This window comes from Helicoverpa zea, chromosome 31 (genome assembly GCF_022581195.2).
Source record: "Helicoverpa zea isolate HzStark_Cry1AcR chromosome 31, ilHelZeax1.1, whole genome shotgun sequence".
NCBI classification, from domain to species: domain Eukaryota; kingdom Metazoa; phylum Arthropoda; class Insecta; order Lepidoptera; family Noctuidae; genus Helicoverpa; species Helicoverpa zea.
Window position 1 is genome coordinate 11,701,511 of NC_061482.1, and position 279,574 is coordinate 11,981,084.

At 36.4% G+C, this 279,574-nt stretch overlaps 23 protein-coding genes and 1 long non-coding RNA gene across 24 annotated transcripts; 17 read left to right on the plus strand and 7 right to left on the minus strand.

Annotated features, from left to right (window-relative positions):
* The first annotated feature begins 10,716 nt into the window (after nt 1-10,716).
* LOC124644956 (transmembrane protein 208) lies at nt 10,717-16,097 on the plus strand. The gene is made up of 4 exons (XM_047184651.1): nt 10,717-10,884; nt 11,666-11,824; nt 12,173-12,309; nt 12,540-16,097. The coding sequence occupies exons 1-4, from the start codon at nt 10,876-10,878 to the stop codon at nt 12,760-12,762; spliced, it is 528 nt and encodes a 175-aa protein (XP_047040607.1). The 5' UTR covers nt 10,717-10,875; the 3' UTR covers nt 12,763-16,097.
* A 4,851-nt stretch (nt 16,098-20,948) lies between these two features.
* On the plus strand, nt 20,949-41,523 carry LOC124644903 (clavesin-2-like). Its single transcript, XM_047184571.1, has 7 exons — nt 20,949-21,099; nt 34,955-35,183; nt 36,361-36,520; nt 37,016-37,077; nt 37,293-37,486; nt 38,274-38,390; nt 40,757-41,523. The coding sequence occupies exons 2-7, from the start codon at nt 34,970-34,972 to the stop codon at nt 41,015-41,017; spliced, it is 1,008 nt and encodes a 335-aa protein (XP_047040527.1). The 5' UTR covers nt 20,949-21,099; nt 34,955-34,969; the 3' UTR covers nt 41,018-41,523.
* A 135-nt stretch (nt 41,524-41,658) lies between these two features.
* Nucleotides 41,659-50,601, minus strand: LOC124644904 (peptidoglycan-recognition protein 2-like). Its single transcript, XM_047184572.1, has 5 exons — nt 50,434-50,601; nt 49,496-49,699; nt 49,131-49,318; nt 45,241-45,385; nt 41,659-44,708 (listed from the first exon to the last, which is right to left on the minus strand). The coding sequence occupies exons 1-5, from the start codon at nt 50,453-50,455 to the stop codon at nt 44,512-44,514; spliced, it is 756 nt and encodes a 251-aa protein (XP_047040528.1). The 5' UTR covers nt 50,456-50,601; the 3' UTR covers nt 41,659-44,511.
* Nucleotides 50,602-51,197: 596 nt separating this feature from the next.
* Nucleotides 51,198-61,769, plus strand: LOC124644912 (palmitoyltransferase ZDHHC3). Its single transcript, XM_047184586.1, has 6 exons — nt 51,198-51,668; nt 52,522-52,679; nt 53,151-53,342; nt 53,611-53,832; nt 54,721-54,933; nt 55,349-61,769. The coding sequence occupies exons 2-6, from the start codon at nt 52,539-52,541 to the stop codon at nt 55,505-55,507; spliced, it is 927 nt and encodes a 308-aa protein (XP_047040542.1). The 5' UTR covers nt 51,198-51,668; nt 52,522-52,538; the 3' UTR covers nt 55,508-61,769.
* A 442-nt stretch (nt 61,770-62,211) lies between these two features.
* On the plus strand, nt 62,212-62,650 carry LOC124644913. The gene has a single exon (XM_047184587.1). It carries the CDS (start codon nt 62,274-62,276, stop codon nt 62,562-62,564), a length of 291 nt encoding a protein of 96 aa, XP_047040543.1. The 5' UTR covers nt 62,212-62,273; the 3' UTR covers nt 62,565-62,650.
* Nucleotides 62,651-64,174: 1,524 nt separating this feature from the next.
* Nucleotides 64,175-68,702, plus strand: LOC124645086. Its single transcript, XM_047184829.1, has 3 exons — nt 64,175-64,728; nt 66,339-66,412; nt 68,028-68,702. Exons 1-3 carry the CDS (start codon nt 64,705-64,707, stop codon nt 68,467-68,469), a joined length of 540 nt encoding a protein of 179 aa, XP_047040785.1. The 5' UTR covers nt 64,175-64,704; the 3' UTR covers nt 68,470-68,702.
* A 2,518-nt stretch (nt 68,703-71,220) lies between these two features.
* On the plus strand, nt 71,221-72,989 carry LOC124645289. The gene is made up of 3 exons (XM_047185090.1): nt 71,221-72,258; nt 72,349-72,852; nt 72,927-72,989. Exons 1-3 carry the CDS (start codon nt 71,221-71,223, stop codon nt 72,987-72,989), a joined length of 1,605 nt encoding a protein of 534 aa, XP_047041046.1.
* A 6,746-nt stretch (nt 72,990-79,735) lies between these two features.
* Nucleotides 79,736-84,487, plus strand: LOC124645282. The gene is made up of 3 exons (XM_047185081.1): nt 79,736-79,753; nt 80,310-80,362; nt 84,154-84,487. The coding sequence occupies exons 1-3, from the start codon at nt 79,736-79,738 to the stop codon at nt 84,485-84,487; spliced, it is 405 nt and encodes a 134-aa protein (XP_047041037.1).
* Nucleotides 84,488-89,667: 5,180 nt separating this feature from the next.
* Nucleotides 89,668-91,196, plus strand: LOC124645506 (midnolin homolog). The gene is made up of 2 exons (XM_047185324.1): nt 89,668-89,747; nt 90,158-91,196. The coding sequence occupies exons 1-2, from the start codon at nt 89,668-89,670 to the stop codon at nt 91,194-91,196; spliced, it is 1,119 nt and encodes a 372-aa protein (XP_047041280.1).
* A 5,849-nt stretch (nt 91,197-97,045) lies between these two features.
* On the minus strand, nt 97,046-100,950 carry LOC124645222. Its single transcript, XM_047185008.1, has 3 exons — nt 100,890-100,950; nt 98,352-98,583; nt 97,046-97,597 (listed from the first exon to the last, which is right to left on the minus strand). Exons 1-3 carry the CDS (start codon nt 100,905-100,907, stop codon nt 97,446-97,448), a joined length of 402 nt encoding a protein of 133 aa, XP_047040964.1. The 5' UTR covers nt 100,908-100,950; the 3' UTR covers nt 97,046-97,445.
* A 15,624-nt stretch (nt 100,951-116,574) lies between these two features.
* LOC124645291 lies at nt 116,575-117,405 on the plus strand. The gene has a single exon (XM_047185092.1). It carries the CDS (start codon nt 116,575-116,577, stop codon nt 117,403-117,405), a length of 831 nt encoding a protein of 276 aa, XP_047041048.1.
* Nucleotides 117,406-125,194: 7,789 nt separating this feature from the next.
* Nucleotides 125,195-129,656, plus strand: LOC124645354. Its single transcript, XM_047185160.1, has 3 exons — nt 125,195-125,212; nt 126,516-126,568; nt 127,376-129,656. The coding sequence occupies exons 1-3, from the start codon at nt 125,195-125,197 to the stop codon at nt 129,468-129,470; spliced, it is 2,166 nt and encodes a 721-aa protein (XP_047041116.1). The 3' UTR covers nt 129,471-129,656.
* Nucleotides 129,657-131,320: 1,664 nt separating this feature from the next.
* Nucleotides 131,321-134,002, minus strand: LOC124645129 (glycine-rich cell wall structural protein-like). The gene is made up of 3 exons (XM_047184880.1): nt 133,911-134,002; nt 133,369-133,427; nt 131,321-132,972 (listed from the first exon to the last, which is right to left on the minus strand). The coding sequence occupies exons 1-3, from the start codon at nt 133,926-133,928 to the stop codon at nt 131,448-131,450; spliced, it is 1,602 nt and encodes a 533-aa protein (XP_047040836.1). The 5' UTR covers nt 133,929-134,002; the 3' UTR covers nt 131,321-131,447.
* Nucleotides 134,003-146,033: 12,031 nt separating this feature from the next.
* LOC124644730 (phospholipid phosphatase 5-like) lies at nt 146,034-146,936 on the plus strand. The gene has a single exon (XM_047184224.1). It carries the CDS (start codon nt 146,034-146,036, stop codon nt 146,934-146,936), a length of 903 nt encoding a protein of 300 aa, XP_047040180.1.
* Nucleotides 146,937-149,341: 2,405 nt separating this feature from the next.
* LOC124645238 (interferon-inducible double-stranded RNA-dependent protein kinase activator A homolog) lies at nt 149,342-153,296 on the plus strand. The gene is made up of 6 exons (XM_047185028.1): nt 149,342-149,495; nt 150,003-150,095; nt 151,167-151,355; nt 151,643-151,906; nt 152,013-152,106; nt 152,395-153,296. The coding sequence occupies exons 2-6, from the start codon at nt 150,018-150,020 to the stop codon at nt 152,649-152,651; spliced, it is 882 nt and encodes a 293-aa protein (XP_047040984.1). The 5' UTR covers nt 149,342-149,495; nt 150,003-150,017; the 3' UTR covers nt 152,652-153,296.
* An 813-nt stretch (nt 153,297-154,109) lies between these two features.
* Nucleotides 154,110-170,666, minus strand: LOC124644974 (protein disulfide-isomerase A5). Its single transcript, XM_047184672.1, has 18 exons — nt 170,533-170,666; nt 169,484-169,728; nt 168,923-169,130; nt 166,965-167,093; nt 166,613-166,713; nt 166,213-166,364; nt 165,343-165,473; nt 164,807-164,968; nt 164,198-164,339; nt 163,253-163,455; nt 162,297-162,468; nt 161,734-161,975; nt 157,718-157,844; nt 157,078-157,289; nt 156,639-156,795; nt 155,434-155,675; nt 154,625-154,647; nt 154,110-154,303 (listed from the first exon to the last, which is right to left on the minus strand). Exons 1-17 carry the CDS (start codon nt 170,554-170,556, stop codon nt 154,627-154,629), a joined length of 2,670 nt encoding a protein of 889 aa, XP_047040628.1. The 5' UTR covers nt 170,557-170,666; the 3' UTR covers nt 154,110-154,303; nt 154,625-154,626.
* Nucleotides 170,667-175,156: 4,490 nt separating this feature from the next.
* On the plus strand, nt 175,157-177,492 carry LOC124644743 (triosephosphate isomerase). The gene is made up of 6 exons (XM_047184238.1): nt 175,157-175,312; nt 175,901-176,029; nt 176,114-176,225; nt 176,303-176,412; nt 176,499-176,705; nt 177,004-177,492. Exons 2-6 carry the CDS (start codon nt 175,919-175,921, stop codon nt 177,208-177,210), a joined length of 747 nt encoding a protein of 248 aa, XP_047040194.1. The 5' UTR covers nt 175,157-175,312; nt 175,901-175,918; the 3' UTR covers nt 177,211-177,492.
* On the minus strand, nt 177,464-200,954 carry LOC124644742 (putative fatty acyl-CoA reductase CG5065). The gene is made up of 8 exons (XM_047184237.1): nt 200,846-200,954; nt 181,831-182,027; nt 181,444-181,752; nt 181,083-181,278; nt 180,560-180,758; nt 179,946-180,185; nt 179,491-179,748; nt 177,464-179,357 (listed from the first exon to the last, which is right to left on the minus strand). Exons 2-8 carry the CDS (start codon nt 182,023-182,025, stop codon nt 179,198-179,200), a joined length of 1,557 nt encoding a protein of 518 aa, XP_047040193.1. The 5' UTR covers nt 182,026-182,027; nt 200,846-200,954; the 3' UTR covers nt 177,464-179,197.
* Nucleotides 200,955-201,435: 481 nt separating this feature from the next.
* On the minus strand, nt 201,436-213,139 carry LOC124644959. Its single transcript, XM_047184656.1, has 6 exons — nt 213,036-213,139; nt 207,600-207,794; nt 206,986-207,048; nt 204,917-205,051; nt 203,689-203,762; nt 201,436-202,619 (listed from the first exon to the last, which is right to left on the minus strand). The coding sequence occupies exons 1-6, from the start codon at nt 213,063-213,065 to the stop codon at nt 202,526-202,528; spliced, it is 591 nt and encodes a 196-aa protein (XP_047040612.1). The 5' UTR covers nt 213,066-213,139; the 3' UTR covers nt 201,436-202,525.
* Nucleotides 209,358-217,683, plus strand: LOC124644961. Its single transcript, XR_006986129.1, has 3 exons — nt 209,358-209,490; nt 211,631-211,729; nt 217,632-217,683. It is a non-coding gene; the product is annotated as an uncharacterized LOC124644961 (long non-coding RNA).
* Nucleotides 217,684-219,612: 1,929 nt separating this feature from the next.
* Nucleotides 219,613-235,698, plus strand: LOC124645292 (serine/threonine-protein kinase OSR1-like). Its single transcript, XM_047185093.1, has 12 exons — nt 219,613-219,699; nt 220,877-221,045; nt 221,390-221,514; nt 221,794-221,887; nt 222,155-222,299; nt 223,788-223,953; nt 226,128-226,275; nt 228,515-228,717; nt 229,856-230,059; nt 230,667-230,776; nt 231,405-231,606; nt 232,519-235,698. The coding sequence occupies exons 1-12, from the start codon at nt 219,613-219,615 to the stop codon at nt 232,591-232,593; spliced, it is 1,728 nt and encodes a 575-aa protein (XP_047041049.1). The 3' UTR covers nt 232,594-235,698.
* On the minus strand, nt 227,176-227,685 carry LOC124644827 (diphosphoinositol polyphosphate phosphohydrolase 2-like). The gene has a single exon (XM_047184425.1). The coding sequence runs from the start codon at nt 227,683-227,685 to the stop codon at nt 227,176-227,178; it is 510 nt and encodes a 169-aa protein (XP_047040381.1).
* A 5,366-nt stretch (nt 235,699-241,064) lies between the features above and the next one.
* LOC124645359 lies at nt 241,065-246,014 on the plus strand. The gene is made up of 4 exons (XM_047185164.1): nt 241,065-241,263; nt 244,756-244,892; nt 245,458-245,768; nt 245,799-246,014. Exons 1-3 carry the CDS (start codon nt 241,167-241,169, stop codon nt 245,461-245,463), a joined length of 240 nt encoding a protein of 79 aa, XP_047041120.1. The 5' UTR covers nt 241,065-241,166; the 3' UTR covers nt 245,464-245,768; nt 245,799-246,014.
* Nucleotides 246,015-268,207: 22,193 nt separating this feature from the next.
* On the plus strand, nt 268,208-273,663 carry LOC124645462 (BTB/POZ domain-containing protein Tiwaz). Its single transcript, XM_047185271.1, has 3 exons — nt 268,208-268,371; nt 270,263-270,468; nt 273,512-273,663. Exons 1-3 carry the CDS (start codon nt 268,208-268,210, stop codon nt 273,661-273,663), a joined length of 522 nt encoding a protein of 173 aa, XP_047041227.1.
* The last annotated feature ends 5,911 nt before the right edge of the window (nt 273,664-279,574 follow it).

The window sequence follows — 279,574 nt, forward strand, 5'->3', positions numbered from 1 at the left end:
GCGCTTTGTGCTTTGTTTAATATACAGCGCCGCACGAGGTTTTGGGGCAACAGAATTCAATTCGGAAAATTGTGAAAACAAATTGTATGTACCTACATCATGAAAAATCTTGTCAAGCAGTAATTTAGAAGTTATTAAGACATTTCCAGCAAACATTTTCAACATTTTATAGATTTTAGGTTTTTGCTAAAACTACTATTTACTTACTGTTTATTAAAATAACTAAGCATTTAACTACCTACTAATAAAAGATCCTACGTAGGCACCATCGTAGGCGTATTTTTACTAGTAAATTGATACCGAGAGATTCCTTGCAAAATTAATAAAAGCTTTCCTTTTACAATTATTTAAACTTCGCAGTAAAATGCATCGATGGAGAGACGCTAATTAAGGGCCTTTGGATGTGAATATATTTGTCATTACTACTTAGTAATAATACTTACAACGCGTTGGGTATTCAGGCCTACAAAAAAAAAAAGAATTCCTATATGGACCAATTTATAAAAAAAATAACTACTTAGCATTAGTACCTTGTATGTATATTTTATCTAAAACATGATTATGTCTACCTTGCTTTCTTATTTTTTTTGATTGATTTATTTTCATTAACTTTTGAAATTAACAATATAGCCTTGCCTACCTTATTTTACGAGAACTCGAACTTACAAGAATTCTTATTTTTATCATTTTAAACATCAAAGTGAAATGTTTGCCCACTTATTCATTATATAAGTAAACCCAAATTAAAATCGTTATAATAATGTTTAATGTGTAAGTATGTGCATACAACCGCAGCAACCCATTCATGTTTACTTTATCTTTCAAAGGAGTATCGGAAAATTTCATTTCATTTTAAGAGTGGAAAAGATACACTGTTTATGTAGGCTCTATTAGTTTTCCATTTTCATTTTCTTCTTTGACTTCCCCATGCATCTGTAATTAATTAGAAAACTGATGGATTTTATGGCGAAAAGGGAGTTGTACGAACCACAGTATTTGCTTACCCTGGGCATCTGGGATATTTCCCAAAGAACGTTCGGAAAAAAGACCAGTAAAAACATTGTGGTTATCCAATCTTTTCCGCATGGCTTCAAAGGCATTAATTAGTATTTGCTTCGGAGCTACTGTCTGTGTAAACTATGACTTACGTATTGACTGAAAGCATCCATTTAGGCGTATATGACAACATTACGATGCTCCTTCAGTACGACTAGAGGATAAGGGGGAGGAAAGGGGCTCACATGCAGTCGGCAGCTTACTGGGATTTGTAGTTTCCATGACTACGGATTACCGTATAACACAAAGAGAACCTAGCATTCATAGCTTTGGTACTACATAGCGCATCGTTTCTTCAAGGAATCGCATTGAAGCAGGCATACGTACAAAGGTAAATCTCGATATATGTTCTATACGGCAAATCCGCAGAAATCCCACGAAACGTTCAATAACTCAAATGCCGACTGATTAATTATAATTATTGGTCACCGTTAACATTGTAGGTACTCAATTAATGTACGCAATAAAACATCACATATTATTTTATCGTTGTATCAAGTGTTTTTCCAATTCATTAGTCAGACATTTAATTATACGTTGGATGCGCTGAGTATTAAATTGGGAGAGTGGAGATATTTATTGGAAATATAGATCCATGTTCGGGGAGGTATTCATTTTTGGTGTTTTAAATATCATGGAGATCATATCGCTGTGTGAATCCTGATAAAGAACAATCTGGTGTTCAATATTGTAACCATACATATGTAGGCAGGGTACCTACATTAAGAAGAATTCCAGGAGAGCGTAATGTTTTTAATAAGTCACGAAATAAATGCTGGGCTTCGGCAATGTTGACTTTTTCGGGAGCGCCAGAATCGATTTCGTCAAAGCTGTCACTCAGAGTGGCAACTGATGCATCGGAGTTCGTGGATGCATCGCTTCATATTTAGACTTTATATGCGATTCTTTTTTTTCTTTTTTATGTCATGGCTGCCTACCGTGTGTGCCTACGTGACCCACCGGATCGCATATTTTTTAATATTGGCATTGCTGGACACATCCTATGTAACGTTTTTTTTTTGTTTATTAACCGACTCTTTAAAAAGAATGAGGTTCGGATGTTCATATTGGTTCGCGTGCCGTCATTTTACCAATAACTGATTTGAAAGTTTTTTTGCATGGATCTAACTACCTATGTAGGTAATAGCTTTTTTATGAAAATCTCTAGGCAATTTAGCCCTATCCTCGAATTGAACCCGAGACCCCGTGCCCGATCGTCGCGCGAGATCAAGGGTCATTCGTCATCTCGACACACTTAACTCACCACGAATGTGTCCACTTGGTGAAACTCAAAATGTTAACATTTATCATGTCGTCAACTCGACACGTTAAGATTTTGATGCGTGTCCAGTTAGTGAAACTTGAATTATACACTTTTATGTTTTCACCAACTCGACACGTTTTAGAATATAACCCGATTTCAAGCAAAAAGTACAGTCAACAAATGAATGTATTTATCTTCTGTGTCACAAACATCATCGGCCACTGAGCTTAGTAAACGCTTGAAACGCGACTCCCAAACTACTTACTACAAGTACTAGGAAATCATAAGTGCATTGAAGCCAGATGCATTACCAACTTGTAATAATTTTCTACACTAAAATAATGGTATTGAAATCGAATCGTGGTCAAATCGTGGTGAGTTACGCGTGTCGAGATGACGAACAACCCGAGATCAACGGAGCCTCAAATAGTAGGTGCTTATACTTAAATAGGTCTTAATATATTTTTAAACTAAACATCTTCAATTTGTTTTTCCCCATACTTCTGCGCTGTAGCTGTAACTTATGTAGGTATAAATTAAGCAGGTAACAAAACAGACCATGATCCATAAGTAAGTAGACCAAGTGTCTATGCATATACCCACTTACTCTACTTACAATGGTACATCGTTTACGAATGTGTTATGATTCTGAACTTGGAATAATGCATAATGTGTAGCGCACACTATTTATGTAACAATGAAAGTGACCTCTGGTTACGGCGGCACGTAAACTTACGCACTCACCATTTTAGCAAGTGTACCATGCAAGGAGGTTACGTCAGCAGTTATTTATCTTCGTATTAAAACTACTTAGTGCCTTCCTCTGACTTTCAGTCGTACGGATGTTATGTGGTACCTCTTACTTAGGTACATTGTTTGCTTTCATGATAGGTCGTGGAGAATCATTTTTCCAGGTATTTGTTAAAAACTAGCCGACCCCGCGTTCAACGATGGTAAGGTAACTACGACCTGCACCCGGATAAGGAGTAGACTAGAGGTAGGTATGTACTTATTCCCAGAGAAAGCTCCAGCGGAGCCCACCAGGGCCAAGGCCTACTGGGATTGTTCGAAAGAGTACCTAACCGCGGCCCTGGTACATAAAAGGCTTAAGAAGGAACATGGTAAACAAGGCCCGCACGCTCCTAACACAGAGGGATCATTTGATGATGTCCCATAAAAAAGGTATGGACTCTAATTTCATTCCAGTCTGTTGTTCAGTAGTTTTGAACTGACAAACAAAGACAGATTGAGTTACTTTGGCAATTTTACACCCATTTGGCTAAATCCCGAAATGCAATTGAATGTTTCGCGAGGAGCTTCGCAATATAAATAAACAGAGAGCTACCTTTTTGCGAGACTTAACAGTGTAGGGGAGATTTTGGTTAAATACGGAGGGAAGTACTGGTTTACCTAAGTGTTGTTGTTACCTACAGAATATCTACTTTGGGACACAATTCTAGTTATTCTTATTTTCTGTTTCGTGACCTATTCCATACATAGCTCTGTGTATAGATATTTTCTAATAGCTTACATATGTCTTATTTGTCTAGATATCGTTACAAGGGCGGATCCAGCTTCGGCGCCAGGGGGGGGTCACACAGTCGTGGTCAAGTCACAAAAAATATTATATTGTAGCGTATACTTCTTTTAATATTAAAAGTAGTAGTATAAACTCGTCTGTGGAATGCACTGCCGGTGACTATCAGGCGCGCACAGTCTCTTGCTGTCTTCAAGAGTATGGTGAAGAATCATTACCTAGCTCTGTAATGCTGCTTCTCCTTCTTATGTATTTCTATTTTTGTTTTGTATTACTTTCTTTATATATGTGTATGTATTGTTTATTTGATTTCTTTGATATAAATAATAAAATAATATTTTTGTACGCTAAGTATACTACCCGTAATGTATTTCTTTACAGATCGACTCCATCCAAAGGTTGTCTGGAAGAGATCACATTTAGTGATAAGACCGCCTATTGTACTCGTTTACTACTTGTTTGTTATGTCCTTCTGTTTGTTTGTTATTAGTGTACAATAAAGAATATTCTATCTATAAATACAATAAGCGCGATCGTAGCGAGCTCGATTTTTTTTCGAATGTTAAGAAAAGTGTTTTCATGTAGAAAAACGAGCAGAGTGAGCGCAATTTCTCGTATTTATACTACACACACGTGCCAAAGAAAAAAGCGCGGGCGAAGCGAGCGCGAAAATTTTTGTTCAGGTCGAGGACTAAGGTTAAAAAACTGTTTTTATGTAGAAAATGATCCGAGCTGAGCGAACGTGATTTTTTGGCCATAATTACATATGCGAAATTGAAAAGAGCGCGAGCGAAGCGAGCGCGAAAATTTTTTTCCGTTCCAGGACTAAAAGTGGATGAAAACGCTTTCTTGCTGTATAACAAATATACAGCACAAATAACGCGCGTACGTTTTTTATTGCAGCAACAGTAAAACATTTTCTGTGAAAACTTCAATTGTCTTACTATTGGTAAGGGTTCATGAGATCAGGGCCGTCTCTAGCTCATGTAGCGTCTGGGTGCAATCATCACCCAAGCGCCACCTATGTATCTATTGAAAGATTTTGAGTAGTACACATATTGATCGAAGTACTTTACAAGGAATACAAATAAGAACGTTCGAACCAGTCACTTTTTTGGTAGGTAAAGGACTTAAAAAAATGTTTCCAAATCATTGTAGGCTCAAACTGTTGGCCAGATTTAAGTTATGAAAGTCGAGACAGGACAACGCAACTGTAAAATTAGCGCGAGCGAAGCGAGCGCGCAAATTTTTTTATTTTGGGACACAAAGGTTCATAAGTTTGAATAAGCGCTGTAAAGTAACAAGCAGTAGGAAACGCAAACTGTTTTGTTTTTGAGGACTCCATTAATATTTGTTTTTGCTATATTTTATTTATGAAGTTATCAAGGCTAGCTGTATATAATATTGCGCGAGCGAAGCGAGCGCGAAATTTTTTGAGCCTACGACACAAAAGCACATGATTAAGTACATTGTAAAGCAACAAGTAGCCGCGAGCGCTGCGAGCGCGAACTTTTTTAAATTATTTGTTTGAAGAAACAAATCAGACTGGGAATTACGTACAAATAAAAAGGAACCGTGATTAGAGCGATTGCCATTTGTGTTCGTTGATTCGGTGCGTTAATAGTCATTTACTCGCGAGCGTAGCGAGTTAGAATTTTTTCACTTGGAGGATGTTAAATGTTAAAAATATAGTGCAGTCATTGAAGCGAAAAATACGGTCTAACCTCCGAATTTTTTTACTGTGAACCGATTTGCATGAAATTTTGGTATTAGGTTCATCTTCCCCTTAACTTCAAAAGTGAATATGATTTGAACTCCGCCACCCCCCCTGGGGGCGGTTGACACCCCTTCTTTGGGGTGAATATTTTTTTTGCAAAATAATCTCGGATATCGATAGAAGACCTAATTTTAAGCTAAAGTTGTCTTTAAAGTTTTTAAAAAAATCCAATACTTTTCAAGTTATTGGCAATTGAAAATTCCCAATTTTTCACGTTTTTCATCGGTTTTTTGCAAATATCTCCAAAAATATAGGTTTTATCGAAAATTTATAAAGAACAAAATTGTAGCAGGTAAAACAACGAACAATTTGTTTTTTTATAAAAGGTCCTAAGTGCAATATTAAGCTAGATATTAAAGATCAAAGCCGTTTTTTATTTTGTCTGAAATTTAATCGACGTAGTTTATGCCATCTATTATTTTAGTAAGTTGATCAATTTACCAGTTTTATTATTTTCCGGTGACATATATACACATTACAATAGTTGTGACTCTTTATTATACTGCCTACTTTCACATTGCTCCAAATATTGACACTCCGAAGTTTTCAGTTACTAAGTAGAAAAAAATATGACAAGTTTTTGGACCGTAACTCCTTCAATTTTCATGCTATCACAATTTATAAAAAAACACTGTAAAAGTAATTAAGAGAGCTACAACATCCATCATTGCAATATATAGTAAAGAACTTTTTTTCTAAAACGGTGAAGGGTTAAAGTGCTTAAGAGAGGCTGTGATTGCGCTGCCACGCGCTCTTTAAACAATCATATCTCCGTCAATTTTTGTTCGACAGAAAAAACAAACAAACCAAATTGTTTGTCAGAAAAATACCTAATTTTTTTATCAGTACACTTTTATACGTATCTGTCGTAATTTTTGAGATATTATGAAAAACAAGTGGGTTTTTCTTTAATTTGAAATTTTGTTCTTTTCGTTAATCGTGACTTTTTTGAAAAATATCTGTCCTGAAGCAGCCAAACTGATACTATCTATCAAACTCTTCATAATAAAGTTAATCCTAGGCGGAATACGATTAATTTTAATTTTGGTGGAAATGGCACTTATGAAACCCATTGATTTAAAAGAAAAAATATAAGATGCTCCCCTTATTTGCAATACAGCTCACTTATTTTACGTGCAAAAGACTTTTAATAGTACTCATCTTAAAGCTTATTTCAAGCACTACAAAACCCATTTGTATTCGAATGCATAAAATGCATCTACTCGCCGCTACATGGCATTGACCACAACGATTAAATTTCAGACAAAATAAAAAACGGCTTTGATCTTTAATATCTAGCTTAATATTGCACTTAGGACCTTTTATAAAAAAACAAATTGTTCGTTGTTTTACCTGCTACAATTTTGTTTTTTATAAATTTTCGATAAAACCTATATTTCTGGAGATATTTGCAAAAAACCGATGAAAAACGTGAAAAAATTGCGAATTTTCAATTGCCAATAACTTGAAAAGTATTGGATTTTTTTTAAAACTTTAAAGACAACTTTGGCTTAAAATTAGGTCTTCTATCGATATCCGAGGTTATTTTGCAAATTTCAAATTTCATGCAAATCGGTTCACAGTAAAAAAAATCGTAGCAATAATGCTTCAATGACTGCACTAATAATCAAAATGATCTATCCAACAAAGCGAAGGCGACTTTTTTGTCAGTATCATGATACAATGTAGAACTTCCTTATCAAACGGGTGTAATTTCTTAGAAATTTCCTGGCGGTGGGGCGTCCCGCGGCGCCCCTGATATCGAGGCGCCCGGGTTATTCGCACACCCTGCACTATAGGTTAAGACGGCCCTGCTTGGAATACAGCATGTAATGTAGACAACCCCGGACAGCGGATTTTTAGTACCAGGGTCCCGTTTCCTCCTTTTGGGTACGGATAAAGAGTAAATAAAGAATAGAGAGCGAGCGTTGCGAGCACGAATTCATCAGCAAAACTCCTCTACCTGTAACTATGTAGGTATCTACCTATTCACTCGGAATAAAAATTATCTTATACTTATAACAAAAACATAAAACATCGTGTTTAACCATTTCAATTATTGGACCTCTTAGGTCCTGAACCTGGCCCAGGGGGGGGTCATGACCTTGTGACCTACCCCCTGGATCCGCCGTTGTATCGTTATGTATGTCATATCGTTTATTGCATTTATTTATATGTCATGTAAGTACCTACTTACCTATGTGAAGCAAATTGTTTAATGTTTGTTTGTTAATTTACCCGCCTATTAATGACTTAATTACCTTTGTTTGCATCCGACAAAACAATAAAATCAAATCAAAGTTCTATTTAGAGCCAATAAAATATAAAAAAGTAAAAAAATGCTTTTATTTAATTTGCAAAACGCTTTAGTAAATAAAGGTTCGATATCAATCCATCAATTTGGTAGAAAACTGTTTGTTATGAGACTATTTGTTTTATACAGTGAATTCACACAATAGAAATGTAACACTAGCTGTTTTCCCGCGATTTCATCCGATTCCCGGGGGATAAAATATAGCCTTACCTATGTTATTTCAGTTATTTGGGAATAGTGTAGCTTCTAGCTTCCCAACAGACGGAGCCTCCAGCAGGGTACCTACAAACAAACAAATAATGTTTCTTGTTCATCTATACTAATAGGGGACTAAGTAACTAGAGGAAAATATTGTAGGTACTTTTGTTTGTTTGTAAAGGATAAACTCAAAAACTACTGGACCGATTTTTAACATTCTTTCACTGTTGAAAAGCAACTGTCTTCCCGAGTGACAAAGGGTTATAGATTAGTAAATAGGTAGTTTGTAAATATAGATATTGTGTCTTAATTTGGTAAATACGTTGGTAGGTTCTTACTTATAACTTATTTGGTTGCTGACCGACTGATATCCAAAAGCATGGTACAGAGATCCATCTAGTAATTGAGAGGAGCTCAGCACAAGCTGGTTTACCTACCTACCTACCTATTTATTTATGATTTTAACAAACTTAATCAGTTCCCTTTTCCCGGAATTAAATATTCATGTTGTCATTTAGGTATGAGCTAGTGCAACTAAATTAATTATGTTTTAATTACAAACCACATATCCTGGGCTGCTTCAGAGAAGAAAATTAATGAAAAACTCATTAACTTAAAACCTACGAAATCTGTAAATCGGATCATGCTCGGAGCAGAACCAGTGGCGGATTAAGAGTATCCGAGGCCCTAAGCACAGAGCCTGTGTAGACCCTCTATTGCTTAAATGGAAATGGAAGGAATGGAAGGTTGAAAAAATTGACCGAGCGAAGCGAGCGTGATGCCTTTTGTAGTTAGAAATGCGCGAGCGAAGCGAGCGCGAAATTTTTTTCTTACTCGTACGGAGGTAAAATGTATCCCAAACATACATAGTTTCTGAATACGCGAGCGAAGCGAGCGCGAAATTTTAATTATTTTTAAGACTCAGAACCAAAATTACGTTCAATGTAGGCCAAACGTACGTACTTAACTTTTTATTTGTTGGCAAATGTAAAAACGAGGACATACAGTTTCTGAATACGCGAGCGCAGCGAGCGAGAAATCTTGATTATTTTTTAAGACTCAGAACCAAAATTACGTTCAATGTAGGCCAAACGTACGTAGGTACTTAACTTTTTATTTGTTGACAAATGTAAAAACGAGGACATACAGTTTCTGACTACGCGAGCGAAGCGAGCGAGAAATCTTGATTATTTTTTAAGACTCAGAACCAAAATTACGTAACAGGGCTACATGTCAAACCTTCATTTCTTTCTACAAGTTTCGTTGGACAAGTAAGATGGATATATACGTAAGATCGATAACAACGTCAACGCGACGTCGGTCCGCAGACCACTTGGAAGGCCTCCAGGGACCACCAGTCGTCCGCGGACCACCGGTTAAGAACCACTGATCTAAAGCATCCAAAATTTTCGGATATGTTTGTTGTATTGCACTCGTAGTTACAGCGTGAGCTTCCCAACGAGTGTCCGATAGCGACTTCAAAACGCTATCGTTGCCTATTAATTCTTTTAAAACTGCCCAACGATGAGTAGAAGCCGAAAAAAAATTGTAGGTATAACAACTGGGGCCCGATTCTCCTAAGTTAATATTGTCAAAATCGAATAGAAATTGAATCGCAATATGATCGGAATAGCAGTTTTAACCTTATCGGGTATTCTGCTACTAATATAAGACCAATCGTATTCCAACGAAATTCGGTTGGTTTGCGATTGGTCTCCTATTTTGGTGATTTTGGTCTATAGTTTGTTCTACAATCATATTGCAATCGTAAATCATTTGCAGACAAAATGATTTATTATTGAATGACAGAAAAGGATAAAAACGTTTATTTCAAAGAAAAAATAGCGGAATGCCATATACGCTTAAATCGTAATTGAGTCAGTATTGGATCTCGGTCGAACCGAGTCGACGTGAATCGTATGTCGCTTAAGTAAAATTAGGAGAATCGGGGGAAAAAAATCTCTGCGATCGTACAACAATCAAGAGCACAGTGATTTCAGACTATTGTGGATGAATCTCTATAAAATGTAGGTATAAACTGAAACGCCAGCAGAGGATGGAGGCCCCTGGAGAACAGGGGCCCCAAGCACGTGCTTGTTATCGTGCGTGCTTATCCGTTAATCCGCCACTGAGCAGAACCGAAAGGGATTTATGCAAAACAGATTTTACTAAGTAAGTAATTTACTAAGCTAGGCCTTTTTTAACTTGTAACAAAAAAATTACACGTACTTTCCTAAAAAGTACTTACTTTTTTGAGTTCAAACAATCAGTTGCAATAATATTCATTGTAAAGGCATAGCAGCGCCATCTGTATCGCGTTCAAGCAAATAGGTACCTACTCTCGCTGGACTATTCGACACGAACGTATAAAAATGAGAGTAATTGCACATCTAAAACGTACGTTAGAAATAGGTATTTGTTGTAATTTATCATTAAATCAAACTACTAAATTTAATATTTAATTTCGTGTAAAATAATTCGTATCCAACGCCAAATAATAAAAAATATATCTGACAATTGACGTGACGTTGACGTAGCTCTACGTCATCATTTAATGTCAAAAATGTCATCATCGATTCGACTTCGAGTTCAACGAAGACGAACTCCATGAAAGAAAGATAGGTCTTATAAAGTATATTCTAAAGTAATATAGTAAGAAAGTATTTATCGTACAAATTATATTAGCTAATATTTGACACTTCTTTTCTCAAGCTTATAATTCATTAACCATGGCTCCGGTAAGTGTTTTTACGAGTGTAAAGCGATTTCTTTCGGATGATTGAGCATATTTTAAATATCTTGTGAATAATCAATGAACTCACTAATTTAATCGCTTTGTTTATTCACATAATTGTAGATCGAAGGTATTTTATGAGTTACTTTTGATTGCTGATTAGTATTTTGCCGTAATAACGTAACTGAGCATGCAGATGAAATTAGACACCTGTATATAGATTCCCTCTGAAAGCATTTCGTAGCTGAATATTTAATCAATTCTCGATATCGTGCCAGTTAAGCTAAATTGTGTAGGCAATATATAAGCCGATCTGTGATACCTTCTCAATTAATTATGTATAGTCATGTAGCTTCAGTCAGTAACTTGTTGCATCAATACCTGTAAGGCAGATTAACAGGTCTTACTGAAGCACTTTAGTTTTTTTTTTAAACAAAGGCTCACTTTATCAGATGACAGTTGAAAAAAACCCATTCTACATTTTCTTTGGCACTTCTTTTGTGAGCTATGATTTCCTGAGCTGTTATTATCTATGTTAACATAGGTTCCTAGTTTAATCAGGAAAAAAGTGCAGCTAGCACCCACATGACCGTTTTGTAAGAAATCTTAATACACATAATATGTTATGAAAACTCGGTCTCTTTAATAGCTGAGCATAAATGATAGAACATTTCCATGAAAATTATAATTACACAATCAGTCAGGTTACTTAAAGGGGTCCAGGTAAACCCAACACATTTTTTTTAAATATTGATGGATACATATACTTTTTATTAATATTTCAGGCTCCAAAAGGCAAACCTCCCACCAAAGGTGCTAAACAGATATTGGTGGAGAATTCAGAAACAGTCAGTTTCTACCGCAACATGTCTCTTGCAGCCGCAGCCTTGTACGGAACTGCCACCGTTAGCTTGTACTGGGACAACTTAACAACGGGAATTATTGTTAGTATGTTTTGTTGACAATTATTAATTAATAGCGAAAAGCTTGTTGTAAAGTCAGCTTTGGATCGCTCAATCTTGTGGTTGAGCAATGCTTGGATCAGTGAATCTGTGTATGGGTTTACCATTTTGTCGTGACGAGTTCTTCCGTGTTTCTAAATGCATGATATACTGGTGGGTCCCCGGTGTCATTCAAACATCTTTGGTAGTTGTTGCAGCTAGTCAGAATCCAGGAAGTCTGACAACAAGTCCTACCAAGGGATATCAGAGTGATTTCTTTAGTAGTTGTTCTTTGATAGAGAATCAGGCATACTTAATTTTTTTTCTGACTTGTGTATAATAATGTTACAGTTCCTGAATGTTCTTCTTTTGGCAATATATGGAGGGTGCTATCAAATTATGAGATACATCAGTCGGCCCACTTATTCCGACAACAGCCAGCTCATCGATCCTGGTCTTGATTTGAATATGGAAGGTGGTATGGGCGAGTAAGTATTTTTTTCTTTATTTTAATACAATGCCTACTGATCTCAATAGAAGTTTAAACATTACAATATATTGGTTTTCTGTCCATATAATTAATACAGGCCAGGTGTCTTTTTCTTAGTGTGTACAGAAGGCCTAAATAACTTTAAGAACATGCAACGTGCAAAGTGGCAAATAAGCAATCTGATTTACCATGCATTGCATAATGTAAAACACAATGTATTCATTGCAGACATGTGAAAGATATAGTGATATTGTCAGCAATCACACACGTGCTTGCAGTGATATCAAACTATTTCTTTTTGCTGCTTCTGCTGATACCAGTGAGAGCCTTCTGGCTGCTCTGGGTCAACGTGCTAGGACCTTGGTTCTTCCAAGAGGCCCCGCAAGACACAGAACAAGATGAAAAGAAAAAGAAAAAATTAGAAAGAAAAATGAAAAGATATCAGCAATAAACTAAAGTAATACTTAATAGGAGTACCTTGATTCAAGAAGCCTTATTATTGTATAAATGCTCAGTTCTTAAATAACACGGTTAACTAGTAGGATAATAACTTTTGTTATATTTATAATTTTATTTCAATATATTGTTAAACTTCAATATTAAATACATCTATTAAATTAATAATGGTACAATAATTAAATAAACATAGGTATATTTTTATATACATTGAAATACTGCTTCATAAAATCAGAGTAAGTTTTTTGAATGAGTTTATATAAATTTGTAATAAAAATATAACGAAATATTTATAATTGTATTAAGAATAAATGCCTATTTTACTAGTTTCAACATTACGGTGCAAATATTTGAAAACGGCTGAATGTGGAATAGCGTAGCATCTGTATAGCAATGTTGACATTGATTTGTTTCCTTTTATTCTGTTCACAACGAGTGAGCGTCTAATTGTTTGCTGTTAATCCTTGTCCATATATTTAAAACCACGATCAAATAGTTTAACATTGCTTGTTCTGTTGTGTATTTTAAATATGTTTGTTGTAATAGTCTTTGCGTGTGTTGCGAAATAGAACTCAGTAGATAGATATTCTGGCCAGTGCTCCTGAATCCCAAGCCATTATTGTACTGGTGAGACACACCCGTATACATTACACGTATATTCGAGCACAAACACTACTCCCTGTCGTCACTAGCTACGCGTGTCTGGCAGAAATCGCCGCTAATGAGGGCTACCGTTTTTTGGTTCACCAGATGGCGCAACTGTAGCGTGAGGTCTAAAACTATGGCAATCAAAGTTCGTATTATGAGCGCTAAAACTTATATCTACATTAGATGATTATATTAGATCATATGTAATACAATAGAACTATAGTGTGAACGTATTGGCGATGCCACAGTGTTGCGCAGTGCCGTTTTGCTCGAAAAAGAAATGCGAACATAAGTTTCCGAAAGGTTAAAGAGTGTCAAAGCAATGACATTTAAAGAACTCTGATCTGTATTTGCCATAATTAATTTAAAGTATTGTTAAATATTCACAATATTAATTTAATTAGAAATATAAACCCTCGCGCGTAAACAAACAGTGGCATTTGACGTTTCGAAGATCTCACGCTACACAAGCGCCTCTAGCGGCGATTTCATACGCGGTAGCCCTCATTGGGACAGATTGCCATAAAAAAAACACTAAGACAAACATCACCTATGACGTAGCCCTCGCGAGTATTTTTTATTCGTGACGTCACAAATGCAGGCCAGTATGCTGTGTTATATTTCGGAACATAAGACTTATTCGGTACCCAATAAATGTCATCAACGCTGAATGAGCCGTCCGATAAGTGAGAGATCTGTGCCAGGTTGAGGGTGCCTTATCAACATTGAGCTATGCTGCGCTGTGTCATGCTGTGCTGTCTTGCGTTGTGCTATGCTGGGCTATGCTTTGAGCATGGAAACAAATTATACGAGACTCCCACATAGAGTCATTTGTTTTTTGCAATCAGGCGTCGAATCCTGACTCACTAAGGTTGTTTGTATGTCGCTTAGCGCGAAAGTTTGTAAGAGTGTAATGCATGTACGTACCAGCTTCCATCCGCGGTTTCATCCACTTCATGGATTGCGTTGGGATGCATTTTGCTGAAACTTGCCAGTAATTATATAGCTTATGTTGTCAGCATAACATATAGGCTACTTTTTATTTATGTGCGAGAAGTAATCCCCGGGACGCTGGTGAAATCGATAGAAGCTAGTGTTTAGTAAAGTTGTCACGCCAATAGTGCTATTAACAAGAATTAAAGTGCAAATACCCATTGTAGCCTCGATTTAAGGAGAATTTATAATTTGTTGTTCCAGACATGTCTGGTTATTACGCTTACCATAATATATATTAGAAAATAGAATCTTCTATAACTATATTTTTAATATACACTTTATAGTGCAAGTAAAAATAGTAATATACGATTTGCAGTAGGCAAAATATCTATAACGTATATTTTAAAGTGTCACCTTTATATACACGTAGAGATAATAGTTGTTGTCTAGAAGATTTATTTATATTTATAGAAGAGAAACACTTAATATTGCAGTGTTATATTCGCTTGGCTAAGCACATCACAACGCAACTTAGTTTTATATTGATTAGATACCCTAAGCCTTCTCTATTATATTAAATAAATGTCATATAATTCAAGATGCGAAGAAACAAGCCTTTTATCCAGCATTTTATACAGTACGGTCGACATATCTTTGTAATCCTAACGGCTGAATACTGAAATGTCAATTATATAACATTTTTGATCGCTAAAAATCATTGCGCAATGTTTAATAATCCTGTTGCACAATATCGTAATATTGCGCAATTTAATTGACCGCTTAAGACGAAGTAAAGAAGCGTTTCAGTATCTGGGGTATATCTAAAGTAAGCAGTGTCCTGCTCACTTCCTGGGTTAATGAGAGGGTTGCAAAGATAACATGGCCTTATATATATACTGTACGTTGTAGCTTAGACATATCGATAGTATGTAGAGACGGCGCTATTATTTTATCGATAATTAAATATGAGCAAGTTACAACATAATAGTGTTTAAAATATATTCAATGTAAAGAACTTAAGGACATATAGCTATGATACAATTATTTAAAGAGGACAGTGATATTGTAATTTTGTACTTTTACATTTTAATCATTCAGACGCACAACGCATTGTGTAGTTTATGTAATATTTATATTTATATGTAAGGACATATACTCATTGTAGAAGCAAATTTTCTTTGATCAAGCCTTAATAAGTACCTACTTATATGTACGTATAAATATATAGTGACATAGTCAAAGAAAAGGTGACAGTTGCATTAAAGGAATCTAGAAATAGTAAACCGATTCTAAATAATATTTCAATAATGAATACCTGAGTGCTATACGCTGTTATATTCATACAACACGGGCGCGTGATCAGAAGCTAGTAAATTATATAGATAAATAAATTATAGTATTTTTAATAAATTGAATTGTTTTGTGAAATAATAAGCAATGAAGTATAAGTACAACCATGTTATGTGTTACTTATTTTGTATAAATATTACCTAGCTACGTTTTAATATGACCCCTTATAGTGTTATTATTTATCCCTATTTTCCATTATACTTATCTACCTATATAGGTTTATTAGCCATTACTTTTTAATATTTGGCCCCTTATAGACTATATCCTAGACTATTATCCTAGACTTAGTATACCGCAAGTTTAAGTTTTGTTTTATTCTTAGGATCAGAGAAATCAGTTTACAAATACGGCAATGGAAACTAATTATTAAATTGATAACTTTGTATGAAAAATGGATATTTTGTTCGTTTTAATTGTACCTTTTTCCTACACTGCACTATACCTCTAAACCATGGTTGCTTGAAATAGGCGGTTAGAAGGTTAAACGGCCTCAACACAAATTGCTTCGGGATTATCTTGATAGGTGGAGTTTTGTTGCAGTAAATGATTTACAGATGACTAAATAGTAAAACTATCCACCTTCCTGCGATATACGTAGCGACATCTTGATACATTTTTAGTCTACCAGAATAAGCCTTAGCATTGTCGTACCGATTTGATTTTCCTAAAGTTACATTTTGAATGAAATTGGCCATAGCTGCACTACTGGATTGTATGTCTTTATATGAAACCGTTTTGGATCGAAGCGGCAGCAGCACGTGCAGTCACCTTAAGATAACGATCGATTTTATGCAATTTAACTGCAGGACACGAAAAAATTTCGTTAGGATATTGGTGAGTACCCACTCTGCATAAGTAGGATCAGACTCTGTATATTATACACGTGTGTCTTAAATTATAAATCTAATTTTATAGACCATTTAGCGACAACTTAATTGCGTGCATGACCACAGATTACATAATAAGTAGTTGCATGACGCAGATGATACTATGTAGGCTGTTGGTATTGTCGGATATCTTAAGATCTGTTCAAATCATATGCTCATTCATATTTCATATTCAGTTACCTTCATGCTCATTTGAACATGTCCTATATAGCTAGCCATGGCCACATACAGGCCTTAGGTCACATACAACAAGATTGTCTGATAATATCCGCGCGGGTCACATGAAATTACCATTAGTGTCAGCTCAAGCTTAATTTTTAGTTATCGTAGAAGCCGATATTTTGATTAATTAGAGACAAATATTACATTTTAATGCTTTTTTGCCACCAATGGGTTACTAAGGGTATAGGATGCCCTATACCCCAATTTATTACATATAGTTAATTAAATAATTTGCTACATACACCATGCTATATGCAGTACTTACTTACTATATAGTCTGGTACTTACATATAATAAGGTAAAAACCTTGCCTTTCCTTTTGCTATCGAACGTCATCTCTATGACTATCGCATGTTGGGAACTCAGCTAGTCTCATTCAGGTGCGTTTGTTTGTAAATAGATGGCGCTACGCGTTTTTTCAATAGCATTTCACCAGCACCACTCACCAATGTTTTGGATGAAGGCAGAGTAGAATACGTAGAGTAACTTAGGTCTTAGGTACTACTATTTTGACTAATTATATTTTTAAAATGTGTATTTGTGAGACTTGTGAAGAAAATATTAACTCACTGGGGCGCGATTCTGCTATTTGATACTTAAGCGACTTACCTACGATTCATATCCGACTAAGATCGAATCACGACTCAACTACCGATTGAAGCGTTTGTGGCATTTCACGTTTTTATCTGTTTCTGTGATTCTATAATGAATCATATTGTCTGCAAATGATTTACGACTAGGTACCCTATAGACCAAATGGCAGACCAATCGCACACCAATCAAATGTCACTGGAATACGGCTGGTCTTTTATTAGTAGCAGAATGCCCGATTTGGTTAAACTGCTATTGCGATTCAATTTCTATTCAATTTTGACATGATTAACTTAGCAGAATCGGCCCCCTGGTCTAATAACAAACAACCAACTGCTGAGTAGGTGCACACGCCATAGATTCCCAGACCACCTCCGCTCAGGCGAGATCGGAGTGTCGCTGGACATTTTTAGTGGGTAGGTAGGTAAGTATACCGGAAACGTCTTTACAGGGGAGTCCCACGCATTACCTTCTCCCATTCCCCGACGGGTAGGGGATGCGTAATAGCATTTTTAACCCGGCGACGGGTTTGATTCCCATTCTCTCTTCAGGTAAAATGTTTCATAAGAAGGTATTGAGTACTTCGTCAAGATAATTCTCAAGTTTATGTAGGACTTTAACCGGTACAAGAGGAAGAAATCGCGATTATTACTTTGGAACGGATACCTATTAAAAATTACGAAGCTATCGAAATGTGGGTGTAGTTACTTGCCCACCAGCTCCACGACGCATATGCACAGATTACTAAATAGTTATGGCAAAGGCCACGCCTATTTGGAACCTGTTTTTGAAAAACTGGCAAGGTCACAATGTTTCCAAAGCTGGTAGGCACTTGTAATTATGCAATCCTAATGTCCAAAATTGCTCATGTAGTTATCTATTCTCTTTCATTTTTGCTCTTAGTAGATAGGCAAAATTAAGGTTTATTCCACTATGATCACCTGGGTGATTTGATTTCATTAAAAAATACCAAGTCAAAGTGTAAATCATCATATTATTACCTTTCCCGTGGGCGCATCGTGAAGAATCACCTGGTCATCAGACTCTACCTTGTTAGTTCACACTAGTTAAATTTGGTAGGTACCTTCTGATATCCAGGTGATCTAAGGAAAGTTTTGTGGAATTAAGAACGACACAAACCTAGATAGACTCCTTAGCTTGTTAATGTTACTCATGTGCCTATAGGTAGGTACTAAGTATTTTGTCTATACCTAAATTCAGAAAATAGTTATTTGTTATACAAGAGTGCAAAGTTGCTTTTTAACCGCGGGCTCAATTTTGATGACCGAGCAAGCGAAGGATTCTAAAATTGAAACACGAGCGTAGCAAGTGTTTCAATAATTAGAATCCTGAGCGATAGCGAGGGAATCAAAAGAGCACAAGGTGAAAAATCTTTGCACTCGAGTGCAACACGTAACTTTTCATCCCACCTCATCGAGGAAATTTCTAAACTCAAATAAAAGAAAATGGCACGCACGTCACACATGGCAAATTACAAAGATGTACCTACCTATTAAAATTTATTTATGCAAAAACTCAGTTTAAAAATGTAATGAGGTTTAAAATCACCTCAAAACAATAAAAAATAATAATTTCATCCCACTTCATCAAGGAAATTACTAAATGCAAAAAAACAAAATGGCGCGCACATATGAGTATCAAATTAAAAAGAAGTACCTATTAAAGTTCATTTATTTGTTCAAAAATATTTAAAAATGAAACGAGGTTAAAAATCTATGTAAAAAACAATAATAAAAATTACTTTAATTGAATAATTATTTTATGCAGTATTTTATTTGTTTAATATGTATTTGTTTGAAAAGTCTTATCAAGATTGTCACAAATGGAGTATTGCACACGATGCTCTAAATTCAAACTTTTGCCGCTCTAGAGGATAAAAACGGCTTTTGCGCTCAGATATCAAAGGTTAAAACTACTCTTTCCGAGATGGTGGGATGAAAAATATCTTCGTCTGCAATTAGCTTTAACAACGCAGGTATCTGAGTAGGTATCTATAGATTACACGTTTCAAAGCAACAAAATAAGACACTTATAAAAGAAAAACCTTTTTCTATTGATTATTTATTAGTTTACACACCATGCGACCTTCAATTAAATAGTTATTAACTCCCGCCATTAATATATTGCTGCTGTAAACATTGTATTGTAACTGCAGATAATTAAAGTACCCCCACTTTAATAAGTAGTTTTTCTTTGTATGTTTTATTGGTATTTAGTTATAAGTTATCCAAAAGCATTTTTTCGTGTTTTCTTCGTGTAAGAGCTGGCCTGGGTTCTTTTAGGTATAGAAACCTTCTTACGTGTGTACCTAAAGTAGGTAGGTAAGAAGGTTTCTATCTGTCTTCCTAGCTACTTTGGCTTACATACAATAGTTTTGAAATCGTCAACTACTTACATAGTTACAATGCTCTCTCATACGTACTTCCTGATTCTGAACTTAACCCTAACTGCCGTAACTAGCATTAGTGCAGTAAGAAAGTAGGTTAACAATGCAGTAAGTCACTACGATAGATATAATTCAGTCGCTACCTAATTATGATTTCTTTGGAGCCGTATTCAGATCTTTCATAAAGTACAAGTTTGAAAAAAAACCGTTCGTCCGCGTTTTTCTTACTTGATTTTGATAAATTGATTAATAACTGATCTATCAATTAACTTGGGCTACAGTAGGTATTAGGTTTAACTATCGTGTTCCCACTTTAACTGCGTTGTGGAAGTCAAGTCAAAGCTAGATATTCTCTCTATGTAAAACACTTGCAAAATATTATAAAACTCAAGAGTTTATTTTTTTGAACACACCAACTTCATGAACTGCTGAATAAATAGTTCAGTATTAAATAGCAGATCCGATCAGACCACTTTTTATCCAGTTGCGCGGAGTCATTTCCTCGGGATTAGGGAGAAACTGCTGGCAGAAGCTGCTGATTGGGTAAAGTACAAAGTTCTAAAATCAAACCATGCGAAGAACTTTGTACCTACTCTGTAGAGATTAGGTATGTATGACAAACATTTTTTTTAAGATAGGTATATTTTATGGTTGAGGTTTGAGCGCTGCTACTCTAAGTTAGCCTCACCTTCGACGTTCGTTAGATTCGACGAAAATAAATAAAAAGAAAAACTTGAAGACACGCAGGACGTCCAAGAACTAGGTACAAAAATTTTAAAAACTATGTATCAGCCTGGGACTGCATTTATTTCGGGGTTTGATTACAAGATATAATAAATAAGTAAAAAATAAATAAGTTTCGTTCTAAAGCTGGTTGAATAGGATTAAATTTTTAAAGATTTAATGTTTTCATGAGTTTATTATTTTTTGTAGGTAACGCATGTAATAAGATCTACAATCATATAAAAACACATCTACACGTAGCAAGTATTACATAAACGAGGATCTCCACCCAAAACACGCATGGGCACGTTTTAATTGCGTATTGTCTAATTAAGAATCAGTGCAATAAAATTAGTAGGTCGTGCTAATTTGGAATCAAAACTTGGTCAGTAGAAAGATGTTTTAAGAATGGCCGATTTCGAAGTATGCCTGTAACGTTATTGCACAGTTTCTGTAATGATAGTAGAAGACGAAGGCGCCGACTGCGCGTGGGACATAACGCGTTTGTGCGTCGACGAGCTCGCTGCAGCCACCCTGGCGGATTACTTACGAGCCAAACATATTTTACGTGAGTTTTTTTTTTATTTTTATAGACGCGCCATTTTTTTATTTTCATTTCGGCTCAATAAAATTAAGGCTTTTAGACAAAAAAAAATCCAAAATATTTTAGAATTTTGAGGAAAATCTTATCAAATCGAAATGAAATATTTTTAAATTATTTATTATTTATTCATATGACAAAAATAATATCAAGAAAATAAGTTTAAAACATTGACGTGTTCAATTAAATAAATGTGCACGTGCTTGTGCCGGTTGACAACAATTAAAACTAGAACCTACTTATGTACTTCGCCACGTTTTTTACCTCTATTATAAGAAATAGATATACTTAATACATGCAATTAATAGTTACATAGTAGGTACATAGATGCAGACAAGCGTTGAAGTTGTCGTCTTAAGATTTTACCTATTATGATTAACAGTTAAAATAAAATGCTGGATTGCGCTTAGATTAGGAAGCCCCGATTTTCAATAGAATTCGAGTACTTCCAAACCATAAGTTTTGATTGGAGGTAATACAAAAAAATCAACATTATTAAAAATGGACAAAAAGTGTCTTCTTACTTATACTAACTTTACTTTTTTGTATTTTTTTCTATAAATCTAACTTCTCCTTAGAAGTTTTCAGGGATAAATACTACCTACCTACAAATAACAGCCATATTTCCCGAAATAAAGCCTGACATTACGTTACCAACTTATTTCAAACTTAGATCTTGATAACATGCGTGTCGGTAACCACTAACAAGGTCTAATGATAGCCAAAATTTCAAATTTACACAATAACTCAGTTAAACACGTCACATATGCAAATTTTTCGAAGCAAAGCGGGTCAAACATGTGAAATAACTTTTTCTTGATATCGATATTAGGTAAAATAGGACTGTGTTGAAAATATGCATTGCACAAGTTGGTAAAATGCAGCCTTTGTTTTTGATTTTTCGCTTGTGTTTATAATTTTAGCTTAGAAAGAAGTTTATATATGTACATATAGAAATTTATATGGTGATTATAGTTTTAGCTCTTAATTATTGTTTTAGCGATTTAATTTCTTAAATCAGACGGATTTGAAAAGATTCTGACATAAGGTACGGCTTGTAAGTAAGGTGACACCAAATTAAACCTGCAGCTCTCTTGATAAGAAGAGGCTTCAGAAGTTTCAGCGTCTTTATTATTTTCATATTTCAATATTTTATTGTGCGTATTTAAACGTGTTCATGTCTAATGGGGTAAATAAGTAGGTATATTTTTTATCGACAAACGTAAAACCTCTTCTATGTATACGCGGAAAAGCAAATATAGGTATACTTGAACAAATAACAAAGCTAATATTGATTGCGTTCGTGAAGCAACCTGATTATTTGATGGTTCTATAATAAGGCCGGATGAAATCAACCGGGAATTTTGTAATCTAACAAAATAGAATTTTCGAGATTCTACGAAGTCGGCGTTTTGTTATTCATTTAAATTGGCAACGTTGTGAAAATTAGGATATTAGTGCAACTGTAACATTCTTAAAGGAGGTAGCATCATGCAGATATTTATGTTGTTATTATAGAGTACAAGCCGATTTCCCGTGGAGACAATTCCTCGTCCCGCTGAATAAAATAGCCTATGTTACGCGGGAAGAGTGTAGCTTTTCTACAGTGAAGGAATTTCACAAATCGGTTCAGTAGTTTCGGAGCTTTTAGGGTACAAACAAAACATATTTTTATTTGTATAGACGAAGTTCAAAGAACCTTGAAAAGTACATATTTTGATTTGGAACGAACCTCGACAGCAATTTGTAACTATGATGTATCGGTTATGGAGATTAGTTAGGTAGGGCGGAACACATAAATTATGAATTTATAGTTCACCGTGGATTATGACACAAAATTTAACAATGACCCAAATATTTCGGCCAATGCCGTCGATGGATAAACGGCTATTCTAAGAACTATAGCTTGTATGGGCTGCGCTTTCGATTTTTTATTGAAACGTCTTTAAATAACAAATTTTGGGTGGCCTTGCGTCTCGTCTTTATTACCAACTCATCTCCACAGAAAAAGCTTCGAAATAACAATCTGCAAGCGAATTGTAAACAGACGTATGCAATACAAAAAACAGTGTTTTATTTTATTTAGATTTCACATTTTAACAATTAATTCACGTAATTACGCCTAATGATTATTTTACTCGTTATTAAAATGTTATTAGGTACATAACAACATAATAAACGCAAAGCTAGACAACTTAAAGCATTATTAAAAGCTGCTACTTATTCACTGCACATGAATTGCATCAAAGAAACCAAATGATAGTATTTCTAACAATGAACGCATTATCTAAGTTAAAGCCCCGTCATTAATCTAGTTGCTATGAATAGAGGTACTATCCACCTACCTATGATTTTGTTGATACCAACAAATACTAAGTACGTACCGAATGTTGCAATTTAGGCACATATACATTACGAAAATGCGTTTATGTTTGTTACATAATTTAAAACGGGGTCTCCTAGCGTGACTCCGTAATATGTATGAATCAACAGTGCTGCTTGTTTATTTGTACCCATAGATGGACATAGAAGCCGAGCCCAGAACGCCTGGCTATGTTTAATTAACGGTACCCAATTAGCACGACAAAGATGGCTTTGAGTTATCTTTCCATCGGTACCTACTGTCCAAAAGATATGCTGATTAATTGTCTTTTACTGATCAATCATTGTTAATCCTTCAATCAAAATTGTTTATCTACTTGTGTTTATCGTATGTGCTTACAATACCTAAAATTAATTTATAGGGAAATGTACGAAAAATGTACGAAAACTTTCGGTAAAAGCAAATTTTTGCAATGTCCAAAACAGATTAAAATGAACTTGGCTCTATATAACGTATCTTAGAAATCACGTCAATTTAAAAAAATACTTAGAACGTGTAAATTGGCTTCACATTTCCAGGTTGTTGTGGTTTATAAGTATTATCATAATAACTACTATTTATAATTGCCAGCTATTTAATAGATATATAAGTATGTAAGTTGTTACTTATATAGCTAAGTGTTGTTATTACCAGGTCATCTTTATTTACGTTATACATTATTTATTGTGGATTTCTAAGAAGTCATTCCGTGGTAATTTCCTTGCATCGATTTTACCACAATAACAATCTTTTGAGATTTCAAAGGTTAAAAAAAAATTTAACCTGTAAAATAATTGAACATCTCATAGGACTCACAATATTATCGAGGTGTTCAACCTCATAGTGAAATAGGAAATGCATGTTAAGTCTATTGATTTATTTTCTAATTTTCTAATCATTATTGCTTGTTTTGTTTCCAATATTCCCTAGTTTCATAATAACGTGTATTGGTATCCAATTATGGCGTGTAGTATAACTTATTGCTAAGGGTCAATTTTTCAATCATCAGCTAACTTCTATCTGAGGAATAAATGTGGCGGTTAGATATATTTTCCATACCAAAGCTGCCGTCAAAGCGTCAAACATATTCTGCAGATAAAAGTTAAGTATCTGCCGATTGGAAAATTGACCAGATTAGATCGATTTTTATTGGGAATCTTCCTGCTCATCCATGTAACATTTCCAGTGTATCTGCTTTCGTATGACAAAATCTTGAAACCAATAAAAGGTTACGTGAACTATGTAACTTAAGAATTACTTATGCAGTGACGCGTGGTTTGCAGTCCTACTTTGTATTGAATATTTCCTATAAACTAAGGCTGGGACCTGTTCGAGCTGCACTCCAAGGTTAGCACTAGAACTTGTTCTATAGATTTAATCGAGTCAATACTGAGACTGAATTTTAATTGGCTGATGCTTGAACCGTGTGTGATCGACTCCCGTACAGTTCTGTTCGCTGAATAAGTCGATTTTTTATGAGATCTTTTGGATCTCTTGATGCACAATAGGTACTTACATAAGTTCTTTTCTTGCCCATGAGAAGAGTAAGTACGGTGCCTTTGAAGCCAGTATATTGTACAGAGAAAAAAATGTTTTTTTCTCTCAATTAAGTTTATTAACATATGTGAAAGATTTCTCTCCTAATAAGGTACCAACTCCGGTGTGAAAAAACTTTCAGAAACGAAAACCAAAAAAAATTTTTGTTACGTATTTTTTCAACATTTTGCCTCATCGTAAATGGCTCGTAACTTCTCTTAATTACGCATTATTATTGTCTAGATTGCTATTTAGATAATTCTGTAATAAAATGTGATGTAAGTGGAACGCATGTCCGATCCGGATTTAGCCAATACTTAACCATTTTTGAAAATAATTATACACACCTACTTACTTATCTGTTAGTTATTTCTTTATCTAAATAAAAAAAATAGTTGAATCGTTTTCAGCTAATTTTCGCTGTGTACTTAACTAAATCGATTATTTTCGTGATGTGTTTGACATTTCATAGTAAATAATGCAAACTAAACAGTCTACGACAGTTGGCCCGATATTTGGAAAACAATATTTAAAACAAAATGCGATTTCAATCAAAGTTTTAACTCTATCTGATACCTGATTCTATGATAACATTCCATTCTCATTATAATCTCGAACAAAATGTCGGCCTATTTAAAGTTTGTAGTGTGCGGCCGGGCTCAAAATCTTTTTACTACTGGACTTTTAGTATCTACCTACTTACTGCATAAAGTACCTAAATAACTGTGTCTATCATTCACGTAACAAGAGCATAAGGCTTTATGAGTAACTTTCTCTTAGATATAATGTAACAAAATGTACTAATAAGGATGTTTATCGTCACGTCAGTTTTATGCGTCCTACTTAGAATGTTCAGTGATAAATTTTGGCTTGTAACTGTTTACATATTTGGATAGAAACACTGCATGAGGTGAGAAAAAAAAACAAAAGTAAGTTAATATACTTACCAATTTTTTTGTTTGTTCAAAGGTAAATCTATATTTAAATTAAGTAGGTACCTTTATATACCTAGTAGATATATCATTAGATTTCTCGCGGTTACGTCCGCGTCCCGGGGTGTACTTCTTCCTGTATCCCAATAAAATTGAGTTTTGACTTTGACTTTATCTTAGCCCTTGTTCAATAGAAACCAAAGTGTTTGTAATTAAGGCAAGTGCTTAATATAGAGATCGCTGAAGACGAGCCTTAAGTTTAAGGAAATATGAAAGTCATACAAACAAACTGCGTTTATTTGCTTTTTTGATTGATACTAAGTGATTGAACGGCGTTTCATACCTGCGTAGCCACGATATTCTTAAGGCAGATTCTTACATAGCAGACTACAACAACTTGTAGGTAATTCACAGCTCAGTAACAGCCGTCATCAATATTCTACCTGTCTGATTTGTCCATTGACATATAACTATAGGGACAGGAAATGTCACGAAAAAAACGTGCACACCTACTGTCAGTCTGCAGTAGTAACTAAAATGGCTGCCATTACTAGGGTTGTACCGCTACCGGATTCAACAAATATCGATATTGTATTCTAGTTAGAAGTATGTACGAGTCTTACTGGGTGCATAAAAATAACCGAGTATAAATAATCTCTTCGTCATAGAACTAACTATCACATTAACTTCACTGATACTAATAACCTCAACAACATCAACCAAATGGGAGGAGTCATTTCAGTAGGGTGATACCTTTGAAAAAAAAAAAACAGGCAAAGAAATTATTTATTACTAGCTTCTGCCAGCGACTTCGTCCGCGTTAGAGTCGGACTTTGTGCAAAGAGAGGAAGAAATAATAAACACCAGCCCCTCCAATTATCTAAATCTATGCGTACTTACTGCTTCTTTAAGTAATAAAATGTAAACTATTAATAATTTGTAATTTGAACGAATATTTAAACACAAAAATAACTAATAGATACCAACCTATTTTATAAAATAACAACAAAAGAAAGTTAAAAATAAATTATTTAAAACCTAAAAATCGCGCAATAAGGTTGAACGCTCTGAACGTCTATTCGCATCAATCGCACCAACAGCCAAATATTGTATGAAGCTCGCGCAGCCACCGCGCCGCGAGTCGCGTCGAGCGCGGCGACCGTTGCACAAAAATGATCCTTATAGCGTGCGTGATTCAGTATTCACGCGCGGTGGCTTATTACCGTTTTTCATGTATAACTTTGGTGTTTCTTTACCGATTTAAATAATTCTTTTTTTAATTAATAGATAATACTGTTAACTATGTTTAATTAGTGTGAGTAAGAGTGTTATAAACGAAATAGTAGACAAATATAATCAGAAAGCTCCGAGCTGCTAAGTTACCGAGAGTTTTACGTGTTATTGTGAGTCAACCATAAAAGATAGACATATGCTCCCATGGGATATTTTTTACATAATTTTATGAAGAATATTTCCGTCGTACATGGTTTCTGTGTAGCTGTAACCATTAAGGCTGCACACGCGACGGAAGCTTAAAAAATGGAGTAACTTCTCCCGTTTTCCCAACATTTACCTTCACTGCTCTGCTCCTATTGATCGTAGCGTGATGGAAAGTATCCTATAACCTGCCCAGGAGTATGAAGAATATTTGTGCCAAGTTTCATTAAAATCCGTCCAGTAGTTTTTGTTTCCATAACGAACATACAGACAGACAGACAGACAGACAGACAGACAGACAGACAAAAATTTTACTGATTGCATTTTTGGCATCAGTATCGATCACTAATCACCCCCTAATAGTTATTTTGGAAATATATTCAATGTACAGAATTGACCTCTCTACAGATTTATTATAAGTATAGATTTCAAATAGCCCTATGAAAGTTCTTTCACGACAGACTAGTTGCAGGGTGCCAAAGATTCGGTCCTATGAAGAAGAATCCGCAAGAAACCCCATAAGGAGATACTCTCTTAAAAAAAATACAATAATTTAAAATCGTTTTCAAGCTATTCATGAGAAAGTTATATAATGCAAATGGAGCTAATTATGTATTAATCGATTGTACAAAACAATTTTAGTGCTAAGAAAAAAATATTTATACAATTCGAAACCTATACTCGGTAACTAAGTTCTCAAGCAAATATTGCAACTTGCATTCCGATTTGCTCGTCTGTGCGGAAGCACTGCCGTGCCCGTGGTCGCCGTAGAAGCATCATGTGAAAATAAAAAGGCAAAACATATTATTTTCAATAAAATATGTCTTTAAAATCCTGAATTTTATAATACGCCTTTTTAATCAAAATGTTTTTAACTGATGTTTTGTTGAAAATAATACACAACTCTGAGGGCTCAGTGTCTTAGGGACAGTAAGTTCTGATGTTAAAATTTGTAAAAGCAGACTTATTAAGTGGATATTATATCGATACTATTATGACAACTGCACAGCACTATGCCAATATAACATGTTATTGTAAACAACATTTATTTCTAAATATAGGTTTTTATACAGAAATAAACCAAAATATAAGTACTTTCACCATCAATTCATGTTCCCGTAACATATTTTTTATAAAATGTGAATTATTTTATGTAGTTTCTAGCAAAAATAGGTTCCTAACCTGTGTAAAGACAATCCAGCTTGATTTTGGTGCTTCCCAGCACCACACTTCACAATACAACACATAGGCATATTCGTTGATTATTTCACTATTGAAATAGTAAAGTCTTAAAAGTAAACACGAGTGATATTCTATAAAATAGCAAAAATAAGTCACGAAGAGCACCTATTTGACAGCACAACTACCATGACATATATGGCCAGATATGGCACGCACCTACAAACAGGAGGATTTCAAAAGTAAATGTCACCATTTTACGCAATCACAAAAAAATTGTTGTCCCTGTTTTCAAATACACTTACCTGCTTAGAAAGAGTGAGACAGAACTATGTTGCATAGTTTGTTTCATATTTATATAACTATAGATACGTCAATATCAAAACGGCGTCTCCTTATAATTCTAAGCTCGATGGATTTGTCATTAACAGTATGAAGTTGAAGCTGCTGTCAAAATTCTATCCCTAGTAAGTAAATCAACAGATCGAATATTCGGAACATCCGCTAGTGAATCTTCTATATATATAAAAATGAAACCCGCTTTCCGTTGTCACGACATAACATGAAAACGGCTTGACCGATTTGGTTGAAAATTAGAGGGGAGGTAACTTAGACCCGGGAGAAAGTTTTTGTCACCATCCGGATACGGGACGCGGGTGAAACCGCGGGCGAAAGATAGCAATTAATAAATATTCAGGTATGTGCAGTAGATCCTTCAGGATGAGAGATGAAATCGCGTGAAACAATGAATAAAGTTCAACAGAACATTTCACCATAATATCTACCATGACTAAATAATATTACTAACCAATTAATGAAGTGTTTAAATCTTATTAAATGCATGAAATTTTTTGCCACACTGATCATACGAATTAATTGATAGAGCCAACATATGACACAGTGAAATTAAAGAATTAATTACTGCTACTATTCTGTACAGTTAGTAAAGAATCGTGACTATCAGAAATGTCAGGGCGAGGTATTATTTTTTTCTGTAAATGTTAATACTTGGGTAAGTACTAAATAATTTACGATGGAACGTAAACAAAATCAACTCATGCCTAGGTTGAAATCTAGACATTACTTAGGTACACTTACGTTTCTTGGGATGGCTAGGTGGATTTACTTATTGAAAGCAATCAAATAATAGATTTCAACTTTTCCCACTAGGTACCTAATAAAGTATTTTTGGACTTGTAAGTATAACGTAACTATTTAGTAATCTATGGTATAACCTTGGTTCTATCCTATTATTAATATTATAAATGTGAAAGTTTGTGAGAATGTATGGATGTATATCTGTTATGCTTTCATTCAAAAACAGCTGGACCGATTTGGTTGAAAATTGGTAGGTATGTAGATAGGTGATACCCTGGATTAACACATAGGCTACTTTTTATCAAGACACCACGCGGGCGAAGCCGCGAGCGGAAGCAGTATATGATAATTGTGAAAAAATTCAAAGGATTGCGCAGATTACATAATATTATGTTAACGAGTGCGTTAACGAGTTTTTTACTTGCGACAAACATTTGCCGAGAACCTTGTAGGAACTTTGCACTTTTTTGCCTGTTCTAATGTTAAATAAAACAGACAAATATTTAGCGACGAATAATTTAATTGTCCGCCGAAATCATTATTATAGAATATTCTAGATACACCGACAGTATCAACTTTAGTCGTGCAACGGGAAACATTAATTGCCCGGCTTCCAAAGATAATAAACTATTCAAGCTCACGTAGAACTCTACAACGGACATACCACTACAATTCAATTCACCCGCGAACGAGTTCGTGTCTAATTGAAGGTCAACACAAAAGGTAAAAGCTAGAAATTAATTAAAACATTAATAGATAATGACGCACCTACAGCCCAAAGCCAGAAGTGAGTCATTTCAGCTACACGACTATTCATAAAAGCACGGCTTCTTCAATTTCCCGATGTCGACCTTAAAAATTAATTGTATATTTTTTATTACATTATTGAATATCGCATTTATACGCAGTCTTTCGTGTGATGAATATCTGGAACTCCCACCTGAAAATAAACTGACCAAATCTGATTTAGAATCAATGCAGCCAAAGGACGTAGTGCAATGTCTACTACAACTGGGAAAGGAGCGGCTGCCGCTGCCTGATGCAGAATTCGTTTGGAAGTCAATAATCAAACATTATGATGGCATCGCCAACATTCCAGATGAGAAACTTGGCATTTTACACTGGATCACTATCGCTATACCCCCGGAAGACTACTCAAATATGACGCTAAGCGACATTGATGTTGTCCAAAACTTTGGTCTGAATTACAATTTGAACGAGGCGCAACTTTCGGCTTTGGCTACGCGGGTCCTAGAAGACTTTGCGTCGAAAGAACCAGAGGACTACACTTATTACGATCTTACTGCTATTCGTCAAATACTTTGTGCGTTTAACAGGAGTGTGATAGCGAGAATTCACCCGTCATCGTACAGGGAAGCTTCCATGCAGATTGGCAAGCTTGAGAACTGTAACCCCGAAGCGATGTCCGGATTCGCAATGCTGGCAGTTCAAAAACTAGCATTTGGCCCCATTGAAGGTTGGTCCCAGGAAACCGTGAATGTAATTGGAAAAGTTGCTGACTATTTACCTCAAGAATATCTGAATAAAATCAGAGCTCAGCCAACAAAAGCTACGAACAATCATTCTAAAAGTTCTGGTGTGTCTTAATTAGAATCAAAATTCAATATTGAGTCTTTGATCAAAGCTTAAAAGGTTTCGTGTTTTAGATTAGATGATTACCTTTGATCCAACATTTACTTAGCTTTAGTTTAAAGGTTTGTCCCGAGTATCTCGGCCACCAAAAGCTTGTAGCTGACTAGATATCCTTGGACTAGAACGTATAGGACACAGAGTCAATGTACGGAGAAGAGCGGAAAAAAATATTTGGCACTACAGTATTTATAGACGATTTTTTTTTATAGTCTCTACCGTTTATACAGTAATGTGTTTACTGCGTGTTTACTGTTTTACAAGTAATGTTCATAAATGCTGCCTTACGTGAGTGATACATACCGATTTGTAGAACAATGTCTTAGCCTTCGATACATTTGCCAACAACTTGATTTAGTAATGTGGCCTTTTGTAAACAGGACGTTTAGTCAATAACGATACCTTTCAGTGATTTACTTTGTAGCCTATTTTCATGTAACATACGTGTCTCAAACTATTATGCAGATATTACATCGCAAAATATAGCACCAGCTTAAATAGACAAGATTATTTGCTTTATAATTGACATTAACGATAGAGTCGTTTTGTGTGTTTAGTTATTCAAATAACGTATTCATAAATTACGTATCTTTAAATGATTTATGGTACGAAGTAGGAATGTTGGTATTAATAAATTACATAAATAAATCATCGTGTCTTAAATCATCTCCACTTAACCCACCTGTCGGCAGCGTGAGCAAGTTGTGACGTCACTTGAGCAACCGCACTGTTGACTCACCAAGTGAAGTGAAACCTATCATCAGCATTCTATTAAACTACATGCCCGGGAAAATTGCAGCTAAGGGAAAGTTAAGTACAATAAAACAACAGTAAGACAATAAGCTAATTTCTATTACTTAAAATACGGTTTGCGATATCAATGGTTGAGTATAGTGATGTAAAAGTTAATAAGGCACGACGGTGACGTTGTGAAACTTGCCGGCAGCCGGTGGATCACTGTTACTACACACGCTTGACATTCACCCACGCTCAATAACTATATCAATGGTTGAAGGCGCCCACTTATTGTACCAGCTCGTCTATTGTTTAACAGACAAGGCTTTGTGCTCCAATAGTGCTTGTACGTTAATTTTATCTAAGCACTTGTTATGTAATGTGCATTGAAGATCATTGTTAAGGAAGAAAGTGAATTTACTGGGGCAGTCGCTCCGGGCACCGGATTCTGAAAGGCTCTATTAGAGCACTCGCAGAGCCTAGGTTCTCTAGGTTCTTCATGTGACTCGCAGGGTAGAATTGTTAACAAAGGCCGTCGAACCTGATATGGTACAAAGTTCTTTTGTTTTTAAAGTACCTGGCTATTAAACAGAGTTGAAAATTTCTTTGGTCATAGCAGAGGAATCCATAAGATCAGTGTAAGATTCCATCTTATACAAATGACAAAAAACATTTAGGTATGGTGTATTTATTTAACTAATTCTATGTACACTTTCAAGTTTAACAGCATACTTAAACCAGTCGTAAATTATAAACTTCAATATGACAAAACAAATATGAAGCATAGACTCTATATAATAAGTGACAGAACAACGACTTATGGAAATAAACTTTACGAATATTAAAATTTATGAAATGAAAACGGAAAACAAATTGCGTTAATCTACTACATTGGAAAGAGAACAGAGAGATGATGAATACTTATTCTTGTTGCATTTTATAAAAAGAAACAATAGAATATCTACTTAGTTAACAAGATTTTTAAACTTCTTTTCATTGAAAGGGAGACAAAGTTGATTTTTCATATCTGACAGAACATATTAATCTTTCAGGATTTGATAACAAATGTAAGGCAAATATTTAATTACAGGATGTGTGAGGCCAAAGGTATTGTTTATCTACAGAAACACGCATTTACCGAATTGTAATTAAGTAAATGTAAATGTATACCTATTCTTGGTAGAGACTCCAGTAGGTTAACCTACCCATAGTTGTCAAATTTCGCATTTGGCAATCGAACATAAACCTTCAACAACAACGGTAACGTTGACAGATAGCCGTAGGTTGATGTGCTGTCTGTACCTACTTGCAGCGTCTAGTCGGTTCTCTGAACAATATTTTTAGGTAAATTCATATTGTTCACACCAGACAAATACTCAAGAAATTATAAAAATAAGGTATAAAGCCACTGTAAAATACGTAGTATGAAAATATATAATGAATAATTGCTATAAAAACTATTGGTGACATATCTATCTGTCTGAAGTCGGTCTCTTTAATGTATGTATGGGTAGGTAATACCTAAATACGTATTCAAAATTGACATTTTTGAAAGGAAGTACCATTTTTCATTTTAATCCCTGTCTGGCGACTTAAGTATTTCTGTGAATCTTAATTTTTTTAAAACCTTTTAGCTAAGTGCCGAAGAGGTCCATCTAATATCATCTAAAAGTTAAATAAGTTACTGCCTACTTGGCTGTTATCAGTTTTCAAAATTCGAATATAAATCTATCTGTCTTGATATCCTTCGATTTCTATCACAATGAACTTATGTAGATACCGTACGGTTTAACGGATTTACTCGCATACTAAGTATAGTAAGTTCAACTCAGCCGTGCGCGCGGCCCTATGTGTGGGTAACCCTTGTACATATACAGTGATTTTGTGTGCGTGACAAGAGGTACAGTCGGGTACAAATACAGTTATTTAGGGGTTGTATACGGCTATTTAAAGTACAGTTGTTACGTAATTTAGTTTATTTATTTATAATGATTCTGTATCGCTACTTGAAAAATCAAATGATGAATTTTCGGATTCGCTACTTTCACCAATGTTAATTATAAATTCTGACTCCATGTCAAAATGTCTATAGTATTCTCCTTTTTTCTTTTGTACATGTCGACAAGTATTACCATTATTACATATTTATTATAATTTTTTAAAATTCCCCACACATTTTGTTTCCATTATTATACTAAATTATAGGTCTTTTACATTCTTAGTCCACACATTTATTTATTGTCCGCGTACCCCGAGCTAGAAAATATGTAAGGAGTATTTAATTCATCTTAGATATTTCACTTCATTTATTTCTTAGATACTGTCAATGTCAATTTGAAAAGCCGTATGAGAAAATAATGATAAACTGTAAAATGTAATAATAAAAAACTTTGAATGTTGTTTCATTTTTTTGAAACGCTACCTGACTCCTTAAAACATTTTCTCCGTGAAGAACTAGACATTTTCGTAAACGACTGTACCCATAACAAAAAGCGATAAGAACACGTCATGCTCGGACGACGTCACTGTCACACGAATGAAAGTTGTATATTTACAAGCCGACGCACACATAGGGCCGCGCGCAAATCTGAGTTGAACTATCTATACTAGCTTCTGCCAGGTTTTCTTCTGCCGGTGTCACCCGCATCCCGTGGGAACCCCTGCACGAACCCCGAGAAAAAGTAGCCTTCCTAGATAAATGGGCTATCTAACACTGAAAGAATTTTTAAATTTGGACCAGTAGTTCCTGAGATTAGCGCGTTCAAGCAAACAAACAAACAAGCAAGCTCTTCAGTTTTATAATATTAGTAGATTTGTCGTTCTCATAGTCCACAAAAAGTTTAACTTACCTACATAGGTTTCCCGTACTTTACGATCCCATTTTTTGTTACAGAAAACCTTAAACAAAATGACAACTGCAAGTATGCTCCTGACTGTGACAACAACCTGGAATGTTTCCACCGATAAGATTGACAAAGAAGGATGTTTGGGGCTTGGAATAAAGCATGTTACTGCTGAGGCCGCCAAGGAAGTCCGCGAGAGCCCATCGACTAAGGAGCAGGCGTTGGCCATCATGAGAGAGTGGATACAGCAGAATATTGATATCAAAAACGTCAGGCTGGGTAAGCACAATAATCATTAATTATAGCATTAAAAAAAAAAACTTTAATAGCTGGATACAACTTTGGGAGCCTTTCGCTTTATGAAAATGATAAACTCAGCTTTAAAATCCTTTTCATTTGTATTGCTTGTTTTGTCTCCTATTATTTTTATTTCGATATCGTGTGATGAAATAATTTCGAAAATACTGTGAAACTGATAGACCAACAGACTTTTCCTAAATACCAAGGACGAACTCTCTAAGTTTTGATATTTTTTTGACTAACCGGTCAATCATTACTAAATGGACTTTTATATTGATATTCATATTTACAAAGGTGCAAAGCTGAACAAAATAAAAGAATTGCGAAAAACTAACGTGTTAAATGCTTGATTAATTTTACCTTGATTCAATTATAGCAGTTAATTATACCTCCGAATATCTAAAGAGAAAGGCTATAGGATTATTCACGAATAATCACGAATTAAATACAGAAGGCTTATTGAGTCATTATCATTAAGCTATCAACTAAATACGAATAATGAACGTATGAATTAATATGTCAATCAATACGGATTAGGTAATCTATCGATTTCATCAACTTACAAAAATATAAATAATGTCAGAATTAGAATACCTATTAATAACTTAGATTTTTTCAAAATACCTCGATCCACACGTCTTACCGTAAAGCGTGTTACTAACTGGTTAATGACATGCAATCGGTTCACACACTCAATGTTTATACACATTATCATTTAAAACCAGTTTCGGCAGTGCGTGAATATTCATTCATACATTTATCTTGCAATAATTCTAACGCAATATTTATAGCAGGCTAATATTGCAGAAAAATGGTGTGAGTAATGGTTTGTAACAAATATTATAGCACGGCCTTCTGGTCTGGTTTCAAATGGTCAAATAGCTGAGGGGCAGATAGTGGGCAGATATAATCTGTAAATGTGCCTATATTGGTTTAATTGCCCGCGATATTGCATACGATTGATCAACATAAAAACGATGAATGGGACTTGACGTCTTGGCTTGCATAGACTCAAAATATTTGGATTGCTATTTAGGACAATTTTTTATGAGCGAGAAATTGCAAAAAGACTCCTTTTTTATTTCCACATCATAATTAAGCGCGCATGGAGTCATGAAACATCGTAGTACAAGCTATAATAACAATTTTTTTACAGATGAATCGTTCCTACTTCGGTTTTTACGTCATAAGAAGTACAGCATTCCGATGGCCCAACAAACTCTCCTAAAATACTTGAGCCTGAGAAGATATTACCCAGAAATATCCAAGAACCTTGATTGCGATGACCCTAAACTACGGGATATTCTCAACAACGGGTAAATATAAATATAGTAATGTACTTACATTGTTTTTGTATATACTCACATAACTGGTTCCATGTAATGTAGCAATAAGTACTGTAAATAATTGCTTTTAAATTGTACAAACAAAATAGACCACACCTAAAATATTTGAGGTACACATACCTACGCAAGTTTTAATGAGAAATACACGAGACAATTGACTTACGCAATTCCGTGGACAGGGTAATGAAAATAGGCAATTAAAATAGGGTCCCAAACTGTAACAAAGCTAACCCACTAACATGGTTTCATAAGGTAGTGCCTGAGTTACGTAACAAAGCTTTATTTTCGTTATGCGTGCATATCTGTCTACATCTGATGTGACACTAGAAAGTTCTCACGTACTACCAACAGCCTTGAACTTTGCCTACTGTCTCATGTTCCCGCATTGCGAATACATCTCTTATGTAATTTCTCTCTGTGATATAATTCCATCTTGGAATTTCATAACCATTTCCTAATTTCAAGGTACATAGTGGTTTCACCGGTTCGAGACAGCAAGGGTCGTCGGGTCATCGTTTACAATATGAGTAAGGAGATTTTTGTTAAGTATGTCGTAACAATAGTATGCATGCGATGCAACTGCGAAAATCATGTTAATTATAACAGTAAAAATATTTTGCGAAATATTGACTGCGAAGTTGAAGTTTACCATATAAGACTGGATTTATTGGACATGTCTTCAAGCTTTGCCATTTTCTGTCTCTTGAGAGTCGCGGACTTGAAATTGGAATATTCTGTTTAGACAAATTCAACGCTAACAAGTACAACTGCTGGGACATGTGCCGGGCCCACATGCTGGTGTACGAGAGCTTGCTGGAAGACTCCTTGGACCAGATGTGTGGGTACGTGCACGTGGGGGACGGCAGCGGAGTCACCGGCGCACATATCACCACCTGGAACCCCACAGACTTCGCCCGCCTCATGAAATGGGGAGAGGTAATGGAACGTAGAATAAATGCAATTTTACTACCATTGTGAACACTTATGCCACAAAATTACCCTAAATTTTAATTCCCTTACGAGAAAACATTCAAATGCCAATTTGCATTCGTTTTTGGATATATTCAAGTAGGTAGGTATATGTGGCCAACCAAATTGCAATTCTCTTTCCTTATCTTCATTGTGCTCAAAGTCCGCAAGATTTGTAAGTCCAAAAATATTTCAGTGGGAATGGGACGAGAATCGATGTTGAAATTGGCCACACCGTACATACCTATCTATCTACTTATCTAGCTACGCGTTTTCCTATTACATAAAAAGGTAGTTGCCCACTGCTTGGCGAACAAGGGGAGCAAGGCCACGTTTTCACTGATGATGCAAAGTCTAGAGAAACTCATAAAAAATACATTTTTGTGTAATACACTGACTCAAAGGTCATCGAAATTGTGTTCCTACACACGATAAGATAGAGTTTAGTAAGAAAATAGTTTAGATACAAACGTTCCTAGGTGCTTGAATATAGCTTTAGGTACTATCTTAGTTCCTTGCAGCTTTTTCTTTCTTAATTGATGGACCTTATTTGTCTTGAATGTTATATCATTAGCCTAAAGATAGGTCAGTGACCCACAAGAGTAAAGTGTTAATGTGAGTTACAGTAGGCCCTGCAATTTAAAATTGCCTACGTCTATCAGTCGAGTCACGTATGGAGGGCAAACAAACATGATCTGTGTACTCCCAAGCTATTCATTTACATTAATTAAAGTACCAACATTATGTGTTACAGCAATCGGTGCCCATGCGTCACAAGGAGTTTCACTGTGTGAATGTACCAAGTGCTCTCAAATATATCGTCGATTTCGCTATTAGCAAAGTCACGCCGAAAATGGCTGAGAGACTCAACGTAAGTTTTTCAACGTTTTATATATTTTTTGTTTTGGAGTGCATTTTGACATTGAGTGAATTTAACTATAGGTAATTGCAGTTGATTTTGTGTGCGTTCGCGCAGCGGAATGTTGTTGAATTTAAAGGTTTTAATTATGCAGATAATTAGTGTATGACGTCCTATAATTGTGTATGGTAAATAAAAATTTGTGTATGCAGCTATTGTGGAGAAATTCACCAACAACAGATTCCGCTGGGCGAACGTTGGCGAACGTTGTCCTGGCGGAACTTTTTTTAATCCATAGACTTTAGAAGAAAAGAGATGTGTCCAAAAATTAGTGTGTATTTGTGTATAATTGATTATGTATGAATGAAATCAGTGCATGCATAAACTTTGGAGAAATTCAAGTTTCCGCTACGCGAACGTTTGGCCATTAGCTAGTTTTCATATAAAGCGCTTACATAGAGAGCTGTAGATTTTTACATACGTTGTTTTGAATTTGTTTATATTTGTTTAAAAAACAGATTTAGAAAAAGTCGTAGGGTTTAAAAGATAAAAATATAAACGTAAAATACACTTATTAGGTCTTAGTTCTTAAAGTATGCAGTTTGGGGTCTAGATTTTCACGTTTACACAAACCTTGTAAGTGTCTCCAACATGTTACCAAGTATCAATGATGTTCCGTTAGTAATTAAAAAGTTATAGGATATTTTATCATGATATATGATGAATAGATCACTGTTTTTCAAAGCAGTCGAATATCACAACGTTCTAAAGGAATTGCATGGTAAAATGTATGCCAATAATTAGTTTAATCATTCAACTATTCACTTGCAAAATTTCATGTCATTAAATTCAGTAATTAAAGAAAGACAATTATAATACTGACGGAGCAACGCAAACCTACATAATCCAACCAAGTTCGGATAGCTACAAAAAAGCGGCCGTGCCATATGTCTAAGAAACGTTCTTAACTTGGAAGGTTAGTATAATTATTAATATGGTACAGCTGCGTACACAAGCGTTAGGAAAAAATAAAACAATTGCATTTCTTGAATGAAAATTATTTTTTTTAATAATAGCGCCACTATCTACGACATTTTAGTTAAAATACGTAACGTTTATTAACGTTATTTTTAATCACCTAGTTAAGTAATTTATGTAAGTAATGATAATAAAAATATTTTTGTACACGGATATTTAAATAGAGAAGTACTTGTTAATTGAAGATTTATTTTTATCGTAGATAGTGGCATTATTATAAAAAAAATATTTTTCATTCAAGAAGCATTGTTTTATTTTTTCTTAACGCTTGTGTACGCAACTGTGCCATATTAATAAATACTAACCTTCCAAGTTAAGAACGTTTCTTAGACATATGGCACGGCCGCTTTTTTGTAGCTATCCGAACTTGGTCGGATTATGTAGGTTTTCGATGCTCCGTCAGTATTATAATTGTCTTTCTTTAATTACTGAATTTAATGACATGAAATTTTGCAAGTGAATAGTTGAATGATTAAACTAATTATTGGCATACATTTTACCATGCAATTCCTTTAGAACGTCGTGATATCCGACTGCTTTGTAAACAGTGATCTATTCATCATATATCATAATAAAATATCCTATAACTTTTTAATTACTAACGGAACATCATTGATACTTGGCAACATGTTGGAGACACTTACAAGGTTTGTGTAAACGTGAAAATCTAGACCCCAAACTGCATACTTTAAGGACGAAGACCTAATAAGTGTATTTTACGTTTATATTTTTATCTTTTAAACCCTACGACTTTTTCTAAATCTTTTTTTTAAACAAATATAAACAAATTCAAAACAACGTATGTAAAAATCTACAGCTCTCTATGTAAGCGCTTTATATGAAAACTAGCTAATGGCCAAACGTTCGCGTAGCGGAAACTTGAATTTCTCCGAAGTTAATGCATGCACTGATTTCATTCATACATAATCAATTATACACAAATACACACTAATTTTTGGACACATCTCTTTTCTTCTAAAGTCTATGGATTGAAAAAAGTTCCGCCAGGACAACGTTCGCCAACGTTCGCCCAGCGGAATCTGTTTTTGGTGAATTTCTCCACAATGGCTGCATACACAAATTTTTATTTACCATACACAATTATAGGACGTCATACACTAATTATCTGCATAATTAAAATCTTTAAATTCAACAATATTCCGCTGCGCGAACGCACACGTTGATTTTTGGTTCTTCTGGAATCTGGACTATTTATAGGTCCCAAGACCGCATGGATCTTACTTATACTCTCCCCCCTTTATTCATCTGTCGAAGTATTTTTGTCAGTTATCTATCAAAAGTCTAAAAAAATAATTAATAGAGTATCTATTTATTTTCAGATGCACACAAACCTGAAACAGCTGCACCAGCATATAAACATCGAGTGCCTCCCTACGGGCTACGGAGGACCACTGAAAATCGAAGATATGGTCAAATTCACCACACAGATTGTCAACGCGCAGAGAAAGAAAGTTCTAGACCTCGACACAATGGAAATCATCAGTACCCGAGGCATTATTTCTTCAAGAAAACCCACCACCAATATAGTAAATGGCGACGTTTCGGTACAAGGAAGCTTCAGAAAGTTAGAGATAGATTAGATTAATTGGAACGTTAGAAAGATTTATTTTAAGCATTTAGTTTTTAGCCTGTGTCTGTGGTCTGTCTTCTGAATGGTAATAATGTAGACTGTGGACCCCTATTTTATATTCTAGCACTGAAAATATTAGGTATACGTTGTTATGTACGTCTGTTTATTAGTGAAATAATTGGATATTATAATAAAACTCTTACCTTCTTGGTTATTATGTGTAAAAATTCTGCTGAATGGAAATTAGAGAACCTTGAAGTTTATTCGAGTATGATTTGAAAGGAAAAGTGCATTTTCTTGACGACTAAGCTTTCGCTGGTGACTTTGTTTGTGTATTCTTCAATATATAACAAAAACATATTCGCCTCTACACATCTTGTGACATTCTCTTTTGTTTTGCTTTATAACAAAAATGTTAGATCCATGACAAATTACATGTATGAATTGTACGATATAGATACTTTAAGATATAGAAAAAAGATTAAAGGATTAATATAAGTTTTCATATAAATAAAAGGAACTGCGTATTTTTTTATTTTACCTAGATACCTTTCAAAAAATCCTTAACATCATGATTGCTTTAGTAAGTAATTTTGTGACCCTAATAGAAATATGGGATGGTAAAGATGTTAGCAAAATAATACTACAAAAGATATTTTAATATTTATATTAATAAATCTACAATAATATGAAGACACTAATCTACCGATATCACATCAATTATTATGATAATTATTCATTAATATATAATCATTCAATAAAACATTCCAATTCTGCTCGTGTCATATTTGTCTAATTCATTATTCTGATGACAACATCGTGGCCGCTGTTTTAAAACGCTATTTAAACATAGAGCGTTGTACTTATTTGACATTCCTTAAAGTTGTGTTTTGAAAGCCAGCTGCCGACTGCAACTGCCGACCGCACCTGCAGCGACTGCATGAAATCGGTCGATATCTGAGGGCGACTGCACGTGCTGCTGCCGCTTCGATCCAAAACGGTTTCATGTAAATACATACAACCAGTGGTCGGTTGCAGTTGGCTGCTAGCATTCAAAACGTACCTTTACGCACGCTAATTTATAGACTGTCACATCCTGGAATAATTTTAAGAAATGCGCCATAACCTTAATAAACAACATTTACATGTAATTCCATATTTTCTCACTAATATTCTTGTGCGTTAGTACGAATAAGGCTTCAAATTCTTTTTCTTTTGGAATTTTGTCTTTAGCTCTAATTAATTACGACTTAATGAATATTTTGGTTAACAATCCTTATTTCATAAAGGGAATATTATTGAGTATTAAAAATTTAACATTTGATATAAAAAATCTGAAAAAAAAAACGGGTCACTTTCTACTGTAGTGCACCTAAGTCTACTTAACAACAATGGTTGTTCCTAATTATTTCCGATAGCAAATTAACAAACAAAATATACATATACAGTTGTACTTAACACTAAAATACATATTCTCATGCATCCCCAAAATATTTAAATAATTTTATATGTAAAAAACGCATGCAGAAGGTTATCAGGGCCGGTGATGGAAACATTCCTATAACTTAATACTGTTTATTTAAAAGTATCAGTTAAATAAAACCAAAATACGTTTACATACAATTTAAGCTAGAAGAACATGCATCTTTTATTTCATTATCATGTTTCGAGGGTACTGACTTTGATCCAAGAAATTTTCATACTATCTGGCTAAGCTGAGCTTAAAATTAAAAAGGTTTGAGAGAAAATTAATTGATATCATTAGTATTGAAACTCGCAAGTACTTATTACCTTTTAGTATTTAAAACATTTTGGATAAGCCCTTCTTACTAGTACCTACTTTCCGCTTTTTGCCGTAAATATATATATTGGGCAACTTTCCCTTAAAATTAAATAATAATTGCGATCTCCAGTGCTAGCTAACATTAGAGATTATTATTTAAAACGAAATTAACTTATAACAATTATATTAAATTAGAATTTAGTAACATTAATAATATTAACCAGGTATATACATACATTTGAATCTTTTTTTAATAACAATTTGAAGAAATAAATTATTAAATTGAAATAACTTAGTCAATGGATAATTAATATTTATGATGATTGCGCATAACATTCCACGGTAAGATTATTTATAAGGTTGAGATCCTCAGCTAATAATATTAAAATATAACACAAATATTGTTGATAACGCGCAATGAGAAGCGCCTTCAAATAAAAATCGCCTTTATTGTTATCATACAAAGCTTTATTATTGTACCCGCGTGCCTCTGCGAGATTGAAGGCCCTACTTAAATATATTTTTCAATTCCTGCCTCTAATCGACTAAGTCGATGTCGAATTAATTCGATTGGAATTATTATAAAATGTACTTGAAATCGAAAACCTAACTTTAATGACCCTAAATATTCTTAATCCCTTTAAACTGTAACGTCCTAAAGATACATACTCGAGTAATAAAAGCTTAAGCATTATGAATTAGAAATAACAAATACACCAACAAAATTTGCTAAACCCTCTAAATCTAGTAGGCCAAATCTTCTGCAACGGACCAACCGAACATTTGGCTTAGGCCTTCATTAGTTTAGGAAAATAAATAATGATAATTAAACAACATATTATATTGCATTTATAGGTACCCCGCCCAAAAGTCTGGGTATCCCCAAAAACTCTACATTTTCAAGACGTTTAGCAATTTCCTTAAATGAAATAACTACCTAACTAAATGTGATGTAAATAAAAAAATGGCAAAATTTATAATTAAAGGATTTTCTTTGGCTTATTTAAAACCTTAACCAATTTAATTGATATTAAATTACATATAATTTTACTGTCATTAAGATGTCAATAATGAGTTACAGATTAAAAATAATGTTTAAACTAAAGCTATCTATAAGTTAACACCGAGAAGTCCAAGTAATTGTAAATCGCACGTTGAATAAAAATTGACGATAATTTACGATTATTGTAGAGCTTTTCCATCTAAAAGGATTCGAGAGAACGAGGTACGAGATAAAAGAAAATTAATAAAAAATTAATGGGGGTTAGTAGGTATGTAAAGTAGAACATAGAAATGAGATAATTATTATTTTATAGCTTCTGTCGTAATCGGTCTTTCATTAAACGTGCGATCTCTTTGGCACCAAACTCAATCATAAACTTATAATGTGAAAAAATACACAACTTACTAATGTACTTGACTATTTTATGAATCGTGATGAAATTGTGGAATACTATAAAATCAAGCTAGCTTTTAAGAACAACTATGCTCTTAGAATTGTTACTATACTAATACAAATTATTCCCCGCGGTTTCACCCATGTCCTGAGGCAACTATCCTCGCACCGGATAAAAAGTAGCCTATGTCCTTTCTCTGGCTCGAGACTATCCGTGTACCAAACTTCATTGAAATTCGTCTAGTAGTTTTGTCGTGAGAGCCGCACAGACGAACAGAGTTACTTTCGCATTTCTTATTACATTAAAATAATTTGCTAAAATAACTTATATTGGATCTGAAAACTCACTGCTAAACTGAGGGAATGTTTTAAGGCTTTTTATAAGCGGAGCTGGGGTCTCTTTAGTATTTTTACCATAAATATGATACGTTGGGTGCAAATACTGTTGACTTACAGACGTAGCGAAGAAGTTTTTGGCTTCCTGCAGCTGGGATCGAGTTGGTGGGATTTCGGTAAAATTACCTGAAAAAATAAAGTACATTCTTAGATATTGGTAATGGTACCTAAGGTCTTAACATCTTTAAAGTTGGAACAATAACGGCCAGAAAACTTTAATTTAAACTTATTTTTCAAAGCATAAATAAAGTGATAAATTCAAACCCAGGCGAGGTGCGCTTTTCAAAATAGATTAAGCCAAGCCTTCCGCCAGCGGCTTCGCCCGCGTGGTGTGGTGATAAAAAGTAGCCTATGTGTTAATCCAGGGTATCACCTATCTACATACCAAATTTCAATCAAATCGGTCCAGCCGTTTTTGCGTGATTGAATAACAAACATACATCCATACATTCTCACAACTTTCACATTTATAATATAAGTAGGAAGTAGGATGATTAAGCAAGTCGTGGCTTAAGAAATTTATGTATTTAAAGATAGGCCCATTTACCAGAATTTCACTTTTTATGATAAATACAGAGCCACAAGATACAAGCGTGTTTCGAGTGTAGTTGGCTTAAGATGTTATCTACCAGAATATCAAGTTATTTTTATAGCTCACCTATAAAGGCTAAGAGTAGCCCTGATGGGGTGTTTCTTTGAGTTTCTGGTAAACACTTGAGCCATCCAAGACCTTCGTAAGTCTGCCCGTTGGACGATATCAAAAAATTGTACCGAAGCGTGCTATTTGCCTCCGTAGCATTGTTCTGAAAGCAAATTAAAAATTCATTTATAGGGTATTGAAAACCACTCATACCAGTAAAAAATTGCGCTTAAGTTTCTCTGAAAAATATAATTTACTCTACCAACCTATCGTAAAAATAGCATTTCATATGAGTATGAATAAAAATATACTGTATTCGACATTCGCTTACAATTAAATAAGTACACAAATGGTCACAACCGTTATTTTTTTCAAACAGTACTTGATAACATTCTGCATATATTATACTAGCCGTTTTCCCGCGGTTTCACCCGCGTCCCGTGGTAACTACTGCCCGTACCGGGATAAAATATAGCCTATGTTACTCGTGGATAATGTAGCTTTCGAATGGTGAAAGAATTTTTAAAAACGGCCCAGTAGTTTTTGAGCCTATTCATTACAACCAAACAAACAAAGTTTACCTCTTTATAATATTAGTATAGATTCAATTTCTATAGTTTAAAGGATATTTAATAAATATTCGCATTGGCTGATGGTAGTAAAAACAATAACAGGGCAGTTTATTCAATAACTGCATTCGATAAGACTGCTGTAATGGGACATTGACGTGCAGGATAATAATTACATTGAGAGAGTTATTTATAGCGCATCAATGTTATAATAAAATTATTTTTCACAACACACTCTTCGCATCGCTTTTAATAAAGTCAGAAATCAATACCAACACTGTTTTGTTCAGGCTCGGAAATTACTAACACGATTCAAAAAAATATTCACTTTTGGAAAGCTACTTGAACCTCTAGTGACATGGGCTATATTTTATCACGCTACGGTCAGTAGTTCCCGGGACGCGGGTGATATCGCGTCAAAACGGCTGGTTAAAACAACATATCATAATCGTGCCCACACAGACTTTTCGTTAATGGTAAATATATTAAATGATAATGTAACTATCTCTCAGGATAGTTCAACTATCCCTCAGTAACTATACCATACATAAAATGGGTATTATTGTGACTAACACAAAAATATCAAGGCAGCAGGCATGTTATGTGGTCACGGTCAACCCGGGGAATTTTCCCACAATATTGATAATCCTTATCGGTAAAAGTTTTTACAAACAAGTAATGTTTTCCCCGAACCCCATAATAATTATGTATAATGACAGTAACTAGAATATAGATTACAAAGGAATAATAAAAAATATTATAATTAAGCTAATGAGTTTGTTTGTTTGCTATAGGACCGATATTACCTAAAAAATCTTCCAATGTTAGGTGGCCCATTTATCGAGGATAATAATAGACTGCTATTTATTCGGGTGTGAGCGATTTATCAACGGTTTACAGGGCGCGGGTTAAACCGATGGAAATTGCTAGCAGGCCATGTTTTACCTTGGTAAGGGAAATAGTTCTCCCGGCACTCATGCGGGTGAAACTATAAAGAGTTAAACATATTACATAATTATTAGTGTGTGACCAAAGGTTTCAATATGTCACGTGACGTGATATTGAAACTCAGTGACCGAAGCCAGCAAGAAGCATTATTGTGACTTGGCCGTGGACTTGTAACCTTAAACCAAGGGACCTTAAACTGAATAACTAAACAAGCAATTTTATCGCTCGATACTGCACAAGAGTGACACATCCGTCTAACAATAAAGCGCAGGCATATTAAGATATCAAAGGTAGTTGTGGACTCCAATATTGCAATCTGAGTGTAGACAAGTATTGCGAGCGTACGACCTTGCGAGGCTAAGTAATCGCATACGAGTAAAATATATGCCCTATATTTTGGTAACAATATCCAGTTACTGCGGGTTTCAATAATCGATCCATCCCTTGTTTTTAGATTAGAGATTGACAGGTTAGACACATAATCTAAAATCTGAAACTAATGATGATATTCAAAACATATTTGTTTTACAAAAACGAGCTGTTCGTGCGATATACCGGTTAGGTAGTAGACATTCGCTAAGAGAGCTCTTTAAAGAAATAGGCATTCTTACTGTGGCATCACAATTTATCTATGCCAATATACTTTACATTAGGCAAAATATTCATTTGTACACCAAAAAAAGCGATGTTCACAGTATTAACACTAGAAACAAGCACAAACTGTGTGTACCCACTCACAGACTTCATAAGGTTCATGGATCATTTTTGGGGCTCGGTATCCGCTTTTACAATAAACTACCTCTAACTTTACTACAATTACCGTTTCATGCATTTAAATTACAAATAAAGTCAATTCTTTCAAAGAAGGCTTATTATAGCATTAATGATTATTTAAATGATAGGAATAGTTGGTCGCTAAGTTGAACGCAAGGCAGCTCATTCTTGTTATCGCTATAACTAAATTTTAAACTTATTATGATTATTTTTTACATTGATTGACATTACTTCAGACATTAATTCTGATTTTTTCTTTTTTTAATTACTTTGGGAACTTCTGTTAAATTTTACTTAGCGTTGTTGCTTTATGGCTTGCTAGTACTGCAGTACTTCTTACATGTTCTACTTTTGTTGGATAGCTGCAAGCACGTCATGCTCCCTTAGACGGTATGGCCAGCGGTAGCGTTGGGGGTCGGGTTGTCCCCTTCCCTCAAAAATGTGCGAAGGGGGCGATGGCTGATCCTCGCGTTATACTCGTGAACGGGTGCTGCTGGCGGTACCAGGTCGTGTTGGTAGCTGTTGACACTATTAATAATAGTATGATTTTCTATTAGCTTTTTTGGAGAAAATAATAATACTGTAGTCCTAGCAGGTACACCTTGTTTGTGTTGTACAGCTACAACATAACCATCTGCGCATGTGGGTGGGCACGCCGATTTTATGCTTATGTTAAAAATACATTTTTATTTCAGTAACAGGAGGCTTTAGATACAGTTAATAGACTATAAGTAATGCTTGAGTGCTTAGTATTTATGGGTGTAAATCTGTGTGCTAGCCTACTTGTGTTAAGTTTGTATTGTTTTTTCTTTCCTAATTTTATATAATGGTTATCATGTGATAATGATATTTTTATTTGACTTGTTTTGTATACATTCTGGTTCTTCAAACCTTACAGACAGACATGTGTTGCTGGGGAGTTTGTTGCGCCACTTCTTCTTCCCAGCAAAAACACATAGGAAGTGGTGAAGGGCGGGCGTTTTGGGGGCTGTCTTTTGTTTTTGACGTTCGAAAAGTGCTGATTTATCAGCCTAATTTGAATAAACGATTTTGAGTTTGAGTTTGAGTTTGAATGTAAAACTTCAATCTGAAATAGCAAAACCACGGATAGCCGATCATTGTAATCCGCAATTAAGTTACTTGTGAGTACGGGTATTTCAAACAAAGTCAAGTTAGTAGGTACTGACTGATTATTTGACAATAGACTCGATAAGTGCATAGTTATAAACGTGACGTAGATTCACACAGATAAGAAGATTTACTCGACAAATAAGAACAGAAGAATGTGTAAGGAAAACCCGCTTATTTGATAACAAGCTTTGAAACTAGAAGACTACTTTCTGAATGGTGAAAGTACCTAACAAATCTGCCAAAATTACGTCATAGTTTATCGACACAATTAATATAAGATTGAATTTTACCTACTCCAAAACATAGATGTAGATAAAATGGTAGAGCATTAATTTGTGGCATTTAATTAAATCAATTTATCTAGTATGCCATTTTGGTATACTCGGCGCAAGGTAATATTTAATACGAGTAATAAATTAATTGGTCATAAAACTGTATATATTGAAGGAAAACACGAGAAAAATAAAGCAATGAAATGTATATTACCTGCATGTCCATCAGTAGGTTTGTACATGTCTCCGTACTTGAACATTGTTTGGTGTCCGTGTGAACGACCGTGACAGCCCTAAGTCTGTATGGGAAAGATCTCAATGCACTCTGGGAACTGTTACTAGGATCCCATTGAGATCTACTCACTAATTGTAGAGGCATTTCCACTGGAGGAAGGACATTTTCTGAAAATTAAAAGAAATACAGCATTGATATGGTCCTCTGGCAATAAAACACGTAGAATCCTCTTGCAAAGCTGTTTAAAAAAAATAACAATCTGTTTTTATAATTTACTAAATACATATTAAGCATTATCTGTATTTAGTAAGTAGAGAGTTATTAATGAGGCATAATGTACTTACCAGAGTCATTTTGTAAGACGAGGAGATAAATTCCAATTATGACACCAGAGATTAATATTATCAGTAACAAGCTAACTATGACTGTAGTCCGTGTGCTCCTTTCAGGTATGGTTTGAGGGAAGCGACGCAGCAGCGGTGTGTTTTCCGCAGGCCTTTCCACATTTTCTTCTGTATCATGATTTATGTTGTGTCTCGTCTCATGATCTACAAAACACTTTTTTACATAAGAAATAGTTTCACAATCCAATTCTTTCATATCCATTGTGCTAGTACGATAGTCACTTTAACTGGTAATGTGATCAACTGAATAAAGAGCTAACTGATAAGCCAGACTTCCCATTGTATCAACAACAATCATGGCAGGAAATGTACATGACATAAACAGTGATAAATAAAAAAAGATTTACAGTTTAAATTGTGAAGCGGTAACTCCACCATGATGATCGATCCTAATACACTTTAAAATAGTATTTTTTATGAAACATTTTTTAAAATTTCACAGTAAATAATTGTATCAGTTATTAACCAATGTGAACATTTTCTGTATTCTGTAGTCGGTGGGATTAACAATGAAATGGATATGATGTCTGGTTATTACACATTTACGTAGTTATCTATATCTGGTTTGTAGTGTGAGATCGGATCAAATAACATCATTACTCGAACTAAAGTATCATATTTAACGTAACTAGGTTTACCTGTTGTTTTACCACATGCTTGTCTATTTGTTAGTTATTGTGAGAAAAACATTCATAAACCACCATTTTTTGTTTTGAATATTTATTGTTCTAATAAGAATCTTGTATGATTTACAATAAATTACTGCTACTCGAATAGAAATATTGTGTAAATGTTTGGAATTATTTTTATTACAAAATGTTAGTTTTCCCACTTTGGTACAAACAAAGACATTATTTTAATTAAAAATAATAACTTACCAACGGAATATAATGGCTGCATCTTTCCGAGTGAAAATTATTAATTAAGGTATTAATTACGTGTCCATAACTTCCAAATTAATTATGGGGAATGTTGAAATAAGGAAAATATTCGTAAAACAGCTCTTTTTCGGGACTATGTTTTTATTTTGTCATGATTTTGTCATTGTCATTCATGACACGGAAAACGTCATTGTTCAGGTTCCGGAGAGTAAAAAGTTACAATGGAGCGGGCATTTCATTAGTTTTTTTTACATAAGCAGCCTATGCAGCCCAGCCCTATTTAGAAATTGAAAAAATGGAAATTAATTATTTACACCCCTGTAAAGGTGTAGAAAAAAATAATACTAAGCCAGTGTAGCATTTTCCTGACAACAATTAATTTTCTTTGTTACATTAAATTTCTAGTTAGAGTAACGTCAACCTAAAACTTCAAGATCTTTTGCAAATAAATCTTGAAAAAGAATATTTAACTGACTGTGAACTCGACTATAAGTTTTAGTTAGGTGCTCTTGTTATAGTGACAAGCATTTAACTATAGCAAAATAATGAATGTCTGCTTTATCTTTATAGTTACGATTTGAATAGTATGACAATAAAGTTCAAATATTTATTCCAAAGATGATGTATTATAATTTATTCTTATTAATCTTTAAAAATATTTAATTTTAGTCGATCATTCTACCCCATAAAATACTTTTACCTCTCACTTTGTCAAACATAAGGGGTAAGGGGGTATATTTATTATCTGTTGCATACGGTGATAGAGTGAGTGACTTGACTCCGTAGTCCGTTTCCTTTTATTGATTTTAATAGCAGAGAAAATAAAACGGGTGTACATTTCTTTCTAATATAATATTTATAAAATAAACTGTTTCAACAACTTGTTGATAAAAGTGCTTACAGGAAAAGGAATTATGAGAGTCCAAACAAAAATCAAGTTGCTACCCTGACCCTCCGTCAAGTGAAACAGATTTGCAAGATTTTGACGAACGCTGTTCGTAATTTTATTGCGCTTGAACTAGGAATATTATTACATCTGCAAGTACGATCGATTATGAAGATCGATTTTAGTGCTCTTCACGTGGTACGTTTTAGCAATTGCAAATACCAGCGGTAAGACGATTTGAAGAAAGTCGGCTTTTTGTATGGCTTTACGTGGTATAGTCATACATTTCGAGTAACTACTGCTGTTGTTGTTTGAATCGAGCTGAAGGAAACCTGCTCTTTTACCGGTAAGAAAAAACAATGTTTATATTCCTACTTATATGCTTTTGAAATACGCGAGACTACGCGAGAATACCTGTTGGTTAGTAATTAGCTAAGCTACATACCTTGATTGTGATATGCAAAATCCTCGCTGCTTTGCAATTTCTATAATAACACGATACATTTTCATGAATTTTAAATGAAATACTTGTAACATTCAGCAACAGCAAATGTTTTATGATTTCGATTAAGTTTGCTAAGCTATAAATAAGTTAGCATTATGTATGTCTCTGTGCACAAAGTAGGAAGCATTAATAGAATCTTATTAGGACCTTAATGGGAGTATTTTTGTGCAAATATATTTTTCCTGTCCTCTATATTTTAGAGTATGAAGCCTATACATAATTTATATCCTAAGTTACTTTCTATTTATTTAAATTGCTGAGCTAGTTTATAAATATTTATAGCAAGTAGCAAAACATGAAATAATTTGCAACACACATACTCAAAGAAAATCTATGAATACAAGTGCTTTATTAACATGCATTTGATAATTTATTATTGTTTTTTGTCTATTGCTAAGCAAATTTTGATTTCCTGTGTCAGTTTTTAAGCAAGTACTTAAGCATTCTGCAATTTTCTATGCTTTTAAATGTTATAAATGCATGTGTTTTGTCTAGTTATATAGATGTTTGGTGAATTAGCATAATGCTGAAATGACCACTACAATGTGTATGCCGGTTAAAATTTATTTGAAAATAATTGGTCCCTGCTTGCATATTTCTAGCGAATTCCATTTCAAATTCACTTGTCATTGTTATACAAGGATGAGAAGGAATTCATAAACAAAATTGCTATTAAAAACAATATTATTTGCAGGATTGTAGAAGCATTCAATGATACGAGAATTCTATGACAGTTCTGATGAAGATGATAGGGAAAGTCAGTATCAAATAGATCCAGAATGCTTGGTGCTGACTCGGCCTGACTGCGACATGCATAACCGGTGCTGTGGTGGTAAAGCTTGGTGTATTAGGGTAAGCAAACAATGTATTAATATATTAGTAGGACTATAGTTGGCATTTCATTAGTCTTCCCAAAACGGCTTCAGCGTTTTGGCTTTGGGCCCGCATTCAGTTAACAAAAATCTGGCCCCTTATAGTCCCTTATAGTAGACATACAAGGCAGATTTAATAATATAAGCTTTGTTCCATTAACTAATTACTGTTGCCTCATGCCATTTTCCATTTGATATTTTGAACCCAGCAACTCTTAAATAAGATTAAACCAACAACTTGTTTGCTGCTAATCATTAGAAGTTGATGAAGGGAAAATTTTGTTTGAATCATTTTAAAGTAATTGTTTATAGTGACCAATTGTGCAAGTCAGCCTTGACTTAGTTTTTATATTATTCAAGATAGATGTAATAAGGCAGTTTTTGTTGAAAATTTAAAATACAGTGTTTTATTTTGTAAGTTATTTTAATGTATATTTATGTTCTTTTGCAGGATATTTGCGGAATCATATGTGCGGTCCTAACATGGCTGTTGATACTATACGCGGAGTTTGTGGTAATGATGGTGATGCTTCTACCTGGCGTCTCAACGTACCCAGTCTACAGTTACATAAATATATTCATCTTCCAAAGCCTGGCATTTTTAGCCTTTGCATCACACCTTAGGACTATGTTCACAGATCCGGTAAGTACTTAAAAGTGGCCAAATATACAACAAATACTATTTTTATAAAGTAATCTGTCATGCCCATAAAGATTCATTGAAATGTCAATAAAACACGAATAGATTTGAGAATAAACAATGACCCATTATTTTTTCTTTGTTTTCCTACAGTATAAAGAAAAACTAGTATGCACAGTTCTAATAACAAAACTATAAAAAGAACTTAATTAAATTGCATGTTTGCATGACTTAAAGTATTGTTCTAACATACATGTTAATGTTTTTGTAGGGTGCTGTACCTAAAGGCAATGCCACAAAGGAAATGATCAAACAGATGAGTTTCCGAGAAGGTCAGGTGATATTCAAATGTACTAAGTGCTGCAGCATTAAGCCGGAGCGAGCCCATCATTGTTCAGTGTGTCAACGATGTATCAGGAAGATGGATCACCATTGCCCATGGGTTAACAACTGCGTCGGTGAAAATAATCAAAAATATTTTGTTTTGTTTACGGTGAGTACTTTAATATTACACCTTTTTATTAAATAAGGTTTTGCTAGTAGTCTCTATGGTCTTGATAATTTGAATAGAAAAAAGTAGCTTTATTTCTTGAGCATAAACTCTGCTCAGGGACTCAGCTCAGAGATATGAACGTATTTCTTTTGGTTCGCTTTGGTCTACGCTGGGCCTGATGCAACTATGTAACTTGTTATGATAGACTATATGTATCATTTAAATGCAAACCTGACCCACCACATGTATTGCTAGATAGCATTTAGCCTGTTTATTATGAAGGTCATGACTCACTCCTATCCCAAATAAGCATGAAAATGTACCCACATGTGTATTAAGTATTTAATCTATCTTATCAAACGGATTTTATCAAGCCGTGAATGTTTCCCGCAAAGGATTATCTTATTTCCTCATTATGAATTTTGCATTTCATTCTATTGATATCTATTTAAAAGTTCTGCTGTCATGCTGATCTATGCGAAAGGAAAAATGATACACCACGTTAAATGCATGTCTTTCTCTTATCAGTATCATCCTTAAATAGTAAATGTAATATTAGGTGCTTCTTAGTAGTTCCTGCACATCCATCTTATCCCAAGGCCATTCCTACATGCACTCAGATAAAAAGTTGTTTTATAATTTACTGCCTCCAGTGTATATTGATACTGAATTAAATAATATTCATGACGAACTTTTAGATATCTATAAAAGTCGTGTTAGTTACACATTTTATAACTCATGAATGGCTGAACCGATTAAGCTGAAAATTAGAGGGGAGGTAGCTTAGACCGGGAGACGGACATAGGATAGTTTTTGTCACCACCGGCGACAGACGTGAAACCGCTGGCTGAAGCTAGTTATCTATAAATATATGTTTTTTTTCTCCAGTTCTACATAGCGGCGATATCAATCCACGCGGTGGGTTTAGCAGTGTACCAGTTCGTGACGTGCATTCGTCACGAGTGGCGTGACTGTAGTGCCTACTCCCCGCCGGCCACCGTCGTACTTCTACTGTTTCTGATCGCCGAAGCACTGCTGTTTGCCATCTTCACCGCCGTCATGCTTGGGACACAGTTACACGCTATATGGAACGATGAAACTGTAAGTTATTCTTTATTTAAATTCGTTATTGATTGTTTTGTTATCGTTAAATTCTATAACTCTCACTCACTCCCGCTCTCACTCCTTAGTGACGGATTGTCAAACAAATTCTTCACTAAGGAATGGCTCAAGTAACCATTAAAAGTCTTTGAGTGCGGGTTTCACTAGTTACTGAGAAAGTATCAGTTATCTGATAGTTAATGCTACATGTCAAATAGAGGCCGTTTTATACATATTTCTGCCAGACCTTTGAAACCAAAAGTTATAAATTATCTGACAGATATTTTCTTGATAGAGTATCAGAGACTCGTGAAATATAAATCAGTTATTCCCCCTCTTTTGTTAATCTACATAGCTATACAAAATACATAGCTCAATACTGACAACATTATGACAAATATATAACGTTTTGCAGGGTATTGAGCAGCTGAAGAAAGAGCAAGCCCGATGGGTTCGCAAGTCTCGATGGAAGAGCATACAGTCAGTGTTCGGCAGATTCTCTATCCTTTGGTTCTCGCCATTCACTCAGCCTTCGCCTAAGACGAAACTGGAGAGCTACTTGTACAGTGTTTAGATTATGGTATCGTAGGAACAACGCATTCACTCATATAGACCGAGAGCCTGCCTCTTTCAGGTTTACCTCATAGTATACAACTCATGCATGCATGGCTCATTGGATTGAGGAAAATATGAAATCTAATCCAACTCACTATTTATTACTGTTGTAAACCATTTTTTTACCGACTTTAAAGAAAGTTCATTTTACATGTTGCTATTTTAGACAATGACGATGAATTTCTATGACGTCATTGCATTACAATTTTCAGGTTTCATACTATGAGGTAATCCTGACAGACAGGTTCACGATACAGTAGTATCATTAGATGCATGCATACTCACGTTTCCATGTATTATAATTTATAATCATCGTAGCTATCACTTATAAATCAATTTTAATATTCTGGCCAAGCAACTCTTGGCGACACCAATAGGATGGTAGCTTCCAAGACCAACATTTGAAAATTCTTATTTAAATAATTAGTCATTCTTGTCACACTATGATTGACTATGACTGACAACGGAATTTGTAGAGTGTATAGATAGTTAGGAAACCAAACGTCTGCATTTACTAATTTAATTGTTACAAATATTTATCACAAATGTCTGAATACGTGTGAGAAATATCCTGAATTACATAGTTAATTAATTAATTATAGCAACTGCGTAAATATTGAAAGAGTAACGCACGAGTTAGGGTTATTCCCATAGTAGTTGAGGCATGTATAGATATAACAAATATAAACACATGTCTAACAATACGCTTATGTCTGTCTCGTACGGAACCATACTAAATTATACCATTTAATCGTAGGCCTCGATGTTGTACTAAATTTTTGGATAAATAGTAATATTGTTTATCAAGATCATCATAGATCTCTTTAAATATAATAATAGTTCTTGTGCTATGATAAAAGTTCAAATCACAAATTATTAATTAAGTTAGCATACATCTATGCAATAAAATTAATGCTTTATCTTTCTTAAAATATTTGCTGAGTGTTGTAACAAAGTTACGAGTTAGGTCGAAGGTAAGACCAATGCTTGACATGTAGATCTCTCTAACCTGTAACGTTCGGACGAAGTTGGTTTATTCAGACTGCTCCTGTTGATTCCATAAAGTTTTCAAATAAACTATTGTTATTGCGTAATCATGATTGGTTGGATTGTGATTGTATTTATTTCGTTGTAATGATTGAGTTCAATATTTTTTTTTGTTATGTAAGTGTATTCAGGCGAGCGGTACTTTGTTGATGGCATCAACTGCCTGGCGTACTAAAAATATAGCCACTGTATGTAAAGTATTATGACGACTAATAAAAGTATTTTGTCCGTCTTTTACAGTTGTCTAAATTGTACACGTATTTTTATTTTCTTTATCAAACTAATAACAACGAAGTTGCAGCGTATGACTTTCTGGTCACTTTTATTGAACTGATGAAACAGTTGCTTTCAAGCATCAAAGTCGTCTTATCTCTCATTCAGCTTTCCCGCAAATGGTTGACTCGTATCTATTAAAATACAAGCAATGCTTGTACCGCGCTATAACGATTAGTAATAAAATATGTTATAGGCCGTATAATAATTAAAATAATTATACGCTTCAGCACGACTGCGTCGAATCGCGATTGCCGTCCGCCAATGTGCGTTTATATGTAGGGATGACGAAACATCCCTTGCTGTACCGTACTGCCAATGGCCGTCAAACACAATTTACTCCACCAAAAAAATTGAGAACCTCTTGTTTTTGAAGTTGGTTGAAAAATACGTGTCTTTTGCTAATCTAAAAGACAGCTACTCTGGTCTCTACCGTCAACGAGGTGTCGCTCGCCTGTTTAATCACTCAATGCGGAGTTTAATTCTTAAGTGTAGGCTAACTGTGGCCGTGGGAACAAACAACTTGATAGTTATACATACCTTATTTCTTGGTTTAATGGTGAAATGAATTATGGTCCATCCCTGCACATCAGTATCGTGGAACAACATACAAAAATTATCTTTGAATATAATCACACATGTTCGCGCCTGTGCTGGCAACGGCGCGGCACTAACCACAGTTTTCAATATTCTGTCTATGTGTTGATTGGTTTCCAGAGATAGGAATTCGACATTACATACTTGTATGGGACTTATGTCAAATTCTATCTCTAGTAAGCAAAATAAAACAAAGATAGATTGTTGGGAACGGTACTCGATACTGATATGTGGGGGCATACCCTTACAAGTGAACACTAGGTTGCAGCACAGTTGTGATATTTTAAGTCTAATCTAATTTATCATCTTTAAGTAAAATATCAATGTACTGGCTATAGAGCAATAGTGACTTCGTATTATCAACAACGATAGACTTGTTATAACTATTTGTAGGATGTTTGCTGTATAAATTATTTGAACAAACGTCCTTTTGATGCGTTTGTTGTGATTTCATTTTAATGTATGTAGTTCCGGAATAGCTTGTACCAGATGATTTTTTAGCAATACAGTGATCAATGCTAGGAATTGTATTGATTGTCGACTGCATAATATCGTAGATGTAAGGTCTCTTCGTGGTTCGTAGCTAACGGACGATTGTCATCGCAATAATCAAGTGCTGTTTACATGTATTATTTGTTATTAATTATTATATGTTAGCTAAGACGTTCATTTTGGGAAACAAATCTCTGATGGCTTTAAGATTGTTTAAATGTTCGATGAAATGCTTGGCGCTGACAATAAATGTCTCAATAAAATATTTTTTTAAATCGTGGTCAAATTATAAATTGATTTTTCAGTGATAAATGTTGTAGTCGTCGTCGCTAGTGATATTTTAATATGTTTTTAAACGCCCTTTTAATTATGATTCGCCATTTTTTATTTGAGTCGTATGTCTCGCTCGATTGTTCTCATCGAAGCTGATATTACAATGTTGGTATTTTCGGTACCCAATGTCACGGTACATCTTTTTAAAGTGGTTATTCTTATGAAATATTTATTATGATGCTAAATATGCACGTTTTATTGAATCACATTTTCAGGTTTACTGATCAGTTTTAATCAAGTTACATTTCAAAGGCTCACCCTTGAACGAAAATAGATTTGGGTAGACAATGTCCAAGCTTTCCCGTAGCCGTCTTTCGTGATCTCAAGATCTTTTCAAGCGACCGTGGTGTAACTGTAAAAATGTTCATTTCGCGTGATATCACACCTTATAACTGAGCATCGTGTTAAAAGGCTATCATTTTCTTTATTAATAAATTCTCAAGCAATTCCATCTGTCTGTTTGCACTCAGTTTACGTGTTTCTTGACCGATTTAAATGAAATTGTGGGCAACAGCTTCGTTTGTTATGCGATTGTTTGATGTAAATACAGCCTCTCAGATCTACTGTATCCATGAATTTAAGTAATCGTGCGACCACATGATTTCATAGGTTTCGGCCGGCTTGGATATGGTGGAACGCAGTCTAGTACATTGAAGTAATATCTAAAACAACTCATCGCTCCGGCGAGTCTCCGTCAGCCCTTAGTTTAATTACGATAGTTTTGATGATCAGTCATTATACAACTTTTGCGGGTGTGTCATTATTACTTAAAACATATTTATTATTAACTTTCGGCTTAGGTACGTCATTGTGTTAGTAATGTAAAAGACCTGTGTTATTTTAGCTACATATTTCGTATTCGAAAATATTTTAGGAATGTAAGTTTTATTCTTTGTATCCAGTGAAAGCAAAATAATGAAATCTACGAGTAATGCAGTTTTTAGCAATAATCCAATTAATTATATTTTCTTAATTATTGGATATTTTAATCACTAAGTGTTTTGTATAATGTATACAATATATGTGCGTTTTAATTTAGTTCTATGTGAAATTTCATGTATAAATGATGCGCTGCCGGTGTGTGGTGAAAACCTAGTGATTTAAATGAAATAATGTGTGAGACGCAACACGCTAAACACAGAAAACAGCCTTGAACACAGAATGATCGGTACTGACATTGTGTCTTATTTAACTAAATAATAAGTAATAGAATATTACATTCAAAGTAGCTACAGGACTCTGGTTATATTGCGGTTCAATAGAATTCTAATTATGGTCTGTCAGACCAACGCTTAAACGTTGACACCAAATAGTCCGCAGTAGAAATATTCGTCATTAAATTTAGAATCCTTACACGACATTTACTAGGATATTAAGAGTAGATAAAAGAGCTGTTACGACCATACGCACTAGACTCGCTCTAGTTTAGTAGCCACACTGTCTAGTGTCGGTAGAAATAAATTGGACCATCTTAACACAGGCATACTAACAAACAGACTTATGACGTCAGAAAAGGCTTCTAAAATATATTAACGAAGCCCAAAGAATGAATAGTTAAAAAGCTATTACATTAGCTTATCTTCCTCATGTGGTTAGATTGGCGTAGCATATATTTTTTCTATTTTCGTATTCATGTTTCACAATTTGATCTACATATTTATAATTGCATTGTGGCGACATTTTGAACAAATTAGCTTCTTAGTAATTAACATTATCAAGTATTATTATAATACTTCTTAAATGAAACAGATTGTTTGAATGAAACTTCTTAAATCCGGATCTGTTATTTTTGTAAAGTTTCAAGGAACGCGTTCCGAGTACTCGTAATACTTAATTATGTGATCTTTATATATAACACCAAGATTTAAGTTACGGCTGCGAATTGGATAAGTTATAGAAGGATATAGTGTCTCTCATGATATTACAATATTTAACTATAATATGGATATATTATTATCTGGTTGTTGGTAAAGTTTTACTCAGGTGTAACAGAATATACAAATTTTCAACATTGTGCCTCTTTAAAAAGCTAACTCTCATAAAATAAATATACATTATTTTTATAGTAGTACAGTTGGTAGTTGGTTCACTAGAATGGTGTGAGACGACCACGCTCACCGGACGAAGTAACTAAACGAAGTCATATCTAGTACATTTTCACTTGTAATATAGCATCATCAGCGACTTTGTGAAGGCCCTTGCACCACTACATACCAAGTTGTTTTCATTTGTTTTGTTGTTAAAGATATTTGTGTTGCTTGGGTTATGTTGGTGTTATAGAAGTAAATGTATTTAGACTCTAATATAATGATCACGTTGTGATAACGCCGTCGACCACTTGTCCAGTATTAATATTTGTTTCTAACTCTAGCCAATAGTAAGCACGGTGCAAGAAGGCCTAAATATTTATTTATGTCTTGTTGCTTTTATATCATTAAGCTATTACAGTAAGCATAAATACATGATATATTTTTTCAATCGTGTTACTGATATTTACGTAGAGTCTAGTAAGGAACATTTTATTTTGTGTGTAGGTTGAGGTACTGGGTGATGGAACAACTTGTCGTGTATTGTACTAATAGATCTCGCACGCGTGTGGTTAGTGCAATTCCAATTCCCTTGACCTATTGTGTGTCGAGTGTCGGCTGGCCGCGGCGACAATACACTAACGTCGAAGTTATTCTGTGCCCAATTTGACGATGTTTATCTAGATAAACGTCGTCCGCTAGCGGTCACCTCGCCTGCACCTAGGTTGATCTGCATCCCATAGTCCGGTAGAATTAAATCATGTAGTTTTATGTCAACTCAACTGTTTAAGTCGAATCTACGCTACCTTTCTCAATCTATCACCGTATGTGACAGTTGCAATTTGTATACACCTTAATTTATCAATCTCCTATATTTTTTGATCCTGTTGCTTTACTGAACAAAATTTATAACCATAATTTTTTCCAGCAAGTTCTATTTATTCCAAGGTGGAATGTCACTTTCCTCAATGGACCATTTCATGAAAAATCTCACAATACAGAAATAATTTTGTTAGTAAGTTAATATATCTGTACCTGCCGTGCGAGTAAGCTATTGATTTTCGCAGTAGTGCGAACAAACGTGTAAAGCGAATTTGGGTCAACATTAAATCGAACATTCATAAAGAAAGACGTAGAGTAGAATCGACTAGTATAGAGTACCTAACATAGTAATATTACCACTGCCTTTAGTAAACGAAAATTATGTATTTTGCTGTAATTCAGATAATTATCTGTTTGTTCGAAATAACTTACAATATTTTGATAAAAGACATAAATGCATTACAAATAATATTAGTAATTTAATTGCTAATTACAAACATTCTAAAATAATGTAGATCTAAAATAGTAAACCATTTTGAAATATCCTAGTGTCCTAAATGTCATTTTGTCTATAATTATAATAAGTTTTCGAGGGAATTTATTTTCATTAAAGATAATAATGTGGGATGAGCAGTGCGTTTTATTGTGTTAAATTTTCCCCTTTTCACCTACTGTCATGAAGTTTAACTGCGTATACTTGTAACGCGAAAGTAAGTAGTTAGTGCGTGAGCAATGGACACTTGGCCACGTGTCGCTGTGTAGTTGCGTACTCGAGCTGGGCGATGTCCAGCGAGCAGTGTGCGGGCCCCGGCGTGGCCGACGCTATCTGTGTAACGAAGGGAAAGTATTCTGTTGCGGAACCGCGCGCGTCACGCCCCGCCTGCTACACTTGTCGGATTTTAGCATGAGCTGGCCGGCGTCAAGGTGATCGACTGTGGCCGCCCGTTGTCGAAACCACACCGGTCTCGCTCAATACGTTACCACTCCGATCTACCCGTCTGCTATTGCGCAATTAACACCCTCCAGGTGACCGATTCGTAATCCTTGGCGTCGCTAATCATCATAGTACGTAATGTTTTGTATTAACTCAGGTTTTAGTTTTGCTATTGTGTAGACAGTGTGCGGTTGTTCCAGATGCGGCTAGCTTTCTGCACGTTTTGTTTGTTGGCGACGGTGGCGCTATCTGTGTGTCGTCCGTACGACCCAGAAGACGACGGCTTGAAGGATGTGCTGCCCTCTGACGGGCAGTTCGAGGCGTTTTACCCGCGTGAAGCGCACGGCATACCGAACGGTTCGTCGCGACCTGCGCATGGGCACGGTAGTTTCTACAAGCACCGCAACCCGGCGCTAGTTGACGTCAAAAACGCAGCCGCGTATGGTTACCGGTTTGACGGCATGAGGAGATTCAATTTTGACGATGAGTGAACAGTTATGTATGTATAGTTTATGCTAATGTTGACTACATAAATGTATAAACCTCTTGTCTTTGAATATAAAAGTTTTGTAATGAACCTATATTTGTTTTTGTTTAATATTTCACTTATTCAGATCCTGTTGAGTTGTCCCCGGAATCTGCGGATGTGTTGAGTGGAAAAGTGCACACTGACAGTTTTCAACTTGAATTCGTGTCTGCAATTCATCTCACTTTTCTTAGTTTTAAAATTTTCAGTCCACGCTGACTGTTCTCGAGGACCGGACAGCTGCTCAGGACATACCTACTATAGATAGTGCACTAGCGCAGACACAGATGCTCTCTCTAATTCCCTTCTCTGATGGTTCAATGGGTATATTAGGCACGAAACTGACCGTTTATAGTGCTTTATACGCACCCTGCGTGGGCACTAATACCAGTCCAATAATAAAAGTGATCAATTGAAATATAAAGTTATAACACAGATTACATGATAGTTACTGGTTATATGCAATTTAAAGCATAAGTAAGTACATATGCAGTAATCTACAGCAAAAATCACGATCTGCTACTAAAATGGCAATAAGGCTTCGCGTGGACTAAGTATAGTAGTGCGCGTCGAATCTGGTGGGCTATATCAATTTCCAGCCCCTGGGTTGCTTTCGATAACAAAATAATTTCAACCGAATTCGGCCCCCTACAAGGCTGTCCCGCTTGCTGATAGGATACTAAGAAATCGTCTTTATGAGCACTATGTAGTTATATATATAATGATCTTTATATAGGTATAGCAATTTCATGTGAAGCGTTTTAGTGCATGATTATGTGACTTTAATTTTTTGGCACAAGTAATACTACTTACTAATCTTTCAAACTGAAACAAAGAAACACAATGCAGCGGCTGAAATAAGTGCCTAAGTGCCTATTTAACAGGATGGTTCAATTAAAACTATGCGATTTAAATCTAAGTGGTAACTATTTTTTTTACCAGATAGATACTATTTTTTTTACCAGGGGTAGACCCCATTCTTGCAATCGACAATCCACCTCCGTCTTATTAAAAGTAAACATTTTCTATTATACACCACTGATTTCAATTGACTTCCTGTTTATCGGTTAATTATTTACTTTACAGAAACAAGTGCTGTACTTACGATAGTTTTGTACTTTTTTGTCTATTTAGTTGACTTCACCTATTTAAGATTTCACGCTCGGTGTAGCAAAACAAGTCAAAGCAAGGGGAGCTTGTAGCTTCGAGCTAGTTGACTGGATAATGAATACGTCGGGGCGATTCGACACGGGTGGCAGCCGCATCCTTCCTTGCCATTACGTGTGCAGTAGACCACGACCCCTGTCCAAATGTAGGTATGCAGCTGACGATGCAGGGACACATCTTCAGGGAACCTAACCTGATGTCTTTGTGCAATATGGCGATGTGTCAATGTATGCATAGCTTCCGTATACGCATAGCTTTGATCAGCAAAACATCCTTACGGTATCTTACGGTACTTAACTTTTCCCGTCAGTTAGCAGCCTTTACCGGCTTCTAAAAATAGACTAGAGCTTTATAATGTTTATGAATAAAATTATAAACAACCACCAAAACATCATGTAAAGTAACCTGCCATCAGTCACCTAGAAAGTCCGATAAAATAAGTCATGTTAAGTTTTGTGCACATAATTATAGTCAATTTATTATAATGTTCTCTAAAGTACAACATTAGATACTCCGCACATTAAAAATTCTAAGTCAAAACACTTAGCCGCCCTCAGAAAAAAGTGTGAAATTATGTTAAGTGGCCAGTACCAAAAAGACCCCTTTTTAAAATCAGGCTAATATAACGGTACGTTCTAAGTAAAGATAGAAGTATAGGTTAATAAGATTATTATTATACCTCATGTTGAGGTCGGAGACCGGCTTTTTAAGGACGGAATGTTTCTGAAACCGTGTATAAAAAACGACTGGTCCCCAGGGATCGGTCATTCCGCGGCCGGAGTGGGTGCACGCATCTTCGTTCCCAAAACAACTAATATTTTTTGTGTTAAAGCTCCTTAAGTCTTCGTTCGACTTACACTAGCAGTTTTGGGTCCAATCTCGGAAGGAGTGAACGTTGGGCTACTTCTCTCGTCCAGTTTTACGTCTCAACAAGTGCCATGTATCCAGATGCAGTCAGAGTGGTAAGTCGCATTAATACTAAATGATCTGTTTGCGATTTTTAAACTAGATTTAGGTATTTATAACGTAGTGCAATTTATATTTTTTTGTCTTCCTTAATTCATCAATGAAGTGCCTCGGAAGAAATATCAAATTTCATTGATCAGTTAGTACCAAAGTGTTATAAATCTTTTGACTTAGTTTAAAAGAAATGACTTCGCCCCGACACTCATACAATGGGTTTATCACTTTTCGGTGTTTATATTATTCGTGCTTAACGATTGTCTATTGTTGGATAAAATTTCAATTTATATGGCGGCAATAACAAGGCTGAATGGAAGGCTGATGAGAGCAGGGAGTCATGCAAGTCATCCGGCCGTCACTTTGTTAACATCTCTGTTGTGACACCCGACGATTTATTGATTTAATATCGTTATTGAGATATCTTGATGAATCTCGTGTTATTTTATTACCTTTTATACAGTGTATCAATCAACTAGGGTTCATTATTCAATAAATATTTTCCTGCTATCTCTGTTTGGTGCTCGGGTATTCTTTAACCTGTTTTTTTTTGTGATAATAAGACAAAAAATGTTTTATAAATATTCAAGTAACACAATGCGTAGGCTTTAAAAAAAAAGTTGATGATAGAGCGTCACGGGAAACAGTTGAAAGTAAATTAAATGTTTATGAGTTTGGGACTTGCTCGCACCATTTAACGATTGTCCACGGACCGGTACAAATCTCTTTATAATGTTCATATCTAGTGAAACCAGAGGATACAGCCTGATTACCTCGGCACAATATCTCTTATATATTTTTTTCTCTTCTAATTAATACACCAATTAAGCATTCCTGCATCTATTTTAGAAATCTCATTCTAAATAGGAGGTACGGACATGATAACGTCCCTGTTTATTTAGAAAACTGTAATTAACTGATGTATAATTAAGTGGTTAGGATTTTATGATGTTGGTGCTCAGTATCATTAATCTTACCCGTTATTCGATGTGGATTCATCCAATTAGCTTTATGTTAAGTGGAATGATAGTCCCTACTTTGTTTTCTGATGTACATTTTATTATAGTTATGAAGTTCCTTATCCGAATATCGGTTCAATTATGTAGGCTTGCGTTTTATTTTTGTACTGTTAAGCTCTGCGAAATTTTGCTCCGCGCTGACCTATTTTTAATTTAAAGTGCTTTTTATTTGCCTATTCTTATTTTTTTTTTATCGGCATTAAAAAACTTTGAATAAAACGACCCAATTTGAGAAACGAGCCCGGGTAATTTTTCAATATACTGAAACATTGCATTATTACCTTTTATGAGAAAGTAAAGTATTGTTATGTATTACAGTGTACACCTATCATTGTAAATAACGAGTTACACTTTCATTTCTCCTTATCTTACATGGAGTGCGCTGATTTATTTTTTGTTTTACATTTTCGGTTGTTACGCGATTGGGTTGATGTAACAGTCACTTGTTTTGTCTTTTTGTCTTTGTTCGGCGGTCGTGGTATTAGAAGAAATGAGTTTTGTTTTATTTTGATCGTTGTTCAAAGTTGTAATGTAGTGTTCATTTGTTTTGATCGTTCTGTTCAAAGTTCTAATATAGTTTTCATTTGTTTTAGATGCAGTTGGTCCTGGGTTTAGCATTGGTGGCATCGTCAGAAGCGTTTTTCCTGAAATGGGGCTCTGATTCAGCGTAAGTCTAAAATTTTAGAATTTTTTAATAAATTTAAAATGGAATTGGAGCAAATGCGATTTTTTTCCTGTTAAGCGAATGATTGAAATTCCTCTCTAGCTTTAATATGTTTCAAAGACTTAGTATTTTTTACTCTCCTGTCGTCTATCCGACTACTGCAATACAATGAGTTGCATATTCGTATGCATAAATATTGTGCCGACGTATTTCCTCCACCGCCGTATATTTTGATCTCCACACAATTAAAGAAATAACGAATTATAAATTGATGATTTTTAACCGTCGCCGTTATACAATTAGAAAACACTATTTATTAGTGCTTTAACATAAATGTATCGCAGATGTTCATGTCTACATTTATTCCTTGAATACCAACTAGTGCCACTAGTCTAGACATAATTATTTAACTAACCCACTTTGTATCGGTGCGAAGATATTTAAATATTAAATTATTACGTAGTATAAGCATAGGAAGCTTGATTCTAGTAGCTGAAAATATCTATGTCTCCTTTCACTTGAGACGCATTTAGAATCCGGAACATAGGTGCAGATACCTAGTTTGTAATGATAAATCGTTGAATGTTACTCGATGACCATATCAAAACAACTAGCTTCTGCCAGCGGTTTCATCCGCATCCCGTGGGAACCTCTGCACGAACCCGGATAAAAAGTAGCCTATAGCCTTTCTCGATAAATGGGCTATCTAACACTGAAAACATTTTTCAAATCGATCCAGTAGTTCCTGAGATTAGCGCGTTCAAGCAAACAAACTAACCCTTCAGCTTTATAATATTAGTATAGATAACCTGTACTTGATACTGTTAGGGTGGAGCACACATCAACTTCTTACATCATCACTGCATAGTATAAAACAAAGTCGCTTTATCTGTCCCTGTAACCCTATGAATTCTTAAATCTTTAAAACTCGAAACGGTCCTTGATGCTTTTTTTCAAAATAGATAGAGTGTCGGCTAGGCGGGTCGTTAGTTTTATGTAAAACTTTTGGCATAGCGATGTCACGCAGTCGTGTAGCGCGGATGTCACACACTTAAAGTATGTATTATAGTCGGTGTGCAACAATCCTTAGCGGAATTTGAGTCACGAGTAACAAGCAGACACCGTGTCACATTAACACAATACCGCAGATAAAAAATAACACATTTCCTCGTCAGCGAAAATATGTTTTATGTGCATTTTCATGTCCCCAGACGTACGTGAACTTTTTATCAGTAGTTAGTTAGTTTTTGCTTTGATTACATTTTTATTTCCTAACGTTTACTTAGGTTTTACGTTGACTGATAAATTGCCATTTTATTCACTTGATTGACAGTTTTTTATTTCGACTAGCGTGACGTTGTATAAGTTCCGGTCGCAATGTTACTGAAAGTTAGATATTGGTAGCGTACAGAATTAGGTCCTCTGTTTTTGTGGGTTCTTCTTCCTATGCTTCCTTAATTATCTTAGGCTCACCGCGCTTAAGCATAAAACGATCAACAAATAGTTTTTATACTATTTTGTCCTTCTTCACCATGTATTATTTTTTATTAACATAAGCAATAGATAGGTAGTGTATGTTTATATTCATAGACGTACTACATAGATGCCTTTGTTACAGAACCCAGTCCTCCGCGCAGAACACGTGGGTGCAGCCAGTTCCCTCGAACATGTCTCCCGGCTACCGCTATCAGTACACCTACACTCCTTACGAGTCGCGCAAGGTGTACCAGGTCCAGGCCCCCCAGTACCAACAACAGGCCGCCCAGTACCAGCAGCAGGGAGCCCAGTACCAACCTGAGCTCGTGCAGCAGAACCTTGCACCGATCCCGATCAGCGTGCCAGCGGGGGCCAGTTTGACCCCCGTGTCTCTTCAACACGTGCAGCTAGTTCCCTGCATGTGTCCCGTCGCCCCTGAAGAGGCAGACAAGCTCCAGAAGCAAGTCGGCCCAGGCCCCTACATGGCCCAGGTGTACAACAAACCCACGTACACTGTTCAGCAGCAAGTCTCAGATGACCCTCAAAACCCCAAAGATCATGAGATTGGGCGTCACGATCAATAGGATCAGCGAATAAAATTTAAGTTATCCCACCAATGACTCGCTCTTCCCTTGTATAATTTATTTTACTATTTTTATTATTTATCGTTTTTGAGTGTAAACCTCAGATTTCTGGTATTTATGTCAAAAAAATATATTTTAAGCTTTGTGGAGGTTTCCTTTCAAAGGATCACGAAGACTGATAGACTAAGGACAACATGTGTTCATTCATTCTGATTAAAGTTTAGATAACTGTATTATGGCGTTTCTTTTTGTTCCTTGAATATCCAATGAATTATAAAATGAGTTAAACAAGTCTATTTTAACTGTCTATGTAGTACGGAATCATGTAGTTTAATTTCAACTATGGCATCGTTCTAATATAATAGAACCACGGAGGAGAAAAGACTAGCGGAGATGCCCTAACGCAGGTAGGTCACGCGCCTTCAGGTAGGTCAAATACGTCACGACTACGTCACGACAGGCGTGGCTGGACACCGCCCATATACCGTCCTTCACATCAAACTGACATCTTGTCATAGTTGTATTTTTACCACAATTTCAACAAATTTTATTTGTTACTCGATTAAAACGACGAAATGCGCTATCATTAATTGTAGAAATTGCTCAGGATCCAAACTCAAACATACCATATGATAACATTTCACGTGTAAGTAATATTTTTACTATAAAGCATATTTTTTGCTAGAGACATCTGTCGTCGAATAGCTGCATTTCTAGAACCTCTAAGTGAATTTGTATTATTTTCGTATGAATCTTGTATCAATGTATATTATTGGTACCAATTTTTGCCTTAAAAAACAGCTTCATTTTTCCTTGCATCCTACAAGTTTTTTTTGTAGATTATTTACAAACCAAAACATATGATATATTATCATGAAAATTTAAAATTATAAAAACACCATCTTTCGGTAAGTAGTCGACTTACGTATATTTGAAGTAAAATTGTGTTCATCAAGACAGAGACACCCGTTACAAAATTAAGTGCTACCAGACATCGAAAATTCAATCACCCATTCTTAAAAAAGGCCTTATTTAAAAAAGCTGCAATTATCTTAAAATTAATCATAACTCTAACTATGTATTTCTTTTAGTAACCAGGCAGCATCGTTGTGATCAGTTACATGTAATAAGATCTAAGACTACATTTTATAAAAACAGTATTTTTGCAATGGCTCCAAAAATTTATAACAAATATAAGATTTTTATATAGGTATATGTCTCTTGCCGTACATACTTTTTGAATGTACCTTTACTCAGAGCAACATCCGACTCACATAAAGTCTGCTACTTAGTGGATGCGCCGTTATGATACAGTTGTGAAAACTCTAATTTGGTACTGTCCCTATAATTTTAATTTCCATTTTTCTTGGTGAATTTCGTAATATGGCAACATCGAAAATAACAACAGTCATCGCAGCACGGTTCTAGAACAAATAGAACGAATTTTCGTGCTTGTGATGCCATAGTGGCTAGTAGACGAACTAACACAATGACAATAGTTGATACTTAAATTACACCATGGGGGTATTTTAGACCCGTGGTGAATAAAAATGATTTTTCATCGAGTCTCCGTTTAATGGTTCCTAGTAGAATTATACCCATTTCATTTCTGGGGGAGTAAATAAATTGTTGTGGGGCAAGTTCTCTGCACAAAATAATACCTATATAAGAATTAATTTTCTAACTTTTTTATCTCTCTCTTTTTATTTGTTCATTTCAAATGAATGCTTCTTCAAACTTTCTAATTCAATTACTATTTTAAAAGAATGATTAATTTTGAGTATTTACTTTACTTTTGAGTATGTCACTAGTGGTCGATGTTAGTTTAGGGTTAGATTTTAATCATCCTATTCCACGCTAGATGGATTTACAAAAAATGGGTGGCTTCCCATAAAAGGCGTATAAGGGTGGAGCACGGGTGGAGCCTGTAACGTTCCTCGTCCCCCGCTCACCCGAATTTTGGCGCGCTGCTTTGTTAGGAGATTTTACGTTAGGGCACCTCCGCTAGTCTTTTCTCCTCCGTGAATAGAACGCAATTGCATGACCATCGCGCGGGTGTTGCGACGCGCGATGGCCAATACTGGCTGTAGGTACGCGAGCGTGGATTGAGGCAATAGGCGAGTGATACCGGACGCGATTCGCTCGATTTTCAATAAGGATATAAGTATTCGAATTCAATAATAATCATTCGTTCGAACCAAGTTCCCGCGGAACTACGGAGATCGCGCAGTCGCGTTCTATTAGGACGATGCCTATGATGCATGTAGCCATCGGTCGTAGGAATAGACGTTAATGTAAGAATTCTATCATCTTCAAACATACTGATGTATAAACATTTAGATGTACTTTCATGTATAATTTCATGAGAAGACCACTGTAGCGGAAATTATCACAAGCACAAAAAGTTTAGATTAGGTACATAGTAACTAAATAGGTTTGAAATAAAATTAAACAAAAAAAAAACGTAAAAAAAAACGTCAAAACGTATATCAAAGGTTCCTGTATTCTAGGTTATATAGGTATATTGTACTTATCTAGAATTTTTGAGAGGGTGGTTCCATTATTCTACGCAAATATTAATTGATTCTGATGGAATAAAACCGCACACCATTACACATGTTATGTTGGCATAATTGGGAAGAGTTCCACGAAAACCACTCGATGTGTCGAGTATTCAAGCGATTATAATTAAACCATATTTATAGTCTTTGTTTACAGAGGTGTTTAAAGTATTGTCTACAAGAAATAAATATGTTCTTTTCGTCAAGAAAGTACGGATCCTTATCCGGGAATGAACTTCAGATGAGTATAAATCAACTATCTACAATCTATCTGCCAATGAATTTGGATAAAAAATTCCATCGCAGTAAAGTGGCAGCTATTAAAAAACTGCATTTTATACTAGACAATTGTAATAGAAAAGTTCTCCAGGAACTTGATTTTGAGCATCTTCTCCTATGCGCTTTAACGTTGGTGTACTACTTCGGTATGCGAATCAAACTGAGTAGGCTGACATCCAAGGCGTGGTTCTGGTGTGGCAGGCGACTGTTCCATAAGGCAGAAACAGGATTCCAATCAACTATGGACAAGTTATTACCCGAATGTAGCGAAGTAACTATAAAAATTACTCTCAGGTTCTTTACGGACGTTTCGCTTTGGTCTTTCGAGAGTTTCGTTGAGCAAATTCTTGAAGTACTTCTGTTTTTCGATCGAGGGAAGACGACGTTATTCAACTTGATGCTAACCGATATTCACTACGTTCTGTACACTGACGTAAAGACAGTTACGAGGCACCGCATGCGAGTATTTTACAATCTATTAAAAAGTTCTAATTGGGTAATCGACAACAGAAAACTGCTACCGTTCGTAACTCGGCTTTTAGATTTTTTCGCCTACAGCATATCCAAAGACGATGGAAAAACCTCACCTTACAGATATCTAAGAAAAGGCTTCGAAGTTTGTTTGCGTCGTATATTTGAGAGAGTCGAAAACCAGCATCGAATGTTAATCATCACAACGATGCTCAATTGGTTCTCAATGGTAACTATGAATCAAGAGGATATTTTAGAGTTTTCCACATTACTGGATCATGCTGCAGAGTTTTATGAAGTGTATTCTTACAAAGACAGTTTTGGAGAAGGACTTATTGAACACGTACTTGTTAACTTAGTGGGCTCGTCTAACGCTACCAATAGCCTGGTCGGTAGCAGGTTGCTACTTAAATTTATAGATCGAGAGAAAAATTCACAATATCTCATAGTTCCCACGTTATTTTATGAATTTTCACAGGTAATGGATTTTTAAATAAACGTAGGTTTAGACTTCTTTTATATCCCATTTTTATATCCCATAGCCTTCATCTTATCGATCTATTTTTAGGTAAAAGTTCGAACAGGAGAGTATAACCTCAAAGACAAAATTTTCATGCGGCATCACAGAGAGAAGCTGACCACTTACCTCCTGAAAGCGGTCGTGAACCATGGCACGAATATTGTCAACTTGAAAACCATTTATACTATCGTATGTTGTATGGTGTTAGAGGTGCCATGTGGGTTGACGGCCGCTGCCGCCGCCTGCATCGTCATGACCATCCAAGACCATGCTTTGAACGGAGAGAACATTCCAGCGCCCTGCAGGTACTGGCTTCATGCTGTCGTCGTGTCAGTCATGTCTTTGATATGTTGGGTACACAAAGCCCCCGTACTGTATACCTATGTGAACCACATAGTGGCGCGGCGGGCCAGGGAAGCTCCCCAACTAAACCCGCCGCTGATGTATTTCTACAAGATTGGCAGGCATCACGTCACTTGGAATAAACCTACCCTATTCTTCGAAGATTGGGAGTTACGCTATGCTCTTTGGAAACATTTCCAAAACACTCAGGTATGCAGTTAGCTACTTAACTTTTATACTTGTGAGTATTTTTGTTCTACTTAAAGTTTATTTTTTCATTCCAGCAAGCGAATAAGGAGAAAGACATGATTAGTAAGAAAGTACCTACGTTGGATTTGCGAACTTAACACACGGAAATGAGAAGGTAGATATCATGATTCGTTCAATTAGAACTACAGAAGTCTGTGTGCGATTAACGATCGGTTACGTTTCTTATTTGATTAGAGTAGGTAGCCGAGGAAGTAATTTACGTGGGCCAATGGAAGTAAAAATTATATGAATTCTGTGTTGCTGTTAGATTACTGGTTTTTGCTATTATTTCCGTGTTATTGCCATTGAATTTGTTACGTATGGTGATAGCTGCAGAGTCGATAAAATACGCTCAATTTACACTAAGTACTTGGGTAAGTGTCACTTTCAATTTTCAATTTTCAAATCTTGCGTTCCGTAGAGTTCGCCTCCCTCTGTTTTTTAGGGTTCCGTACCTCGAAAGGAAAAAACGGAACCCTTATAGGATCACTTTGTTGTCCGTCTGTCTGTCTGTCTGTCTGTCTGTCAAGACCCTTTATCTTAAGAACGCGTGGACGTATCAAGCTGAAATTCACATGAAATACTCGGGTCTATTGTCCCTTTACGCTGTGAAAATATCAAGCTTCTAAGCCAAGCCAATCAAAAGATACAACCGATTATGTCGATATTTTCAACAAATTCTCGACACTCGCAAAGGAATCAAAACCTACAGGGTACTTCCCGTAAACTCAGAATCTTGAAATTTGGCATGAAGCATTGTTATATAATGCAAATATAGGAAAAATTGCGAAAATCTCATTTTTTTTGTTATATAATATAAAAAAAATATTTTAATAAAATGAAACTTACTACCTTATTTCTCACGAACGAATAAAGGTACCAAATTGAAATTTATACCAAATACCTAGGTCTATTGTCCCTTTAAGCAATGAAAAAATCAAACTTCTAAGTTAACGCGATCAAAAGATACAGCAGTTTTACCGACACCTTAGACGAATTTCCGTCACACGCTAGGGAATCAAAACCTACAAGGTACTTCCCGTGAACTCAGAATCTTAAAATTCGGCACGAAGCAACGTTATATAGTACAGATAAAGGAAAAATTGCGAAAATGATAAATTTGAAGTTACATAAAATATTAAAATATTATTTTTGCTTACATGACATAAAATATTTTTTTAATAATTATAAACTTACTACCTACCCTTTTTCACATGAACGCGTAGAGATATTAACGTTTTGAATAAAAAGTGAAATTCATATCAAACACTTCTTAAATATAATGGCCTCTAAACTGTGAAAAATTTTAAATCATTCAATGGTCATTGGGCACCTTAGTATGAAAACCATACCCACGGCGGATACGAACGAAATATAGCACAGTATAATGATAAAGGCTCTGATTTACTATGGCATTAGTCGCATCAATGTGAACCATGGGAATCTAGAGAAAATCAGGTGTAAACATTAAATATTTTCCTCATTTCAATGGGGAATTTAAACGACCAAGTTTGACGGAATTGAGAAATCATTTCTTTGTAGTGAAAGAGTATACTCGCCGTTTATTTCCATTGTCATCAGGTCAGGATCTGATGATGGAAATCCTGAGAAATCGAGGGCAACTATCAGAAATTGTAGGCATGCATAGGATTAAAACTTGATTCTCAGATGTATGTCTGGTGATACTGTCAAACAGTGAAGGTTTAGAGCTTACCTGATGATGGAGACGTGAGAAAGTCGAGAGAACTCCTCAACAGTATGTTTTAGTTACGTCGTGTTTGGGCTTATATTATTCGTATTGACGAGAACTTTTCACAAAAGTTATAAAAATAAAAACTTTTTACAAAAAAAAACAACTTCTAAAACAACAAGAAAACTGTTTATATGTGTCACCGTAAGATTACAAACATCGTTAGATTACAATCTATCTCGAGAGATTGTAAACTGTCGAATTATTGTAAACCGTAACACCTGATTGCAATTTAACGCATTATTTTTCGCTATATTATAATCTATCGATGAGAAATTGTCAAATTGTCAACTGTCCGAAAGCTCTCCCTGATTGGTCAGTCTTTTTGTAAGATCGAGAGCGATGTAGAGCGGTCAAATTGTCAACTGGCGTAGAACGGAATGCATCTTGCGCGCTGATTGGTAGAACGTCAAAAAAGACAATGTTCTTTGCAACTCCCGGTGTCACAGCTCTTTGACGTGCAAAAATAAGTGACGGTTTAATTTTTTATAAAATCAAAAATTGTACTTAATTTTTAAGACTCAAATTACACACAATTAAAAATTGTATTAAAAATTGAAGTTAGTGACGAAAACGAATCGCTGCAAAACCGACTCCACGTAGTCTTGTCTGCCCTACCCCTAGAGTGCAATTCAAAACCGCGTAGGCGCGGAGGGGCGAGGCGGCCGCCGGAGCCCCGCAGCGCCGGAGCCGTGACAGAAGTTATGCTTGCTGCAAGTTGCATGCTTACTTCCATGCTGGGTCAATTAATATGGGATGTGTTATATTTTAAACAAAAAATTCAGTAGGTACGAGTTAAAAAATTAGAAGGTAAATAAATATTTTTATGATGTCATTTAATAGTATTTAAGAAGTTTACTGTTAGAATGCATGCTACAAATTTAGATGCAAAAAAATAACCATCATGCTGAGTTGTATTTAGAGTGGAAGATAACTCGTGGCTAAGATAGTATTATTTAGATGCTCGACGCTTTATTAATTGTGGCTGACTTAGTAATTTAGAAGGCAACATACATTTTTGGGGGCGAATAATGATATTAAAAAGAAGCCTGTTTAATTAGCACCCCTTTTATTTTATTTTTAAATATTAGTGTGTATTTGAAGACAAAATACCTAACTGTATTTTTATAAGAGTTATTTTTATATAAATTTAATACTTGAAGAATTTTTGAAGAGCATTTATTTTATTTAACTGACACCTCTATTTCATTCCTAACTCTACGGGAACTCCATGGGAACAGAACGGCTGGTCGTGATTGGTCGATCTTACAAAAAGACTGACCAATCAGAGAGAGCTTTCGGACAGTTGACAATTTGACAATTTCTCATCGATAGATTATAATATAGCGAAAAATAATGCGTTAAATTGCAATCAGATGTTACGGTTCACAATAATTCGACAGTTTACAATCTCTCGAGATAGATTGTAATCTAACGATGTTTTTAATCTTACGGTAACATATGCATCGGTCTAGATCTCGGTGGTTAAATAAATATAGATGCATCCTCTAGACACCGACTTCTAGACCGATGCACCTAACATCTTTTTAATTTCTTTCTTGCTTTTGTTTTTTTTCTTGTTGCTTTTTTATATGTTTGAAGTTGGATTTGTTTGTAAAATGCTACAAAATAAAATAATGCCGACTTTATAAAACAAAGAAAGGGACAGAATTACACTTTTGTCAAGGCTCTAGAAACCAGGCGGAAAAAAACCTGAAACTGGGGCTCTTTAGGTGATTAATCCCTCAAAAATAAAAGATCCCATTCCTGCAATGGCTGCTTTAACCCAAGTTAGTAGTGAATTCTCATCACCTAAAATAAAATAAGCTCCAACACAAGGTTACGTTATAAATTGTAAAGGAGTTCCCATAACTATATCTGATCTTAGCTGTCGATCCCACAATGGCAGTCAAACCTATCTTTGTGGAAAGTCTTCGCCAATACGAATAAAATAAGCCCAAACACGTGGTAGTTGCAACATACCGTTCGGGAGTTCCCTTGACTCTCTGTAGTCTCCATAATCAAATCAGCTCCAAACCTTCAGTTTACCAGTACCCTCAAAAATACACTCACATGTCTGGTTATGACTCGATGCGTGCCTACAATATTCAAGAGTTGCCCTCGATTTCTCTGGGTTTCCAGATCCTCATCAGATCCTGGTCATCCGGATTGGCACCTTCCTTCTTTATGAAATGTCTTTACCAATAAAAACTAGCATTGCAACCTGTACAATCCTCTGAAACTGCTTGTCTTTTATATTTTTCAAACGATCCTGGACATTCGTCTCCATGGAATTTTAATAAAATATTTATATTCAAAGAAACGTCATACCATTCTCCACGATTTAAAACGACTTTGATTCATGTCTGCCACTTTTTACAAAGCGGGTCAGATATGCCCCAAGACCTTTAAGACATAATTAGTTATTTTCAATCAGATTTCTGAATGATGACTATAAAATGTTGTATATAAATAACTTTTACAAGGTACTGGCCTACTATTTTAGTTATATTATAAAATAAAAAATATTAACTATTTTGACTCTCACGAAATTACCATAACTATGATTGTTCTAAACTGAACGGTTGGCGCGAAACTCACTTTTTATCTATACAGCATTTGTACGGAACCCTCGGTGCGCGAGTCCGACTCGCACTTGGCCGGTTTATTTTTTTATAGTTTTATTTAGATTCGGTTTCATTTTATCCTGGATTAAATCGTTCAAATGGTTTAGGTTCACGTAATTATTCTTAATATTTGATTTATTTTCACTCAATAATCTTCATCTGCAATCACTGTAGGTAGGTACATTTAATAAGAGGCAATACGCGTGCATACGTTTCCAATTCCATGTAGGTCTAAATCTTACGGATTACTGGACTTAGTCAATCACGGACACCATTTCTGTTAATAAATAAATATATTCCCAGAAGTAAAATTTGTGCCATTGTTAGGTTTTATACCAGATCCAATCCTACACTATTTAAAAGCTATTAAAAGCTAGCTTTGAAAAAGCTTTTACTCTTAAATGTCTTTCTTAATTAGGGCTGCCATCTCGAATTTCGCCAAACCCGGACAAAGATTAAAAAAAAACCCGGACATTTGACGTAAATCGCATTTTTTCCCCGGACGGGTACTCTTACACCGAATGAGGTTAGTGTTTTGTATCATAATGCCGATAAATACGGAAATACAGTTAGGTGCTTTCTTACATGAAAAGTGTCCGGGTTTTCCCCGGACGCTTTTTGAAAACCCGCCCTGACGTCCCCCGGACGGGGTCAAAACGAGGACAAATCCGGGGAAACCCGGACGGATGGCAGCCCTATTCTTAATTCATGTGGAATGTAGGTAAGTCTTTCGTCAACTTGTCATCATAGACTAGTATTTCACTTTCAAGTTAATCGTCACATCTCTGGAGCTGGCCTAACACAGTACCGATGACAATGTTAGAAATAATTTGCTCAGCTCTCATCAGTTTCACTAGCTCCGTACTTAATGAGACGACGCTGATATTCTAAAATAATGCCTGTATTGTATTGTAATTGTTAGCTTGGACGCTCGATGTTATCATGTTTTTGTTCTACCATTTTCATTGATGGGAGAAAACATTAATGATGCAAAATTATTATTTTAAGTTGTGCTTTCAATTAATTATTCTAGATTTGTAGGGATTGCATAAGATTTCATTTCTAAAAATAAAATATTTATAGGTTAATACTAAATCAAGTAGACAGACTGCCTTGGTAGGCTGTGTCCTCTAGGGCTAGCCGCTAGACTCTTTCAAAATACTCGATGCGATCCTGAAAAGCAAAGCAAAGAGCAATCAATCGAAGGAACTCTTACGTGGTTGTCGGTAAGTTTCCAATTTCACGTTACGATAGCCCTCCGATGTCAATCTGTCCCAACGATAACTTAAGAAATATCATTTTCTTCGCTATAATTCGATATTTATTCAAAGCAATCGGTTGCAAGTTATTCAGCATGAAACAGGTTTATGTAAGCTAATTGTCTAATTTGGATTTCTGCGGTGGTTTACTTCGTTTATTGGTAAATAGTTGTAAACAATAAGCAGTGATGCGGCAACCGTGGTTGAGTTCAATTAATTTTGAATTTCCTTGATCTGTATCTGTGACGGCTTTATTAAAATATAGCTTTACGTTTTCATTACGGCATTAGATCCGACATGCTTCGTGCCACTTTTAGCTGACCTTGACGAAAAAATTTGCAGTTGTTCAAAAGTGCGTCCTTTGTAAGCGACGAAATAGCTTAGCCCTCGCAAAGACCATAAAAATGATCGTTATATGTAATCACAAACATAGCCTCGTCTTGTTTTACCTGCGTTATTATAAAGGGCTGCAAGATTTCAGGTTTCACAGCCTTCCCATTGATGTATCAGAAGATAAGGGCTTCGTTGATGTGATCTGGCCCTGTGAGCTTAGCTCATGATACGCTACCATTAAAGATTAAGAATTTAAACACAAATACTAACCTTCTTTATAATTAACCCGATCAAGCATATACTTGACCATTCGAATATTGATGTTCCTTCCCACTTCTAAACTTCTTAAATCTTCCGTTCCTTTTGTTAGTCAGAGGTGGTTACAACTTAGCAATGCCTAAAGGTCATCGTTAGTACTCAGGAGTGCAAGACGTTCTAAACGCAGCGTCATATATTAGGTTTTCGTCAGTAAGTATACACAATTCTTGTAACTCAGTTAACGACCAACAGTAATATGGCAGTGAATGAAGCTGGAGGGGTTGGATGTTTCCAGACTAATAGTAGAGAGAGTCAGCATGCAACAGAGCTTCTGAAATAATCGGTTATCGTAGACATACTCGCACTTGGTGTTAATGTATGCCATATATAAGTATTGATAGGCGCATCGGCATTCATTGCTAGTTTGTTGTTAGACTCGGGCGCATCGTATTGAAGTGGGAAAGTGCAAATTTTCCGTAAGTGTGCAAAAGCGTCGCACGCGCCATTGAGCGACTTAGATTCACACGCTCATCTCTCCGCGAGATTTTTTGCGACAAACAACACATGTTCGATTGCTGTGCTTTTCACTACATTGTTATACAACAATAGATACGATTATGGATTGTAGAAGTGCGGTAAGTTTTTGTTCGCCTGATGAGAACGTTTGTCAATTTGCATGTCACTCTTTATATAGCTTGTTTTAAAACTTTATCGACTAATTAGTCATCAGATGTTGTTCTGCTGTCTCCCACGTTTCTTTTATTAATTAGTATTGATTTATTAGCTGTTAAATTGAGGAATAACTTAATTTTATTATCTGTGCGTATGATGCAGCCTTTGCTATTTTTATTATCTCATGCTTTATCTGTTGATATGTCATCATAAGTTCATCTTTCTAAGAACTTTTTTCTTATTTGTAAGGTCATAATCTTAAGCAATCAGGAGAGGCTTGCTGCGAACTTTTCTACCTTCAATAATATACCCATATTCACAAATTAGTAAGTGTGAATATGCAGTGTGAATGGTAATAAGTGTAGATACTAGATATTATACAATGCAAATATATTCATATACAGATATGGAGGGCAAGTGCATCATTATCATATAATAAAAGCTCTTGTGTCAGAAATAACCAATAGTTGAATTTGACTAATGTTTCAGCTTAACTTGTAGTGACGCTTTTCTTTCCAGATCCTTCTTTGCTTGGCCGCATTGTTGGCGTTTTTGTTAGTGAGTACTGAAGGGTGAGTTGAATTGTAACTATTAATTTACTTCTAAAGTTATCTCACAATAAATAGTCTCTGTTAGCTATATAGGTACTTTATTTAGAAGTAGTAACTTTTTGAACAGCCGAAAATCGATCTCAGTGGCGTGCACTTGGAGAGGCCTATGTCCAGCAGTGGACTGCCATAAGCTGATGATGATGATGAACTTTTTGAAGTTCTATTTAAACCAAAGTTCCATAGATACTGTACCTACAGGTACTTTTTTTCAAAAATTATAAACATTATATTTCATATAAATTAGCTAGCTATAGTTCGGCCATTCAGAGAATGCGTTCCTGACACGTCGCGATTGAACTGACGACGTAACTACATTCATTGATTATTGATATAATAATGTTGTTTTAATGCTCCTCAATTGTTAAAACGGTAAACAACCAGCAAAAATATTTTTATCGTAACTGCAACGCCATTGCAAAGTTACGTCGTCAGTTCAATCGCGACGTGTCAGGAACGCATTCTCTGAATGGCCGAACTATAGTTACTAGTTTATCCATTGGCTCTCAATGGAGAAATGTTATAGGTATTTGGTTATTTTTAAAAACATCTTCCGATCTGCGGAACCATACCAGAGCGAACATTTTCGCGTGTGATAAGAGTAGGTAGTGAGACAGTGTGTAATTTCACATGGTGTCCGGTTTTAAAGCTAGATTTAACTTGACTTTACTATAACGTTGTTCCGGTACTTTGTTTGTTCGAGATAGTATCGCGTTAAAGTATAGCAATTACGCATGTTTCCATCCTTTCTCTTGCTTCTTCCTGAAAGTACTTAGTGAAACAGATGCACCTATTTATAGTATGTTATTTTTTCTGTCATATCGGAGGAGCTCGTGGCCAATGCCCTTTTTCACCTAACAAATATTCAAAAGGGATCTCCCAAGAGAATTTAGGGAACGCTTAATAAGAATTTCGTTTTCACCAAAGTTTAAGTGTCCCTTATAACCTTTATTATTCTAAGTGACACTTAGTTAGGAAAACGTTAAGAGATTGTTGGTGAAAACCGGCATAAGTCACGTGAATGGGTGAACATGCATCTTATTAAAAAGACTTCCTCCTGAGTTTTGGAAGGCACATTAAATTGGGGGATCCCGGCTGTAAAAAAAATGCACTCTGATAGTACTTTTGTCATGTCCATTAAAATATATAATAAACTACCGGAAAAAATAAGAAATTTAAATAAAAATACCATTTTTACCAATAAACTAAAAGATTTCCTTATACGCAAATGCTACTATAGTATAAACGAATATCTAAATGAGAAATAAAAAATACACATCTACATACATAATTATATAAACAAATAAAAAAAAATACAAACCGTCCCATTAGAAAACCTAATATATAATATAAAAAAAAAAACTTCAAACTACTAACTACACTAATAATGATAATACATAGAATATAAACACACAGTGCTCTTCCTCCTCTCTCCTACTATTGTTTGCTGTGCCCGACAGGGTCCATAATTGTGACTAATATCTATAACCTACCAACAACCTGTAATACATTATGGTATGCAATAAAGAATTGAGAATTGAGAATTGAGAATTTGAACATCTTTTTCGGTCGTTACGGTTAATCAAAAGCCAGAAAGTCTGACAACCAATCTTACCTAAGAAGCTAGTAGTCTCATAAACTTTTGTAAGCAATAAATCAAAAGCAAACATAATCTTATGTAATGGAAAAGAAGAATTCAAGACCATCAGTAGGTAACATTAATACACGTATGGTCACAAAATGAAATAAAACTTTGATTGATGGAAATCTGCTCGCTTTTCACATTCAATGACAGCGTTACCACGTCATTATCTAGATAAGTTTTTCTGATACACGCTTGAAGATCATTACTTGATGACGTACGATATGTAATGGTGTATTTATAAATATACCGATTGGCTATGAAATACGAATTGATGATGACAAATGGTAAAGGAAATATCTTTGAGAAAAATGGCATCCAAATCAGTCCATCCGTTTAAGGCGTCTTTTAACAGAAAGACACAATACTACCTACCTACACACAGCAGTCTAACATAATACTCCTCTTTTCGCGTCGGAGATTAAGAAGTCTTAAATCGCCAATCCATCTTGAGCAAGCATAGTTACACAGGTGGTGATTAACTCTCACTCCTTCTCTGTATGAGAAGAAGTCAGCGCCCTGCAGTAGGACAGCAAAAAGACTGACGATGAAACCTAACTAGCTAAAAAAATAACTAGCAGATGATGGGAATTTGAGAACCCTGAATTTTTAATACTGAAAATTTTAATTAAAACATTTTACTTTTCCTCATAAATTTTAATAAAACTCTCAACAAACAATAGCGATAAAACCAAATTGATTGAAATGTATAACAGGAAACGTTGCACAATTGCACTCACGCGCATCGCAGTAGGAAACTCCCGAAATAACTGGCCTATGACGGAACCGCGGTATAAACAATATATGTAGGTAAACTTAAACACTGCTATCGAAACACTATAACTTCAGGTTCGTCATGTGTGTTGTCTCTGGGCGTAAGGGACCAAGCATCCTTGTCGGGGCTGCGGGATTGTTCGAAAGAGTTACCGCGGCCTTACATAAACGGCCTAAGAAGGAACATGATGGGTTATAGTCTGACACTTCCTCACGCTTCTCATCAACAGCGGGAGGGGTCCTGCCCCAATTGCCAGCCTCACCTACCCATGGTGAATCTTGCTGAAATCTAAAGAGGCTGGCCTTGGCAGTGGAAATTTTAAATCTTTAACGAAAAAAATGTTGTCTCTCTGTATTGCATATATGTACATATATGCTTTTTTACATATAGATAAGCAATGGGCGTTAATCACCTCGCATGCTCGGGGCGGAATTCCGAGTTCAAACTTTAATTCTAGGTTTTCAAAGATGTTTTCCATCACTATTAGCGATTGGTGTTCAAGACGCATTCAGAAAAGCATATCCATATTTAAAAAAGTTACATTTTTACTTGTCTGATCTCAAATCGTACCCTCATACCCGAGCCCGTACCTATAAGAGAGACTACCGTACTACCCGTACCTATGTACAAGTAAGGCCATTACGACTATACCTAACTATTACTTCAATTGCATTATTTTGCCAAGAACAAGTGACAAACGATGACAGACTACCTTGTTACCGTAATAAGGTAGTTGACGTGATATAAGCATACCGTATGACACGCGTTATATTTTATAACAATGTCTGCATGTAACTACGAATTTATAGCACAGTTATACTGTGTTATTATTTAGTTTCTAATGACGTGTTGACTTCATTTTCCAGTTTTTTGAGTGGCAGTTGAATGAGTTGTCTATTATACAAAAACCAGCCAAGTGCGAATAGGACTCTCGCATGAAGGGTTCCGTACTCGATAAAACGCCAAAAAGACATTTGCTGTAAGGGAGTCCTCTGAAATAATTGTTTTATTCTAGTCTTCAGTATTTGTTGTAACAGAGGCAACAATAGTACATCATCTGTAAAAAATTCAACTGCCTAACTATCACGGCAGCCTGGTCCCATTATGCCCTTAATTAAGCCCTTTATGTACAGAACCCTAAAAAGGCAGAGTCGATTCGAGTACCTCCCCTTTTCCGGTATTTGATTCTAACGACTTCTGATAGCCGTACTTTGAGCATACTTGCTGCCAAAACATTAGAATTTGAAAAACTTACAACTTATTATAAACAGCTAACAACAACAAACTTATTTTCTACAACTTTTTATAAACAAACAACTATCTATATCCCATCAACAGGCGCAACAAGAAGGTTGTCATCCACGTGCCGTACAAAGTGAAGAAGATAAAGCATACACACACAGTTTATAAGACGATTCACCATCACCACACCCATCGGGAACCCCACATGGAACAGGCGCTTGCAGTCGAGGAACACGAACATTTCCACCACCACCACCTACACGACGACTTGCCAATAGGACAACACAGCCAACCAGTCCCCGGGATTGGGATCCCGGAGTTCCTACCCGACGTCCTGTTAGACGTCCCGCTTGAGATCCCGGACGTCCCATCGCACGAGATTCCGGGTTTGCCTAAACGTCACATCGTTCCTCTCTATAGAAGGAATTAGGTTAGTATGCTGTAGTTTTTGCCACTTGTGTTAGTTATCATACGTTTTTTATATGAAATCATCAAATCATCCCTCTCCCTGTGGGTTGGCAGCTTGAGGCAGTGTCAGACTCCTACTGACTAAAACCCATCATGTTTCTTCTTAAGCCCCTTATGTACCAGGGCCGCTCTCAGGACTCTTTCGAACAATCCCGCGGCCCCAGTAGTCATCATACCTCAGTTTTTGGCATAAATAATTACAATTCAATGATGACACTTTTCCCTTTAGAATTATGGCGAGTATTTCTCTCATTCTTACATCTTGCATGACTTTCGCTATAAAACTAGTTAAATATTGTTTTGAATTGATTTTTCATTTTTTTTTTCTTGCAGGTTAAATATCGCCCTTGCTTTCATGGGATGCTGCAAGCCATAAAATTATACAAAAATGCTAAAGTTCTATAATATTTCAAGTCTTCATTGGCAATTGTAATAATAATACCGAAAAAAATTTCATATCAAGTAGTTTTCTTTACATTTTCTTCAATGTGATTGTAATGTAACTTAATTAGAACTTAAAGCATTATAAATTAGCGGGTAGATTAAGATGAACCTAAAAGTATTGTACAAATAAATATTAACTATCAAAGTTATAGTAGGTGGAACCTTCACTAAGCTACGTTAACTTAAGACTGATTAATTCACTTACATATCGACTGATACAGCCTACGCAAATACTTAAACCAACTTCAAAGTCAGTTATAAAACGACATAACCGTAGATTTTTTTTCCCAAAAGCTGATGATCTATGCTTGTGTATGTAAATATAGGTACATGCACATTATCTTTGTATGCGTAAACTCGGGACTACGGGAACGCTTGGTCGAGTAATGTCGAGTCGCCAAGTCAGACAAAGACATTGTGCATGACACGTTTATAAACACAAGTATGGGTCACCGGCTTTCGGAAGGTAAAACATTCTACACCCAAAATGGGCTATCGTGTTCAAGTAAAGAGAGGTTTAAGTATTTCTGTTAGTCTAGTGTGTAATAATTAATATTCTATGTTGATCTCTCTGCAATGCTCCTGTAATTTATTCTTAGCATAGTAGTAGGGGAGGCCTAGAAGGGATTTCGGGATTTACTCAAGCGCGGCAGATTAGTATATAGGGAGGTACCTATTACCCCATTTAACACCTCCACCAAATATAAGCCCTGTATATGCAGCCGCGTGTCTAGAATAAAGGATCAGATTAGTAAAAAAAAAATTATCATCTGACATTCTCCAGCGCGTCAGATTAAGATAGGGTAAGTTAGTTATATGCTAAAAAGTGTATATTCCACTAATCTGACAATTTGCGATTCACGATAAGAAGTAGGAAGGTTACAAACTTGTAAAAAAAAAACGTCATCTTGACTTTCTCGAGCGCGGCTATTTTTTTTTTTATTTTGAAGGGAGTAATTCAACGTTCACGAAAAATATAAAATCTGACGATTCCCGTAAACCGAAGTAAGGAAAATTAATCGATAAAGTTTAAAGCGTGCAGCTACGTGATGCTGGTATTCTCCTCCCAAGTTTCTATTCCTCTCTCTCTTTTTTCAATTCAATTCATTTGCAGTAAGTGTTAGTACATTTTGGGTCTTAAATAATCTACACTAATATTATAAAGCTGAAGAGTTTTTTTGTTTGAACTCGCTAATCTCAGGAAGTTACTGGTCATGGTATGCAGATATATTGTTTTTAACGAAGACGATTCATTTTATTGGATACTTTTGTTAAATACGTGTGCCGTCCAGTTGCATTGTTTGCCTATCGTGATACCGAGAAATGCCGTTTCGTATGCTTCGCCTTTTTTATACAGGTCGTGGTGGCCTAGTCATCCGGTTAACATTGGCTCTACTCTGCATAACGTGGTTCACAAATTACGCGCGTAGTGTCGCTTCATCAATGAAAGCAACTGCTATCTCTTTCTATCTGTTCTGCAAGAGTGGCAACGCGCAACTCTACTGGATGATTTTAAACTAATAAATTAAGTCAAAATACGTATTTTTTTTGTATGAAAATAGCTGGGAAAAAGGCTGGGCAGATTATTTAGATATTAGATTTATCTATGGGTATTAAATTGAATAAAATTAGTTTTTGTAAGATTTACGCGTAGATTATTTCCGTCAAGCCATGTTATTATAGATTCTATTGTATTGTTTATGACACATGTCATTATAATTAAATGTAATTTATTAAATTATAGAAATGTATGTAATGTATGAGCAGATTGATACACTCCGCTAATAGCAATGTCATATATATCATTGTATGTGCCTTCTTATCGAGAACAACCTTTATTATAACAGCTTTGTTGAAATGTTTGTCCGTTCTGAGATATAGATCAAAAAGTGTGTAAAAGTTGATAGTACTTAGAAGACATACTCGTAGTAGCACTTAGATATTCCTTTAAAAACTTGAGATATCAATGGATTATTTAGTTTTAACTTTTACACACTTTTTGATCTATATCTCAGGACGGGCAAACGTCAACAAAGCTGTCATATTAAAGGTTGTTCTAGATAAAAAGGCCTATACAATGATATGTATGACATTGCTATTGGTGGAGTGTACGAGGTTCCGTATATTTGTGTCCATTGTCCTTTATGTTTTTCATACTTATTTGCTTATAAATAAAAGTTTTGTACTTCAAAGAATAGGTATATACTGGTTTATTTACTTGCAATTTTTTCAGGTCTTCAATTTGTTAAAAGGTTTGCAAAAAAACTTTCCATTGTCACATTAAGCGAATTCCTCCAGATAATCGTCAGATTATAAGATGATTACGTTAAGGGTACATAAATGAACCATATATATCTTAATCTGACGCGCTCGAGTATTTCAAAATGGCGATTTTTTTTTGCAATTTCAAGTAATGGCCACGAGTTTAGGTCACGTCTAAATCGTCAGATTATTGCATAAGAGCCTTCGTTTTGGTTCACTTAACACCCCTTTTGATAATCTGACGCGCTCGATAAAATTATTTTTTTTCCCATTTTTAACCCTTACCTACTACCACCCCCACCATGGAAACAGTCAGATTAATATACGTATGTTTTCAAAATGACGTAGGACGTGCATGCTATTAATATCTGACGCGCTCGAGTATGTCCATATAACTGTTTTTTTTTACATTTTTGAAAGTTTATAGCTGCTCCACCCACCGATGAAAGTGTGTGTATGTCAGGACATTTTTTTCTTCTTATCATCTAAGCTTCGCAATCTAATAGGTCTCATTGACGCTCGAGTCACTCCCGATTTAGCACTCTCGCCTCCCCTACTATAGATTTAGTTAGTATCTAGCTACTTTATTTTCGTTCACTTTAGAAAACCTTTAATACTTATTACATATGTAGGTACCTGTGTAGGATATAATATTAAAAAAATAATAATTTCATTTTTATATTCAGTTTTTGGTAAGCTATGCAAAGAGACATTATTGCTCTTTATTTAACCATTTTCAAACGTAGATACACTTTATTACCAAACACGTACTCCTAAACCAGAAGCTCTATGTTAAAAAGCTCTACTTATGGTACTTGTATATTTGTTTTTAAGAAAAGCTTTTTTAATTTATTGCACAAGTGTTGGTTTCAAAAGTTATGTACTTACTAAGTTATTAATTAAGGTAAAAGGTTGTTATTTAAATAAAAAATATCATAAGGTGACTTTGGTTTATTTTTTATTAACTTTACCTTTACCTTCATATCCTAATTTCAAATCAAATCAAATCAAATCAAAACGTTTATTCGCGTTCGTGACGCACACACAAAAACGAATACATATAAAAGCTCACAAAAATAAAACAAAACAGGAATGAAAACGAAAAAAAAGAGAATGGGAAAAGGAAAATATGCGTCACGATCACGCGAAATGGCCCTCGCTCAGCATATGCAGCGACCCTATGCGAGACAGAGTTGCGGCGCTGGTTTTCAGCGATGGCCAACACTAACATGTGACGTCAATCGGTGTGTAACCTTCCTTTGTGGTTTGTTGGGTTTCCGGATTTCAAAATCCGGAAACCCAACTTCAAAATCCAGGACGTACCTTGTAATTTTAGTATGCTCAGACATGGGCTCTCTCAATAACATTTCATTTAATTTTGATATCACGATTTTTATCCTGATTTATTGTATAGTTACTCATCGGAGTAGTAGAAAAGCTTCTTGGACTATTTACTTGATAATTCATCATGATAATCTGCCATCTTCTGGACGTATGTACTTAGCACATGCGCGCCACGCACTATTTTTCTGGAATGGAATTCTAAAGACTATTGAGCAAGAACTTATAAAACTTAACAAACACAAAAAGCTTTGGTCAATACCACAAAATCAATAAATTCAATCGTAACGAGTGATTAAATTTTAATGGGCTCACTCTAAAGAGTTATTTATGATCCCGATCTGACCCTAACATGTTTTATTTATTGGACGCCAAGCGCCACCCCGCACTTATAGAAATAACTAATCGATGTAATCGACCTTACTCTTCAAAGCTTTTATTTTTATTGAGTTCATTCAACGGAAGACTCAGATTTGTATTGAATGAGCAATGAATTCAAACCTATTATGTAAGTGATAGCCGAGCACATTCCATCTTAACTGGGTTATCCAGAAGTTGAACTGAAACGAACAGCTGTAGTATTCGGAGCCCTCGTAACTGTGTTACAGCATCTACCTTGCGGTCGGAAAGAATGCGACGTTTGGAACGGTAGTGAAATAGTTATTACACACAGCGACAACAAAAAAACGCAGCCTTATTTCCGGGCCCGCGAAAAGAACTTTGCATCGATGGAAATTAGAGCGAAAATCGTCCCTCGCGCGTGGCCACTATGTCTTGCGGGCCGCTTCGCCGACAATGCAATGGTTGTCTTTTTGTTGATATTACGGGTTTATTTAAGTGAAATTGGATAAATGGTCATCTCGCGATGTTGCGCTACTCAATCCGGTGCGGCGTGGTGTCGGTGCGGTGCTGCCTCGTGATGCTCGCTCCACTGCTCTAAAATAAGAATAAAACTCGGGTAGGAAAGAAAGTATTGATTGTGATGTAAAACAAAATGTGAACGTAGGTCTGTTCCGTTAGTGTTATTAGTTGAGCTGAACTGGTGACTGCGTGTTGTGGACAGTTGTCGTGTCTGTGGGAGGTCGTGTCGCTGCCATGGACGTAGCCAAGTACCTGACTGTGCTAGTTGTGTTGTGCCTGGAGGGCGGTGAAACTGGAGGCGGAGGGAAACACCAGTAAGGATGCACATATTAATATGATGATGCTGTTGTTAAATTAAAGCTCGCTTCCCAGAAGTTCTGATTCCCTAAAACTTAGAAGCAATAAATAAATCCCTTGCTTTTTATCGGTGGCAAAATTAGCTTATTCAGCTTGAAGATGTATTTTTAATCTTTTTCAGTCCTGATCCCATTAGACTAAAGCCATGTTCTTCAGCTTTGGTCTTGAATAATAATGTTAAAATAATGCGAATTATAAATGCCCTGCGACTGTACTCAATGTTTCTTGCATATACTTAATTTGATGTGGGTAGTGGCGACTGTTATGAGCGAATTATTTATATATTACTATATATTATTTACTACTCCTTATATGTACTATCGGTTAAAATTATTTAGGTCTCAAACATAATTAACCTTTTTTTCAGTGACCACGTGCGAATACACATACCGGAGTTCATTCATCATGACCACCATAAGAAAGTGATCACTATTCACCATCACCATCACAAGCCAAAGAAAGAGCATCATCATCATCACCACCATCACCACAAGCCGCAGATTCCCCACGGCCATCATTATCATCATCATCATAAGAAGGTTCATACGAAGACTCATACGGAGTCTAAAGGGGGGAAGCATCATCATGCTAAACATGGTCACCATGGTCATCACGGTCATCACGGTCATCATGGACATCACGGTCATCATGGACACGGTCATCACCACGATGCGCCCGTCGTGCCAAGTTTCAGCTACACGCCCAGCGCAATTCCCTCCTACGAGGATGACTACTCTCCTTCATATTCACCGTCATATTCCCCACCAGTGCCTGCATATGGAGGCATCCCGAGCACAGACTACTCTTCCCCTCAGGTGCCCCGTGTACACGGAGTAACCCACACGGTTAAACAAGTTAAAGTGTTCGACTCGCTTCCTGGCGCCCTCCCTAACAAAGGCGTCGGCCATGGTTACGAGGTGACCGAAGAAGGCGAGGAAGATGACGATGTGTTCACGACTGTAAACCAACTCCAGAACAGATTCCCAGCGACGTTCGGTTATGTTCGCAGTGCGGCCGCTCAGCCGACGAATGATCCATACGCAGAATTGAATGCTCAAGATGCACTGCCGACAAACTTTGCATCAGCACCGGCGCCTACTATAGGGCTATCGAGTGGCATAGAGAGTTTCGCGGGAACTGTGCAGAGCGATCCGTTCGCCTCTTCTGCCCCAACTCAGACTATAAGCCTGCCTAGTGCTGAGCCCTCAGCTGAGTTCCCAGTGTCCTTCCAAGGAGAAAGTTTCGACGGTCAACTGAACTCTTTTGCGGGATCAGATGGTAAAGACGGAGCATTTATATCGAATGAAGAAAATACTTTGTCCGAAGATACCCCAGTATCCTTCACGAGAGAGGCGGGCATACAACAGACTACCAATACTGGTAATGTTGAAACCCTCGTATATTAGATTCCTAGAAGATAGAATTTGTGATGTGAAGTCGTGATAAGTTACCGTACCAGTTTTTATGGACAATGTCTGTATTTAAAATGTTATTTTAATTATACTTAAGTTAAAAGTGTAAGTGCAAACTATAAGTTCAAATACGTAATGTTGTATAGTTGTTTGAATGAGTTTGGCTTTATCGTAACAGTTTAAAAATCCAAGATGCTAAGTAGGTTTTCATAAAACTTATTGAGCATAACTTAACCTACAAATATGTCACGATAACTTGCTGTAAAAATTACATCTTTTAAAATTGAAGAAATAGTTCCGTAAATAAAAAATACATTCAATTGGTCAATTCTGTCAAATTCAATCAAAAATTGTTTTGTAAATTAAATAGATTCGGTATAATTAACTAGGTTTCGTCACAATGTTTTGAGGAAAAGTATGTTTTATTGTTATTAGATAAGGTGCTGTAACTAGCTTATTACTGAAAGCTCTTATGTCATCAAACTACTTACATTGCTATTTACTACAGCCCAAATAGTAAACGACAACGGCCAACAATTCGTCTCGCCCTAGATCCGGAATTGCGCAACTCTTCGAAAAAACGTTTAAAGTGTCAACGTAACTGTAACGGAATAATTTAATAAGAAAAAATAAGCATTCTTTACTTAGGCTGTTGCGTAACCAATGAGAAATCATTCAGTTGTTGTGTTCAGGAAATATTCAATCGAATTCCTATACGTAAAGTATCGAAACGTTATTATGTATGGAGCGTTCAGTCAAACTTATCGAACAAGAGCTGACTCAATCTTATTGACAATCTGAATACTATTGATCCAGATTTATAGGTATTGATTGATTGAACTTCTGAAATTGTAGGTCCCGGCTGTCATTGAACATCCTTGGCAGTCGTTACGGGTAGTCAGAAGCCAGTAAGTCTGACACCAGTCTAACCAAGGGGTATCGGGTTGCCCGGGTAACTGGGTTGAGGAGGTCAGATAGGCAGTCGCTTCTTGTAAAGCACTGGCACTCAGCTGAATCCGGTTAGACTGGAAGCCGACCCCAACATAGTTTGGGAAAAGGCTCGGAGGAGGAGGATTGATTGAACTTCTGACACGCATTTTCTTTAAGGAATCGATAAGGAGGTTCATCAGCTTACAAATAATTTTACTTTTGTTAAGATATTTTACTAATGTTGTCATAATTTTGATTTTGTAACCCCTCCTAATATACCAATGAACATTAGTTGTAGGTGTTTTGTGTTTTCTATTGTTATTCATGTTATTGTTGTTATTTTTTATTAATTGTTGTTGTTGTTTTTTAATAAAAATCAATAAAGTTGTTTTGACTTATTTATTAACAAAAAATATCTCAAACATAAGATAGCACTCTTGGTAGATACAATATTTAATTTTGACATAGCTATTTCACATAGTGAGAGAATCAAATTCTATTTGGGCTTTAAAACTTGTTGTGTCTTTAAAGAAATCTCAAGATATATGACCTAGTTACAACTTAGAACACACACTCACTTAGTTTTTCTACACACAACCTTCCCGAATTGTACACGTAGATAGAAAATCAGCTCAGAAGTAACAAACAATCATAGTAAAACTTATAGTATAGTATGCCCTTGCCAAGAAGCAATTATTTCCTTCGACGAAAAAATCCAAGAGTACTTAATACAAAGAAAGGCAATGACTGAGAAAGAGATTTTAGTTAGAATTGTCAACGAGTTTTCTCACGAAGCAAGGGAATGGGAAACTCGGAGAAATTGCTACAAAAAGCAAGTCGGACTTTTCCTATCTAAATGAATAAGCTAGAAGTAAGTATTAAAAAGCTGATGGCTATAAAGAGCTGTATGAAATGTTAAGTGGTGCTCTTGATATTTCAGATGGCATAGGATTAACAAAACAATTTTGCGAAAATATAACGTATAAATAATACTAAAATAATAACAACTAACAATCAAATGCAAAAACAAGAAATAACTAAGGAAAAACATGCGCCCCACTTGCACCATGCTGCTTGCTACTACCCTTTGCGAGATAGAGTTCTGATGCAGATTTTCAACCATAGCCGACGCTCAGGAGGTAGGTAACGTCAAGGTACTGGTGATGCTCAGTTGTTCTGCAGCCAATCATTAGGGTTCCGTACCCAAAGGGTAAAACGGTTACGGTGTTTTCGCTCCTCCGTCCGTCCGTCTGTCACCAGGCTGTATCTTATGAACCGTGATAGTTAGAGAGTTGAAATTTTCACAGATGATGTATTTCTGTTGCCGCTATAACAACAAATACTGAAAACTAGAATTAAATAAATAATTTTGGGGCCTTCCATACAACAAACGTGTTTTTTTGCTCATTTTAAATAATGGTACGGAACCCTTCATGCGCGAGTCCATATCGCACTTGGCCGGTTTTTTTATTTTATTTATTTAAAATATTCATCAATGGCCCGTAGATAAAAACCCTTCAAAACTAGCATACCTATATATTTTTGACTAGAGCTTTCCAAAGTTTTTACAAGAGTCAGATTTGTGCCCCGATGCATATAAAAGTTCTGTTGGATAAGGTTATCGTTGCAACCGATGTGTCTAATTAAGGTTCATGTCACTGTTTGTTGTCATCAGACACAAGATATATGTAGATATATAGATATATACATTATGTTCTACACTTATAATTCGCCATATTAATATCTGAAAGTAATGATTAAACTTTTTAATGCAGAAAACTTATTAATTCAATATATTATTAGCCATAAAACAATCAATTCTCAAAAATGGCTATTACCTTTGAAAACTCAGAACTCTGATTGCGAAGGCATTTTAGTTTCTTATTACTAGTAGTTCCTGTCGCTACGGCCAGAGAACTACTTACCTAGGGCTGCCATCTCGAATTTCGCCAAACCCGGACAAAGATTAAAAAAAACCCGGACATTTGACGTAAATCGCATTTTTTCCCCGGACGGGTACTCTTACACCGAATGAGGTTAGTGTTTTGTATCATAATGCCGATAAATACGGAAATACAGTTAGGTGCTTTCTTACATGAAAAGTGTCCGGGTTTTCCCCGGACGCTTTTTGAAAACCCGCCCGGACGTCCCCCGGACGGGGTCAAAACGAGGACAAATCCGGGGAAACCCGGACGGATGGCAGCCCTATACTTACCGCACCCAGATAAAAAGTGGCCTATGTCCTTTCTTACGCTTTAAGCGCATTGAACTATGGGTCAACAATAGATTATCTGTATTTGTAGACTATAATCTGGGGTGGTGGGGTCCAGTGGGAAAATACAAATATGAGTACTGCTTCTTCCTAGGTTCCTGAAGACATTGACCAGCAATATCCACATCGTGCTTTTTCTTTGAAGTGGAAAAATATTTGTAGTCCTCACCTACATCAAAATGAAGAAAGTTATAGGATGAAAAGATGAAAATGCTGATGCACAGAATAAACTCAGAATTGCTAGTTCTGTGTGAAGGCTCCGTGGTCGGAGACTATCTTATCATTGGCAGTCGTTACGGGTAATCAGAAGTTAGAAAGTTTCTAACTAATCTTACCAAAGGTTATCGTGTCACTGTGTTATTTTGTACACATGACCTAGTTTTTAGGGTTCCGTACCCAACGGGTAAAACGGGACCCTATTGTTTTCGCTCCTCTGTCCGTCCGTCCGTCCGTCTGTCACCAGGCTGTATCTCATTAACCGTGATAGTAAGAGAGCTGAAATTTTCAGAGGTGATGTATTTCTGTTGCCGCTATAACAACAAATACTGAAAACTAGAATAAAATAAATATTTTGGATTTTTTTTGCTAATTTTTGCTCTGGTACGGAACCCTTCGTGAGCGAGTCCGACTCGCACTTGGCCGGTTTTTTTTTTTAACTTGATTTTACATAGACTTAGGGACATCAGAGCTTACTGACCTTATTACCTACTGCTTAATTCTTTACCAAAACTGATCCCGAAGCAAATTCAATCATAGATTTCTGCATATGATGATTCTAGCTGTTATGCACGTTATTTGAAACAGTAGAGTTATAAATTAATTATTTAAACAGTTGAAGTAACTATTATTTTTGAAATAACTCTTACTCCAGCATATCAGCTCTTCATTTTTCTCTTTCTCTTCTTTATCTTTTTTCACGTCCAGCCTTTAATCTATAAGTAAGGCCACACCTAATAATTTTGTATTTTTGAATTCAGCCGTTTGACGCCACACGAATGTGTTACAGCTTGTGTCCATATATTGTTTGACTATTATGAAGCTTTGTTTGCTTGTCCGAAGTTGGCTACTAGTCAATGGCAAGAAAGGAGATGGCCAAAAAAACACCCAGAGTCGACAGAAACTTCATATGTACGATTGGATTCAGTATAATGTAAGGATTAAAAAAAGTATTTCATTTCATCTAAAAACCATGGGGTTCTCTTTTTATAACCTTTTTTCGATCATGATTTTAGTTCACAGAAAAGTTTACTTTTACTGTTTCATGTTCATTAGAAGTTGAATGCAGACTCGTGATTGGACCGTTTTGCATCGCTAAGTCATTTGTTACATTTGACAATGTCACATGGCGCGATTTTCAAAGACAATTTTTAAAAAGACGTTTCATAGCCAGTTGTGAAGGTTGCATATAACTGCAAAACCTCTCCAAGTAAGTAAGGTCGGTGCTTTCGTGTTTGGAGTTGTTAAATATAAGACCTTTTAATCACCAGGCAATCTCAGTAACTATGGGGATATTACTTTTGGCTAGTATAATCTTAGTGTACATACATTTGTTTTTATGTTCCTTGATGTAAATGATCTTTAAAATCAATATAAATTCAACGACCTATTTTTGTGAAAATATGATATAGCTCCTATATCCCATGGATTTCAGGCTGGAGTTTTTGGCACCATCAAAGGTCTATCATAATGAACCTATTGGTAAGCATTTCATTGCTGTCGATTCTGGGTTTTTTTACTTTGAAAATTTGGCCATCTCCTTTGGCCTGAATTCTCTATAAGATCTCTGAATTAATGTCCAAAGAGTCAAAATAATTGATTTCAAAAATTAAAAGTTGTTAGTCACAAACTGTACCTCTGTTGATGATTGACCAACAATATAACAATAGGTTTAACATTCGTTTACGAATTGTCATCTAATTAATAGAAAAATCGAAATGATATTTATTAATTGTATGTCGATTTGAATTTATATTTTACGCCTTCACATATACTACGTATCCGGATAGGCCTATTACTATTATATACACACGCATATTTTTATATTTTGTTTTTTTACACAAATTATCATAAAGTCTGAATTATTTAAGAAGAAGATCGTATTATTTAAAATTTAAGTCATTAGATAAAAAGAATCTTAGGTCGAATTATCGTTTTCATTATAACTTGTAATCTCTTGCTCATCATGAAAGTACACTACACTGCATGCCTAATGCAACGCGTGGCGTTGTATAATCAAGAGCATTAAACAAATAAAATATAAAAATATCACGCAGACATGCAACTTCCGTCTCGCAACACGGAGGAGAGCGCAACACATTCACACTCACACATAGACAACCATATTTGAAGGTTCCGTAACTAAATCTACGCAAGAAAAAAAAACAAAATCTATCTGTTACGTCTCCGCATCCAGACGCGGAAAATCACAAAACGAACAAAGCTGTGCTATGCTAGAAAGTTTACTGTCACTGTTTGTTTTTTGCAGCGAATACCGACGGCTTGGGTTCATTTTGCTCTTTCAAATTTTATGCTTCTAATGCGTATTAAAAATATACCATCGGAACAATTAACTAAAGATGAAAAAGCGACCGCACATGTATGAAACAAAGGTGAAAATAATACACTCGTCAAAATACAAGTATTTTAAATTAACAACAGATATAATATTATTAACAAATTCCCGTTTAAAACCGGGAGGATTCACAACAACAGTTCCTTAATGATAACTTATAGATAACACAAACAGACGGACTTCACGGTTACAGTCAAACTGTAAAGCTACATACAATACATTCAAGACAAACCTTCACAACGATGTAAATATAATGAGGCTAATTATATCACTGGGCCCTTTGAGTATTATTGTAAGAAACCAACGTGCTGTGATTGTAAAAATTTGTACTGAAAGCAAAATGTTGTTTTGTACTCCAAATCGAATTGTTGCACGCTAATTTCCCAGTGATTTGCTAAGCTACTTCACTGCTAATGCCATGTTACACCTTAAAGCTATGCTATGTACAGTTTTATTTGTATCTTGAGGCTCAGTATCCTCCGTGGCCTCCTTCGGAGCCGTAGGACTCTTCCTCACCGCCAGAAGAGAGAGCGTAGCCCGTGTGGTCACCACCTTCGAAGCTGACGGGAGCCTCACCGTAACTACCGTCGTGAGTTTCCTCCGCCGCTCCCCAACCGTGTCCTGAAATTACAACATCAGCATTTGTTACATTCATGTCGGAGTAATTATTACAACATTAGCGATTTTAGATAGAGCTCCAATTGTATATAATGACACCTGCGTTTATTACGAACATTAAGTCGTAATATCTAAGTCGTGCATCAATGTGTTTTACTTTCAATGTACTTTTGATAGATATTATGAGTTATGTTCTCTAGTTTTATTTTTCCTGCTCTACAGTTAGAGTTAGGATTCAAAATAGATCATTATCTATTTTAATCTAAAACTTTTTTTCTGGGAAGTTCCAAGCTTTTCTGGTTCATTTCTACTGCTTTATTTACGCTATAAGCTTCTATTTATCTGATTATGTACCTACTTCAAACTCTGAAAGTGAAGCCTGCTTAGTTAGATTTTCGTGAATCGTTACAGGCATATGTATTACTAGCTTCTGCCAGCGGTTTCACCCGCATCCCATGGGAACCTCTGCCTTCCTCGATAAATGGGCTATCTAACACCGAAAGAATTGTTCAAATTGGACCAGTAGTTCCTGAGATTAGCGCGTTCAAACAAACAAACAAACTCTTCAGCTTTATAATATTAGTATAGATGTACATTAAGGTGACAATATACGACTCAACCAGTTTATCTTTTAGGAGGTTTAGAAGTGCTCAAACATTCGTACAAGAACTATTACATTTCTCCCTCATGTAAAGCTGGTCTAAGACGAAATTCTAAGCTTCAGTTTAGACGAACTATATCTTGTTGTCACGCTCACCTCCTCCGAAATGTGGCGCAGGCTTAGGTTCTCCGTAAGTGTATCCCAAAACCTCGTAGTGGTCATCACCACCACCGCCGCCGCTCTTGTGATGAATGTGCTTGACGATGGTGTGTTTGTGATGATGATGTTTCACGAACAAAGGCACGTGGATGATGACCTTCTTGTGGCCGCCGCCGCCGCCGCCCGCCGCGATCAACGCCGTCAGCTCTGCCATGCAGACTAACACAACCTGGAAGGTGAGAATAGGTTCTTTAGAAATAACAAACTCAAACTCTTCACTACATAGTATAAAACATCATATTTTCTGTCACTATGTCCCTTTCATCATCCTCCGAGCCTTTTTCCCAATCATGTTGGGGTCGGCTTCCAGTCTAACCGGATTCAGCTGAGTACCAGTGCTTTACAAGAAGCGACTGCCTATCTGACCTCCTCAACCCAGTTACCCGGGCAACCCGATACCCCTTGGTTAGACTGGTGTCAGACTTACTGGCTTCTGACTACCCGTAACGACTGCCAAGGATGTTTAATGACAGCCGGGACCTACAGTTTAACGTGCCATCCGAAACACAGTCAATGGTGTCTAAGATATACTTAGAAAGTACATACAAACTTGGAAAAGTTGCATTGGTACTTGCCTGACCTGGGATCGAACCCGCGCCCTCATACTTGAGAGGTTGGTCTTTTACCCACTAGGCCACCACGACTTTTTTACTATGTCCCTTTATACGCTTAAATCTTTAAGACTATGCAACGGATTTTGGAGCGGTTTTTTTAATAGATAAAGTGAATCCACATGTATAATAACATCCATTGAATTGTGGGGAAATACCCATATTCTGTGCGAAGCCGGACCGGGTCGTTGTTACTTTATATGATTTGCCTAGTTTTTTCGCTGTCATTGGGGTTAGCATCCAGTATAAGAAGGCATCCGTGTATCAGTGTTTTACATGAAGCCGCCGATCTCAAACGCATACATCTAATTCGATCACTGGATTCAATTTCTGATTCTGAGTGCTATATTAAACTTATGAGCAAAAAAGTACCTACGGGAAGCGTAAGGGACTTCGTGAAACAGCTTTTTCATATTTTTTAGACGACATTTCCTACCTAATTTTATAAAAAAAGCATATTTGTTTAAGTTTTTGTTTTCATCATGATTTTGATCCCTATATTTATAAGTTTGAATATTTTTAGTTCATTTATTATCTCACACATTAGGTCACGATACAGAAGATAATTAAGTCCTACTCTTTCAAAATGGTTGGTCATTTTCTCTACCATCAAAACGCGCAACTTTTTTAAACAGCAATCAAGACAACTTTCGGTTAAGCAGATAATACCAAATCGACACTAACCACCTAAACATTTTTCTTATAACTTCAAAAAAACTTTATTCGTTAACAACGTTTACTACTTTTGCTACAAAATTGCTACGCCGAACTACGAAAAATGTCACTTACGTCAATACGCGTTTTAAACAATTCATAGACTACGTATGTGTTAGTGAACAAGCAAGTACTATGTTAACACGTCAAGTGCTTCGCTGCTCACCATAAATATTAGTATCTCTGTAGAAAGTTCACTCGGAAGGAAAAACACACGGAAACGGAAAAGTAATCGCAAAGGCAAGCATTAGTAGATTTCGCTAGGCGTCAGGGCATGGCTTCAACACAACAAATATAGCTATTTACCATTGTTTTAACAAAACAAGAACATCATAACAAGGTACTGCAAATAACCGATAAATAAATAATAACTTAAATTAAGAAAAAAAAGCCTTGAATAGAACGTGACATTCGAGACGACTTTCTAAACTCTCCGGGTATCAGTTGTACGTACCTACTACTGACTAACAATGAAAATGTCTCCCTCTCTGTGCAAAATACAATTACGTGTCTATTTGGTATCACTGCTGAGCAAAAGTTTCATTATTTGTATCAAGAAAAGTCCATTATTTACGTACGAACGTTACTTTTTTGCTTGACGCGTTTCGTTCACAAACATGTAAGCATTATGTAGTTAACCAAAAAATGCAAAATTAATTTTCACATAATTTAAAACCATGTTTATTTTCTGAACAAGGTCGTAACAATAGATGTGAAATTACCGCGATGACGTGAAGAGAAATTGTGTCAAAGTTTTAATTAGATATCGACAGTTTTCTGTATTGTCCATGAATGAAGCAATGTTCTTGATTGGATCGCAATCTCTGCCAACTTCCGTTATATTTTAATCTTTTTTGTTTGTTGTGACATTGTTACTACTGTTGCTGTAAATAGGTATGCAATTAGGCTAGTTTATATTTCGCACTTTTAGTATTACTGAAAGAACTTGTATTTATGCTACAATTATACTATAATGTTCACTATACAATTTGATTTATGTTTGGTATTCATTTTCAGGCTCAGAAAAGCTATACTTCCTAATTTGACGGTAACTGATGTCCGCCTAACATGTGGCAACTTCACATAATATTCCTTTAGATGGCTGTAATGTATGTAATGTTTATAGATATATGAATGAATATGAACTCACCAGAAGACGGGCAGACATGGTGTAAGAAGATAGAGCGGTGAGTGACCGAACGCGGGTGCAGGCAGTTGGTGTGTGATAAAGAAATTTAAACAAAACTTCCTTTTATATCGCAACGTGGTCGCGTTTCGCGACACTACCTCTCGGCGGCGTCGATCTAATGCGCGCACCGAGTCACACAAATCAATTTCAACCCTATCACCACTAAACAGAACGCATTATACCATAATAAAATTCTTCTAACAAAAACTGCACTGTTGCAATCAATTTTAAGCTCGAATATTGACTTGGAAGGTTCATATTTGCGTAGATCATTTTCTTGGCGAATATATCTTCAGAACTGTATCATTACAGTGAAAAGACAGTTTACTTGGTAGTAGTAGAGTGGAAATTCGTTTGTGGTTCGGAGATAATACGACAACAATGATGAGCGGTAGGTACTTGTGTATCAGGTGCGAGTCGTCGAGAATCTAATTGGTTGACGACTGTATTCTCATCGTGTATATAGGCCAGTGGTGTTCAGGCAATAAATAAGCCACCAATATAGGAGTTTGTTTTATTGAAAAGCCCGTTATAAAGGATAATTTATGAAGGCATTGCGCCCGCGGTGTAAAGCGCGCTCGGGAACAGAAAAAGTTTATTGCTTTATATGCCCTCTAGTCATGTTTCAACCATGTTTGATTGCCTTTTTCTCAGAATGGTCGTATCTACAGTCTAATCAATAGCGTTGAATACGGAAATATTATGAATTTTATCCGAAATCTGGCTGTTTATCTAGAATTAAGATTTTATGACTTTAAATATAAATGTAATGTCATAAACCGCTTGCGTTTAATTAATTTTGATAATTAATAGCTGTGGGTTGAATTTAATTCAGAAACGTGTTTTTTGAACAATCTACTTTTATACAATTTAGAAGTTTAATGTGTAATAAGTAAATTAGAGATTTCATTCCTCTTTTTAGTTTGATTGATGCCAAGAACTAAGTTTCGCATTATTTTGATATGTTTTTTTTTTATCATCTGGCCCACGCTGTTGTTTGCATTAAAATAAGTCTAGCTACTATTATTTCATACACATCTTCCTTTTACCTCAATAGAAGTACGTACCCACCTATAGATTTAAAACCAAACTCGAAACTGTTATTCAATCTGCAATAAAAAAGCAAAACAAGCAGACGTACTCACACACATAACATATAAAAATAAAAGAACATCAAGCGTAAATTAAAGTTGCAATGTAGATGCGCAAGAGTTTGTCGGCGGCGGCGAATGGAAGCCGAGACACTTTTACTATCATTCCGACGGAAGGGAACATGATGATATTATAACAGCCACATAATACGAGTATTATGATTATCATTCTATAATAAAAGAGTAACAACGCAATGTTTATGAAATTCCAGAGAGTATAACAGTTAGATAGTTCAAGGGGACGCCGTTTGTGACCTTCGTAGGTTTTTGAAATCTATGGGAAGGTCAATGTCCAATTGCTGGAAGTTTAAAGGTGTTTCCGACCGAACAAATAAAGTCAGTAGGTATTTAACAGCGTACATTTTCTTTAGAATCGTTATTTAGGAGCTTTTTCTTGCACTATTTGATGACTTTAACTATGACTATGGAAAGAGAAAGAGTGGAACTGACTGATGTGTAATGAACTGGCTGATTTAAGATAGAGTTAGCCAAAACCTACAGGTAAAAAAATATGAACATGGATATGACACAACGATCTATGGAACCAACATAAAGCCTAATCATCATACCTCTACACAGTACACACAATGTCACAAAATGTAATCAAAATTCTATTTATAAATAATTTTCAATTTTAAATGAAACTAATTAAAGTATAATGAACGTGAATGGTGATATCGAGCCTACCGCCATCCGCACTCGTCCGTAACGTCTGCAGCATTCGACTCGAAACAGAATTTCCTATGTCCACTCGGAAGGTCAATTGAGGAAATACCCAAGTTTCCTAACACAAAAATAATGGAAGTTTCACTATTCGACATCAACACCCATTACCTTCTATATATACAATACATATATAAATGAATCTCTATATCCCTTGCTCATGCCATCTCGCGTGAATGGGTGAACCGTTTCCAACTTATTATACAACGTGGTTTTAAAAAAATACCATCATTTGTACCAGGTTTAAGACACGGTCCCGAACAAAGTTAGACCTATTACAAAAGTGGGTACTTCTTTAAATCACGTTTTATAATTAGGTGGTTTAAGTTGAAAATTAGAGGGAAGGTAACTTAGACCCGGGAGAACAGAAAAGTTTTTGCCACCATCCAGCTACGGGACGCGGGTGAAACCGCGGCCAGAAGCTAGTGTTACTATATACACACGTTATATTTCTAGAAGCACCGACGCGCTTCAATTTGATCATTATGCTAAGATTAGATCGCTGTCTAGTCCAAGTAATAATTTACATGCATATTGTGTAATAATTTGTGTATGGAAAGGAAGTACCCTTTTGAGAGCATTTCCTTCACATTGTTTCAAAACGTTTAGTACCTCCATTATGTATGTTGCGAGATCTCGGTGTTTCAGAAGTAGATCACGGAAATTCTTGTCATTAACGTCTCTGCATTTACTCCTAAATGAAATCACGCTTAGGGAAGTGGTCCGGAGGCAATATTAACAAGTTATGTACCTACGCAGCAGTTGGTCTGTTGGTAACTTTGCCGGCTATCTCGAGGGGTCTCCGCAGTTTCGACGTCAGAAATGTCAAAACTAGGAACTGTAGAAATGATTTAAAATGTTTAGCAAACTATCTCCAAGTGCTGATATATTTCGTAACGGTGAATTAACTTACAGTTATCTACTTCTGTATCAGTCTATGCAGTAAGATGCGCAGAGTATTTTGAAGTGGTACGTGGGGTGAGTACCCGTGGAATTTCTAGTCCGTGTGTCTTCTTTGTACAAAAACAGCTAATTTGACAGTAAAGCTTATAACCTCATCAAAAAATCCTTCTCCTTTTAAAATTGGTAAACTTACATATCGGCAGTAAATGCAAGGAAACATAACTACAAAAGCACGGAACCATAAACGCCTCTATCATTCCAAATTAAACAAAATAAAAGAAAAAAAATAGACCAGAATTCCGATACCTGCATACGCAACTTACGTTCCAATTATATAACTTTGTAAACAGTATCTACTTCTATAGAAGATATCATAATAGAGGTACATTCTGTACCACACATACAGACAAAAAATAAAATTAAAACTGCAATTATCTAGGTTAGGAACGGCGAATGAACAGTCTTCTCACTAAAGTTATCTTAGATCGTAGTTACGAAACATGCGGTACTGTTTTTATTCAAGCATTTTTAATCACACTGATTTATAATGTAGAACGATCTAGATAAATGCATCTTATGAGGTATGTGCTCGTCTGCTGAAGATTAGACAACGGTCAATACTCGGTTCAATATTCAATATTATCTCACCGAGCGGAAAAATAAATAATGTTGAATTAATGCTACTAATACAATCATCTGCCTAGCTTTTTCCCAACTATGTTGGGGTCGGCTTCTAGTCTAGCCGGATGCAGCTGAGTACCAGTATTTTACAAAGCGACTGCCTGTCTGACCTCCTCAACCCAATACTCCTAGATAAGACTGGTTGTCAGACTTACTGGCTTCTGGTTACCCATAATGACTACCAAAGATGTTCAAATGCTACTAATACTATAAAGCTTTATAAAGTTTGAATTATGTAGTCTATGTATCATATCTAAGGTTCTGGTTCAAAGCATTCTGGCAAACCCAAAATTATAAACTGAACATAGTTAATAAGTGATTTAATCTTGTAACAAGGTATGATGGGGTAGGCATACTTATTGGACAAAAACCCCAAATTTAAAAGAAATAAAGATATAAAAAAAATCTAAGGTTATGCGTGAGTCATCCCACAGTTGCCTTGATAAGTTTACTGGGTGCAGGAATCGGTGTACTAAATCCAGAATAATAACAATATACCCATTACAAGTTAAGAAGTTAAGCCTCAATAGTTGCCAGATACTATTAAAATGTTTTCTGATGTCGAAATATTACAATTGAAAAAAAAAAGCCATTAAAACGACTGCCTATTTAAATCGGAAATTAATAGTCGCAAGGATATGACTTACAAGTAAATGTTAAGTTATACAATGTATGTTACGTTTAGAGCGGTGATTGAAACTATTAGTACGCATGCGCGGAACATTCACCCACGAAGTTAGGGTGCATCTACACGGTGCAAGTAGCTTGCGCATGTTGAGGCACATGAGCAGGTTACATGCATTTAAAAGACGTGCGGGTCCAACGACTCGCGCATGTACCAAAGCAAAATACCCACCCGCGTGCTCTTGTCGCTTGTCACTTGCGTATGTTAACTTGCTGGAGCTACATGCATCGTGTAGACGCACCCTTATGACAAGTAATGCAGAGCTGATGCATCGTCTTAAATTATGATGAACGAAAGTATATACTTAGAGCGTTTTAAGTTTATTATGATTGTCGCGTTAGCCAAAACTTGCCGGTAAATCAAGTTTATATCATGCATGTAAATATGTAGTATCTCGACTATTACCATGTGTGATCATCATCTTCGTCGTAAATATTTCATACGTATTCGTAATACGTGAACCGCTAATATTAACGCTATTTCCTAATTAATGTTATTTTTATTACTTTTGATAAAATACATGGCTTCATTCAAAACACTCATCTCATCAATCAATCAATCCATCCATTACCATTACTTGAACAACCGAATAGTCACAATACATGATTGTTCTTATCACAAAATACGTGCTCCTACTCAATATTATTCTATACTAGATCTATACTAATATTATAAAGAGGAAAACTTTGATGGTTTGTTTGGTTGTAATGGATAAACTCAAAAACTACTGGACCGATTTTAAACATGCTTTAAGTATAAATAATAAGTAAAAGCTAATAATTTTATCCCGGTGCGAGCAGTAGCTCCCACGGGACGCGAGTGAAACCGCGGGAAAACCGCGGGAAAAGTATTCTATATATTTGTTTGTTTGTGCTCCGAAACAACTACCGATTTGGAAAATTATTTCATTGTTTAGTTATTACGTGCGATGATAGTTCATACTTTGGTTACTTGAAGTACTTTCCACTAGACACGGGTAAAACCACGTGCAACAGCTAGTATGTTATATAGGACAAAGGCATAGAGAACAGCATTACCAGACTCCAAAAATAGGAGCAAAGAACAAACAACGAACAGAATTATGTAATTCAAACACTGGCTCCCACCCACACAGTAATATTCCTGAGTGGATCAATTCTATGTAGTCTGGGCTTAACGTTGAATAATCTTTTAAAACAAAAGAAGGTAACATTTACTGTCATCCCGAATTCCGATAGTGATTTAATCGCTATGGGGAAAACCGGGTTGAAAGATGTAAGGACATGATAGGGTATCGAGTTTACCTTGTAACTCGTACTGAGCTTTATTGATTTTGAACTCTATGTTGATCTAACGTAAAGTTTTGTATTTATATTTTATTTTTATTCTAGGAAAGTCTTCTTAAGTATGGTTATTTACGTGAAATAAGATTGCTACTAAGTGAAGGCAGGAGATTGCATCTGCTGCAAAGTTTTTGACTATTATCCATTTTCACATCTGTAATGTTACTTAACTTTTTGACAATATGACTGGTTTTATATTCGGATATCATCAAAGAATCTAGAATGAGTAAGATATGGCATGTCTCTATTAAAAATTGTAACCATTTGTACAAGGAATACCAAATAGACACCTTTTTAAATATTTAACTTTTAACTACTTTACTTTATGGATGTAAACCTTAAGTATAAAATACTCAAAGACACATTTTGGAATCAATGCCAATTAATGTCAAAAGGGGCATAAATGTGTTAGAGAATTTAAGACACCCTATAAATTGTGATGGCACGTAAAGGACCATAGCCGCTTAGATTTACTGTATACTAAACTAATCCTTGGTCAATAACTGACATTAGTCAATAAAATATATCAACATGAAAGGGTTGGAAGAAGTATGGGGTCATTGACACAAGATCCCACGGGGACAGGCTACAAGACCATAGCTATGGTCTTTACAACACATAAGAAGTTCGCAATGTCATAAAAATATTTCTGGACTCTGTAGTGCCTAGCTCAAAATCGAAAGTTAGCTAAACTTGTAGTAGAAAAACGATTGTCTTATGTCAAAAGAACTCATTGGAATTAGTCAATAAAAATACAGTTCATAACCACGCTTGATTATTCAATTATGATGAATAAGGCCTCTTAAAACTGAATATTGCTTCCATATATTTTGTTTATGATTCTCGAACGAGTCCAGGTGGGTGGTATATTGTGTCCAGGACTGTTCCGACCCCCGTACAGCTTTGAAATTCCCAAGACAGTTTACATAATATCATCGAACCTCTCTCTCTTTTAACTATTATAATTAATTAATCCTATTTTCCTCTAAGTTGACGGTAGTCATTTGTTGAATGGCAATGACGTTTTTATTGCTTCATAAGGAATGTATTTTCTAACGGTACAGACAGGTTTGTTACCCCTCGGGAACATCTTCTTGATTTTAGATACAGTCTCTTTCAATATTTTAGTAGTTGTCTTTTTGGTTTGTTGATATGTCACATTTATTTAGGGTTTATGATATTGGGATAAATTGGTGCAATGTATCATTACAATTTGTCGTTTACGTTTGTCGTTGTATGGTGCTGGTGATGAGAAGGTGTAAGACGCATAGATGGATTGCGTGGGTGTTAGGATAACGGCAACGAGGAAAGAGGAATGGGAGCAGAAAACGTATTGCACCAAAACGAAATAAATAACTTAGGAACAGGGCAGGACGAAGAAGAATGCACGGTATCATTATAAAAGTAAATATAAATATTAATTATGCTGATTCTCTATGATGCAATTGCGTAAAATTGAGAAGTGAGCAGTTTTGTACAGCACCATCTAGAGCAAAAACGTGCTAACAAATACTCATGAAATAAGCTTGCAATGTACCGAGTTACTGTCTGAGTACTTTGAAGGCTAGCAGTGAAAGCAAGAGGGTTCAGTTCAAACTCACGCGCAACTACAGAGCCATTTGGCAACGTTCACTTTGCAAAGATTCTATACTTGCCGCATAGATGGCGACTTTGTTACTTAAATATAAGTATGTTTCAAGTCGTTGAATGAATATGCAGTCTTGTGCATTTGTGGATATGTTAGCTTTAGGTACCGTGAACGGAATTATTACCCAAGTGATTAATATGCCCCTAATTGATCAAAAGCATCCAACCTAGGTGCACATTCAGACACATTTTTGCCACAGATCCACATAGCCAACATCAGAGGATGAGGTTGATTACTCATAACGAAATAATCCGAAGTAATGTGTGTAGGCGCAAAGCTTTGACTTGAAGTTGTCAACACCGTGCTCCGGGGCTCGTTCGGACGAGGCGGCGCGCCGGAACGGCCGAGGAAACGACCGACAAGCCGATTTACCGTAACACAAAAAATGTTAAGATAAGCCGACTTTCTAATAAACCCTACTAGACAACCGAACCTTCTTCCTTGTACATAATAAATCTTAAGGGGTCCTCTTCTCAAATGAAGCGGTTCTCAATCTTTGATAATTGTGTTCAGATAAAGTATTATAAATCGGCTCCTCGATTTCGTTATAATAAATAGGGATTGTGGCGTGGAATCTATCAAGACATTTATAACTGTACAGGAATAAGAAGAGGTGATCATTTATAAGCTGATGTTTATAAATATTCCGATAGGGGTTTATTCGATTTTTATTATTGTCGTTTAAAATAATTTCTTTGAAGATAAGTAAGAGATACATACGGATTATTTCCTTACGTACTGGATAAATAGGTTCAAAGTAACTTTTTTTATATCGAAAATATGTTTAAAATTGCTATTTTTGACAACAAATGAAAACAAAACAGTACAGCACTTACGACAAAAGTTTAAGACTCGCTGGCCGATATTTTAATGTGGCCTAATAATCAGAAGAAAAAAACTAGCAGGAGTATGCCGGTGGGCTTTAGCATGGTCTCAGATTGATGCCTCTCGGGTTTCGTAGGCAACGTATCGAGACTTTTTTACCTTTTTATCTTTGAATATTGCCTCTCATAATAAGGGCTCTGGACCGTTAAAAGTCGGGGAATGCGCGACCCAGTGAATGAACTCAGATATCCACGTGTTTCGATTATGAATATGGTTTTTTTAACGATTATTTGTTTCTGATACGGACGGTATGCGTCGGCTTTTGCCGTTATTTTGCCCTTTTCTGTGTATAAACTTAGAAATAAAAACGCACACACACTCTATGTGCCACTGTGATTATAAAAATCGTATTATGAGTCAACAGATTATTTTTGCTCATGAATAAACCAGTGCTCAAATTAAATCTTGCATTTTGCTCGAACAATACTTAGTTTTACTTCTAAGTAACAGAGTAGTTACAAGCAGAAATTATCGCATAGTCATCATTCTGTAACACTTTATATAAATGTGTATCTGCTTCCTACGTATAAAAGTAATAGCCGGGAAGTGTGCAGATGTTGCCATATGGTACTCCCCGCAGATACGAATCATCTTGTCCATTTGCAACACTAGGAAGCCATTAACATGTCGAGATATTGCATATTTTTAACAAATTTAAAAATGATTAATATTATGTATTAAAACTATTGTAACCAATGCACACAGATTAAAGAGCTTTGACTTTGACTTCCATGTACTACTCGCATAATACGACAGATGATGATGGTGATGACGAACGGCGCTAGAGTCGACTCCAAGAACAGTTAGTATTCCTAATTACCAAAGTACAAAACACATTAAGTGTATTTTACAACGTGGCAATGCAACTAGTCACGCTCACGTTCGACAGTGATGATACTTCGACGCCTAATTAATGTTCTTTTATATACGTTTTTATTTGTATTTTCATGTATAGCATTTAATTGTATTTCCAATAAGTAATTTAGCGTATAATATCAGTAATAAAGCATATTTAAAGCAAGCACCTTGTGCAGTATTGGTGCATCGAGCGTTCGGATAGTTGCGTGCGCGCTGGTCGTATTTCCTGTATTTATACGCGCGCAGGTGAAACTCATGAAAATGCGCCGCCAATCAGGGAAATGCGATCGCGAAAGTGATTTATTAAGTTAACCAAAAATTACTTTGTTAACTCTAGATTGATGGAGGCTTTTTGTTAGTGTTTATGTACGCGGTTGTTGACAGTAGATACAGATACTTTGTATATGCTGAGAAAATGTGTGGTCCTTACACTGTTACGATACTTAAGTGATGATATGTACACTTATACTTACCGTTTTCATACAATTTCTTCCTACAGACAGACCAAAGGAAGAATATTCATGATCAAAATTCTTACCTCACATACTATTTTTATTTTCTTTTATTACGTCAACAATTGATATCAAATCTGATATTATTACAACCTACCTCAATAACAACTATAGCAAACTAATGGGGTACTAAATGCAACGTGGCATCTCTGAAGCGTAACACCAACTTAACTGCTCCAGATAACAATTTGATACTTGCATGGGTAATAAAAACGCTCAAAAATTGGTCACAATTACTCAGGTTACTGCCTCGTAACATTTTAATAGCGAGTTCCTATTAAGTGTGGGAAGAAACGGGTGAAATTGTATAAGAAGACAGCTCGTAATATACTCACGAGGCGAGTGGAGTGCGATGGATATCGGTCTTAGGTGACCATTAATAAAGGGCGTTGAAAGCTAAAGTGAGACGGTCGCGGCCGGCATTTTATTGTCTAAACCAAAGAAGTTGTGACGTCATACCAGACATGTGTACTTAGTCAGTTTTTGACTTAAAAACAGGCAAATATTTGACTTTTTTGTTTTTAATAGCGTTCGGATTTCCATCCGCAAAACAATAAAGTTTAATTGATACTAATAGGCGATTAAATAAATCGCCGTCCATAACCTATTATTACAATAAGGATATCGTAACTTTTCGACCAGAAAAGATATTCTATTTAATTAAATACGTCATAAATATTAATTAGAAGGGAAGTTTAAATAAATAATTTGTTGTTCTTGAGGAAGCTAGAGACTAAATGGTGGATTGTGTTGGTGTATTACCTGATGTAGTTTTGATGGACAGTGAGCATCACTCAGTAGAAAGTGGGAAGCCGCGGTTTACACAACGGCTGAATAAAAACTTATTTCTGCCGGCAGTTTTATACGCGACTGAATGTTGTTTATGTGGGTATGTGGGTTACGGGAGTCGGCAGTCTACATATTTTAAACATGTGTATTTATCATACTAAAGGAACGATGGTTATACTCTATTATATAAACCATACTATTGCAGATCATGCACCCACGGAATGAATTTCTAAGACTTTATTTGTGATGCTTTTCTTGTTTACACCTAGTCCATTAGAAATCCAACTATTAGCTTTATATCGAATAAAAGATGGTGTTTCTTTTTCGTTTTATTAACCCTTTCTGTGATCCAACAGGTCAACAAAAGGTCTAAAAGCTAAACTTTAAAAAGCTCATCCATATCAAATTACAAGTCACAAACAAAAAAAAAATAAAACACAAAAGCATTAAAACCGAAGTTCGAACTCGAAACAATTATATAAAGGCGTCTGTATCACAAACAAAAGCCCTTGGGAGTCGTAACACATAAATTACATGTTATCAAACGTCTTCGTAATACCTGCTAAGAGTTATACAATCCGTCGCATGTGTCAGGCACGGCAAACTAAACGCTTTGTTCAGCAGCCGATTACAACTGACCAGCTATTGCACGCGGTTTCACCCATTTTCTGGGGGAACGTCTTCTCGTACCCGGATGAAACATAGCCCATGTTCAGCGCAGATAATGTAGCTTCCTAACACTGAAAGAGTTTTCCACTTTTCGCAGACTAATCATGTGAAACGAACAAACAATCAAATCTTCCCTCTTTATACAATAGTATAGAAGTATAGATAATGCTCTGCCGGACGTGAAAGCGTTGAGGATGCTATTCGTTGAGCAAAGCGCAGTGCTGTGGCCCATGGCTCACTCCCGGCCGGTTTGTCTACTTGTCTACAGATACGACAAAATACGAGCCGAGAATGTAAACGACCGCGGAAACAGTTTAAATGCGAGAAAGTACTAGTTTAGGCTCGAGTATCTTTATATATCTGTTCTGATAAGTCGAAGAGATAATCGTACATCGATATCGTTTTAAAACTTTTACTCTGGTGAAACATGGTTCCTAACGGTTTAGCTGGCATTGGATTGATAGTTTTGATCGTAGCTTTCTTATTTGAAACTTGACTAAACAAATGGTATCCACTTCAAAAATAATCTCTTACCATCTACCATGACACGCTTAGCTTTATATTGAATGTATTTATTAATAAAATTTACAAAATATCGTTAGAATAATCACAGTGTACGCCTTACCAATGTGCAAGTGCAGTAACGTAATGCAGTGGAGCGAGCGAGCAAGTGCAAGGCTCCCCACGGTCACGGAGAGCTGCCGTACTTAATACCACAGCCACGTAATACGTACTTACAATTATCTTCGTATTTAACGTAAACAAGGAATTTATTCGTTTGCTCGTTTTTCTAAAGGAAACACAAGTGTTCTATATTGTGTAATGTAAGCTTACAAGTGTTAGTATTTAAAGGCTTGCCGTAGAGTCTGATTGGTTACGTAGCAGTCATGTTTAAATGCATTCTTAGTAATCAGGCTTAAATGTTTTTCAAAGCAACATTAAAAATATAAACGTCTGAAAGTATAAACTCCTCCTTTTTTGGGAAGTCGGTTAAAATAAATCTGAGGTATGTCTTGACGACAGCAAAGACTATCCACTACTGTTATGGCCTGATGGATTTTGTGTCCTCTTGTAACCCGAACTTGACTGGTTAAAAACTTGTACCAGCTTTTAATTTTTTTAGACAACTTAGTACAACGCATGATTGAAGTTTTGGTGTTGTCCAATCCATAGGCACCCATTTCTATATCACCATTGTGCCTGTTGTTGCCATGTAGGTTCATTTCCTTTGATCCTTTCAAGTAAAATAAAATCTAAATATAAATTGAGATAATAATGTTTTAACTAGCCACTTCCTCTAACCTCTCCCGTTAACTGAACCGAGAACAAAAGAGTTCAATGAATACAGTGCTCAGTTAACCGAGGGGTTACTTAACTTAACTACCGTATCCAAATCTTAAATGGACTTGTTACGGAACAAATCGGTGCTAATAAATTATTTTTATCGACTCCAATCTTTTCTTTCGTACAAATAGTGCGCATAATTTTAATATCGGAATTAGAATTAAAATTACTTGACGAAAAAAATATTATATAATGTGTTCTTAACCCATATCTTCCTATTATGGTGATCGATTAATTGATAGGTCGACTTTTTATTTATTAGGGTTCCGTACCTCGAAAGGAAAAAACGGAACCCTTATAGGATCACTTTGTTGTCCGTCTGTCTGTCTGTCTGTCTGTCTGTCTGTCTGTCTGTCTGTCAAGACCCTTTATCTTAAGAACGCGTGGACGTATCAAGCTGAAATTCACATGAAATACTCGGGTCTATTGTCCCTTTAGGCTGTGAAAATATCAAGCTTCTAAGCCAAGCCAATCAAAAGATACAACCGATTATGTCGATATTTTCAACAAATTCTCGACACTCGCAAAGGAATCAAAACCTACAGGGTACTTCCCGTAAACTCAGAATCTTGAAATTTGGCATGAAGCATTGTTATATAATGCAAATATAGGAAAAATTGCGAAAATCTCATTTTTTTTGTTATATAATATAAAAAAAATATTTTTATAAAATGAAACTTACTACCTTATTTCTCACGAACGAATAAAGGTACCAAATTGAAATTTATACCAAATACCTAGGTCTATTGTCCCTTTAAGCAATGAAAAAATCAAACTTCTAAGTTAACGCGATCAAAAGATACAGCAGTTTTACCGACACCTTAGACGAATTTCCGTCACACGCTAGGGAATCAAAACCTACAAGGTACTTCCCGTGAACTCAGAATCTTAAAATTCGGCACGAAGCAACGTTATATAGTACAGATAAAGGAAAAATTGCGAAAATGATAAATTTGAAGTTACATAAAATATTAAAATATTATTTTTGCTTACATGACATAAAATATTTTTTTAATAATTATAAACTTACTACCTACCCTTTTTCACATGAACGCGTAGAGATATTAACGTTTTGAATAAAAAGTGAAATTCATATCAAACACTTCTTAAATATAATGGCCTCTAAACTGTGAAAAATTTTAAATCATTCAATGGTCATTGGGCACCTTAGTATGAAAACCATACCCACGGCGGATACGAACGAAATATAGCACAGTATAATGATAAAGGCTCTGATTTACTATGGCATTAGTCGCATCAATGTGAACCATGGGAATCTAGAGAAAATCAGGTGTAAACATTAAATATTTTCCTCATTTCAATGGGGAATTTAAACGACCAAGTTTGACGGAATTGAGAAATCATTTCTTTGTAGTGAAAGAGTATACTCGCCGTTTATTTCCATTGTCATCAGGTCAGGATCTGATGATGGAAATCCTGAGAAATCGAGGGCAACTATCAGAAATTGTAGGCATGCATAGGATTAAAACTTGATTCTCAGATGTATGTCTGGTGATACTGTCAAACAGTGAAGGTTTAGAGCTTACCTGATGATGGAGACGTGAGAAAGTCGAGAGAACTCCTCAACAGTATGTTTTAGTTACGTCGTGTTTGGGCTTATATTAGTCGTATTGACGAGAACTTTTCACAAAAGTTATAAAAATAAAAACTTTTTACAAAAAAAAAAGAACAACTTCTAAAACAACAAGAAAACTGTTTATATGCATCGGTCTAGATCTCGGTGGTCAAATAAATATAGATGCATCCTCTAGACACCGACTTCTAGACCGATGCACCTAACATCTTTTTAATTTCTTTCTTGCTTTTGTTTTCTTGTTGCTTTTTTATATGTTTGAAGTTGGATTTGTTTGTAAAATGCTACAAAATAAAATAATGCCGACTTTATAAAACAAAGAAAGGGACAGAATTACACTTTTGTCAAGGCTCTAGAAACCAGGCGGAAAAAAACCTGAAACTGGGGCTCTTTAGGTGATTAATCCCTCAAAAATAAAAGATCCCATTCCTGCAATGGCTGCTTTAACCCAAGTTAGTAGTGAATTCTCATCACCTAAAATAAAATAAGCTCCAACACAAGGTTACGTTATAAATTGTAAAGGAGTTCCCATAACTATATCTGATCTTAGCTGTCGATCCCACAATGGCAGTCAAACCTATCTTTGTGGAAAGTCTTCGCCAATACGAATAAAATAAGCCCAAACACGTGGTAGTTGCAACATACCGTTCGGGAGTTCCCTTGACTCTCTGTAGTCTCCATAATCAAATCAGCTCCAAACCTTCAGTTTACCAGTACCCTCAAAAATACACTCACATGTCTGGTTATGACTCGATGCGTGCCTACAATATTCAAGAGTTGCCCTCGATTTCTCTGGGTTTCCAGATCCTCATCAGATCCTGGTCATCCGGATTGGCACCTTCCTTCTTTATGAAATGTCTTTACCAATAAAAACTAGCATTGCAACCTGTACAATCCTCTGAAACTGCTTGTCTTTTATATTTTTCAAACGATCCTGGACATTCGTCTCCATGGAATTTTAATAAAATATTTATATTCAAAGAAACGTCATACCATTCTCAACGATTTAAAACGACTTTGATTCATGTCCGCCACTTTTTACAAAGCGGGTCAGATATGCCCCATGACCTTTAAGACATAATTAGTTATTTTCAATCAGATTTCTGAATGATGACTATAAAATGTTGTATATAAATAACTTCAATAAAATAACTTTTACAAGGTACTGGCCTACTATTTTAGTTATATTATAAAATTGGGTCGTCCGTGCGCTACCAAGTACAGACCCGTTGTCAGTTTCTCCGTACAATTTTAATTCGCTAAAGTTGTTTAAAGTAACTTATTTGTTGTAAAGTATTTACATTTACGAAGAACAATATGTGAGTGACATTCTGTGAAAAAGTTAAAGCGATACATGTAGTGGAACTATCTCAAAACATCATTTTATTTAAATAACGAACTTGTTTTGAACTAAAAAAGTGAGCGTCGAAGTGAACTTTGGACTGTGTCATAACGGTACCAACCAACTCCGCAACCACATCGGCAAGTCGACCCAACAAATTGCTAGGACAGAAACAGAAATTTCGCCACTGTCAATAACGCATGCTTGGCGCAGTGGCTACGACGCCTGCCTCGGATACTGCGGACTGAGTTCAATTCCGGCCAGACACCAGAGATTTTTTGTCTATCCAAAACACTTTATTTTTGATTTCTTTGTCAAATATTGGAAACCCCGATTTCTAAACAAAAACATTCCGCAATAAAATTTGTTACCTTATTTTATTCGAATAATTTTTGCTGATACTCTGTTTGGTCACGACTGTTTACAATGCCGTTAAAAAGAACTCCTCCTACCTCGCCAGCGGTTTCGGAGTCTACAAACAAACATAGTAATCAAACGCAGCCATGCCTCAGCTTCTCAAGTAAATCAAATGACTCAACAATGGCGAACGTTAACACACATAAGAGGAAAAAGGGGAATGATGGCGAAATTGAATTTGAAGAAAGGCACCCTGTTCATCACCTGTTACAGCGCTCGGAAATCATAGAGATCATTAGAACCGAAATAAGTTCCGCAATCAAGAATGCCCTATCTAATGAATTCGCTTTCATGAAAGAGGAAATCCTTAGTTTCGAACAATCTATTAAGTTTATGAACGCCGAATTTGAAGACATGACGGCTAAATTTAAAGAGTGCAACGAGGAAGTAAAATCTCTGCGAAGTGAAAACAGCTGCCTACTAAAAAGGATAACAGACATGGAAGCTAGAATTGGACAATTGGAACAAGATGCCAGACAAAACAATATAGAAATCCATTGTTTACCTGAACATAAACGAGAAAACTTGGTAAATACTGTAATGCAACTTAGCAACGTTGTGTCCTATCCTCTTACTGAAAATGAAATACTATCATGCTCTAGAGTACAAAAGCTAAACGCATCCACTAGCCAACCAAGAGCAGTTATTTGCAAACTACCAAGCAAAATTAAGCGCGACAATCTGCTTGGGGCAATCTCATTATATAACAGATCAAACCCCAATAACAAATTGAACACGAAGCTCCTGGGCTACGGAGACAAATTATCCCCCGTATATGTAAGTGAACACCTCACCAAGGCTAATAAGTCATTGCATGCAGCCACCAGGATAGCAGCCAAGGAGAAAAAGTATAAATTCGTGTGGGTCAGAAACGGAAGAGTTTTCGTCAGGAAGGAGGAAGGTTCTACAGTACGTACTATAACCAGTTTAGAATGTCTGAAAAAACTAGACTAGTCATTTTGTTTCAATTATATTCTGCCACTGCCTGTGTAGTACTAGTAATTATATAAATTCAGTGAATTAATATTCTATTACCAAAATTCAAGAAGTATCCGTGGAAAGTTAGATACAATCTATTTGAATGTGCTAACAATGAATGTTCATATAATTGTTCTTACTGAAACATGGCTGAATGAAAGTGTGTTAGACTCAGAAATCTTAGATAACCGTTACCAAATTTTTAGGAGAGATAGGCAGTCGGGAACTTTTTCTGGGGGTAGGGAAGGAGGTGGCGTGCTAATAGCAGTTATTAAATCTATAAATGCGTATAGAAATAAATCTTTTGAGTCTTGTTGCGAGGACCTATGGGTAACATTAGACTTACCAACTAACTCTACTCTTAAAACATCTAAAAGAATCCACTTATGTGCGACTTACTTGGCTCCACCAGTAAATATTAATTTAATAACCTACTTCACGAATAAAGTTAGTAGTGCTATTAACGATGATTCTGTCATTATTATAGGTGACTTCAACTTAGGTAACATTAAATGGACCAAATCTTCTGCTCATCAACATGCGGAACCTAATGTTGACACAAATAATATCGGTAAAGTTTTTTTAGAATTCTTATCTTCTAATGACCTATACCAGTATAACGCTATAGAAAACAAACAGAATAGAATTTTAGACCTAGTCATATCCAATTTGATTTATCCGATTAAGGTCACGCGGTCCTGTGACGTCATATCTAAAGTAGATGATTTTCACCCGCCATTGCAGATTGCCATTCATCTCAACCTTCCCAAACCGCTTACGAATAAAAAGACTATGATTTACAAATTCAAAAACGCGGACTATCACAAAATCAGAAAACGTCTAGAAGAAATAAATTGGAATATTGTTTTAAAATCAGATACTATTGATACGGCTGTTGATAATTTTTATTTAGTATTACGAGAGATTATTGCTGAATCCGTTCCTCGACGGAGTGCAATTAAAAATTTGTATCCAATTTGGTACAACAGTAACCTAATTAAAATGTTGAAAGAAAAAGAAAAATGTCGACAAAGGAGGAAAAAATACAAAAACAAACGAGATGAATATGAATACTTACTTCTTAAGGATCGATCATCCCGTAAAATAAAAGAATTATATCAAAAGTATTTACAAAATGTTCAAAATAATATAATTAAGAATCCCAAATATTTCTGGTCTTATATAAAAAACAAACGCGACGCTAAGAGCATTATTCCGAGACACATGAGGCTCAATAATAGTACTGCAACCGATGGCTTGAGCATTGCTGATTTATTCGCGGGGAACTTTGCTTCAGTTTATAGCCCTATCTCTAATATTGTACCGAACCCTACATACATCCATAACACCTGCAATAGCAACAACTTACATCATGTAACGCTATCTAAAACAAGCATACAGAGAAAACTTAAAAACTTGGATATAGCTAAGGGCTCGGGCTCTGATGGGATACCTCCGTTATTTATCAGGGAGTGTGCTGAACTTTTGTCAGAACCATTGTGTATGATTTTCAATCGGTCGTTGTCTGAAGGGATTTTTCCGAGGATCTGGAAGGAAGCCATCGTGATTCCAATTCTAAAATCAGGTGATAAAACTGATATTTGCAACTACAGGCCTATCAGTATATTGCCTACGTTAGCAAAGGTTTTTGAATCTCTTTTGTGTCCTATTTTGAACTGGCATATTAAAAGCTCAATAACGGAGCATCAGCATGGTTTCTTTAGAAACAGATCTACAGCGACAAACTTGGTTACCTTTGTCGAGAGAACTTTAGCCTATATGAGCAATGGTAAAGAAGTCGACGCTGTCTATAGTGATTTCAGCAAAGCTTTTGACAAGGTTGACCACGGTGTGTTGCTGCAAAAGCTCGAAACCACTTTCGGTGTTCACGGCCCACTTCTAAAATGGTTTGAGTCATACCTGGTTGGCCGAACCGCAAGAGTTGTAGTTAATGGACACTCATCCCGCAGCTTTGCACCTACATCTGGAGTACCACAGGGGTCTCATCTGGGCCCAGTACTATTCAACATGTTCATAGACGACATTAAACACTCTATACGTAACTCTCATTTTGAAATGTACGCCGACGATTTAAAGCTGTATAGGGTTGTTATGACCAAACATGATGAGTCACTCTTACAAGAGGATATTGATAGGCTCTGTGTGTGGTGTGAGAAGAACAGTATGATGATGAATGTTGCCAAGTGTTATCACGTAAAATTTTCACGTAAAAAACACAAATTTGATTCATCATACAAAATGAATAATCAAGTTTTAAGTAAAGTATCTGAAGTCAAAGATCTGGGTATAACCATTGATTCTGAAATGAAATTCAACACTCACACAGATCTTACGATTAACAAGAGCAACAGAATGCTAGCTTTTCTTAACCGTAGTACAAAACAATTTAGAAATTTGGCAGCACTCAAAACTTTGTTTTTCGCATTAGTTCGTAGTCATATAGAATATTGCTCCATCGTATGGTACCCAGTACATAAAATACACATTGAACGCATCGAAAGAATCCAAATAAAATTTATAAAAAGACTCTCTTATATAGCAGGTATAAAGAAAGCAATCAAAGACTACGAAGACAGACTAAAGCATTTCAAAATGAACTCTTTACACTGGCGTAGAAAGTTTGCGGGTCTTATGTTCTTGTTTAAAATATTAAATCAAAGAGTGGACTGCCCAACACTTCTGGCATCCATTAACATTAACATACCCCGAACGTCGGCTAGGCTGCATAACTATAAGCCCTTCGCTCCTAGTGGCCGTAAAACAAAGTATGGTAGTAACGCTCCTCTTACCTATATTCTCAGACATTGTAACGAAATTTTTCATGACTGTAACTTCGACATATTTTCAAACAGCCTCAATAGCTTTAAGAAATCTGTACGTACCCACATGTAGTTTTAATTTTAAGTTTATTTAATTTTAAGTTTATTTAATTTTAAGTCAATTATTTTTATTTTTTCATTCAATTTTATTCTGATAACATATAGATACATGAAATCAATATTATTTAATTTAATTTAATCAATTTAATTTAATGCATGATGTTATAATTCTAATTTACCAATTCATTATAATTTAAGCAACTAAGCATATTATTATTATTGTATTGTGAGAATCTTTTGTAATGTTGTGCTTACCTTTAATTTAGATACATGCAATGCTATCTTATATGTGAATGATGGATTACCATGAATGTCTGTGTGTGTATTTAGTTGGTTTGCCTTAAATAAATAAATAAATAAATAAATAAATAAATAAATAAAAAATATTAACTATTTTGACTCTCACGAAATTACCATAACTATGTTTAAATTAACCAAAAACCATAACGATTGTTCTAAACTGAACGGTTGGCGCGAAACTCACTTTTTATCTATACAGCATTTGTACGGAACCCTCGGTGCGCGAGTCCGACTCGCACTTGGCCGGTTTATTTTTATTTAAAAGTAATGTTCTTTATTTACATAGATATTTACAACACAAAAAAAACTATCCTAGTAAAACAATAAAAAAAATACAATAAAAAAATTTAATAAATACAAAAATAATACTAAATAAAAAAAAAATATTTGTATAAAGGTTTTTCTTTTATTTGTATTAAGACAAAGGGGGCATTGTAAGTCTTTGTTACACTTTACGTTCCTCTGATTGTCATATAATTTGGAAAAGAAAACAAGTTCAAACTCCTAGCTATGAACTTAGCGTTGTAGGTAGAGTAATTAACCAAATGAGGTGCTCTGATCATCGATCAGGCTTTCGTAGCATCGTTCATCAATCGTTCCTGTGAGGCTCAAAATTTATCACCGGTAAATAAGTGTACCTATATTGATATAAGTGTTGCGTATTGTATGTATGTACATCTACTATTTAAAAGAGGTAGAATTTGATTGTAAACTTAAGAATAAGAATAAGAATAATTTGGGATTGGGTACCGGTTCTAAAGGACCAAGTGACGCTTTTACAAAACTACATTATCCTAGAGTAAAGGTTGGGATAAGTTATTGCTTTGCTTATAAAGAACTCAGGAGCCGCCGCAGGCAGAAGCTAGCTAGCACTATTAATTAATCAAAATGTTAGTGTACCTAAGCGTAGAAATTTCCTCGAAAAACAAACGATTTGTTATTGTTACGCTAGGAGTATTAAAATGCGGATGCAGATGCGAATCGCGTGCAAACTGCACATGCAATCCGTTCCGAAGTCTCTTTATATTAGATCATGTTCTTAATTCCTAATGCATTCTGAATTAATTCATTGCCTATACGCGAGTGGTGAATGAAAAACTTGCTGTTTATGAATAGTGGTGCTAACGTGTTGAGTGGTGTGCCTTTATTGACGGCCATTGCCTTCGTGGGTAATGCCCCGGTAAATACTTAGTAATATTCGTATAGATTGATTGGGTAAGATCGTGATGTCCCTACTAATATTATAACACGAAAGCTACTCGAGCTTTGTCGAGCTTTTACACCAAAAACTGATTTAAATGTTTAGTAAGTATACATATTGGCAAAGCTTGACAAAGGACATGGGCTACTGGGCTATGGCTTTTACCTAGTTAAGGGAAGTGCGGCGAACTAGCCGTTATAAATGAGGTAAAAAAGGTAATATACTGACATTTGTAATTGTAGTGCCTACGGTGACCAAACATAAACTATTAAATGCTTTTTAAGGTTCCGTACCCAAAGGGTAAAGCGGGACCCTATTGTTTTCGCTCCTCTGTCCGTCCGTCCGTCTGTCTGTAACCAGGCTGTATCGAAATTTTGATGAAACACTGAAAACTAGAAAAAAATAAATATTTCGGTGGGCTCCCATACAACAAACGTGATTTTTTTGCTCATTTTTGCCCGATATCCATAAATATGTATAGAATACTAGCTTCTGCCAGCGGTCTTACCCGCATCCCGTGGGAACTACTTCCCGTAGAGGGATAAAAAGCTTATAGCCTTCCTCGATAAATGGGCTATCTAACACTGAAAGAAATTTTCAAATCGGACCAGTAGTTCCAGAGATTAGCGCGTTCAAACAAACAAACAAACAAACTCTTCAGCTTTATAATATTAGTATAGATTAGTTTGGATGGTACGGAACCCTACGTACGCGAGTCCGTCTCGCACTTGGCCGGCTTTTGCCACCCGTTACTTACCTTAACAATGTGGTTATCTCGACAGGTACCAATGACTAAACTTGTCGTAGAATATACTTTATCTGAACTAACGGTCAGCGGACCACTAAGTGTTGAAATGGAATACCGTTGTTATGCATATGGAACTCAAAATATAGGTAATAAATAAACATAAAACATATTACAGTATAAACCGTAATTATGTTGTAAAAGACTGTTTCCTGGAAACATAATACATAGTAATATTTTACTTGAAGAATGCAAACTGACTTTTAAAATAATGAACTGTTGTGTGTGTAGTTCAATATTATAAATTCCACGTTGAAAAATATGCGGATATAAAAGTAATAAAATATTCACGGAAGATAATGCAATATCTAATATTCTACGAAGCAGATGCAGCTTAGTGCTCTTCACATGAAATTGCTTTCTGATATAAAGCGCTTACTCAGCGCTTAGTGCTTGCAACGTAAAGGATTTCTTAGAATCCTAACAAGCATGTAGTAACTTTATCATCCTTAGCAGATTATCAGATTCCTCGTGTTCTGTATCCGTACTCTATTGGGACGAGATTTGAATTCATCTATGATTAAAATTAATTTTAAGTAAGTATGTACCTTCCACGTCTTCTTCCCAGCATAAACACATAGGAAGTGGTGAAGAAGGGGCGTTTTGGGGGCTGTCTTTTTTGAAAATTGCTGATTTATCGACCTAATTAATTTGAATAAATGTTTTTGAGTTTAAGTTTGTAATGTTGTAGCATTGTAATTGTGGGTGAGACCTACGTTCAGAAGTGGACTGCAATTGGTTGGTATGATGATGACTGAATGATGAATGGTGTTGCAAAGCTTTAACAAATAGGAATCCTTATTTCCGTTTATCAAAACTCCATAATATACGTCTTTAATTTTGTCTAAATATAGTGTAAGTTGGTATGATTTATGCTATCGGATAATATTAGTTGATTCGAATCAAATGTTACGGCTCATTTGTGAGTCATACACAGCATATATTTCGATACCTGATCATTATTATTGCAAATTGATTTGCCGTCATTTCAGGCATACTACACTTATGTGATTTATAGACACATAATTATCGTAGAATTTATTTACGAACAATGTTGTTCACGGCGCGCTCGTTGCATTTTCCTAATAAGTTTGTTTTTTGTTTGATGTGCGTAAATATGACATTGTAAAGTTACACCGACACGTTGTTTAGAAGACACGTGTATTTTTATTGAAAACTGTTTTCTATGGTTTTACGCGTCTTTAACCTATAAACGTCCACAGCTGGACTGCTGCATCCCCCAAGTTGGGTCGATTTATTTGCTCATAGGTACTCAACGCGCCGGGCGTGCGTGTTGGTGAGTGCAGAGAGAGCTTCGGAGCAAGCAAGGTTCTTAATATTCCACTTATGCTGTACCTTGTTACCGCGGTTAGCCGCCACCAGTAGATCGCAGACGTCGTCCATTTTTCAGCAGAGTACCTACACGGTATTTTCAGGCTGAAAGACTTTCGTGTAATTAGCTTCACAATTGCAGGTGTGATTATAGTTCATGTAAGCGTTCGTATTACAAACGTAAGCACATGTATCACGCAGTGTTATATAACCATATACCTCATTGGAATAAACTACCTGGCTTGCTGAAAATGGGGGGTGCCCTGCATAGTAAGCAGTTAGCATTAGCATAGTGTTACTGTGTTCATATGTTCATCACTTAAGTAATAAAATATCCGTGAAGTATTACTATGTTCATCTATTGACGTGATTTCCTGTACTTGGAAGCGGACACCCGCGCTATTCCACAGATTTTTTAATGTAGATTAATGTAGAGCAATTGTGCAGCCTCTGTTGATGATCCAAAGCTGAATAAATAAATAAATTTTCAATTATGCCACTATTTCATAAAGTTAATGAGTTTTCTATACCTAGATCATCCACATTATAACAGCTTATTGCCGTCCACTGTTAAACGTAGGTAGACTTTACTCCAAAGGTCCTACAGAGCAACGGATTTATCATACACTAATTTTAAAAGAAGTTATACCTACATAAACCCCAGGTGCCAAGTCATTCTTCAGATGAATGGCTATTAGCTTATGACTATTTTACTTGCGTACTTAAATCCCACCAGTAAGACCAGACGACTGACTCTAGTAAATTAACGTCAAGTTAGTGACCAGCTCAGTATCTCTCATAAGGATCAAAGTAAAAAAATCCTTCTCAGCAAGTGAAGCAAGGCGATGAGGAAGCACCTGGATCAATTTAGCACGTCAAGCGGTGTTAACATAGCTAATTATGAATAAAAATTATGTGTGTAATAGAAGCAAAATATGGATTAACAACATGATCATATCACGAGCCGTCAGCAATACTGGTGCGGCCGCTGCAGTGTGTTGTGCAAAGTGCAGCGTATGTGCAGCGCGCTACGCACACATATGTCGTTCGGGATTCTTTCAGGCGTGAAAATGAATGTTATAAATAATCAGGCGCACCGCGAACAATTATCATATGAGCTTGAAGGCCAGTGCGGTTTCCACTTGTGCAGAAATTCTTAAAAAAAAAGAAAAAAATAAGAAAAACTTATATTGTTTTCGCGTACGTCCGTCGACAGAAGCAGCGGCAATGAATTGGTTGAAATTGGTCGGTATCTCGTGAACGTTATTTAATGATGATGATATGTGATAGTGATAATAATATAGTGTGGACTGTGATCAATCAAGTTGTGATAGTGACCCTTTCGATCAGCGCGTATGTGAATGTGACCTAAAGGATGATGTTTTTCTTATGGCATCGGATGTAATTTGCCTTGCCTACTTTTCTTTCAAATATTTTTGTGGGAAGCCATAAAATTATAAGGTACTTTAAATAGTGGACAACTTCAGAGGGAAAGAGTGAGTAGGTAAAGATTGATGAGGTTAATGAATTTACGACGATTGGAATATTGAAAATAGTAGATGAAACAGAAAGGTTTTGAATTTCAAATTTAATTGAAGTGCAGCCTGAAATACATACTGTAACAACCGACAACAAAAAGTTGCAACGGAATTTTTACTAAATTTTGGTTGAAACGATTATTATTTGCATAAGAAGTAAAGCGAAGGTATTTTCTTAATAAAAATTAAAGTATCAAATAATTATTTATATTATTTAATTTACGAATATCATTCATAAGGCATTATGTACATAATGCCTAAGCAACTAAGACAAATTACATAATAGGTAAACAAATAATTACTTAATAACAGTATATTTCATTTAAAGATTATAGAGGTAATAACAAACCCTGTTCTGTTCTGTTACAGCCTTTTTATCGTCCCACTGCTGGGCACAGGCCTCCTCTCGCACGGAGAAGGATTGAGCATTAATAACAGCAATAACAAACCCTATACCAAATAAAAACAAGAGTTTAGCAACTGAATAAGCAATTAATAAGAGTATGATTTGAAATCAGCCTATCTCGACAAAAAATGCCTTAAGAAAACATTATCTTGTCACATGCTCATGATTAATCAGAGCCAAAAAGACGTAAATCTTTGATATAAGGCGTTGGCGAAATAGATCTTCCTCCACTTACCCCCGTACTCAGAGACATTACTTAAGTCACTCCCTAGCGACGAATTTTCAAGGAAATTTTTTACTAAGGAATGGCTTAAGTAACCATTAAATGTCTCTGAGTGAGGTTAGACCTTAGCTCACCGACAACATAAATGGCAGTTTTCTTAAATAAATTTCCATGGCCAATTTTCAAAGTGAACTGTTTTTTTTTGAAAAACGTATACCATTCTCTGCCCATGGATGACTTCGAAAGTGTATCACCATGTTTTCATTTTGGTTCTTGACTTCACTGATTCCTATTTCGCCTACGTCTGTCAGTCCACTGTATGCTACGTTACTATTGATATTCCTAAAAACATAAGTTCAATGTATTGTTTGTCTGTTACAGTTCGCTCTTCTGGTAGCTGTAGCGTCCGTTCAGATCACGGCAGATGCGCCTAAGTGAGTATACACTGGTTCCTCTTATCTCATCTTTCTTCGTACAGGATCCTCTTACACTCATACACTGTCCCTTTGGATTTACAGTCCTACACCTCTTCTATTTGCAATACATTTTTCGGAATTCTCACAAACCTTCAGGCCGATTTACATATTTTTAAGTTTTCATCTACTCACTCGAAAATTTCATCATGTCGCCATGAGTTCTATGCACTTGTAGGTACATCATTGGATTTTTGCTTGCGAGTTGTTGAATTTTCTTGAATGAACGAATATTTTTTTATGAAATGTTGTAAACAATCTTAATGTAATCGATTGCTTCAATGAATTCAATTAGTCCAATCAAGGGCACTAATTCGAAGCTAGCGAAAGTGTGACGCTGCGCGACTTCAACTGTAAACATTGTCAATGTCAGTGTGCGGCGATTGTGTTTAAATTATTATGTTTCACCGCTTAGCGATAATTGCTTGAACGCTGAACCAGCTCCAACCAGGCGCATAATAAGCGCCTGCCTATTAGAAAGTGCAAGTCGATCCTCCTCGGTGTCGTATGTTATACCTACGTTACGAAAAATAAATGACACTAGTCGAATTGTGAGTCGTATGTCGAGTGTGACGAGGTACGGATGAGCAGCGCATCGGCGACGTCGCGATGCCGTCGTCGACAGCGAAAGCCGCGATACCGAGTCACGCGTCATGCCATTGACACTGCACTAGACGGAACAACGAGCAGAAAAACTCCGCTCAACATGCATGCGATGCGATTACCTCACCACAGAATACCGGCACTGTTATTTTTTTCTTGTTGCAGGAAAAAGATCCGCATACATCTACCACAAAAGGTGAAACACATTCACCATCACAAGAAGATCTACATAACGAATCACCCAGCATCATCACAGTATGCACCGGCTTTCATGCCGAGCGCTGAAGGTGCGGTGGCAGTCCCGACCAACGTCGCGATGCCGGCCGTGGCGAACGTGTTGCCTCTCAACTCAGTGGAGCTGTACGACGAGTCGCCGACGCGCATGCCCGGGCTGCCGCCGGCGGCCTCCAAGCTGCTGCCTCTGTACCGCGCGCGCGGCTACTACGGACCCACGCCGCACGACTGGGACGACCAGGAGTACGACCTGGCGCCTCCCGCGGACCCCACGGACGGAACCTACATACCCACGGCCTTCTCAGCCCCATCAGCGGCTCCAACAGCACCACCTAACTATCCCCCAAAAAGAGTCAAAATCGTTAAGGTTAATGACACCCCGCGAAAGAAGCCCAGGAAGGTTAAGCCGAAACGAGTCGTAGTGCGAGGAAAACCAGGACAAGTAGAGGAAGAACATCCTGTGTCGACATTCCACGAACATTTTTATTCAGACCTGGATGGTTCGGGGACAATCAGAAAAATAAGAAAGCCGCAACGAGTCGAAAAAATAATCGACGGTGATACCGAACACATTCACACCTATAGTGAGGAGCACATTCATAAGCTTGTGTACGATACCGAAGGCAGCATGTCTGCGCTTGCTGCTTCGCATCCTCTGATTCCTCTGAAAAATTCTCTGTTAGCGATTCCCTCCGACGCACTTACTGGTTTCACTGCAGTCGGATCCATGGGGACTCCCCCGCACATGGAGTACGCCGCCTATAATCCGCGAGAAGTTACTCACGATCACATATTCCACGATCACGGAGAGCTCCCCTCCGATGTGGAAATAACGAAGGACCATTTGACATACCCACCCAGGAACTATAACAGTCAGGGATTACGCATTGGATTGGGTGGTGGAAAGGCTCCCAAAAACAAGCACTCACAAAAATATTACAAGGGTCAAAATAAGCCTCATATATCAGATATTACATATTACGAAAATATATACACCCCCTACCCTAAGCTTCGTAATGCACAGAAGCCAACGATACCAACACCCTTTGAACCTGTGTCGGAGCAGAGTTTTGAAGATTACAGGCCTATTCCCCATTTCAAAGTAAAAGACAAAGGAAACATCAAGACTCGCAACGTAGTTCCAGCACTATATTTTGGCAATGGAAAACAAGTGTCTGACTACCGATCCCAGCAAGCCAGTGTCCAGGCGCCATACTCCGTGTCGTCCACCGTCGTGCACGAATACAAACCGAAACATTTCCCTGGACATACAGTTGAAACGGTAGGCTTGTCTAAATTTAATAAAAATGTATACAACTATCCGAATAGCTATGACTTCGATTCGCTTCACACTTCGACATCTAACTTGTACGTCCCTGAAAGTCCAACTCTTAATTTTAACGTCAAAAAGGGCAAAAAGAAATCTATATCCACGCAGAATATAAGCTTTGGTGGATTAGACCATCAAACAACAGTAGATCACTTAGAAGATTCCGGTGTTTCAGCGACGTCACATATCGGGGCCACCTCAGCCCTAGACAGCTACGGTTATGATCAGCCGAAGCCTGCGGAGTCTTCGCAGTCAGTGCAGTCAACAGCCTTCACTATCAGAGAAACATCTCCGGTGCACCCATATTACTCGGCCATGGCAACGAAGGCTTTACACGGAGATCAATACTCGCAAGCCGAGGCATCTAACGACAACTACCAGTACGCCGAGGCGCCAACTCCGTCGACCACTCCGTATGTCGCCACGGTCGCGACCACTACCGCCCCGCCGGAGGAATACTATGACATACAGAGCGATGAGCCTGCCTCTACTGAACCTACCACCTACGAGACGAGGCCCAGAAACGCACCGAAGGACAAAAACTCAGATGTACTAAATCAACACACAGAGCATAGACCCAGGTACAAAATATTAGCGTTGCAACCGACTGATTCACACGAGTCGGAAAATTATTACACACACAATGCAGAAGCGAAAAGTGCCACGGGGAAACTCAAATATGGTGACAAAATTTGAACAGTAATGAACTAATTTAGTGCTATATAATTAGTGTTGTAAGTATGTGATCTTTGGGTCTGAGTGCACTGAATGCCGTGAGTGATGTGAGTTTCAGTCTCTTACTATGTGAATATTTCTGTTATTTATACACCTTGTAACTAATCTATCTTTGGTTATAAGCTATTAATAGAGAGCGAAGGATGATGGTATTCATGCATTTTATACGAATCTATAGGCGAAGTTAAATATAAAATAATGTTAATAATAGTGAATTTTATTTCTCAAGGGACGAAAATGATTACAGATACAGTAATAATGTCCGTACAAACACCAGACAAGATATTAACGATTACTCACAACCAAAGACTATGAAACTACTACAGGGGCCTGCCTTCAAGTGGTTTTCGTGCGCACGCTAGCAATAGATTGCTACTTAAAATGAGCAGGCGTCATTGCAATAGAACGGTAAGTTTCTTTAGATTAAACCTTATAATGCATCGTTCAATATGTCTACTGTCTAACTAGAATATTAGACAACAAAAAAATATAATAAGTACTAAACACAAAGCCGTACATTAAAACTCGTAAAGTGCCAATGTGTGCTAGTGACGGACGTCAAACAAATCACTTTCAACAATGAATGTCGATGTAATTACGCAACAACGTAAAGATATAATTATCGAACACACCGGTCATAAATCAGCACATCATACATTCTATTGCGAAACATGAAAATAAATAACCAGATCACTCGCCTATAAATTACGTAATTATCATTAATCGGGAAGTGTTGTTGTACGTTATTCCGTCAATCCGTCGCATTGTCATAACGCACTTTCTAGGATATCGTTGTAGAAACGCACTATGCGAAGACGATGCAAATATTAATACGAACATAGTCTGTTCCTACTCGCATCACTTCCCTAGTCGTGTTTATATGTAGTTTAGTTGTAGCAAAAACAGCTAATGTCAATATAATCTGTGAGATAGTAAAAGCGTTGGAGCTTTTACAAGGAAGTGCGGCGCCGAGAGTGAAGGGCTGGGTCGACAGGGCTCCGTTACGTAAGGAGACTGTTAATATCAGCACGTACCCAGATCACGGAGATTCAATCTGCAGTTATGTAGGCTCGTACGTAGTATTTCATAACGAGGTAAAGTTCAATTGCATCTGAACTTTCGTCTGTCTTGATTTGATTTTTAAGAATTCAGTACCTAACTAGTTATTCGTCATACTATACATGTATGCACCAGTATATTTTTCGTGTAGAAAAAAACAAAAGACTTTAGAGTTTATGTAACACTAATTTATTCATTCATTCATATCTCTGTGTAAATATGAATACTTAAATGTGCAGTTCCGTGTAGTGTTAAATTAATCTGAGCATATGAATGAGTGGCAAAAGTTAAAGTAATAAGTTTATGTAATTATGTAGTGTCTGTTCACACGAGAGTGAAACTGCGATTGCGTGCGCATTCTTCCTGTTGTCTTGATATCAACTCGTGAGGCGAGCCACTCAGTCTCATGCATCATTTCCTCTTTAGTGTGTGTTCCTCTCAAGTGACGTAACGTTGCTTAACAACCGTTAGTCAGCGAGATGCAATTGTTTTCTGTAGGTCAATCAAAGAGGACATAGCTCGAAGCTTTTATGGTCAGTTACGGAGTTTGAGTGTCGTTTTAATAGTTTCCTAGATGATACAAACTCTATTTTATGGTTCCTCGAATGATCTTAGATTGAGAAATGCTTTGAGTCGTTTATCGACATTTGAGGCGATTTTATGTAAAAATAGATTTCATGTTTCTGTAGCTGAAGTGGTATTAAGGTCATAAAATCAAAATGCGGATTAGAAAATTAAATAACTTGTAATTAAACAATCAACAATAACTTATCCTACGACCTATTTACAATAACAAAACTTGTACTATATAGCACTGGATACAATATCCATCGGCGTCTGAGGACTATGACTTAGTTGGTTTATTAATACTACGGAGGTTTACTTCCGTTTGTGGTAGGGGCCGCCGCCGTGGCCGGCTCCTATGGCGTTCGTGTAACTATCACCTCCGAAACCCCCGCCTCCATGGCCACCGTGGCCTCCCCCGATGTCTCCCAGGCTGAACCCTCCATGGCCACCGCCTCCATGGTCACCTCCGGACCCGTGCCCTCCAAATCCAACACTGTAGCTATCACCACCTCCAAATCCACCGCCTCCGTGACTGCCACCTCCGCCGAGGCTGTAACTGTCACCGCCGCCGTGGCCTCCACCGTGGCCGCCGCCACCTCCTCCGAAGGAGTCGAAGCTTACACTGGAGTAACTGTCATGGCCTCCACCGCCGCCGCCGCCTCCGTGGCCTCCGATGCTATAACTGTCGTGACCTCCTCCGCCGCCACCACCTCCGTGACCTCCGATACTGTAACTGTCATGGCCACCTCCACCGCCACCACCGCCGTGACCTCCTCCGATGCTGTAGCTGTCATGACCACCGCCGCCGCCGAAGCTGCCGAAGCTTCCTAATCCGGAACTGCCGTGTCCTCCAGATGAATATCCTCCTCCGCCACCTCCACTGTAGCTATCGTGGCCACCAGAGAAGCTGCTGCCGTGATCATCGTGGCCACCTCCATGTCCGCCTCCGAATCCTCCGAAACTGGCACTGAATCCGCCTCCGTGGCCGCCACCTGATCCTCCATGGCCACCGCCAAAACCACCGCCGAAACCACCGCCAAATCCACCGCCAATGGAACCACCGTGATCATGTTCGTCGTGGCCGCCACCACCTCCGTGGCCACCACCGAATCCACCGCCAAATCCGCCTCCGAATCCACCTCCAAAGCCGCCACCGTGATCGTGTTCGTCGTGGCCACCGCCGCCGCCGCCGCCTCCGTGACCGCCTCCATATCCACCTCCGAAACCACCTCCGAATCCACCGCCGAGGCCGCCACTGTGGCCGTGGTCATCGTGGCCGCCGCCGTGGTCACCGCCGAAGCTTCCTCCGTGGCCACCCCCGAAACCTCCACCTAAACCACCGCCGTGACCACCGCCGTGTCCACCGCCGATATCACCACCGCCATGTCCACCGAAATCACCGCCGCCATGTCCTCCAAAGTCTCCGCCACCGTGACCTCCGAAGTCACCGCCTCCATGGCCGCCTAAGTCGAATCCTCCGTGACCTCCGCCAAAGTCATGTCCTCCGTGGCCACCGCCGTGACCACCGCCGAATCCGCCACCGCCGCCGCCGCCGCCGCCGTAGCCACCGCCGTGGCCGCCATGGCCGCCGCCGCCGCCGCCGTGGCCTCCGCCGCCTTTCAAGTAATCGGCGAACCCTCCGTGTAGATGTTCGACGAAGGATCCGCCGTGACCCCCGCCGCCGCCTCCGCCATAGCCGCCCCCGTGCCCGCCGCCGCCGCCTCCGCCGTAGCCGCCGCCGCCGCCGCCGCCGTGACCGTGCTCGTCATGGCTCTCATGTATCACCACCTCTTTGGAAGAGTGATGCTCTTCAGGTATATGCACCCGAATATGAACACTGCAACAAACAGATACATTCATCTTTACTTATTCATTCACAAAACAGTTCAGCTAAATATTCGCATCATTACATGCTAGAGCGCCGGCATAACAATAGATAACGTAAATGAGGAACAATAGATCGCAAAGCTTGCAGGTCAAACGTGATACAGTGAAATCCTAGTGCAAGGGTAGGTCTATCATTAAAACACAATAGCTCGGTTTTCACCATTTACCGCAATGAAGAAGCGTGAGAATCGTTATAGAAATCTCAACCAAATTGCTCCATCCACTATATTTTTTGCGGTTCCATCGACTTGTAGCGTAACTAATAGTTTTATCACTGATAGCAGCGCGAGGAAATTGTATAGGGATGGAGAAATCGTTACAGAAAAGGGAACATAATAATACTAACTGTTCATGTCCAAAAGTCGCCAGGCAGACGCCAACGCAAGTCAGTAGAAAGCAGCTCAGCTGAAATTATAACAGTAAATATTCATGTAGTTAACTCCCATTATAACATATTTAATGAGTGTACCCTGATCCCTAATTACTTTGCGGATATGCTAAACGTAAACATGAAAGTGGTCAGCGCAGTGTTGTTATAATAAACTCGTCAGATGCGGAGATAGTGCAGGCCCATAACAATTGCGTTACGTAAAACTGTACTCTATAATCAAAACTCTCTAATGAGACCTTATCCACATGGGCAACAGTAAGCATGTTTCTCCCTCATTACTATCCAAGTATCCATGTTTTTTTTCTGACGTAAAGTTATTTTGTTTGTTTTATTTGTTCACTAAATCAAGTTATGATTAATTAGGAATCACTGCTGACCACGGTATCACTGAAATCTTGTAATTAACTTGACACTAGAACTGCGGTGTGGTTAGATGTCTATAGATCACAGGAAGTGTCGCGGAACTGTATGGATGTGTGCGTCAGTAAGCTACTCACGGCTAATCGGGAAGCCATGGTGCGTGGGGAGTGAAGGTGCTGCTAGTCCGCCTCCTCGCTACTCCAGATGCCGACGGAACGAACGAAACTACTCTTATGAGCTGACTCAATCGTGTAAGCCTTTTATATGACAGTGAATGTACACAACCCCTACTCCATGCGTTTTATTTTATATTGATAAAATAACTTTGTAATTAAAAAATGTGTACATGTGAAGTATTCTGCAAAAATGTGCTTTCTGAATCTCTCCTAGGCACGTGTTTGGCTTTATCCGAATGTTGTTTTTTATTGGACTCGGTTCAGATCACACTATTGTTTTATTATTATTTGTTTGCATAGCGAATTTACGTACTTTTCTGCAGTTATCGCATACATGTTTCAATTACTTACCCTTTTATTTAGAGCTTTTAAAAAAAGGACAATTCTACGCCTTTTCAATAGGAGGGGTAAATAAAAATTATGTGTTTCTAAGTTGTTATTGGTGTCATATCAAAATGATGAGATTTGATGACTGGATTTTAATAAGGTTTCCTAGCAAATTAACCAGTGAGTACCTGTAGGTATAAGAACTCATATACATATAGGTATAAGAACTCATCTCGATAAATTCCAATAACCAGGAATAAAGTTTAATACGATTGCATTGGACATATCACAAAGTCATTATTATGATATTAAGATAGTCCGACAATCCGGGTCCAGTTTGTTACGTAAACACACGTAACCATGAATGGAGTTCTCCCATAAACGCTTAGTCTTATACATAACAGAAAGTTACATATAAACGTATGTTGGTACATATAATTTGCACCTTCATAATGTGGACTACATGTCCATTATTTAAGTTTTATAATCATTACGCTATAAATAGCAACCATTGTTCCATAGACGGAAAGGAGATTGCTAAGTGACGAGAAATAGGCCAAGAGATCTGTATTACAAATACTCATGTTGATGTGTAGAAAAGAGTGAAGAAGACCAATCGAACATTGATCGGAGTTACTTCATCGAATCGGATTTATTAAAACTCTTTAACAGACAAGTATGTAGGTACTATAAAATAAAATAGAAGTACGATGATATACTGTTGTTTCTGTCTTTCTTAGTTTAACTAGACACAATAAAGATAACAATAAACTTGGTTCTTGTGTTTCATGTTATATAAAAATGACCTGCAAGAATAGTCTAGTTGTCAGGCTTTTGAGCTGACTGCCATTTTATAGTTATTACATGTACTAACATGTGACATGACAAAAGGCTCAAAATTCTCTGGGATACGCGACTTCACACGAAGAATTGGACATTTCAGTGTTCAGCGAAATTATAAAAGTTGGTTAATTTGACCAAAAAGAGAATAGAAGCCATAAGTTTTCATAGGTAGGTAATAAAAAGTTTACCACACCTATCATTAATATTTATTAGTTTCAGTCATTCCGTACTTCTTAAGTGCTATCTTGTAAGTCTGAAAACCGGGGGTGCAGACGTTATCTTCTTAACTACTAATTTTAAATAGGTCTGTTGAAATGAAGTCACAAATTCACACTAGGTAAGCATGGATTCAAACAAAATGTCTTATCAAGTAAAATCTGAGAACAATAGGAATACAGTCATTTGCATCTTGACAAAAATGCGTGACAAGCATAACATTGTGCAAGATGATTTAAAAGAAGGCTGTTAAGTTTTACCAAGGGGTATCGGGTTGCCCATGTAACTGGGTTGTAGAGGTCAGATAGGCAGTGGCTCTATGTATAACACTGGCACTCAGGTCTATCTGGTTAGACTGGAAGTGGAAAATGCTAGACAGACTGATGATATAAGAAAAGTTGAAGTTTTATATTATTTTCTCCTTTTGAAGTTATTTGTTTAGGGACCTATCGGATAAAAGACAAATCTCCGAGACGAAGTGACAGATTCGCCGATTACCTAAACCATACTCATTTATCTTGAGCATCCTAGCTATGTCAGACTTGCTATAACCTACCTGTTCTCATCTGTTTCCGCTATAAGTTGGCAACCAAGCCAATCTAGGGATGACCTACATAACAGTTCAAAGGTCAAAATGAATGAACTTTTATTAAAATTACGGATCAATGACATCAATGTTCTCTACATTTAATGATTTTCCAGTATTTAAGTTTTAACTGGTATTCAAAAGCTTAGAGGTATGATAAATCAGACCAAGTCACTGCATGTAACAACTAAGTATCAATCCCTACTAATATTATAAATGCGAAACGCGTTACGCTTTCACGACTAAACCACTGAACTGATTTTAATAAAATTTGGTACATAGATAGAGTTGACATTGAGAAAGAACATAGGATTGTTTTTATCCCGGACCTTTGAAGAATTCTCTGGGACACGCGATAAAACTGAACTCTACGCGGGCAAAGCCGCGAGCGGAAGCTAGTATAATTATATTTAAGCATTTCGTGGTTTAACGTAGGTATCTATATACCTAGGTACTGTACATTATATTTGAACTGAAATCGAGAGTTACCTAACTGAATAGAAATATCCTCAAAATTAAAACAAGCTTATTTTGGCCGATCAAATAAAGGACCTTTTTTTGCTGGGAAACCAGCAAATGATCACAGCCATTGTGGGTGCAGCCTGAGGAAGTATCAGGCTCTTACTGACTTAAACCTACCTTGTTCTTGGAGCCCTTTGTGTACCAAAGCTTCAGTAACCCTTTGGAAGCCCGCACCTCATAATCATAGGACCTTTTTTGTTTAAATGACGTCAAAAATCATCAAATGACCCCTCCCGCTGTGGGTTAGCAGCGGTGAGGGTGTGTCAGACTCTTACTGACTAAAAACCGTCGTGTTCCGTCGTAGGCCTTTTATGTACCAGGGCCGCGGTAACTCTTTCGAACAACCCGCAGCCCCGGCAGGCCTATAATCATAGGACCTTAATTCGACATTCTAACGTATTTTTTTCATACGGGACGTGAAAGCTTTGAAAGATTTTCGAGTGCAATGTTCAATTCTGAGTAAAAACTAGGAAATTCTCTCGTATGGTAAACGTGCATTACAAATGCAGAAACAGACACGAACTGAAGATCAAACGATTGTTTGTTCCTAATGGATAATCGCGTCGCATAAACAAGTCTCTCATACATTTCTGTTATTTGGTGAATATCTGTACAAATAGGTATAATAAAGAGGAATCATTTGTTATTTTGTGTTTTATTTGTATCCCAAAGGCTCCAAAATTTCTGAACCTATTTGAAAAATTCCATATCTGTAAGGAAGCTACATTATCCCCGAGAAACATTCTAGGCTAGGTTAGGCTAATGGTTAGATAAAATTTATTTTATCCGGGTACGGGCAGTAGTTCCCACGGGTCGCAAGTGAAATTGCGGGAAAACAGTATTTTATATACTTAAGTAAAACAAGCTTTCAGTGTCAGTAGCTAAGTACCTACATATTTTGCAAAAATCTTAAAATTAAATTAAGTATTGTGCTTACCCCATTTTCCAACAACATGAAATTTTACGCAACTGTATTAGGTATACTACGCAATACTCAAAACAGAAGTTTTTATTTTCATAAATGTGAGAAAGTAAGATCCTGCTCATTTTGAAACAGTTATTTCATAAGACCAAGTAGGTACTTCAAAATAGTTTGTACGCTTAGGTATTCAACCGCAAGAAAATAAACACAATCATTTCTAAAAAAATACATACAAGTATCTATTTACACAATGACAATGCACAATATGATTTTGGATTCTAACAAGATATCCATTATTTAAAAACTCAAAATATTCACACAAACAAGGTTAAAATTGTTTGATATTTTAAACCAAACATATATTATCTCATTAGATTAATCTTAGCTTCCTTTATTTTTAATGCGATAAAAACATAACAATGAAGAAATATAAAAATAATATTATATTTAAAATATACCTACTCAGATAAAACTATGAATGAATTATATCATGTAATCTATACTAATATTATAAAGAGGAAAACTTTGTTTGTTTGTTTGTTTGTTTGGTTGTAATGAATAGGCTCAAAAACTACTGGACCGTTTTAAAAAATTCTTTCACCATTCGAAAGCTACATTATCCAGGAGTAACATAGGCTATATTTTATCCCGGTACGGGCAGTAGTTACCACGGGACGCGGGTAAAACCGCGGGAAAACGGCTAGTTAATTATATAATTAGTAACAATTGACGGACATTATAAGTTAAGCAATTCTAGTATCTATTGAGCTGAAAAGCTTGGACAGGTAGACCTAAGAAGATGGAACCTCGAAGTTAGTTGTACTGTCCATTCTGTGATGGAACTATAGTATAGTTTCGCCCGCGTCCCGTGGAAGTTCTTCAAATACCTGGATAAAATATAGCTTATCTATATTACTCGCGAATAGTCTAGCTTTCCAACAGTGAATAATTTTTCCTCTTTATTATATTGGTATAAAAGATAAGTCCTGAAAGCTAGACATATCCTTGAAAGTTTAATATGAAGTTACTATTTATCACTAGTCACAAGCCAAAGGGTTAGTACCTATATCAACTATATTATTAGTAATCTTATGAAGAAGAGGCTATTATGTACAAAGTGCTATGAGTACATAGGTATCCTTTTTATACTTTGAAGATCATGAGTTGAGAAAATCTTGTATAAGTCAAGAACACTCGATAGTTCTCTGTAGCTATAAAATAATTTCCTTCCTCTTATTTTATTAGTTCCGTAAGCACAAATAATAGTTATATTACTTGAATCAATTAGCAAAACACTGCATTTACGATCTCGTTTAAAAGAAAGTGCTATTCAAGATTACATTTCAAGGCAAAGGCAACTAAGTTTTTTAATGCTCGATGCTAATTTAATGCATTTTAATTTTTCTCACGTTTGAATACAATAGAGTGAAATGGTGGGGGATCTAGGTTCTTCCTCTCAGCCAATTTATGCAACAAAACAAGTAATCGAGAGCTCAAAATTAATAATAAATACAGTTAGGTAAATGCACACTACGGCTATATGATACTTATTATGCAACAGACAAACATAATCGAAGACCATCGGGTTAACATATTACTCGACATTTTCTGAAGAGCTTATTGGTAAAAGTGTTTCGTTACATCATCATGCGTAAGAACTTTAACCGTTGAAACTGTTGCCTGAACAAATCGTCAATCTTTAATGCTATTCTTCAAACACATGAAACAGCTCAATCTCTGGAAAACTACCATTTTTTTTATCTAAACATATTACGTTAATTAATTTAATACGCAGTCATTTTAATAAATCACGATTATAATTGAATCAAATTATTCATTAATTCCGTGGCTACTGAGAAAAAGTGCACTAGTATCGCGTAGTGGGCACTACATACGTATGTATGTACATTACGTAATTCACAACAATTTATTACGTTAGCCGAGGTGGTGAGCACAGTAATGGTTACAGATATTCAAATTGGCAAGAATGCTATCTTCCTACAAAACCGCCAATAGGTCATTAACCCACGCGAACGGCCTTAAGGACGTGGCACATTACAGCAGCACGGCAACAGCACGGCTCCACACCAGCATTTAAGTTGTCATTCAATTTAGAGCATTAAATCGTGTATATTATAATATATTTCGTAATGTCAATATGAAAAAGCCAACGGCGAGCAGTCAGCGTGCTTGCCGCTTCCACACAACTCGACTCGCCGCCCGCGTGCTGCAAGCGAGCGGTCCTCATGCGTACAGCGCGCCGACGGCGTGCTAATTGCGCGCCGACTCCGAGCCGGCAGCGAAACAATGTCATTACGTCGTGTTCAATCATAACATCAATCATAATCGTCTTAAAATAATATTGAGTTTGCGGTGACAGCAAGCTTACACCCCGCGGCCGGCGCGCGGCCGGCGCGCCGACGGCGAGCGGACAGCGCGTGGTTGGCGCGCTGGCAGCTAGCCGTAGTCTTAATTCGAGGCGACGCCGTGCTGCAGCCGTGCTGTTGCGGTGCTGCTATAATGTGCCACAAGCTTTATGAGGCAATAGAAGAATAGTTATTAAATAATTGTTATGGAATACGGTTTCGATATGGCGAAAGACTGCAGCTCATTCCTTCTATGGGTACCGTTCGTCGAAATGGTCCGTTTACGAGCGTTACCACATCTTCAATGCCCCGTAAAAATTCAACGCACATCTTTATGAAGCCTTGGGTTTATCTGTACTTGCATAATGTGTAATCATTACAGTGCGAAATAGAAGTGACTATTCTCATTATTATCCTGCGAGTGAGCTTCTCAGCCTCACTTAAAAAACCCACTGACGAAATCGCTATACCTAACTGTTACCTAGAGATGCATTCAAGAATTCTTATAAATACGAGCGTAAGAAATCAAAAAAAAAACGGGCACATATTATTTACTAAACATTATCTTGACGTGAAACTGATTAAAATTTCAATTAAGTAAGTCATTCTTGTAGCTATACTTTCTTTTTAAATAATTACTAACTGTTGCAACATTAACGGCAATGGTATTTTTTTCCGTAGTATGTCTTTTACTAGAAGACATAAGACAAAGCAAACGCCGAACTTCTGCAGAGGTTGCAAATGCCATCATGGGCCATGGATCATTAAATAAATAAAAGAATACGACTAGGCTATTTCCCCTTTGACATTTACTGACGGAAATGTACCACTAATGATAGTCGACGTGTCGACGGTCTTCATATTCATCGTGCGGTTTTAATGAGAGAAAATGACGAGTCATCTTAGCAAAAAAAGTGTAGGTCTGATTCACAAGGAAAAGAAATTAAAGAATTCTTACGCATTCGTGAGGTAATTAAAATGTTGCAATTTTGGTTTAGATTTTGTTTATCGTATGTTGTGTATCTACACAGACAACTATTAATGAGTAGCAAATACCATTTTTTTATGTTTAAGGGTCTTTTCAGGATCACTACAAAAGTTCTGTTGCCCAAGTTTAAACAACGCTCGTATTGCTCGTATCTATTAATCCTTGCGAAAAATTTTCAATGGGGCCAGGAGCAAAAATAATGCTGAATTAAGGAGTAAAGAAGTAGGTGCCTTCGCATAATGAATAATTACCGTACATGTTCATTAACCACTCGTTGAACTTTTCATTTTGAACTAAAATCCGTTCTCTCAGTGCACATTACGGCACCTCATTCATTTGGTTATTTATTATTATGTAACGAAAGTCAAAGGTGTACCTACCTGTAGCTCGGTCAACAGCACACTCGAATAACTATGGTGTATCGAAAATCCAATCGTTTCTGGTTTCACGCAATCCGGCTGTTCTGTTTTTGAAGTACCTTCCTTATGTAGCTATAGTTATCGGCACGGATAATGAGCTCTCGGCGGAAGAGTGGGGATCACTTTGCGCACCGTACACTTATGGCAATAAACCAATAAATCACTTCTGCGCAGGTGAAGGTCAGGGCTAAGTATCCTTGCCGGTGATTATACTAGCCGTTTTTCCGCGGTTGCACCCGCGTCCCATTTTCTTCCAGGAAAAACTACAGTCTAGCCCAGCTTTCGATTAATAAAATAATTTTTCAAATCGGTTCATAGTTTCGTCAAACAAACAAACAATGTAAAAGATTTACCTAAATACATACATTATTACTAGGAACTAGAACTATACTGATACCTACGTTTAATATTTTATTACTTTTATGTATTCGATATTGGAGCTGCTGACCATTTTTGCCAAAAACAGTATAGGTACTTATATTAAATTTTTTATTGATTAAAATTTGGCTGGCATATACCAAATTATAGACAGAGACAATAAACATAGAACTGTACAACCAGTTTGGTACAAGATTACTAGGTTGTTAAAAACTTTCGTGATTTTGGTTTTATCTTGTGTTTCGTAAACAATTTGCAAGATAGTTTTCACTTTAATTAGAGATAGGCATGAGATAACTTTTGTTTTCAAATTCTTTAGAATTAAAATTGATTACGGGGTCAATGTTCTGCTTGCTGGGTATGTAGGTATAACCAAGTGACTATCACTATTTGTAGGCATACTGCAATCTTTAGATATTAAGATACCTATCTCGTGCTCACTCGTAAACACGATTCAACGAACCGATATCCAATCGTAATCGATACAAGATCTAATCCTAGGGCCCGATTCTCCTAAGTTAATAATGTCAAAATTGAATACTGAGAAATTGAATCGCAATAGCATTTTTAACCATATCGGGCATTCTGCTACCAAAGAAGATCAATCGTATTCCCTCCCCCCCTGAAAATACAAAGAAATCAATTCAAATTGACGCTTCGTGTGACCAAAAGGCTGGCTATTACCTTGGACAAAGGATTAAAACAGCGATCCAACGAGATAATGCTTCCGGCCTTAAGGTTATGGCACATTATAGCGGCACCGCAACAGCACGGCTCCACACCAGCATTTAAGTTGTCATTCAATTTAGAGCATTAAATCGTGTATATTATATGTCAATATGAAAAAGCCAACGGCGAGCAGTCAGCGTGCTTGCCGCTTCCACACAACTCGACTCGCCGCCCGCGTGCTGCAAGCGAGCGGACCTCATGGGTACAGCGCGCCGACGGCGTGCTATTGCGCGCCGACTCCGAGCCGGCAGCGAAACAACGTCATTACGTCGTGTTCAATTATAACATCAATCATAATCGTCATAAAATAATATTGAGTTTGCGGTGACAGCAAGCTTACACCTCGCGGCCGGCGCGCGGCCGGCGCGCCGACGGCGAGTGGACAGCGCGTGGTTGGCGCGCTGGCAGCTAGCCGTAGTCTAAATTCGAGGCGACGCCGTGCTGCAGCCGTGCTGTTGCGGTGCTGCTATAATGTGCCACAAGCTTTAGCCTGGAACAATTTTTTTCTGTATGCCTAACCATACACAGATAGACCGCAACGTTACAACTACGATTATATAACAATCGTATCGATCAATTCATCGTATTATGATTTGTGGGAAAGCCGTAAGTCTCGACACTTACGGCTTTCCGCCAAATCAAGTCATTTGATGTGTTAGAAAGGTCATAATGGAAATGTAGGTAATCATAATTGTTAAAAGTCAGCCATCGACAATTTTGTGCGAAATGATAAACGTCCTACATTCATTGTATAAGATGAAGCCTTTGCCAAATTACGATGATATAGTATGACGTAGTGTTTTAATTGTAATCGGTGAAGTGTACTCGAAATTAGAATTGAGGTCTGAGAGATGACTTACAGTACCCGCACACTGCAGTTTGACCCTATTGTTGACATTTTCTTTAAAGAAAAATCTTGATTCCAATCAAAGTGTTCAGTTAGCAAAATACCTATATATACTCAAATAATACTTTATTATTTGAGTTCTACCATTCATTTTCATACTGTTTTATGAGCCCAAACTAAAAACTATCAACCGGCTAAAAGTTTGCAATGTGCACTCTTAGTGACATGATTCACATAAAATATGTAACAAGTAATCCAATAGCAGGTCAATAAGACTTCATAGACAACCAAAGCAACAAACAGGAAGTTCAAATAGTAATAAAACGAGTTTAGAGCACACATCGTTTGAAGCCTACTGCAATTATTGAATCTGTGATCAAAATAAACCAATTCATTACATAATGTGCGTATTATACGCACGTTACATAATAGTTGTGAACAAACAAACAAAAACGCCTCCTTGTTATAAAGAGATTAAAACAAAACATGGCGGCATACATTTTTATGGCGACAAACACATCGAGATAGAGAATTCGTCGTCGTCCTGCAGGACAAAGCCCTTCCCCAAGCTGAGGGGATTTGTCCATACTCACCGCGCCGGGCTTGCATTTTGATGAGCGATAAGATAGACAATTCATTCATCTGAAATTATTCTGGTTTTATATACCACCATATTTTTATATAAGCAGGTATTTCAAGCTTTCGTACAATTTCGTGGAATACCCAAATTGCAAATATTGTTGATAAAATGACAACTACCAAAATAATCTTACTCTGCCATCTTATGTTTTTGGACTCAAGCTAAGGTTTAGTACTTGAAATCAAAACAAGTTTGTATCCAAGCAACACCCGCCATTACGGTTCATTGTCATTGAACTAGCAGAGAATATAGCAAAAATAAACTCATTATGAAGAGGTGTACGACCCGTTGAAGACGTGCAACGCGGATGCGCGATAATCGCTCTTATGTCCATCAGCTTACCGCGGTTACATCGCGATACAACTGATAGACTTTGTGTTTATATCACAAATAATTATATAGCTGCGATTACGTGAGTTCAAGTCACGTTCACTTTTATTTTTTAGAGAGGAAATATCAGCTGGTATGTTGCATAAGACACCCTGTGGCCGCAGCATGTGTGACCTTATGCTTTATCAGAGCTGCTCATTTATGGAATTATGTTTCTGGTTACGCTTTAGAATTTCAGGAATAAATAAAATTATAACGTTTCTAGCGATTTTCAGGAGTAAATTGTAATATTCCTAGCTTCCACTCCAATGAGAACTCATGATATAGCAATTTTTGAGAGCAATACACTCAAGCTGTAAGGAAAGCTTTCCATTAGTTGAACCATTTCTGGAATATGTATGTACCCGATGTTATAAGTAGGTACACCGTCATATCTAAATCAGTTTTGCTAGAGACGAATAAAGGCATGTATAGGAAACGCTTCGGGCAACAAAGGTGGTGTTACTTGTAGAGGAAAAGGGAAATAAAAATATGTTTCATTTAAGATATTTAGGTTCCTACAGATAATATCGTCTACCGTCTACTACCTTCTCATAGCGAGAAGCCGAAAGGCTGATCAATGATCCTTGTCTAAGTACATAAGAAGTTTAAACTATGGACGATGGACGTAAGTAAGTGTAAGATAGTTATGTTGTTTTGAGTCAACTGGGGCCCGATTCTGCTAAGTTAATAATGTCAAAATTGAATCGCAATAGCAGTTTTAACCTTACGGGCATTCTGTTACTGATAAAAGACTAATCGTATTCCAATGACATTCAATTGGTTTGCCATTGGTCTGCCGTTAGGTCTATATGGCAGTTTGCTCTACAATCATATTGCAATCGTAAATAATTTACAGACAATAATAATTCGTTATTGTCTCACAGGAACGGATAAAAAAGGTTATTTAAAAGAAAAATAGCAGAATGCCACATACGCTTCAATCGTAATTGAGTCGTGATTGGATCTCAGTCGGATGTGAATCTTATGTCGCTAAGTAAAATTAGTAGAATCGCGCCCCTGGTCGCTTGAGACAAAGTAGAAAGTGTCGGCCATGCGCTGTGTGCAACAGGAAATAAGGAAGCAAAGCACTGCAGGGGCTTAAACAGGTTCCTTAAATGGACATTTGCACACGTGTGAGCGTTTATCCTATTCATTATTATGATAATCTAGCTAGACTAGTTGTAGACATGAAATTGCACTGTTATTTTTAATCAAATTAATATGACCTGATATCGTTGTAGGAACAAAAGAGATCAATGCTTAAAAACAGAAGTAGGATGAGCATATAGCTATAAATGTTTGCAAAGATACTGTGATAAAAAGGGACATTAAATTAGAGGTATGTGTCGCTGCAACATCACGAATTAGCTAAATACCAAAAATAAAAGATAATAATTACTCTGTTTGCAATAAGAGTAGGTAGATACCTACTTACTGCAATTTTTTTTTGCAAGTAACCTGTTATCCTGTTATTTTTCATAGACGATGATTGTATTTTCTTCCACAGATTTCTTTTCCATATACCTAGGAGCATAAAGAGTTATTGAGTATTGAGAGGTTTCCTGCGGATGCTAGCGAAATCGCAATAGCCTTTCACGAATATCAACCCATAGCACAGCAGGACAGCTGTTTGTAGGGTCGTAAAGATAGGTAATAAAATGCGGCTTAGAAAGAAAAGCCACACGGCTCAACCAACCTACGACTCTTCGCAAAACAAACCATCGCCTAGCAATCGGTAATTATAAAACGGAGTACTTAGTTCTTAAAAGAGTCCCAAATGCAGACATGACCTTTTTGTGTGAAGTGTGTGAAGTCAACACATCCGTCAATGTCATCTACCATCTCATAAACATTTTATTTCCTCACTTTATAAATAAAATTCATGTAAAAACTAATGGATCTCATATTACGCTATTGTTTTAAAAAGTAATGTGGCCAGGATATCAACATGTTGTAAATAATTTGTTACTAGAAATTCTTTTGCGAGTGATTATCTTAGCAGTGGTGTGTTTATGTCAAGCGAAGGGTCAACCATACATGCGGCACCTTACCGAAACAGAATTGCTGACCGACTACAGACGTCCACGGCATGACTCGTACGTGCCAGCATGGGCCACCGTAACTTTAATAGTCTTCGTGCCTCTCTTGTGTATTTACATCTCTTTTGCATTGACAAAAAATTATGTAGACACCGTACAAGCATTGCTGGCGTGGTCACTGGCGCTAACAATAAACGCAATGATTACAGAATCTCTCAAATTAATAGTGGGAAGACCTCGGCCTGATTTCTTTTGGCGCTGTTTCCCTGATGGGCTGGTGACGCCGGGGCTTGAATGTACTGGCGATGCGTACGACGTGTTGGATGGCAGGAAGTCGTTCCCCAGTGGGCACAGCAGCTTCGCTTTCTGTTCGCTGGGGTTTTTGAGTATGTGGTTCTGCGGGAAGCTTGGAGTTCTGTCGCGGAATCGTGGACAAGGCTTCAGAGTGGTTGCTGTTCTCGCACCACTCACGGTCGCCAGCGGTGTGGCTGTGAGCCGCTGGTGCGACAACCATCACCACTGGGAGGATGTCCTGGCTGGAGCGGTATTAGGATTCACCTCCACATACTTCTGTTACCTGCAGTTCTACCATCCTTTAGACTCTGATTCGTCGGGTGAGCCCTATTCGGTTAATAGTGATTACGATATCTTCAATAGTGACCCCGATAGTGAAACACTATATTTTGATACCTTGTACCACAGTCCTCATAGCACGAGAGATCTAAATGATGTTTGTCTAATGCTTCACTTATGTAATAAGAACACTTTAGAAAGCAATAAAAAGATCAGCTGAATCATGTGTGCTTTTTTTGCAATGCCGACAACATCTGCAATAACGTAATTATGGGTGTTCTAAAATGAGTTTCGAATTTAATGATTAGTCAGAAATGACCTTGTGGCTATAAAAGTTAGTGCATAAAAATGCAGGTCTAGTTCAAGGAAGCGGTCGATAATGGCTGGGCCCTGCGTCGAGGGTGCATTTAGGTACACACAGACGGCTTAATAAACACAGACAGTCTCGCGCACGCGCGCCCCGGGAGCCTGGGTCTAGGCTAGCGAAGGGGAGCCCTATGGCTGCTACTCATCTGAATATCAATTAATGGACATGATTTATTGTTTTATTATTCATGAAATAAAAAATGCAATAATTTATATTTTACCAAATTAACTTCTATTTCGTTCTTCAAGCCTGTGCTTAGGAAAAGTTAGTTAAAATAAACTCTATGACAACTACATTGCAGCCTTGAAGATCTTAAAGACTAGACGTATAAACTCAGTCTCCAGTCAGTATAATCAAGTCAGTTCTACCTACATTCCCAACAGTTTGGTGCAAAACTAATAAAATCATAATTATAGGACAGTCACCGAAGCAACTTTGCACAATTAATGTGTCTAAAAATTAAATGTAGAACCACGTAACTGCAAAAAACAAAGAAAATAAGTACAGGCTAAAAACATTACTTCCCTTTTATCGGCAATTGAGTAAACCGCCAGTGCGCAACATTTATTCGACACGAGACAAGCGCAGCTGTCCCAGTAGAAAATTGAAGAATATGAAAAAGTACATAACACCTTTTCTGTTGGTCTCAGTCTGAAGCGACAGCGGACGCGAACACAAAAATTCATCGAGCACTAAGTATGTTAATATATTCAAAAATATGTGCTGTATATAAAATCACATCCGAAATGAAATAAGTTAATAGTTTAAAATCACCCTTTTATAAATGCACGTAATCCTAGTCAAAGTTTATTACAAGATTTTTCTAACAAGTCCAAACACGGCTATGATACGATACTCCATCATGGAAGGCTTATCTACCGGCTCCGTTATCAGATCAGTTTGACAGTACCTACCATATTATGGTATTGATATTGATCAATACGCAACTGTAAATTTTCATGACGCTACGATCCTTGGAAGATGATTAAATTAGTTACCTTGGACTCCATTACATATTTACATACAGGTCGATCTAATAAAAGCGTGTTAAAAAGAAAATAAATTATTTCCTCTGCATATTGCACTCACGCCTTCCGAGGTATCAGTATCCCGTCCTTGCTAAGGATAAAAGGCTTTTTTTTTACATTATGGACTTCTAAATTGATCCATCTTTGCTTCGCATTTAGTTAGTGTTACAGCTTTTTTATCGTCCCACTGCTGGGCACAGGCCTCCTCTCACGCGGAGAAGGATTCAGCATTTAGTTGAAAATATTAAATTCTCCAGTGATGTTTATCAATAGCCAGCTTTTAATGACAGCGGAATAAGGTAAAGAAATATTGTCGCAATCTTATATCGCTAGCATCTTTAAAAGTTATCATCTACTTGAACATTCAACCAACCGATTTTGGCGACCGATGCTCTACCACAACCTCAAGGTTTTTTTAGTAAGAACAGCTCACTGGTTTTGTTCTTAGTGCCTTGAAAACTATTAAGAGGTCCTCATATTAGAAAGATCCTGTTTTAATTGATGTTTAAAAAGTAACCAGCTTCAAGCTTGACACCACAATACATATATGGAACAAATGACAACGGACAATAAGTTTTGATGGGTGAAAACGATAAGCAGCTATTTCACAACCCCCACGAGTATCATAAATCTTCAATTAAAACTACGACTTAAACTAAGTTTAAATGAAACTAAACGTCAGTTGGTGGCACCTTCTCTCACAAGCAGTTCCTCAGTGTTACGAATGATGAACAGGGAACGCAAAGTGATTCATTTGTCTCTCGACTGTCGCCTGCGCATATTTTTCGACGGAGTAGGTACCGGGAAACCAAGCAAGTCAGATAAGCAATGCTACAAAAAGGAACTTTATTCTACCCAAAAAACTGTTGAAGAGGTCAGACATGAGATCAATTCGTGTTAAAGGCATCCTGCTGCATCCTGTTAGGTTTGAAGCCGACCCCAACGTACTTGGGAAAAAGGCTCGGAGGATGATGACTTAGAAGGTTTTCTCAAGTTTTCAAGTTCTTATTGGTAAATTGGTTAAGCAGGTATTGTTCGTACATAAATTAAATTGGCGTACCGGTATTATTCAAAAAATGTCGACACTGGCAGCCCTGGAAGTGGGCGGGATTTGGGGCGTCACGTGACCTAAGTTATTGATTTTTGGGGTTCACGCTTGCGCACCGCGCCCTTCCCCTCTGTGCCACAATTTGGAGTTTGGCGCGAAAAGGACGTGGCTGCACCGCAGACTTTTCTCGTATCGCTCCACGAGTGATCGCTGTAAGTACCAAACAAAGCAACAATTTGTTGCCGGCTTTTAACTTTTAACACTATAACAGTACAATTACAGCCTGTTGTGAGTTTTCAACGAATCCTGTGAGGAACTTTGACCCCTGGAAGCGAGGTAAGTGCTAATATTTCTTATCTAGAGACTTGTTTCTAATATAACAGGCATGCTTTGTTTAATAATATTATGGTTCACGCATTCCTCATTACTGAAGTAACATAAAGAAGATTGATTGTGATTTTAAAACAAAAAAACAATAATCATAGTCTTCCTTTTGACGATATCTTCCAAGTTGAAAATACAAAAACTTTTAGAACTTATCGAAATAATTTTTAAAAAGTAGGTATATTTATTATAAACACTATTTAAATTATATGTAGTTTATTTCTTCTTTAAAATATAAGTATGATGTTTTCTATTATGGTCCTAACAACTTCGTATAAAGACGTACCTATTCAGACTTAAACCCTTCTAATAAAAAGTTCTGGACTGCAAGCACTTTTGAACTATGAGTTGGCCATGAAAATTAATCTGGGTCTGGCTCGTAAACATATTTTCCAAAGTCCTTAGAGGCTTAGCTCATACCGTCTTCGGGTTGTACACCTGGTACTTGAATATTTTCAGATATATTGAAGCACAATGAAATCGTCAGTGTCTGTTCTGCACGAGTTTATGGCGCAACTCCGTCAAACTCCCAAATTTGAGTGCATCTCCGAGGTACAAATATCGATGTAGTCTATTGTTATCTTGTATTCATTCATGTATTTTTTATTTTATTCTATTATTGCTTTATATGAATATATTTCAATAAAAGTTTATTTTTATTAATGTTTAAGACCCCTAAGTTATATTTAGTCAGCAAATTATTGGAGCAGCTTTGTCCCTGGGTAAGGAAAGTTGACCATCCATTAGGAATTGCTTTGTATTAGTTCGGTTGGTGAGTGGCCCCCACATCTACTTTGAATGTATCTGGGGAACCGAAATTGTACTTTGTCTACTCAACCAAAGGTTTAGATGTAATGTTTTTGTAGTTTCTTCAATAGGTACTTATATTGATTTGCACTTCAATGGTAATCTGATAAAATTTTATGGTCAAACATTTAATCAAAGTTGACCAAAAAGTATGATCTTGTTTTTGATACTTAACTCATGGTCATCAACATCATCATCATAGGTCAGCACCATTCATTCATCATTATCATCATCTATCGGTTCCATTGCTATTTAATTTTATATTTATTAAGTTTCCTATATTTAGATAATAGTTACTACAGATAACCAACTCCGTCGAAGTTGAAGAAGTGGGTATTGCATTTTCTACTTTGTGTAGGAACTTATTTTATTTCATTTCTATTTCTTTGACAGACTCCAAATTCTTAAAGTACTCTCTCTAATTTTACATCAGGTCATGCGAGGACATGCTCAATTTAGCTAAAAATAGGTATGTGTCTAACTAAATTGAGTATGGCGTTCCCCTGGAGACCAGAACGGAAACTCTTTCTCTCTCTCTCTCTTATTCGCTCCACTGACTATCAAGGTCTAAATTCAGCGTCTCGTGACTCTTCCTATCTCTCTTCTCTTCCTTTCTTTGTTAGATTCGGCTTTCAGTCTTTTTGTGTTATCTTTGCTCTTGGGGCTTCAGGCAGTGCCTACCTAAAGAAGACAGGTGCATCTACTTCCAACTATAATGTAAGATGTATTTCTGGTGATTGGAGATTGGTGATTGGAGATAATAGTTTAATTTCATCCTTAAATTATCGAATATTCAACAAGCTTTATTGTTGACAGTTTGGGAAACAACACAAGCCCGTGTTCAGATACCGCTGCACGGCCATCAACGAGGTGGTGACGGGCACTGGTCGTACTAAGAAGGAAGCGAAGCAGCTAGTAGCTCGCCTAATGTTGCAGCAACTTGCGCAGAAGGGGTACCTGGTGCCCGGGGAGTATGCTACTCCCGCATACATGCGAGAGATGATGGTATAAATTACTATTAAAATAAAAACCCAATTTGTTTTGTATTTATTGGGCTTAACTGCTCAAATCACCTCTTAGGCCCCTGATTAGGACATATTAGGCATTAAAGTAGTAGTCCCGGTAGGAAGAAAAAAAAATGTAGTCTCGCTTTTACTGTAGAGCCGCACTAGCAATATCGAGTCCTCAATAGTTAGCTTTTTCGTAGCTGCTTTACTATAATAGAAATGCAATAAAATTGCTAATAAAAATGAAAGAAGTATCGTATTGAAGAGTTATTGCCGCATTCACAGAAAAAGGCGGGGTTACCGGAGCGCAGCTATGTGCGTCTGAACACCGAACTGTGCAAGGATTATAACCTAAATGCGGTTGAGTATGAGGTGTCTCCTGACACTGGCACACGCGACCACCCGCGCTTCACCGTAACGGCTCGCATAGGCCTGGTGGAGCGCGTCGGTGTGGCTTCTACCAAGAAGCAGGCATACCAGCTCGCTGCTGAGCAAATCTACAAACATTTGCGCACCAAGCTGGGTGTCACCGCTGCACATTTCAATGAGGTAAGACTCATCGAGAAGCTACACACACGTGGCTGTTCTAACCTAGTGGTGGTGTTTGATATAGCGAGGAGCGTGGGGATACTTAAAAAGGTGAATAACTTTGCAGGAAGATGCTTTGTTCCGTGCGTATGAGAAGGGTTTGGAGCGCAATGCTGCTCTTCAGGAGGCTCTGCATAACTCGCGCCTGATTCAAATGGAGAGTGAGTATTCCAAGTCATGAGAAATTATTTTTATTTATTATAATAGCTCATGCGAATCGACCGATACCTTAGTAATATTGCAATACTCAATGTTTAAAATTCTCTGTGTTGGCTGGCCTTATTAAATAATCGTGGAACTGGTTCAAATTAATTAACGTTTGTTGCAAAGCTGTTAACAAGATACCTACGCATTATTTGCGAATTCTGATTTCTTTGTTTGGTAATTCTAATTATTTAGGATTTTGGTAGATAGTCTTATCGTATGTTGATTTTATATTTTTCCCGCAGAAGCTAGAGCTGCCGCTAAATCAGCTGCCAAGAAGAAGCCAGTCGTGGTGAACGAGCCAATGATGCGCCCTGAGTCACCGCCGCAGAGCGCGTCCGACGTGGTGGCCGAGACTATCCGCCTGGAGCTAAACCAGATGGACGCGCCTCCACCGGAGTACTTGAACGAGACTCTGCCGGAGCCCAACGTGGCAGGGTACGCGGCCGCCAACGCTGCCGTCATGTTCATAGAACGCACCATGGAAAGACTCGGACTCTAAATGTCTCGAGATCTCCCACTACTTATCGACTATTATATCATTTTCTTAATGTTTAAGCCCTATTGTGTAGTATTGGTAGAATTTACTCATTCAAGGCTGTCTAAGACTGAATAGTTTGGATTAATGTATTTGATGGTAATTTACCTACCTGTGTAATGAGGAATCATGGTCTGGTCTTTTCCGAAGTTACTTTGCCCATCCAACTCGCTTGAAGCTGGGCGATTCTCGGTGAATGAATTGTCATATCTTTTCGTACCTAGTTGTATATTTAACTTCGCTTTCTATCTACATATCAAGGCGTGATTCTCATTGCAGATGAATAGTTAAGCGGCAAAGGAAGGGTATTTTCTGACGTGTAGGCGCAAAATTAATTAAGGATGGTGGTAGGCACGAAGTGATTTAATTATTTCGAGCTCCACCAAGGCAAGTGTGTGGTCGACGGCCCTAGGCTGGACCGAAGACACCACATCAGTCTAACTTATTGAGACAGACTTGGAAGTGGTAACTTCGTACACACGTTAACGTCGGGCTTTTAGATATACGAGTATAAATACTCATTAAATGTATTTTTTTTAAGTACTTAAGTAGTGACGTAGTATCCTCTACTGTATTCGATGTAATTTTTCTGAGTGATATATAATAAACTCAGTCAATTCGTTGTTTTATTTCACCCCTAAATATTAGTGTACTAAGTACGGTAGACTGCACATCAGTGGCAAATGTCATACACCTTAACTCAATAGTAATAAGTACGATTTTCCTATAAAACTTTTACCACTGACCTGAAGTTGACTGCACAAATGTCATACACCTTAACTCAATAGTAATAAGTACGATTTTCCTATAAAACTTTTACCACTGACCTGAAGTTGACTGCACCAATGTATTAGTTGTTGTATTGTGTATGTAGGAGTTTTATTTCAATCCTATGTGCTAGTGTACTAACATAGATACGTATAGCTACGTCTAGTTATAGCTTTGCGACTCTCTCTACTTTTTACTATATAAAATAAGACAAAAGCCCTGAATACTGAAACCAAAAATTGATGACTGATTCCTAATACTGTGAAAGTGGTCCAAAAGCTTAATTGGATGCTTAATTATCAGTAGGTAATTAAAGGACTAATAAAGACTCAAATAGCAGCCTGGGGCCCGATATTCCTAAGTTGATAATGTCAAAATTGAATCGCAATAGCAGTTTTTACCATGTCGGACATTCTGCTACTAATATAAGACCAATCGTATTCCAACGACATTCGATTGGTTTGCGATTGGTCTGCCATTTTGGTGATTTTGGTCTTTGTTTCTGAACTAACAACGCATCGTGCTTTTGAAGTTAGTATCGAATTGATCATAGTCGAATCAATGTAGCGGCTTATATTGCGGTTTTCCACATTAGGTAGGTATGTATAGCAATCACGATGGGAGCACGTCGCTAGTGAGAAAATGAAACCAGGATTTAGGCTAAAATGATTAATTTACTCTCACATACATTCACATGTTACGTAACATCTAATAGGACAGTATATAATTTGTATAATTATTATTATATTCATGAATCATTGTAAGTTTTATATAGTAATACTAAACGATGTCTGGATCTCTTCAAGGCAACTTTTATTCTTATCTTTTTAGTATGGTTAATTTGACGTCTGTGAAATGATAAATACAATTTTAGTAAATAGTTTCTAAATCTTGTTAGAAATTTGGAAGCCCATGCAAACATTAGATATTTTATTGAACTTTGCCTATAGAGAGCAATTTTATGAGAGAACATAACGTCCGATGCACCATAAACTAAAAAAAAACAGTAGGCATTTCAACATCCCGACAACACGATGATGGTAGCATAGCCATAGACAGATCCAAGGGCGTAAGTACACACAACAAGGGCACAGAATTGTGTGAAACTGAAGACATTCAATTAATAACAACTGATAGTTTAATTACTTTACTTTTAAAATAAAACTCACCACTACTTGTCGGTCTGATATTCCTGTGAATAAAAAAAAATACAATAAAAAAATAAATACAAGTTAATAAAAAACGGCGATGAACAGCCGATTTGATTTTATGTTAAACCATATTTCGAGGTGGCATTGATTGCGTTAAAAATAATAAATTTCCATCCCTATGAGGGTATGAGTTGTTTAGAAAAATAAATAGATATAAATGAATAACTAGTCTCTGGTAGTTCTAGCACATACAACATCCAGCACTTGTTTATGGGACTTTGTGATAAATAAATGAGTTGGTCAGTGACCATTCGCTATCGTATAAAGCTGTGTCTATGCTAGACGAACACAACACGAGCGGAGCACGAGCCGAACACAATTCGTCTAGTGTGGACCAACTTACAAGCCTCTAACGAGCGCGCTGCGAGCATTTCGTTCGTGCTCGGCTGCGTTCCGCCTGTTGTCGGTTTTGCCCTTGTAAAAATTACGACGCCCGATAAAAATTTATAAAAAGGGCTTGGTTGGCTACAACAGCGGCGGCTACTGCAATATTATTAATATCGTCCATATTCGCCAAGAGCCGCGAACTCACTGCGGAAAACTACGTTCGAGAACAGTGATCGTTGTAGGTTCGTTGTACGTCCACATTTGACGCCGCGAACGACGGCTCCGCTTGTGCTTCGCTCGTGCTCGGTTCGTCTAGCGTGGACCCACCTTAAGGTTCTCACTCAAAGAAAGTGGTACTTACCTACTTGGTCATGACCCCAGACTTTAGAATGAAATGATGCAAAATGACAATGGCTGATGAGATCAAAATTATTTTTCACCTTATGGTGTCTAAGCAAGAAATCGAACATGTCTGATGCCGTTCGATCTCCTTCGTACGTTGCAATGAGTTTCCCATTAGCGTACAAAAAATACATGGGAATGGTCTTTACTCCAGCGAAGTCGGCAACCTTTGGGTTCTCAGAGGCATCTATGGCGTAAAGCCTCACAACGCTCTCGTCTTGCCTCAGCCTAACGGCCAAGTTGTTAAAATCGGGTTTCATTTCTGTACAAACGGAGCACCCTGAACAAAAAAATAGAAAACAGTCTTACCGCCAATTGCAGAAAGGTCGATTAAAGTTACAGCTTCTTTAAATCTATTGCTGACTCTTTCTTTGTCAACAAGATAAAAAGTGTTAGTAATAGGTATAAATAGCAGATTTAATGACGCTTTAATTTTAATGGGCCTTTCTGCAACTGACGATTGGTTAACTTACGGTGTTCTTAATTTTATAGCTACAGTCTCTAAGTACCTACAACTGAAGCTTCGATCTATATCCGGCACTTGTACAAAGTTGTATGCGCCTTTTCATTATGAGTGATTGACTAAATAGTGAGGGAAAACTTCGTCAAACAAACGTGTCGAGAAACGTTCATCCGCCTTTCAGCGGGCATCATAGTAATATCTTTTTACATTGATACCACAAGTTACACAGTTTTGTCCACTGCCATTTTCGTAGGTGTCAAAATACCGTGGAAACATTCACACAACACAAAACAAAAGTGTCGATCGACCTTCGACATCTTTGAGAAAATCACATGTCATTATTATTATTATAACTTCTTGTTCGTTTGTTTGCGTTTCGACACCTCGAGGGAATAGGGGTAACGATGAAAATATCTTGGGAATATTAGTTGTTTTTTAGGTATCTATAGTCAGCCAAACTTTACACCAAACGGTGTGGATAGTCTTAAAAAGTTAGGTAGGTACCTAACTTTAACCTATAGACACAATTTAGTTCTACCTTTTTTGAAAAAAAATGCACACGTGAACAAAGTGGCAGGTAGGTACTAGGTAGGTCGAAGAAGCACTGGCTTGTAAAAGCGTTTCGGCTTAGCTACTTACTTATGCATATTCAACTAGGTCTTAAGAGGTCTTTGGAGGTAGGCTACATTTAGTAAAGTGTAATAAGCCCTTTAGGAGCACAAACCACGTTAACTTTGCTAACATTACTATAATTATCTATGTAGTCATGAAAAAACTTACATGACGCATAAAACATGACGAAAGTAGGGGAAGACGAGCTGATAACTTGATGAAAGTCAGCATCACTGGTCATGTTGACTTGGTCGATAAAGCCAGCCCCTTGAGATGTGACGTCGCTCTGCGATGTCGCGTAAGTCCCGGCCTGACTATGTATGGACTAGAAACGAAAATATATACCGTCAGTTGCACAAAGCTCCATTAAAGTTAAAGCTTCTTTAAATCTATTGTTGACTCTTTCTTTGTCAACAAGATAAAAAGCGTCAGCAATAGATTTAATGAAGCTTCAACTTTAATGGACCTTTGTGCAACTGACTGACAGTCAAATTTCGTTGAAGGAATTTGTTTATGAATGTTCACTTTTGATGAATGAAGTTTGTCAAAGATCTAAACATTCCATTAATTTACACGAGCAAAATAAATTTGGAAACACCGTCTTTACCTTTCCACCACCTGTGTAATCCCTTTTATTCTTATCCAAATAGCTAAAGTTTACAGCAGGGTATCCCCGGGCATCGTAATTGGCACACATTTTTTTAATCATGGTAGTATCCACAGCACCGTAGGCTAGCGTAAGGTTCTCAGAGATTTTGTCTGCGGCCCTCGTAAGTCTGTTCATCATTCGCGGCTCAGTACCTTTCCAGTAACCATACCCTAAAAGTTAAGAACCAAATTAAAAAGCATTTATTCAAATTACGATGAGAACTCGAAGAACTTCTCAAACGTCCACTTCGCAGCAACACATTATTTTAAGTTAGGCCCATAAATTGGAATGTCTCATGCCAATCTGCTTGTTACGTAGAGGATAGTCATAATCAGGGGAAGCTGTTTCAATCAACTGAATAAACATGTTTACATCCCTCCATGATGACATGAGCGAGGGGTCCTGGCCCTCAGGCGCATACCTGTGTTCGGAAATTAGTGGTGAGCCACCATTAAGTTTGACGAGAATTTACCCCATTCCTGAAATAGCGTCTGGTGTCAACCCATATTTCTTTTTTCTCTTATACACCTAATGCAAAGTTCTGCATATTTACAACTACATATGTATTTTCCTAATTGTTAATACAACTGGTACTTACATGGCGCAGAGAGCATAACAACGACGTGCTTGATCTTGCGCAGTGTTTTTCTGAATGTCGCATTGTCGAGGTGGCGCCCCGCCCATGGCCTCCCGTAGAACGGCAGTCTCGGAGACTCTTTAGGGCCCTAAATTCGTGCTAAGAGTTAAAATAGAATATCACATCTTTATCTTCAAAAAAGCTCGTGGGGGCCCGGCCTAGTGGATAAAACACCAACCTCTCAGTGTGTGGGTTCGATTCATGGGCGTAGCCAGCTTTGGGCTCAGGGTGGGGCAGCAGTCAACCTATCCCCCGGGGGAGGCCCTCCGATTTTTTGTATCTTGAGCCGATAATCTCAAACTTGTTAATCTCTTAATTTGAGAGGTTTATATTTTCAGGTACAGAAAATAAACAATCACACACAGGATAAAAGCCAAAAGTAAGGGCATATAGTTTCTGAACACGCGAGCGAAGCGAGCGCGAAATTTTTATCGGACTTAAACCAAATATTACGTAAAATTTAGCCCAAACGTACTTAACTTTTTGTTTGTTGACAAATGCAAAAACAAGGGCATATAGTTTCTGAATACGCGAGCGAAGCGAGCGCGAAATTTTTATCGGACTTAAACCAAATATTACGTAAAATTTAGCCCAAACGTACTTAACTTTTTGTTTCTTGACAAATAGGTACAAAAATAATATAGTTTCTGAATACGCGAGCGAAGCGAGCGCGAAATTTTGATTATTTTTTAAGACTCAAAACCAAAAACTACGTAAAATGTCGCCCAAATATACATTTTCATGAATGGGGACTAGGTACGACACACCCGATTTAAGTCCATACGAAAACCCCCTCGCTCGCATAGATAAGTCGATAAAAATAAAGTTAGATAACATATAGCAACGTTGCGCAGCTAAGCTTCGCGGACCTCTCGAAATACCTCCAGGGACCACCAGTGGTCCGGTTAAGAACCACTGTGCTAAACGATCGTTCTATTGTACAGGTCGTACATGGCTGGGCAAGCAAAATAGCGAGCGCGGTTTTTACACTAGGATAAAATTGCATTACCGAAATTTTGATCACACCTACCAGTTCCATCTCCATCACTGCATTATTTTTTGGATTAGATGGACGGCTCGGCTCGCTACGCCACATAGCACCTATTCTTTTAGGGAATACGGCTCGCTTTCAAATGACGCACGCACCGCGCACGTTCGGGAACTCGAGCGTGCATTTTGTTTTGATCGCGCTCTTTTCAAAGTCGACAATTTTTTTGTGCAATACTTAACTTACGGATAGTATGTACATATGATTGGTGATGTTGTTAGTTAGACTTCGTAAAAAAAAAAAACATTGTTTAATCAGACACCTTATAGGTCAGAGCCAGGGTCCAGGGTGGGGCATGTGCCCCAGCTTGCCCCAGTGTGGCTACGCCCATGGTTCGATTCCATGTCAGGCAAGCGTGGTGATTAAAACTCAATCCTTCTATGGGAGAGGAGACCTGTGTCCAGCAAAAAGGTTGATAATGATGATGATGATGATCATTGTCTTCTTCATTAATAAGCCAGAACCAAAACTACAGCAGGCCCGGCGCCCGGCCAAACAACGGTGAGGCTTCAGGAACACTATGTCATCTATGTATATTAAGTACCTACTATCTGCGATACATGTATCTACACACATCCTAGCAGTAAGACCATGGGGGAGAGAAACATGGCCGTTAAAATGAGAAGCGGGCACGATGTCCTTGTCTTAATCTTTAGATACTATAAATAAAAACTCACTTCCCATTCGTAGGTAACTTCAATCAAGATTTCAAAGACGAAGACAAATGTCAGCCACGAGCAATTACTTAGCAGAGCTTTGGTTTCAGAGATGGTATAGAATCTACCACTATTACTCTACCGATAATATGGTGATGAATTAAGTCCTCTGCCCGAAGGGTCGTATGGATTTATGTCTGTACACAATAAATAAAATCTAATCTACTGAAGTGATGTGTATAGGTGTAGGTACAGATTTCTCCAATAGATAGTGATGATTTAGATATAATTATATTAATTTGTATCCAGGTCAAAAAATAAAACAATTATATAAAAAATGATTAATTTATTCTCACAGATACTCACACGTTACGCGACATTAAGTAGGAAAGTTTTACTTTTATAATTGTTATTTCATTATAAGCTCGTATGTTAGTAAATGATGTCAAGACCTCAACTTTTATATACAAGCAAATGTTGACAATTGCGATAATGTATAAAAAAGCTGCGTTCTCTTCTCATGGCATCTTTAATTTCTATCTTGTTAGTACGGTTAATGTCACATCTGCGAATTGATAATACGATTTGAGTAAAAAAATATACTCAATACACATAAATGCTTTGTTTTTATATAGTTTCTGTGTAACCTACGTATAAAATATTTTGGGAATATGGAAGCCCAACTATTAGGTAGTTCATTGAAGTTTGCTTATAGATAGTAAATTGTATAAGAGAGAACATAGCGCTCCGTGCCTCAGAGTAATAGAATTGACCTAGTATTAACTTAGAGGAATATAGAATATACCAAAAGTGTTTCGGTAAAGACAGTATCGTCACTGCCAGAAACTGATAAATGACAGTGACATAACCATTTAATTTTTTTTTTGGATGGGGTAAATCCTCATGGACTTCCTCCGAGGCCCGAATTCCCATCGGCTGTCGAGCACCAAGCCCAGGTACTTCATGGTGGGCCCGACAGCTATCTGGGCCCTGACAGTGACATAACCTTAGGTTAATATTGGAAGTTCGATTCGGAATTGGTTTAGAAGTTATGAGGTGTCTGAAGTAAAATGACTTTACCTGCCTTTTTATCGATTTCGAAGGTTACTTACACGGGTTTTTTTTTTTATTAGTTTACTTGTTTATTAGGAAGTTTAATTAGTTTCTCTCCACTACCATCCCTTATGCATAATATAAATTTTGCTAATAAGCGCAAAAGTTTGCCGAGCACTAACTGTAACGCCATATTACAGAAATATCTATCCTATCGCTATAAAATAAAATAAGTACAAGGAATGTCGAGGCAAAGGCCTCTTCTATAAACATATAACAATATAATGCAACGTAAATATCAGAAATGAAAACAGTAAATATTAAAATAACATTTTAAACAAATATCACGTTGTATCCACGTAAATTAATGTAAAGCAATATTAAAAGATTCAAATTTCGAAGTGATTGAACATCGTTTCAGGGAATTACTTCATGACGCTTTTTGAACATAATGAATTAGAAGTGGCGCAGTTATAAAACCAGCGTTTGGAATAAAAATAAATACTTCTATTATTACTCTCAGTGGTGTGCACTTGGAGAGGCTTATGTCCAGCAGTGGACTGCGATAGGCAGATGATGATGATGATGACTTCTATTATATGAATGACTAAATATATCAATTTCGTAATAATGGATTTACTGAGTATTGGTAAAAGTTGTTTGACTATACTGTTTGTGATATTCATTGTGATTATTATGCGCAATACGTATGTATGTCTAATAAAATATTTACTACATAATACATTTCGACTAAAAAGTCACCTAAGTATTTCTTATACATAGAAAAATAACTCGTACCTACATTAGAATAACAATAATTGGATTTTTATTTTGACTAAGTTTAGTTATTAGAATATGTTTCCATTAGTCTTTTAAGTAATGCTTATGTAACATTAGCAGCTAACAACATGAACACTATAACTAGCTCGAACAACATTGCAAAAATAGACAAATCTTCTTACAGGGTAAAATCAAATAACTACTTTGTGTATTGTCAATAGTTCCAAAGTCTTATTGTTGAGATTGTATACAAGTTAACATTAATAAACACGTCTACAGAATCTAAATACTAAGAATGGATACAAAACAAAGTTCTGAAGTATCTCTGTGAACTACTAACTATTGCATACTAAAAAATACTATAAATAAATGCGAGTTTAGAACGAACTAAATGATGAGACGTGACTGTTTATATGCTAGGATCACAATTCGTCTTTCACCTTCTCGTTTTTGACGCAGAACTCGAACATGTCGGCTGTTGTTCTAACTCCATTGTAAGTGGCGATTTCATGTCCGTTGGCGAACATTTTGAATGTAGGCAATGTTCGTACGCCGGCGATGTCAGAGGCCTTCGGGTTCTCAGCGGCGTCAACTGCATAAACCTTCACTTTTGTATCTTCTCGCCTCAACTTTACTGCTAGAGCGGTTACCTCTGACTTCGCTTTGCCACATAGTTTGCACCCTGTCAAACAAAATATATGTGTAACTCATCACGAATTCTCAGAAACTAAAGTGCTAGGAGTCTCATACAAGGACATGGCCGTTCATAATATTCTGTCTGTCTGTTGTTTATTTTTGCTGATTCTCGATTAGTTGATCGTCAAGTCGTTAAAGCGCGCATGGCTTAAAGTCACATTAATTTTTTGTGGAAATATTAACATGCTGCTTCTTATCCAGACATGGGACACAGCAAAACCGCGGCAAACAACCAGTGTAACCATAAAATAAGGCATTTCTAACATCAAAAATATATCTCTATGGAAATGGAGACAAAAATACTTACACGTAGCATAAAACATAACGAAAGAAGGAGTGGGGGCGGCGATAATTTTCTCAAAGTCCACATCACTGGCTAATATCACTTCTGGGCCAAAGCCGGACACTTCTGTGATCTCCTTCTGCGACGTCGGGTGAGTGCCTGCCTGGCTGTGTATGAAAGATATGAAGTCCTCTTCCTGGAAAGGAAGACGTTAAATGTTGATCATTGAAGATATACCTTGTGGGTAAGGCCACACCGTCTCGAGCAATTATCACTCTTCATATAAACTCGTGTACTTGTGCTTGTCATTACAATAACAGATTATCCCCCGCACTCAGCGACATTTAATGGTTACTTTAGTCATTCCTTTTCTTTGAAAATTCGTCACAAATTTACCGATTTTTCGATACCCACATTTGGTTTCTGCCAACAACATAACCAGCCATGTAATTGCCACCCATTGCTCAAATCAGTTACTTGACAACTGAACATGGTTTAGTTATCGTCATAGTTAAATGGTACAACCCGACGTAAGAGTTTAAATTGTTAAAAAAATATTGATGAAAATGTATCCTACTAAGTTCGGCCATTCAGAGAATGCGTTCCTGACACGTCGCGATTGAACTGACGACGTAACTACATTCATTGATTATTGATATAATAATGTTGTTTTAATGCTCCTCAATTGTTAAAACGGTAAACAACCAGCAAAAATATTTTTATCGTAACTGCAACGCCATTGCAAAGTTACGTCGTCAGTTCAATCGCGACGTGTCAGGAACGCATTCTCTGAATGGCCGAACTATAATATTATATGCGAAAGTTCGTTTGTTTGCTACGCTTTCACGCAAAAACGACTTAACCAATCATCACTTTGTACACATATTCTTGATAGTGCTAGAATGAACATAGGATAATTTTTATCAACACACCACGCGGCTGAAGCCGCCGTTGGAAACTAGTAATAATATAAATTTTACCTTTCTACCACCAGTGTAGTCCTGAATATTCTTATCGTAATAGCTAAAGTACTTAATAGTGGGGTATCCTCGGACATCGTAATTGGCACATAGTTCCTGATCCGTAGTACAGTCGACCGCGCCAAATGCTACCATTAGTTCGTCAGCGAAATTCTCTGCGGCCCTCACAAACTCCGGCTTAGTACTTTTGCAGTGTCCACACCCTGAAAAAAAAAATGGAAGTTCCAAGAATCACGCCTTAAAAAGGAGTCTGATAGGATCATAACATGTGCTTAAGGTATATTGATGGCCTAAAATGGGGTATTGAAAAGTATGACATAATCATGACAAGGCCACAAAATTGAAATCTTACCAATATCAGCTAGTTTAAAGTTCGCATGTATGTGGAGGTTTTCCAAGCCTCACCGTGGAAATAATGTATGCTACAAATCACCGTTTCAGATGACCGTATTTTGACGCGTACAAGAGCTTATTCAGGAGCGCTTGCTTGAACCGACAATCATTATGTATGTGATGCTAGCGCTTCTAAGTGCGTTAACACGAGTTTACGTTTGTAAGTGGCAAAAGTCAGATAAGGGAATATCACGGGAATCAGCGTGATTACAACCGCATTAGGACTACTCTTACATATATCATATCATATCATTTATTGCATTCCATAATGTACATTTGGTGGAAAATATAAAATAATAGAGGTAGTCACAATTATGGACCCTGATGGGCACAGCAAAATAGTTAGAAGAGAGGAAGGCGTAATATAATGTAATGTAAAAAGTGTAATATAGTAGTATCACAGATTATACTGAGGACCCAAATGCTCCGACGACGTAATAGTCAGTTTATGCCATAACTTTCAGTGGAAAGTTTTTCCATGAAGTGACGTTTATGATGTGGATGAACCCGAGCCTAAGTTTTGTAAATAGATGTTCTATTTGTGGTACTTACATGGCGCATAGAACATAACGACGGCGTGCTTGATCTTGCGCAGTGTGTTTCGGAAAGTCGCGGAGTTGAGGTGGCGCACGGCCGTCTCTTCCTCCGCCCACGGCTTTTCCGGGGGCGGGGGCGGTGGTGGCTCTTTAGGATCCTAATACAAATACAATTACGCATTAAAATATCAACCTTTTTATGTTTCAGAAACGGATTATCCGTTATGGTATTTAAAAACGGTTAAAATCATAGCTGAAAATTATAGCACAAAAGATATCTTGTAATATTCTAGGCTTTATTTCAAACTTGTTCAGTGAACTGAACCCAAGAGCCCTCATATTTCTTAAAATCAATTCGTATGTTTTAAGAAAACTTTAACAAAGCGGCCCGGAGTCTGGAGGTTGGTGGTGATACCCTCAGCCTCGGGAAAGCAAGAAGGTATAGGTTCTGAACCAAAAGTCTCTCCGGTGGTGTCGGATTGCCGCCCGGACAATGAGAGTGAAGGAATAGTGAGTGCACTTGTGTCTGCGCAGCTGGCTACTTATTTGAAAAAAGATATCGAGACCGACAATAGTTCGGGATGCCATTAAATACGGACAAAAGTACAAAATGGATGTCACAAACCTTAATGAAACTAATAATTTGTTCTTCCTGCCTAGCATGACCCGCGTCGAACTGGTATTCTCCCTTGCTGAAGTACTTAAGGGTCGGATACCCCTTGACTCCGAATCGTGAAGCGAGCTCTGGTTGCTTGGTCGCATCCACTGCTGCCAGAATGCCGTCGATCTACAATCGAAAATAATAATAAAAACAACTAGCTCCTGCTAGCTTTTTTAGTCGCTTCCCGCACCCGGATAAAAAGTCTACGTTATACCTACATATTAATATAGGTACTAAAGAGGAATATTTTTTTTGTTTGTATAATAATACAGTTGCTCCAATACAGTCGTAGTAATAGGGATTTGAAAAATTATGTTGCTTTTGTGAAACTAGACTGGAGTAATATAGGCTATAGTTTTTCTAGGTTAAACCACGAGTAAACAGCCAGTTCTGTTACGTGACAGCTATATTACTGGCAAGTTTAATAAAACACCATAGGGTAGGTTAAACAGATTGAATTAGCATCTATAATATTAGTCAGGATTATTATTAATACAAACCTTCTCGGTCTTTATTTTCTTGGCGGCTTTCTCAAACTCGGGTTTGATACGCTTGCAATGACCACACCACGGTGCGTAGAATACTACGAGTGCATTCTTAGCATTTGCTAAAGTATCGTCAAAGTTGGTAGCTGAAAAAAAATCATCATGTAATAATCATCTGCGCATTTTCGAAACCATCGTTACCTATTTGAATTGCATACAATATTCATAATATCTTAGCACAGAAATCGGAAAATATTTGGTCCACAACACACAAACTACAAATGAGCGTAAACATTCGGGAAAAGTTCAATTACTATCAATACCTTTCAATAATTTGGAAACCAAATATTTCTGCATATACATACTGTTGGAAGTATGTAACACGAAAGGTTTATAAAATATTTACCAAATAAATTAAATATAGCGCATTTTTTGCTAAAACTCAATAAAAAATGATTTGTCAGTTGACTGTCACTGATGGTCAGTATTTCAAAAGTGACAGTTATGTGCCAGCAATAAAAGTAGGTATGCTAAAATTAAAAGCAAACTCCTTGGTCCATCAATGCTAGGAGCGCTGATCTGAACAGATTGCTTGGACCAACCATTATGTGACTTGACCACAATATTTTTTTAAGCTAAACGAAATTAAACCTGAGCAATTAGTCAAAATTTTATTGTTGAGGGCCAGCTTTACCCACACTTAAATATGTTAGATTTATTTGTGTTTTTTTGTATTTATCTTTGTTTTTTTTTTTTTTTAATTTATATCTTTTACACACCACCCATACTTTTGTTGTGAAAAATGTCTTAAGATATCAGGCAGTTACTAGGTACTTAAAATGTAAAAGTTCAAACTATCTGCTTCATCTATTTTTAACAACTCACCGGTTAAATGCACCACATCTGTGTCTTCAGACCAACTTTCGTCAACGACTTCTTTTTTCTTTTGTTGCATAGCTGTTGTAGGGTCCCTCATGAAGTCCACGATCGCTTGGCGTTTATTCTCGCCGTTGTATGGCAGTTTGTATTGACCTTTTCTGTGAAAAAGACAATATGTTGTGTATAAAAATATGCGATTTTATATGTGAATTATTTTGCTTCTACATTTTATTTTACTTGCGAAAACAATGTAGATAAAAATTTATTGCACTTCTTGATATTTTTTTCGTTGATTTGGAAACAACACATAAATGTTAGCTTTATGACATCAAAATTGTATAAGTAGGTTGAAAGAGTACTAACTATAATTGATATTATCAAAAAGAAAATTCTAAACTGTACTTACTCATAATACAATAATGTTGGGAATCCAGTAATGTTGTACAGTTGTCTTATTTTCGAGTTTCCCGGTTTGGCAACGTCGATCGCCGCAAGGAGAGATTCGCCCTGTAATTATTTGTAAACCTTTCAATACACAATAGTTTTATTTGAATTGATTTGAATGAATAACGAACTGAACTTCGGATCGAAGCAAGATAAAAAACTTAGTATTGAAGATATGTAGAAGTTGAATAGGAGTGTTTGTCAATTTCAAGAGCTGCCTTTAACTCGTAGGTAAATCATTTCAGGTTCAAAAAACAGTACCATAGAATAAGACTAGACTATAAGTTAGTGTACACAATATGCTTTCTTCTTACCTTTAAATCAGCAGCAGCTTGAACATACTCTGGCTTCAATGTTTTGCAGTAACCACACCAAGGTGCGTAGAACATTATCATAGATTTCTTGTAAGCACCCGCACCTTTCTTCAGGAACTTGTTGAGAGCCTAGAATAAAGAAAATGACGCATGAATTGGATGATGTTTGAACAAAAATTTGAAAGCAAAAGCATAAAGGGTGGTATCATACATATTTCAAAGAACTATTATAATACTCTGTTTTAACATAGGTACAAACATAGGTATTTCGCTTTAGCCTGTAAGTCCAAAGTTCGCTGCATTGCCCAAAAAGGTATTATTTGATTTCGCAACCGAAATGCTTAATGGCGCCAGCATGATTAAGGCTGTTGGTGTGCGGACTTGAGACAGGCCCTATTTTTCCCGCGTCCCAAGTGCATATTCCAAGCATTAAGTATAATACTCGTATGAAAAACAATAGCGGGTATCACCTGTGTATATATAGCGGGCAATCTCGCGTGTGTATTGAAATTCTCACGATATTAAAAATTAACGTAGAACTAGCGTTTTGTTGGTACATTTTGACTTTTTCCAAGTCATAACACAAACTACTCATTTCGAAGCGCCAAAGCGTCAAATATGACGAGTGCCGTATTTACATCGAGCTTAGAATTATACGTATTTAGCACAGGTTGACAAAGAGTTTACTTCAATTAAAAACAAAAACACTCATGTCTAATTAATTTGGCAATTCACCTCATACATGTCAAACGATAGAAATCTTATACTTTATTGAAGAAGATGAGTAGATAGAATGTCATAATTACCTACTCCGGTTTTAAAAACAAAACTGATCGAATCTAAACAAAGATCCGCTAACAATATAGTGTTGAGAGACATTGTTATCAGTAACTATAGTACAGAGCTACAATAATATTTTATAAAACATTTGCTTTGCTTTGTAATATAAGGCAGATAATTCATTCGGTTGCTACGCTAGCGTTCACAGTTTTAACTGTATCAATTTTTAAGCAGTTCATCTATACTAAACTAATGTAATACAGAAGAAATATTTTTAGATAGTTTTAGTTTTTTTGTACCCAGGTTCCGAAACTACTGAACTGATTCGAAAAATTCTTCCATTATTGGGAATCTAAACTATCCCCAAATAATATACAGCCTTACTTATAAACGTGAATTAAATATAAGTAATACTTAAGGGTTGTTTAAGAAAATTCTTACTTATAAACGTTGCTTAAGCAAGTCTTAACTACCATTTAATCACTACTTAAGACTTTAAGTAGTGACTAGTTAAAATGTTGCTTAGAAGGTGATTAGAGATTTTATAAGTAAGGGGGATAGGCTATAATTTGTCTGGATACAGAATTTTTTATGGGACGTAGATCAAACTGTGGTATATAATTTTTTGATCCAAATAAGCACAGCACCAAACATAAATTACATGGTCTTCTTATATTGCCAAGATATTAATTAGGGATTTACAAAAGATTTTCGCCAATTTTTTCGCCTTAAATAGTTAATAAAACTTTCACCTACTACAGTTCAATATAATATGTCCAGCATGCAAAACAATAAGAAAACTTATGTTGTTGAAACGTTGTTTAATGCACTGATTGCATTAACTGGCATGAAAAATTTAATTCTTCATGCCTTATTAACTTTTCAAACAGTATTCATAATCAGAATCGCAATTACTATTATCGTCGTCGTGCACATTATCTGATACTGATAAAGGATATTAATGGTTTTCATGCATTTGTTTATAAACTTAATTTTATTATATTTCTGGTTCATTTGAGGGAACTGCTTGAACAACATGTATATCATTATTTAATTTTCAATCCCGGGTTGAAATCAAGTACCTCACAAAATAAAATCAAGATGAATATGTAAGCAGGATAAAAAAAAAATAGAATACACAAGCAAAACGAATAACAGTAAACTTAAAATATACAAACCTCTCCATCTTGTAGGTGAAATATATCTGTGGCAGTAGGATCCTCATCCCACGGCAGATCTCCAGTTGGGTCCCTCAAGAAGTTTGACAAAGAATTGACAGACTCATTTCTGTCATAATCTTTATGGAATTCACCATCTTTGTAATGCTTGAGATAGTATGATTTGTCTGATCCTATCTTCAGTTTCTTACAGAGCTTTTTACCATCACTGAAACAAGCATTTGAATTAGAAAATGGTAAAAAATAATGCATTTGAGATCATCAGACTAATATATTTTAAGCATGAGTGTCTCAATGTATTGATGTGGATTTCGTTCATCTTTGTTATGCTACATTTTAAAGAAATTTGACAGACACATAATACAGAATACATAATTCAGAATAGCATGTAGGCTTTTTTGTCTGATTATGATAAATAAGTCCCTTGGGATATGTGTGCAAGTGTCGCTGGTTCAACTTATGTAAGCTAGTAATATTGATAAGCATTTCAAGCCTTAAGTGTATTTCATATGACTAAATATGAATCCTTGGCATCTAAGATACTTAGTATCCTGAAGTTACCTGTTATTGCAATCTATGATAGCAAGGGTGGCCTGCCCCTTCATAGCATCGGCTGTATCTTTGAAAACATCTGTGACAGTCTGACAATCCTTCTGATTATTCACAAATAGCATTAAAACATTAGTCTTAGTCCTTAACAATTTCTTAAACTCTTTTATATCACTTATGTCTGTTATGACTGCAGTTTTTTGTTTCTTGGCTTGCATAGACTCTTGTATTAAAATTATACATAACAGCAACAATATCTGAAAACATAAAAAGACAGGTCAATTACCACAAAGTAAAGTTAAAAGTCATTACATTCTCCTTGTTTCTAGAACTCTACAGAGAATGATTCACTATGGAAATGTATTGTGAGATCATAGAAAGCTATCAGAAACCGGGGGTAGTTTCAAATATTTGTGCTTTGTGTACCACTACCTATGCAAGGATGGAGCATCAAATTTGAATTACATATTGTTTTACTGTGATGTAATCACCTATTTTGCGAATTATTGAAAAGATAGTAGATTTATACATTGGGAAGACTGCCTCAAATTGTAACAACAGTAGTTGATAAGCTGCAGTAAAAAAATTGGTCAAAACAGGAGTGGGAAAAGAATAATCACGATTTACTCCATACAAAGGCGACAGGACTAGCGACTCTCACCGTCAGTCAAGACAATGGGTTGATTATAAGATTGGAATAAACTACAGTTATTTTTACTTCCAGTTCACCTTGGGTCTGTAGGTGCACTCATAGAATAAGAAAAAATATCTTTCAGAACAGGATACATTCAATTTGTAGCCGTTCACCGCATGTTGTAAGCTTCTGATAGCTCGCCGGCTGACTATTCACAACGCCTCTGCATTTTAAATAGCTACGTAAATAACCTGTTTTAACTACAAGACCTAATTTTAACCTGATCCAAGTGCTATCAACTAATCCTAATATTCTAAAATTACATAGTTAACAAAAAACTATAAAAATATTAAATCTAAAGATACAGTTATCTTTAAAGTGGGTACACGATACAACTTTTACAAAGAATGGTTCAATAACTGCTTACCTTCCAAAACGCTTTACGGTCCATGACCGCTGATTACAGCACCTTTTATTAAATAATAAAAGTTATTTTAATACAAATATAAAATTATTTTAAAACTAAATTGTAACTTGGCGAACGCTGGCCAGTACTACGTGACCCTATAAAACCTGACATGACAGTTAGCGCCGTGACGGTTTGTTGACACATGGTTGACACATCATTGCACTGACCAAGAATTTTGTAGATCGTTCTAGGTTCTGGAGTCAAGGAGCCTACACAGAAAGATGTGAAAAAATACTTTGAGTTAAAACCAGATCTACATGTCTAATCAACATAATAAATATTAAAAAAACTGGCCAAGTGCAAGTCGGAGTCGCGCACGAAGGGTTCCAAACATTATTTATAAAACTGACAAAAAAATCACGTTTGTTGTATGGGATCCCCCAAAATATTTATTTAATTCTAGTTTCCAGTTTGATAGAGCGGCATCATCTGTGAAAAGGAGATGGCCAAATTTTCATAGTAAAAAAACCCAGAATCGACAGCAACGAAATGGGTACCAATGGGTTCATTATGATAGACCTTTGATGGTGCCAAAGAATCCAGCCTGAAATCCATGGGGTATAGGAGCTATATCATATTTTCACAAAAATATGTTATGTTGAATTTATGTTGATTTTAAAGATTATTTACATAAAGGGCCATAAAAACGAGGTATACGAGTACTAATATTATACATGCGAATAGTAATATTACCATAGTTATAGTAAGTTCAACTCAGTCTTGCGCGCGGCCTTATGTGTGGGTAACCCTTGTACATACACAGTGACTTTGTGTGCGTGACAAGAGGTACAGTCGGGTACAAATACAGTTATTTAGGGGTTATGGCTGTTTAAAGAAAAACAGTTATTACGTAATTTAATGTTTATTTATTTATAATGATTCTGAATCGCTACTTGAAAAATCAAATGATGAATTTTCGGATTCGCTACTCTCACCGAGGTAAATTATAAAGGACAATGCCTAAAAACGTCCCCACCCACCAACAGACTTGAAAGTAGTGTCATTGGATGCGCCTCATTTAATAGATCATTTCTTATTATGGAGACATATTCCAAAAGTATGGGGTTTAGGAACTATAAGACAATTTAGTATCCTTAATAATCAATTAACTTTAAGTTTGTTAACCAATTACTCAGAGTTGGGTGGACCGATTTTGATGTTTTTATTTTTATTTTAAAGAATCTATCTCAAAGTTAGTCTAATTTAATTTTCATCAAGATCTTTTAAGTAGTTTTTTAGTTATCATCGGTTAAAATAATCGGTTTGAAGAGCCAGTGTAGTACTTCGTAAGGACACCTTAACCACCTCCAACAGAGTTCAACTAAGTGTCATTGGATGCGCCTCATTTGATAGATCATTTCTTATTATGGAAACACATTCCAAAAGTATGGGGTTTAGGAACTATAAGACAATTTAGTATCCACAACGTAACGTTAGGTTAGGTTAGTAGGTATACACCGTGACTTTTTAGTCGTCTTACAACGGCAGCCTACTTCATGTATCCAATGACTAGTAAACGTTCATATAAAAAAAAGAAAGATATGAGATTTGAATAATTTAAAAATAAAAAATAATTTATTAAACCCTAAACATTTAGAGTATGTCGTCACAGTAAAAAAATATCTATCGGATAAGGCGCTTCTGATGGCACTAGGTTCAACTCTGTTGGAGTCAGTAAAGGTCCATACAAAATCATTAAACCAATTATCATTCTAACCGGTGATAACTCAAAAGTTGCTAAAAAGATCCCGATGAAAATTATATTGGACTAACGTTGAGACACCTTCTTTGCATTAAAATAAAAATAATCAAAATCGGTCCACGCAATTCCGAGTAATTGGTTAACAAACATGACGTTTATTGATTGTTAAGGATATTAAAATGTCGTGTATTTCCAAAACCCCATACATTTGGAGTAAATAGTTTTGATAATCATGATCTATCGAAGGATGCGCTTCCGATGACACTAGTTTCAAGTCTGTTGGTGGGTGGGGACAGGGTCCATACAAAATCCGGCATTGTCCTTTTGACTCCATGTCAAAATGTCTATAGTATTTTTCTTTTTTCTTTTGTACATGTCGACAAGTATTACCCAACATCCCTTCATCAATATGACTTAAACGTTCATTTATGAGTTTCATTATTTCCGTCTTATTTTGGTCGACATTATGCGAAGCAATATTATTTTTTAAAATTCCTCACACATTTTGTTTACATTATTATACTTCGGCCGTTCAGAGAATGCGTTCCTGACACCTATCAGTTAGTCACGACTAGTGATGGGCACAACATAACACTGAGTTCGTTACCGTTCCTTCAAAATGAACCGCCGCATTATTTTAAGATTATTTTCGTTTTAAATTGGCGGAATCATTTGTTTTATATTTTAGTTATTTAAGTGGAAACCAAAAAAAGGTAATATTCATATAATAAAATTGTTTTATTTATTCTTTGTTACAAGTACATTGAATTGAATGTGCGAACAGAATATTAATCAGACTCCGATTTGCTTGAGGAGGTGGTGTCTTCATCATCATCTTCGCCTACATGTATAATTATATTATTATCAATAACAGAATCAATCCTGATATCTCGGTCTAACAAAAGCCGGGTAATCAAATAAAAACAGATCGAAAACACTTGAAAAACGTGGTCTATGCGCACGAAACGACAACGGACGACTGTTTTAGCGTCACAAAATGGCGGCCCATAACGCCATTTGGGGTTACCATTTTTAATCTAAGTATAAAAATGCGGTTTGGTCATAGTTTTATTTTTATATTTCATAAAAGTTATAATTAAGTCTTATAGTCCATTATTTTCCAATTCTTAAAAAGAAAATCAAAACGTATTATTTTATATTATAACTGTATAAGAACAGATTACGATACTTGCCTGTTATTTTTAGCACAGCACTACAAAATATAAACCGCTGACATAACCTTGTAATAGCGCAGTATAGATTTAGAAAAATATTGTTTACCAAGTTATTTGACACTCAGTTTGGCACAAAATTATAACATTCATTGATTATTGATATAATAATGTTGTTTTAATGCTCCTCAATTGTTAAAACGGTAAACAACCAGCAAAAATATTTTTATCGTAACTGCAACGCCATTGCAAAGTTACGTCGTCAGTTCAATCGCGACGTGTCAGGAACGCATTCTCTGAATGGCCGAACTATATACTATAAGATTATACGTCTTTTTACATTCTTAGTCCACACTTTTATTTATTGTCCGCGTACCCCGAGATCTAGAAAATATGTAAGGAGTATTTAATTCATCTTAGATATTTCACCTCATTTATTTCTTAGATACTGTCAACGTCAATTTGAAAAAACTTATGAGAAAATAATGGAAAACTGTAAAATGTAATAATAAAAAGCTTTGAATGTTGTTTCATTTTTTGAAACGCTACCTGACTCCTTAAACATTTTCTCCGTGAAGAACTAGACATTTTCGTAAACGACTGTACCCATAACAAAAAGCGATAAGAACACGTCATGCTCGGACGACGTCACTGTCACACGAATGAAAGTTGTATATTTACAAGCCGACGCACACATAGGGCCGCGCGCAAATCTGAGTTGAACTATCTATACAGAGTTTGCCTGGTAATTAAAAGGTCTTGAGTTTGACCCTCCCCCCTCCTCCCCCCATTGCACTAGTCTCATGAACATTACTCCAGATACGATTAAGTAGCGACCTTACCTACTTGAAGAGGTTTCCCTGTTATGTGTAAACTTCGAACTGGCAAAGGTTAATAAAAAAAAAAGTAAAAAATACCTTAAAAGTTTTTTTTTTTTAAAGTCACTGTTCGCATTGGTGACAAGTTCTCGTCATTGCGAATAATATAAACCCAAACACGAGGTAGTTAATATTTACCATTGCCGAGTTCCCTTGACCTTCTCTCTTCTCCATCACCAGGTTAGCTCTAAACCTTCACTCGTGTATAGTGCTAACAGACATACACCTGAGCGTAAAGTTTTTACCCTAGGTGCACAACTTCTAATGAACAGCAAACAGAAAAGTTAAGGTTTTTTATGTACTAAAATCTTCATCGAATAAACCTTGTAAAAAGAGAACCCCATGGTTTTTAGATGATATAAAACACTTTTTGTAATCTACACATTATACTGAATCCAAGCATACATACGAAGTTTCTGTCGACTCTGGGTTTTTTTTGGCCATCTCCTTTCAGCTAACTATCATGATTCATGAGATAAAGACTGGTGACAGACGGACGGACGGACGGAGGAGCGAAAACAATAGGGTCCCGTTTTACCCTTCGGATACGGAACCTTAAAAAACAGATTTTGTATTTGAATTTCGTGCTAACAATGTCAGAGTTCAATTTCAGTTCAACAGTTCAATATTTATCATGTTACTCAAAAGACACGTATTCAATGTAGTACAGCTGCGAGTAGTGTTTAAAAAAACATCTCAATGTCACAGAGGTCAAAGCTTATGGTTGGTTCTCTTTGAAAAACAAAGATGAATCATTTAGAAAGGTGTTTGTGATTGGTTAAAAACTCAATATATTTCCCTGTCATAGGCTCGTTCGTATATATCAACCAATGTTTGAATTTTGTTTTATAAATTTTTATATCATTGCAAAGAGAACATAATATATTTGATTCGATTCACTACAGATTACAGCATTCCGGTTTCCCGCTAGCGGTGAAGTGAAGAAGTTTACGTAAAATACTACTAATTTTATTTAATTAATTCTGGTGAGTTTTTGTACTTAGTTATGATCTGCAATATTAAAAATGGTTTAATTTCTAAGAAATTGCTATTGAACTTAGCTCCCAATTAGTACACACCCACCCTTTTTAAGATTCGGCTAGAAGTTGGTTTTAATTTTTGGTAATATCTTTAATATTATCCTTATTTGTCACATACCTAGTGATTTAATAATTAAACATACTAAAGGTACAATAACATACTAATAATGACTGAATACTAGACTGACCCTTGACTTTAAGAGGGCCCAATCATCAGCCGGTGGCTATCGAACAAAAATAAATTTTGTACTATTAATTTATCCGATGTTATTTTGTTTTTGTTTAATACCTATAAGTAATAATAAAGAGGTGTTTACAGCGCTACGTGACGGCGGTCAAATAGGTCATAATGAGTCAATGTCGCGCTCACAGCAAATGTTTTATTTAAGATAGCATCAGACAAGATAATTTCCACTACTTGAATTGCAATCATGAAAAGCATTATAATTCAATGTTTTGACCTAGCCCAACACTTACATATGCAAACACAATTGATAAAACTATTCTTAACCACATCCTTTCATTTGTTTTCAGATTTAAAAACTCAGCAAAATGGGGCGCAAATTCGTTGTTGGTGGTAACTGGAAGATGAATGGTGACAAGAAACAGGTCACGGAGATTGTAGAGACACTAAAAAAGGGCCCATTAGATCCCAATGTTGAGGTACAGTACAATATCACTATAGAGTATATATACATATATTGCATCATTCTTTTTGCCAGCAGCTTAATACTTTTTCATTTGCAGGTTGTCATTGGTGTCCCGGCTATCTACCTAGCATACGTTCAGTCTATTGTCCCTGGTACAATCAGTGTTGCCGCACAAAACTGCTGGAAAGTTGCTAAAGGCGCTTTCACTGGTAAGAAATTCACTAATAAATACTTCAAATACAGTTGTTAAATGAATGTACTAATAATATATTTTGTTCTTGTTCAGGTGAAATCTCCCCAGCTATGATTAAGGATATTGGAGCAAACTGGGTCATCCTAGGTCACTCAGAAAGGAGAACAATTTTCGGAGAGAAAGATGAACTTGTTGCAGAGAAAGTAAGCACATAAACACACCTTAATTTAATTGAATTTAAGAAATTACCTCTTTTTATTAGACTAACTATTTACTTTAATGTTTATAGGTTGCACATGCACTTGAGAATGGCCTGAAGGTCATTGCTTGTATTGGTGAGACCCTAGAAGAGAGGGAGGCAGGCAAAACCGAGGAAGTAGTCTTCAGGCAGACCAAGGCCCTTCTGCCAGCGATCGGCAACAACTGGGCCAATGTTGTACTTGCTTATGAACCAGTTTGGGCTATCGGTACTGGCAAGACAGCATCTCCACAACAGGTAAAAGATTAAAAACTTATTTATTTCAAAACCAATTATTGTATAACAGATTTTATAATTTACACCAACCAATCTGTCCATGATAAAATTTATTGTTAAACCAGTGATTTCACGCACAAGATAAGGTGTCGTAAATATAAATGATATCAGTGTAGCTTTGATGCTCAATTATATGTTGTTAGCATATCTAGCTATCAATTTGACTGTAACGATTTAGATAAATATTCAAGATATGTTAGAAATTTTATATATATGTCGGAATGAATTACTTAATTAGAATTTATTTTGAATATTCTAGGCTCAAGATGTCCACGCCTCTCTGCGCAACTGGTTATCAGCGAATGCGTCGCCTGACGTAGCTGCGTCGGTCCGTATCCAGTATGGTGGATCCGTGACTGGCGCCAATGCTAAGGAACTGGCGTCCTGCCCAGACATCGATGGCTTCTTGGTTGGTGGAGCCAGTCTTAAACCAGAGTTTGTAGACATTGTGAATGCCACGCAGTAAATTATCCTTAATGCTCGCTTGCGTATCCATTGTCTTACAAGCGTGCGTTTCTCAAACTAATTGTAATTTTTTTGTAAGCCTATTTATGAATGTTAGATGAAATTATGTTAATCCTGAACTCGTAAATAAGGTTAACTTTTGTTTGTTTGCTTTTGCGAATGTTGTTGAGATTTATCAAAAACTTTTACCTTTATTTCCAATCATGAAATATGTTTGAAATTGAAAACAATCGAAACTTAAAAATCAAACACAATTTATTTTAAAAATATACTATATTACTCATTTGCTGTGTTTTAATCTAAGCCCAGTTGAAACGTAGCATAATACAAAAGATTGTAACAGTTCTTAAAAATAAAAATACGAAACCAATTACAGAACTAAATAAAAAAAGTATAAAAAAAGCAGTCATTGAGCACCTCCTCCTTAAAACAAATAATTCACTAAAGCCCAAGTACACCAACAAGATTAAAACTTTTTTCTTAAAACCACCGTTTACTTTGAAAATAGAACATGAAAATTCGAAAACAGTTGTTATAAGAAAAGTTGTTGGTAGACTCGGCATAAGTACAGTTCTTGTCTTCAGTATTCCATGAAAGATTGTGACACAGTGATAATGATAACATTCACAATATTGGTATTGGTATTGATTGAGTAACTGATAAAAGAATTGAATTCACAAACTGTCTACAGCTTGCTATCGCAATGTCATATTACCGCAAAGCAGTTCTTACTTTATTAACTACCCGGGTTCGATTCCCGGTTCGGTCGACATGTGTGTGATGAGCATGTTTGTTGGCCGTGGTCTGGGTGTTACAATATGTATATATGTAGCTATATATAGTTTATCAGTTGTGTTAGCACCCATAACACAAGTTAATTAATAACTTACCATGGGGCTAACCGACCGTGTGTGAAAATGTGTCCAGACATTATTATTATAGACATTATTACAATAAAGTAACCGTAAACATTTTACTACAGTTGCCAGGACAGTCAAAGTTTCTTAAGTAAACCACATTCCTTTATGTGCGTATTTTTAACAGCCAAGAAAGGCTGTTTTCTATGCTACATAGTAGGTACTACTAGAACAGATTCAGTAGTATTTGTTTTCCATCGATCCATGTCGTACAATGCTGATTATCGAAGCGGCTCAGGGCCCTTTGATCTCGACATATAGGTACGTCAGTTTTCCTAAGACAACTGCTTAGGCACTATGGACTTCACGTTGAATTTACAAAGTAAACAGTTGTTTTAAGAAAAACGGACGTTTATTTTTTTCGTCGGTGTACTTGGGCCCTCTTATGGGTAATAAGTTCTAGCTTTCATAATAGCACATTCCTGAGGAAACACCGTCTATCTTACTATGATAACAAACGCTCTATGAGGGTAAAAGAAATCAGTCCTTAGTCCAGTGTTATATTTTCAGACTGATGTGACTAGTTATTTTCTCACCCTCAAGAGCTTTTATAATAATTTTGACTTAGAAGTTCATATTTCCTGAAATGGTGGTGACGTAATCCTGTCGTCTTATTTTGAAAACAATATATAAACAAGGTAATGCTTAAGTCTTGTTCATGTCCTAATGTTTTTTACAAATATTGCGTATTAAAAAAAAATCTTGTCCGACAACGTCATGGCTAAAATAGCAAGCGACTGACCAAATTTTTACTAGGGATAAGAATCCAGATATCACACAGTCATATTTTCGTATCATGCAGTCGTCAGTCATTATAAAAATACCTATTTTATTTACGACTTGTTCTAGCCAAACTTAATGGCTCACAACTACATTCCGAGCAATACAAGTATATGGCCCATACTCCTCTCGCAGCTCTGTCAAGTTCTGATATCAAAAAATGGTTCAATGAACATCAAGTTTGGCAAGAACTAAACCTACACGATATAAAGTATTTTTCGTTTCTTCCAGTTATCCTTTATCTAAGGACCTTCACCAGTAGTAAGAAAACATTGAATGATACATTTTGTATTAGTCCTGCTTTTCAATGACTTTTCCTAAGAATGGCAGGTGCTTGACAACAGGCTCCCCTAAAGAGAATAGTGACTTGACAGGCGAAAACCAACTAGCTAACACGGAGAATACAAACAGCCAAAACATGATCTTGACGAACCAGTCCAGTACGTAAAGGCTGAAACAAAAAACAACAGTTCTTAAATATAATATCTACATGATACAAGTGGTTTAGGCTCTAGACTTTTAAGCAGTACCTATACAATATTACTATCTAGGCTATATGAGATAACAAGTAGCAAAATACTTACAAATTGTGATAAGCCCTATTCATTGGGACTTTATTTGGATCCTCTTTGAAGCAGAAAACTCTGCCTCCTTCGATACATATTTTCATATACTCGTCGCGATCCACATCCTTGATATCGGTATTGAAAATTGCTTGCTCTTCTGGATTTAGTTTTTCTCTAACTGCATCGTAGTTAGGACAAGGGAAGTTCCATGGTCGCATTGTGAAATATTGCAGGACTTCCAAGCCTCGGGATATTCGTTCTTGGATACGAATCATTCTGTGGAAGAGAGTTGTAAATTACACAAACTATTCAGATTTCACGCGGAACCTTGTAAATAGCTTAAATCCTGGCAACCCTTAGTCAAAAAAGGCAGAATGTCGAACACCCATTTACATACTGGCTATCAATAATATTCGAATGTAGTTTGAATTTGATAAGGCTATTTAATAACGTAAAAAACAAAAGACACTCACAGTCGTTTCTGGCCTAATAAAAACAGAAGAAAGTCGATGAGGTAAGCAGGAACTAAGTGGTAAAAAATCCTTTTGTACTCGTGAAGAATTGGGTTCGTGGTGATGTCACCGTTCGGGTACCATAGTGGCCAAGAAAGGGGATATTTCCTGCCATAAGCTTTAGCTACCGAAAGGACGTCTCCCCACGTCGTCGGTTTTTGATGACCGTTGTTCACGTTGTATACTGGCAATGATTCAGGTCTGAAAAGTATTAAGCAGAGTCATTAATTTCAAGTTTACTTTCCGTAAGTTGCATAAAGCTCCAATAAAGTTAATGCTTCTTTAAATCCATTGCTGACTCTTTCTTCAACCAGATAAAAAGTGTCAGCAATAGATTTAATGAAGCTTTAATTTTAATGGAGCTTTGTGCGACTGACAGCTTGAGCATTCAGTTTGCCTCATTTCTGAATGATATAGGGAAGTTTATCCCGTGGTACTAATGATAGCAACATAATGTTGTAGGTGACGGTACTATTTGGTTAAATCTTTGAAAGACTGATAATGTGGTCTATTATATTTATCTCGTAATAAGTCTCTGGAATCTTACAGTTTTAAAGAAAAAGTTCGCTACTTACTTTTCCGTCCTACTTCCTTCAATCATTCCTATAGCAATAATGGCATTGATAGCGATATCGACTGGGATGACCTGAGCTACCAGAGAGCCATCACACAACATGGTTCTGATGACGCCTTTGCCAGCGCCCAGCATCACGCCCACTGGTCCGTTTAGATTGTCCACCCAGCCTGGCATTGGCTCCTTTACTGATGGGCATACTATAAACATAAATTGAACATTACTACATAGTCGGTTTTGGTCCAGATTACATGCACCAAATTGTAAAATGCAACTGGGTTGAGGAGACCTCCTCCAGATTAGGTAATCTCTCCTTGTAAAACACTGGAACCCAGCCGCATCCAGTTAGACTGGAAGCTAACCCCAACATATGTAGTTGGGAAAAGGCTCGGAAGATGATGATTACGTGCACCAAATTGCACATGTAGTGTATTTAAAGGATGACACAATTTTGGAAGGCTCATATCATGAAATAGCCGTTGTGTTGGCATCCTTTTAGGTGTTTATAAAAATGGAAACAGTACCTATACTAGGACGAGCGATCACAATCGGCAAGTCTTGATAAGCTTGTTCAACAATATTCTCAGCGAGTCGTTTAGAGAATGTGTAGCAATTGGGATGTGGGCCGAGTAGAGATGGGGTTAGCAAGTCTACTTGTTTGTCGTCTAGCCATTCAATCAGCTTCATCACGTTATCTGGCTTGACTGGCGGAGCGTGGCACTGAAAGCAGGAGAACATTAAAATTAGTTTCAGAATTTTGTACTGCGTAATCTGTAGTGTAGACCAAGTAGAATTTTAACTTAGTGATACGCCTACGGCCGTAGCAGCGTAGCTCGGTGTAGTCTTCCCTGATAGGTTAACGCAGTACCTAAATAGAAGTCTTACCTTTTCTCCTAGCACTTCGTAGTCAGGATAACAAAAAGCCGTAGATAAGTGCACAAATATTTGTAGTTTCTTCATTCTCTTTGCTAGGTCTATCGCTCTTTGAGTGCCACAGGTGTTCATATTGACATTGTCTTTCAATGGCGCATCCAGTCTCAACGTTGCGGCGAAATGGAATACCACGGACACTTCTCGCGTTAACAGTTCTATATCAGCATCAGATAGTCCCAAGTTGTCGAACAAAACATCACCTTGCAGTGGTTTTAATTTCTTTAAGGCATTGGGATTTTCAGTGCGCAAGCGTTCAAAAAGCTGCAATAGAAATAATAGTCGGTTAATATTTTCGGTTTGTTTGAGATAGGATTTAAACCCCAGCTTGACAAACCTTACCTTCAATCGTTGCAAATCTTCGGTTCTCTGACTAACAGACTTCCCTCTCTTTGGCCTCATCAATATATAGATGTTACCGACTTCAGGAACGGAGTACAGCAGTTTCTCTATGAGCACTTTGCCCATGAACCCAGTGCCCCCAGTCACAAGGATGTTTCTACCCTTGTAGAAGTCACGAATCGAAGGGGATGACATTTCTGAAATAAGGAAAAGGTCACTGTTAGGTACATTGGTTATATAAGCTACGTTCTTTCAAGAATTGTCCTGAGTCTTAATACTTAGATGTTATCGACAAGCGTTGGTGGTTTATCGTGTCCTTTAAACTTATAGGCTTCACAAAATTTGTGGTTGCGACCGCAATAGAATGTTGTAGTCTTTAACCTAACTTAAGCTTTTAAGATTTAGACATCTCAGTACTAGCTACCTCCCGCGGCTTCGCCCGCGACGAAACCATGGTCCTATTTATTTGTATTCGCATTCAACAAGGAAAGCTATAGGCTACTTTTCATCTGAGGGCGTGCGTGAAGTTAGTTCACTCTAGCAGAGCAGTTAGTTTGTTATAGGTTCATAGGAAAAAATATCTATGTGGGTACATACCTACCCAATGTCAGATGTTTTGAAGTATAAAAACAAATTGTTATAACAAACAACAATTTTATCAAGCCATTACAATTTACGACGTCTAGCCTTCGTAACTCGCACGCGTTAAGCAATAGCTTGTACGAAGGTTAAGTGTCTGGGGAATTTGTGAACTAGCGTAAAAACTCATGTATTTGTGTTGTACCAAGTCATGAGTATCGACGCATAAATTAACCATGTATTCGAGATGTATAATCAACGGTACTGCATGCCTTTTAAACTTATCTGAATTGTTAAACAAATAGATGACAAACATTTTTTTTCGATAAGTACGTACTCTCAAGAACTACTGGACCAATTTGAAAAATACTACAGTTTTAGACAGCCCATTTACCGAGGAAAGCTACATAATACCTTATATCCGATTGCAGGAAGTAGTTCCTATGGCACTGGTGTGAAATCGCTGGAGGGGTTTACATATTACATGTCTAGGATCCATTACAATTCATCATCATCATCATCATCATCATCAGCCTATCGCAGTCCACTGCTGGACATAGGCCTCTCCAAGTGCACGTCACTGAGATCGATCGTTACAATTCACTAGTACCCAACTTCGGAAGGACAGTTACCTATTTAACGTATAACGAGCATTGTATAGTAAGCTTTCATTAATCCTTTTATTTTCTAACAATGAATTAAATGCGTTTAGTACAGACAAGGTCACATATCAAAAACCTATCAATAAGTGCGACTGTTACATCATTAACACACTAGGTGACGTTGTGTGTACTTACTTATACGGTAGGTGTAATGTTTACCTAGACACAATAGCGGCAGTTTTATTGGGATTTTTGTTAGGATTGTAATGGTATGCGAATCTCTCAGTAGATAAGCTCATGTCAAATATTCTAAATCTAGAATTAACCAGCGTTTGCCAGCCCACATGCAACTGTTTTAATCCTTTAACTCTTACCACTATCTTGGTAACTCATCTCCTACGAGTTACCAAAAAACCCTCAGCGCCTGCTCATATCGTTTATGAAAAAATCTGATTAGTTCTTCTAGATGGGTCTATGGTCGTCTGCTAGTCAATTTCTTACTTCACACAGAAGATGGTCACAAAAAATGTGTGTTCAAAGCTTAGGTGCTACTACTACTCATGTGAACTCATGGACAAGGACACTATGTCAAACGAACCGATAGATAAGGCCATGTTCACATGTGCTATCTAGTTTTCTGTACATTTTTAAGTTATACTTTAACCGATTGATTAAGCTTCATGAAATGACGGTTTCAAATGCGCTTTTCACTTCTAAAATCATTGGTACCTATTTTGTTTAACAGATTTTATCTACGACGAAAATTATTTTTAACAAGTATAGTTTATAATATTCACTTAAGGGAACTGTAAAAATTATTGAAATATAGTAAACGATTCACTCTAGTCTTAACTTGAATATTAGCCTGTCGAGCATTGGTAAGAATAGTTAGCTTTTAATATAAAGCGGTTGACATGAATGCAAAGTGGCAACAACCGTTTCGTCGCACATGGTGTGGCCTCCAACGAGTAGATCCCATCACCATAATATAAAACTTGGCCTATCATAACGGTGCCTAGTGTGTTGGCCACGTAAATAGATATAATCCGCTTACATAAACAATTATTACCTACGTTCCATTGAAAAACATTACATTGTGGTTGAGTTGACGTCTGTTGATATGGTACTTATCACAAGAGGTTCGTAAAACATCAAACAAGTGAAAGCACTAAAGCATTTTCCTTTCAGTTATAATGTTCTAAATTATAGATCGATTACCTATCTTATGTAAACATATAATTTATTGCCTCGATATTAGACTATACTTACACGTTGAGCACTATGTCTTAACATGCACGTACCACAGAGAAAACGTAATTGATTGCATCGGGCGGGGACAATGAGATCAATCATTATCATTGCTGCAACGAGCTTGTTAGTCGTTTCACTACTTAGTTGCCTCAATATGACGCCTTAAGCTTTCTAATGCAAGCAGACTGCATAAGAATCAATGTATCGACGTGAGGGTACGTTGTCAGACGGACTGGTCCATACTTACTCGGTAACGCAATCAAAATTGGCCGCGAAATCGGACGTTTCCACGACTTGCACAACAAAAATATTCCACGAGCTTAACTGCTTAGGTTATTTTTAACCCGCCCGTAATATAATTACGTAATTATTAAAACGCTTCTATTTTTTTTTCTTGTGTTTGTAAAGCTGCAGGCGCATTGGCTCATGTGGAATTTCTGTTTGAATATTAAACAGCTTTTGCTTGCCTTGAGTTTTTAGCAATACCTACTTGCCTATTATTCAGATGTTTTTGACTGAACTTTCATTCTAAACATTACCCAACCACAATTAACGAGCGAAGTAAACACTGAGACGCTTTGATAAAGGCAAGGGCGGATTTAGCTTTTTTAATTTTAGGTTTGGCACCAGGGGGGATGTCATATCAAGATATATTTAGTTAAGTAAGTCAAATGGAGTATAGGTTCTGTACCCAGTCCAGAGCAGGGAGCGAGATCATGATCCCCACATGGATCCGCCCTTTGATAAAGATAGAGAGATAGGCCATGATGATGGCTGTGTCTAGTGTGGTCGCACCCTAAAGTCGCGATGGCCACGGAACAAATCGATGCAATAACTAATATATTAATGAGAGTCTACTAGAATAAATTATATATAAAGTTTATTTGCACACGAGCATATACCTAAAGTTTTGTAAACAACATTATTAATGTGCTCTTAAATAACTGTTAAAGCTGTAAGAATTAGATTTATTTTTAGACTGGTTATTTAACTTGCTAATTTGTATGGGACTTCCTTTTGCTCAATTATATTTAAAATCTTAATCTGAGGATAACAAAAACTTATTAATCATTGCCGCTAATTAAGTTGGTCTTCTAAAAACCTAACGATGGAATTTGCTTCTTGTTCATTCTCCTACCCATCCCATTTTTATTTGTGGTTGGCGCAGCATATACCTATTCTTCTCCGTCCAATGTCATCCCACGTCGTAGATAGGAGGAATAGAGATAGTTTCAAAGACTATCGTCTTTGCTACTATCTCTATTCCTCCGCTTAAATTCCTTTCATTGAGCAGTACATTCTCCATTGTTTTTCCAGTACAAGGTACAATTTCAACAAGAAGGCAATTGACAGCCGTAAACTGACCATTGCACATTTATTTAATGATATAATCTCCAAGGGTGAACGTTTACATGGATATTAACAAATATGTGTAGTTCTTTCATATATGAGAATATAGATAGGTTACCTACAATGAAATATTTCGCAAGTTTTCTGTTTAAGGTAACGTTTGGTCACTCAAAATTTTTTGTTGATTTTTCATAGCCACTTTAATTCCCAAAGCAACTGTTCTATTTTTAACGACTTCTTTAATTGATTTTAAATACTACGTCAAATAAGATCAGTGGCGGGGCAAGACCAAAATTTGATGTGGTCAAGACAGATTTCGCGAGGCCCTGTTCTATGGCGACCTGAAGACGGATTCTTTAAAATAATAAAAACAAACGAAACAATTAACACTGCCTTTTTTTCATAAAAATACAAATTAGATTAAAGTCGCTGGCAGAAACTAGTATTGATTAACACGTTTCTATTTAGTGCCGGTTTTAACTCTACCAGCGCCCTGGGCGAGATTTCTACGGCGCCCTCCAACTGCAATTCAACCCCATAGGAAAAACAGAGACACATGCAGTCACCGATTGAGCGAGCGAAGCGAGCGCGAATTTTTTTTGAAAAATGTAGCCCAATCGTACATAAGTTATTGCTGGTTGGTTGGTGAAGGCAAAAATACGGGAACATAGCTTCTGATTACGCGAGCGAAGCGAGCGGGATTTTTTTTTTGTAATATTGTAGAACTCAAAACAAAATTTACTTAAAATTAAGCCCAAACGTACGTATAACTCTTTGTTGATGCCTATGTATTACAATTTTGGGACTTAAAGTAGTACCGTTAGTAAGAAAGTTCATATGGAAACTATAAGTTACTTTCATATTAATAAAAGGACTTAAAAACGACTCTAACTTTTTGCTAATGTAGACTAAAAAATGTTGACACTATATAACAATGAAAACAACTGTAAAGAGAAGCAAGCCCGAAAATTTTTGAGTTTTGGATCAGTAAAAGTCCTAAACATATATAATAAAAGGCAACTGTGAAGTGAAGAAGGGAGCGCGAATTTTTGTGAGTATTGGGACATTAATAGTAGCTATATGTGATAAAAAATCTAAGTGTAAAATAAAGAAACCGCGAGCGACGCGAGCACGAAAATTTTTGAGTTTTGGGACATAAAAGTAGTGTTTGTTCGAGAACATGTTTCACTACAAAATTGATTCATATCTTTTATTTTATTCTCGCTTTAAACATTTTTGAGACGCGAGGCCCCTTGTACCGCGAGGCCGTAGGCGGTGGGCCCACGTCGCCCACGCCTAGCGCCGCCTCTGAATAAGATGAACTTCACTTTATGTTCAAAATATGTACCGTGACGTGGCAACTATTAGTTGCGCTATGTTCAATGTTTCTCGAACAGTTGGCCCTCTGGAAGTGTCTAATGGCAAAGAAATAATACCTACTTTGACGAAAAATTACAGGTTTTATTGTTTCGTCATAATCAGTCCGTCTTGCTTTATGACGGACCCTTACAATTCTTTCACTCGTTCGAAATAACGTTGCAAAAAAGCGGCTTTGATAAATTAAATTAGATACACGTTTTAAGTAGGTGATATAAAGCCGATGCTCAAATTACCAGAATATAAATCAATAAAATATACACCCGCAATTAAATCCTAAAGCTCAACTTTGATTTACGATCGTAGTACGAGAAAAACATTTTCATGTCAAAAGTATCGAATCGATATTGGCATATAGGTAGGTAGGATATAGGTAGGTAGGATAGGTAGTCCAGAACTTGAGAAAAGTCGCAGGCTACGTTTCATCCAGAATAAATTATACCTACCGCCAATAGAGATCCAGCCAAAAACCATTTTTGCAAACACTGCATTCAACCACATAATTGTAGCCCCAAAATAATGATTGACTGACGACTGCAGATTTCTAGAGTACCTACTTACCAATCTACCTAGGTACGTCTGGTAATATTAGGCTAAAGCTAGACCGCAACAGTTCCATAATTGCTAGACTGTGGCCACGAAATATACACTTTAGTTCATAATTTCATGTACATAGCTCTTATGTAGCCACCTAAGTATATTATTGACTAGCATAATCTCAGAGAAAATATACAACTACGAAATACACTTGGAGCATTCCTTGCTATATTATAATTGCGAAAGTAACTCTATCTGTTTGTCCGACTTACATGACAAAACTGCTGAATAAATTGAAATATTTTAGACAGTCTAAGTCTAGACCATAAGGAAAAAGGCCATACAGGCGCTTATATCAGGCCGCGGGAAGTAGTTCCCTCGGGAAGCGGATGGAACCGCCAGGTACAACTACTTTTTATGTAATCGCAGGATGGGTTTGTAAATAACAGAACTCGAAAATAGACTTGTTAAATGTAGGTAAGTAGATGAAGGAAGTTTAAAAACTTAAAGAAGGTATCCATAAACAGCTTTAAGGTTTCCTTTGTTACCGGAACAAGGAAAAATAATATTTGCAGGATCAACATAAAATGAAGATAAGGTTTCGAAGGATGAGGTTATTTTGGCTAAAATAACAAAAGCATTGTTTGTTAAATGCGTATTTGTTGAAACTGTATCTTATACGTACTTATATTGAGTTTGGGTAGAAGCAAAGCGACGAAATAAGAACTGCTTAGTATACCTAGGTAACGCATGCTTTAGTAACGGCCAAAGTATCTTCGAGTCATCGGTTTTCAAAATTGAGTTTAGTTAGTCCACAATTTAGGATGGAGAATAACTGTTCTAATTTAATGAAAATTATCTAAACTTATGATGTAAAATATATTTTTACATCATAAGTGATCTGAAAAAAAAAAACTAGAACATAGGTACTCGTTACGTATTGTTTTACAAATGTAAACAACTTTGTCATAAAATGCATTTCACATTAAGTATTTCATCATTTAAGTTATTTTAGTAACTTGGGATCGTTAACCTCCAAATGAGGTAATATTTAACTGCTGCGCGTTAAAATCCAAAACTGTGCTTAGTTTTTTAGCATTAGAGCTAAGAGCGAGAGATTGTGTTTAAAAATATCATAATATTATGCAGATACCTGTTACAAATGCACTCATCGTAAACTGAGGCTCCCGTACGGAACAAAAATAATAATTAAGAAGGTATCTGCATAATACTTACCTCATTTAAAACTTTTTATTGTATGAATACAAAAAGAAAAAACAGAAATAAATCCCTACTAATATTAATAATGTGGAAGTCTCTATGTGAATGTGTCTGTCTGTTACTGTGCTTTAACGTCTAAACCACTAAACTGATTTCAATAAAATTTGGTACAGAGATAGAGTTGACCTTGAGAAAGAACATGGGATAGTTTTTATCCCGGTACCTATTTTGAAGAGTTCTCTTGAAAAAGCAATGTAACCGAACTCGACGCGGACGAAGCCGCGGGCGGAAATTAGTATACTTATAAGTCAACTACACACAGCCAGATGTTTTGAAGTAAAAACTAAACAAGTTATTTAAAAACTAACTCGTATCCTAGACTAACTAACGGTCAGTAAGTAACTAGCCGTAAATCATTGCATAACAAAGTGCATTGAACTAACTTACAAAATTTCCAAATTCGATGATGATATCATCGTCAGCACTAAGATTTACAGAATAATTTATTACCTGGAATATTCTAGAAAAAAAAAACTCTAGAATGTAAAAATGTATTCCATGTCGGTGCCTCCTACTAGTTTGACAAGCAAGAGGGCCATAGAATGTCGACCTTCTAAGACGAGAGTGAATATGTATGGCCCAAATGGCATGTCGCAATTGAGATACATGGCTACTTGTTTCTACTATGGGAAAATTAAATTAAAATACTGTGAACTTGTAAGTAGATATATAATCATGAGTGCTTTACGCCAGAATTATGTAAAGTTAATTTGTACCTTTATTTTGTATTTTACAGAGCATATATACAAAATAGTTAGTCATATCCAGATTCTTGCTATTTCAAAGTAACCTTAAACAATCTTTCGTACTCAACGCTTCTTAAGCAGTTGGCGGTTTTTAGACCAGACCTAGATAGACTACACATACAGAGTATAGAAGACAAGCCATACAGAGTATAGTAGCCTACGTATATGTAGGAAGTATTTCCTATTAGAAAGTTTAATTACGTGCACCTCTCAAATACGTTTTACAAAAGAACTGCAATATAATCGAACAATTAAATCATACAAAAAAATGCTTATGTAATTCATTGATGTATTAAGTGTTGATACTATTGCTTTACTTTCTAAGCGTGACCAATCAAATCACTATTAGAGTGTTTTCATTCGTAACTTATATCTACCTGATCATGTGTACGAAGTAGGTATACATAGGTGGTTCAACTTATGCTTACATTTCAAGGTGAAGTACTCTTAGATAACGTTTGACAATAACTGCTCAACCTTGACCGTTTCGTAAATACCTTGTATGCCCAGCTGATGAGTAGCTGTGTACTTAGTAAATATAATGTGGCATCGTCTTGAGCTAATCAAGTTATAAGATTTAAGATGGTTTTGTAGATAAATTAAGTCGTTTTCGAGAACATTAAAATAAATATACCTAGAGTTAATTTTCCGGTCACATATTTCTAATCCCTGTCTATCAGGCTAACTAGAACGTTTGACTCTATTCATGATTACGTTCAAAATCTGTCAGGCGCTAGTGCCAACCATCGGGCGAACTTTCGTCTGGTAGCCTACGATGTGCAAGAGGCTCTAATCGCGGTTTCACACTAGCTTTACCACTCGAATTTTCCGCGACCAAATGCTGCGTTTTAAGGGCCGTGTCGCGCTTATACGAGCGACTACAAACGAATGACAACTACCAGAACAAAAGATGAAACTCGGAACCGTACGACATGTTTTTTTCGGCACGCAATGTGTCGCACGTAGGTACTGCCTCAAGAAACTTCGAGGAGAGGTATTATATAAATATTTATGATCGTCACAAAATCATTTGTCAAATTGTCTATACGTAACAAGGACTAACCTCAACCTTTTAAACCTTTGCTCTGTACTGTTGCCAAGCGTAAGTTAACGAAAAAACTTATTAAGAAAACTATTAACAAATTGTATTTTAAATGTTAACATGGGATAATTAATAAAACCAATTTCAATATTATAATTCGGAACTACCTACTTACGTAACTAATGTGTCGATGGAAGTCGAACCGTGGAAAGTACAAGAAAAATGTATAAACAAACATATACGTATGTATTTCTAGAGAGCACTAAATAGACGAACCGGTTTTCACATAAACGCGCAGGGATAAAGAAAATTATTGCTATCAAAATAAAAAGTATAATACAAATAATATAATACATACAAAACATAAAAAATCATAATAATTAAAAAAATATATATTTTCTCTCTTTAAATTGTAAAAAAAGTATTTTCTATTTTTACCAAAGTGTGAGTTTAATGTTTTCTTATGAAGTTGCTATTGTAGTTCATTTATTTATTTCTCAACACATTATTTACAGTTTTAAGTATTATGTTCAAGAATAATAATAAATCTATTAATTAACATAGACTAGATACCTTTTACTTTTTAGCACCATACATGTCAATAACAGAATTAGCTATAAGTTTGTTTATCAAACTATTTTTAGCCGTATAAATAACTAATTAATTTAATAGAGTTCAATAACTTCTAGTTCAACCGGTTTTAGGAGCTAATAAAAGTTGAAGATGACATAACATAAAATATTCATTTGCTAAAAAAAGTAGACAAGTGATTAATGATGGCTGGATTAATCGCTTCTGTACGTTTTTTTTATCTGGTATATAAAGCCCTGAGCGATTGAAAGTACGTGTAATTTGATCCGGATCAAAAGAAAACTTTCGATAATTTCACATGCTAAACCCATTATCCGTCGGTGTATCTTAAGAAACACTAGGTATATCTCATGCGAATTTATGTACAACGAAGGACTCGTAATTATATCGACCTTTGCAACTGTTAATTGTAAGTTTTTATCAAGTTTATGCTATTTTATAACAAAAAGTGTAGATGTAGGAACGTAACTACGTATCGACTCTACAATATGAGAATGTGCAAGGTCGTAGTGTTTAGTTAAAGGTTCAGGTAACGTAACGTAACTTGTTCCCGTAAGTACCCAGATAAAAATAGCCTATGTCACCAGGGGATAGAGAAGCTTCACATCATCTGCCTAGCCTTTTCCCAACTCTGCTGGGGTTGGCTTCCAGTTTAACCGGTGCAGTTGAGTACCTAGTGTTTAACATAGAGGGATTGCCTTTCTGATCTGGCCGGGCAAATACGACACCCATTGGTCAGTGATTAAGACTGATTAAGAATTGTTAGTCTGGGTAGACTAAATTGAGTAGCTTCCAACAGTGAAAAAAATCTATTCACTAGTTTCGAAGCCTTTAGAACAAACAAAAAATATGTCTAATTTATATGACCCAAATAACGATGATCATCGTCAAAAACTTGAAACCTCATTCAACACGAAAAAAAACAACTGTCTCCGAAGTTTGATGTATAAATAATGATGTCAAAGGTTAATGACCCGACTATAATCTGTTTATAATCTGTGACGATGCTACTGTCTTGCATACAGTCGATGTTAGAATTACGAAAGAAAAATAGAAATGAACTAATTTGTTAATAGACTTCGATTTTTATTAGAGATTTTTGATTGGGCACAAGCTATGTACCAAATTAGATAATTATTATAAATGAACCGTCAAAACTCGATTCTTTTGTGGACAACATTTTTGCGGACGACGAAATTACAATCAGCATAATTTACTGAAAGTTTTGAAGATTCTTTCTGTAAAACTGAAGAAAAGAAGTTTGTGTGTTTGAATGCGCTGCTGATTTTTTTTCAGTATTAGATAGGTAGTACAATTAAGAAGAAAGGCTATAGTGGGTGCGCGGGTTAAGTAGTTCTCATGGGAACAGCTGACGGAAGCCAAATTGACTAATCTTCTCCGGGGAAGTGATAGTGATAAAACTATTAAGCATTTGCAAAGGAAGTTTCGTAGCTACTGTAGGATTTGTTATTTGTTTACAAATTAACACACATGTGTTAAAACGTCTTGCACATTTTCAAAAAACTGTTTATTCATGTTCTTAAATTATTTTGGAAGGCTGCATAAATGGCGTAAGATAATAAAAGAGTTGTAGAGCTACTGAGAAATTAAGACATTGAGAAGGTTATAATGAGGAATATGTGTTTATGAGTGTGTCTGTACAATTTAATAGTATACTGAAGATAGTTATATAGATAGTTTATAATTAAATTCTAATTAATAAATTAGAACATATTTTATACACATACTCTAATGATGCCGTGGACAGTTTATACTTAGTATTTTTTAATACCAATAAATTGTCCACGAGGCTTGAAGGTCGAATCCGGAATCTAGAAGATATCTAGTTCACATTTATGGGACGATAAAAAGACGATAAATAACATTTTATTACTATATCAAGTATATAAGTGACATATACTAATATTTAAAACCAAAATCTTGTCATTCTGCATTGGGCTGGTGATTAAACTTAAAGTAACCCGAACTTAGGAAGAGAGAGTCTAGTTTAGAGTCTAGACAGACGAATTACCTAACTATATATTACGAACAACTTTACGGAAAAAAACTATCTATTGCAGATAACTAACATTACTTTTTAAATTGAGAAATCGTTAATTTAATTTATAAAAGAGACTGCATTTCACGTATTGCTAAATAAGTACGGCATATTATAAGTAAAGTTATATTATATGTCAAACAAATGGCTCCGGAATACTCAAACTAAAAACGATCAGACATCGACAGAGTCCCATCCTTCAATAGGGAAAACAGTGACGGTCGGATTATCGTTCCTCGTAAGCGTTAAAATAAACAAAACACTGCGACAGGTACCTAGTTGTGTAAGCCGTAGAACCACGACCCATGGGGTCATAGGGCCCTTGTTATCACAAGGTGTGCCTTACGACCCTTACATGCAACTACGACAAACTAGGATGCTAAGCTGTAAAGCAATTCGGAAATACACTCTACATTAAGTAATATTTCTCGGTTGTAAATAAGATTTATTAACCAAACTAGCTGTTGCCCGCAACTTCGTCTGCGTGGGCAATATAGAATCGTCAAAATACTACTTATCCCGTAGGTGCATTCTTTCACGTGACAGTATAATTAGGATTAGCACTTAGCAGTCGCATAGATTCATTGATCAAGGTTGTGTTGTGGATGTGACCATTTATCTAAACAAAAGAAGTAAAGTTTTTGACGTTGTTCAGCCAATTTGGAAAATTATTACGTATGGTGCGTAAGTAAGTAATTTTCACAGGAAACAGCTATAATCTATATCTACATGCTTTGAGTCTGACACAGCTGTCATTTGTACATTTTCTGCAGCTGCTGCGACTAATCAGAAGCCAGAAAGTCTGTCAGACTTACCATGGATATCGTCTTGTGTAGTTGACTGGATTGAAGATAGGTAGATAGGTAGTCGCTCCAAGCAAAATATTGGTACTCAAACAGATTCGGTGACTGGAAGCCAACACCAACATAGTTGGGGAATAGCTGGATGGATGATAAAATGAGTCATCATCATCAGCAGGCACATTAACCAAATAAATATTTATATATTCGTTTCTATATTTACCTTTTACTAATTTATTGATTGATTCTTTTCTATATTTAACTCTTCTTGCGTAATTTTTACACAGTTTGGAAATGAAATTACTTAATGATATGATAGGAAAACGTCAGTCACCTACATGGTAATTGGATCCGATGCAATCGCTGTCTGTATTTCTATTTCAATGATTAGGTATACTCTTTGAAAAGATGAATAACTCTAAATCAACAGAAATGCTTGGAATACATGAAATAAAAATCAGATCATGGCATAATGTACGATAATGTACGATATAAACAGTCTTACGCAGATAAGCAAAAAAAATAATTCTTTCAGAGAACCCTAAAAATATTAGCTACTCATTTTCCCATTTTCTTATACCTACTTACGGTGGAACTTAACGTTTAGGTACCTAATGAATCGTGGTATTTCCCGCGTTTTTGTTCAAACAATTACATAATTACGTGGCTGGGATTTGAATGCTTCTAAGAGCCCATGTGCACCGACAACGTAAACGGTCAGTTTTCCTATTACGACTGTTAATTTTAATTTTCTCGTTTGATTTTCAAAGCAAACAGTTGTTTTAGAAAATCGGACGGTTATCATATATTGTTATATTTGATACAAACTTTTCTCACCGTCTTAGAATGACATTGAAAAGTCAATTTTCTGTTACTAGGAATCAATAAAATTCAGACATTGCTATTGCTATTTATATTACATCAACATTTAGCAGCTTAGTCTAGAAGTAAGAGGTCTAAGTTCGTCATTTAATAAAAATCTAGCCTTTTATGACTTTAGCTAAGGTGTGAAAAGTATGTAAGACGTAATTTAAGTGTTGGGAAATTAGTACGAAGAATTGAACTTTTAACGTGTCATCCGTAATAAGATGTTTCCAGAGAAACTACAAGTTTTCGTGTCAATAGCTCTTTTAGCTGTTGAGTGGCACTTTAAAAATACTTTTACCAGCCTAATCATGGGCCCATTAGAGAAAAATATTGTAGATACTAAGAAAAAATGTAGCAAATATTCATGAATTCCAATATATAGCTATTTATAACGATTTATTAATTTAATTTAATAATAGATTTATTAATTTAATTAATAAATATATATTAAGCTACATAAAAATTAGCTTAGTGGCCTGCTTAATCGGCAATGTATATCTATCAACACAGCCCTCAGACATTCTGAGCTACCAGGAGTTCATAACAGCCAGGATATTCGATCATGCAAGGCACACATTGACACTATTGCACTCTCACACATATACCCAAACACAAATAAATACACACACTCGTAAATCAAATACGACAACATGCATAGGTAGTACTAATTAGTGCTCTAGTAGTACGATAGGGGAAAGGGTAGGAATGCATCGATCTGGTCATACACATTGCAATCGAGTGCACACACTGAAATAGGGGATGCTCATTGGACAGAAAGGGTGGAACAAGCTCCTCCCCGTGACTCTTCAAACCGTCCGACACGATTCTTGTGAAGAAAATCGCTTCAGGTTTTAGGAAAACTGTTAAGAATATTATTATTTTTCATACAAAAATAAATAAAAAAATTGATTGGTTTTTCATTTAAGGCACTTGAAGGCAAGCATACATACTTCGTGCTAAAGACTACAAAAAAAATCCTTGTAATAATTTGCAAAATCTTTGACTTGTCACTTTCATGACCTCAGTGCCTAGTTTACAATAGGCATGATGACAAATTTTGAAATTCCTTTGATGATGTAGGTATACGTCTATTTTATATGAAAAATTATTAATTTTAAGAAAATGCGAAGTTTTTTTTATCAAATAATTGCATTTTTCTCTGTCCACTTTGAATCCGGCGCGAAAACGCTTGTCAGCGTCACTTGTGACGTCACGACTGAAATTACAAGACGCAAGTAAACAACGCGCGTGCAATAATTAAGTTTTTTGTGTTATTAAATATGAATTCGAAAGTGCATAGGTGTTGTGGGGTCCCCCAGTGTAAGATCACATCCAAAACAACTCCTGATAAGTTATTTGTGTACGTTCCTCACAATAAAAAAATACGAAACAAGTGGCTTAAACTTGCAAGGCGAGATTCAAAAGCAATATTGCCCAGGGTACAACTTTATTTTTGTGAAGATCACTTTGATGTAAGTTATTACATAGTTCTCTAGATTCTAACATAGAAGTTTTTTAAATTAAACTAATACACTTACATGGAAGTTTTTTTTAATTAAACTAGTATACTTACATGGAAGTTTTAACATTTCTAAATTCAGCTGAACAAAAATCTTTATTTGATGCCAAAAACTTTCCCAGCATTATGATATCTATTCTAGGCAAATTAGCGCTGTTTGCCTTGATAAATCCGGGCTCCATAACTCGTGTTATCGCAGTGGAAGTTCACAATAACGAAATGTGACGTTCGCGCGCTTTCGCGCGAGTTGTTTTGAGAGATGACGTCACGAGCTCTGATTGGTGTTCAAGATATCATGGCGGATTGCCTTATTTCGTAATTTTATTTTATAAAAATACATATTAATCACATTATTAATAAAGAAAACAATGCGCGTTTTATATTCCAAGCTTCAAGTTTAATTTAATAAATATATTATTTTAATGATTTTTGATTACTGTCATCATGCCTATTATGAAGGTATTTTTTTTTACAAGACATTGTTTGAAATCTAGCCAAATTAAAATTACATGTGAAAATCTTATTCATTGTGTATTTTTCAAGGAGTCTCTGGAGAAGCGATAATATCTTTATTTAGTTAGCTTTGTTAAAATCTTATATAATTAAAAAAGAGTTAGAAAACAATGAGAATGAAAAACATATTGTTATTTTTGACGTGCCGTGCTACAATGTTTACTTTTCGGTGCGTCTCTTCAGGCCTTATGGAGCCCTAGTAACTTTGGAAGGCATTATATGAAAAGTGCTTTTCGCGGTGTAAAATATCTAACATCTCTATAACTAAAACTATAGTAAACTTGCGCAGTTTGAAGGGGAAAGTGAATTAATTTCCATGCTGCGCATCTTTGCTTTTAGACTGTACGACTAATGTGCATATCGGATGTCCACTGCCCAAACGAGAATTTCCTGAGAGAGGCTATGATTTCCGATTATAAGACTGATTAGAAATCTACTAGTTAGTGTGCTTAGTATTAATTAGGGAGCTGTAAAGAAACAAGTATGAAATTAAGTGTTCTGTATGAAAACCCTTTCCCAACTTTAACGATTTTAGCAATTCACTGGTTTGGTTATTAGTCTAGGTTTAGTTTAGGATTTTGGGTGTTAGTTAATTTTGAATATTTACATTATTTTCAAAAATATAGGTACCAGTAAATAATAATTAATTGATCTAAGTACTACAAAAGCACGCTAAATCAAATTCGCAATAGCATGATTTTGATTCGCATAGCTCATAAAAAATATTTATTTAATACACAGAAAACTTCGAATAAACCATCTATAATCACTCAACTATATCAGAGTATTCGCTATGCCGTTATATAAAAAGTATTTTAAAATTAAAATATTCACAGAAAAACATCAAAACGCCGTTCTAAAACCATTAGAAACTTGTTCCAAAAACTATTTAGTTGTCTAAGCCGAGGAACGAAACGTACCAAAAAACCTTTTTTTGAAGTCGATAGCAAAACGAATGAGACCAAATGAAAGTCAACCGTTTTGGTAACTTTTTTTTTCAATTCGATTTTTAAACTAGATCGTGTTCCATATTTAACTTTCGCGCACATTTTTAAGCCGTAGTGTTTATATTTTTTGTACTTCGACTACAAAACTTACTTAGTTACCCGGGCCACATTCGCCTTGGTTGATTGATTGTCATAGTTCTTGGCTTCCGCCTACTCTAAGCGCCTTCCGAAACACAGAAGAACTCGTCCTGACAAGATTCTGGTAAGATTAGAAGTTGACCCCAACATACTTTGGGAAAGAGAATAGGTAAGTAGTCAGTCAGATACCTATGGATCTACTATCCCTAATGAACTAAGTTGCGTCTTAAACTTAAGTTATAATTAAAACGTAACTAATACAAATATAGCAAGTAGGTACCTGTTTATTTGCCAGGTCGCCATAGTTTTAAGTACCAGTAAAACATCTTTGTCTGCGGAAAAACCTTAAGAAGTCAGGCATAATTGACCAATTAAAAAAAGGTCCCATATCACCTAATTGCGTGCAGATAATAAGATGACTAATTATACGATAAAAGAGGAAAAAATACTAAATATGTGATTGCTGAACCAATAGTAGCGTTTACGATTCACATTTCGATTTTCCTCACTACAAGGTTTTGCACAAAGAAGTTTATGTATATCAATCTATACTATTTATGTATATAATAAAAAGAAAAACAAATGTTTATCCTAAAGGCTCTGAAATTTTGATCACTGTTGGAAAGCTACACATTCCCAATCCCCCACTATGTTAATATAGAATAATTATATCATATCCCGGTACGGGCACTATTGCTCACAGGTCGCGGGTGAAAACGCGGGGAAACAGCTAGTTTGAAATACAATCCGTTATCTGTAACCAGAAACATTCACCCGAACCGATTCTAAAACTTCCTTTAGGTTTGGAAATATATGATCCTGAATAATTTTTAGGCGATATCTAGGCAGTTAAGGGTTGATATAAGCTATCAAGGTTGTATATGTATAGGTTATCAATAAATTTCCGCCCATTAAACGCATTCCATGTTATTTGCAAGTATTTACTTTACTTGTAAATAAAATGAATGAATTAAGTAGTCATGCTGTATTTATAATTTATAACAACGTAGTTTTATTTAATAATATATTAAATAAATTGTAGATGTATTTATCCATGATGTAAATGTATATAACATAGTAACAATAATTGCCGTTGATATTGACGTTTTTATATCATTATATAGATTTATAAATACAAAACAAAAGTATAATTAAATAAATAATGGTTTTCTTTCTGTTTTGAATGTTTCGTTTAATTTGTAGTTAATAAAACTTGACAATTATGTTTCTGATTTTTTTTTATCTTTACAGGTACACAGACGATACATAATAATTATTCGATAGATAAATTGAGTATTTTAAAGGAAAATAAATCAGTGGAGTAGAACGAATTTTTCTTTAAAGTTTTAATGTAACGTTTCTCTTTCACAGCAATTTTGATCGCACCAATTAATTTAGCACAGTTTAATTTTAAACTGGTATTCTATGTTTTAGCCTAGGGGCTAAGACACCTGCCTTTCAAGCAAGTGAATCTTTTACTAAGTTCTATACACTTTCTTAGTGTATCTTGGACAAAAATGGCTGAGTAATGGTGAAGGAAAACATTTTGCGGAAACCTGGACTTGAAACTCTGAGATTGCCAATATTCCTTGAAAAAGCATATAGTGATTGGTGATTGACACTCACTCCTTCTCATATATGGAAGAAATGGTAGCCAACTGTGCACTGCAGTGGGACAATAAAAATGATAAAATGTGAATTGGAGCTTACTTACAAGCGAACAGTTCGAAAAAGCCGTTCAATTTCTAACCAAACGTTAATTTAGAAAGTATTAGCGTGGGTCTGTATGGAGGTACGAATATTTTGGGTTATTGTTACAATTCCGGCAGGTCATTAACCTAGTAGAACAAAGTCCGCTCAAGTTGAAGTCCAATCTTGGTTAAGCGTAGCATGATTGTACTTTACAATTGCACTATTTGGATTCTCGTACTTTGGAACTTTAGATGGATTGATCTATGTATGTGACAATCACATATAAGGGCTTATACACTTGAATAAATTCAGTCTTCTAATTAGGTTTCTAAATGATTTCATGAAACCTATCTTCCTAAATGCGATTACATTTGACTGAATTTAGTGACTGAATCATTTAGACGACTGAATTTAGTCAAGGGTAATAAGCCCTTTACCAATAAAAAATTTCGCGCTTCAAAATTATAGAGACAGGTTAATGTATAGATTAGATATTTTTGCCGTCTAATATCTCGGCATCCTAAATGCCTGTTTTGTATACGCAAATATCTCTTGAGTAACTTGATACGTCGCTGACCATTCTAAGTAATTTATACAACAACCTTAGCTTAATATGTATGGGCCAGTAGAGCCGACTAAGGTTACTTAGACGGGTGGTAAGCTAAGTTAGTTTAAATTTAGCCTACAAAGGTCACACATGCGTATACTTTTATTATTCTGCGTGTATTTAGATTGTAAAGTAAAGCTTGGTACTCACGTGTGACAACTAAGCGAATGGCATAGTTGTCAGACGTTATTAAAATTAATGGTATGAACTTTAAACCTATAAGTGCCTATCGTTACATAGTAGAATAAATTAAAATCATTAGTGCGACGCTATAGAATTAAATATTGTAAATCCTCTTTGGAATTACAACAATAACAAACAATGAAATTCAAATTTCGAACACAACGACTTGATAAATTGTTTACGCGACCGTCAAAATAAAATCTGTGCCCAAAAAGTATCGATATCAAATATCGACCACGAATTTTTATGTAACAAACGCACCAGCCAAAAACAGTCACAAATTTTTCTCGATCTGTTCCAACCCGTTTAAGTTGCGCAACTAGTATAAACTTACTGTTTGTTATTGATGATCGTGGAGCGGTAAATTCGGAGGTCTGTGGTACAGGCTTCCTCTCTCGCGCACCTGTGGTGTCGGACTGAACGAGCGGAGACGCAGCCTCGGTAAAGATAAGCGGGAAGTATACAACCTCTAAGCAACTTCGCGGTCAAAAAGCATAGAGCGAGCGACGTCAATGTGGCCGCTATGCTTAGGACCACAAATCGGGAGCTTGAGTTAATATTGAACTTACACGTGTTAATGGCTTTGAGAACCAAACAAACGTTAAACACCGTAACTGCAAGGGCGTACGCATTGAATAATCAATGTTTTTTTCCCATTCCGGTTTGTTGTGGGAGAGTTGGACGTAGAAAATACTTCTTTTTTATCTTAGTTTGGGTTAGGGTTTTCAAATTGGTTGTTACGAAAAAAAAGAGTACTTACATACAACTTAGAATGATATAAGGGCGTTATATATTCTTAAGTTAGACAACACAGGTACGTTTTTCTAAAATATTTTTTTTTGCTAGAGTAGCGAAGACGCTGGACCTATTTCGAAAATAATATTTAATGGTTTAAGATATTTTAAAGAAATAAAACATAGCATATGATCGTTAGTTTTTAATTAACGTGTAACATTGACTTATGATATAAGTAAGTACAGGATAATATTTTTTTTGTATTTTGCTTATCCTACTGTACATTTTAATTAAGCATGCTTACATTACTAACAGGTTGAGGCTAAATCGATCAAAGAATCAATAATATTTTTTATAAGTTATAATAATTATAAGTTCTTTGATAGATGTAGCCTGAAAGAAAATTCTTTCGCAGTCAGTAACCGCTTATAAATTATAACGCTTGGTGTTAGCAAAAGGTTTGCATTTGTCTGTCATGTATGAAATCAACTTCAACTTTTCTCATTATCTAAAAATAAATGCATTATTGGCGTTAACCTGCTTAGTACTTAACTTTTATAGGTTCTTCATAACCATTAAAGGATACAATATTTTCAAATGACAAGAGTAGGTATATTGTGTAAAAAAATTTGATATGTTGGGCTTGGCAAGTAGGTATATAATGTGATAGTAACCGATTGTCATATTTAGTTAAGTACTTTATGATCATAAGTAGGTATATAAATGGCTATAGATTTAATTACTATATAACATGATACAGTGTGTCGTCTCGAGCTCAAACCTGAACATGAATGGTGCCAGTAAGTACACATTTTTTATTTATCTAAAGCAGTCAAGAAATTGGTACAATCAAAAATAATAGGTACATAATAACGTATAATGTATATAATCTGTCTCACATAGCTTTAAACTCCTTGTATAATTTATCAAAATAAATAGTTTTATATCTAGGTAATGATTATTAAGATTAAGAAATAAAATTGATAAAAACTGAAACCTTTCATGACTAGAATAAATGCTCTTAAACTACAGATTATTTTGTGTAACTTAGGTCCAACTTCACCAACAACACACTCAATCGTTTTTCTGAAAACGACTTTTTACTTTGAAACTTAAACCTGAAAATTCACAGGTTTACCTAATATTTTTTTTAAGACAACTGACGTTTATATTGCCGATGAAATTGGGCCTCAAAATGGTTGACGGCTATATATTTTTAGGATAAATCTAATTGGAAATCTAGTGGTTCTTGGGACGGGAGATTCTGTCTTCAGTTGGCTTAAACTCGAAGGTTCATGTCTCCGAGCCGATGTACTGGCCACATACACTCGCAACCCGCTGGTATCACCATGGTGCTGGTTTCCCAACAATCGCTGTAAAAATAAAATATGATGTGTGTTATTCGTCGCTAATTAATTAAGAAAAATATTTTTAATTAAAACCTTAAAATATAAGATGCAAAATAATATAAAAAAAACCTTGACGTAAAAGACAGCATTTTCATAAGTAAGTACGTAAACAGTCGCATTTTGAAAAGATGAGGTGACTCTTAATTATTTTTGTAATATCCTTCATTTAGTAGCAATTAAAAGTACATTTGCTCATACGTTTTTTTGTGTATATTATGGTGTTTTTTTTTTTCTTAATATAATAATGTTAAATATTATGAAGAGACCACTGAGTTAAGATTTCTGAAGGACTACGGGTTAATCAATACCAGATCATCAAACCACTGGCGCACTTGCGAACTCATACGTATAAGTGATATTCTGACTAAACCATAAGTAAATGCTGCAAAAATCAGATCCGCCATCAAAATTATTGTCTCCGTGTAAACGTCGCCGAAACAGGCAATAACAAATTTCCTATTACCAAAATCTAAGTAGTTATATTAACAATGCACGCTAAATTTTTATTTGCATTACATCGTATACCTAAGAGTGCGTCTACACGGTGCATGTAGCTGGAGCAAGTTAACATGCGCAAGTGACAAGTGACAAGAGCACTCGGGTGCTTATTTTGCGTTGGTACATACGCGAGTCGCTGAGCCCGCACGTTTTTAAAATGCATGTAACCTGCGCTGCGCATGTACCGTGTAGATGCACCCTTATTCAGTAGTTCACGAGTTGTCAACGAATATTATTCAATCAGAGTTGTCGATTGTTTGTTTAATAGTTTTGTCAGTCGGCAATACACGTGACAGTGACTTGCTTGCAGTCTATTAATGCAATGTGCTCCTCTTGCTACGAAAACACATAAGGGCTTTATATGATTGACGTCTATTGACTAAAAATAGACTTCTTTAGAAGGAAGGAAGGTTCTTCTTTGGAAGAAGGCTAACCGTACGAAAACAAAGCATTCCGATTTTCCACCCGCTTATTCCAAGTGTATTTAAATATTAATATTATACTTAAATATAGAATGCCTATTTAAAATACAAACCTATTGTATCGTCTTCTAGTCAGGTGGATAGTTTTGTTCCACTGCACACAGGCAAACCCGAGGCTTGAACATATCTGAAAGGAATCATAGAGCAAAGTTCAAATATAGATTTTGTTTCGATTTATTTACAATAGGTAGAGTTTCATTCATAACTTTTTAGTAGCGAACTTCGGACAAGAAAAACTTCTCGACATTAAGTACCTGAACATCAGATGCGAATAGACACATATTGCTAATCTATGAATTGAAAAGTTACATGGCCTGAACGTACTACACCATTGACTGTGTGAAGTACACTTCGGCAGATAGTGCAAAAGGAAATGTTGCTCATCGGTTATATTAGAGTCAAAACTATACCAATTTTGCAGTTATTTTCATTATGCAAACTCCACAGCTTTTTCAACCATAGGAAGTAGTAACTACACATTTGTAGCGAAAGTATATGCACTGAGAAGGTTCCGTCATATTGACCCGATTCCCGATGCAAATTTTTCGCTAAACGCAGTCCAAAGTTCAGAAATTGATAGTTAACAAATTATACCTACACGTCTGCTATTTACTAAATAAATATGAAATACAGGTCAATGTGCATCGAAGACCTTGTTTAAAAATTCTAACGCAAAATACCTAATGCTTGTCCTCAAAAAATCTGAGTGTTTGCGTTCGCATTACTGGGTGACATTTGCTTTATATTAAGCCTACTCGCACAAAGTAGACTTTTAGTCGGCCGATAGTTTGATCAGTCGCCTCTTTGGCACGGAGATGTATTGGAGATTTATTTGATTACTTAAATGCATGATTTTCAAAAAAAAAACAAGACTAACCATCGCCAATTGTCAGCCGACTGTTTAGTCTGCAACTCTGCAGTGTACGGGTAGACTAGGTGACCATGGGTGTGTGTGACATAGCGCAATTTATTAGAACACTTTCTTCGTGTATTATATTGAGGAATCTAGACTTGAAGTTAAGGGAGTTCGTGGGTGAGTATCAACTGCCACCAAGCAAGTTGACCGATCGAGACTACATGGTGCTCGCCAGTGTGTGATGAAATTGAATTGAAGAAAGACTTGTTTGTGAGTCAGAAAGGCTGCCAAGCGGCGGCTCCTGGTGATTTGAATTTTTTTTTTTTAAATTGAGAACCATCATAAACTCCCTAAATGGATTGTGGTGATCAAAATTATCTATGTAATGTGATGGGATAGAGTTGGATGTAAGTATGAATACTAACCTCATTAGTGTCTCCGATATCCTCATTCGACCACATGGTGCAACGAACTTCTTCGTAATAAGCTGGTCTGTATTCATACTCATTGGTATTCAGCTTCTTAATTTTCCTTTCCAAATGACAGATCGGGTAATGTTTCTGAAATAGCAACCATAAATTATTTTATTAATATTGCTAAAGTTAAAAATAGATAGTAAACAAGATTGCATCCGAAACTAAAATATATTATGTAGAGGTCAATGCATCTCTACGCTTTGGTAAATTTCCACGCACCACTTGACTCCGTAGAAGCCAGTATCGTGCAACTCAAAACAATCGACTATTTCTCAATTATTGCGTAATTGCATAAATCTTTACTTGGGTAATTATGACCGTGTCTAAAAATAGCTGTGGAATAATTTGGAAATTGTTGGTGTTATTTAAGATTGAGATAAAACAAGGTTGATTGATAGCGCTTCAACTTTATACTAACAGACATTTTAAGGTTATGTTTTAAGTTTATTTGGTTTCCATACAGTCATACAGTCGCATTGGGTGTGTATGGAAATGTCCGCCGCCCGAAAATTTTCTCTCGTCCCGTTAGTTTGTGATTATTCGACCCCCTCCCTCCCCTACTCCCCTGGCCTTCCCCCACGCTCCGGCACTGTTTCCAATATATACTTCTTTAAATGTTTCAAGGACTGAATAACAATGTTTTATGCTGAAGGCACCTGCCGAAACACTACCTTTCTATAGAATAGAGTATGTAGGTAACTACTTATACTTTGGTTTTTTAATTAGCCCAAAGGATACTACGTCTCATAAGCTTGATTATTAATTACGAAGTCTGCATCAAGCAATAATAAACCGAGTTGATTGATTAATCCGACGATACATACTCGGGTCGTACCGTACTACGTAGAAATATGAATACAAATTTCCGATGTAGGATCTGCAATCTAATTTTGATCATTTATTTTGATAAGTTGGTAAGTATATACATATATAATAGACGTTACCGTTTTAACATGTTCACATATCTCTCATCTAGATATGTGAATCTTACGGGTATTAGCTTTCTTTAGTAGATACAACGAAGGAACAAATAGCTGTCAAAACTAATAATTACTGTCTGAGCTGCACTTAAAATGTCATCTATTTGAGTACCTACCTATGTTACCGATTTATCTATATACCTATTCCGTTTTTCTACACTGGGTTGAGATGAAGTTGTGATAACTTCATTTATAGTTCGAGATGATTAAAAAGGGATTTTTATAAATTCTGCGGTTTTGCAGTACACAATTGGTACGACTACACACGTCATGGTTCAATTATGCAAGATTCGCATTGAAAGCGAACAATTGTCATCGCAGCATTTAATTTGATTTGTTCATTTTATTTTGTAACCACCGTAATTTACGTCAGAGTGCACAATTATAAAGCATTTGCGACTTTTTTTCTCACTTCTCGAATAATACAAAAATAGTTTTTATTTTGTTTTGATTCCTGAATTAGATAAGGCATTGTTCAGACTTTTGTGATATCCTTATTACTCCATTGTTTTAACCTAATAGTCAGTGTGTATGGGTATTGTTATTTTATTTTATCGCAATCTCAACTTTAACCGTTTAATGTGTGATTCATACTTGGCGGAGTGCAATGTCAATTGGCTGACTAATTTTGTTGTTGACCTAATACTGCAGCCAACCTGTATTAAATTAATGGCATGGTGCAACTTGACCTTTTTGCCTTTATGAGAATTTTACTGGGTGACGAGCATTGATGATAATGTACCGTTTAGAAACAATGGAAATAATATTGTACTGTAAAAGTAATGAGGTTTCTGGTTTTCAGTCATTTTCATTTTTAAATTAAAACGTTTTACAATTATTTAGTTAGTAATTTTTTTTTAACTCTTGGACAACGTACTCAGATTTTTCCATCATTTTAACAAAAACTAGATGTTGCTACGGGTTACCAAAATTGTATTTAATTAATTATTCGTATTTTTTGTTGTCTACTAGTGTTTTTGTATGACTTGTAAGTCGAGGTCACAGCCGAGTCTTCCTGGTGTATAAAAACCAACTAACCTGTGCTCCCAGCTGCCTCAACTCTCGAGGTCCTTGGAGTGATGCCGTGTATTCAGGTAGCAACTGTAAAAATATAAAAAGGAGAACAGGCATTATTGGAATGCAAAGTTTTGGACATTAACACAGAATCTGCAGACAGACACTTAGTCCCTATTTCGACATGAGTACATAATGAGTATTTTAAGCATCATTTTTTTTTTAGTAACATGATCTTCTTCATGAGAGCAATATATTTTAGAAATAAAATGAAGAATTGAATGGCGAAAAGACCAATAGTAGGTAGGCAGGATGACATAAACCAACGAAAAAACCATCTGCTTTAAAGTTTTTGTGGCAAAGAGCAGGCCCGTCAATGAAGCCTGAAGTTAACAAAAAACATTTTAAACCGCTTTGAGAAAAGAACAGGTAAGATATGAAAAATAAATCATCTATCAATGCATATTTTTTCATACCGCGCATTATTATTACTAACGTTCATTTATTGTGTCAATTTAGAGAGTAAGTATGTCAATTTATGATGCTAAATACCTACCAGGAAGACATGCGCATAAAGAGTTGTCGTAGTCCAGTTATAAGGTAACCCTTTAATGGAACTATGCCTGCTATGACTTTACCTCCGCGGGGTCTTCACAATCGACGTCAGAAGAAACACGCTGTCTCATCTCTTGTTGTCTACTCCTCTCAAGTCTTCCACGTGCTGAGTTCAGAATCTTTTCAGGGTCAGGAATCCTGAGGACATGCTCTATAAATTCTCTAGCTGTTTCTTCGTTTGACTGTGAATAGGCCAGGCAAAAGGTCACGCATAGCGCCTGAAACATGTAATAACAATTATTTACCACCAAACCGTCTTTCACTCAAACCCGAATCGAAGCCCGACTACAAAGTTCCATTATATTACAATGCTAATACATCTGGGGCCCGATTCTCCTAAGTAAATAATCTCAAAATTGAATAGAAATCGAATCGCAATATGATCGCAATAGCAGTTTTAACCATATCGCGCATTCTGCTACTAATAAAACCAATCGTATTCCAATGACATTCAATTGGTTTGCGATTGGTCTGCCATTTGGTCTATAGGGTAGTTTGCTCTACAATCATATTGCAATCGTAAAGAATTTGCAGACAATATCATTCATTATTGAATCATAGAAACGTGTATTTATAAAAGAAAAAATAGCAGAATGCCACATACGCTTCAATCGTAATTGAGTCGTGATTGGATCTCAGTCGGTTGTGAATCGTTTGTCGCAGTAAAATTAGTAGAATCGCGCCCCTGTCCCATTAGAATACAGGTACCTAAGAGACGCACAATAGTCCAGAAGAGGTCATGTTCGACGTAATGTTCTCTAAAAATAGCGTTAGTCCAAAGATTGATATTTATAGCATAGGAAAAGGCACAATCCAGAGACGCTATTGGACACAATGAATAAATTACTTTGTTACTACTTTGAAAGGGATCACTCCTATATTTAAACTGCAAAAACCTGAAAATGTGTAACTAAGTATATCGGTAATTCTTGTTCCAGTCTCACATTTAATTTGTGTAGTCGTAAAAATATGTAGAGAATTTACTAATAACTTTTCTACGCATGACTGCGCCTTCAAAAATTTCAGACGCAAGCCCACGCGTGTATCAATTGTTTTTCTTGGGATAGTCATATTCGTCTCCATCAACAGATCTGGGAGGCAGACGAGATGGCGTATGCGTCCATCTCGAGACACAAATAAGAGTTTATTCAGCTGATTAGTACCGAGCGAATGTCCCGCGCTCTGATTGGCAGACATTCGTTCAGATCTCGGCTGCTGCTGTACTACACAGGAACCCAGAGGTTGCCAACATTGTGTAGGAACAACAAGAAGATATACATCAAGTTTAGTATTGATATGTATGTATAATCAATGTTATTAGAATTTATTTGAATTAGAAATCGGTATGATTTGAAATCATTTCCGCGAGGCTTATGCAGGTCCTTTCTGAATTCGTATCGAAATATAATATCCTAAAGTAAAATAAATAAACATCGTATCCTAAATAGGGATCAATTATTAGAGCCTACGTAAATTAAACGAGAATCGATTGTTGCGTCTCTAAAATAGGAGTTCGAAATAAAGTGGTAATAGATAGTAAATAGAGCAACAGAACAATTTCAATTAAAACTGTCTAAAAAAAACCTTCAACAATTGGTGTCCTTGAATCTTGCATCCCGGTGTGTATCACAGCAATCTCAGTAGTAATAATGTTTGTGAATGAAAGAGTCCGATTGTCGAACCCTGCGGTAACAAGCGGCCCGTACTCGCACGCTCGTGCGCATTAGGTCAATATAGCAACCGTGGTGATGGAACCTTGCTATTGTTATTGTTTTCACTACAAACAGCATCTATTTGTGATATCTAACGTAAATTGGATTTAATTAGAAAAGAACCAAAGTTCTTAGTGAGTTCTCAGTTCGATTCAATGTCGTCAGTGGAAATTGTGAGTTTTTTACGCTCGCCGCTTGAAGGGTGAGTTTTTTTTTCATTTAAATTATGTGTTATTTATAAAATGAGTCTATTGCGAATTGCAGGTAGGTACTGTGTTTGCCAAAATATTTTTTTTTCATGGTATTTTTGACTTGCGCTGGCGCGGACTTGCTTGTTTGCTGATGGATTTATAGAATTATAAAAAATTAATTGTGAACCAATTGTATCAAAGCAAACCTTCTGCAGCGCTAGGTAAACTGATTATTTGCTATTACTTGGTAAGTATACGATCTCAAAAAGATTTTTTACGAAAGCCTTACTTATATGCATATGTTTGAATATTTTGTACAAAACGACACAAAACTCACCAGTATTGAATGTAAAGGAAAAACGTGATTCGACCTTAACAAAACCGTCCTACACAATACATTTTATTGTTGGATAAAAGAGCTGGTTGTATACACAATAGAATTCTATCATTCTGTTTCCTACTCTAGCCCTAGGAGTATTATATCCTGGTCAATAAAACAGCTATGTAACCCATAAATAAACAACATATTGCAAGTTGAAAAGGAAACATTTTTTTATTAATTTTGGTGCCAAAATACGATTTGAAAAATTCTTATAAAGCAAGGCAAGCTACACTATAACCAAGTAACTCACCTAAGCTATATTTTGTTACGGTACGGGAAAAAAATCCCCCGGGACGGAAGAAACCGCAGGAATACAGCTAGTAAATCAGACAATCAGTATGAAAATCGTGTTACCGTGAAATCTGCAAATCAATCTACTTATGTTTGTGAAAAATCTTGGCTTTTAGATTCCGTTATAAATAAATTATATTTCTTTTAACAGCCTTTAACTGATTTATTGTCTGTAGACTGGACGTACACCAATCTATGTTACTATGTATACTCTATGACTTACATTAAATCAGTCTCATAAAAACAGGTGTACCTAATAATAACAATTCCTGTACTACCCACATGACGTTATTTATTTCCGATAAGAAGTTCACGCTAAGATACGCTTATTTCATTGGGAACGTTTGATTTTCAAATAGGTACGTTGATTACGTTGACGTTTAAAACTACGTACGTGGAGAAATTGCGAAAAATTCTCAGTAATAGTGCAAAAGTGTTGTGTTGTTCTCGACTAAAATGTGTTGGCTGTGCAGTGTTACAATATGTTTAGTTCTAAATGTGTTGGCTGTGCATTTGTTTTTTTTTTGAAGAATAATTGAGTGCGTGCTACTAGAAATGGGACACCTTCTGAAACGGTATAAAAACTTTTATTGTGTTATTAAGTTTAGTTATTTTACAGATTAAAAATTTTGTTCGTTTTTTTTTGTTTACAATAGCACTTATATGTTGTTATCACTTTTGACTGATCTATAATGATCATTTACTTCTCAATATTAAAAGTTTCATTTCTCTACTGAATGTATGAGTACTTTTATGTCACTGTTGTTAAGAAATTCATAGTTAGGTTATTTATTTATTGCAGACCTTTTATTTAATGATAAGTATTCACGAAGCCTTTGTAGGCTCCTAACTAAGCCACCATAACCTCGGTTGGGATTCTATTGTTTTTTTTATTTCTTCTTCTTCTTTCTCCTGCCCTGTACCCAATTTTACTTGGGGTCGGCGCAATATGTCATTCTCTTCCATTTTCCGTTTTTTTATTTAAATCCGAGTATTTGCCTTCACCTTTGTGACATAATGTAATACAATTTATTGCAAGTGTGAACCTAATTGATTTAACGCATTACACCAGCCGTACCGATCTGCACGAGTGGGTTTACCAAAACCGATTGTATTGTATACCTAAGTAATAATCTGTTGAACAATCCATGTACAGAATAAGATTTATGTAGAACCATTTCCCGCTAATGGCTAAGGCTGCCTGTGCATATTTAATAAAGGAGCTCCTCAGTTCGACCTGTATGTTTGTAAGTATGTATTTACCTATGTATGTTTTCTGCGCGACATTTGGGACAACCGATTTTGATTTTCAGCATCGTATTTATCATACTTAGGAGGTTTGAAATAAGTCTTATTTTTTGTAGGTAAAATTCAAATCGGTGAAACAACTTTGACGTACAAGCTACCTATATGTAGGTAGGTAGTGCGATTTAGGTACTTTTGAATTTATGATATTAATGTCAGGATTTCTGTTACAGATCCCGCAAAGCAGAGATGCGGACTAAAAGTGGTACCTTCAGAATGAACGTAGCCCCGGAGACTGGAGGTTTATTCAAAAAACAACAAAAGGGAGAAGGGTAAGGATCAATTTAGTTAGAGTTAGAGAGTTAGAGACCACTGCTGGGGGCGATTCTACTTAAGCGACATACGATTCACATCCGACTGAGATCAGATCACGACTCAATTACGATTAAAGCGTATGTGGCATTCCGCTATTTTTTCTTTTAAATAAACGTTTTATCCGTGTCTGTGAATCAATAATGAATCATATTGTCTGCAAATTATTTACGATTGCAATATGATGGTAGAGCAAACTACCGTATAGACCAAATGGCAGACCAATCGCAAACTAATCGAATGTCATTGGAATACGATTGGTCTTATATTAGTAGCAGAATGCCCGGTAAGGATTAAAACTGCTATTTTGCGATTCGATTTTGACATCATTAACTTAGCAGAATCGGGCCCCAACTGGCTAGTTTGGTAATTATAATAAATTCAAGCAGCACAATTAAACCATCTACCACAAGCTACCAACGAAAATGGTTAACATTTTGAGTTAGGTGGCGGGTGCTAAAGCTAAAGTGATGACCACGAACACTGTCAAGAGTGATAGTGACAAGAAAGATAAAGAACATACGGTGCAAATTTTGGATACTATTTGTCATTATGTATTTACAATGCGGCCAAAACTTGCTATAGTTTAACAAGCTGAAGAGGTAGAGTTAACACATCTCTAGCCTCCGCCCCTACGACGACCCACTGACCAGATATTGTGTTTTCAATCGTTTCATACTTATACTTTAAAATTTTCAAAAACAGGTCGAGGTTCTATGCTTAGCCGTTCGTGTTTATTTTTATTGTTTGCGGCTTTTGTCAATCATTGAGTAGTGACCTAAAAACAACACCCAGACTGTATTATCTTGTTAGACTGATGCTTGGTTCTTTGGACCTTAACATGTCAGTCCTAATAATACCTAGTCAATTCGCTCGTTCCTGCCATCCTTTAGGTAAGTCAGGTCAGGGTCTAGCTAAAGACGTAAATCACGTCAAGTGAGGGGAATACTTTTAATGAACTAAGCTTTTACAGAAAATCATCGTTTAGGACGGTTCCACATAGCAAGAAATAGCATAGCAAAAACATAATCTGGACTAGGCACCTAATACCTAATGAGTAGGCAAAGGCATAATGAATTTGAACCTAAGTCTGTGGTGTCCATTTTTTCATAGTTTGTCCATAAAAAGACTCAGATGAAAAAAAAAACAGAAAGCAATATTATGTAGTTATTTCTATTCCTACTAGGTAGATGTACAAGGGCAACACAGCGAGCATATTAGAGATTTTTAAATAAATTAAAAAAAAAGAACTCTTTAAAAAATTACCTGAAGAATGATGAAACACCGAACGGCCATCTTGGAATCTTTCCTTTAGAATGTTTCGTGGAGGCTAGTTCCCGAACCACGACTGTCGGTTTAATAAATGATTCTTCCAGGCAGAAACTCTTTTATATCAGGCATTATCTTAATCCTTTCCAACTGTCGAAGTGTTTTAATTAAATATCCAGGTTTGTTTTTGCGATGAGAATAGTGTGGATGTTCTCACAAGTGGGCAGTTTAGAAGTATATAGAAGTACCATATTTTATTCTGAAGCTGTCTTAATTGGCCGATAAGTGAAGGGCTAGAGTGTAATTAATAGAGGGTATATGAGGAGGGGTCAAAAATAGCCGCAATGTTACATTATGTTTACATCTTTCGTACGTATTATAGTGAAATAATAGTCAATTGTTTGTATATGTATGTTATATTGCTATACATTATAATTGAAATTACACTCAATGGCCATTCATTTACAGTTTTGATTAACGACCAATGTTAATAATAATCGCTCTACATTTGTTTTTACAATAAATTGACGAAAGCTTATCTTCCATCCAGTATTTTGATAAAAATAAATCAAGCATTACGCGTGTGATTCTGCTTTGCTTACTATCGGGTACTACGATCCTGTAGGAAGTGCTACGCTTATTCGTAGCCAATGTGCGGCCTAGGATTGCGTAGCCACTACGATAATTTCGTTATTATTTACGTGTAAAGAAAATAAAGTTGTAGGTAATAATCATTTTGATCATTTCCTTATTTCTTGCTTAAAGCAAATTAAATTCTTATTTTCATAAATATTTTATATTAATTTAAGTTTTTCATCTATCAAATAAATAAAAAAAACTATATAGGTACTTAGGTACTTCTTACCTAAAAAAGAAATTCACTGTCGTATCCCCATTTTCTAACGTAAACGAAACAAATAATTTTCTATATTAGTTGCCAGTTTTTACAACAGAGAGATTAAAACAAAGATAACAACGGGATACTCTCTGATTATTCCCGACGATTGTCAATTTACTAAATGTCAGCCTATAATAATTAACGCAATCTGCGTCATTAGCTAAAACAAACCAAATAAGCGTATATTTACGTAGACACTTAACACTGTTAGAAAAACACAAAGCGTTCCTTTTCTTAGAAATTCAATTTTGAAAATGGAAACCAAATTATAAGTGGAAGTTTCTGATGGATTGGCTGACCAGCTTATTTCAAATGTTTCCTTTAAAAAAAACAAGGTTGAGCTGAAAGGACTTAAAATAACGACTTGGGAGAGTGAATTAACTTTTACTTAATTAATGTTTTTTCATTGATGTCATGTCATGGAAGTTTTCTTGTGGAATTAGTGAATGAGCTTTATTTATTTGTGAATAGTGGGATTCGTGTGTGAAGATGTCAGGAATTGGACCATGTTTCATTTTAACTTTACGGATATAACGTTAGACTAGGTTAGGACTAAATCACCATTTACCTTAACTACAAAAAATATGCTGTATTATAGTACTGTGCTAGCTATTGGTAGGTATAGATAGATACATACTTACATATAGTGTACAGAGAACTGTACGCATTTTATATCACTGCACTTTATCATTTTGTATCAATAAGTATATCAATATATTGTATTCTCGTCACAGAAGTTAGTGTTATTTTGTCATTTCTTCGCGGTCTTCCCGTCTATATCAACGAGAAGCAGTCAACCTATCAACTATCAACCAAGTGTTGGCGCTATCAACCCCTACATCATCCTCCGAGCCTTTTTCCCAACCATGTTGGGGTCGGCTTCCAGTCTAACCGGATTCAGCTGAGTACCAGTGCTTTACAAGAAGCGACTGCCTATCTGACCTCCTCAACCCAGTTACCCGGGCAACCCGATACCCCTTGGTTAGACTGGTGTCAGACTTACTGGCTTCTGACTACCCGTAACGACTGCCAAGGATGATCAATGACAGCCGGGACCTACAGTTTAACGTGCCATCCAAAACACACCCAACTAACAATTTAACGTCGTTTAAAAGTTTAATAAACGTTATCTTAATTCCATCGATCGTAATACCTAAGTCGCACTTACGTTATAATAACGTTTACTAAACGCGAAAATGGCCCCAGTTATATGACCAACATTGTCGTATAACAGACATACAAAAGTCACAAGCTGACTTCGTTAAGTCATTCAAAAGTCGTATGAACGTTATGGAATTACCACTTTCGTCGCGCAGAAGTCGCATCATAACTTTACAACGGCTTGTTTGTTGTATTGTCGTCATAAGGGCGTTTTTGAATGATTAAAACGTTTTATTTGAGTCAAGGAACAACACCTGTAAAACTTATTCATTTTTCTTGATAGTGACACGGGGTTTGTGGTTTTGTAATAAAAAATTACAAGGAAATAAAAGGTGATGAGTGTTATTTAACTTATATTTATATATCTCGCTAATAAATGTATCTGTCTCTCATGCCGTTTAGTTCGACTTGGTATTAAAGTTTTATGATACTATACCTATATGTATTTATTTCAGATTTTCATGCCCTCTCGCAATTTTGTGTTTTAATGATTATATTTTTATTAATAAAAATATTTTTATTTCTAAAAATGTAGGACATTGTTGCTTTTGTCACACACCTATCTCTTTACGACGTTTTAAAGACATAAAGTCGTATTAAGGTTATTTCAAGACCATGCAATACGCCATGACAGCTAGTTATCCAAGGATCCATTAAGGAAATCTCGATTTACTTTCCTTTTGAAAGTTCCACTACGTTTAAGTCTACTCCACATTTTTTTTGCTTCAATTTTTCGTAGTCAACTTAATTAAATATTCCGTAAATAGAGCGGACTAGCCGTTTTACAGTCAAAAACTGACTTAAATGCGACTACAAGTTTGATTAAAGTTAGGGCATGACATTAAACGTACATCATGTAATATATATGTTATATTTGAGTATTAAATAAACAACCAAGTCATTTAAGAGTCTCCAATTGACCGCTGTAAAACAGGATTGTGATCGTTATATAAACGTCACTGTGAAAACGTTTATACAACTGCTACATTACATAGATGTCATATAAAGGTTTTCAAAGACCTAATTTGGTCAGTTCAAAACGTTTAATAGACTATAACGTTAGTGTGACTATTGCGTTGTCGTAAAAACGTTTTAGCTAAGACTGTAATATAACGTCGTTTAGTTTAGTCTTATCAACGTTGCTAAGACCAGCTTATTATGACATATTCGTCGCACTACTAATAAGTTAAATCAAAGACGTCTACAGGACCTAGTAGTCATCTCACTATCATTATAAGACTGCTATCCAACTTTATGTCGTATAAGTTAAACCTTATATGACGTTTTTGTTTGTTGGGCAGTCATTGGTGTCCAAGATATACTTACGCTTACAACACCTACATATAGAGTACTAGTTTCTGCCAGCGGTTTCACTCGCTTCCCGTGGGAACTACTTCCCGTACCGGGATAAAAAGTAGCCTATAGCCTTCCTCGATAAATGGGCTATCTAACACTGAAAGAAATTTTCAAATCGGATTATCGGACCAGTAGTTCCTGAGATTAGCGCGTTCAAACAAACAAACAAACTCTTCAGCTTTATAATATTACTATAGATGTAGAGCCGAGACACAACACGAACTTTTCGTCACGAATCGTTTGTATTACGTGTGCCAACTCAGCATTTCGGCATGTTCCAAGAACAGTTTTGTCGGAAGGGTGTCGTGTTAGGGCTATTCCACGGGAGGTTACGCGACACCACGCAGTGCAACACGAGCCCGCCTACTCGTGTCAACACTCGATTTTTAGTTGAGTATTAGGGTTCCGTACCCAAAGGGTAAAACGGGACCCTATTGTTTTCGCTCCTCTATCCGTCCGTCCGTCTGTCACCAGGCCGTGTCTCATGAACCGTGATAGTTAGAGAGATGAAATTTTCACAGATCATGTATTTTTGTTGCCACTATAACAACAAATACTGAAGACTAGAATTAAATAAATATTTTGGGGGGCTCCCATACAACAAACGTGATTTTTTTGTCCGTTTTATAAATAACTAGCTTTTGCCCGCAACTTCGTTCGCGTGGAATAGTGACTACCAACAGATTTTTGATTTGACCAATAGATGGCGCTATATGTCCGGAATATTTTATTTTTTTTTGTAATAAAAACTATCCTATGTCCTTTCTCAAGTTTCAAACTATGTCTGTACCAAATTTCACACAAATCGGTTCAGTAGTTTAGGCGTGAAGAAAAGACAGACAGACAGACAGAAAGACAGACAGACAGACAGACAGACAGAGTTACTTTCGCATTTATAATATTAGTTTGGATGGTACGGAACCCTTCGTGCGCGAGTCCGACTCGCACTTGGACAGTTTTTTATTGTTCTTTTATACGTATTCGATTTATAAGTATAGTAATATTCAGTTATGTAATGTAGGTATGTATTGTATTTTCTATGGGCCCAAGTTGCCTGATGTAAACAAGTAGGTAAATAAAAATATCGGTGTTGAGACTCTACTAAGTTCCGATTAATTCCGAATAACATCAAACAATACGCGGTTCTTATTAAAAATAATAAATTTTCTCATTTACAGAACTATGACTGGCGATATTGTTTCTGCTGGGGCTCATGGCGTGTTTAGACAGGTACGTTAAAATTAACTATCTATTACGGTATCCTTTCATTACTTTATCTATCCCAGTTTTAAGCGATTTTTAGCTTGACCAAGTAGGTAAGTACTTGATACACCAGGATGGCTGGCCACATAGATTCACGTGAGTACGTCACACCACATGGCGACCCTGCCAGGATAGCGACTCTATTTTCTACTAAGTACTTCGACTTATGTACATGGAATTTCTACAATATTTCTCAATCTTCAAGACTTCGGGATATTGGTTGATTTTGGACATTGCATTGGCGGCCGTCCATCAAGATTTTTACGATTTTTGGAATATCAACGAAGAACACCAACCAAGAACGAACCAACGCCATGGGCACAACGCAAAGCAAAGAACAAGTGGTCATTGCACAGTCTGCAGCCGCAAGCAAACACGCAAAAGCGACGGCGGAACACCTTCAGATGAACAATATGCTTCTGTCCATAATATGCGCTTGTATGCTGCTGGCAGTGTTGATCGGATTCTTCTGCCTGTACAAAGGATGCCACACCAACTGGATGCAGATGTTATGGACCAAGTGATAAATTGGGCAGTATACATAATGCCCGGTCATTATGAAAAATGCCCAATATGAGAGAGCAATTTGATGATAATTATTCAAATAATCAAATTGACCGGGCACTATACATATTGCCCGTGAACTTTTGGGCAAAGTAATACAAACATATTTAATTTCATTTTTTTAACATAACACATCCCATATTAATTGACCCAGCATGGAAGTAAGCATGCAACATGCAGCAAGCATCGCTTCTGTCACGGCTCCGGCGCTGCGGGGCTCCGGCGGTCCCATGCGAGCTTATCGTCGCAGATGGTTTTCACGCTCACCACCGCAGCTTCGGCTTACTGGCCGGCTAAGCCGGCCAGCCTCAGCCGCGGCGGCGAGCGCTTCAACTACCTGCGCCTCAGCTCGCAGGCCGCCTCGCCCCTCCGCGCCTACGCGGTTTTGAATTGCACTCTAGGGGTAAGGCAGACAAGACTACGTGGAGTCGGTTTTGCAGCGATTCGTTTTCTTCACTAAGTTTAATTTTTAATACAATGTTTTGAATCCAAATTAAATTCGACCATAAAAAAAACGAGCCAAGAAAAATGAGATCAAGAAAAACGAGGCCGAGTAAGTAAATCAGATGACAATTGTCCAATTAATAATTTTGTGGCTAGACTTGTAATTTTCCATTAAAATAGAACATATAATTTAAAACAATAATCATAAAATATGTAGCAAGTAACAGGATTTATTTATTAGAACAACTGCCACCTTCGCACCGCATAAAATATAGCTTTATTATCAAATTGCCCAACTATCATATAGCAATATAATAATGCCCGTACAATGTGATAAATAATGAAGTTAAGATAGTTATTAATCACTTGGCCCGATAAAGCTAGACATTATGCATAATGCTCGGGCATTATAAATAATGCCCGAATTAATCACATGGTCCATAACACAGACACAGCTGAGGAGTGACGCTTTGGAACGAGTCCTCGCGCGTGTCAGCTACCGGCGTCGCAGGGAAATCAGGGAGCATGAGGACCCAGAAACCAAGGTGTAAATCAAGGTGTAGCTAAAAGTATAGGCTTTCAAACGAGATCATAAACATTTAACTGTAAATATTGTATCATTAGCAATCGTTGTAATTGTATAGCGCAAGGGGGCATTTTTTTTTTCATTCAATTGTTTTGCTCGCGAGTGTATATTCAAATTCAAATATTTTATTTCGGATTTCTCCATATTTACCTATAGTGTTAGTATAACTTAGCCTAATGTTAGTATTAAATTAAAATCTTAAATAACAGTTAGGTACATTGGCTTATTTGGATAAGTGTGTTTGTACACTTACCCACCTACGTAACAGGGGAGAGACCCACCGGTCTGAAAACACATTCAGGATGCGATTGGAGGAGAAGCGCAAGCGCGCCATCGTGGAAGCGCATCGCTTCCTCATGATCGCGGCGAACCCGTCGACACACGCATCCGCAAACATCGCTGACGCGCTACATCGTATATAAAAGAAAGTCGTGTCAGTTACACATTTTATGACTCAAGAATGGCTGAACCGTTAAAGAAAATTCGACGACAGGTAGCTTGGAGTCGGGAGAAGTAGGACCATCCGACCACGAGAAAAATTACCTCGGGACGCGGGTGAAACCGCGGGCGGAAGCTGGTTTATAATAAATTAGAATTAATATTTCTAACCGTGTCTACACTTCCATTGACGTTTTCCGGTGAAAACGTCATCTACGTTTGAATGAAACCGAATATGTTGTGCGTACCGAAGCAAAACTGAACGTATAGTTCGGTTACCTGAGTTAGGCAGGATTAGGAATAAATGATGTGCCTAAGTATAAATTCACTTCACCTATAAGTACCTAAAATTTGCATGTGTTAGACGTTTTCCCGGCCTTGACACAGGTTTTTGTAAATGTGTGTGATAAAAACGTTTATTTAAAAGAAAAAATTGCGGAATCCCACATACGCTTCAATCGTAATTGAGTCGTGATTGGATCTCACTCGGATGTGAATCGTATGTCGCTTAAGTAAAATTAGTAGAGTCGCGCCCCATCTTACTGCAGCGTTTCTTTAATGACGTCTAGGCACTTTTCTACTATTCTTTGCAGTTTGTCCAAGCCTCCGCAAAACATAAACACTTAATTAAATAGGATGCTCCTTCAGTACCTCACTATCTACCTCTAATGTAGGTAATGAAATAAGTGATAACAACCGTATCTACCGCAAGTTGTGTGCACCTACAGTCACCTACTAAATAGGTAGGTACCTAACTTAAAAACTTGTTCTAATTTGGTCTATACTATAGGGATGATAGTGAATAATTTTGTATTTTATACGTACCTTATTGATATCCTTACGGACTTATTTTTAGTTTACATTTAATTTATTACACATGTAATAACTTCAAAATAAGCCATCTATTACGAAGTATTGTCAAATGTAAAACCTTTCATTATAATTCTTCTTCACGTTTCTACAATCATGCTAATAGATGTCGTTAGTATTGCTTTAGAAAATGTATTTATTCTTGAAATTGTTAAAATAAATATGAATAATAAAATATTCACCGAGTAATATAAAACATAATATTTTAAAATAGTGTTGTATCTGCTCTTTTAATTTAATGTTGTATTACATCCACAGAAATCATTTGGGGCATGCGATCGTCAGATAACCGCATTGTCGTCATATGCGCGAGCTGCCCGCTTGTCGATCGGAAATTTATTCACTCGCAAAATGGCGACTGTTACAGCAAACAACTTGTGTCCATGGCCAAATAGTCAAGATGATTATGAATTACGTGATGTTATTGGTAAGTGTTTTTAATATTTTAAACCGATTACTCTTTATTATTTTGGGTCCTTTCATTTTCGTTTTGTATGAATTCATACAAACCGCATTCAAGGCGAGACGTATTATTTTTAAGGTCAGTCTGTCAACTCCATATGATCCACGAAATGTCAGTGGTTTTTGGCAAGTTAAAAATTTTGCCAAGAATTTCAGGAATAAAATACCCAAGGCATTGCTGTAAAGTTGAATGAAACTCTTTGTCATGGTTTTAAATAGGTGGTCTGATTCAATATTTGGTTTTCGCATCAACTGCTTTGTCGTCTATTTTCGCAACATGAAAGGAACTTTAAAATTGTTGATTTTCAGGTGTCGGGGCCACGGCTGTCGTTCACGCAGCTTATTGTGCCCCACGTAGTGAGAAATGTGCCATAAAACGTATAAACTTGGAGAAATGGAATACATCAATGGACGAATTATTGAAAGAAATACAGGTACTTAATCTTTTCTTCAGTCACTCACACAGTTACTGTTCTGTAAACAAATACCTATGTGGAAAGATACACTTCGCGAGCAACGATCCTTTGAACAGTGTTATGCATGAACACACTGTGGTTTTGCATACAACACTGAATGAAATGCATTCCAGCACAGCATTGTGTGTACTCTACATTTCAATGAATTGCCACATTGAAATGTATAGTACACATCAAAGATGTTTAAACTCTTTCCAAAAAAAATAAATAATAATAATTTAAGTTTTTCCTTAACAGGCTATGTCAAGCTGCAATCATGAGAATGTGGTGACATACTATACTAGTTTTGTAGTGCACGATGAACTGTGGTTGGTTCTGAGGCTCCTTGAAGGTGAGCATGTCAAGAAGTAATTATTATAATATATGCAACAATTAATAAAATCTCACTGATTATAAAGCTTAGAAATAAAATTGGTGACCAGGGAAAACTATTTGGAAATATGTTTAACAAGAAGTCTCTACGTTGTGAGCAATTGTTTTATCTGAAAAATTCTGAGTATTGTCCAAGCACTTGTATCTACTATTACAAGTGATTGTAATACAGATAAGGCAAATTAGTGCATACATAGAGTATTGAATTGTTTTTTTAATGTTACAGGAGGTAGTTTGCTTGATGTGATAAAACATAAAATGAAAGTTGCCAATTGCAAGCATGGAGTATTTGACGAAGCAACTATTGCTACAGTTCTCAAGGAGGTCCTCAGAGGTTTAGAATATTTTCATAGTAATGGACAAATTCACAGGTACATATTTTTAATAAAAAATAATGGTTTAATTAATTTCATTGGCAACTTTCCAAGGTGTGGAAAATTCTTTTGAAAAAATGAATAAATACTTATGACTCAAGTTATAGATTTATGTGAAAAGCAATTTATGAACGCTCAGTTTTGTATTGAACCTAGCCACTTTCACTCTCTGGAAACATGCCAATGACTGTGAATTTAATTTATTGCATATTCCGAGGTCACAGTTGTAGTATTAATATTTTTTGCATTCATTATACAATATTCATGTCTTATATTGCCATTTAAGTATTGCCAATGCAAAGTTTTTTTCATTCTATATGCGAATTCTATGTTAAACTTACACAGTTTATTCATTTCGAAGCAAAAGCTGTCAGTTTAAATTATGTCAATCTTGTGGTTATCGTATCCACAAGTGTGGTAAAGCATAATATACTTACTTGTAGCCAAAAGTTCATCATAGTCATAGTCAGTATCTCAATTGTAAACATATAATATATTAACTATGTAATTATGCTAACTAGTGTGTTCCCACAAATAACACAAACCTAAGCTGTGCATACCTGTTGTTTTATTTGTTGATACTACATAACTGCCAAGTTTTATCAAAATCTGTTCAGTATTTTTTGATTGCAAGAGTAGTAAACAGCCGGATGCTGAAACTTTCACAGTCATCTACCGACAGATATTGATTGCATACATTTAAAGTCCCTCCATTTGAGGTTCTGATATACATATACATATTACTAAATATAAATACATAATTTAAATAGCTTCTCAACATTACCCAATCATTAGTAACTTGATTGATTATAATTGATAACGAGTTTTATGTTTAGCTCAATTTATTTTTGTCTCTCATATTCTTGAACTACTAAGAAATTGCACGCTTATATTTCATGGATTGTTGCTGGATCGCCAAATACCAATATATCATTTGCGATTTGCGAATTTAAAATGATGTGTAGTATTTCTTAGTAATGCAGTTGCAAAATTAATTATGTGGTCATTGATCAAAGTAGTTGTCGAGATCAAATTACAGCCACATACTTTTATCCAAATCACTTATGTTATTGCTTGCGTTTGTATTGAGACTGATATTAAATTGATAATCGAATTTATTTTTATTTCTCTTAACTCTGATATTGGTTGCCTTTTGTAACAAGCCATGCATAACTTATAGAAGTTATAGATGTAGCATTCATGCGAATTTTTATGTTGCCTAGCATTGTTAGTTTTTAAATTGTTATTTTTTATCAGAGCCTTCATATAGTTTACTAGAGGTTTTCTCGCGGTTCCGTGGGATGTTTTTTATGTATCCGGATAAAATATTGCCTACGTTCACTGGGCATAATGTAGCTTCCCAACAGAGAATAATTTTTTCAAAACTCGAGTGTTTTTTGAGCCTATTCATACCAAACAATCAAATCTTTTCTGTTTATCATGTCGGTGTAAATAATTGTATTAATAAGAAAATGATATTTACAGGGATATAAAGGCTGGAAATATATTGTTAGGAGAAGACGGGACGGTACAAATAGCTGACTTTGGAGTATCTGCGTGGCTGGCCACGGGCAGAGATATGTCGAGGCAGAAAGTACGACACACATTTGTGGGCACTCCTTGTTGGATGGCACCAGAAGTTATGGAACAAGTGAGATTTGTATGATTTTAACACTACTAATGTAGTTTAGTGGTAGTTGACGACAGAATTTTCCAAAGAACTTTATATTGAGACAAATATAAGGGAGAGTTGCACCATTTAGCTATAACGATAACTGAAACATAACCAGCCGTGAAATTGCCGCCCATTGCACATTGGTGTAATCGGTGATTTGACAACTGACAATGGTTCTATTATTGGTTTAGGTAAATGGGTGAATTGTAACCAATAAGGTCAAATGAATTCTGGCATCAACTTCTGTTTTACTAACTCCTAGTGATTAAATATATAATTTAGACATTGTACTGAGATACTGCAAGACTAGAAATAAAAAAAAGACTAGCGCTATCTACTACGACTACTAGTGATGATTCATAGGAAACTACGGGAAAATGTAGGGGAAAATATATTTTCCCGTGATAAAAACCCACTCGTCACATCATAGTCACGGAGAGCAAAACTTTGTTTATAGAATGACGTAAATCCGCTTATCTATGGAAATGAAATATATCTCAATGGTATCATATTACTTTACAACATAGATACATGGTTAGTCACACTCGATATGATTAAAGAATCTTACACTACACTAGCCGTTTTTCCGCGGTTTCACTCGCATCCCGTGGAAACTTCTGCACAAACGTGGATAAAAAGAAGTCTATAGCCCTCTCCGATAAATGGGCTAAACATTGAAAACTTTTTGTAATCGGACTAGTAGTTCCTGAGTTTAGCGTGTTCAAGCAAACAAACGAACTCTTTAGCTTTATAAGGGTGCGTCCACATCTGGCGAATGCGCCGCGAATGCGCAGCACGCGAGCCGATCGCGAGCTGTCCGCGAGCTGCGCGCGTGCAGTCACTGCAATAGTTCGGTGCGCCTCTTTAGCGCAACTCACGCAAGGCTCGTATAGAGCGCGCGAGCGGCGCGCGATCTGCGCGCAATCAGTTTTCGCCCTTACAGTTCCGTATATTGGTTCAGTACTATCGAAGATGGCAGACGTCGCGCGCCGCCTGCGCGCCGCTCGCGTGCGGCGCTTAGGTCGCGCGCGAGCTGCGCGCGGGCCAAGCAGAAGCGGCGCACGAACAAAAATGCACGCGCGCAGCTCGCGGACAGCTCGCGATCGGCTCGCGTGCTGCGCATTCGCGGCGCATTCGCCAGATGTGGACGCACCCTAATATTAGTGAAAAAGTGTAGATTTATATAGACCGTGAACTTTTTCAGTGTCCCATTTGTATTCATACTGAATTTCATCTAACTTTGTTTTTACCAAGAAACATATGGATATGCCATGATCGGAGATGGGTAGCAAGCAACATAGCTCCATCATCTGCTTTGCCTTTTCCTTACTACATATTTCTAACCAGATGCAGCTGAGAACCAGTGTTTCACATGGAGCGACTGCCTATCTGACCTAAACCTATGTACCCGGACAACTCGATACCCATTGGTAAGACTGGTTGTCAGAATTTCTGGCTTACCTATAACGACTGCCAAAGATGTTCAAATGACAGTCGGGGCCCACAGCGCCAGGCATTGCTTAACCTTATGATAGATCGATGCGCGCGGCTTCGACTTAGCCACGAGCTGGGGCCCGATTCTCCTAAGATAGGTAATAATGTCAAAATCGAATAGAAATTAAATCGGTCGCAGTAGCAGTTTTAACCATATCAGGCATTCTGCTACTAATATAAGACCAATCGTATTCCAACGACATTCGATTGGTTTGCGATTGGTCTATTTTGGTAATTTTGGTCTATACTACTCTATACGGTAGGTTGCTCTACAATCATATTGCAATCGTAAATCATTTGCAGACAAAATGATTCATTATTGAATGACAGAAAAGGATAAAAACGTTTATTTCAAAGAAAAAATTGCGGAATGCCACATGCGCTTCAATCGTAATTGAGTCGGGATTGGATCTCAGTCGAATATGAATCGTATGTCGCTTAAGTTAAATTAGGAGAATCGGGCCCCTGTTATTAATAGCAGCATCGTAAAAAAAAATCCTATATTGCGCTCACCAAACCCGCCTGCCCAGAGTTGTGAGAATGGGCATTTCCCCTCAGCTTTGAGGAGACAGCAGTCCACTAGGGAACGTTTTTAGGCGGTGTCGACGACGACGAAGAACTTAGTTCTAAATATTACACCAGTTTAACAATTTCAGGACCACGGATACGATTTTAAAGCCGACATCTGGTCGTTTGGCATAACTGCAATAGAAATGGCGACGGGTACCGCTCCTTACCACAAGTACCCTCCAATGAAGGTTCTGATGCTGACACTGCAGAATGACCCGCCCAACTTGGACACTGGTAAGGTGATAAACGTTACCTCTCCTTAATATTTATTTTAAACTAGCTTCCGCCCGCGGCTTCGCCCGCGTAGAGTTCGGTTATATCGCGTTTCCAACAGAATTCTTCAAAAGTCCGTGATAAAAACTATCCTATGTTCTTTCTCAAGGTCAACTTTGTACCAAATTGTATTAAAATCAGTTCGGTATGGGTTAGACGTGAAAGGGTAACAGACAGACAGACCGACAGAGTTACTTTTGCATTTATAAAAGAAGCGATTATTAAGTCCTTGTCATAACAAGATAGTATTTCAGGTTCGTCCGCTATTATTTAAATGAAGGGTTGATTTGTTTCGGTTTTCGGTTTCCCCATACAAACGTAATTTCATGCTTGAGATCTTTGGATTTGAGAAAACTCGCCGTGTACTAGTGCATATATCTACATCCTATTAATCCTACTAATATTTATAAATGTCTCGGTGGGAAAGTTGTGAAAGTTTGTGAGAATGTATGGAGGATGTTTGTTATTCTTTTACGCAAAAATGGCTGGCCAGATTTGGTTGAAATTTGGTATGTAGATAGGTGATTATAGGATTAACACATAGGCTACATTTTATCAACACACGGAGCGGAAGCTAGTTATATCATAAATCAACAAAAAAATATGTAACTTTGTCCTTTCGTTTAAACACTACACTTTGATGCAGCTTTAATCATCTTTTGTAGATGTTATCAGGCCATACTAGTAACAGTAGTTCGTTTTAATGGTAACAAAATAAAACATCCGAATTGAGAACCTTCTCCTTTTTGGGAAGTCGGTTAAAAATTAACATTTAATCCGTTTTAGTATAAAAATGTTCGTAAAAATAGAAAAAAGAGATGTCACACATCGTGGTCACTGTCGTTGGAAGGCCAACGCGGGTCAGCGCGCTGATGCGGCTCGATTCAGTTGGGCGCGAGCCTTGCTGCTGAACTCGTCAGGCGTGCTCTGCTTAGAGCGGCGGAGCTGCAGTATGTAGTGACGCTGGTTGGGCTTGTAACGCGCGAGCTGCGCCATCGCATCCTCTAAAGAGAACCACTGCCGCTTGCGACCCATCAACCGCGATTCCTGCCACTCCGCCAGCTCTCGGGTCACCGTCAGCACGTACACAAGTGTTCGGTGTTTGCCCTCTCTATCCTCGAATACTCCGAGACACCTTCCCAGTTTGCCGATGGCACCGGCCTCCTCGAGTACCTCGCGAATTGCGGTCACTGAGGGTTCTTCTCCGGGCTCGACGCCGCCGCCGGGCACGACCCAGTGGTCCGGCCGTCCCGACGATGTCACTAGAAGCACCTCGGTTTCAGCGTCCGAACGAACGCAGATGCACGCCGCGCGACGCTTAAACCCCTCGTCATCGTAAATCCGAATCGAATTAGGCTTGTCCTTCACCATTTTTATATCAAACACAAACTAAACAGATGATCACAAACGAAAAACTGACATCAAATATAAAGAAAAAATATCAACTGGACGTAATTTTTTAATGATCATCAAACGCCATAACCAAAGTACCTATCCTTTGTTGAACGTGTCCATTCCTAATGATAAAGTTATGCAATGTACGTGTAAAATGATACTATAATAACAATGACGCTACAATTAGAGCAATATTTCAGCTTAAACTACTCTTGATCTCGTATTTCAAGCCTCTGTTGAATGGTGTCCTGACACATATTCTTTCTTTACAATATATCGGGAAATATACACATAATAGTTCACTCATCTGCCTCGCCTTTTCCCAACTATGATGGGGTCCTTGGCTTCCAGTCTAACTGGATGCATCTGAGAACCAGTATTTAACATGGATTGACTGCCTATAGGATACCTCCACAACCCAGTTACCCGGGCAACCCTATATCCTTTGGTAGGACTGGTTATCATTCTTTCTGAATTTTGACTACCCGTAACGACGCGGAAAAAAGTTTACAATTTTCATACGTAAGTCAAAATGAATGGCTTAGCTGTTTTGTTATTGGACATGTGCCATTATAACTTAAATAAAATTCATCAATGTTTATTTATTATCTGTAATACGATAGCTTCTGCAGTAACAAATTGGTCAAGCCACGCATTTTGACTACGGTGTATGTGGTATATTGGCGCTACAGGAGATCTGATTATCTACTTTTTGAAAGTGCGAGTAATACGGCCTCGTCTTAATTTACTAACATGGAAATGTTTTTGTGACTGATTGACTAATTTTCTATTTATTTATTGACAGGTGCCGATGAAAAGGAGCAATATAAAGCTTACGGAAAGACTTTTAGGAAAATGATAATAGATTGTTTGCAAAAAGACCCTTCGAAAAGGCCATCGGCTACAGAATTACTAAAACATCCATTCTTTAAGAAGGCGAAGGACAGAAAGTATTTGACACAAACTCTAGTCGCTATCGGCCCTAGTATGGAAACTAGGGTGCATAAGGTAACTTAATTACATCATTATTTTAACTTTATTATATAGTTTGTAAGCTTCAACGCGCTTATGTCAAGAACTACTGAACCAAATAGAAAAATGCTTTTAGTGTTGAATAGCCAATTTATCGAGGAAGGTTATACTATGCTTAGGTCTTGGATAAGGCGCAATAGGTATAATGATCGTCAATTGCTTCTCATTTAGTATAACAAAACCGATCAATAAGAATGTTCTAGCAATATATCTACAATACTGAAGTGTAATGAAACACGATCCCAGTACAATATAAAGAGGTATGTTTGTTGACTATACTGGGATTTGATACCCGAGTCGGGTTATATTAGATTTGGGTGGGTTTAGAATTATATAAATATAGCAGTCATATCATATAGAATTATAGAATACCGCATTGTGGGTGCGAAGTAACAAGACCTTAGAACCTAAGTTTTAGGCGTTTTAGGCGTTTACTCGCAGTCTACAAACTAAGAAAAACATCATCCATCTTACCACAAAAACTTTTAAACGTCAGTTTATGCCTTGTCTAAAAAAATGACAAATTATGACGTTGACATATGGTTCATTTTGCAGCCAAAATTTTTTTAGACAAGTGTAAAACAGGGGTTTAAGTTTTTGTAGTAAGGCCACATATGTTGTACCAGACTTCATTGAGGGATCACAAAATTATCAATCAAGAATTTTTCAAATTCGACATGTGTTGCTGGGGAGTTTGTTGCGCCACTTCTTCTTCCCAGCAAAAACACATAGGAAGTGGTGAAGGGCGGGCGTTTTGGGGGCTGTCTTTGGTTTTTGACATTCGAAAAGTGCTGATTTATCAGCCTAATTTAAATAAACGTTTTTGAGTTTGAGTTTCTTGAAGTCGAAAAAATATCCTCTTTATTATGGTATTTAGTATATTACCTTTTTTAACGATGCCAAATGACCCCTCCCGCTGTGAGTTAGCAGCGGTGAGGGAGTGTCAGACTCTTACTGACTAAAAACCGTCGTGTTCCGTCGTAGGCCTTTAATGTACCAGGGCCGCGGTAACTCTTTCGAACAATCCCGCAGCCCCGAGTATATTATCTTAGTATTAATTTGTAAGTTTAATGTAATTAGTGGCAAATTATTAAAGATTAAATTTCCTTTACAGGCAAGTAAACGTTCAACCGGTGCCTCAGGCAGATTACATCGTACCGTCACCGGTGAATGGGTGTGGAGTGAAGAAGAAGAAGAACAGCAACAACAGCCTGTTGAGGCCCCGGACTCTGATGAGGAACCGTTCTACACTGATGATGAACGGCCAATGAACCAGCTGCAGAAAGCTGACTCCAGTGGCAGTGAGAATGAGGGAGAGGTAAGCATTTACATTGTTATATTTCTGTACAGAGTGTGGATTCTGAGTTTTGTAAGTTTACGCGCTCGATACGTAATTATAACTTGGCTAAAGTAAAGAGTCGTATGCTACATGCCATGATTAGAATATAGCACGTTCATTCATTTTTCCGGATAATGACGTTTACTATTTCGAAAGTGAGCGCGTTTATAATACAACCAAGTGTTGATGACAGCTGTCATTAAATAAACAGTTCTAAAATTAATGCAACGTCCTTAAGTTGTATGATAATTTACGCATCGAGAAAGTTAACTTGCAAAACTCGCACAAGGCACTCTGGTATATCCAACTATCTTGGGGTCGGCTTCCAGTCTAATCAGATGCACCTGAGTACCTGTGTTCTACATGGAGTGACTGTCTGACCGCCCTAATCCAGTTTCACGGGCAACCTCATTCGCTTTGGTAGTACAGATTGTCGGAGTTTCTGGCTTCTAACCTGTAACTACTTTCAAAGATGGGTCCTGCCAATTCATTCTCGATTCTCTAATAACCCCATATCTAGTTCCTGTATATAGAAAAAAAAAAAACGAGACAAACATAATAATTCAATTTTATATAATATTTTCAGGAGCCGTCCAAGCAGCCGACGCAGAAACAGCAGGAAAGCGCCAAGAATCTCTTCGGGTTAAGATCTGTTGACGGAGAGCCTCCAGTCATTAACTTAGTATTACGATTACGGTGAGTTTCAACCATATACCTCGACACAATTAACTAGCTCCGCCAGCGATTACACCCGTATCCCTTGGGAACTTCACCGCACATCTGGACAAAAAATAGCCTCTAACCTTCTACGATGAATCGAAACCGTTTTCTCCGTGTCCATTGAGAAATTCTGTGCATCTGGACAAAAAGAAGCCGTAGCCTTCCTCGGTAAATGAATTATGGCTATCTACCACTGAGAGAATTTTTCAAATCAGTTCAGTTTTGTGCAGTTTGAGATTAGGGCATACAAACAGGTCTAACTTTATGGTAAGTACACTAGTTTAGTGGAATGTAGCGTATTTATTTTATATAATCTGCCCAGCCTTATCCCAATAATGGTGGGGTTGGCTTCCAGTTTAATCGAAAGCAGCTGAGTCCCAGCTTTTTATACAGTTACCCCGGCAACCCTATAAGATTGTTTGGCAGACTTTCTTACTATGACTGCCAAAGTTCAAATGGCAGACAGAATGACAACGACTATATAGTATTGCTTATCCTTAAGATCCAACGATTTGCGACTTTTAATTATTACAAACTCTTCAACAGAATAAATAGTAATTAAATACTAAAAAGTACATAAACAGTATTTTCTTTTATATTACAGAAATTCCCGTCGCGAGCTAAACGACATTCGTTTCGAGTACATAGTGGGCAAGGATACCGCGGAAGGCATTGCTATGGAGCTGGTGGGAGCGGGTCTGGTAGACCCTCACGACTCGGTGCCCATTTCTGTGAACCTGGCTAAACTGCTCGATGCCCAGGTCTCCCCTGGACCCTCGCCTCCTAAAGCGGTTACATTCCATTTGGTGAGTAGTTTTTCAATACATATACTTACTAGCGACCCGTCCCGGCTTCGGACGGCACAACAGTATTTCCTGACTATTTTATGTATGTTATTACTAGCTTTTGCCCGCGACTTCGTTCGCGTGGAATAGTGACTTGCGGCAGATTTATGGTTTGACCAATAGATGGCGGTATATGTCCGGAATAAATTTTATTTTTATTTTTGTATTTCTTTGTAATAAAAACTATCCTATGTCCTTTCTCAAGTTCCAGACTATGTCTGTACCAAATTTCACACAAATCAGTCCATTAGTTTAGGCGTGAAGAAAAGACAGACAGACAGAAAGACAGACAGACAGAGTTACTTTCACATTTATAATATTAGTTAGCATTTATACATACAAATATTCATCTCTAATCACTCTATTAAAAAAACGCACGAAAGTCGCGTAGTTTTAAAGATTTAAGCGTAGGGTGACAGGGACTGAAAAGGCGACTTTGTTTTATATTATGTACTGACTGAGTTATAATATGGCTATCACAAGCGTTCTTATTATCGAAGGGAACTACTTCCATGCACCCTATATTGAAACCATTTTTATAAAAATTGGTTCAGCGGTTTGCGTGTGAAGAAGTAGCAAACATATATTCACAAACTTTCTCTTTTATGATAATAATAATGTAATTTTTGTGGTATTATTTATTTCATATGAAAACTACACATAGAGCATTTGCGAATAAGGAATTGGATGTATGCAAATGTTATGTTTTTTGATGTTAGTGATACGTTTTGCTGGCGTTGCGAGGGAAATAGCATTACCATGTACATATATGCATTAGCAGCGACAATGTCACTGTATGCAAATCGGGTACCATACAATGTATCCACAGACCAACAATGATGGTATTTTAATTAATAATTGTTTGTATTTCAGAACTCGGCTGGTCCCAACGAACAGTTCGACGACAAAGCACTGATAGGATTCGCGCAAATATCAATCGTTGAGTGAACAAACCTCGGTTGATACGTATCTTAGGGCAATGTGATTGGTGGCCGGCGTTAGCTAAATGTACTTGTAAAATTGTTATGGTGCTAAAATGAAAAGGCTTCATAAAATGACGGTAATTTCCAACTGTATTCTTTATTTGAATTGGCCATATATTTTTCCATCGAGCCAAAGAATTTTTAGTCTTAAAACTTAATTAACCATTCGGTGAGTAGTTGGTAAGATATTTGTTGTTTTGTTACTACGTATGCCTTTGCATATTGGTAGAGTATAAAATTGTTTTATTGATTTATAATTTTTACTGTATGAATGAGTCGTCGTTTTAGCCACGGATGTCCGGTAACTAGGTATTGTTAGCGCTAGCAACTTTACTATACATATCTTCACGTGTTCCTTGCATCATAGACTTGAAAGCATCATTCAGTATTTGATATTCTACTGGTTAGATTCATAAGTCCTTTATAACAATATCATGAACGGTCCGGCCTAACCGGCTTTACAATAGTCTCTAAAGCATCATTATTTTCAAAAGATATGATTTATACTTATATTAGTGGATAATGTACAAAGATTAATCATTGAAATACTATACGTAATTTTGTTACTACTGAATATTTTTGTTTTTGTAAGTGATTGTAAGTGTAGAAGTTTCTGTGAGGCAGTGTGGAGCTCTCCTTGTGCCTTGCTGTAGACACGTCGATGTCCTGTCGACTGGATCCAGGTTAAACCTCATTTCATGCAAATAGGCGAAATTCATGTAGTACTTCTTGCCACGTCTGATGTCAATTCTGAATAAAAACAGTTTTTAATGTAGTTATTTCCACTGTTAGCCATATGCCAAGAGCAATTTAGATTAAGATAGGATACAAGAAAACCATTTAACCTATATACTCTTGTATTCTTATGTATCGAGATCTGAATATTAAATCATAATGCTTATGTTAGTGTTGAAGTGGTCTATGAATATTTTTCTTTACATTCCTTCTTATTATTGCTACTTAAAACATTTTAGAAAAGCTTATTGTCTAAAAGATATCTACTGATTTATTTAATTACGGTGTGTAATGAATCAAATTGTTTTATGTTCTAATATGTATTTGACTACTGATTGAAACGAGAAAAAAAAATAAAGCCTACTTTTTTTGCCGCTGTATAAAAATATGACTGAATCATTTTTCAATTAGATGATAGTTGTGACTTGTCTTCTGAGTGTGCTTTCAGACTAGCGTATTTTTATCTGCGTGTCCGTCCGGTTACAGCACACGTTTAAAAAAATCTAGCTCGTACACAATCTTATTTACACCTTTTCGCTCGTACCGAGTAGCAGTGGCGGTATTATCATACAAGCCCAAAAGAGCATTTTAGCATGCCTTGCTAAAATGCTCAATAGACTCAATAAAGAATCAATATCAAACGCGAACTATTTAAAAGTTCGCGCAATTTAAAATCTTTACTTATCGTATCTGACTATCTTCTATCACTTAGCTCCGAAAAACCAGTTAATTTCTTCATTAAAATCGACGCCTGATCTGGGTATTTCTCAGACTAGTAAATCGCATAAACGAAAATTTAATAGATCAGTGTATAAAACTGGTTGGATTGTTATTGGAACCTAACCTAACCAGTAGTTTATGAAAAAATACCACATGCATACTCAGTCGAAAACTGAACTTTCTTTTTTGAATTCGGTTAAAATTTTATTGGAAACCCTAGGCACGCCACTGCCGAGTAGTTGTCAGTTAAATAGCACATCAATGATTGTGCAAGCTACGCGTTCGGGAAACTTTCTCGTATGCGCTTGCAAAACAGAGCGTATAATCTGCTAGTCTGAAACCGCACGTATAATCGTATTATTATCTAGATAATATTTATTTTTTTCATTTTATGAAATTGTTTCTGTTCTTTTATGCAGTATTTAATTTGATAACTATGAATTAGTATTTGTCTGTCAAGTTTACATTGTGTTATATCAATTGTGTTAGACGCATTTTATTTCCATAGTGCACCAGTGATATGCAGTATTAAATGCACCATGTAAACATTGCTTTGTAATGTAACAGAAACAACCACCTATAAAGGTACTTTTTAAAGCTAGCTGCCGCGACTTCTTTTTATATATACAACAATTGGCAACTGTTTAGAATGCCAAATTCTTTATATTAAACCTTAAAACCTTCTTTTCACTATGGGATATCAAAATATATTACATCCTGAGATATAAAAGTGTATCGCTCGTCATACGTTTTACCCTGTGCTATAAATTACATCCCGGACTATAAATATTTTTTCAAAATGTATGACGAGCGATAAAATATATATTATACCTCAGTAAATAATATATTTTATATTATATCCCATAGTAAAAAGCTAGCTTAAAGGTGTGTTTTGAATGCTAGCTAGCGACTGCAACTGCCAACCGCAAATGTCGTAATCAGCCGCAGCTGCACTACTGGTTGTATGTATTTCCATGAAACCGTTTTGGATCGAAGCGGCAGCAGCACGTGCAGTCGCCCTCGGATATCGACTGATTTCATGCAGTCGTAGTTGTTTTATAAAAAGAATTCGGCATTCGAAAAACTTGTCTAAGTTTGAATGAACTTTTTTATGATTTATAACTAAAATTATTGTAACAATAATTGACTCCCTACATATTACAGGGTAAAACCGTTTCGTCGTATATATAATGCCTGATTCCCATAATGGCACCCGGTCTCCAACCTAGCAAACAATCCATTCCTCTAAAAATTTTACTTCGATTTTTCATGTCATTTAACTCGTTTGATGAGTTGGTAAAAGTTGGTCATTTGGAGAATTTGCCACCGTATGAATTAGTGCTTTCACAAATCAGGCGTTTTACTACTTAGTCCTTTTGAGAATTAGCTGTTTCGGGAATTAGTCATTTTTGCAACTGTGTTCCATTTTGCGAATTATGCATTATACGACTGAACGGGTAAAACGATTTTAAATGCTTGTTTCTATATTTTCTGTTTATTTATTTCTTAATGAACAAAAATGTTGCATTTATGTTTCTGGTATAAAAGCATTTAAACTTCCGAATTATTATATTACTTCAAAGAATGTTTGATGAATAAACGAGATTTTATGCAACTATAATATTTATTTTAATGTTCATTTTCATATTTACTAACAATGTAAGTCTTTGTGTGTTAGCCCTGTGAAATCCGAAACATGGTCAGGTACCTATTGCTATTTTTTTTTTTATATCTATCATACAGAAATCAGTCTTAGTAATAGGGTCCCCTGGGTTACCCTTTCGGTACGTAACCTGAGCAACGATTGCGTGAGAAAAAATGCTATTGTATCTGTAAAATTCCCAATAAATAGAGTGCAATATAATCCAGCTAAAATGTGGGAAATTACTATAATTTACGCTGAATATCTCGCTATCTTTATAGTGAATATATGTAGTGCTTTTATCACGAATTTCACGTTCGAGTTTCAAAGTAATCAGATATTAAAATGACGTTAAGATGATGATGATGTTATGATGTCTGACGATGATGTCGGGTGCAATTGGGTCTAAGTAAGTAAATAGAATTGTACATGTGTGACTGAAGTTAGGACTAAATATGTAATTAATCTATGAGAAAAATACGTGTGATCTTTTTATTTTGGCTAAAATTATATGACATTCCCTAAGAATAAATAAATAAATATACCATACCGGGTCGCAAAGTCGCGAAAGGTACCCGAGCCGTGAGTCACCAATGAAAGAAAGAAATATGAGCATTGATATCGGCTTATCCAAAATACGGAAAATCCGTTCAGTAGTTTTTGTATGAAAGACAATCAAACTTACGCGAATTTTTCTCATTTTTGATATCATGCGTTTATATCATACTGTAGTTATTAATAACATTAATTTCGATTATTACCATGAACTCACACTCATTTCTCGTAGTTAACATTAGTCTAATGTTTTAGCTCATAATCATTAAAAATCATCATGTGAACTTTGCTTATGATGTAGAGATAAATGCTCTATGCTGTGCCTTGCTATCTTCGCTTAGACTATAGATAAATAGGTACCCCACAATTAACCCCGCCAAGAGTGACTCATGAGGTCGTGACGAATAAAATGATTAGATATTTGATATGATGACGCAATCCCCACAATCGTTAATAGCGATCAATGTAAATCCTTGTTGTCTAACATTGCTCTCATATGCCTCATGCAAGCTTAGCATTTGTGAGGAAATTCAAGGTTAAACTGTCTAGCCGTACTTACCTATATGTACATATAGTATCATGAACGTAAGTTCTGTCCGAAGAGAGTACTTATGTAGCAAGCTGAACGCTTCAAATAAATAAACAGCATTCAGAAATTGCTCACGATTCTTTCAAGTTTTCTACCTCTATGTTTAGCTTACAGGCCCCAATCATAATTAGTTACATTCTGCAAATAGAAGAAGAACCTAAGTGTCTTGAATACGACATAGTAACTTAACAGAGATGGGTATCTACGCTTTTTGTGACGCAATATTCAATCTGCAAAAAATCTTCCGAAAGACTTACGATATAATTATAGTACTATCTATACACAAGTATAACTAGGTACTCGAATTTAAATTAAAATGATAATCCCTTGACTTCCGATGACATGTATTTATAAATAGTAAGACGTACCTAAAAGTTCTGTTATCGTATTATTATTATATCCTTATGTACCTTTGTATAGTATTCACTGGAAAAGGCCCACATCTTGTGAAAGTCACATGTTCATGCAAGTGAGCGAGAAAGACGCAGTGGGGAATTCCCGCATTTATTTTTGTAAGTTGGCAGAATAAAGCAAACATATTTAGGTACCTATATATAAAAGTTTTTAGGATATGATTCTTGAACTTTAGCCTTCTCGTTATACATATTTCTTAGGTATAAGGTACTCATTTAATTCCAGTAATCTTGTTTCATTATTCGAATCATGCAGTACTAAATCTGATATCGGACGCATCACTAATGTATGCTTTGCTTTACTTTCTTTCACTCCCATGTTCTACAAGGCTCGAATGACAAAAAATAAACAGGGACCCGATTCTCCTAATTTTACTTAAGCAACATACGATTCACGTTCGTCTCGATTCGACTGAGATCCAATCCCGACTCGATTACGATTGAAGCGTATGTCGCATTCCGCAATTTTTTCTTTGAAATAAACGTTTTTATCCTTTTCTGTCATTCAATAATGAATAATTTTGTCTGCAAATGATTTACGATTGCAAAATGATTGTACAGCAAACTACCGTATAGACCAAAATCACCAAAATAGCAGACCTATCGCACACCAATCAAATGTCAATCGAATACGATTGGTCTTTTATTAGTAGCAGAATGCGCGATATGGTTAAAACTGCTATTACGATCATATTGCGATTCGATTTCTATTCGATTTTGACATTATTAACTTAGGAGAATCGGGCTCCAGATCACTCGCAGGCCAATCAAGGAGGTTGTCAACTGCTTAACCGAGCTTTGTGGAATGACAAACATATTTTTTTTCAATGGCTAAATTTCGGCTGAATCCAAGTGAACAGTCTCTTGTTTTCAGACCGTTTATTTTTCCTTCACTCGGCGTTCAGAAGTATCGGAATGAAAGATGCCAATCCAATCCAAATTGTTGGATGGTTTCTGTAATGAATTCTTTCAGAAATCGTGTTTCGTTTTGGTTAAGAAATTTCATTTCGAGTGAAAGGCGAAAATGAAGCGTCTGATATCAGCTTAATTGACATTTATTTAATTGTAAAGTTATTTATAAAATAGCAATTGTGTTTTGAAAAATAAATCCAAGATCCTGAGATTATGTTGAATAAAATTTGTTTAGATGGTGTCTGAAAGCGCACACGGCACAATGTTATGTTGGCTATGTATAATGTTTATAGCATTCACTATAAACACTTATAAACTTCGCATTGAACTCTACATCTAATACATGTGTTAATGGTACTTTCTATAGATATAAATGACTGTATTGTTTTATGACGTCCATTTGTATTACTTTTAGTACTGTACTTGGTATTATTTACACATAGGAAACTTTTATTTTATTGTCCGTAAACAACGAATGCCCCATGATAAAGCGCTGACGTATTCGGACTTGCTTAGTGATTATTATGATGATTTTCAAGCTTATCATCTCTGTAAAAATACATTGCCATTGAACAATTACTTTGAATTTAATTTTATTATGAATATTTAATATTATTGAAGATTATTGAGTACCTAATTATTATATTTTTTCTATTATTGAGTACCTAAATAATATGCTCTTAGTAATTTAACTCTGACATTGGGATTTCACGAATTGCAGTGTGGATTAACAACTATGTATTATACCTATACGATTGAGTATCTGTATTTGTTTGTGTGCTGAATACGAAATTCGTTAATACATATATTGTAAAAACACGATTTTTGTAGTTTTATTTCCTATCGTATTAAAATACCCGAAACTAGATAGAACACCTGAAAACTTACATAACAGTCACATGTTGGTTGCATCTTATATCTATCTTAATGACTGAATGAAATATAATATGACTCGGTTGGGTTCATATCTTCTACATCTAATATGTACTTACGTACGCAGTTTACAAGTAGGTACAACTCGCAAATCGTCCCAATACATACTTTCCTTCTGTTATTTAATAACATTAAAAACATTATTTATGTTACACGAGCTTACGTTCAGTCAATCCGGCTGTCCGAATGAAATTTATGAATCGAACGGCCTTCGATAGCCACCATGTAAAAAACATAAACACTAGGTACTGTATTTACTCGATAAAAACCGGCATTCTACACGAAAACTTTAAAAATAATTTGGATTAATCTGTAAACCATGACCCAAATCTTGAGCGAAGGAGTTGTGCATCGTTTTGTAAATATTCGATAAAGATTTCTGATTTATAACGTCATTTCAGACTGATATTGTGAAAGTTTGGACTTGTGATCAGTGGATATTTGTACCTCTTTCAGGTGAAAACCACTGAACGGAGTTTGATGAAACTTGGCCATAATGTACCTACCTAATTTATCTTATACCGTAGAGTAGTTTATCAGAGTAACATAGGCTATGTTTCTTCTACAGTTCCATCGGGCCTAAGCTTAATAATAAATATCTGTTTGGTGTAGGTTGCTACCTAAATGCTGCAGGACTAAGACTGCCCGCTTGCGTCATGGTGTATTGAAATTTGATACACACACAGTTCCCGGAATGATACTGCGACTCATTTCAAGTACTTGACTCATATATAGCTCAAGTTTATTTAAACAAAAACAATTTGATCTTTTGCCGAGTAATTTCCCACAGACGAAATCTCCTTTTCGCAAAAACAATGTTAGATTTCTTTCCTCAGAGTTTATTTTGCCCTTGAGTGTTAGATAAGGCCGTAATCAGAAGTCATAATAGATGCTTGGTTAAAAATTACTCTGAATAGATTTATTTTAGGAATTCCCGATACGGGGAGACAAATCTTCGCAGAATAGTGCCCCCATTTTCGCTAAGAAAACACGTTCCCACCACGCGTATAGTCCACCGTACCTGGGTTGTTCACATTGTTAATGTAATGACCCATCATGTTAGCGACATATTACTGGGCACACAAGCCTTGAAACATAAATGCCACTTTTTTGGCAAAAGGTTTTATTTGACTGGTGACATTTTATATTCCCGAAATTCCAAGCAAACATACTTACCTATTCATTGAGATCTTATCAGTATCATTATTTTCTTCAATTTCAAAGCGATTTTTCACTTACTGCTTGTTTAAAGACAAAATAGTTCTGTTTTTTTTTCAGTAATAGACTTAGCTAGGACTTCTCTGACGTTATCTGCTCATAGGAGGCCAACTATTTAAATGCTAATTCCAAAAGTCACATGAGCGCTAAAGTTCATAGGTCCAAGCAAGCGACAAACAAAATTGTACCAAGGTCAAGTGCGGGCTCAACTAATCATTGTTTTCTTACATCTTGTACGTCTGACACAGTATTCTAAGAATGTTCAGTGTCACCAGAAATTCGAAGCTTACCGAAAATTCTGGAAAACTTATGAAAATGTATGTTTGAACATCTACCAGAATAGTTATAATCTATTTAAATGCACTCAGTACGTACCGAGTGATTAGAAAAAAAAAACTTTATAAATTGTTTATGAGAAGCACCTATCAAAACAATTTACCTATACGTTGGTAAATACATCTTCATTGAACGCGATAACCCACCACGTGATGCGCCATGTATTTTTTCGCGAAAGATCTTTGTTTGAGAAATGACAAAAAGTGGGGCGTTTTTCTAATATACGAACGAAGGGGTACATACATTATTTTATGGTAATGTGAGTGGGAATTATAAATTGGTGAAAATTGAGTAGTGGAGGAGAAATGTTTGAGCTCAATGCGCACATACAAAATACGAATCGAGCGGCGGGCGCGTTGTTTATCAATCCGGGTCTATATAAACGTGGGAGCAGACAGGCGGGCTCATACACTGCCGGAAAATATACCACGCTAGTAATACGCTAGGAGGCGAGTTCTTGAGAGTACTAGAGAATCGTATTCACCATGAAAATCCTGAAAGTTGTTGTGTTTGCTTTCTTCGCTCTTCTGCTGGTGGCTGTGAAGGCGATCCCGCTGACGGAACCCAGGCTTGCTATTGAAGGTTAGTCTAATACCTAGTACTTTGAATTACCTCTTAATTGTGATGCATTTTTTTCAAATAAATTAAGCTCCGTCAGCTTTGACTGGAGGTAATATACAATTTGTAATGTGAATTAAATAATAGTAACCGCTAGCGAATTCCAAATATTATTTCGTATTTATGTTGCAAATACCATGAATGTATGGGTCAATGGGTGTTATTCATTTTAACTAATGACATACGAGCGATGTAGGTGCATTAAAGCAAGCAAGGCAAAATAAAGGTAGTCCAACGTTTAATTTTTTGATGGTTAAAGCTATTGATAAGTAACATCCTTATTAATTTTATGTTTTGATAAGAAATAAGCCGTTCAACAAAGAAAATAAATTTATTAAAAATTAACAAAAAATGTACCTACACAATTTTAACCTGCCGAAAAACGAACTTAAAAAAACATTTGTGAAAATAGTAATAACATGTCCTCTTTTGAAAGCTCGCGTATGAAAACAAAACTAAGCCTTTTTTTAGATATTGAATACTTATACCTAAGTGATTTCAAGTTTTCCAGGATTTCCTAGTATAGGTAGGTACGAGTCTACTTTATATGAAATCAAACAAATCTGCACCAAGTTACTCAATTTAAGAAGCTTATAAAAACGTAATGTTATCCTTCTACTGATGATTTTAGGTTTCATTTAATAAAGAGAAGGTTATGTTATAGGAGGACATGCAACCTCCTAAATCATTGAATGACCACTTTCGCTGAGGGTGCTGCTTGAGTGTCTGACTTTTACTGACTAAAACTCATCATGTTCCTTCTTGAGCCCTTTCAGTCAACAAATGACCGCTCCTTCTGGGGTGCCGCGTGAGGTAGTGTCAGACTTTTACTGACTCTGCCGGGGCTGCGGGATTGTTCGAAAGAGTTACCGCGGCCCTGGTACATAAAAGGACTACGACGGAACACGACGGTTTTTAGTCAGTAAGAGTCTGACACTCCCTCAGCGCTGCTAACCCACAGCGGGAGGGGTCATTTGATGATTTTTGACGTTAAAAAAAAGATTTTTACTGACTAAAACCCGTCATGTTCCTCCTTGAGTCCTTGAGTCGGTAACTCTTTCGAACAATCCCGCAACCCCGGGTTAGCCATTGACGTAAATGATGAAACTGGCCAGTTGCATGGTGGAAATTGAGTCTTTCAGCCCAAATAAAAAGTTTTCCTCTTATGCGACTTTCACCAGTCTATCTAGCTCACTATTACTAAGATGACCGATGGTAAGACTTTCTTTTGATATCTAAACGACTGATAAAATCATAAGATTACTACAATTTCAATTAGAATTTAGGTAAGAACTATTTACGTAAATACTAAATTATTTTTCATGGAAAAAAGATTGAAAGAAACACACGTTTAGGTACTTTGTGGAGGATATCGTGTTGCACTTATTCATTTAGATCACATGCTTTTCAAACCTTATTTTTTTCTTCCTGACCTGTTTCCTGCTCTGTTTTCCGTATCATTTCCTCTATGGCAGCCATAATACTAAAAGTCACTCCCTTTTAATCATCATCTTTCAGCCTACTCTCTCCTATGGATCTACATGACCAGCTGTGCAGCAATCTGATCTATAGGTATAAATGGACAGGTTCAATCAGGGTTTTGTAAATTTAGAGGTCTCAAAACGAGTTTTAATTTAAAAAAGCACGTATACTCTTGACAGTTGTATTAATCAAAATATACTATTGGACGTCATTATTGTTTGTTCTTATATCGATAACAAATTCACTGCCAACGCATACTCACTACAGTATAAACATACATTAATATAATAAGTAGATAGTAGGTACGTACATATATATCCGTCCGCATCACGTGAAATTAATTTAAAATAAACTGTGCCACTCTTTATCAGTCGCTTAGTACGTTATGTACTTAAAATTTACACGAATTGTTTATAAGTAATTTGTTATTAATGACATCATGTGAGAACTTATTGATAAGGGAGAGTTATTATCAAAAAAATAAGACCTCGTCATCTTGTGTTATTTGCATACTTGATATCCTTTGATCTGTTGCGGCGTTAGCTAAATTCTACTGTTCGTTTGTTAGTATTTTCAGTGAATTGCTGACTACCCACTATTCCAACTTCCTCAACTTTTTGGTGTGTTTGTACTAGATCAAGAAATGATGAAGCTTTTTGGGCTTTTTCTGTAGGTTAAACAATATTTCTTTTTATAATATTGAACACTTTCTATTATACTCACGCACTAGCTCCGAGATATAATCGTGGACTATGCAGGAAAAGTTACAAGAACCAAACCGACTAACTTTTATAAAGTTTTCGGAACCCATGAGTTGAGTTAGTATACATAAGTAGGTGCTAGTTTTGGCCTTCTCCCTTCTTTAAATATTTCCTTAACACGTGATTATTTTGCACACAATTACGCATGTAGAATTTTTGTTTAAGTAAACATAGTGAATTTTAATTGGGTCAATGTCGATGGATTGATTTAGTACCGTTTTTACAGCATCCGATGGTTTTCGTGAAATAATCCAGATCTGACATTGACCTGTTTGCGGGTTATAAAACCGAGTGCGGATGTTATGAGTGCTCTAAATAACGACTTTTATTCCTCTTACGTCATTAGCCGGCTCCGCACGTACGGACTTTAAGAACTGTTTAACAGTTGAGAATTGCCGAGTTGTTTACAAAAAACATTGTTATAAATGTATACCTATGCTTCCTACGCACTACTGATTTCTCTTAAAATAGCTTTCTGGTTAGATAATAATATTTCTTTTCAGTTTTAACAAAATTTTCAATTCAGTTAGACAGTCATGCAGAAGTTAGATTATGATAAACTTTTGAAATATATTTAGGCACCTAAGGTGACTCTTAAGATATATCTACTTATTTCATATTACTGTCTGCTCCATAAAATAATGAAGTCTTAAGTAGTAGGACAGTTAATTTCGCAAGCAACTCTTAATTAAGATAACTCAATAAAATGTTGGGAGAAAGTTTGATAAAATAACTGATAAGAGAAGGTTAACTCTTGCGATAACCCTTCACAGATCACCTTTAAGCTGCGTAATTAAATTATCAGATACTCTTATCCACTTATAAATAGTAGCAGTGTTAGGATCATACTCGAAGGATTTTTAATGCTCAACGGTTTTCCTTTATATTGGCACCAAGTATTTGGCAAGGGATTGTCGATTCAATTTTTGAACTATTGTATGGCTAAACCATTGGCCAATGTGGACATTTGTAAGACGGCAAATGATTGAAAAATCGTAAACAAAAATAAATCGGCGTGCGAAACCGGGGACTACAACTAGTAAACTACGAAATAATGACCTTCGCCCTGTCTGCACGTTCGCGGGAAACTCAATAAATACAAAATGGTTTTATGTGGTTTTCACAGATATAATTAGATCAAAGCCATGCAAAGCAGGCATGGGTCATTAAGTAGCAAGGATTGTATTAAAGATTATTTTGAATTTCCTTCCAGTGATCGCGCTCGAAGAGGGATGCGTCAGACAAGGTGGTATCTGCGTGCACACCGACGATTGCGACCCGAACAACCAAGTGCATATGGGTGATCTGCTCTGTCCAGCACAGCGGCACTTAGGAGTCACTTGTTGCTATGTAAGTATATGTGCTAATTGAAGACCGTGGTTTCGTCCGCCTTCTTAAGGCCCGTGTTCATGGTAAACATTTCATTAGCATCAAATGTTAACGTACATCGAGCGAGAGCTTGTCAACATGCTGCTATTAACTCTGCAACAAACAATGTCGGCTTTATAAATATAAAAAAATCCGGCTTCCAGATTTTAAATGCGAAAGTAGGGCCTGTCACTCTTATAAAACCTCCAAAAAGAGTAAAGAGAAGGGAACATCATCATATGCCTGGCCTTATTATTTTATTTATTTATGTGTTTTATTCGAGTAGCACTAGAAGCTGCTGCGAAGGCGACAGGGATGTTAAATATATCCCACTCGGTACTCTGTGGTAGTTATACCGCCACCAATCATAGACCAGAGTTGCATCCGTTTTTCAGCAGGTTGCACCGTGATGCAAGATGATGCTGGTACCCTCCAGGCGCCCCCAGCATTATGGGGTGTACTAACGAGATGTAGTTTGTTCATTGACAAGTATTTTAGGAACCTTCAAAAACTTGAAAAATTGTCTTTACTTATATTTTTGTTTCAGGTCTGAGACTCGGCAGATGCTGAACCATCGCGCGTACTTATGTATAATTAATGTTAAAAATATAAACTTAATTAGGCTAAGTTTAAATTAAGCTACAATTATAGATATATCTAAGAGTAATTTGTTATTGTTCCGTATTAAAAAAGTACTCCGTCTAACAGCGCTTTCGTACTAGCGGATTTTCGCTTGATTTTAAGTACAACTTAATAATATTGTAACTTTATAAAAACAATAGAGCAAGTGTGACTTGCTTGTGCCAAAATTAGATAAACAACCAAAGGTAATCTAGGTATTAACATGTCAAAAATTGATAATAATCTTCTTTCTTCTTTGATAATAATCTAATCATTACTTAAATATATATAAGTTAGTCTACACAACATGATTTCCATACAAAATTGCCTTTTGAAGCTATGTAATTTGTAAAACAATTCAGATATTATTTTGAAATCAAATAATATAATTGTGGATATAGTATTATAGCAACTGTTTATTAATTTATTCGAATTTTAATTACATTTCTGTAATATGAAAATAATAAAATTGTTTATAAAGTGCTTGGTGTTATTATTATGAGTGCTGACATAAAATTTATGTTTCCCCTTTCAGTACAAGTTCTTATTAACTTCAAGTTTCAACTATAATATGTATATGGCCCATCTTTAACCAAGCGGAATGTAGTCTACTAAATTAACACGTTTTACCGAGCTAGTTCTACACTGCCCGATTTACTTACATATCTTGGCAAGTCCGAAGTAAGCTGATTATGCACTGCAGTAGATAACTTCACTCTTGTTAAGATGTGACATATGTACAGGCACATGTAAGCTACTGTCACGCACGTTTGGTGGGGTCACGTTGCATTCGTAGAAACCAATATGGTTAAAGGTCAAAGCGCACATGACCGGCGCAGTTCAAACCCAGCGATTAACTTGTCATTTACAACTTTCCGTGTGAGGGCCGGCGCTCATTGATGGCATGGCACGGCATGGAACGGCAGGCTGTGCAGCGGTGTCACGAAAGTCGTCTTTGGTCCTCGTGGCCACTCTCTAAAAGGCAGAAGACGGCACAAAAACTGAAGTTTTTAGTGGGTGCAAGCCCCACATAACCTCACCGTCTCCCCGGGCGGTGTGTGTATGCGTCAGGCATTTTCCTCAGCTGAAACAAAAAAAAAGGCAGTGCAGTGGCATGCTGTGGCATCCAGCTAAAAGCCCAGCCACTCTGTCATTCATAAGTTTTGCGTCCTGCGCCCCACCGAAAAGCTGCACAAGTTGTAACCTTATTTCAACTAAGATTAGCTAGCAATCATAATTCCTCGACCTCAAAGTGACCCATACGTCTTGCGGGATGCAATGGCTCGCTGTGGCATCCCGTGGAATGAAAAAGCAAAACACGCCACGCAGCCGCATCCTGCGGCACGTCGCGGCATCGTGGTATCAAAATAAAGTAATAAAAATTGTAAACTCACTGAAATAAGATTCAAAATAACTTAATTAGTATTAAAATCATTTGTCATGACACACCGTGCACCTGTAGGTGCGCTATACCTTCAGTGACATTGAGAAGGTAGGTACCTAGTGGGGAGTCTCGAGTCAAGATGTGGTCCTATTTGACATCTCATGAATGTCAACTCCTACAGCCTAGCAATAGATGCGCCGTCATGACGTACTGTAACGTGCCGTGCCGTTCATGTGTGCTATGACCCTTACACTCTTTTGTAGATGAATAATGCTGATGATATTACGACTTTTTTGGTACGTGGAAAACTGCAAATGGTAATAGGTGGAATTTCATTTCACAGGTAACATTTAGAAAAACGGCGGATTACTGGCCACTTCATAATAGCTGTCGGAGTACCTATAACAGATGGCGCCTATGTTAAAATTACTGTTTAGTATTTATGTGACAACTTGCTCATTTAAATCTACAGGCGCAAAAAATATTTTTAATTATTTTTTACCCCTGAAATTAGGAAGCAATTATTAAGCAATTCTTGGTACAAAATAAAAAAAAACTCAATACTTTTGCACAGTTTCTTCCCATTGAAAAAGCGACAGTCAACCTGATATCAGAAATCGAAAGTAGCTGGAAAACATTTTCACATGTAAATGTGTGAATCACTGAAAATATTTCTAGGCGCTTTTTGGTTCATCGTCGATAATGATATTGAGTAATTAAGTACAGCTAATTACGCTACAGTAGAGGAATGGAAAGGTTCGTCACCGTGAAGTCTAATTTCACTTGCACTATAGAAGTAGGTACTACCTATTAATAAGACACACCCATCACTCCAAATTCTTACATTAAACCATAAGAATCAACTAAGCCAACATACCAATGCCTGAAACAGTGCAGCATGACAGCCATCCATATATCACGGTACTGCCAGAAATACCTATACAAAAATACCTATATAAGGTAAATGTACAAGCAATGGACCTTTTCTTTTGTTCAGAGTATACCTAGGTAGATACATCTATGTGTTCATTTTAAATTTTAGTTTTAGCTGCATAAAATAAGTTCCTACAGGAGTTACATGTAACTTAATCGGTATTGTTAGCAACCTGAACAAATATTCAACGTAGTTTTCACAATATAGACAGCTGATATTATACTGGACGTAGACTAACTGACAGTTTCTAGAATCCTGTTGGGATAAACAATGCAAATTATTAATTTCAAACTAACTAAATAGCATGGGATATCGGAGAATATCCTGGATATTAGTGAACACGTCGCTGCCTGTCAATTAATATACGGTATTACCGCCGAATAAGGAAAGATGAGCAGAGATACCATAAGTAGTGCAGATAGGTCAGGCGAATTCTTCTAGGTCAAATACGTACGATGGGCATATGACCAAATCGATCAGTTACGAGTGCACTAATGCAGGGTTCGGGTTCCTTGAGACATCTGTTATAATCATCGGCCAGGACATCGAGCCTTGACTTTCACCTGCGCAGAAGCGATTTATTGCCATACGTGTACAGGTCGCAAAGCGATCCCCACTATTCCTCCGAGAGCTCATTATCCGTGCCGATAACTAGGTATAATGGCGCGTAAAATTTTAGCGCGCTACTTTCTAAGATTTTCTGTTGTTACCTCCTCCAGTCATTTTGTTCTCCAAAGATAGGTATTAATGTTGAAACACTTATCTACCTAACTACAAACTAATAAATAATTTACCGCCCATTCGTAACCTATTCCTAATTAATTTTCGTGAAATTAAATATGAATGGAGTTTGTACTGGACACATTATATTCCGTAATATTAATTTCGTAATTACAGTGACATAAAATTTTAAGCACCATTGTGAATATAATTAATTAAACTTAGGTACGTGTTAGCTAACTATGGGCCTAATAAAGAAGCTCGAAGTCACTCAGAGAGCAGTAGAGAGGGCTATGCTAGGAGTTTCTATGCGAGATAGAATCAGAGATGAGGAGATCAGCTGAGGAACCGAAGTCACCGTCGTAGCTCAAAGAATTGCAAAACTGAAGTGCCAATGGGCAGGGTGCACAACTGATGGCCGTTGGGCCTGAAAAGTTCTCGAGCGGCGACCACGACCTGGAAGACGCAGCGTGGGCAGGCCCCCAGTAGATGGACGGACGAAACAAACAAACAATCAAATCTTTCCTCTTTATAATATTAGTGTAGATAAGTAGTTAGGGTCTTATGTTATAAATTATTTAGCCGGTATACCGGCCAACTAAATAAATCACTAAGCTAAAAAATAACTGATATGATCTAAAATAAATAAAAGAAGAAATTATAAAACTCACTGTCCAGCAATAAAAAGTGTTAACTTATCACCAGCCCAGGTCAAAGGCCTTTCGTAGTTAGCAGCAATGGCTGCCACTTACCTTGGTATCGATCTTATGATTAATAAACAATAGATGACAATTCAGGTACAAGTCTGTGCTCCGTCTAAGTACTTCCACCATAGTTAGAGCTAGCGCGCACTGAGTGCTGATTCCGAGTTTTGTAAGCTAATGCGCTCGATACGTAATTATAACTATATAAGTATATTAAAATCAAATCAAATCATTTATTCATTTACCACAGTTCACACTAAAATACAACATTATTTCATAAAATCTAGACATATGTGCTAACATTAAGGCTACTACACACATGCGGCAATGCCACCGGGTTCATGCCGAGCGGCAATGCCGCCGGCACAAGCCGCACAAAGCCGTCAAGCATCATTCCGGTTGTGACAGTCACATAGAACGCTAGTGAAGGAACAGAGTGCTTAGTGCGAGTTTTCGTGAATTTTTTTACGGACTCACATGAGAGCGCGTATACTAAGATTTGTATGGAACAAAAACAGCTCCACCTAGTGTCAAAAATTGGAACCTGTTTTTGTTCCATACAAACAGTGTTGCCAACAGTTGTAGAAGCTTACCACCAGAGTCAACTTTTAAAACCACCAGAAAACCACTAACAAAAATTTATCCCACACTTAAAATCACCAAATTCACCACTAAAAAAATATTGTTTATATTTTATTGTAACCTAAAACAATTTAATCATCCAAAGATGTAACTCGGCAACGATAGAAAATTAAAACAGACAAAGCATTACATCTGTTTAGCAATTCATCCGACCCGATCCGAATCCTTCACAAATTATAATCGGCGTAGTAGTTTCACAAATTGTTTAGTTACGCATTTGACCAATGAATGAGTACTTAATATAATTATATAGTAGTCGTTCACCTTTTTGTTTTGTAGATGCTTTTTTGACATTCCGTGAGACTTCAAATCTCCATAGTAACTCCTTAAAGTTGTACCACAAAACTTACATTTCGCTACTTGACCCGCAGTACTTTCAACATTTCGCCACTAAATAGGGGACTTAAACCACCAGTATTAGTGGAAAATCCACTAAGTTGGCAACACTGCATACAAATCTTAGTATACGCGCTCTCATGTGAGTCCGTAAAAAAATTCACGAAAACTCGCACTAAGCACTCTGATGCCGATAAGCCGCGCAACCCGCCGGCACAACCCGGCGGCCATGCCGGCGGTTCTTTTGTGCGGCAAAGCCGGCGGCATTGAATGCCGCCGGGTGCACGGTTGTATATACCAATAATTATATAAATAGCTAACATCAATTAAAATACATACATATTTTTACTTATACCTAATACCACAGATTATTATCATTCATTTCCATTTGCACACTGTAAATAGGTGTACCGTGGTGTTGTCATAAGATAGACTTTGCAGATAATTATAAACACTTTTTAACCGACTTCCCAAAAAGGAGGAGGTTCTCAATTCGGCCGGTATGGTTTTTTTTTTCTATGTATGTACATCGATTACTCCGAGGTTTATAGACCGATTTAGGTGATTATTTTTTTGTTCGACGCGGAATAGCTGCCAGTTGGTCCCATAGTCATCAGGTCAGGATCTGATGATGGAAACCCTGAGAAATTGAGGGCAACCTTCGAAAGTTGTAGGCATACATAGGGTAAAAACTTGACACTCATATGTATGCTTGAAAGCACTATTGAACAGTGAAGGTTTGGAGCTGACCTGATGATGGAGACCAGAGAGGGTCGAGGGAACTCGACAACTGAATATGTAAACTACCTCGTGTTTGGGCTTAAATTATTTGTATTGACGAGACCTTTGCAACAGTGAAGGTTTGGAGTTGACCTGATGATGGAGACCAGAGAAGGTCGAGGGAACTCGTGTCTAATGGATGGTACTAAGTTAATTTTTCCACCGCCTTCTAGGCCGATGCACCAAAAATTTGTTTTTTTTTTTTGCTTTTTAGTGTTTTTGGAAGTTGGTTTAATTTTTTTGTAAAAAGTTTTTTATTCTGCATTTAGTATGATATTTTTTTTTCTACCCAATTTTTACACGTTTTTGTATGATGAGCGAAAGAAAGCTAAAATAAAGTCTGATAAGATCAGAGTCGTAAATATTTTGTCTTTAGTAATAGCCTGAAAGTCAATTGCTGTACAAAGTGTACCTTACTATTTATTGTACAAACTTCACTAATCAATAATAATCAATAAACTTAAAAAAAAACAGCTTTTATTTCAACAAAGTTTTATTTCAGTAGTTACATGACTACTGAAATGAAACAGTTTTCAAAATGAAAGCCTGAACGGTGTAATGGTCTATTTTTGTGTTTCTGAGTATAAAGAAAAAACCGGCCAAGTGCGAGTCGGACTCGTGCACGAAGGGTTCCGTAAATTACAGTTAAATCAACCTATCTCAAAAACTATAAGAGATACTTTGATCAAACCAAAAATCGTTGAAAGAGTTAATTAGCATGCATCACCTCTATTTTTTTTAGAATTTTATACCCCGTAGTTATAAAAATAGAGGGGGGGGGACATACTTTTTACGACTTTGAGAGCTGATATCTCAAAAACCGTTCACTTTAAGAAAAATGTTTTTTAGAAAACTTTATATCATTTTAAAAGACCTTTCCATTGATACCCCACACGGGTATGTACATCGAAAAAAAAAATTTCATCCCTCAGTTACATGTATGGGGGGCCCCACCCCCAATTCTTTTTTTTACTATTTAGTGTCATATTTTTGTAGCGGTTCATACAACACATATTCCCATCAAATTTCATCACTGTAGTACTTATAGTTTCCGAGTAAATCGGCTGTGACAGACGGACAGACGGACAGACGGACAGACGGACATGACGAAACTATAAGGGTTCCGTTTTTGCCATTTTGGCTACGGAACCCTAAAAAGAGCAACTGTGTAGTGTATTGAAAAATCGATAATCTGTAATATTTAACAGTTTTATTGCAGGTCAAGTAATCGGAAAGCCCCAGTTCTTTTTTAATTCATGAATCTGTCTAGCTTTTTCTTTTGAATAATATTAATCAAAATACGAATCTGATATTCTCCTTTATTGTCGCTACTTTTATGTCGACATAAAAAAAAACATAATTGCTAGCACTTAATATTATAAGCCCTATAGTGAAATGGGAGACAAAAAAATAAATAGAAATATAAAAACCTCATTGAAGAACGAATTTTTTTGATGTAATTTTGTTTTTGACTCAATTCCAAATTCAAATTTCAATTCGCGCTCAAACAGGCACATCGGTCATATTACTGGCCGGACAGAGATCCAAAAAGTTCATATTCTAATCTAAACATCGCAGAACAGCAAACTTGTGAGGGCGAACCACCCCTTAGCAGCCGCGGGAAAACGTCGCTTCAAGCTTCAACAGTGTGAAACGTTGGGAGTAGTTACAGTTCGTTCATTCAGTTTCGTGCGAATAGTCGTGGGAAGCGCGCGTGCCCCTCGTCGCTTTAAGTTCCGATCATCCCAAACAGGCAGATAATTTCGTGTTACTCATCCATAAAGGTGAGTAATAAATTAAGATTTTACTATTGATATTTTTTATTTTATTTATATTATATTTTGTATATTTAATTTTTTTTATGTGTTCCAAATTCAAACGTTGACGCGTATTTGAATGTTTTTTCTTCAGTTTTTTAATTATATAACAAGAAACTTTTAGACACAAAACATATTTGAAGTATAAAATATTAAGTTTGAACTGTTTATACTGGTCAACTATTATATACTTGAAGATTGATTTTTATTGTAAGATTTTCGTTTGGGGGTTGATGAGATATTGTTTATGGAACTTGCGACCGTCTTGCGTCGCTTTAACGCTGAGCTCGATACTTAAATTAGGCTTTATACAATGCTTAACGATACCTTTCTACTTTTAATTAGATATTTTATTATAAGCATTACGAATAAAGAAGGTAGGCTGAAGGGAGGCTCGGTACAGGCATACATGTACTTAACTTACCTAAGTATGCATGTGGGTCTGTGGGTTATTTACGAGTTGCTGTACTTCAAACATATTTTACAAAAAAAACTGACTTCCGTTCGTGGATGCAAGAACATCTTGTCATGATGAGTTCTTCCGTGTTTCGGAAAGCACGATAAACTGTAGGTCCTGGCTGTCATTTGAACATCATTGGCGGTTACATTTACGGGTAGTCAGAAGCCAGAAAGTCTGACTACTAGTGTTATCAAGGGATATCGGGTTGTCCGGCTAACTGGGTTATGGAGGCCAGATAGACATCCGGTTAGATTGAAATGGAGGCTTACCCCAACATAGTTGAGAAAAGGCTAGGCAGGTGATGTTTGTAAGTAGGAAGGATTAATGTTCCATTAGTTACCAGAACAATCGCGATTATGTAATTTTGTATGTAATTCCATCTACATTGCTTGATCAGTTTTATCTGTTTACATACGAAGAAACTTGGACTTGCATTTTCAGTATTCATTAATAATATATTGGTGATGATGATGATAGCACTTTATAATCAAAAAAGAGGGATGACTAGGTACTATAACTATTTATTAGTATCTAGTTCTAGATTTTTCAATTTTTCTCTTTCACAACAGATTTTCTTCGTTTCTAGGGCGGCGGGAAGTCAGTAATTAGGTATAGGTTTGTTTGAACTCCATGGTGCTCTGATTTTTAATTCCATATTACATCGTATGCAGATCCTCACATCAAGTTATGATAACCACAAACTATTTTGCAGTTTCATAAAATGATAGAGTCTTTTAATTTAAAAAATACTTTAATGCCTGCTTTAATGGAAAAACTACGAAAGAAAACTTTTGCTAAAAGTTAATACAAGTACCTACATATATATCCACTTTTGTAATGCTACTTATAAATGACCATGACTACCTATGCTCGTTAATTTAAATAACATAGTTTTTTTAAACTCAACAATACTTTGATGAGTTCTTCCGTGTTTCCGAAGGCACGTCATTGGTGGTCCCGGTTGTCATTTGAAAACCATTGGCAGTCGTTACGGGTAGTCAGAAGCCAGAAAGTTTGACAGCAAGTCTTACCAAGGGGTATCGGGTTGTCCGGGTCACTGGGTTTAGAATGTCTGATAGGCTCCATGTAAAATAGCCTGGAAGCCAACCCCAACATAATTGGGAAAAGACTTTGTCCAGAAAATATGGGTAACCCAGTTACCTGGGCAACCCAGGTAACTGGGTTACCCAGGTAACTGGGATAACCCCCCCTTTGTCAGAATGGTGTCAGACTTAATGGCTTCAAACTACCCGTAACGACTGCCAAGGTTGTACAAAGACAGCCGGGACCTACTGGTTAACGTCCCATCCGAAACATAGGACGTCATTGGTGTCCAAGATATAAATCTTAATTCTATAATCCAAGATAAAATGTCTTAGAAAGTACATACAAACTTAAAAACATTGGTATTACTGACATTATATGTAACAGATTTGCCTTATATCTGGACATATCACTAATCCTGAACAAATTTTGGTGCAGCAGGCACGTCGCAGTTTACTGATATCTAATTACTGATGTTGCGATTTGAGAGCTAGGTTTACTAGAATTTGCCATATTTGCACCGAAAACATAAAATATCACAGGTTACCTACTAAATATTTAGACCATATTATCATTAAAAGGATGTGGGTTGGTACCCTTTTGGGTCGAAAACCTCAAGCTCATATCACTGGAATCATCATTTCCCAAATTAAGTTAGAACAGTTCTCGTTAGTTTGAGTTGACTTTTTAATGTTTGTAACCCGCTTAATTTCTACTGAAGAGTTAGTTCACTTTTTTAACGTATCAATCTCAGGATCGATGTAACTTCTGGACAGATTTGGAAAATTATTTCAATGTCAATTACCTACTTATTTTCCGGAGAAGTGAGGATTTTCTATCATCATCATCATCAGCCTATCGCAGTCCACTGCTGGACATAGGCCTCTCCAACTGCCCGCCACTGAGATCGATTTTCGGCTTTCTATGTAGACTTTTTATCAGATTACAGTTTCCACGAAAGCTATAATGAAAGCATGGGTATCAATAACACAAGTAGTCAAGTACCTATCTTTTTGCAACATAGTATAGTAATGCAAATAAAAAGTTCTCACGCAAAAAAGCTTTACCTAATTAAATAAGTTTAATAATGCTTTTATTTTCGTGGTTACCCAGTACTGTATGTAAAAGCTGAATACACAACTGTCGTTGGAGAACCCTTGGCCCAAATTATTCATGGTGGAGTTGCCTCAAGCGAGAGCCTGGGGCATCAGGTTGGTAGGCGATAATGCCCACAGCATATATATGTAGGCCTCGCACATACCCGTAGATGTGTGTAAAGTGGTTACAGATTGCAACATTGTGGGTATTTGTATGAAGCCTTTTCATGTACCTTTAAAAGGAAATTAAACTGAAGAATATTGAATATAATGATTGTTGTGTGGCGTCACAATATTATAAATGTGAAAGTTCGAATGAGTTCTGATGCTTGCAAAAACTTTAATTATGGATGTTTGTAACGCTTTTGTATAAAGGCATACGGGATGGATTTTGATATAACTCGGCAGTAATAGAATAAGTACTTTTCACTCAGGTGAGGGAAGAAACAACTTTACAAAATTTTCAACCACATAGAAAAAATAGGTTAAGAAAAAAATGACAGAATTGCGCAAAAAATGCATGTCATATTGATATCCCCTTCTTTTTTTAAGGCGGTTAAAAATATAATTTTTTGTATTCTTTATTCAGGTAAATAAATGTCAAGTCAGTGGTGTTAACAACAGTAGAAACCTACCTAATGTTTTATCAGTTTTCGAATATAAGAGAATCGCTTCTTCTTAATAGTATAAACTGTAAAAGCGTCTTGCATATCTCAAGCTTATTAATTAAAAAATAATTAATTAATGCCAGTCAATAGAGGTTTCGAATAACATACTTATTAAACTTATAAATGTATAAATAGATCTGACAAAATGTAAATACATAGATTGTAATAGGTACGTTATTTAGCTTGAGGCACTTTTGGCCCTGAGGGCTTGTAATGGGTACGGCGAATACCTATAGAAATATTGATTGGTATCTACTTACTTCGAGGGATTTTTGCCAAAGGCTTCGCAGCTATAAATATTGTACTGTGTGAAGTGCTTGCCTCCCGGCTGTGCCTTAGGCATCCTTCCCGAAAGTACCTAAATAATTTCTTGAAAGCCGCGTTTATACAACAGTTTTGCTTGTCGCGACAATTTGAATGTTACTTCATTATATTTGGGACTAGTGAAATTATTCGTTATGTTGGTTTTTTGCAAATCAACATCAAATCTGGCAGTCAAAAGCTGTCATACACTATTTTTCAACAAGTCTGTTTATTTCACGAAGGAAGGAAAGATAGCGGAGGTGCCAATAGGAAGGTAGATCAAGCAACGCATGGTAGGCGTAATCAGTTTATAACTATTAACGAGACGTTCGGGTTCCTTGTCAAATCATGACCAATCTGAACCAGATTGGTCATGATCGATTAAACTTTAACTATTTTTTTTTGTACTTAAGGCCTTTTGTTTCCCATGGTGGCCTAGTGGGTAAAGAACCAACCTCTCGAGTATGTGGGTGTGGGTTCGATTCCAGGTCAGGCAAGTACCAATGCAACCTTTCTAAGTTTGTATGTACTTTCTAAGTATATCTTGGACACCAATGGCTGATCAAAAGGTGAAGGAAAACATCTTGAGGAAACCTGGACTATATAGTCTGAAATCACCAACCCGCATTGAGCAAGCGTGGTGATTAATGCTCAATCCTTCTCCGTGTGAGAGGAGGCCTGTGCCCAGCAGTGGGACGATAAAAAAGGCTGTAACAACATTCCCCGGCCTTGCTTAGAGCACTTTCACACTAGAGGTTTTTACACAAAATACTGTCGCGTGTAGTTAATTACTCTTACTTGTCAATGACGATGACAAGTTGTCATTCGTCATTTTCATGAGGGCTTGAATCTGCGATTATTTCGCGTAAACGTGCGGAAACCTGATTGGATGGTCAGCCACCTATATATAGTTTAAAAGCTCTCCTGACCTTGTATTTACTGAAGATAACCATTTACAATCCGATATCAAGACAGTTTTTCAAAATAATTGTTAGCGAGTGTTTATTCTTTACACCTACACTCTTATTTAATTGAAATCCAATGCATTTCAAAAATAAGTTACAATAATAAAAGGTAATGTTTCATAAACTGACCTTCATTATTGTTGTGTAAGTATTTTTTATTTTTTTTCTCTGTTTTGTTTTTACTTCTGTTTTAGTTACGTTTATAGTTGGTAAGGTCTGGCCTTCTATAATCTTTCTGTCTCAATTATTCCTTTCTGGATAGGTATGGTTTGCGAATGATTCTAAGACGATAAGTACCTACTATCAATACGGAGTAGAAGAGCGTTGAAATGCGTTTTTTTAATGTTTTATCTCGTGGTTTGAAATTTTACTATTCCTGCAACTAGTGCATAACTTCTAAGAAAGTTTAGTTTTGGAAATACAAAACAAGGTGATACACGCGATAAGCATTATACATATTTAATTAAACTAAAAATTTTGCAACATTTAAGAAAACTATTAAAATACTCGTTATCCCGTACTGTTTAGCAACAAGTTTCAGTGGGAGTGGAAAATATTTCAGCTTACGCTGGTGTGTATAGTTGGCAGAGCGATACCGCGGGCGGTGGTAAGTCGATCGCTCAATGACTCAGTCTCGGAGGCTCCAGGCACTTTCAAAATAATTTTCGAAATGATTGTTCTGCAGATGAGCGCCTGGAGTGAAATTGCCGGAGGTATCAGCAGAGCTACGAATAGGTGTGCTTTAATATCGTCGGCGTCGAACGCTGGCGGCGACCGAGCGCCGCGACGCCTCGGGCCTCCCCCCGACCCAAAGCGCTCCACATTATGCCCCGCTTATAATATAAAATAATCATATTTGTATGTACTCCGCAACCAATGTGGCTAAATAATAATTTATGACCTCAGTGCGTTTTATATACGGAGCCCCAAGCGATGAAAGAATCGTGATGTGCCACATGACCAGCGCCCGCTCTTACTTGCTATACCGCGAAAATTTCGGACATTCTCAAGAAAAAATATTTACAAAATGTCTTAATTTCGCGACCAATTTTATGTGGAGTTTGCGCACACGAGTTCGGGTTTCGGAATAACATATTTTACAATTAATGATTCCTAATTTCGGATGTACCTAATAAATCAGTTTTCTTACGGTTTCTTATCGTGAAGGGATTATGCTGGTTACGACCTTACAAATGTAAGTTACCTTTAGTGAAGTTGGCCATTACTTAAGTTAGGTACAGGTACTTAAGTTATGAAAAGCTTATTCAAAATCATCAAGAAGTAGGAGGTTAATTAATTATGTAAATGCTTAGCGACCCGTCTGTTAGGCGCCGTCCTATTAACATCGCTCGTACGATGATCCAATGTGATTTCATCAAGCGATGAAGTATGTATTCAAAAACCTTTATCATAAAGCTACGTAGTCACGAGGATATTTTCCGGCCGTATAATTAATATAATTAAGTCAAGTTTCTTAAGATCCCTTGTCACTAATACCTACTATTGAAATAAAACTAACAACATAGCTGTATAGGCTCGTGATTACCGAATATTAAGACTCATATTGTCGAACACAAAATATTTTTGCTTAATTTTTTAATAGTCACATTAGGTACGTGTTTTAGTAACTTAGTTTTTTGGTTTTCCTGTAAAAAAAAAGAACAAAATTATTGAAAAGAAAATACACTAATAACACGATACTTGTTATGTAAAACATTGTCGTACAGGTGTTACCTGTTAGGAATTTGAAAGTTTTCAAGTTCCTACATTACTTCAGCATGTAAGGCGCCTATCGGCGTAACCATGGCAACCACATGCATGCAGGCAGAATGCGAACTATCCTAATAAACACGTTCAATGACGCAGCTTACAGTTTACAAGCAACAAAATTAAATAACTATTTGCTCTGTATATAGATTAGCAAGTTAATAATTTAAAGACGACATTAAAGCCTTGACTGAAGCGGTTAAGATAAAAGAATAAAAGAAGGCAGAAACATTGCAGTGGGGACGCAAAGTAATTACTATCTGGCAATCAAAGAGGTTTCTTTAGTGAAGGAATTATATTATTTTTTGTCTTAGTGGTTTTCCACGTTTTAATTTCTATCTCGAACAACAACAACTGTAGATATCCTAAGGTGCTTTACTAAAGGTGAACAATATTTATACCTACTTATGACTTTTTCATGAATACACTAACAATTACTCAATTGAATCATTTTAAGTTGTATAATATTTGTTCAATATGTATCAATTTGTTTAAAATCTCCTGTGAAGATGGTTTAGCTTTTGTTAACTAATCAAATGGGCTTTTGCCTAGTTTTGTCACTTAAAAGTAAATTATTTAATTGCCATTTATTTTATGCGCCATGACTATATGGGGGGATCGAAACATATGGATCTCAATCGGTTTTCTTCACGAAAACATACGCATACTAGACAACCTTTTTCAATCTCGCCTTTTTGTAAAAAAAAATACCAGAGGCAATTTAAAAATCGTGCATATTTTGTCGCACGCAGACAAAAAACATTTGGTGTGGCTTGCGCCTTAGAGGCGAGCTGGCCTAAGGCTTAAACATAAACTATTGATAAAACGGGAAGGGTGCCTCTAGGCCGCGAGCGCCGCCGGCGGCCACGACATTGTATTACGACCGCTCTATTGTGTGTCGAGTACACCCCAATAATTCTTGAATAACGTACCTACCTGCTCAGCTATATTTTTAATACTAAAATGTCTAAAAACTTACAACATTTGCGTATACGTATGTAGATTCAACATTCCGATTTTTTTAGTACCTCGATGGCACAATGGTCACGATACTGGATTGCCGAACTGTTGGTCCCGGGTTCGATTCCTGGTACGGTCGACATTTGTGTGATGAGCCTGCTTGTTGGATGTGGTCTTGGTGTTACAATATGTATTATTTATATGTAAATTGCATTTCGTTTATCAGTTGTGTTGCACAAGGTAATAAATTGCTTTCCATAGAGCTAACCGACAGTGTATAAAGGTGTTGCGATATTCATTTATTAATTGTTCCAAATTGCGAGTACCTATCTCCAATTTACATCAGCGACTTAGCTCGTGTCTTGTCAATCCGAATTGGTCGATCATAATGTTAAAAGCAATGCTTGGCACGGTCGATCCGTGGATGGGTGACGACCATCTTGTCATAATAAGTTCTTCACTGTTTCGGGGTGCACAATAACTTGGTTGATCCCGGCTGTCTTTTTAACATCTTTGACAGTCGCAGGTTGTCAGAAACCAGAAAGTTTGACAACCAGTTTTATCAAGGGGTACAGGGTTGCCCGGGTTGTGTAGGTCAGATAGGCGGTCGCTGTATGTAAAACACTGGTTCTCAGGTAAAAATGGTCCTTATTCATTATTCAATGATCATCATCACGTACTCCCACATCGCTATTTCTTACCAATTAGAACTGTGCCCAAAAATTACAACATCATTTACAATCTCATCTCGCCATCACGATGTACTTATTACTGTCATTGAGTGAGTGACTGAGCAGTATTTCTATGTTCAATAGCGCCCACTGCTTGGCAGAGCCGTGGGGGGCGCCCCAGGCCTGAATAACAATTCCAGTAATGTAGGCACAAACCGCGCTGATTGGGCAGTCTGTACGAGTCTTTATATTAAAGTATATCAATGTTTTTTTACTACAGAATTTTAGTAATGATAATTAGTTTGAAAATGATTTGAAGAATCTCTTTCAATCATCCATGTGCAGCATAGATTCAGTGTAGGTAATTCGCCACAAAAATAATGCAATTAAATAATTCCACCTTCGTCTCCGTCTTCTGAGTTTTGATCAGAACCAAAATCAAAACTAGCTCTGATATTTTAAATTCACTTTTCTCTTTAAAACAACCAGAGTTTCGACAGTTGCCATAAATATTGATAATATTCAGTATCACTAAGAAACCGCAAATAAAGCCTTCACTCATTAAAAACGTGGTCATTTTTTCACGCAGTCCCACACATTAGGCACTGTCCGTGCATTCCTAGTTACGCAAGTTGGCTGAACAAAGTTTTAATTCAGGTTATTCTGTTCATAGCGCCTTAGGACAGCAATTACAGTTGGAATGGAAGGGCCAACATCCCCCGCGGCCAGCCTCGTGGCACACTGCCGCCCTTTGAACAAGTTTTTACAGAAAAAAAGAATTAAATATCATAAATAAGTATATAAAATAAGATGTGGACAGCAACGTTTTGTGTGGGTTTACTTGAATTATGCGGCATTAGACTTGCTAAATTATACTCAAGACGATCTATATTTTAGTTGCTTTTAACTACACACGCAAATAAAGTCAACATTTTAATTATTTTTCATAGCTCTGAATTTTCATTTTAACATTATTACAAATAAATAAACAAGCATTGTGTATACTATAATACCCACTATATCAACTATCAGTAGTATCAGCAGTTATCAACTTTATTACTGTAAAAAATTTTAAACTTATTATGACACCCGACACCAAGAGTTCAATGGCTCTACACATTGATATCACTCTGATTCGTAAGCATATACTTACCACACACAATGCAAATGTTTGCACAGCTTAAACTTTGATAACTGCAATAATGCGTTTTGACTGCTCAGCAGGTCCACTTCTAGATCACTGCCCACTGTCAATAATCAAGACAAACGTGCACTAGCATATCAAAAGTCAAGTCTACGCAGATTAAACACAATAGGTACATATGTAAACTTTACACTATAGGTATACACAGGACGTTCCTTTAGCTCTCACTAGTCCGTGATGCCGTATGCCAATAGTACCAGAATGATGACAGAATAAACGTGAGGAAAAACAAAACGCGTCAAAGTGGCGTCAAAAGGCATTTACGCTACATTCGACATAGTAGATATTAACGCGTCAATTAATACTCTTCAGCAGATGAAAATCTTTTCAGTTGAACTACCTGTCTGTTGACTTGTCACCTGGTAAATACCACAATATTCCTACTTTTTACACCATGACAACGGTACTAATATTATGTATATTAGTGCATAAGTATAGACAAAAGTTACAATGGTCCGCTGAAATTGAAATCATTATGAAATTTTCGACGGATCTTTTTATTTTCCAGGGTGCATTTTGGTTTAGAAGGTTTGCAATACACTTAATAATGATTTCAATGGCGAAGGCCACATAGCAAATGCTAAAATTCAGATACTTAGTTCAACTGAAAAGTTACTCACAGACACAAACATTTTCACCTGCTGAGGAGTTTATTCCAAATTCCAATCAGCCAACATGTACCTATGCTTATTACATACGTAGACCGTACCGGAATCGAATCCTGGACCATCAGTTCGACAGTCGGCATGATGACCATTGCGCCAACGAGCTATTTTTTATCCATTTCAAATCTATCCAGCCACGTTGACCACCACACAATTTTCTCTGAAATTTGTACCTACTTACATCGAGACTGTTATATATAACCTTTTAAATAAGAACACAATTCTAATCACAATTTGCTCACACTTACAACAATACAGTGTAAATAAGCACACGACTGGCAACAAACAACATGCAAACAACAATGATTTATTGTAACGAGACATCATCCACTTCAAATTATGAATCAATTGAAGTCATTTGACACTTAACTCTTCGACAACATGTTTATTGACCTGCATATCAAGTAGGATTGATGGCATACGATACAAACACTTATTTATTATTTATTTATTAACACTACACAACATTGTAGCGAGTGAAACTTATTGCAAATATACCCAAAGGACATGAAAGGATTTTTTTGAAGAGCCTTTAGTAAAAATATGTGAGTCTTGAGTCGTCAAAAGAAGTCAGGTGTATAAGATATTGTTAAAGCTATGGACAGAGTAGATATGAGGTACGTTCATGGAAGTGTCCCCGGGCAATTTTGTCGGCCGCGGCCGATGGCGGATAAACGCCTCGCTTCGGGCGCTCTCCGTAGGTCCTAACCACGAGTTGTACCTAGCAACGCTTACTAATTGTTCTAAGATTTTAGTTTTTTTTTTTTCTATAGGCTCAGTTGTTGAGGTTTTGATAGTAGCAGTGAGATGTTTTTAATCGACATTAAGTGAAGCACGCTCTAAAAAAAAACCTCGTTGGCGTAATGAGGACCTGAGGTCTCGGGTTCGATTTCCGGTTCGGTCGACATTTGTGTGATGAGCAAGCTTGTTGGCCGTGGTCTGGGTGTTATAATATGTATTTATGAAAATGTATATAATATGTAGTTTATCAGTTGTATTAGCACCCAAACAAAAGTTATTTAATTACTGACCATGGGGCTAACGACCGTGTGTGAAAAGGTGTCCCGACATTATTTAAATCAAGGATGTTAGGGGTGACACAGTTGAACCAATGCCCTAAATTATCGCTACCCATAACATACAGTAGGAATAACTGGTCAGATATATAGGAGTTCCCCTTGATAGATGATCCATCTAGGTAAGCTAACTCCAGAGTAATAGCCAAAAAGTACTGAACCGTAAAAACTGACTTCAAAAAACGCGGGAGGTTCGTAGATTTTTTTTCATGTTTGTTTTCTGTACCCTGTGAAGGCTACACCGATTGATGTGATTCTTTTTTCAATCGCTAGTGTAAACTCTCGTGCAGCCCAGAAATGTTCAGTGATCCATGTAGACGCAATATCGATATATTTTTTATAGTCACAGTTGCATAGTGAAATATCCATTTTCGTTTACTTTCTGCGAAACCCTAAAAGCCTTTGATCAGCTCTATTTGCTTAGTACCTGAATGACTTACACTGTGGTTTTAGCTAGAATTATTACATTTAGGGACGCGCTCAATGTGGCTTTAAATCGGTTATTTTCTGAGGTAAAGTATTGCAGAAAGGCTTATAAAAAGGGGCTGACACTATGAGATTCTTCGGGATGATAATGTCCAATTGATGACGTCTGTAGATCCCTTTGATTCACAAACATCGCAAATAATTATGTTTTATTAGGTCCTATGCAAACAGGTGAACCTACATAAGCAAGCACTTATCAAAAACTAAAGACTTCCCGTCTTACCACAAAAACTTTTAAATGTCAGTTTATGCCTTGTCTAAAAAAATGTCAAATTATGACGTTGACATATGGTTCATTTTGCAACCAACATTTTATTAGACAAGTGTAAAACAGGGTTTAAAGTTTTTGTAGTAAGGCCCTTCATGTTTATTGCGTTGCCTGGTATCCAGTGATTAGGTATTTGGGCTGACGCGAAGCAGGCAAACGGCCTGCGGCATATTTATAATGAAACCAGACAGGTAAGAGTGGTGGCTTGGTTCGCGACGGAACGCCCTCTAGCGGATTGCTACCGTAACTACAAGTGTACAGTAGTCGACTTTACTCGCTTGATTTCCAACAAGTTTTTCGACCTCTACACTATTTACAATTAGCTGTATAGTCCGACTAATATGTTTACCTCAGCCCTTCTAAGTTTGAATGGTTGTAGCCATTTACAGTCATTAGCCCAAAATCAAGGGATGAAAACCACAGTTACATATAAGACGTGACGTATCAGTCTGAGTTAAATGTACCTAATATAATTCTGAATTAACTAAAATCGTTTTTTAATTAAGGGATATTGAATTCACACAGGTAGTATGTGCTGATCTAGGTAAATGTTTGTCAAAGCAATTAGTTCTTGGTCTAGCCACCCGCACAGCTGGCTTGGAACGTGTGTTCAGCTTTTGGAAACAAAGACGACGACTTTGCTTCTTTTTTCCGCCATCTGCATATCTAGTGTGCGTCTATGGTGCTCTCAAAGTTGTCGGATTTTTTCTTGTGACTGGAATGCATTAGCATTCAGCCGTTGCATTGAAAGTAAATAAATAAATAGTCACTGTTTTGATCACAGCCGTGATTTGAAAAACTATGAAGACAGTAGTAGAAACAAGAAATAGATTCCTGTTCCGCCTTATTTTTAAATAATTTTATTATTTACTTGCTTCCTGTTGTAGTTCCGGGAAAATTGTTCATTCAAGTGTAAATAAAAAATAAAGATAGGTAAGTAAATTCTCTTTCGAGTCTTTAAGAAGCTTATTTCTACTAATATTTCTGAGCTAAGAAAGACATGGAAGTCAGAACGAATAAAGAGAGCTTACTTTACAGAAGCATAAGTGTAGCACATGAATGGAGCGTTAGGTGTGAAACCAGCGAGATAGGCCACCACGCGACTGCACCAGAGATGCATTCAGGCGATAAAAAATAATTGGAGTCGGACTTGGTCCGGCGCTAGCCTAGAGCGCTTAGCCAGACACACGACATCGCAAATGACAATTTTTATGGCAATTTGTTACTTACAGATGTCACTGGAAATGTAGCAAAATTACAATGAGCACTTATGCAGAACTGCTAAACATGAAATTGGTGCAAATTATCGATGAACCAATTCTAGAAATTCTTTAGCTTGAATGGTTTTTCAAGTCATATTTTAAAATAACTTTTGCAAATATATCGATATTAATGTAAAATGATTGATTGATGTGCAGTTTGTGAAGGGTGCCGTGGGAGCGGAGGCAGTAGGTCGGCTCGCGGGATGCTCCCACGACAATGGCGCGAGAACCTCACGTCTTGCACTTTTACATTTTGAAACATCATCGGCTTATTGGTGGTCCACTCCTTAAATATGCCTAATAGCAGAGGGCAAGGTAAGCAAAAACGTATGACAGCGTGAGGCATGCAAGGAACGTACCTAAGTACAGTTAGGGTGTAGTTACACGTGACTAATGCTTTCTAAAATCACCAATTTGCTTGTTTCTTGTGGGATGAACAATCTTGTTGATCCGAAGCTTTGCAAAATATACTAAAGTTCTGTCTGTATATTATACCTGCTTATATTATGTTTTTTTACAAATTTTAATTTGGTACTACCGCCTCGGGCCCAGGCCGCGGGCCTTAAGAGGTGGTCTATAGTCTATACAGCACAGCCATCGCCCGAAGGGATTCGCTCTTGCGATTGCCCGCGGCTCACTATCATTATACGATGAATTAAAATTGTACCTATCTATGTATAAAACTACAATGACGTTGTGAAATTGGAACTATAAAACTGTTAAACGAACCCTTAGATATAGGAAATTGTTTTTTAACGTAAATTGTGCGACGAAAAGAAAGTTAGATTAACGTTTGAGTATTCTGGATAAGGTGGCTCATTATGATTTATTTACAAATACCTACTATCATTATATAAAAGGCCACTGGACACGATAAGTAAACATCACCTAACATTGACGACTTGATAGTTCTATTGAAGTAATTACTCACTGCCTTAATAAAAAAAATATATATATATATACGTGATGAAAACGCAGGCTCCTAGAAGCGTCTGTGATATGTGCACAAGACTTTCAATATTAGTTAATATCGCAATATCGGTTGAGCGGTTTCATATAAAGTTTAGTGGTTATCGGCTTTTATAAGCAGTATGGCTAGGTATGATCAGACCGTGGGGCGTGGAGGCCTAGTGGTTAGAGAATCAGCCTCTCAAGTACGAGTGTTTAGGACTTAGGTACTGCAAAAAATGTCAAAGAAAGCTACACTTTAAAGTCTGAAATCGCCTAAAACTTAAGCAAGCGTCTGTGCCCACCAGTGGGACAGTAAAAAAGTTGCTGATGATGAGGTGTATGAGTATATAAATATAGATAGATAAGGTTTTCGTTCGTAATTAAAATAATGATTTATGACTTGATAATGCGTGGATTAAGCGTTTCATGACATTAGGTAATGGTTTTACTTAGGTACTTAAACGGATCGCCTATAATTTGGCAAGCAACATGTTTTGAGTTTGCTACAAGTTTTGAAGCTCACTCATCTGCAGACGACAGTTTTAATTTGCTATCTAGAATTTGTAGCTGTAATCTACTTACACTATCGTATTGAACTTTGAAACCTGTTCACGCAACTGTGAAAAAGCCTTACTTTATTGAATTAGTTCTCTCTAGTTCATCCAAGTCTTCAAAAAACTGTTTCTAATAAAGCCAGGTCTACACAGGTTTAAACTGTTTCTGATTAGGTCAGATTACTGGCCGAAAATGACGGGCCGAAGGCCGAAATCTCCACATATTAAAACAAAGACGCTTTTTCTGTCCCGATATCCCTTTGTACGGTTAAAGCTTGTGGCACATTATAGCAGCACCGCAACAGTACGGCTGCAGCACGGCGTCGCCTCGAATTAAGACTACGGCTAGCTGCCAGCACGCCAGCCACGCGCTGTAAGCTCGCCGTCCGCTCGCCGTCGGTGCGCCGTCCACTCGCCGTCGGCGCGCCGGCCGCGAGGTGTAAGCTTGCTGTCACCGCAAACTCAATATTATTTTAAGACGATTATGATTGATGTTATGATTGAACACGACGTAATGACGTTGTTTCGCTGCCGGCTCGGAGTCGGCGCGCAATTAGCACGCCGTCGGCGCGCTGTACGCATGAGGACCGCTCGCTTGCAGCACGCGGGCGGCGAGTCGAGTTGTGTGGAAGCGGCAAGCACGCTGACTGCTCGCCGTTGGCTTTTTCATATTGACATTACGAAACATACTATAATATACACGATTTAATGCTCTAAATTGAATGACAACTTAAATGCTGGTGTGGAGCCGTGCTGTTGCGGTGCCGCTATAATGTGCCATAACCTTTAATCTTCAAAACGACGGAACCGATTTTCATGTTTTTTTATCAGATAGAGTTTTCAAGAAGAGGGTTTTTATATGTATAAAAACATCCATTAAATAGTGGGAATACACTGTTATCCCGTGCGAAACCTGGGCGGGTCGCTAATATAAAAAAAAAAAAACTATTTTTTTTAGATGCAGAACGTGAAGCCAGGTAGCCCCCAGCCTGACGAGACGCCGATGGAGTCCAAGCATATCATGGGCATACCCAGAGTGGCCCACACCACCAAGTACAATGCACCCGTGCATATTGACGTAGGGGGTACCCTCTACACATCGTCCTTGGAAACTCTTACCACGTGAGTACCGAGTCACTATAAACTCTATAAAGTATAAAACAAAGTCGCTTTTTCTGTTCCTATGTAACTTTGTACGCTTAAAGCTTCAAAACTACCCAACCGATATTCTTGCAGTTTTTTTATGAGATAGAATGTTTCAAGAGGAAGTTTTATATGTGTTAGCATCAATTAAATAGTGGGTAAATACTGTTATCCCGTGCGAAGCCAAGGCGGGTCGCGAGTATATACCTATTATAAAAAAAAAGTATTGTATGTTGACAGGTACATTTCATATCTGTATAAAAAAAGTTTCGGATCAAACGGGACAGACCGAAACTAAAAGTCAGAAAAAATGACCAATAAAGCTACCGCCATTGACGTTCCATAGTTCGCAATAGTTGCAAACGTTTCTGTAAATATACGATGTAAACAAATACGCGAAAAAGTTTGAGAACAAATAAGCGGGTGATCTGTGCAAACCCTTTTTGAGAACATAGACAGCGACCATTTTCGAAAAAGCGAGCTAACATTTTCATTGCATGAACATTTAGGCATTTTAGATTAAAAAGTTGTCTCTTTACTTATTAATTAAACAATCCTATAGATATGGTGTAATGGGCTTAGGAAACTTGTTGACGAATGAACGTATATACGCTTTAATAGTGTGCGTTAGAATTCTTCAGGACGCTGGAAGAAAAAACGCCGAGCGCGCCCACTTGATGAGAAAAGCACCTGGTTTGAGAACTCAATGTTTTGAAACTAAGCGGACCACTTTTCACAATCAATAAACCATATATATGAAACTGTATACATAAACGTATACAGTTGATTAAATTTTCAGTTATGGTCACATTGGATGCATTTTCATTTGGCTCAACTTAAGCCTCACGTCCACGTTAATCTTTCAGTGGAAACAGTGGTGATGCCATTTTCATCACCATTAATTTAATATATTTGCACGACAATGGTATTACGTTTAATCATAAAACTCCTTATTTCAGTATATTATTTAAATCTCATACTATTGTTACAAAAACGTTTCGGTTTGTTTTAAAGAAAATTGTGTTTTTTTTTTCTAAACTTTTTTTGTAATATCGTCACCATTTTTTCAAAACGACACTAAACAGGAATAAAGCTGCAGTGACAAATTGGCGAGTAAAACGTTGATTTGTGCCGACAACAGTTGCGTCTGTGATTTATTACCTATATTAAACGGATAGGTACTAATTTAATGAGAAAGGGAAACTAACTCCTCGTCAATCAAAACAATCAACGAACCAGTAAAACGTATGGCGATACGTTCAAGTAGGTACTTTATTGCGCTAATGCATGGCTGTTAAGGCACTCAGCTTTCGAGGTCACAACAGTGTTTACGAAGGAGGGACAACACAGGACGCATTGTCGTACTACAGTCTAACATAAGCTACGTTATGTGATTACATAGTGAGTGTTATGTTCACAGTTAGCTCGCATTGTATAAGCCCGTTTTATCTGAACTCGTGTTATTTCTCGGTGGGAGCGTCGGTCGGAGCTCGCCCGCGGCTCCGCCGCGGGGCCTGCGGGCATGCAGTGCTCCAGCCCCGCCCCGCAACGCCGCCTTCGCCCCGACACTCTTTCTTTTAATCAATTCACTTGGGGGCACAGAACACAATATTCTTCTCTTGAAATTATGAATATTCAAATCCCAACACATTCGGTCGTTAGCGGCAAATTCTTTAAAGTCGTTGAAGAACACTCAATCTGGGACCATTTTAAATCTAGTTCAGTCGAATCAACGGTCACTGACGCACGAGCAATTTGCATCACTCGAGAATTGATCACACTGAACGTTCGAGATGTTAAGTGACGGATGCATCGATTTGATGAAATGTATGTGCATGTATTGAGAGTGGTTATTGTCATTCGCGTGCAGCTACCCGGAGTCGCGGCTGGGCAAGATGTTCAACGGGCAGATCCCGATCGTGCTGGACACGCTCAAGCAGCACTACTTCATCGACCGCGACGGCGGCATGTTCCGCTACATCCTGAACTTCCTGCGCAACAAGAAGCTGCTGCTGCCCTCCGACTTCTCGCACTTCGACCTGCTGATTCACGAGGCGCGCTACTTCGAGCTTGACAGTGAGTTTTTTTTATACTTTTATTTTTAATTTCTGGCATCTTTTTTTTTCTTTGAATTACTCAGCCATACCGTTTTAGCGAGTTTTTGGTGTTAAAATAAATTCGGTCAGCAATGCAGGAGATTTATAGAGCAACATAATGAAATAGCGGTTTAATCTAAGCCTCATGTTAAGTGAATCTAAATAATATTTAGTGGCTACAAATTGGCTCAGCAAATACCCCCACAACACAACTACAGTTTATTTGTACACAAGTTAATATTTGCAAAATGGATGCAAATTATAATACTTTAGTTAATATCGAATTTAATTCGAAACTAATAATGTGTCATTTGCACTATTAATGTTTCTGTGACTTATTTTCTGCCTCAGCGATTTAGCATGTTTGAATTAATCTGACTTATGAAAGTAATATTTATTGTGCATTTGGCGTATGTTTGCCTGGCGAACTAATTTAAATTTTTTTTATTGTGTTTATTTCAAATTTCCTATTTTGTCTAATCTTTATCAAAAGTAGTAAGTAAAATTTTCTCCGACACAAGATTATGTTTTACAAAGACAACCTAAGTAGGTATAACCTTAACCTTATTAGTGATTTATTTATAAGTCATTAAAGTTCAAATATTGTAACTATATTTAATTTAGCAGAATGCATTTTAATGTACATTTTATAATTGATGATGTCCTAGCCGATTATCGGCTACGGCGGCTGTTCTCATGTAAGGAGATTAGCCAACTGCGCAGGACATATTATAGTGCACAAGCATTTGCGCAGACACAGGTGCACTCCCTATTCCTTCACTCTCATAGCCCGATGGGACGGCAATCCGACACGACCGGAAAGAGATCAGGCGCAGGACCGACATTTTCGTGCTCTCCGATGCACGGGTGAATCAATCACCAACTTCCAGGCTTCGGGCTGCTTTGTGAAAGTCTTCTAAAACCCACATAGCGATTTCGGCCCGACTCGGGAATCGAACCCGAGACCTCGTGCTCAGCAGCCACACTTGCGACAACTAGACCAACGAGGCAGTTTAATTACATTTTATAATTACATACCTACTGAAAATATTACTTTTATTGAATTCAATTTTCCGTTTCAGTGATGCACATTTAATTTAAATTATGGTATTCATTTGTTATTTTAATTTACTATCAGTTCTGAATCAAAATAATTATAGAATGCAAGGCATGATGCTCGCGGGATTCAGTCTCTACACGATAAATTAACTCATATTTATATGTTAATAAGGTTCAAAATCACTCATTCATAGGCGTATATGAATATAGTACAACGTAGTTCATTTTTTTACTGTCTAGTGACTCAGTGTTTTTTTTTCATATTTTCAAATGCATTTACATGCTTTGTTTAGATTATAATAAGTTATCATTGATTTGTATGCCATTGAGTTAAAAATTTCACTATATACCTACCTAACTTTCATTTAAACGGTTCTTTGGTAAAAAAGGGGTGAGAAACTAAATATGCTGTTTCTTCATCATCTTCAGTAGTTCACAAATTGTCTTCAAAATCGGCAGGGTACGAAAGCGATTTGGACAGATTCTCAGCCAGCGAGTTTCTGACTAGGCACCCGAAGTTCGTAAAGTTAAACTATGAAGCCGGTTGCAACTTTATAAGTTGAGGCTAGTTGAACTGATAAGCGACTTAGATTGTTGACAGCCGATAGAACTGTCATAGATGTACCATAAGCTCTTACTTAGTTCATGTTAGGAATATTCAACGCTTGCTTATGAAGATGAGCGGTATTGATCCCTGCGTTTTTTTTGGACTAAAACTAAGTTTTATCAGAGATCAATACAGCTAATTATCACTAATCATCAGTCCAAGTTCGACCGATTCTACTCATGATTACAAACAACTTTCTCAAAGAAACTTATTTTTATGCTTATTATTTTTATGACAATTACATAAATGCTGTTCCGAACTTTGTGTTGTTTTTATTATTATGGTGATTATAATCATGAATCATGTGTTCAAGTACAGATCGCTAATTACCAGTCACCCTATAGAAGTATATGATATTTTCTACATTATCAAACACTAGCTTAAGCCCGCGGCTTCGCCCGCGTTGTGTTCGGTTTTATCGCGTTTCCAGGAGAATTCTTCAAAAATCCGGATTAAAAACTATCTTATGTTCTTTCTCAAGGTCCACTCTATCTCTGTACCAAATTTTATTCAAATCAGGTCAGTGGTTTAGATGTGAAAGCGTTACAGACAGACAGACAGAGTTACTTTCGCATTTATAATATTAGTAGGGTATTAAATCTACAGCGAAGCTTTAGCTGATGTTCGAACAAGGTTTTAATGCTCTCTCAGCTTTTGTCCAGCCAAACTTGCTTTGCGAAATGACAGGTTTTGAATATAAAGGAGTTTGCTGTGCTGAATCTTAAACTTTTTCTCTTTGTGGATAAGTTTCGTTTAATTTTGCCTTCAGCTCAGCGAATCTTACTTAGATTACCAATACAAATCAATTAATGAACATTCCGTAATTTCTCTGGGTATTGTGGGCCTGTGTACCAGTACCTTCTAGATCGCTTAGCTATTTTGTTATTTTGTAGTATTTTAATTGGTGTACATAATGAAGAGTGTATCTATCTATCTAGCTATTGTCAAATAAGTAGTCCGAATAAAAATCTTTATTTTTGGGCTTCCTAATTATATTTAGGTTGGAGCACCTTCCAAAAACCTTTGAAAAGACGTACTTTACCTTAAAAGGTGACTCGATTGCTTTTCATCTAGTGTTGCGTGTCCATGGGCAAAGGCCTTACGATCCGGCGATCCGTCTGTTTTTGTTGGACCAATCCATGGATACCACCTTATTACAAAACGTGGTTTAAAAAAAATACCAGCAGCTTTTGTACCAGTTTCAAACCACGTCTCGAAATAAGTTAGTAAACTAAACCTATTATATACAAAAAATCATGGTTTTATTATAACGTGGTTAGGGTTCTAGTAGTGTAAAGGCGGGTTTAATTTCGAAAACGTATACGTCATAGCTTATTCCTGTAACGTTTTCTTCCAGAAATGGTGTTTGCTCTGACCAAAGTGAAGAACGAGTGCCAAGAGTCGACGCATGACCGTGATTGGCTGAGCCGGGCCACGGAGCGCCTACACCGTGAGACCGAGCGGCTGATGCAAGAGAGAGTCCCCTTCAACCTTCAACATTGGTCCTGAAGCAAGGTAGCAGAATTTTATTTAAATTTTTTTTTACTCTGTAAAGTCGTGGTGGCTTAGTGGGTAGGACCAACCTCTCAAGTATGAGGGCGAGGGTTCGATTCCAAGTCAGGCAAGTACCAATGTATTATCCTCTGCCTTAAATAAACAATATGGTATATTTTATTTCCAAACGTCAATGCCTTTTATAAGTAAGTAAATGATGTCGAGTCTAACTTTCAAATGGTGAAAGAATTTTGCAAATCGGTTAGTAGTAGTTTCGGGCAATTGTAACGGGCAGCAGTAGTCTTTACAAACAAACAAAAAATGTTTCCTCTTTGTTATGTCAGTAAATATATAGATCTCCATTATACAAGTAGCCACATCTGTCGGAAGTTGGTGGCAAGTGAAATGCTTCACTCCAACTTGATACTGTTGTGGTTCAAGCAGCTCGCAACAGATGGCGCGAGTATTTTTGAAAAAAACTTTGACATATAAATAACAGACACCGTTTTTTCTGATATCAATATTGATTAAGTTTACTACTTATGTTTTCTATTTCTTTTCAGGCCCACTTTTCGGGAACTTCGGAACCGAAGAGACGCCGCCTTTAAAATCCTCGAGGCCCGGGTAGTTCCCGTTTTTTTGTAAAAGTCATTATAAGTAGGATGAAACCCGTTAGGTACTAGGAGAGGAAAATTCCTAAAAGATTTATAGGAAAAATAATTTACGTGCAATCTGAGGTTGGGAAGCGGAGCGAATAGTTTTTAGGGTAAAAACGCTAAATTACGATTTCTGACAAAATTACAAGTTTTACGGAAAAAACTTCAAATGGCAAAGTTTTAGGTATTTTATATTTAGTGATAAGTGTAAGTTGTTAATCGTATTGTTTCCTACAATTTTGCCATTCTTTTCTTTGCCAGTCATGTAGTTTTGCCAGCAATTGTCTTAGACAATTTTTTACCTTCCCCCCCACCCTTCCCCACTTCAAATCGCCTGTAAATTATTTTTCCTATATTTCTCTTTTCTCTTCTGATTGTAATGGGTTTCATTTCATCCTACATTAATATAAAGTTGTTTTTTTCCCATTTTATATTTCTTTTTTCATGTATTTTTAGTATTATTCCAAAGTAAACTAAATCGTAGCTTTATGATAAACGATTCCTGATTTTACATATGTAAGCGCATGCTCTTGATAACTCAGAGCGAAAATTATTTTAATTGTTAAGGTATTTTTTATTAAAATTAGAAGTCTTGTTAGTAATGTAAGTTGTTGGCCCTATTTTATAAAGAAAATAACCATTTATTATTGGTTTTATAGTCTTTGTTCTATTTACACGTTTAACGTAGGTTATTGATTTTTAAGTAAGTACCTATTTAGTTGCGTAGGTATATAGATTTTTCTATACGATTATTTTTTTACTTTTTTCCCCATTAGATATATTTACGTAGGTTAGTTTTTTTGTTTTCTTTTTTTAAAGTACAGTCGGTGAAGATTATTCGATTAAAGAACCATGTTTTTTTATCTTTTTAAGTATTACATCTGTAAGTTATGGATTTTTATGGCCTTCTCCTATATTCTATTTATGTAGGTATCGTTTTGCTTACGCGATTGGAGTAAGCGATTGGAATTTGATTTTTTTTTCAAAATTCTATCTCTAGTGAACAATTCAACAGATAAATAGAATATTGGGATCGGCACTTAGTAAACTGCGACCTGTTTGCCTCAGTAGACTTTTTTGGACATTGCATGCTGCAAAAATTTAGAAATTACATTAAGAATATTGTAATACCATACATAATATGTAATCACGTAATCTAGCTTAAATCGCAACAAAGCATACCTCGATACGTAGTTCTTAGTGTGAATGTCTTTGTTTAACTCTAAAAGTTCTTACAATTCAAATATTACTCGTATTTCTCATTTAAAAGGATTAAATTTCAATTTTAAACACTTTCGGAGTAACACGAAGACATTAAAAATCACTTTAAGTTATATTATTTCCGAAATTGATCTGATTTCGACACAAATACGATTTTTTATTAGGTAAAACGTAAAAAAAACATTTAGGTAATTTTGATTACATTTAATGTAAAACATTGTCTTCAAAATTATCGTTTTAACTGCTAAGTATTATATCATTAGATTTAATTATAATTAAAAGAGGCTAGGTATTAACGTAAGAAGACTGATGCTCTGCCCAGGGTAAGAATATCTCTCTGGCGGACGCTAGCCGATAAGTAAAGGTACGTTTTGAATCCTTGAAAGTATTTTCATGAAACCATTTTCATATAAATACATACAAAACAGTCGTGCATGATGCGGCCGACGTCATGCAGTCGCGGCATGTGCGGTTGCCAGTTGCAGTCGGCGATAAGAATTCAAAGCATACCTTAATGAAGATATCATTAAGGTAATACTATAGTAGATACTACTTTATTTTAGAGAACCTGTTAAACGATTTGGTTAGAATTCAATTCGTCAACCAAAGTTAGTCAAGTGTTTAATTAATTAAAAGGACTTAGTGTAGTATCTTCTGAAATGTACCTACAGAAAGTGTGTAATTTTATCTAGTAGTAAAAAAAATACAATTGTTGGGAATTAATCTGTGGATTGGAATGGATAAGTCATTCATTCATATCTGAGGAATTACTAAATCTATGGGTACACATATTATTGATATACTTACGAACATACCGCATATACATAGGTCCCCGGAAGATCCACATGCTTATTTTCCCAGGTGTTTAATTTAAACATTTGTAGGTATTGTTCGACCGTGTCAAGATCTTAAGACCAAAATTCGAATACTTTGCAAAGTCATGTTTTTTTTGTTCTTCTGGTGATGGTCTAACCGTTTAGAAGCTTACGAATGGATCCGTTAGTTTATGAGACTCTTATCAATTTACGAAAATAAAAACATAAAATAATACCTACAATTTATCTCTGGTTTAGAATCCTACGAAAATTTTGCTCAGCTTACAAACTTGCGGATCTTGTTACTTTCTGGTGATAAACATGTACATACATTATGAATGTTTAAGGATTGTGCTAAACGAGTTGCTGCGAAATATTTAGTTCTTAGGGTCTTTTTATTCATTTATTGTCCACAGAGGTGTGCGTTGTTGTGGTTAGTAAATATCTTAATAATGTTATGAAACTAAGTGCATAGTAGGTACACAATAATTCCTACACTTCGTTAAATGTAAGTAGAGGAAATGTTTTCAAATGATCTACAATTATTAGTTTAGAACAAACCAGTACCTAGGGCTTTTTAACTAGTACTTGGTTTTAACAGATAGTACCTACATATGTTTGTCATTGTTTAAGATACACTAATTACTATATGTAATTACCTGTAAGTTTTTGTGGCACATAGTGGCACTTTATTTAGTATGTTTACCTTGCTTATAACAAATAAAACAATAATGCATTTTTATTATTTTTATTTACTACCCACAAAAGATTACAACTATTGAATCATCCAAACTTTTAATGGTTACCAATTAGTTGTGAATAACTGCTTATAACATGTAAATACATTCATAATACGTAGACAGATATACATCAAATTATAGGTAGTTTAAAAAATATAGAAGATCACTACGTACCTAATAATTTTAATATCCTGTCTTTTCCATTTCAGACTTTTTTTTGGACAATACGATTTTTATCGAATCCATCCTACACATCTATTTAGAAAAGTTCATTTTCGAAGAATATTTATTTTTGAGTTAAATTCATTACGTCTAAGAGGTTTTTGTATAATTCCTTTTCTGAATAAACATGAAGTTTTCAGTTCCAACCGTATTCTATCCAAAACCTGCGTGTGCCGTGTTTTTGTATACAAAAGTATCAAAACGTGTTATCTAGACAAATGTTTTGCCTTTTGATAAATGTTTTCTTCGATAATTTAGTGATTTTGAGAAAAAGTTGTGATATCCGATATAAGCCTTATGTCTTTAGTTGCTACTAGATACCTACCTGAGTTTAATGTCTCCCTTCTATTTTGTAAAATAATAACAATTGGTAATGTTATTAATATTATGGTAAAGATAGATAAAACACAAGTGGATGTTGATATTAGGTAAGTATCATAAAAGTGGTGCATGGTGTAGGTATGAAAAGGCTTCTACACAAGTACACACTACAGAGTGTGTCGGTAACTGTGTGCCGTCGGCATATACAAGCAAGACATGTACTTTTTGCCGGCAGAACGGCGGCTGGTCTGTATGTGCTCTTGCTGGCATGATATGTAGTCGCCAGTCGCCTTCATACCTCTATACTTAGTCTGGCCATAAATACTGTTACACTTAATTATAAAAAAATATTACATTTGAATTTCGAATCTGTCATTTTTATATGATTGTTCATTGTGTTTTCTCATTTTGGCGCCAATACATTGTAAAATATTTTGCGATATTAAAATGGTGTGGGGTGATAAAGAGAACCGAATCGCTGTGATAGCATTACACAAAGTAGGTATGGAGCCAAATGCAATTTTTAAAACTCTCCATACACTTGGTATTAGTAAAATGTTTGTGTACCGGGCTATTAATAGGTACAATGAGACCTCCTCTGTTTGTGACAGAAAAAGATCTGGCCGTCCACGTAGTGTTCGTACGAAAAAGGTGGTCAAAGCAGTAAGGGAAAGAATTCGAAGAAATCCTGTCCGAAAGCAAAAGATTTTATCTCGGGAAATGAAGATAGCACCTAGAACCATGTCGCGTATTTTAAAAGATGACTTAGGACTTGCAGCCTATAAGAGACGCACTGGCCATTTCTTAACTGATAATTTAAAGAAGAATAGGGTGGTAAAATCGAAACAACTACTGAAGCGGTACGCAAAGGGAGGTCACAGAAAAATTTTGTTTACGGATGAGAAAATTTTTACAATTGAGCAACATTTTAACAAACAAAATGACCGTATTTATGCTCAAAGCTCTAAGGAAGCTTCCCAATTAGTCGACAGAGTGCAACGTGGACATTATCCGACTTCAGTGATGGTTTGGTGGGGTGTTAGCTATGAAGGAGTGACTGAGCCATATTTTTGTGAAAAAGGTATCAAAACATCGGCACAAGTGTATCAAGATACCATTCTTGAGAAGGTAGTTAAGCCCCTTAACATCACCATGTTCAATAACCAAGTATGGTCCTTCCAGCAAGACTCGGCGCCGGGTCATAAAGCTCGGTCCACGCAGTCTTGGTTGGAATCGAACGTTTCGGACTTCATCAGAGCTGAAGACTGGCCGTCGTCTAGTCCCGATCTTAATCCGCTGGATTATGATTTGTGGTCAGTTTTAGAGAGTACAGCTTGCTCTAAACGCCATGATAATTTGGAGTCCCTAAAACAATCTATACGATTGGCAGTGAAGAATTTTCCCATGGAAAGAGTGCGTGCTTCTATTGATAACTGGCCTCATCGTTTAAAGGACTGTATTGCAGCCAATGGAGACCACTTCGAATAAGCTTTTTATATTTTTAATTGTTTTATATTTATGTATTAAACTGACACACTGTAAAAGTAATAAATGTTATTTGCAGTTAACAATTTTCTTTTTTCTTTATTACAATATTTATGGCAAGACTAGGTATAATAAACGTGTTAAAAAGGATTAACTCGGATATAACATTCGATGCACACAATCAGATGATAAAATTGTGACCATTTTATTTCATAGGTACTGTTTAAGATGAAAATTCAAATAGATATCCAGTAGTTCGACTTTAATCATTCTGAACTGTGGTCTTAATTTCAAGAGTCCTACCTACAAATCCCAAAATAGGTACATACATATAAAATTTTGTCAGTCATATTCCTCTTCACAGAAAGTTTTATAAAGCCTTCTTTTCATTCGAACAATTCGATTTTCAAAAATACCAAATTAATTATTTAATTCAATTTTAACCCGGCGGGAGTGTGGTGGGGTG

Bases quoted from the DNA above. Each gene is read 5' to 3' on its own strand.
- LOC124645359 (XM_047185164.1), top strand. From the start codon at position 241,167: ATGAAAATCCTGAAAGTTGTTGTGTTTGCTTTCTTCGCTCTTCTGCTG. The intron at 241,264-244,755 runs GTTAGTCTAATA...ATTTCCTTCCAG, and splicing joins ACCCAGGCTTGCTATTGAAG to TGATCGCGCTCGAAGAGGGA.
- LOC124644974 (XM_047184672.1), bottom strand. From the start codon at position 170,556: ATGGACCGTAAAGCGTTTTGGAAG. The intron at 169,729-170,532 runs GTAAGCAGTTAT...TTATGTTTTCAG, and splicing joins ACCGTAAAGCGTTTTGGAAG to ATATTGTTGCTGTTATGTAT. The intron at 169,131-169,483 runs GTAACTTCAGGA...TGCTTGTTTCAG, and splicing joins ATCATAGATTGCAATAACAG to TGATGGTAAAAAGCTCTGTA.
- LOC124645238 (XM_047185028.1), top strand. From the start codon at position 150,018: ATGAAATCGTCAGTGTCTGTTCTGCACGAGTTTATGGCGCAACTCCGT. The intron at 150,096-151,166 runs GTACAAATATCG...TATTGTTGACAG, and splicing joins AATTTGAGTGCATCTCCGAG to TTTGGGAAACAACACAAGCC. The intron at 151,356-151,642 runs GTATAAATTACT...CCGCATTCACAG, and splicing joins CATACATGCGAGAGATGATG to AAAAAGGCGGGGTTACCGGA.
- LOC124644827 (XM_047184425.1), bottom strand. From the start codon at position 227,685: ATGGTGAAGGACAAGCCTAATTCGATTCGGATTTACGATGACGAGGGG.
- LOC124644903 (XM_047184571.1), top strand. From the start codon at position 34,970: ATGACAACTGCAAGTATGCTCCTGACTGTGACAACAACCTGGAATGTT. The intron at 35,184-36,360 runs GTAAGCACAATA...ATTTTTTTACAG, and splicing joins TATCAAAAACGTCAGGCTGG to ATGAATCGTTCCTACTTCGG. The intron at 37,078-37,292 runs GTAAGGAGATTT...TATTCTGTTTAG, and splicing joins GGTCATCGTTTACAATATGA to ACAAATTCAACGCTAACAAG.
- LOC124644742 (XM_047184237.1), bottom strand. From the start codon at position 182,025: ATGTCATCCCCTTCGATTCGTGACTTCTACAAGGGTAGAAACATCCTT. The intron at 181,753-181,830 runs GTAAGGTTTGTC...TTTCTATTGCAG, and splicing joins AAGATTTGCAACGATTGAAG to CTTTTTGAACGCTTGCGCAC. The intron at 181,279-181,443 runs GTAAGACTTCTA...TCCTGCTTTCAG, and splicing joins ACGAAGTGCTAGGAGAAAAG to TGCCACGCTCCGCCAGTCAA.
- LOC124644730 (XM_047184224.1), top strand. From the start codon at position 146,034: ATGTGGCCAGGATATCAACATGTTGTAAATAATTTGTTACTAGAAATT.
- LOC124645462 (XM_047185271.1), top strand. From the start codon at position 268,208: ATGCAGAACGTGAAGCCAGGTAGCCCCCAGCCTGACGAGACGCCGATG. The intron at 268,372-270,262 runs GTGAGTACCGAG...ATTCGCGTGCAG, and splicing joins TCCTTGGAAACTCTTACCAC to CTACCCGGAGTCGCGGCTGG. The intron at 270,469-273,511 runs GTGAGTTTTTTT...GTTTTCTTCCAG, and splicing joins GCGCTACTTCGAGCTTGACA to AAATGGTGTTTGCTCTGACC.
- LOC124645129 (XM_047184880.1), bottom strand. The intron at 132,973-133,368 runs GTTAGTATTATT...TGTTTGTTGCAG, and splicing joins GCGACTTTTGGACATGAACA to TGTTCATATTCGGGTGCATA.
- LOC124644956 (XM_047184651.1), top strand. The intron at 11,825-12,172 runs GTTAGTATGTTT...ATAATGTTACAG, and splicing joins ACTTAACAACGGGAATTATT to TTCCTGAATGTTCTTCTTTT. The intron at 12,310-12,539 runs GTAAGTATTTTT...TATTCATTGCAG, and splicing joins ATGGAAGGTGGTATGGGCGA to ACATGTGAAAGATATAGTGA.
- LOC124644912 (XM_047184586.1), top strand. From the start codon at position 52,539: ATGATACGAGAATTCTATGACAGTTCTGATGAAGATGATAGGGAAAGT. The intron at 52,680-53,150 runs GTAAGCAAACAA...GTTCTTTTGCAG, and splicing joins GTAAAGCTTGGTGTATTAGG to GATATTTGCGGAATCATATG. The intron at 54,934-55,348 runs GTAAGTTATTCT...AACGTTTTGCAG, and splicing joins CTATATGGAACGATGAAACT to GGTATTGAGCAGCTGAAGAA.
- LOC124645292 (XM_047185093.1), top strand. From the start codon at position 219,613: ATGCGATTGGAGGAGAAGCGCAAGCGCGCCATCGTGGAAGCGCATCGC. The intron at 221,515-221,793 runs GTACTTAATCTT...TTTCCTTAACAG, and splicing joins AATTATTGAAAGAAATACAG to GCTATGTCAAGCTGCAATCA. The intron at 228,718-229,855 runs GTAACTTAATTA...TTTCCTTTACAG, and splicing joins TGGAAACTAGGGTGCATAAG to GCAAGTAAACGTTCAACCGG.
- LOC124644904 (XM_047184572.1), bottom strand. From the start codon at position 50,455: ATGCAGCCATTATATTCCGTTG. The intron at 49,319-49,495 runs GTAAGTACATTA...TTTAATTTTCAG, and splicing joins CGTCTTACAAAATGACTCTG to AAAATGTCCTTCCTCCAGTG. The intron at 44,709-45,240 runs GTGAGCTATAAA...TTATTTTTTCAG, and splicing joins GCTACTCTTAGCCTTTATAG to GTAATTTTACCGAAATCCCA.
- LOC124645506 (XM_047185324.1), top strand. From the start codon at position 89,668: ATGGACGTAGCCAAGTACCTGACTGTGCTAGTTGTGTTGTGCCTGGAG. The intron at 89,748-90,157 runs GTAAGGATGCAC...CCTTTTTTTCAG, and splicing joins GGAGGCGGAGGGAAACACCA to TGACCACGTGCGAATACACA.
- LOC124645291 (XM_047185092.1), top strand. From the start codon at position 116,575: ATGGCGAACGTTAACACACATAAGAGGAAAAAGGGGAATGATGGCGAA.
- LOC124645222 (XM_047185008.1), bottom strand. The intron at 97,598-98,351 runs GTGAGCGTGACA...TTGTAATTTCAG, and splicing joins TGCGCCACATTTCGGAGGAG to GACACGGTTGGGGAGCGGCG.
- LOC124645354 (XM_047185160.1), top strand. The intron at 126,569-127,375 runs GTGAGTATACAC...TTCTTGTTGCAG, and splicing joins ATCACGGCAGATGCGCCTAA to GAAAAAGATCCGCATACATC.
- LOC124644913 (XM_047184587.1), top strand. From the start codon at position 62,274: ATGCGGCTAGCTTTCTGCACGTTTTGTTTGTTGGCGACGGTGGCGCTA.
- LOC124644959 (XM_047184656.1), bottom strand. From the start codon at position 213,065: ATGGCCGTTCGGTGTTTCATCATTCTTCAG. The intron at 205,052-206,985 runs GTTAGTTGGTTT...TTGCTATTTCAG, and splicing joins TGAGGCAGCTGGGAGCACAG to AAACATTACCCGATCTGTCA. The intron at 202,620-203,688 runs GTTTGTATTTTA...TTATTTTTACAG, and splicing joins ACTAGAAGACGATACAATAG to CGATTGTTGGGAAACCAGCA.
- LOC124645282 (XM_047185081.1), top strand. The intron at 80,363-84,153 runs GTGAGTTGAATT...TCCCATCAACAG, and splicing joins TTGTTAGTGAGTACTGAAGG to GCGCAACAAGAAGGTTGTCA.
- LOC124645289 (XM_047185090.1), top strand. From the start codon at position 71,221: ATGTTCTTTTCGTCAAGAAAGTACGGATCCTTATCCGGGAATGAACTT. The intron at 72,259-72,348 runs GTAATGGATTTT...ATCTATTTTTAG, and splicing joins TATTTTATGAATTTTCACAG to GTAAAAGTTCGAACAGGAGA. The intron at 72,853-72,926 runs GTATGCAGTTAG...TTTTCATTCCAG, and splicing joins AACATTTCCAAAACACTCAG to CAAGCGAATAAGGAGAAAGA.
- LOC124645086 (XM_047184829.1), top strand. From the start codon at position 64,705: ATGTATCCAGATGCAGTCAGAGTG. The intron at 64,729-66,338 runs GTAAGTCGCATT...CATTTGTTTTAG, and splicing joins ATCCAGATGCAGTCAGAGTG to ATGCAGTTGGTCCTGGGTTT. The intron at 66,413-68,027 runs GTAAGTCTAAAA...CCTTTGTTACAG, and splicing joins AAATGGGGCTCTGATTCAGC to AACCCAGTCCTCCGCGCAGA.
- LOC124644743 (XM_047184238.1), top strand. From the start codon at position 175,919: ATGGGGCGCAAATTCGTTGTTGGTGGTAACTGGAAGATGAATGGTGAC. The intron at 176,226-176,302 runs GTAAGAAATTCA...GTTCTTGTTCAG, and splicing joins TGCTAAAGGCGCTTTCACTG to GTGAAATCTCCCCAGCTATG. The intron at 176,413-176,498 runs GTAAGCACATAA...TAATGTTTATAG, and splicing joins ATGAACTTGTTGCAGAGAAA to GTTGCACATGCACTTGAGAA.